General features: G+C 38.6%; 6 protein-coding genes across 9 annotated transcripts; 2 read left to right on the forward strand and 4 right to left on the reverse strand.

Annotated features, from left to right (window-relative positions):
• Positions 1-6686: 6686 nt before the first annotated feature.
• Positions 6687-7193, reverse strand: FGFBP3 (fibroblast growth factor binding protein 3). The gene has a single exon (XM_058810904.1). The coding sequence runs from the start codon at positions 7191-7193 to the stop codon at positions 6687-6689; it is 507 nt and encodes a 168-aa protein (XP_058666887.1).
• A 12715-nt stretch (positions 7194-19908) lies between these two features.
• LOC131561444 (D(1)-like dopamine receptor) lies at positions 19909-21204 on the reverse strand. The gene has a single exon (XM_058810742.1). The coding sequence runs from the start codon at positions 21202-21204 to the stop codon at positions 19909-19911; it is 1296 nt and encodes a 431-aa protein (XP_058666725.1).
• A 10535-nt stretch (positions 21205-31739) lies between these two features.
• Positions 31740-73076, forward strand: TBC1D12 (TBC1 domain family member 12). 4 transcript variants are annotated; one of them, XM_058810168.1, is made up of 14 exons: positions 31740-32533; positions 48745-48868; positions 55478-55534; positions 60302-60417; positions 62083-62165; positions 63752-63869; positions 64210-64316; positions 64941-65021; positions 66538-66632; positions 67312-67383; positions 69250-69378; positions 69692-69801; positions 70914-71172; positions 71401-73076. In XM_058810168.1, exons 1-14 carry the CDS (start codon positions 31740-31742, stop codon positions 71467-71469), a joined length of 2214 nt encoding a protein of 737 aa, XP_058666151.1. In that variant the 3' UTR covers positions 71470-73076. The 4 variants fall into 4 exon arrangements, with proteins under 4 accessions (XP_058666151.1, XP_058666153.1, XP_058666152.1 ...); XM_058810170.1 differs by lacking the exon at positions 69250-69378; XM_058810169.1 differs by lacking the exon at positions 55478-55534.
• A 159-nt stretch (positions 73077-73235) lies between these two features.
• On the forward strand, positions 73236-87145 carry NOC3L (NOC3 like DNA replication regulator). Its single transcript, XM_058810468.1, has 21 exons — positions 73236-73254; positions 74426-74633; positions 75005-75134; positions 76047-76204; positions 76316-76372; positions 77323-77453; positions 77877-78038; positions 78785-78878; positions 79076-79251; positions 79469-79597; positions 80035-80166; positions 80537-80617; positions 81154-81254; positions 81705-81777; positions 81850-81913; positions 82001-82072; positions 83085-83266; positions 83508-83636; positions 84242-84339; positions 84892-84976; positions 86625-87145. The coding sequence occupies exons 1-21, from the start codon at positions 73246-73248 to the stop codon at positions 86754-86756; spliced, it is 2403 nt and encodes an 800-aa protein (XP_058666451.1). The 5' UTR covers positions 73236-73245; the 3' UTR covers positions 86757-87145.
• A 2366-nt stretch (positions 87146-89511) lies between these two features.
• PLCE1 (phospholipase C epsilon 1) lies at positions 89512-203995 on the reverse strand. Its single transcript, XM_058810206.1, has 32 exons — positions 202665-203995; positions 164332-164623; positions 139441-139757; positions 130344-130489; positions 128222-128480; positions 127330-127538; positions 122441-123107; positions 121768-121950; positions 120804-120921; positions 120265-120424; positions 117177-117299; positions 116948-117084; positions 115798-116036; positions 114741-114802; positions 114437-114602; positions 112545-112652; positions 111976-112092; positions 111735-111893; positions 110605-110728; positions 108388-108512; positions 107620-107737; positions 103283-103414; positions 101814-102104; positions 100725-100888; positions 99567-99828; positions 98584-98702; positions 97302-97430; positions 96364-96573; positions 94414-94575; positions 94046-94264; positions 93135-93313; positions 89512-92058 (listed from the first exon to the last, which is right to left on the reverse strand). Exons 1-31 carry the CDS (start codon positions 203919-203921, stop codon positions 93155-93157), a joined length of 6933 nt encoding a protein of 2310 aa, XP_058666189.1. The 5' UTR covers positions 203922-203995; the 3' UTR covers positions 89512-92058; positions 93135-93154.
• A 36954-nt stretch (positions 203996-240949) lies between these two features.
• On the reverse strand, positions 240950-248433 carry SLC35G1 (solute carrier family 35 member G1). Its single transcript, XM_058810781.1, is given in 4 exon segments — positions 240950-243800; positions 244309-244489; positions 248165-248400; positions 248402-248433. Coding segments are annotated over 4 exon segments (1209 nt in total). The 3' UTR covers positions 240950-243040.
• Positions 248434-261675: the final 13242 nt, after the last annotated feature.

The raw sequence follows: 261675 nt of genomic DNA on the forward strand, positions 1-261675 counted from the left end.
AACCTGTGCTTTTATCATCCTCACTGTAAAAATTAGATTAATTCTGGCTGGTATTAAAGAAGCTATATTGGTAATTTCAAAGGTTGTATTTGAGAAGGATAAAATGAATATATCATTATAGAGATATTTTATTTACAGACTTTTGCTTGCTTTGAAATAGAATATTTCTATCCTAGATGTTAAATCGTAGGAGTAAGATCACATCATAATAAAGCTGTTTGCTCTTTTAAGTAGTTTGAAGTAAGGAGTATCTGCCTGAGACAAAAGGAACTGTGTCCAGCTTGGATTTATAGTTTAGGATGAGAACAAGGTAGACTAATCTGCTTGCTGCTGATGAAAAATGCATGTGAAATCTGTAGGAAAATCTGTGGAAAGCAGGACAACCAAGACCACCAGTTCTGCCAATCAGTCATTCGCATTTCCCACTGTTTTCCGCTATTGTAGCAAAATGTGAGAAGCTGCCCCCAGGCCACACAAACAATGCTCTTCTTTGGTCTTTACTGAGGCATGATCGGGCATCTATGCCGAGATTGCCAGCCTCAAAGAAGTGCTAGGGGATGACATCTGCCAGCCTGGCTTTGCTACACATAGATTTATGGGCTGTGAAAGATGGCCAAATTAACATCTTCTGCATTCTTGATAGGATTAGGGTTTCTGGGACATGCAGCCATTTGCATATTGCCTGACTTACCACATCAGTATTGTGTTTGTGGCTCATTTTAATAGACTGGGAGGCAGTGGGGGCTTTCTCCCTTTACATCCTACTGCTCTTCCAGTCAGTCTGGCAGTGGCCTAGCTGTGTTGGTTTAACAGACCTAACAGAAATCATATTGTTTGGTCTGACTTCTTCCAGCTAGAACCTTAATGCAACTCAAGAGCATCAGCAGCTGTAAAAGCTGTTTTGCTCAGGGAAGGATGCTCTTCCCTGTGGTGAGCTCATGAAGACACACACATGAAGTTGAATGATAATGCATTTCTATTAGAGTCCACAAAAGTTGTCCCTAGGAGTTAAAGAGAGAAGATCTGACAGAAGCTACTTTTCTGTGGCCTCAAGCAATTATTGAAGTTTTTGGAAAGGTTAATTTACCAGTAGGAACATAGCTGAAAACTCTGTTAGCCTTAAATCTCTGTCCCTTCACTCCCTCCCCACACAAGACTTTAGACCACTTTTTTTTCATAATTATTTTTATTTTATATTTCTTTATAAATGGTGATCATCCGGTGTTGGTAAAATATAGTTTGTGCTCGTCACTAGACTGGAGATGGCTTCAGTTTGCTGTGTGTGTTGAGTGACAATGGCCACACACCCCTCTCAATATTCCCCAGCCTTGGGGTGTCCGTGTGGGATAACTGGGTTAACAGCACAAGCCTGTGCTGAACAGGATCCCTAAGGTGCCTAGAAAAGAGAGGGTATCCAACAATCCACTGTTTCAAATTTACAAAGAATATTTATATGTACTTACTCCATACCTAGACTGTAATAATAAAAAAACAAATGAGCTATCATTTTTCAGGAAATTATGACTTTTCTAGGCTTATCTTCTGAGTTACCTATGCCAATTTTTTACTCACACTTTCACTGATTTAAAATTAGCTGCTACTTCCTCTCAAGTGTAAATGACTTCTACTGCAACTGATGTGTGATGGAAATATTTTCACTAACCTCATTCAGGGGTTAGCTCCAAATTTCCCATAAGAAGCCTACTCCACACTGGCACCTTAGTTTGAATAATTTGAAAGGAACTAGCACTTCTGAGAGTCCCACCACTCCATCAAGTTGTGAGCAAAGGAGTTACAGAGGTGAAAATGGACCAGAGCATCAGTTTGATCTCCTGAGGCAGCAAAGAGTGTGAAGAAGGCAATGAAACATCTGCACGACCACTGCAGGTGAGAAGGACCTATGTAAAAGGCAGACCAAGCTGTGGCTGATTATATTGGGGTATCATGAGGCATATACTCGTCATTTTGTGAAGTTATTTCATTACTAAGCCACGTTTACTACATGGGCACATTAAAAAGAAGAAAGCAACCAATGCCAGGTGATTTGGGCTCTCCCCACCAGTCTGGTGCTGGCAGAAAGGGCCAGATGGGTCCTCTTGGTGTTCCAGTTCTGTGTTTTCCCCATAGGTGCCCCCTGCACATGGCTGGCCCCCACCCCAGGGCTACCTCGTCTCAAAGAAATGAAAACAGAAGCTTTATCTCCCTTGGGTCTATAATACCTTCTTTCTTAAACCAAACTACTTTCTGTTTTCCGCTGCTGTTTTCCTACATGACCCCGGCCCCACAGTGTTCAGGCCCTGAGACGCCCATTGAAAGGAGCCGTCCCGTTGGGTTCCTGCTGCCATTTGCCGGGCCCCACAGAGCTCCGCAGAGCCCGAGGCATTGAGATGCTGTCCGTGTGTCCGTGTGTCCGTGTGTGCCGGGGGCTGCAGGCGTTCATTGGCCCCTGCTGGGTGGGATGACATCAGGCCCGCTTGCCATGGGGCCTCCAGCTTGCCCCGACGTCTGCTGAGGGGAGAAAACCATCACACTACACCCTCTCGGCTCCAATGGCAACACAGGCAGCTTCAGGCAGGGATAAAAGAACTTTAAAAAAAAGAGACACTGTAGTCTTGCTATTAACGGGAGATGAATTGCGAGAGACCATTTCACGCCCAGGGACTTCAGAGAGCAGCATCCCCAAGAGCCATTAGCTCTCAGCGAGAGTCGTGCTGAAGCCCTTTGCTGTCAGGACAGAAGCATGCATATAAATTTTATACCATTTGTCTTTGAGCAGAAACAAAAGATCAGCTCCAAATCCTCAGCATCTTGTCTCAACCAACACAAAATAATACTGTCTTGTGTGGCTGTCTCGTTAGTCTTTTCCCATCAAAAGAATCCCAGTGATAAATTTATTCATACTTTTGGAAAATGTTTTGCTCTTAAAATTAAAAAAGAAACAGCAAACACATGGAGTTGAGGCTATATTTATTCCTGTTAGTGCAAATCATGCTGCTGCTAAGGATCGTGACTTTGGGAAGTGCATAGTACTTTTTTAAATTGAAAAGAAACACAGCTTTAAAAGGTTAGCCACTACACTTTCTTCTCCTGCATTTCACTAAACTAATTCTGAGGATGATACATCTAATGTATTTTCTAGTTCCAACTGCAGTGTGAAAAAAGAAATTAATTAGGAATTTTTTGTTCTTTTTCAACCAAGAATTCAAGCCCTACAGACATTTTGGGACCTAAGACTTTAATTTACTCATGAGAGAATATCTGCTGGCTCTACTAGTGAGATTAAATATGGGCTCTGTAAATAATATGGAGAATGAAATGCTTTAAGACATTTCTTATTGAATTAAGAATGTGTGCCTAAGTAGATATTTGATACAATTTTGTATTTTAGGATTTGGATATCTTTAATTGGACCAGATTTTGTTCAAGGGATTTCCTTTGTTAAATAGATATTTTAGTACTTTGTGAATGTGTAATAAGAAATTAGTTCTGTGTTTTACCATGACGCTTCCATCAAACATTTTCTCATTTTATGCCAGAAAATAATATCATGTTAGAGCCTAAAATTATTAAAGCTGGAGATATACATGTACCCAACAGACATATACTTGTACCTAACACATACAGATATCTGTACAAGGTACAAGGAAGGAGAATGACAGCTGAGAGAGTTAATCTAAACTCTGTAATATTGTATGGTTAAAAGCCTCTTTCATGTAGCTGTGTTCATGAAGTGAGTTTGGAATATTTAAAAATCCAGATTATTACAGAGGAGGGGATTTGTTGTTGGGCAAATTGACAAAGCCTGCCATTCACTCACCTCGTGTGCTGCTTGGCTTTACAGTAAGTCTTAGGGTTCACAGCACAAGAGAGACCTGAAACATGTCAGGGGCAATTAAAGAGAGATTCCCAAAGATTCCATTATCCAATGAGCTCCAGCTTGAGTAGTTGCTTTTTTAATTTTTAATTTATTTTTATTCTTTCTGTGTCTCCACTTTGTTCTTATTTGCTAATAGTCTGATGGCTTTTACCTTGCACCACAAACCTCCAAAAACATTGCATCCCTTCACAGACTCTCCTAGCACAGGCTGGTCCTAAACTCAAGTAGGAAACATCGTGTCAAAATTACATGTGGAAACATTAACATGCAAATACAGGCAAGTACAGCTGGTAGAGCTGAGGGTTGAGCTATGACTGTCTGAGCAGTTTTCACTTGTTGAATTCAGAGGAATGAATAAAGACTGAGAGGGAAAGTCAGCATCTTCCAGAAGGATCTGCCTAGTGCAGACCCCAGGAAAGAGTAATTCCTGTTGTGGATTGGGACAAAAGACTGAACTGCTCAAAGTCTGGAGTCTGCAACTCCAGATCCATTGTGGAACAAGCTCTGCTTAGACAGTGATGAAAGAGTAATTCCATTCCATTTATTAATTTTTGATGTCACTTTACAGGAAAGAATTGCTACATGCAGCAAGACAGCTTACTGCCTTCTTTAACCTTGGAAATTACAGTAACATCTTCTAATTTCCTTCAAAATCAGAAGGTGGTGAAAGAGAGATTAGTGCTATTTAATAGGATCAAGGGCTTTCTACAAATAAAGAGAGCAATTAAAGCCAGACGCACTAATAGTATGCCCAAATTCAGCATCACTGATTTTTCTCCAAAGGAAAATTAGGAAAAGATAAATGTCAATAATTTGATGTTTGGTTGTAGGGTTTTTTTGGTTTTTTTTTTTTTTTTTTAGGTAGCTTATGCTTTTCCTTGAAAAACACACCTAATGTACTGTTCTGTCAGCTGGCAGCACCCTTGTGATGACAGCCCAAGCAGCAGCTGCATATGGGAAAGGTTGATTATCCCCAGCACCACCTTCCTTGGGAGGGAAGAGTTGATCAGGCCAACGGGACAAACAGCCAGGGTTTGGGCCATGCTGGCTCCCCTTGCTGAGGACAGGCAGGAGGTGCTGAGGAAGGAAGGATGCGGTGACAGGAGCCAGCCAAGCCAGGACCCAGAGCAGAGGTGAAGGACTGCACAGCTGCAATGGGAGAGCTCAGGTAAGGGGTGGGTGCATGGGCAGATCTGGGGAGCTGAACAGCAGCTGTTATCCAGTCATGGGAGAGGATTAAAATGTTGAGACAGGAAGCAAAAAGCCATGGTCTTCACCCTTAAAAACAAATCTGAGGATCTCACTATGGTTTCCCAGCCTTTGGGATCTGCAGATCAGTTTGTCAGTAGAAAAACTGAGTGTATATTATTCAGCGCTAGGCTTTGGTGTTATTAACCACAGTAAATGCAATTAATACAGTCTCTTGGGTTGTTGTATTTTATTAGTTAGTGGTGCTAAAAGGAAGATTTTGAGCTATTTTGGAGACTCAGGGAAATATTGTGGTTAAACATAAAGTAAGGGATCCTTTTCTTTCTTCTCCGTCTTGGGTAAACAATGAATTTGTTCAGCCTTCCTAGCTGGGTTTTTAAATGCAGAGTGATGTGGGTAATCAGCTTGGTTGCCATGGTGTTCCACCTTTGCATCTGATGGTGAGAAATACAAGCTCTAGCAGCACTGCACAAAGCTGCTGTGCTGGGCCCACAGAAGTAAAACAAAGCTGGGCATTATTGCAAGGTACTGTGCGATGCTCGAGCCAGCAGCCGGCTCTGTGGCTGCTTGGGTGGCAGGCACATGAAGGAAAAGTGAGCAGTCATTAAAAAAATATAGTCATCCAAGCCACATTCAGTGGTGATGAAACTTTGGCATAGTGCTTGCACAGAGCATTATCCAGCTATTTGCTGTAAAGGAAATTGTTTTGGCACTAAGAGTTGCATGCAACAGCCCAGATCCTCGTGAGAGGCACTGGGAAGACCCTGATTACTTCTTAGTGGCCTTCTCACAGCCATCCTTAAAAACGTACAGAAAGAGTCTGCAACTGTTCCTGGTGATAGGCAGATGTCTAGGGCTGTGTAGGAGCCCAGACAGCTGAGGGAAACCTTAGTTTTCCTTACCAAAATGTACCCCATTCTGTGTGGATAAAGTATCTCTCAAACCCCTCTTTCCCGCAGAAAAAAAACCTGACTATTTCAACAGAAAGCCATTAGCTGGGTGAAATACCATTCACCTCCTAAATCCAGTTCCTGCACCTAGATGCTTCCGAGTTTCTCAGCCTTTCTTTTCACAGCTGGTTTCTCGCCCAGCCCTGTTCAAGTTCTTGTTTGGAGATAGTTGCCCAGCTGTGCTGTGGGAAACAAGACTGGTTCACATAGCTTGTGAAATCGGTCAGCAAGAAAGGTTTTTCTAGAGTTCAATGAGGTCTCAGTCGTTTCTTATTCTGGTATAAATGTATGGTATTCTACTTGGGTAACCAGTCTAACTTTAGGCTCATAGAAATTGATTTTGGGGAGAGAAGAGCTGTCTCTTTGTATTTACGTCCCTTGAAAGAAGTTAACGTACTTGAATGCACGAGCAGCGCCTAGGGGCTCTCACCCGGGTCAGTTACACACTGGAACCGTGCTGCAGGCGTTACAGGGCTTCGGCGAGACAAAGAATTACGCGAGCTTCTTGTACAAAACAATTACCGCTTTATTGGGGAGTAGAAGAGGAGAGAGGACAGGGTCTGGGGGCACTGGTGGTGGTGGCCGAGGGCAGGCGGGGCCGGCAGTGTCGGGGTGCGGAGCCCGGGCGGCCTCCCGCGGCCCGGAGCGGCTCAGCCCTCCCAGAAGCCGACGAAGAAGCTGCACAGCGAGTGCCACCGCTCGGCGCAGTACGTCAGCGCCGGGTCCTCGGAGGGCTCCGGGCCGGGGGCCGGCGTGGCCGGGCCGGGGTCGGGCAGGAGGCGCAGCAGCGCCTCGGGCGGGGCCCGGCCCGGGCCGCAGGGGCGGGCGCTGAGCGGCGCTCCCGGGGCGCAGGGGTTTCGCCGCCGCCGCAGCCGGGACAGGACCTGCCGCCAATAGTGGCGGCTGCGGGCGCCGAAGGCCGGGCAGCGCCGCGGCTCCCCGCGGTAGGCGCAGCTCCGCGCCGCCCCGCCGCCCGCCGCCCGGCAGCTCAGCCGCAGCTCGCTGGCCCCCGCCGCCGAGCGCAGCTCCCAGCGGCACCGGTGCCGCTCCGGCGTGGAGAACCGCCCCGCCCGCGCCTCCTCCGCCGCCTCCCGCTCCGCGCCGCCGGCGGCGGCCCCCAGGGCGGCCAGGGCCAGCAGCGCCAGGGGCGGCCTCATCCTCGGCGTGCCTCAGCGACGGCGCGTCCCGGTGCGGGCGCTCCCTCCCGCCGCATCCTCCGCGCCCTGCGGACACACGGAGCGTGGCGGGCGGTGCCCCGGCGGGAGCGCAGCCCCCGGGGTCCCGCCAGCCCCAGCCGGACGCGGAGAGGGCTGATCCCTCCAGGCTCGTAACCCCCGGGGCTTTTAGTTCGCGTCCGTCCATCCGTCAGCTCCTTCCCGGGACCACCCCGGCAGGAAGCCGTAACTGGACAGCAGCAGCCGGAGCCCATCGTGCGGCATCAGACCCGGCTAGGGACAAGCCCGTCCTCTCCCCCGCACCCGGTTCTCCCCACGCAGCCCGGTTTTCCCCTCGCAGCCCCGAGCACTCACGGCTGCCGTGCGCTGCGTGGCGGTGCGGGGCAGGCGCTCCCGGCTGCCCGCGGCGGGCCCGGCACGCGGTTATCAATGCTCGCGCGGGGACTGCCCCCGCCGACGCCCCTCCCCGGGGGCACAGCGCGGGGACATCCCTGGAAATATCTAGGCCAGGCTGGAGGGGGCTCTGAGCAATCGGAAGTGGTTGAAGATGTCCCAGCCTGTTGAATAGGTGAACTAGGAGACCTTTAAAAGTTTCTCACAACCCAAACCATTCTATGAGATAACTCATTCTATGATATGACAAGAGCAATTGATATTGACTAATTGATCTTTCTGTGCTAAAAATGAAAGACTTCTGCAGAGTCTGAGAGACTGAGAGACTGACTCCTGGAGAAGAGGTGGGATTCCCTATTTCAGGGAAGAGGGAACATTTTCAGGTAGTTCTCCCAGTTCCTAACTGCACTGCATAGTTAGAGCTCTCCCTGGCTGGTTGTTTGGAGTGGGAGAGAAACAGCAGAGGAGAGAGGACCCTGAGAAGGAAATAAAATATCTTGGACAACAAACCATAGGAGAGGGTTTACAACCAAGATTCTCAAAAGGAAGCTGCCTGGAGTTGCATGCGTAACTGTGTGGCTCCTTTCTCAGCATGCCACATTGTGTATTTCACTTTCGTGGGTGCTGAGGACTCCCCATGGGCTGTAGGAGGAATTTTGGCCTTTGACTGAGGGCTGTGGGTACCATGAGGCATCATAAAGGACTGCATTGTGACTTTTAAAATCTTCTATGGCTCCAGTGAGCACAAGGCACATCATGTGCCTTGGCTTATTAATTCACCAAACATTGGTGTTGCTTTCAAATTAAGTTCTGACCACCTGTAATTGTTATATATTATTACACTGAGATCTCTGTCCATTTTTCACATTCTTGCTGCCACTTATGCAGTGTGAAATGGAGTTGTCTAATATGTTTGAGATAATTTTTATAGGAGATTATCCTAAGTGTATCAGCTTTGGAGGAAAATATTACTCTGTGTTCCAATGAGCACGTTGCTGTTATATTTTTTTGGACAATTTACTTTACATCTCATACAAATCATTAAACTTTAGGAGCTAAGGAAAGAAAATAAACCAGAATGAGATTTCTCTAACCTACCCATACAATAACTAATCTTTCTTAATATTCTTTGCCATGTTCTCCTGCTCCTATATTTACACACACATTTCCCTCCATGATTGTGACTTCTCTTTTGCAGTAAAGCAGGTGTTGGTCTTTGGTGCTCATTGCTTTTATATTAATTTTCCTGCACAAGCTGCAATTTCTCTCTTGGATTTGATGGGGATATAGTGGGGGGAAGATCTTTCTTACATTACTAAAATCACTGTATCCTTTTGTTCTGTGTTTGCAGTTTAAATCTAGTTAGTCTGTATTGCTGTTGTAGCTGGGTTTTGGCCGCTCTTTCCCGACTCTCCCCCTATTTTAGAATAACCTTTATAGCCCTAGAAGCAGCTGGTTATGGAGTTATCTCTGAAAACATGATTAGTGCACACGAATCATGTGCAGAGATGCTTCCCTTGCCTCTTCAGAGAGCCTGAAACAAATCCCTGGGGAGTTAGTGGGCCTGCCCATCTGACAGATGAAGTAAAGAGTGTGCTTTAGCATGTGAGTTCTACAATGAGGAGCTACAGATGTAACCTGTTGGATGTAGCCTGGACTTCAGTCCAGATCCTAAACCAAATTCAAAGTTAATGTGAACACTCAGGACCAGCCTAAAGCATGAAACTCAGTTCAATGGAGGCAGTGCAAGATCCTGGTCTGAAACACCTGCACAAAGCCAAGGGGATGGGTGCTGATGGAGCAATGTCTGCAGGAAAGCATGAAAGGCTACAGGGACCACAATGAATGTGAGACAACAGCTGTCATACGATAGCAGAAAAGGCAAGCACAGAAATAAAGATATCAGCCATAAGACACAGATGTGGGCTAAAGCCAGGCTTTGAATGGGGCATTGTATCCAGTTTAAGCATTACTCTTCAAAAAGTGATAAAGATCAACTGAACTGAGTCTGTAAAAGAGTAATGAGAGTATCACAGACCTAGAAAACTTGCTTTATGATGAGATGATTTAAACAAGGGGCTTGTTAACCTAAGAAAATAATTGAGAAGGCAAATGGTAAAAAATGAATCACTGATGAAAGATATCTCCTTATGCATCTTTTTATTCCAGAAGTTCAGATCATAGCCTTAATCCCACTTTTCATTGGTCAATGAATAAGTTATCCTTTAGGTTTTAACTCTGAACTGAAAAACCTGTATTATGTTTAGAGGCCACTTTGCAGACTTTGAAGATATTGCACAGGAAACTGTGTTAGGGTTTTGACTTCAGTTGAATTAATCATTTGTATTTTATAAAAACTCCAGTCACTGTGAAGAATAATATCAGTTTCTCTTATTCTAGCTTCTAGGACTACAGTAACAACTGCAAATGATTGCAAAACATTTTTGTTTTACAAGTGGAAAGTAGTCACAATTTCCAGTCTTGTCATTATAAATTCTGTTCAGAGAAGTGGGTAGTGTAAGTAATGTTTATGATTCATAAACTGAAATGGTTTAAATACACAAGACCATAGCTGTGTTTAACCTTCTTGTTTGAGCTATCAATCTTCCAATTTCTTGGTACTGGCTCAAGAGAATAGCATCATATTTAATGTGTCTACAGGGAGGTAGACTGACCTTCTCAATTACCTTTAGATCCCATTTAAGCACTGCTCTACAGTCAGACTGATGCCTTTGTCCAGGTTTTTGACGTGTTCTTGTGTTGCTTCTTTCATTCCCTGACAACCAAGTGCCACTGAAATTCAACCCAACCTTTTGTTCAAGAGGTAGCTTTTTGCAAAATGATAGAAAAGAAACTGCATAGTATTGATCAGGGGATTTATAAATAAATTTCTTATGATGCCGAATTGGTTTGAAACTGTTCATATGCCCATCCTTCAGTCAACAGATCATGCTGCTGATGATGATTGCTCTCTTGGAAGCCAGGACATTGCACTACTTCTGAATCATCCCAGAATACATTTTCTCTTTAATTCATCTACTTTAACAGAAAATGTTCCACATATCCACCATCTTTTTCATCTTGCATTCTCTGCAGGCCTTTCCATGAGCTGGTCTGAGTCATTGCCTTGTTTTCCACCCAGGTCAGGAAGTCTTAGAGAATTGAGTTTTTGGTAGTGGTTCCTGTGCTCCACAGGAGCTGCTTTGTTCCTTGCACCATGTATGCATTCCTTTCTTTAGCTGACTTGTACATTCTCAATCCAGATTGTTGTGTTTCTAATTAGAGATGCACAACTACATGCTATTATTTTTTAAAGTATGTTATTTTTAATATTTAAGAGTCCACCTCTTAATGTTCTCTTCTGTAATCTGCTTTCCACTGTGAGGATGCTGCTTTATCAGCCATATAAAGGTTGCCATGTTTATTCTTTACCTTCATAAACAAACTTGGAAAGCTTTTTTGTTTCTGCTTCCCAAGTGTTTGTCAAAGAGTCATTGTTGTCTCCATTAGCAGAGAGCCCACATGACCACTATTTCCTACCTTCATTCTTCACTGTGCAGTGAACAGACTGACCTCAGTTTGACAATGCCCCTTGTTGAGCTGGGTATGGGAGCTGCTGGAGCACCCCTACAACTCCAGGCTTTTCTATCAGCTGATCAAAGCTCTAAGTCTTGTGAAAGGCTCAACTTGAGCTTTGCCTTTTCCGTTCTTTAAGCTTGTTCGAAATAATAGTGAAGAAAATCACAGAAGGAGTTTACTTCAGCTAGTACTACACAGAGGACTCCATTAGAATGTCATAATTGATAGAACTTAAGGCTGGTCATCCTATGGTCAGTTTGAAGAAGTGGGAGATCCATTACCCTTTGTTGTAGCAACATGCATACAGACCTACATGTAACCCCATGCAAGTACTGCAGAAGGAAAATGAGCTCCCTTTTGAATAGCCCTGGTCCCCTTATTTTAGGCACAGAAGGATTGGAGGAACCCATTTAATCTGAACATTTCTAGAAATGTAAAGTGTTAAAATTAGCTTGACAAATGCATCTTGACACTATTTCTTGGCTGCAGTGTGGTGGAGGTGACCAGCATGCCAGGGAAGGCTTATTTCATACCTGAAGTGACAAAAGCAGCTGAAGAGCAGGAGGGTGTGGGGAGCTAAAGTGATGCAGGAGCTGATCTATTAAAGTGTTATCAGGGAACACTTGTATCAGATGGTGTGAGAGCACGTTGGTATTGCAGCAGCAGCAGGCACAGCACGGGGAGAGCAGAGGGCTGGGGATGGAAATCTGGATGGGGCATGAGCTGAATGCAGCACACAGGGCAGGGAACATTGCACAGACCACTGAGAGAACTCACAGGGCTGGGATTGCTTCTTTCTTTTCTTCTTTTTGTGAAATGCAAGGAAATTTCACATTCTGAAAATGTAAATTGTGAGGGTTTCAATTTAAAAAATGTAACTGTAGAGCTTTCTAATGAGGAAACAAATCATAGTTATTTGACAACCAAGCTGTAAACATAAGATTGAGTTCTTTTAAATATCTTACAAATTGAGTAAAAAGGCTGTATGTTGGAACACAAGTTAAAAAAAAAAAAAAAGATTTCTAGAAGAAAAGGTCTGAACTATCAGATTCCAGTTAAAAGGCCAGAAAAACTAAATGGCAAATTTATAAAACTTATAACAATAAACCATCCTGGTATGTTTAATTTAATTTTGTAAAAGATAGTAGAAATAGTCAATTTTTTGTCATTGATGAAAATGCAATATGCACAGTGCTTTCTGTGTATCTCCATGGTAAAATACCTCTCTTGAAACTGGAGGGGGTTCAGATTTTTCACTTGCCCAGAAAGTCAGTTTATTTGGACTGAATTCTTTTGCCACCTGCTGAAGGCTGGAGATTGGTTTTCCATGGTCTGAGCTGATATGTAATCTATTACAGCAAAAAGTAAATGTCAAATGAGATAATTGTGAAAGATGTCATGTACCTAAAATGTGGATGTTTTTCTACGGGAACCCCATTTTTTATGGATTATGTTTATTTTTACATTGTGGTTTTATCTGAAGTTCCAAAATAGTGGGGAGAATGCTGGTATATTAGATACAAGCAAACAATGAAGTTGGCACTGTCCTATAAATTATTGTGATTTTTATGAGGCAGAAATACACAGGCTGTGCAAGCCTTTATATACTCTGTCAGCATACAAGTGGTGGCTTTTACAAAATTCAAATGACTTTGATATATTGTGTTTCTTAAGTAGAACTATACTCTGCATAAATACCAAATAAATAAAAACACCATACACCATAACAAAGAAACACCAAAGAAAAACACCTGGAAAAAAATAACTAAAATGTTAAAAAGTAAAAATTACTTAAGGCAGTTGATTATCATATTCCTGCTCCTTTGCATTTGCCTTGTCACTACACAGACCACTGAGTTTCCACATCCCACGTGGTCAGGTTTGTGTCTTTTCTTCTGTTAGGCAGTCCAGGTTGCTTTCTGCATCCTGGTCTCTCTGGGCCTAAAAGGCTCAATTAGAAATGGGAAATAGTTTTTCTCTACCCTGACTGATTAGAAGAGCATAATGATGAGACCCTTAGAATTACTGGATCAGGCAGTACCAGAATCACAGCAAATACCAGTGTCCTGCAGAGAGGGAGCTGCTTGCAGGGCTTGGGAGATGCAGGTGGCAGGCACAATAGAGCAGTGGGATTGCAGACTGAGATTTAGGGAAAATCTGGTTTGTGGTACAAGATTGCATGCTTGATGTTGGGTGCTCAGCCCAAGAGATACCAAAATCTCAGTGACTCCTTCTGCCCAACACGTCCAGTTCTCCCCAGTGAACCCCTTGGGGGTGCTGAATGATGGGTCTTCTGCCCCTAAAATCCTATAGTGTAAGTCAGTATATGAGGCTAAAACCTGCCTTTTTCATTGGAAACACTCCTATAGCTGAGGCTCAGAGACAGCATTGAGCATTTCTTGAAAGGCAATTATGATTTTTCTAAGTAATGCAGAAACTTTAGTGTCAATAATCAGTGGCATTAAATTATGTGAAAATTTTAGCCTATACTACTATTCTACATCCAAGAGATTTGGGGTTGTTTTGTTTTTGTTTTTGTTTTTTACTGGATATAGATTTCCTTCATCTTATGTCAGTGTGTTTCCCAGGAATGACTCTCATGACTGGTCTGCAGGAGAGCAGGAATGCTGTAGCAACACTTAAAGACAGAATATATATTTGGAAGCATGTGACTTGAGGCATTGTTTGAGGTCAGCTTGTGCCACCCCAAAATTACACGTTTCAGCTTTATAAAGTAAGGCCTAATGAACAACAGTTGAAGCTCAACAAAGCATTTACAATTCAAATTTTGTGCCTGTCTAGCTTGCCTGTCACTGAAAGTTAGGCTTAAATTCACAAAGGGGGTTATTCAGAAACAAAACAGAATGCTGCCTCTATGAAAAAAAAAATTAAATGTAGTGCATATTCAGGTGAGCAACTGTTGTGCATTATCTGGAACCAAAAGTGATGGTAGTAGTGAGTGCAGTGACCTGTGCTGCAAATAAAATCAGTTTGCATTGTCAGATATCAGCTCAGCACAAAAGGCATTATGTTTTATCTCTATTCTCCTGTCCCTGGACTCACCCTGTCTGTGCTGAGGTGATGCCTCTAAGGATCATCATGGTAACTTTTGAACACACTTCAAGGAATGGCTTCCACTACAAACATCTTTCAGAGTACTTTGTACTTCTGCAGTACATAGCTGTTGGCAGTACAGTGAAACTCCAACCCCTTTTGAAAGAAGCCTGCAGTGAGCTGCTGGGTCCCCAAAGCCCTGTTGTTCCCAGTAACAGCTGCTCTGTGTGCTGCCTGTGATGGTAACACGTGTTTGGGGTTTTCAAACCCTTGAAGAGCTTAAAAACTGTAGGCTGGTAGCACACCAAGGAAGTATCAGTCCGGTGAAACTGTAATTCATAGCTTGGATGCACTGGTACTACAGGATAAACATTCTTGAAGTGAAATTTAGGGTTGTTAATCACCATTATCTGTTAATTTGTTGTCACAATGTGGTTTGGCAGTACTAATATTCTGCTATAATCCAAGGCATAAGAGGCAATGCCTTATTTGCAGTTTCATCTCTTGAAACTCAGCTCTTTTATGCATTTCTCTCCTTCTGTTAGCAAATGTGCACCAAGAACATTTGTCATGATGTTAGCTCTGATGATTATGTTATTGACTAGGCATTAATAAATATTCTATACTCTCTTTTGTTTTATGCATTCATTTATTTAAAATCTCTAACTGGTTCAGCTTTGTTACCAACAGCAAAAAGTTACAACTACTTTGTTTGCTCATTGGATCTTGTTACTCCCTTTCTCTTACTATCCTGCACCCCTGGCTTTTTCCCCATCAGCCAGTCAGCCTAGCCAGGTTTCCTCTCAGCCTGAAGAAGTATCTTCACTTGATTCAGGAAGTTGCTCCAGACACGTTTGACTCTTTGGCCTGGATTTCCCCTGACTGTAGTAGAAGCTCAGACAACTTGCACACGTTTCATGCAAAAGTCATCAGCAGATGTGAGCCCATGAAATAGTGTATACAGACTCCATCCAGCCAGTCCAGATTTAAACATGAAAAGGGTAAAATAAAGTGATGTGTTCTCACTGGGGGTGGGAGCAAAGATGAATTTAATTAGTTAAAAATCTATTAAAATGTTGAACTGCAGGAAGCTCTATGAAACAGTTTCTGCAAATTTTACTAATGTCCTCTTAGTACCTAAAGTAAACTAAAACAGTCTCAAGATGAAATTCTGCTCTTGTGGATGCAGATAAACCTACATTTTGTCTAGCATCTTCATTAATTTTGTACTATGCACATATGAAAAATCTTGGGTTCATTTACTGCTGTCAGTAGTTCCACTGATTGGCAGTTTTCCTTTTGTGTATCGTTAGCTACCTAACGTAAGAAAAATGTGAAATTCATTCATAAGCCCTGGGTTTTCTAAGATATCTTCGATGATTAGACACAAGTAGGGACTGGGAAGGAATAACAAGACCAGATCAGGACTACAGAAGTTTTTTCAAGCCAAATATGCCAGGAAAAAAAAAGTCAGGCCTTTAACATCTTGGTACCATTCTTTGGTGTGAATGAAAATTGGTTCTTAAGAGAACTAGAAATATGAGGAATAGCCATGCCCAGAGGCTGCATCCTACTTTGCTTTACAGTGGGAAGGGCAAGAGGTTTCAGGAAAGTGAGTCAAACTATTTCAAAGAGATAAAGTTTATGTGGTGGGAGTCTGTAACCATGGTGATGAGACCACTCAGGTACATCAGAGCCCGGGGCACTGGACTGATGGTGGTTAATATCCACAAAGCCACTTCAGCCTCCCAAATTAAGGGGAAAATGCAGTTTATGAAGAATAAAGACTTTATCACAAAATAATTTTTACTGATATTCAAGTGATGGAAATGTGCTCAATATGGTGTGCGTAGGTGCCTCATCTGAAATCCAACACAAGAGGCATGATTTTGGCAAAAGCAAAGCAGCAACAGATGCTTCTGACAACTGAGTTGTGTAACAGGTTTCTCTTTCTGCAACCTAGGTCAGCTGTTCCTCACAGAAAGTTTAACTGAAATGTTAAGGCATCTGATACTAATCAGAGGGATAAGAAAAAACTGGAGGTGTGATGCATACAATGGAGGTATGATCTTGTTTTCCTTACATTGGTATTTCCACTGGTCTCTTCATTTGCTAAAGTTGCACATAACCATAAACTCTGCTACTTGAGCTTTTGTGTGACCACAGGAATTTTGTATTTATCTCAAGTGTATGATACAGGAACAAGACCTGCAGGTGGTTGAGAACTTTGTAGAGTGACAGAAGGGAAGACAGTGGGAATTATTTGAACAGGAGAGGCATTTGGTATGCATTGTAAACCCCACCACTTGCACTTTGCTGCACTGAACTGTGTTTTGATTCAGACATTTAGGCACTGGCTAATGAGAGTGTTTTGATGAGGTGTCTGTGAAGTTGCCCTGTTTTGACACCAGGGCTATTTAGAAGCTATTTTTAGGTCACTGTGATTTTAATGGTATTGTACATGTGGTACTGTTAGGCAGGGAAATGAACTGCTTTTGGTTAGTGAAATACCTCACACACATTGTGCTGAATCCATGAGTAGATATTTGGTGATCTGAGTTGCAGAGAGTGTGTTTGAGGAATAGCCATAGAACTCCCTAAAAAAAATACCTTTACTTTTATTTACTAAAAAATTACCTTTATTTTGCCCTGCCAAACCAAGAAAGTTGGTACATAGATAACAAAGCCCTGCCAAGCTTTTGCTTTGAAGATACTTCTTTTGAGTGGCTGAAATAGTGTAAATAGGAAATAATTTTGCCTCTTAATTTCTGCTGAAGTAAACCTTGGTTTACTGCAATAATTTTAATATTTCTTATCACACTGGAACCTAACAATATTAATTGAATCTTGTGTAATCTAAAACAGGAGCTTGCCCTGTCATGAGAAAAATGTCAGTCAGAAATCACAGCTAATCATTGCAAAAAATTATCAGGAAAAATGAGTCTTGCTCATTTGCTATTCACAGAAGTGGGTGATCTGTAGAATGCTTCCCAGTCTAGGAAAATAAAACTACATAGAGTGTCAATATTTATATGTTGTTAAATCAGCAACAGCAGATGTAGTCTGAATAGCTATTGGGTGTAGTTTCATATGAAGTACCTTCAGTAATATGCTACTGGAAATGAAAATAAAGAGTTTATAATATGCAATTTCTGAAATTTATTGCAGTCTTGATCATTACACTGCATTTACTGCAGCAGACCTTACTACTGTAAACTACTGTAATGTGTATCATCTGCACATCAGTAATAACCATTAGCAATTAGCTACAAACAATTATTTCCGACATCACTTACAAAAAACAATTCCAAGTTGTCACTTTAAAAAGATGCAGTAAAGACCAGGAGTTTTTCTTCAGGAAAATGTACACTTATTTTCAGGTACAATCTGACCTATTAATGAAGCATATTTAAACTATGACCACAAGCACTGACACAAATAGCTTTTTCCATTCTTAATACAAATATAGTTTCATAGATTGAAGCTACCATGCATTTTTGATTGTTCTTAAGAGAAAACATTATTCAAGTATATCCATTGTTCAATTTCTACTACCCACTCTGTCCTTCACCATTTTCATCATCACTCTAAATAGTAAATCCAGCCTAATTCCTGGGTGAGACAGCTCCCATAGCAGGACAAACCTTGGGAGAAGGTAAATCTTTCTCTTCCATTCATTAACTTATTTTATCACTAATAATGAGACTGTACACGTACTAAAAAAAAAAAAATTATCTCCTGTGCACAGTAATTTCATGTGTGGCCTCGACTGCCAGAGGAGTGCCTGCCCATGAGCTGGAAGGTGTGAGGGCAGGGACAGTTCCCTCTCTGAGGGATGGAGCCAGCTGAAGCTCGGGCAACAGAAGCACCAGGGTGGCAGGCAGCTGGGAGCTCACACTTCAGGGTAGTGTCTTGTCAGGTTTATCAGCATCCCCCCAGGATGGGTTTTAGTGTGGAGGGCATGGAATGAGATGTCTCTTAGAGCTTGAAGATACAAATGTGTTTGTTTGTTTGCTTGTTTGTTTGTTTGTTTTAAGGAGTTAAGGCTCTGATATTCTTATGCATTTCTGGTTTGTGTAAGAAGAATGTATTGAGGAAAATATAAATAGAATCTTTAACACCTGAATCCGTGTACAGTTCGTATATGATCACCTAGAAACTAATCAAGGGGAATCAAACAGGTTTATTTCATGGTTGATCTCCAGAGGAGGCACTAGGCGTGCTGAATGATAGTGAAATGCGAGAAACAGGGATAATCACTAAAAGAAAGGAAGTACACCAATGACATCTCAAAGTTCTTATCTGTACCTATTTTGCCTACAATAAAACATCTAAGCATAGTTGCATGCAAAAAAACCCACAGCCAAACATCTGAAGCTCAATGCTTCTTAAAGAGACACATTGCCATAGTGAAGCAGGACTAGAGATTATCTCAAGAGACCATTACTCTGTGCCTCTGCCCCAAGACAGGATCAACATTGTCACTGTCATATCTGACAGAAGCTTACATTTTACTGAGAGAGAAGTCATCATTTACCTAGGCAATCTACTCCAGTGCTTAATTACCCTTATTCTTAGAAAGCTTTTACAAATTCTTGCCTTGGTCCTCCTTACAGCCCATTACCTCTTGTCCTGCCTCTGTAGCCCAAGAACAGATGGCAGTCACACCCAAGTATTCCCCAAGGACACATTTCTGAAAAGAGCAGGGTAGCATGAGCATATTTTCACATAGGAACTAATGATGGGGAAAATGCATACAGGGATTTAAGAACTACACCTGGTTTAAAATCACAGGGAGCAGGATCACTGGGAGGAGAGTCTCTTTTCTGCTGCTGTCCTTTCAGCACAGATCATTGTTCTGAAAAGTAGAATTTGTACCGTCTGTGAGACAATGCCCAAGAAAGCTCTTGCATTGTAAGCATTCTTTATGTCTCTTTCTGGACAGTTGCATCTTCATCATCTTCCTGAAAATCAAAGGCAATCCATCATAGGTGAAGGACAGAAAAAATGGGACAAGGATGGTGGTGAGTGGAGCACTCTATTATAAATGGCCAGCAGCAGAACCTTTTAGTGGACAGAGAAACAGAGGACAACGAGATGCCACTGTATTGCCTTAATGTCTGCTGAACCCTTCTACACAGACACAATCATAGTTTTCCCAGTATTCTCTTGCCTGCATCCAACACTCATTTGTTCTGCGTTGTGTTGGTCTTCATATTTGCAAGTAGTGAAATGGGTTGACAGAGATGACCTGGTCACTCTTTATTTTGTGGATCATATTTCTACTTTCTGAAGGGCTTGGCTGCCTGAACTATGAGCTTTTTTAACTTTTATCTAATTATCTACTATTCTTCATATATACCTCAAATTTGACTGTAGAATGGGGGTGAACAAATGCATGGGAGATGTCAAATGTGGGAGTAAGGGGTGAAGGTGGCCATGGGAAGGGGTAAATGTGTGGCAGCTATGTACCTTTGGAATGGACTCCACATGCCTCCTGTGTGGTAAGAGCAGTGTTTTCCCACACCTCTGGCATGGGACTTTTGTTGCTGGGGAGCTTACATGGAGACAGGGAGAACTCTCCCTGTGTGGTGGCTGTGTGTGTGAGAAGTGATTAATACTCTGAGACAAGAGGGTCCCTCACACTGAGTCCTGTACAGGGGGCAGCAGTTTACAGGGATGGCTTTGCCTTGCAATCCAATTGCAGAATAGCTGGCACTTGACAACTGCTGGGGCTGCTGCCAAGGGCAGTCTGAGAAGTCACAGCCCTCTTCTCCATAGACATCTCCTCACTGCTGTGCTCTCCCTGGAGGTTTATGGCATGGGGCACGGGCTGCACCCAGGCAGTGGTGGCAGCAGGAGGCACTGACGATGGGACAGCTCCTTCCTTCTGGCAGGTGGTGTCACGGTGATAGGAAACCAGCTCATTGCTGAAGTTGACCCTCTCCACAGGGGATTCAGGTGTGCAGCAGCAGTGGCAGCCCAAGAGATTGCTGAAAGCCCTCCTGAAGTCTGCGTTGAAAGCATAGATGACTGGATTCAGTGAAGAGTTGGCCCAGCCAAACCACACAAAGACGTTGAAGGTGGTTTGGCCGATACAGAGTGGCTGCCCTTCAGGGTCCTCCTGGAGGCTGGGCTGGCAGAAAGGCAGCAGGCAGTTCAGCAGGAAGAAGGGCAGCCAGCAGCAGACAAAGACTCCCATTATGATAGAAAGGGTCTGCAGCACCCCGGTCTCCTTGCGCAGGGAACGCCGCAGAGAGGATGTGGGCTCCTTGCCAGGAGCTGGCCACTGCCCCCCTGCTCTCTCAAGGGTGGAGATGCGGCGGATCTGGGCCTGGGCAATTCTGTAGATCCTGGTGTAGGTGATGATCATTATGGCCACGGGGATGTAGAAGCTGATAAGGGAGGAGGTGATGGCATAAGTGCGGTTCAACCTGACATCGCAGCGGGGTGTTGCAGGTAGCCAGGAGCCTGGATCTCCACTGTCCTTGGCTTTATGCCAGCGCAGCTGCACGGGGATGAAGGAGATGAGGATGGAGAGAGCCCAGGCCATGGCTATCATGGCACAAGCGAGGCGCTGCGTCATCCTGCGCTCATAGCGAAAGGGGCTGGCGATGGCCCAGTACCGGTCCAGGCTGATGATGCAGAGGTGCAGGATGGAGGCGGTGGAGCACATGATGTCGAAGGCCACCCAGGTGTCACAAAAGTGGCTGCCAAAGAGCCAGGAGCCTCCAGCCACCTCAGTGACCGCCTTCCAGGGCATCACCAAAAGGGCCACGCAGAGGTCCGAGATGGCCAGTGACAGCACGAACCAGTTGGTGACCTTGTTGCGGAGGTGGCGGAAGCGCAGGATGGCGAGGCACACGAGCGCATTGCCCAGCAGCGTGCCCAGCACCAGCGCGCCCAGCAGGCACCCGGTGAGCGCCCGCAGCACCCACGGGCCGCCCCCCGGCGCCGCGCTCCCCATCGGGGACGCTGCCCCGGCCCCCGCGGCCGCTCCTGCCGGCGGGACAGCGCCCGAGGCGGCGGCGGGACCCGCCCCGGCCAGCGGCTGTGCGAGCGGCCGCCCGCGGGGGCATCTCTGCCCGCCGCCCTCGGTGCGCCACGGGCTGTCCCGGGCTACTCACCCGCCGGCTGCCGGGGCCGCGCCTCCCGCCTCGCCGCCGCCGCTCCCGGGGCCCGGGGGAGGCGCTGTCCCGCCGCGGCCCCGCGGGGGCTCCGGGCGGCGGAGCGGGGCCGGGCTGGGGCCGGGGCAGCCGCGCGTTCCGCCCGCAGCGCCGGCACCGAGCGGCGGCGGCACCTCCGGGCCGAGCCGGTGCCCGCGGCCCCCGCGCCGCCGGACCGAGCGGGCGCTGCCCGGGAAGGGATGGAGCGCTGTTCCCAAACGCGCGGGAGGAGCTTTCCCCGCAGCATCGCCCCGGGAAGAGCCCTGTGCCGGTCCTCAGCCTGTACTTGTCCAAGTGTCCGGGGCGAGGCAGGACCTGGCGCTCTCCGAGCGTCTCCTTTTGGAGACCGCGATCACAGCTTGGTTAGAGAGCAGGATGTCACTTCGTGTCGGTTTGCATCCACTGAGAATGCACTCAGATCTGGCTGTCAGAATCTGTTTTCACCAAAAAAGTATTGTGCCGTTTAGTTTTTGGTTTGAAATTTTATGTAATGAAACCAAAAGCACAGAAACCTAAGATGTCTAGTTTGGATCTGCTGCATTTTGGCAATAAGTTGTTCACTGCACCCAAACCCTGCGTCTTTATTTTTCAGCCAAAGGTATCGTCTGATGTATTTCAACAGTCTTCTATTTATTATTATATTAATATGCATATTGTAATTTAAATTTATATAATTACCGCACATATTTTCAGCCTACATTCAATGAAGTATCCTCATGCAAATAGGGAGTAATCCTTCATTTTCAAAGAATTTGCATGGTAATGCTGTCATGAGAAAAAAGAGATTAGGACATGAATAGAAAATATCGATTAATGCAATTAATTGATATGGGAAGCAAGTATTTATTTTTACATTAGGTATTTTTTTATTTCTTTGCCTCTTAATTAAAACTACTCCAGTCACTAGTTCCAATACAAATAATTTTCAAGCAGTATGTGATTTCCATTGTATTCTTATGATATTTCTGGTAATTAATAGAGAGGGTGGAAATTTTTTAAAATTAACCTTGAACAGCATAGCTGGCAGCTTACCTTGTAAAAAAAATCAGCATATTTAAGATCAAGTAGTTGGATTGTACCATTTCATAACAGATTGTTAACACTTGGTCCTGTTTTTCTTTGTGCCTTGGACATCACAGTCTTCATTAAGCAGCCCACTGTGTTATTCCTGCTATGATGCTGAAAATTGGAGTACATTTCTTATTAATGTGTTTATCTGTAAGACTAACTCGTAATTCAAACAACTGCTGGAGAATCTTCTCTAATTAAATATATACTTTGTTAAAGCAGTAGGAGCTGTAAAAATAACACAGGCTGGCATATAAGAGCCAACTCCACTTTTGTCTTATTTGGAACCATCTGTAGTTCCACATACGTGGCTTTTGCCAACATCTGCAAACCAAGTAGGTCTCTGATGTTCATTCCAACAGTAAGGACTAAAGCTTAGTTTATAAGATTTATCTACACACTTGCTAATTTGACTTGATACATTTACTTTTATGTAGCAATCAATAAAATGACCCCAAAGGACAGAATATATTTGTGAAGGATTGTAAGTGGGGCAGTAGCTGGACCTAAGGCAACACAGCACTGAAAAGGAAAGAGCAATGCTTTTGCATATTCAGCAGACAGTAGTGCTGCAGGGCTCTGTAGCACAAGGTAGCCAGCATTCTCCATATTAAAATAACTCTGTGTATCTCCTGTTCCCAGGATCACATTATGCTCTGTGAATATCTCTGGCTCCTTTTTAGCATGCGTTATAAAGGAGAGTGTATATGATGATGCTGTTTTGTGTGCAAATCTGTGAGTGCCTCACTTCAAAATGTTGTGGCTGTTGAAGTAAAATCTGACTGACCAATCTCAAAAGATACATTTCTGATTGTTGTAATTAAAGTAGGCATCTAGGCTGAAGTTAGAACCCCTGCTAATATCCTCACTGATAGGAAGGTTGTAGTGTGGACTCAAGCCTTACTAAATGCAATAGAATCTGCACAGAGAGAGACATTGTGAGTTCTCATACCATGAAGAAAATATCAACAGACACATTCATTTTCTTAGATACCAGAGGATCCAAGTGGAAAATGTAAATGCTTAAGAAACTATACGGTGAGTCAGTGGCAAAGACAGAAATAGAAGCATTGCCCTGCTTTTATTCCTATATTGGGTTGGAAGGAGTGAGGTGTAAGCTTATGGGAGAGGGAGGAAAGAAAAACACAGGGGAAAACACAACACTGTGTGAAAATAAGTGTGTGAGGTGAGTTGCAAATGCTGTAAGCTTTGATTTTAACTATTTCTTGAATTTATCTTACTTGGAATAGAACAGGAAAGCTCTGGGCAAAATAACTGAAAAATACAGATGGAATGGGTAAATCAGCCTCTCGTGACTTCAGAAAATTTGCGAGTTGTTCCACCTGTGAAAAATATTAACTTATCCAGAGAATATGTAAGACATATTACAATATGTATATAATGGCTTGACACTGTATGTATTTTAAATGCAATCACTGCATTTAAAATCTCTCTCCCTCCAAGAAGAGATTTATATAAGACACCAAAATCAGTTTCCTTCTCCTTCCCCTTTCTTTCTCCTTGTCTTACTTCTCCCCTATAAAATTACCTCATTCTAGACTAAGTGCTCACATATTTTATAGCACATATGTCTAAAAGGAGCCCTGATTCAGAAATTAAAATTGAGCCTTTAACAGTTTACTACTGACTGCATTTGGAAGTCAAGCTCACTGCATGCCAGCTGGACAACTGAGGTTAAAACTCAGAGCTCAAACAGGACACAGTAATTCAACCCAAGCCTCAAGGTGCCACCTGGAGGGCACTGCCTTTGTCATGATCTGTGCTGTGGTGCCACAGCTGGCTGGGAGGAATGGCAGGGTCTGCTCTGTGCCTGGGAGCTGTGGGCAGGGTCAGTGCCAGTCTCACTGATGCTGTGGGCAGGGTCAGTGCCAGTGTCACTGATGCTGTGGGCAGGGTCAGTGCCAGTCTCACTGATGCTGTGGGCAGGGTCAGTGCCAATGTCACTGATGCTGTGGGCAGGGTCAGTGCCAGTCTCACTGATGCTGTGGGCAGGGTCAGTGCCAGTGTCACTGATGCTGTGGGCAGGGTCAGTGCCAGTCTCACTGATGCTGTGGGCAGGGTCAGTGCCAGTGTCACTGATGCTGTGGGCAGGATTAGTGCCAATGTCACTGATGCTGTGTGTGCTCATACAGGCAGTGACTGGAGGGTGCAGCCAAATTGATCCAGTGTCAGCATTTCTGCTTTGTCAAATGAATGTAATACCAAAGTGGTTAATTAAATAGTTAGTTCAGTTCTGAGATCTTGTCCGAATGGGGGAGGATTATTATAACAAACTTCAGGAAGTGGTGTCAATTTTTAGCATGTGGTCAGAATTTCAGACAGCCATAACACTGTGTTTTGTGTTCATTTATATCAGAGATTTAGTGAAACAGAGCTATGAGCAAGCTGGCAAGCTTTCTAGCACCTGGGAGATGTGATATTTGATAGGCTGAATTCCAGTGTTTCATAAGGAGCATTTCAGTCTCTCATCTTGTTACAAGGGTGCACACAGCTCATGCCAGAACAGCTTGGACTGCACACTCACACTGCATGAGCATGGAGTACAATTGCTTCCTGAAGGCAAGGTCCTGCCACTGCCCTAGTAAGGCTTGGTGCTTGGAAAGCCTGTGTTTGAGCATTAGCAGTGGTTCAGTACAGAGAAAATAAGTAAGGCAGAAATTATGCCAGGAGGCAGATAAAAGCCTTTTGAGGGGTTCACAGCCCTACATTCTCTCTTCTTTCTCTGAAGATTTCACATCCCTAGAATCTGTCCAACACATATTTTAGAGCAATCTTTGGATTCCTCTCACTCATTTGACAGCACAAATTTTCTCTTACCTAAGTTAGGGTATGAGCCCATACTGGCAAGCCTAATTTACCCACTTACTGCAAGCTCTGGACCACAGCATGTAAAGTAACTGGGCATTGATGCTCAGGGATACTTACAGACTTGCAGGCACAACAGATAAGGTTCCACAGCCTACACTTACTACTTTGGAAATTGATTCAGATTCAAGTTCTTGTTCTTAATACACAAATTAATCTGGGTTTCCCCAAGCTTCATGCTGGTAAAGGCCACAGAAAATGCTCACATTAAGATCACAGTAGTAATAACTACTTGGTAATTATCCCTGGCCAGAAACAAACCCATCCTGAAGGTATCCCTTGGTTATAATCTTTGCCCCATAAGTTCCAACAGCTCACACACCTTGCCACCTAGTGTTCCATGTTCCTTCTCCAGCAAGGGCTGAGCAAACTTGTGTTTGAATAAAAAACAGATTTAAAAACCCCCTTGTTTATAGTATATGCTGATTTTCCTGTGGTGGAACATGCCAAATATCAGGTGCAGTGGCTATAGCTTGATTGCATGATAGGTACTTTCCTGGAGACACCCCAGTCTAGGGAACAGGTCTCTTTCAGCTCTTCCTTGATGCTCCATCTATGGAAACAATTACACAGAGAAATGGAGGCAGTGGGTATGATTGGTTCTTAAGACTGAGTCAGGATGAAATAAGTACAATGCACATAATGTCCTTGGAACTGAACAATGAGAAGTGTTCCACTGTCACACTGTTCAGCCACAGCCATCATCTAATAGCTCCATTTACAGCAGTGTTGGATTGGGACACTTCACTGATAAGAATTACATGAAAAACTTTATGGAATAATTCAGCAACACAGGCCCTCAGTGCTGTCTGGAAAATAGCTCAGGCTATGTGTAGGATGCAACACTGCATAATTAGAAGGTGATATTTCTGTGTAGTAAATATACGCCCTTTTTTTCTCATTTCCCTCATTCCTGTCCATCCATGATGCCAAATGTTGAAAATTGGTTTGTTTGTACAAACAGACAAACATTTCTCAGCAAATATAATTAACAAATGTCCTTAATAAATTATACACTTTAAAAGTTTCTCCCCTTTTGCACTGCCTGTGATTAGCCCTACTCCTACTGGCTGTGCCTGGCTGCAGCATTTCCTGAGGGATTGTCTGCCAGTTAAGTGCAGCTTAAATACACTGCAGTAAATTGAACCTTACCCTTTCCAACTTTCCAACCACTCCCTCTTATTCTGTTTGCCCAAGATAAGGGAGATTTGTTCTTTTAAGGATAAACTCCTTTTTGCTATTATTTCGGACCTGGTTCAACATTCACAAGCAGTGCTTTGTAAACTGAGGTAGGCAGCTCTTGCTTCCAGCTACTTATTCCTGTATTTGTATCTTCCAGCTTCATGTGCTGTGAAACCAACAGAATTGCTAGGACAGTAATGTCAAAAAAACATGGCAAAAAAAAAAATTAGGTTATTTTTCATCCGTAAGACCAATTCATACCAATATTGTCACTGAAAACTGTTCACTCATTTGCTCTTGTACATTCTGTAATAATTTCTTCAACTTTCTATGAAAGGTTTGAAAGCTTCTATGCTGGTCATATCTCAAGAAAATAATTTATAATAAAATCCAATTAAAAGTTTTCATCTGCAAATAGTCCTAAGCCCCTTTCAACTTCCCTTGAGTTCAGGGGGAAAGGCTCTTTCAAGTTTCATCTTAGTGGACTCTTTTTTTTTTAGAGTACTTATCTTGCCACTAAATTTATCAAACAGAATTCAAAAGCACCCAGGTCCTGAAACTCAGTCTTAGCAACATTTTAGAGTCATGCTGTATATTCATACATAGCATCTGTAGGTTCAGGGCAAATTAAAATCAGATCAACTAGATTATTCCTAAATATTTAATGTGAACTTACCTTATGAAGAGGATGTGCTTGGAGAATGAGAAGACAGACTCCTCTTCTCATAGCTCCCAATGTGTATTACAACATTATTTAAAATTTTATTACAGAATATAAATCAAATATTACTTGGCAAAAAAAAAATTAAAATAATAATTCCCATGTATTTCTTTTCTTCCTGCTTTTGCTTTATCAGCCATAGAAGTGATTTTATCTGTATTAACGACACAGTAAGCAAACAGCACAAGACTGAGACAGGAATTTGTTGTAATCACCATAGGGGAGAACTAACAAATGTTTATCAACAATGTATTGATATTAGAAAAGTAAACACTCTAATTGCATGTGACCATATATGTTGGGAGGAAAAGTGCAAAGTAAAATCTCTGCAGTTCAATGAACTCTCACAAAAAATGGGTACTGCTGTAGGCTACCATGGTGCTATCCTGCCTAAAAACCAGAAAGTTTTTAAAACCTTCAAAACGGGTTGAGACTGAACATATGTGATTCAAAATTAGTGGATGAAATATGTGAGACAATAACTGTTCTTGGTCCTCTAAGCCCCTTATAGAAACCCAAAAGAGGTAGGTTGAGAACAACTGGCCAAAATGTTCTCAGGGACAGGAGAAATGGGCTCAGATCATCTCCTCATTCAGTGACCCCCTTTTCACTTAATCCCAAAAAGATGCCTCCCCTAACAACACAAGCTAAGGAACATGAGGTCCTGTGTTGCCTGTTGACACTTACTTGTTCCTTTTCTTCTGCTTCATCTATGTCTGTTCTCTGCCCATTTTTGTGCATCTCAAGGGGTGAATTTGTACAAAAAGGAAGAGAAAACCTGAAGTCTGTGAACACATCATGAGGTTTCTGGCAGACACGGACAGAGACTGTGGATCAGGTAAGTAAGTGTCTAATTGGTTAACTGGATAGAGAGAGGAAAGCAAAAGGGTTTTGGATCATAACAGAAGTGGATTTTAAATTTCTTTCATTAATATCTTCTACACTCTTAAGAACCTGTGTGGTTACAAATCTGTTTTGGATGTGGTAATAAATACTTCTTTTCGTTTCTATTTTAACCTGGTTTTAGATAAGGGCGATTTCTAGGTAACTCTCTGTCCATATGGATTTAATGGCATTTAAACCAGGAACATTTGGATACATTGGAGTCTTTGGCTTTTCTGTATTTTGATGGTGATAGCCAGAAGGAAACAGAAGTCTATATATAGGTATATAATCAAATTAGCCCTGTCTGGCAGTGGGAAACATGGAGGTTACATGGAAGGAGAGAGAGTGTCCCAGCGACTGTCAATAATCTGGAAAGGCTCCAGGTGCCTAACAGAGCAATGACAACTACAGCTTAGCCCATAGCAGTGCTCAGGGTGGTTTTGGCACTGTTTGAACCACCACAAGCATAAACATACACAAGCAAAGTAATACAGACTGAACTGCCTTAATACAGGTATACAGAGTGTTTGATCCACAGGCAGTGTAATTTAATTCTAGGACTGCAGCAGGACTGGGAGTGTGCCAAGGAGAAGCTTTCAGTGTGCAGGAGTCTGCCAAACAACTAAATTAATTGTTAGTTACACTCTGCGATGAGATCTTGTCCAGAGGGCTTTGTATTGAACGTGCAAACTGCTATTAGTGGGCTGCAAAATGTTCTTTCCAAAGCAGCATTTCCAAAGGAGTGAAAGCCTTGGGAGGGAACTGCCAGAGATCACAACTATATTGCAAATAGAAGAACATCTGAGCTTTTGGGAGCCTTAGCGAAGAGCTCTTCCTATACATTAATTTGAGGAAGCCATTCCATGTTTTAATTACAGAAGTAATGAAACAGCTCTGAGAAACCATCAGCGGGGTATTGGTTTTATGGTGTACCTGTTACAGTGGGTATTTCAGTTAGCAGCATTGATTGCACAAGAGTTAGACTAATATTTGAATCCTTGTTATGTTGTCCTTTTGACAATGAGAAGTTAGTGATGGGCATTGGCTTATTAGTTATACAGTTTGTTGTTTGGGGTTTTTTTTTTTGTCAGTCTTTGGGAACAAATTATAAATTACAGTTTCCTCATTCATAATCTGCTATTTAGTCCCACTTCTTCCCTGTGAATTGCTCACAACATTTTGCAAACTACCTCCTCATGCTTGCTCATTCAAATCAGACTGAGCTGAACTGGCTGAACATTTGCCTGATGATGGAAGTGCTGAATTAATTCCCCGCTTTGTTTTGCTTGTGTGCACAGCTTTTGCTTCACCTCTTAAACTGTCTGTCTTTATCTCAACCTATGGATTTCCTTATTTTTGCACCCCTCCATCCCACAGGGAGATTGAGCGAATGGCTGTGTGGGCCTTAGCTGCTGTCTGGGATTAAACCACAGCAGTCCTGGAGATGGAAATCAATGCAAATCCAATGTACCAACTGGTCTTATTTTGTGCAGCACAATATGCTATCCTTTGGAAGCCCTGGCACAATTACCAGCTGCTGCACTGACTGAAATTGGTGCAGCACAACCCAGCCCTGTGTTACACCCTCAGGCCAGTCTCCATTTCACTCAGCTTGTTTAACATCTGGGACTGCTTTGCTGCTGCTGCATTAATGAAATCACTGAGGTCTGTTCAAGGGTGACTCTGCCATGGAGCATCCCAGGTAAACAATGGACACTCTGTTGAGAATGAGCACAGACACTCTCTGGATCTGAGTGTTTCCTTAAACCTGAACTTGAAAAGCAGGAGAGCCTCTGTAGCACCCAGGATGTATGTTCATTCAGCAGGCAGAGTGATCAGTCTCCACGTGTCTGAGATGACCCGAATCACAGTGGAGAACAAAAAGCCTACCATCTTAGTTACAGCAAAACCTTAATTAGAAAGCTTTAGCTAACAAAAAACTTAATTAGTTCATCTTTGTTAATGGTTGCTTTTGACCAAAGTAGCATACAAAGTGTTCTCACAAGCAGTTCAGATGTCATATTCAAAGGATAGGCAATCCTGGATATATTTATTGGGCATTTTTGCAAGCAACTGTGGTCAATAGTCCTTTATATTTGGCACAGCTGCAGCTGGATGAGGCTGCATGCTTGCTATCAAGATAGTCAAATAAAATTTGAGATTATAACTATTAGCCAGTTACTCAAGTCAAAAAGGGTGAGATCAGACTTCCTTGCTGCATGTATAACACCAGTGTTGCACATCTGACCTCACGACAAGAAAAAAAAATCACTATTTTTTTGACTTGAGCAAAGCCTAGACTTTATTCTGCAAAGTGCTAAGAAGTCACAACACAATGAAATGCATCAACTTTTTATTTAGGTGAGGAATCCCAGTCTAAACCCTTCTTTCCAAAATGCTCACAATTTTTAAGGGAAAAAAAAAAAAAGCTAAGGAGAGGCTGCTCCTTCCCTGCGGCAGGTCACGCCTCTGGGCATGCTCCCCTTGCCTGCCTTTAAAAGCAAGGCACCCCAACCACTCTGGAGCACCTTCTAAGGGGCGGACATTAAATGGAGAACTTCTTTGGCCAGGGATTTCCAGGGAAATGGCACTTGTCTTGCAATGAACTGTGAGTATTTGCTGTTGGAATACCTAAGTAATCTGTTGGGTTGGGGTGTTTTTTGTGTTTGTCTAGGATGAGGGGTAGTCTGCAAGGGCAGCCATGGGACCTAATGCTGTTACTGCTTTTCCGGGCACTTGAAGCCCCTTTACCTCTTCTTTGACTTGTGGCCTTGCTCTCCTGCCGGGCCGAAGGGTCTGTAATAATTTGGTTTTTCTCTGAGAAATGTGGTGGGAAACAGAGGTGATGGGACCTGTACACGCCCTCCATCCACCTCTCCAGCGTTAACCTGGAGTTGTGACATTCCATCTCTTGCTCAGGAGAGGATTCACCCCAGGATTTCGAAGTGCCGATGTAATTTCCCTTTTCTCCCCATCCCGTTTCCCCAGAGCTCAGGAAGGTCCCGTCTCCTCCAAGAAGCGATCCTGCCCTGCCCGTCCCTCGTGCCCACAGCTCGGCCGCCGCGGGGGCAGCGGTGCCGGGGCTCCCCGGGCCCTCTGCTCGGAGCCCGTCTGTGTGCAGTGCGTGTGCCAGCCGGGACAGTTCGCTCAATCCCAGCCCGGGCGGCTCTGGGGCAGGGACGGAGGGATGAGGCGGCCGGGCTGGGCTTTCCGCAGCCGCGGCACATCGGCGGAACGCGGTCCATGCTGCGAGCCCCTGGGCGGAACGCGGTACCGGGGGCGCGGCGCGGCCTCCACAGCGCCCCTGGCGGGCGAGGGCCCGTCTGGGTGGCATCTCTATGGTTCCGGGTGCGGCCCTGCCGGGAGGGCGAGCGGGCGGGCGCTTCCTGCCCGGCCTCTCTATGGTGACTTTCCGGGGGGAAGGGCCGCCGCCGGCGCCGCGCGCCTGCGTGTGCCGGGCCCGCCCGCCCCCTGCCGAGGCCGCTGCCCGACGCGCGGAGCGGCGCCGGGTGCCAGCGCTCGCGGCGCCGCCGGTGCGGAGGAAGGCGCGCGCGCCCCGGCCCCCGCCGCGCCCCCGGGGCTCCGCGGCGGCAAATGGTGGGGCCGGACGATGCCGGAGCTCCGGGCGGCGCAGCCGTGTTTCCCGCGGGCCGGCAGGAGGCGGCGGAGGAAGAGGCGGCGGAGGAGGAGGAGGACGGGGAGCGGGATGGGAGCCGGGGCTCGAGCCGGCGGAGCGGCGGGCCGGGGCAGGAGCGGCTGCTGCAGCGGTACCTGGCGGCGCTCGGCCCCATCGCGGCGGCGAGTGGGAAGCGCTGCCCGGAGAAGCCCGCGAACGGAGCCGCCTGCGCCGTGGGCCCCTGCGGGAGGATGACCAACGGGGACGTCGGCTTCCTGCTGCCGCCGCAGGAGCCGCCGCCGCCACCCCCTCGGGCAAGACGGGATGAGCCGGGGCCGGAGGAGGAGGAAGCGAAACTGCAGAACGGGGGCTTCCTCCCCTGCCCGGCGGGAGGCGTCCCCTTGGGAACCGCCTTGGAAGAGCCGCTGAGGAGCTGCCGGCTGCGGAGCGAGGCGGAGCGGCGCGGGGGGGCGGCGGCCGAGAGTCCCTCGCCGCCCCGCAGCCCGGGGGGCGACGCCCCAGCCGCGCGGACCTGCCGGGACCGGGCAGAGCCCGCTGCCCTGCCCCCGGCGCCCCTCGGCTTCACGGACGTGAACCTGAACTCCCGCAACACGTACGAGGTGAGCCGCCGCCGCAGCGCCCCGGAGCACCTGCCCCACGGAGGGACCGCGCCCGCCGAGCCGGCCCCGCCGCCGCAGGAGCCCGCGGAGAGGGCCCGGCACCGGGTGGGCATCGCCGCCGCCGGCAGCAGCTTCGCCGAGTTCTTCACCAGGTAAAGGAGCCGGCGGCGGGGCCGGTGAGCCTGGGGCCGGGGGGATGCGGGTCTGCCCGCCGGGGCACGGGCAGCCGTGGGCTCCGTGCGGGAGCGGCTCTCGGGGCAGCAGGCTCTTGCTGCGGGTAGCGCAGGGAAGAGTGGCTCCGACCCTCGCGGGCTCTTTTCGCTAGGAAGCAGATACTGTCAGGGCAGGATAGAGGCTTTGGACGCGACAGTAAGATGATAAAGACCCTTTTACTGCTACGAACTTCATGGACTTCAAACTGGAATTTGCTTCCTGTACCAGGGCATATCGCTGAACGATCACAGTGGTACTCATTAAACCGCTGGAGAATAAAGTGAAAGTTGGTGGTGGTGGAAACGCCTTTCAAATCGTCGTGGAAATTGCCAAGTGTTACAAAGCGTTTCCTACTTGTTGACGGTGTAGATAGAGTTTACTTATTTAGTTCTAAGTGTGGTGTTGAAAACTTCAAGGACTATGCTTTGTGCTTGAATTGCCTTGTGTTAAGTTTCTAGCACGAAAGCTGTGGGACATCCAGCTTTGTCGCCTAGGATCTCTGTCGGATTACTCATTCTTTAGCATACTACACAGGAGGTGCAGCTGGACCATAATAATTTATAGCAAGGTGCAGCTGGACCATAATCATTTATAGCACACTCCATAGTACCTTTATTATGTTTGAAGTGAGGAATTTTATTTCCAGCAGTTTTAAGTCACCCAAACCGAGGGGTTATAGTTGTTGTTCAAGTCGCTGATAGGACAGTAGGTCTTTTAAGTGTTTTAAGATGACAGAATAAGATTAATTTATTAACTGAAGAATTGAGATGGGAGAGGTTTGATCTCAAAATGGGATCCCAAATGGAGAAATGGGCTCCCTCTGCCAACTCTCAGAAAAGGGAGAGATGGATTCTTAAGGATAAAGATAGTAGCAGTTGAAGATAAGTTTGGTGCACCCACTTTGTTTCAGGGATGGACTGAAAGATTCCTGCAATTCCTACTATTCCATATTAGTGATCTTCCATCCCATGCTTTCGTTCCTTTTCCCTCATGTTATGTAGACTGCAGTATATTGTATGAGAGTAGCTCACTTGGTTGGAGAATGGTGCTGATAAGGCCAAGGTTGTGAATTCAGTCCCTGTCTGAGCCGTTCACTTAAAGAGTTGGACTCGATGATCCTTGTGGGTCCCTTCAAGTCAGAATATTCTGTGCTATTACCTTCCTTTTGCCTCACTACTTGAGCACGTCTACCAGTAACATTTATGTTGTTGCTTTTGCCCCAAATCAATAATTGATTGAAATTCTGGAGCGTTTTCCTCATAGATGCTGTGGTTTAACCCCAGGTAGTAACTAAGCACTACACAGCTTCTTGCTTTCCACCTCCTTCACTGCTGGCCCCAGTGAAATGGGAAAGAATCAAAAGTAAAACTTGTAGGTTGATGTAAGAAAAATTTGGTAATTTAAGCAAAGTAAAATATAATTATAATAGTAATAATGATAATATAAAGAAAAACTAAGTGGTGCACAACCCAGTTGCTCACCACCCATTGATTAATGCCAGACCTTTCCCCACACACTGATCAGCCCCTTCTGGATAACTCCCCCAGTTTATGTTCTGTGCATTAGGTTTTTATAGTGTGACATCCTTTTGGCCAGTTTGGATCACCTGTCCCAGCTATAATCCCTCTCAGCTTTTTGTGTACTTCCTCACTGGCAGAGCATGAGACACAGTCCTTGACTTAGGATAAGCACAACTTAGCAACAAACAAAACATCAGAGTGTTATCAACATTGTTCCGGTACTGAATCCAAAACAGAGCTCTGTACCAGCTACTGGGAAGAAGTTAACTCTATCCCAGATAAAACCAGGACCATACAAAAGTTTGAACTTGGTGTGCAGTAGAAGTGGTCATTATACATTGATATTTGCTGGTTTTAGTAAAGGCTTGGGTAATAGATGAAAAAGTGTAATTGCTTCTATCCTGACAAAAGCTACAGTACAGACACCTCAGTGGAAGAGTGGCTTTCAGGAAATCCCATTTCACAGTGCCTGACCTGCCCAGCTGGCTGTGCCTCTGGTGCATTTGGCCTGGTGAGCGATACTGGCTACCTTCAGTTTTGCCTGTACATGCATAAAAGAGCCTTAGTTACAGCTGATTTCATCTCATCAGCCAAAATGAGATTGGCTAATGAAAACTTCCAGTGATTTTCTTTAAAAACAAGTTCAAACTTGTCTTGCTTGGTAGATTTGTATCTAGATAAATAAATACTAGAATGGGTAATATCCATTATGAAAAGTGTAATAAAGCTTTTATAACTTTCTCAGTAGTTAGTTCTTTTCTTCTGAACCTGTAATTCAAAAGCTTAGACTTCTCACTTTTATTTTAAACTGTCCAGATTTATACAAAGCTGACAGTTGCCAATGTAAGTGGGTTATCCTATAGTTCTTAAAAAGAGGATGTCAGTAATGAGAACTAAAATGGTATAAAAAATTGTCCTGTGTTTGAATGTTTGTAGCAACTCTACTTCCTTGTGAAGTTCTCAGGAGAAGTTGCTTGTATTTTTGAATGTGCACAGGCTCATAAATGATGTTGCTCCCCAGAGTTTGAGTTGTACCAAGTGGCTGTGTACCTGAGAGAGAGCAACTCATTTGTGTTTTGTCAGAGTGTAGCTGCTCCCACAATGTAAAAAAAGAAAACCCAAAAGGTACTGGGTGTGCTCCGTGGGTAGCCCAGCAACCTGGAGTATCTTATGCAGGACGTTTTCTGCTTGTGATGCTCTTAGTTGAGTTTGCAAACTGTCTAAAATGTGGTATTTCCCAATGTGTTTTTCTAATAGCCATAATTATATGGAAATGATTCTAGAAGCTGGACATTTCTTGCAGATACTTAAAAAAGAGAAGGCAAAGGAAGTCCTACTGCCTTCGGCTTTATTGTTGCAATTGCTGTGACTGAACAGTTTGATCAGACAGATCTGGGTTAGGAGGCTGCTGTTTCCAGCTAGTCCAGCTTGTTCCCAGCTCTTCAGTTATCAGACTGACCTGCTTCATAGTTCTTTGAAATAATCCGTGTTAATTGTCTGTCTTCATTCATTGAACCAGAGAGAAAATTGGTGAGGTAAGGTGGGGGAAAAAGCAAGCAGCTGTCATCAGATGCATCTTATCCAAACTCTGTGACAGGGAGAGTGGCTGTACCCTTGAAATTGTCATTAGTAATTACTTTAAGATCCTGGGGAAGTTTGCATTGGTGACTAGAACCTTTTTTTAAGGTAAGTATTAGGTATGATGTATAGCCTTGGAATTTTAAGTTGTATTTGTCCCAAATCATTAAGCCTGTCAAATCAATACTAACGACTTTTAACAGAAAAATAATTAGTTTTGCTGTACATCTTATTTCTCTTCACATGTGAATTAGGATGCCACAAGTAGATCAGTATGTGGAGCAGAGTGTCATGGAAAGGAAAATTGCATGGCTATGGTCAGTTGTATCCACTGTGCTGCTGTTTTGGTCAGAGCAAGAAATGGCTTCTTGGAAGTCACCTGTCACTGCTTTGTAGTCCGGTAGTGTATAATTCATAATGCAGTCATATACAGGCATTGTTCTGATGGTTTGTGGTCTTACACAGCAGCTTCCAAGGGCAGTGCTCTGTTCTTGGGTTACTGGATCCCTGTTGGGTGCAGAATGGTTCAGTGAGCAGGAACATTGCGTGGACAGTTGAATTAAAGCCATGATTATTATCTCGACTACAGTATGCTCTAAATGTGCTGCTTTTGGGGGCAGAGCAAAACAGTACACCAGAAAGGTCAAGCAGCAGCAAGTAATCCAGGACTGAGATAAAGACTTGATTCTGAACCTCTTCTAAAGACGAGTTCTACTTAATAGTTCTGTAGGTAGGTACCAGACATCTTTTCAGCTTGTGTAGATATTGTACCTTTGTGAATTGTGTATTTGCTAGACAAATTTAGGTATCTGGTAGTTTGTTATTCCTTGATTCAAAGCTTACTGTTGACAACAGTGATATTTGCTTTTGTAGTGGTAGAGCACCATTTTCCCAAGTACTTGTGTTCCAGTATTCACCTCAGATTCACAATGAGATTAATTAATAACTGCCACTTCTTGTAGGTCTTTGGAGTGTGCTGTGAGAAATAGGTGTAAGGGGTTATAAGCATGTATGGCCAGTTGGCACACATATTCTTATGGAAAACGTCTTTAGTCTCTTACTTTTTTCATTGCCCAGAGTGATTGTGTTTGTTGTCCAGAAGTTTTGAAAAATGTTCACTTGAAGAGGTGACTGAAAGTCAAAAGTAGTCAGTATTTGTAGGCACAAAGCACTGAAGCTCACATCTTTGTCTCCCTCTTTGTAAACACAGCCTTGAGTAGGTAGTCCTTCAAAAGCTGCTAATCTTCTTGCCTTTACAGATGTCCTTGGTAGAGACTGGAGGGTTGCAGGGAGGTTCACTGAGTATTGTTACTCAGTACACAGCAGTGTCTCTAGCTATGTAGTTTATATTTCAGTTTTTTACTAAGTGCCGCTTGCAGCTCTTTGCACTACCTAGGCATCTACCTAGATGGGTCTTGTGAAAGTTTAGTACCAGAATCAACATTTCTCTTAGAGAAAAGCTCTGCATACATAAGTCATCATGAAACTTCAGGGGATGTACTAGGCACCTATGGAGAAGAAAAATCTTTAGTGGACTTCTGATCAAAAATAAATCAAGTGGGAATGGGCTGTCCTTGTGACAGGTCTTCTAAACCTTCCATTCATGTAAAGATAAGAAAACAGATTGATGGAGTCACTTCACAGTGCTTAATTTCTATTCTGCTATTGCTTATGCCTATATCTTGATCAGATCTTACTGAAAAAAAACCTGTGTGTTTTATGATTTTGGTGTTGTTTTTACATTGTCCAGATTAAAACAAACCGAATGAAAAAAAGTACAGCTATACCATCAATATATATTGGAAAGATGATCAGAGAGAAGAGTTAAGGGAATACATAAAAGCTTCCCTGAGAAATCATGAGAGCACCCTTCTGCCTTCTGTTTTTGGGTGCATATGTTTCTGCTTTCTATAAGTAATTTTGTAACATAAGGGAAGAAATTGATACATATAATTGCTTTGAATTAAAGCTGATTGGAGAAAGTAAGCAAGAATACCTGGACCCTAATCTGTGGGCAACTTCAAACAGCCCTTTTTTCCCCCCTGAGTCAGAGACATAAGTGACTTGATAAAATAGGATATGGCATTCATATTAGCAAGTTGAGAAGCTCCTCTGTGTATTCTTCCTTGACATTTGTGAAGAATGATTTGTTTTGTGACGTTGTGTTCACATGTTGACCGGTTTCTGACTTTTCAATGAGTGTTTCACCATAGATAAGATGCTTTGCACCCATGGAATCAATTTGGTTAGGATGTCTGTTGACTAGCAAATCAAAGTGAAATTTCAGGAGCTCAAGCAGAAGAATGTTGCGTTAATTTAATTCTGGATAGGTTTCAGAAGGCCACGTTGCTCCAGCTTCTGTCTGCAGCAAGTCTTTCCCCAGTTACCCCCTCAAGGAAAAAAAGCTGCCTGAATAGATGTCAATTCTGAAACCTCAGATGTATAGTCTTCATCAGTCTGTAATGCCCAAAGTATTGTTAGCAATTTTTCTACTCTCCTTGGTGGATAGTATAATGGACAGTGTTATATTCTACACTGGTACATATATTTGCACTAGGAGTTTTGTAATCCTAGTATGAATTTTCATGAAGTAAGTTCTCATTAAACTAATGCTATAGGTTTTTTTTTGTGGGGGACTGTGTGGATTTTTTTGAGCCAAACAGCTTAAATTGCTGTGTTGTATGCAGCACACTGTTGGAATCATAGTTTGTTTTGTTCAGGACTGTTCCACAGAGGCATTTAAACTTAATCTGAAAGCATCTTCTCTTCTCCCCCTCCCCTTCATTTTTCAGAAGGCCTTTTCATTCATTGGTCTCTTCTGCTTATTTGGGGTCACAGGGTTTCTTACAGAGTATATTGAGAGTAGTGACAAAGTGAATGGAACATCTCTTCTGAATAGGCTATGACTAAAAGAAGAATGTTTTACATGGGAAATAACAACCAAGGGAGTTCACTTAAATCACAGCTGGCCTCTAAGAAAATGATAGTTCTATGTTTTTGCTCTTTTGGCTGTTCCAGTGATTCATTAGGTTATTTTGTCCTGATTGCTTAGGAATCAAAAAGGAGTTTAAGGGTTTTTGGTCACATTTCATTCACGTAGATGAAAAAATCGTTACTCCTCTCTTGAGTTTATTGGAACTGTTGAGATGTTTACGATATAAACATCTGTCCTTTTTTATTTATCATAATTGGTCTTGTTTGTTGTTCAGCTGGGAAGGAACTAGGTTTGTTGACCGGGGTGGTTGGCACTGCTTTAAACTTTGCAATCTCTGTGTGTGCATCTTTTTATTATTGCTTTCTAAGGAAGTGAAGCAGGATTTCTGCTTCATCTCTCTAGTACTGCAGCCTGTTTCCGAGGTCAGTCAAACCTCTCAGAGTCTGAGAGAGCTCCAGCATAAAAATCCTACAGATTTTTGAATGAAGTGTGAACACAAGGAGAGCCTGCAAAAGAGACTGATAATTTGCCTCTGTATTTTCAGAAACCAGTCAGCTGTGCAAGCCACCTGCAGAGCATTTTGCTTCTGGCTCGATATTGGGGTAACAGTCTGAAGAGTGTGGCTGTTGTGTGGGTGAACTTATGACTTCAATTAGTAGAAAACTAGTTTTCATGGTCACAGATGAGTTTATTCTTTCAGAACTTCTGAAAGCCAAACACTCGGACTGGTGTTCTTCTGAATTCCTTTCCTGCTTTCTTATAGCCTGACTGAAAAGCTGTGGCCTAGAGGAGTACTTTCCTACTCCCTTCTCCAAGGTACTCCTTTATTAAGAAGAAGCTATGTTCAGTTTCCATTGTTATGTTGGGTGCACATTGTAATGTGCTCTTGGCTAAGTGAAAATGTGTCTTTTGATCCTGTAGCATAATAAAGCTTCCTTGTTGGCTCCCCTTGCCGGTGATGTTTGTTGGTCTAAGCTTCCTGAAGGCCAGCTGTAGAATAGGCAATCTGAGCTTGGCTGTGGTCTGGCCTCAGACCTTGCAGAGCTCTGTCCTGTCTGTGTTGCTTCAGTTGCCTAATGCATTCATTAATGTGGGATCTTGTCTGTCTGCTGCTGGGCAGTAATGAAGCAGTTTGTGTGCTGGATGCCAGAGTGCTTTAAAACTCAAACAATCCACTTGCTGTCAAAGGTATTTGTGTAGCTGGCATCTGTCTGCCTTAGGTAGCTGGAGGAACTGGGGTGGTTTGGACAAGAGAAAACTGAAGGGAGACCTTGTCATTCTGCAAATACTTGAGAGGAAGTTGTAGTGACATGGGTGTCAGTTTCTTTTTCCACTTATCAAGTGATAGGATGAGAGGAAACAGCCTCAAATTGTGGCAAGGGAGGTTTAGGTTGGATTTTAGGAAAAGCACCATCACTGAAAGGCTAGTCAAGCATTGGAACAGGCTGCCCAAGGAAGTGGTTGAGTCACCATCCCTGGAAGTGTTTGAAAGTCATGTAGGTGTGACACTTAGGGACATAGTTTGGTGGTGATCCTAACAGTGCTGGGCTAATTGTTTGACTCAATTATCTTAGAGATCTTTTCTAACCTAAATTATTCTATTCTTGCTTTTTCTTGTTGTAAACTGTGTTTTGCAAATTGCTTGCTGTTCCTCAAATTCTGTAAGTAGTGGAGTGGTAGATTGGAAAATTTCTTCCTCGTTCTTAGAAAAGATGTCAGGCAAAACTGAATTAAATCAGTCCCCTGCCTTCTCATATCAGCTAAGATATCAAAAATTAATTCTTGTGTTTTGTAGTATTTCTGCAATTGATCACTGAAGCAATGACAAAATATATTGTGAATTGCTAGTTGCAGCTGAAACCCAGTGCACTGAGTGACTGCAAAAGTGCTCCAGTGCTTGTAGTGCCACATTGTGCAATGGAGTAGTTGACAGGCACTCTGTCAGGCACCAGAAAGGAAAAATATTAACTGAGGCTTAACCAGGCTGGTCAGAGTTACAATCACCCCTGGGACAGTCTGCAGAATAAAACTCTGCCCTGTGTTTGAACTTCCAGTTCACAGACTTGTAGGCCATGTCAAAGGCTGGAAATCTTTATCACCTTTGTTTTGAAAGCATACATTGTATGGAAGCATTTGAACTACAGGTATAGGGGTTGCCCTTATAAAGCTGGTGAGTTTTGCCTCAACTGAAAGTGAGGCAAATTGTTCTAGATGTGACTCAACTGAAAGTGAGTCACATCTAGAACAATTTCAGGTGCTTTGTTTAACTGAGTTGTACTTTGTGAGATATCTTGGTGAGCTGACTGAAGAATTTTTTATTGTCAGTAAACAAAGGAAATGTTTCATCCCTGCTTCTGGTATTTATGTGATCCTCTGTGAGCTGCCTGTTGCTCATTAAGCTGGAGAGTGAAAAAGTGTTGATGGTTTTCTGTGGGATTAGTGAGCTGGATTGGCTTGCAAGGTATGGAGGGTGTGGGAGCTGATGCAGCAGAAGGGATTGTAGGACATTACTGTGCAAGGAGGGGAAATGGGCTTCCCATTATGTGGGTTTGTGGGAGGAAGGGCTCTTGTTCCTCTAGCACTGTTTTGCTTGGAGTATGTTGCTCATTACGTAGCTGTGACTTTGATGGATTAGATATTCCTGGCCATACAAAAAATACCAGAAAATACAGATACACAGAATATCTGTAGTCAGCTGGTAAAAATTCTCCACTTCTCACAGCTGTGATCTAAGACTTTGTTTTAAATGCTGTGGGTAAGTGTCCTTTGATCATTATTAGAGAAGATTGACCATAGTGTTTGGTGTACTGTTAAAATAGCTTTATAACTGCCTGATCAAATATGAAAATGATAGAACAGTCTAACATAAAGCTCTGCTTTGCTACTTCACTCTGAAAAGTAAAGGCTGATTCTCTTCCTTTATTTGTTTTAAACCATTCTGAAATTGAACCCCATCAGTTACCTTGCTTATATGTCTGCTTGTTTATGTGTGTTTTTGAATGCCTGAACTGCTTGTAAAGCTTACCTGGGCAACAGCTCTTTGTTGGGGGCAGCATGTAGTCTGGTAAAATAGAGTTTATCCGTGAGTGTTCTGTACAAGATGTTCTGCAATACTGCTAAACACTTTCAACTCTTAAAACTTCCCAAGTGTTTGTGTACCTGTAGTAAAACTGGTCTGCCAGCAGAGTTTGTAAAGCCACTTTGGGACTGGTATTCACTAGGAGCTTGATAAGAGAGTTGATCTAATTAAGTCTCATCAGTGCAGTTCCATGATAGTTCTGTCAATCTCTGTCCTCTCCAAGACACCAGCGGCCACCTCCTTCCAGCTTCTCAATCCTCAGCTTGAGAACTGTCCTTGACAGTTCATTAAATTTCAGGTGGACCTAATTGTAGCCAAGGCTTTAGTTGATCACTAATACAAATGGAGACATATTTAATAAAAAAAAAAATATTACAAGCTTGGTCTTGCTGAGGATGGTTGTTTTTCTGGGTAGGATTTTTCATTTCCTTATTTTATTTGTTTTTGTTGGAGGGGTGAGGAGGGGAGAGAGGCCAAAAGCTTCCTTGTGTAGCATCTAAGACTGCAGGTTTATAGTATTGCAAACACTGAAGCTTCTTTGGAGAGGGTAGTTTGGAATATTCTTTGGGTTGTCTTGGTGCAGAGAGTAGGAGGAGATCTTTACATCTAGAAGGTTCTAAAACTGGAAACCTGTAACAAATCTGTGGTTGGGGAATACAATTAAAAGAGAATCTATAATCTAGCTGCTGCTTGTAGCAAAATGGTGGAAATTGTAAACTGTAAAATTGGTTGGGTCACATCTCTTCCAATATAGGGCACAACTTTGAAACTTGTGCTGAGAGCAATCAAAAATGTGTTGGATCAAAATGGGCTGACACTTGAAGCTATTGAAATTAAAAATGTAGAATGCCTGTTGCTCTGCTTTGTAAGTGGCTAACCAAAAAGGTTTTATTTCCTTTCAATGATTCATTATTTATGCTTAGAGTTGAGTTACCTTTGTTTCTGCATGTAAATTATTAAAAAGTCTTGTTTAAAGCAGAGGGGCTAATTCTGCTTAATAAAGCAATGGGTTTTTTTTTGTCTGCTGTTATTTCCAAATTATTTCACATGAGAGCATGACAGAATGGCCAAGACTCGAGTATGGAGAAGAATTCTGATGTGTTCTTAAACAGCTTTTGTGTGTTATGCCTGGTAAAGAGATGCCAATATGAATTAATAGTTCTTGTTATGTATTTGGCTATGGAATATTCCATACAGAATATGGAATTGCAGGCATGTAGAGGTTTCCAGAATTTGTTCTAAAAGTATGGTTTTAAGTAAAAACGTCTAATTTTAGGGGTTTTAAAAATGTTTCTATAGCAATTCCTGGAACATGTCTCTTCTAACTCCTTACTGATACAATTCTCTGGGTAAAGACTGTTGGGTAAATAAGTAATTTCCTTATCAGCTCATCTTTCAGCTAATTCAAATTTCAGCAAGTTTTAAACATACACATATTTTGTATGCCTATGAAGCTTATTAAGAAATTAGCATGGGGTGGAGCAAGAGCAGATGGCATGTACAAGCAGAACTCTGCTCTTTGTGGGGATGCAAAATCAGTTGTTTTGTAATACAAACAGTTTTTAATGACTATTGTTACTTCATTCCTTTTACATGCTCTGAGGTTTTGTTGGAATCAGTAGATTTTTAATGTTATCTCAGAGAAATTTAACTTCAGGCTTTTAGCTCTATTTTTGTAACTATATTAAAAACACAGAGAAAATGTACTGGGGTTTTTTTGGTCCAACTTGGTGCTCATTTGTAGCATTACTTCTATGCTGCATTTCCCTTCTTTGTGATTCTGTGAGGAAAAGCTATGTGTGATAGAGTGAGGGTGTTCTTGATGGGATGCTGATTCCTTCCTGGATTTAAAACGATGCAGTTGTCTTATGCAGTGTTTACTAACAGGTACTAGGTGCTTAATCAAAAGGAAAATCTAATCAGCCCTCACTTCCTCTATCAGTTCTTGTGGCTTTCAAATCTTGTTTTCTCAGCAGAACAATTCCCTGTTATCAAAGCTCTTGAAAGATGGATGCAATGAGAAGAAATGATTGATGATGGAAAATGACAATAAACCAGATTGTTGTGTGTAAAGTAAAAGTCAGAAAATATTTTGACAGTTAGCTTTTTATCTAAAAAAAGTAACTTTTACTATGCTAGTATAACTTGAAGTCTCTTTTTGTAAATTAATGGGTAAACATTTTGAGCAAGCTCAAAGTTACCTTGTAAGGATTAGAAATCAGAGACTAGTAGTTTACCTTTCAGCATTGAGATATAAACACAATATTGATTTATTGGTAAAATAATCCTAAATTATGTGTATTTTATTTGGAAAGATGTTTTTTTGTTACCACACTGTATGTTTGCCAAAGGTGCCCATAGTTTAGTGGTTTTGTTTTGTTTTTCGGGGTTTTTGTTGGTTGGTTTTTTCCTGGTTTTTGTTTGTGTTGGGTTTTTTTGGGTGTGTGTGATTTGTGTTGTTTGTTTTTTTTTTTTTTTTGTCTAACGTAATGCAGCATTTCAAATTAAATTAATTTTTATATTAAAATGAACTGTAAGGAAGCATACTTTCCTCATGTATAACAGTAGTGATGATTATAACATGGTTTATGCTCTCCTCTAAGACCACTTGAATTTTGCCATTTTTGTGTAGTGCAAGATGAATAAATTAGAGAAAAGATCTCATTGTTAGTATGCTTTATATTGATATTCATCCTGAAGGCTCAGGTGTAACTCCAGCCTTCCTCTACACCTGGAATCTGTCTATAGCTTGGTGCAAGTGTCAGAATAGGTGAAGCTTGAGCCTGTATGTGGAGTTGGAATGACTGAATGACTGGGAAGGAAAGCTGCTTGAGGTGGTGCTGGGATGCACAAAGCAGTGGGATGCTGCCAGCCTGTTGGTTGTGGCACACAGTGGAGTTGTACAAAGGGAAGATCCATGTATGTTATCTTCGTTGAAAGAGCTGTAGCAAAATGATGTGTAGCTTGAAACGAGGTTAGTTTGACATTTTTGGTCAAACAAAAGATTCTTGTCAGACTCTTGTTCTTGAGGAGGGGTGACTCAATTATACCTAGAGACAGAGTGCTGGAGATGGAGCTGCCCTGAGCCATTCCTTCCTGCTGCTGTTCAAAGCACTTCAGCTTTATTTGAGTGGCTGTTGTGCAAATACTGCACAGTCTAGTTTTGGATAAAATTTAAGATCAAGGTTCAAGTAATTATCTCATCTTTTCCAGTAAGTTCCTCTAAATCTTGGAAATCTGTTGTCCTCTTGACCTGTAACTACTTGGAAATCAGAAAGAAGTTTTTTTGGAGGGGAGGGCAAGTCAAAACCCCAAAGTAAATTTAAAAAAATCACTAAAGTATCAGGTTCTACTTATCCCCTTCTGAGACTTAATTCTAATTGCATTTAGACTGCACTAATTAATCTTAAATAGCAACAAAAAAGTGATTTTGAAAGCAAAAGAGGGATGAAAGCAAGCAATTTCATTAGTAGAACATAGTGTTAATGTCACCTGTAGAAATGATTAACATATTTGAATTGCTGTACCACCAGTATGGTGAAGTTTGCACAGACTATGCTGGGCACAGGCAGGAATAGTTGAAGCAACACAGTTAAAAATAAGGGGGAAAACCACCAGTCATAGCTGTCATTACAGCTGTTGCAGTTGTGTGCTCACAGCCCACAGGTTTTGTTTAGTGTAATCCAAACCATGTTAGCAAGAGATGTCTTGGTCTGTGCCAATAACTTCTCATTCTGTGGCACTTCATTTTGCTTTTGAGCTATTCAAGGCACCTACTGAGACATTTTGGAGTGTCATTTGAGGGTGTTAATATGTCTTATATAAAAGAAGCAGGGAAAAAAAACCCTTGCAGCTTTTCCCTGGGCTTTTGTAAACCAGAGCTTAAATCAATGAACTAATTTAATACTTCTATCCCATGGGTCCTTGCAACAGAAAGAATTGTTCACTTCTAAAGTGTAGACTCTCTTTTAAGGAATTTTGAGGTTTTCAAATGGATTTTGAGATTCTGTACCAAAATGCTATTGACTCTCCAGCCATTTCAATAGTTGACTCTTCCCAGGATCAGTGAGACTCATGAATATTCTAAGCAGCCACAAATACATCAAATCTAGTACACTTCCTGCAGTTCAGTGAATGCAACTTGTGAGCATTCACAGATGCTGTTCCTTAACAAGGCTTTTGTAAGGCTTTGCTGCTGTCAAGAACACCTCAGATGTGATACTGTTCTTTGCCAAAACAATGTATTAAGAAGTGTCCTTCCATCTTCAGCAAAGCTTATTTGTAATCTCTCATTAATTTCTTTCTGATTAGAATTCCTGTGTGAAGTTTATTCTGACAGAATACAAAGTTTTGCGAGCTCTTAGCCTTCACAAGAAACAGACTTCATTCAATATGTGCTCAATAAATGTTAAACTTCATTCCTTCCAGACTACCTTAAAGGTTTGTTTTGATGTTTTATTTGTTAAAAAAAACCTGAAAAATTAAATCTTGTAAAAGCCATGAGCATGCCTAAATCTCATTTTTTTCCTTTTAAAAATCTACCAGTTACCTGGTTAATAATGAACCAGCTTTGATACAATGACAGATTGCCATCAATATTAAATGCATCTTTCAGCTTCTACATATGCTAGAGGCAGTGGAGTTCAACTGCCAAGTAACCCTGGTGGTATTCCATAGTGTGTACAGAGACTGGGTGGTTATTGCTACCTGTGAAATCAAGAAAGATGCTCCAGAATCTCCAGACCTTCCTGCATACCTGCTTTTGGGGGAAAAAGTCTTGTCTAATGAAGTTCAAATACAGCTGTTGCAGATTTAAGGGCAAGGCTGTGGGGTAGTGCAGAGTCTTTAGAAAACTTGTCTTGTTTTGTTGTTTATTCTTTGACTGCTCCTCCTTCCCTCCTGAAGACAATGTAAAGCACTGTGAAAAGTGCCCTTATGAAATGAGCCTTTGTTATTTATATAAGCACACTTTTTTGTCTTACAGAGTGGATCTGTTTATTTCACTAATAGTGTTCAGTTCTGGGATTGACTGAGGATGGTTTTTTTCAAAGGCATAGGGAACCATGGTCTCTTTCACTGTTCCTCCTTTCCAGGCTGTGTATCAGAAACCACTGTCTTGGAGCTTCTGAGCTAACTTGGCTTCCACAGGGATGAATGAAGATATTACAAATTTCTCTGATGGGGACATCTGTGGGATGTGTGGATCACAACCAATGCTTCCTAGAACAATTTGTATTAAACTATTATTAGTAGCAATGGCTCAATTTCAATAATGGCAAACAACTATTCAGACCATGCAATCAGTTATTCCCAAGCATGCTTTCCCAGTAATTGGGTTGGAACAACATCTGGGAGACCTCCACAGAAGTGGCACAGTGTACTGTGGCAGCAAAAGATTCTATTGTCTTTTGTGGGCATTCCACAAAAATGTCTCATGGTGTTCATGTCGATCAGGTGTGTGTGTAATCCTGTATTCCCTGCCTGCCTGTAGCAATTGCTGTTTTCTTGAATGCAGTCTTTTAATTTTTTTTTTTTTTTGACGAGCTGTTGATGATGGTAGTGAGTGGCAGTGGCCTCAAGTGGAGTGAAGGGAGTCTTGGTGTTCTGGGTTTCTTTTTTTTTTTTTTTTTTTTTTCTGAATTCCATGGGACCACCAGTCTTGAGCTTAACAGTTTTTGGGAGGCTTCCATGCTCTATCAGCACCTACTTCTCCATCTCTCCAGCTCACGGCTTGCTGGTGGCTAGATCCTCAACTACACACAAGCTCACAGGCTGTAGAGTTCATTCACACAGACTTGCACTGAAGGGATTTTTGACAGGCATTTCCTTGTTTCCCAAATAACAAAAAACATTCTGGGAACAAAAAAATTAGCTTGTATATGAAGATCATACAATGTCTTACAAACACTACAGTTCCTAATTGTAAAGCTATGCTGTCTGGCCAGAAACCCTGACAGCACTGGAATTTAAGAGCCCTGAACGCTTTTCAGACAGATTGTGGTTGTTGAAGCATGCTCCTTTTATCTGGGAGCAAAGCTAGGAGACTGTTTGCTGTGCACAAACATGACTGCTTCCAATTTGAAAAGGAATTGTATTTTAAAATACAGCAAATACATTAAGTGAAGAGTAAATCTGAGGATCTCTTTCCAGAAGAAGAGTGTGAAGTTAGCTAGTTAACACTACAAAAACATCTCCCACCAAAAGTACTCCCCTGTTGTGTTCTCTGAGGTCAGCTGGTAAGCTTCCTGAGAAATAACCTTACAGGCTCCTGAGCTTTTAATCCCTTTGTGGGAAGAGTTTCTGGAAAGTAACTTTCCAGTATTCAGAATAAATACACTTCTTTCATTTTTAAAGCACTTGTACATAACATGCTCTGTGGGAACTTGTGATTGGAGTCAAATAGTATAGCTGAGTATCTGACAAGTGGTCACTAACAGGGTCTTGTGATGGTTGGCTTTCTAAGAAGAAGAGCAATGCAGTCATCTCCCTCTTTGGGTGTAATTATTAGGCACTGATAAAGCTTGTCTGCCAAACTGAAACTGTGTGATTGTTTCCTGATTTTCTAGTCCATGCTATGAAAGTTGAAGCCGTGAAGATTGGTAGAAGTAATAATTTACCATTAAAAAAAAATCTCTTTAAGTTACAGGGTGTTTTTCAGCTGTAGTCATTTCAGTCTCCAAATAAATCAGGAAGAAACACTTAAAACAAGCCCCAAATAAACGTTTGAGAATCTGTGGTGTGCTGTTTATGTATAAGGAAGTGCCTGCTATTACTAAAAAAAAGTTCTGATAAAGTGGTTTAGAGGTAAAGTTGAGTGTTAAATACAAATATTAGCATCAAAGCACCTGTAATGAAAGATGCTCCACTTCAAATTAATTATTTGAAAGCAGAATGCACTTTGCATTTGCTGAGCAGTAAATCTCTACAGTTCACCCAAGTGAACTGGTGGAGAAATTGAAGAAATGTAAATAGGATAGGAACAATATACTTTGTTTATATGCTTATAACAAACAAAACAAATCCTTTCTCTCTTTTCAGAAACTTCTTCACTAAAAGGACAAAGGAACTCAAACCTGCTGTCCAAAGCGCTCCTGGTTGGAAGTTGTTTGGAAAAGTCCCACCCAGGGAAAACCTTCCAAAAGATTCCAAAATTATTCAGCAGGTGAGTAAACATCACATAACTCAAGATAGGAAAATTGTAAAAATAAGATACAGGTCCTGCATTTCTCTGCTGTTATATCCACATTGGTGTTATATGACCACAGGCTGCTCTGAGAACATTACTTTGGGGCTTTGTTTAAGTAATAGTAGTTACTAAGGAATTTGAGTTTTATGATTATTTTGTGCATTCTTCAGTACATCTCAGTACTTATCAAAAGTACTTCCAAAAAGATGGTATAGGTTCAGAAAGCACTTAAGCTGTTTTTGTCAAGACATTAGAACTTGCATTAATTTCCCATAAAATTTTGTTGTATTTAACGTGATATGCTGCATTATGACTCATTTTTCCATTGCCATCCTTGTCTGGAAGACTTCCTATGTAGGTGACCTCTGAATTCTAAATTGCTTAGAATTCTGAAACATGTAATCTTCTTTAAATTAAAGTTTTAATCTCACTCAAGATACTTTGTTGCAAAATAATACTGTAAATTAAATTTGATTTTGAGCTACTGGAATTCTTCACAAAGACACCTCTGATTTCCCTCCTCTACCACAAGGTTGCACTTCCATATAATTGTTCCTGTGGAATCTGTCTTTGATAAGATAATACTTCTGATAAAATAATACTAAGATGTCAGTGTTCAAAGGGGAGCAATTGGTGATGTATCGTTACCGTATGTTAGCGTGCAAACCTGAAAGATTTGTTGACATAAGAAATATAAATGTCCCCTGTGTTGGTTAAAACAGTAACTTGAATCTCTTGAGGTCTGCTTCCTCTGTCTGCTTTGTTAAATTCCAAATAAGCTGATGTGTTTGGCAGGTGTAAATGGCTGTGAATGAGGCAGTGTTCAGTTGTCTCCTAGAAGGGGCTTTGTGGCAAAGAGGGCCTTTTGGGAGCAACCAAGGTCAAAAACTAGAGGATCTTTTTGAAGGACTTTAATGCAATGTGACTTGTGACAATGGGTTGAAACTATGTGACCTTTGAAGATCCCTTCCAACTCAGATTATTCTGTGATTTGAGTGTGAAGTAAAATGAATGCTTTTTCAAATTTAAGTGGTTTTCCTCTTTGGGTGGGAGAGGGCAAGCATTCTTGCTTTGCTTGCAGGTGCATGCTGTTGGCCTCGTGCTGTGAAAATACTGTGGTAAAATCCAGATGTCTCTTCCATCCTGAGAAATGGAGAATCTGCACAGTGTTACCTGTCATCTGTTTACTGTTTTCTAGTAATGAAGATATTTGATCTGGAGATCATGTTATAATAGAAATGTTTGGGTTGGAAGGGAGTCCTGCTCTCCCTGCTATGGACAGACACCTTGCAACAGACCAGGTTGCTCTAAGCCCTGTCCAACCTGACTTTGAACACTTTCAGGGATGGGGCATCCACATCTTTCCTGGGCTACCTGTTGAAGATGATGATCTGAAGAAATAGTCTTACTTTCTTATTCTGTTTTCCCTCAGTGATGGTGTTGGTTTTAAACAGTAGTGTTTCTGTTTTTTAACTCCTCCCGAAGTGTCAGAAAAGCAAATGTATCACAACAATGTATTATCTTTAGCCATGACTGAGTTGCTCCTAGTCATGTGGTTTGTGCTATTATGTTTTCCAGATTAGAGTCACTGTTGGATTTACATGATGTTGAGTGAAGTACCAGTAATTGCTAATGGTTTTAGCTTTCTATTTGGCTAAACCATTCATGGTCTTTATCTAAAGCATAGTGAGCTAAAAGATACAGTTACCAGTGGGGGAACCAGCTTGACACACTGCTCTACACACAGTTAGAACTACATACCTAAGGAAATTAGATTTTAAATTGTGAAATGACCCCAGTGTCTCCATAATTAGCATATGTCAAATGTCTTGCACGTGTGTTTAAAACTTACTATGTAGCTCCTTGTGCATATGCCTTTGAAGAAAAGCTGATGGTTTCTTTTCTCAAAAAATGTTGGAATTTGCTAAGCTGGTGATGGGTTAGAATGAATGTAGGCACAGTTGGTTATTGAAGATCAATGGGGAATAGCATCTTCACTTCAAATGGCTGACTGTAGTCTCTAGACTAATTTCTCACTATGCTGGGGATGTGAGTGAAAAGAATATAAGGCCTTCAAGAAGTTGACAGAAGTATGATTAAAGCTTAATGTGTTTTGTTTACGTGGAATTCTGTGAATCTGTCAGGTGACTTCATAACCTACATGGAATATCTCTCCAAACGTGCTCTTTGACTTTCTAAATCAAAGTGGAGGGATCAGATATGATTGAAACAGAAACCTCACATTTCCCCCCAATTTTTTAGCTCTTTGTGGCCAGAACCATGGTTACTTCTTGTTAGCCAGCTTTTTAAAATGAACCTTAGGTGTAAGACTACAAGAAGGTAGGAAAGCTGCCTGTGAGGGAGTTTATGGCAGTTTATTATTAGCCATAAATCTTGCCATTCCTGAACATTATTTTTCATGGTTGGACATGGTCCTTTCACTTTACTGATGTCAGTGGCCAGCTTTGGGAGGGTGCAAATAAACCCTTGATTAAGGAAACTCAGTAATGAGTCAGCATCCTGCGTGTAAAAGATGAGATCTGAAGAAGTCCTGTTGCAAGAAAAATTAACTCACAACAGGAAAAACTTTGCAATTAATAGGAGGAGGAAGTCTTTTGGATAAGGATAATACTTACATCAAAGTTTTATGGCAATATCATGAAGCATGAAATACTTTCCTGTTAGTAAAACTGAGAAAAATTGCATCATTGTAGATATATAGCCAAAAGACTGGTGGGGCTTATGTGTCCCTTTCCCATCCTGGCTGAAGGAAACCTCTTTTTTTCTTTTTGTTAATGGTAAGGATGATGTAGTAAATTGCTGATCACATTTAAATGAATGCTTCTGGCTCCCAGTCACTGTCTATCAACTAGACACTGCTATATGACAACTTCCAGAGAAGTCAGATAGTGCTTGTATTATCTTGAATAACCTCCAGGAAAATCTGGGAACTTCATTGGGGATACTGTTTCAGACATTTTTCGGATGAGGATGCCAGCCAGCTGTGCCTTCAGAGACTGCCTAATGAACATGATTGTGAATAATTTCTTTGCAGGCCTCTCAGGCCGTGTGGAAGATGCTGAGTGTTCCGTGGCACGGCAGCCCGCGGCGTTTGTCCCGTCCGTGCAGCTGCGCCGCCCCGGGCGCGAGGCGCTCCCTCAAACTGGGTCAGAGGTTGGAAGTTCTTGGCAGCTGCAGATCCCCACTCGCAGCTGCTGGCACGCTCAGCTCTCCTTGGATTTTGAGCTGCCCAAGCAGGATGTGATTGAGGCCAACTCTTTTGCTGGACATCTCCTTCCTCTGGGCTTTTTTCCTTCACTGTTTTTTTTTTTTTTTGAAAAGGGAAAACAACTCCCCAGGACTGCAAATGTCAAATGCATCTGATGGTTTTAGGAAGTGTGCCTTTTTCATGAACTGCAGCTAATAAAACTAGCTATTATAAGAAGCATGTTGTCATTAATGATCAGTTTGGTAAATTCTCTTCAGTCTGTACAGAAATCTGCTTTAAATTAGACTGTTGAAATACTTTAATGCAGAAGCATTTAAAGCAGAAACAGACTTGTGGGCTGATATATAACATTTTGGAATGTATTGACCCAAAGTCCAGATTCTGTTTAAAAATGCAAGCACAATTTCAGTTTTTGTGCTTACAGTTAAAGAGCTTTTAATCTATGATAAAAATTTTTCTGAATATCAAATCATTAAGTTTACCTTATTTTATTAAGGCAGGCTTGCATACATTTTATTAATGTGTTTACAGCAGTATGGTGGGTTTTTCATAATATGCCTGAATTAAAGTAAATTCAAAATATGCAATTACACTTTGCAATATAAAAACCAAGCAAAACATAGACCAAACTTGCTTTATCAGCAGTTTTAATAATGCTTTTCTCAGTGGCAGCCTTAAATGAAGTGGAAAAAAAAAGCTTCTTTTCTACTTAAATCTGCCACAACATTAAAAGCTTGCAGTGATTTTAGCAATGACTGCTTGTTCAGAAGTGAAGTGAAGCCATCTTTTCCAATAGCTGTCACCTTGTGTACAAAATTGAAGGTTTTAATCTTTGACAGTCCATTAAGTACTAGCTTTGACTGGGTCACTGTTTTACATCTAACCTCTGAAAATATGTTGGGATGGCTCTGAAATATTTACAAAGATGAAGTACCTGAGGGCTAAAACAAGTGTCTTCACTTGAATGTTTTTCCAATGTTGTTATCTCCAGTCTGAGATCTAATGGAGAAATTGCAGTCATTAATTCGGCAGAATTCCCGTGGTCTCCCAAGGGTTTTCAGAGGCTTCTCTTCAGAGGAACAGATGTGGTTTGAATCAGTTTTCATATGACTCAAACATTTTGGCTTGCAATATTAACCCTTCCCTCTTCCCTCCAGTCTTGGTTTTTAGAGTTTAAAAGTGCACAAAGCTCTTAATGCCTATAAAATGTGTGTGTGTGTTTGTTTGTAAGCAAACCCAAGGACTGACTATCTTAGGAAAGCTGTTGAATGCTTTTTTACAGGAGTGGTTCTTAAGCATATTGTTATTTAGAGGCCCCATTGGCTCACCTTGCACTACTACTGGAGAAAAAGGAAAGGCAATACTTCTGCCTGTTTGCCAGATACAGAGCAGAAATACATTGGTAACAAACTGCCTAGAACAAGGACTGATAATAAATGGGGATATTGGGTCTTGCAAGGAACCTGTAACACCTGTAGCAGTATTATAACAATTTGCCCTACCAGAAGCAGTGAGAAGGCTGGGATGGTTTCTTTGTAGATGCTGTAGCTGCTCAGATTTTCAAGAAATGTCCTGCATCATTCAATTATCACACGTGTAGTCAGTAAAATATCTATTCTAGAGGTAAACCATAGACATTTCCCAATGTTTTAAATTTCTTCAGTGAGTATCTTGTCAGTAAAATGGTGACAGATGCTTTCTTTTGTTTTGCATAAAGGCCATAAAATACGGTTCAGCTCCTACTGCCAGGACGTCCCAAGTTGCTTTGACAAGGGAAACTTGTTAAGGAGAACTTCTAACAATGTCAGTGCTGTGCTGGTGGCACAAATGCATCTTCAGGGAGTACCTTACAAGGGGAGAAGGGATCAGTGTTTTGAAAATGACATGCAAGTATTGACTCTGCTGATGTGAATTCTTTTGACTGCTGTTTTTTTTAAAAACAAAGTCTTTAAGAATAACTACAATGAGTATTGAAGCAACTGTTCTCTTACTAAGGCTTGAAAAAGAAAGCATGGGCATACATAGGTATGTGTTTTCATTTCTGTTCCTGAAAGTTGCTGGATTTGGAGGAAACAAATAATATAAATTGAGATAATAAAAATTATAGAACTTACTTTACTTTGATGTGATGGGGACATTATATTTTATTTTTTGGTCTTCTGGATTCTCTCTTTGTGGGATCCTTTCCTTCTCTCGGGTCTTTGAATTTCTTTAGCCAAGCATGATCTGCAGGATTTTTTCTTCTCTCAAAGAACTGAGCATTTGCAGGTTAAGCAGATATGCTGCTGAGCTTGAGGTGCTGAGGAAGCAAAGTCATCATCTAGGCAGGCTGTATCAAATTCCAAAATGGTAGGTTCAGGTGGTAAATCTGCTGTCTTTCATGGACATTTATTTAAAGTGTGAGATTGTGGGGTTTTTTTGCTGGTTTGTTTTAATATAAATCTTATCCTTCCAAGGTTAGCATGGTACTTCAGTATGGAAAAGGAAAAATAGTATGGCAAGGAAGAAGAAAGCCTTTAAAATGGTTTCTATTATTCTGAACACTGCTGATATGTTCCGTTGAATTAATGATAAAAACCTTTTTTTCCTTCTTCCAGGCACAGGCTTAAAAGCAGTGGGCTTTGTTTGTCACCTCCCCTACACCCCATCTTTTAGCTTGGTTTATCTTTCCATTATAAAACCAACTTTGACTTTTGGTTGGAAAATGTGCAGAGCTGTAGTTGTACCAGGGTCTCCTGTAGCTGCACTTGCTTTTATACCTGATTGCCTTGCTGCTTGAGTGGTGCTTAGAATCTTATTTTTAATGGAAGTGACTGTTGCTCAAACCTTTACAAATACATCCTTGTTATCACCAGCAAGGCTGAGGTATAGCCCACTTTTGAGCTTTCAGTTTAGAAATATCAATAATAACATGGCAGAGGACAATGTTCTGTTTCTCCTTTCTAACAGCATGTACCTTCCAAGGCTGTGGTTAAGTCAGTCTAATGTCTGTGAGTGGTGTGTGCTAGGGAGGCACAGGGTGTATCAGGGACTGCCTTTGTCATGCATCTGAGAAGTGCCATGGAAAAAATCTCCCTTTGGGCAAAGGGGCTGATTACTGAAAATATAAAACATCAATTAAACCAGAAGAACAATCCAGTCAATGTCTGTACAGACCTTGCACAAGTGGGAAGTCTTTGGATATGTCTGTTTTGAGGGCTGGAAAAGGAAGAGGAACAGACACATCCATGTTTTTTCCAAAAATACAAGATAAATAGTCTACATGTGAATTTAAATTTTGGATTGCATATTGCTGTTTTGTCATGGTCTTTTCCTTTATTTATTCACTAAGGCTCTGCTTCTGTTTTTCTTATTAGGATGACAGTTCTGGCAGTCTTGCGTCAATATCTGCTCTCAGTCTATTAAACACAGGGGTATGAAATTTAATATATACTTTTTGTAGTTGTATTTGATGCCATGCATGGGACTGTGTAGCACTCATTAAAATAGTACAAACATCACATTTTCACAGTAGCATGAATATTTTATGGCACTAACCATCAACTCATTAAAAACCATTAGCAAAATAAACAAGTTTCACATGTGAATCTCACTAACAACTTCAAGTGATAGAGAATTATTGTGTATTGTTTATATTGCATGTTCTTGGATAGCAAGAAATAGGTAATCATACAGCTTGACAGTAATTTACTTTCTATGTTTGCTGTGCCTCATTGCTTAATGGTAAAAGTTTTTTAAAGGCTAAATTTGTAATATTTTTTAACAACTTACTAAATGTGAAGATTTATATATTAGAATCTTTCTGTCTCTGAGCCACACAAGCTATTAGCACTTCAGAACTCCAGACGCTTTTAATCACTATTTCCCATGTGGAATTGGAAAACTAGAAAAGCATAGCTATTGAAACTTTTGTTACAATTTACATTATCTATTTGTGTGACTGGGATCCTTCTGAAATTGTGCATGCCCATTACTTTGTACACTTTTTGTGTAATTCTGCACTCTGTGTTAAACATGAACAGTACAGATTGGCTTCTCAGTTCTGTGGAACAGCAGTCCCATAACTGCTGGTTGGTTCTGGTGCCTGTGGTTCACATTACATGGCCTGGCCACTCTCAGCGTGTCTTTATTGGGCCCAGGGCCGGTGACTTCTTGTAAACAACAGATGAAACTTGATGCACCTTATTAAATATCCAATTGAGGAAAAAATACAGCAAACAAAGAATTGAAAGTGAATGGCATTAACTTTGGAAGATTGACCTAGAAACTCTCAAGTGTCTGTTTGGTTGTCCTTTTGTACTGTGTGAAGATTAGTATTTTCTTCTCCATCAATACATCTGTTCTTTCTATTTCACCTGCAAATTAGGCGAGAATGTACTGTTCTGCCTGTCCTGACAGCATCTGGAATTCCTGTTTCTGGGAAAATGTCTAGTTTATGACTCACAGGATTTTTAAGTGACATCTACTCTTGCTATAAACACTCCTTTGTTTATAATCACTTTATAGCCAGTGCTAGCTGAGCAATTTTAACATTTAACCTGGAGGCAACATGCATGCTGATGTAGGATTATTCATTAGCAGAAATTCTTTTTACACGGATGCACTCCTAGGTGATTCTATTAATGCTTCTATTCTTGGATGATCAGCCCTGATTCAAATGAAGGCCTGTAATCTTTCTGATGATATATCTAGTTAGCTGTACAACATAATGAAATAATCATATAGATGTTTCATAGACCCATCTGCTCCAGTCACGTGTGTGTAGAAGGGAGAGAGGTTTAAAACCTTTTGCACAATATATGGCAATCCCCACTCTGTTTCCTCAGCAGAAGCCACAGCTGATTGAATAAAAACTATTTTAGGATCAGACTTAGCATTAGAGAGGAGAAAGCATATTAGAAGAAACTGTCATACACAGGATGTTTAATTGGAGTATCAGTATGCCTTAACGTCTACTTTAAATAGAGGCAATCCTTAAGACAGGGGAAGCTTATTCAGTGTTGCATTCTTTAGTTGCAGAAATTCTCTACACATCAGATGCCTTTCTCCTCCAGCATACGTACAACATAATTGGATGTGTGGTGTTTTGTTTATATAATTGGTACTGTGAGAACTTCCATAGTCCTTGTAACGAAAGGCTTTTATCACTCATTCCCACGAGTTCAGCTTTTGTTATTGGATCATAAATAGATCAAACTTAATTCCAGATTCATGTTGAATTTTATGGTTGGTATTTATTCCTTTACAGCTGTATCGTTTGAGCTCTGTAGATGCAAATTTGTCTTTTCACACTGAATACCTGTGTTTCACACTTAGCTAAATACTTTATCCCCACAAGCATACCCTACTTCAGGTCTACTAATGCTTTTGGAATGCTGCAGTGCAGCTGGCTTTCCTTTCTCTAAGGTCATTGGCTTAAGTATTGGAAAAGGAAGCTATGAGCAGTTACTTTTGTGTTAAGCAGAGCAGTCCAGTCCTGTTTAGAGGTATTGAAAATGACTCTCAATGATCTGTCCTTTATGGTACTACAGCAGAAGAATAAATGAAATTTCAGACTTGCATGTTTTCCATGTAGATAACAAAAAGGTGCAAGCATTAAAGACCTCTGTGGGTTTATTTACTTTTTAAAATTATTATTTAGAATACCAGGGAATTTTTTTGGTGCTCTTGGTTGTGGTGGTAGGGGGTGGGGTTTTTTGGGTTTCTGGTTTTTGGGTGGGGTTTTTTGTTGTTTTAAGAAGAAGCTATTTGAGATATCTTTATCTTCTTAAACAAATGCAGTTTATAAGCAAAAGATGTTTTTCCAGCCCCACTTACCTGTCTGTAGTTTAATAGGCTTATCTGTGTCTCTGCAGGAATAAATACTAGAAATGCAAGTCCCTCCACATATTGAAGCACTCTTAAGTATACTGTCACAGTGCTTTTCAGGAAAAACATGATTTTAGCTTCTTACTGAGTTAATTATTGGCAGTAGATAACAGGGTGGTGTTCCAGACTTAGTAAGATGATAACTTTTTATTAAAGCTGAAATTTGTTTATTTTGGAATTAGGAAGTGTTCTGGAATTTTCAATAAATGCCTGATATGTTGCAATAAAATTTTTTTTAAACAACCTTCTTGTGAAACCATACATGTGACGCTTCCAGAATAATTGTTTTACATATACAGGTTTTACATAGTCTTGAATCTTAGCTGTCAGCTGTTCTATCTTCTGGCTCATGCCCTGCATGTTAAGCATTTGACAAGACATTTGACTTTAAATTGTACTTTTACCTTGTTGTGGGAGAATATTAACTCGCATCTTTCAAAGTGAAGTTTTATGTCAGTTCAAGCTTTTTAGATTCTGCATCAACTGCACAGTGAAGGATATTGGATTCTTTACATGTCGTCATATAAAGTATTCCAGAAAAAAATGGATACTTTATTTGTAGGATTTCTGTACACATCTGATAGTTGTGGGATCTGATCTTCAAATCACTTTCCTAGCGCACAGGCTTCTTTAGGAAAAAGCATCTTCCCTTGGAAGGTTCTGATACTTTGGAATGTATTTCAGTTTGGGGAATGTGCAGCCACGACAGTTTGAGCTTGAGGCTATTTTGGTCTCTCTATTGACTCTCTCTAGTAACACTTATAGTTCTCCTTCTCTGCCCATGTGATCTCTTTTTAAAAAATCCAACTGTTCATGATGTGTACTTTCAGAAACACAGGTGGATGATGAGTTCTGCCTTTTGTGAATATCTCTGTTGAAGAATTTTTAATTTTTGGTTTTTTCTTCCTCTGTTGCCTTGGAAATAGTGTATCAGTTCTTAGCACAGGCAATAGCTGGAACCACTAGTCTTGTTCACATGTATCACTTGTGTTAAAAAATGGCTTAAGAGTGGCTTCATTTCTGATAGACATCTTGCAGTGCTTTTTTAATATTTTTTTCTCCCCCCCTTTTTGTTTGCATGCAAGTTAGATATGTAGAGATGTTGAAAAGGTTGCTAATGTTTGAACTTCCTCACCTCTGACCACTAAATGAACTTGATTTGGTGACTCTTGTTACAAAGGAGAATATGGAAGTAAATCAGAACTTCTGCCAAGTTGGGATGGCATTGCTGTTGTGCTGCAGCCTGGATGCTGATCTCTGGGTGTTATCACAGGATACATTCCTAATTTACAGATGTACTGAGTGTCCTGAGGTATACAGCGTGACAGGAGTACTGAGGTTGTTTCTATTTTTAAGTGGAATGAAATAATTTTCGGCTTGAGAGTATGTGTGTTCATTCAAATGGTGAGCATTGATTTTTTGATTTTGCTTGTGTAAATTATAACAGAACTCTACCAGTCCCGTGTCCAGTCGTTCAAGATACTTGTTTCAATGTGCCGAATGGTGTTGATGCATATTATTCCATTAACTTGGCAGTAAATTTTTATTTACAGAGGAGAAAAAGAAGGGGATGTGAGATTTGATGTTTTCATCTGGCTCTGTTTAGCTTTTTTTTAAGGATTGTGTCATATTTTTGTTTTGTTGAGTTGCTGTTGTGGTCAAAGGATTAGAATTCTTTCTTCCTCAGAGTCTTGTGTGTATTGGAGGCAGTTAAATATTTCTTTCTAAGTAGATTGCATGTTTTAATTTCAGCAGAAAGAAATTATATGGAACAGGCTTGTAATGATAAATACTGGCATATTGTCACTGAGTGTAGTGTAGGTGGTTTTGGTTTATGTGGGTGTGATGGGGCTGTTCCAGGCCTCGGGAATGTGAGGTATACCAGCTTAAGGGGGGCTGGATTCGGGAGGAAGAAATGGAAAGAGACACATGTTCTTGATTAGTGGTGGGTTTTTTAATTGTCAGCTTCACACGTTACTTAAATACACTTGTGCACTAGCTAGGCTGGGTAGATTATGCAGATTTCTTTACCACCTGATCCTGGGATGCTCAGTTGAAATATTGAACAAGAACAGATCAAAGATTAAGTTGATACAAGAAACTGCTTTCTCATTCATCTTTACTCGGCAGTCCTGGAAAGCTGCACTGTTGCTATCAGCAATTTCAACTTGTAGTGTTTGCCACTTGCTGTCTTATTAAGTAATGTTAAAATATTTAATGTGAAATTATTTATGCATTTAGTAATATCACGCTTACTAATTTGGAGTGAGGCTGAAAGTTGAAATGTAATTTTTATCAATAATGCTGTTTAGGAGTATGAAGCACGGACAGGAAGAATGTATAAACCTCCACCCCCATCAGCCAGACGTAAAAATATTGAGTTTGAACCACTTTCAACTACTGCTTTGATTCTGGAGGATCGACCAGCGTAAGTATGAGTCTGCTGTGCAACTCAAGGACTGGATTTTAGCTAAAATTCTCAAGTCTTGTGTGAAAGAATGGTTGGATTATGCTGTCCCACATAATAGCCTAACAAACTTCTCAGAAGAGCCTTTAAGTGAATCACAGTGTATTTGAGGATTTTTTTCTCACTGTAATGGAGCCACCAGTCTGTAATCTACTGTGTCTCACAGCGGTCTGTGACCATGCTCTGGGCATCCTCAAATCTTCAGGAATTTTCTTTATTTGTTTCTTCCCTGCTTTTTCAGTGTGCACTTCCTTCTCCCATATCCTCCCTTACCCTATTTTGGAAACTTAAAACATTTTAGGTAGGTAATACCTAAAAGTGCAGCTGAAGGCAGGGAAACAGCAGTCGAAGATGTAACAAAATCCGCATAAAGTACAAATAAGAATAGTAATAAAAAATGGGTAATAAATTGGTCAGTATTTTCAGATCTACAGTCTTCAGCAGTTTGAAGGAAAGAGAAAGGACCTGCTGACTAAGATCATAAAGAAAACAAATTGCACCATGGAAAAGCTTGTGATGGCACTGTTAAATGTTTGCTCTAATCTCTTCCAATTAGGAAATGGAAAATAAAGCATATTACTGTTTCTTTGGATTTTCTCTCTGGGAGTGTATACACTCATTCCTTGCTAAGACAGAAATATTCTGAGTGGAATTACAGATTACTATGAGTATTTGTTTTCATAAGTGCATTATTTCTTTTACTGTATGGTAGAGGGTAAGATATGCAACAACTTGATTGCTGATGTTTTTCTTTTACAGTATTAGAATTCACAAGCCAAGATAAATATGCTTTTACAAATGACACTTGTTTCAAATTGGAGTGCCATCCCAAGCATGCAGTGTGTTGCCACAGTCTAACCTTGAAAATACTTTCTGCTGTCACTTTCATTGAAAATATTAATAAGTTATTTTGTCTACTTATATGAGAGAGGAGACAGAAAACTTTTAAAATATTAAAATGACAAAACTGTTTTCTATTTATTTTGGACCAAAGTAGACTAGACATTAGTTAAGAGGCTGAGACCAAACCCTGTGGTCTAATTTGCTTTGAAGTGAGTCTCCTTGGTCAAGAGGAAGTGTGTTTAGCAATTAGGGGATCATTATGCAGCCAAAAAACAAACACATTTTTATCTGGTGAACTTTTAGACTGCACCAAGCTTCCTTAGCTTCAGCTCTGACATCAGTGGTGATCTACCCTTTCTTCCTTTGGCAAACTTGCCTTCTTATGTGAGAATTTTAAGAGGTTAACTACAATGAATAAAAACCTTTACCTTTTATTGAAAATACTTCATTATAGATTTCATATGAACATATGATTAAAATACACATGGCCAGAAATGCATTGGAATAAATAACTATATTGTATATCAGCATTTTCCTTTTGTCACTCACTTGAGCATCATTCCAGGTGTTCAACAAATTCAGTAACCTTACTTTGGGGGAAGCTCTAGGAGAACTACAAAACAGGAGCAGCAAACATCTAGTAGTTCTGTACAGCTGTTACTGGAACACTGACAGTGTGGCAGCCCCAAAGCTCACCTTTGAGAGAAACCAAATTTAATCCTGTTCTGAAATGGTCCAGAATGTCATTTGTGTGTATTGAATTCAGGAACAACTTGTTTTCAGAAATCTTCCTGCCAAATCAGTGGAGGAGGCTTTACGTCATCGACAGGAGTATGATGAGATGGTGGCAGAAGCAAAAAAACGAGGTATGTCCACTGCCAGCAATGACTGTAATTCCTCTCCGCTCTGCTGCAAAAATAAAGCAAATCCTGGCTTGTAGGCAAGTGGCTACATTAAAGAACCTCTTGTGTAATGTCTGGGTTATTCTCTGGTGCATAGGGGCACGCAGTTTAAAACAGAACTCAGCTATCAAATTGTTATTCTACTACAATGAACGTAGCTAAGTTCAGAATGCAACTTAACCTTTCCTTTACTTTTTAAGGAAAGACTTAATTTTTTTAAGATACTTGTGCAGTAGAAACTTTCTGGATACTTGGACTCTTTTTGGGAGCTGTGTTGCTGCAGTTGCCACGACGAGCCACAGTATAATAAAGCTGACTGCTTTAAGATCTGGTTTCCTAAGAATTTCAGATCAATTTCAATGTGAAGAGAGATGAAAACTTTGGGGTTATTTTTCAATCAGTTGTACCTGTGTGAACCTTCTTATTCCCACTAGGCACGATTAATTAAAAAACAGATCTGTAGCATCTGGTGCTGTGTCAATCTATGAATAGTTGTTGAAAGGACTTTTGTAGTCTTGTGCCTAGTATTCAGGGAATAAGCTATTTTAAGAATCTGTGCTGCTTGTTTTACTTGGGCTGTTGTCAGAGATACAAGCTTCAGAGATTGATCATCTATGGATCCATGGCAGCTTACTTTGAAAGATGCAATAAGAAATCCACAGCATTTGACAATGCATTTCACTCTGCTCTTGTGGTGTGTTTCTTGTAAATTGTGATCTGTGGTCTGTGTTCTTTAATAACGGCATCTTTGGAGGTTCAGCCATGTGTGGTGTTTTCATGTGTGTGCCCTGGTTTATTAACTGTTGCTACACACTCAAAGCTTCAGTAAAACCTTGATGAAGCTGGTCAGCCATCTCTGTTTACCAGGGAGGGCATGTTTACTCTCTTGATGTGATCAGTGCATGCTTAAATAAAAACTGTCTTGCAATTTCACAGTGGTTCTAAGTGATGTCAGGAGAGCATTGGTCTGTCCTTCTTTTAGCCTTTTTGATAAGAGGAATCTGCAAATGATCTTTTTTTTATCAGAAGGCAGGACATTGTTCTCTTGTTCAGCATTGTGACTTTGTCTTAGGTCTTTAGGTCCTGTTTCCAGAAAAGAAAATAAGAATCCTTTTAGGTGGAAGCTTCAGTAAAATTTGAATAGTTTTAAAATGAATGTAGAATTGCACTTTTAAATAATAAAATTATCCATAAATATTGCCGGTTAGCCTAATAAATGAATAAGGCTCAGATGAAATATGGTATGAAAATCAAGAGTGGAAAAAGAGCGCTGATGATGTGCTTGCTTATTAGTTATCCTGTGTACTGCAGAAGAGAATTATCTTATTTTTCTAGTCTGATTTTTGCTTGTCTAAATCACTGTATTTGAACAACTTAGCTTAAATTTAAAAATGTCCAGAGAAATACACCTACAATCAACAGAAATAGTACATGCAACAGTAATTTACCCTTGATCTTTTAGACATCTAAATACTTGGGTAGTAGCTGAATTATTTACCTACTAATTTGTATACACTAATACAGAGTTATTAACATGTTATGCCTGACAGAAATTAAAGAAGCACATAAAAGGAAAAAAATAATGAGAGAGCGTTTCAAGCAAGAAGAGAATATCGCTAGTGCTATGGTGATTTGGGTCAATGAAATACTACCTAACTGGGAAGGCATGTAAGTAAAGTTCTGCTGTATAAATGAGCCAAGCATGGCTTGTTTCTCCTCTGGAAACTGAGGACCCACATACCTTATTTTCCTTTTCTGTGTTGTCAAGAAGTCAGTTTTTGTTGCCATGATATAGTGTGAGGTCATTACAGAGCAACATGAAATGTGCTTTCTGGGAGCTGAATGTTTGGGGGTTTTTATTGGGGCTTTAGCATCAGCAGAGATCTTTGAATATTGATTTGGTAAACAGTATGCTATTTTGCTTGTAAATTGCCCAGTGATTTTACAAAACAAAAATGTGCAATATGTGCCTTTTTTTTTTTTTCTTCTCCCTGCTCCTATATATTAGGCGTGCTACCCGAAGAGTTCGAGAGCTGTGGTGGCAGGGATTGCCCCCAAGTGTACGTGGGAAGGTTTGGAGTCTAGCTGTGGGAAATGAGTTAAACATCACTCCTGGTATGTTCCTAACAGATCACATGTTAATGCTAAATTAAGTTGATTATTTTCAAAGAAAAATGTGAGCTTTTGTTAAAAATAAATAAATCTATATCTATAAATCAGGGTATATTTCTTTCTGAAGAAATGTATTTTATAAGGCTAGGAACAATTGTGTTTTACAGTTAGACATTGTAGCCTCATAAATTATGGAAACAAGGTTCAAAACCTGCTTAGAAAAACATTTAGTATTTTAAGAATTAAGGTAGTGCTTCCCACGGAAAACAGCTTTTTTGTTTAAAACTGAGAATCTGTAGCTTTGCTTTCTTAAGGGAGTGAAAAGGGGAATTGCTTTATTTTATGACTAATGATTGATGAATTGTAAGCATTTTATTCAAAAATACAAATCTGTATTATGTAAGGCATGATTTCCCTGTCATAATTTGCATGTTCACAGCAGAAAGTACAAAACAGTGCACACTATAAAACTGTGTGTCGTGGTAACCATCTAATAGACTCGTTTCCTGCCCTCAGTGATGAAACCAAATAACCAGGGCCAAGAATACTTAGCATGCTTTTGTCTTGGATGGGTGCTTTTGTTACTACTCCCCTTTTGGTTATTGGTTTTGTTTTGCTTTCTTGCAGAACTTTATGAAATCTTCTTGTCAAGAGCTAAGGAACGATGGAAAAGCTTCAGTGAGACAAGTACTGAGAATGACATAGAAGGTGAGTGCTCAACAACCTCCTATTCACTTTTACAAACCCAAGAAGTCTCACAAGTTCTTCTGCAGTTTCAGCATTAAGAATACTTGTTAAAAGTTCTCAAAGTCATTCCCTACTTAAATATTTGCTGTCTTATAACAAGTCAGTGAGTGAGGGGCTTGGCACCACTTACTTACTGTATTGATAAAAGACAGATTAAAATATTTCATGCGCTACTTTCAAATAAGTGTTTCCTTTGAAGTGTCAAGACAGGCTCTCATGAAAATATTAGATGAAATACAAAAAGAAGAAACAGGAAACTCAATTACAATACATGTTCTTGCTTAGCTCTTCTTAGATGGGTTCTCCTCAGTATCACTTCCATGATTTTGGGAAAGAAAAAAGAATATCCTCTATTTTTTAGTTCTGAAACTGAGAGGTGAAAAATACAAAACATGACACATTTCAGATCCCACTTGTATTTCCTTGCATGCCCAGATGGCCTTTCCTTCCTGATCTATTAAGTGGGGATGTTAGCACTCTTTTGTCAAATGCAATTTTTTCTCTGGCATATTGCTGTCTCCTGTGGATGTTCTTTCTGTTAAAAATAGTATCAGTGATGTTTTTAATGTTGGATGTCTCCTTGTTATAAAGGTTAACTCTTTGTGCTGTTAACTGATAGTTTTTAAAATGCTGCCCTGTAATAGTGTATTTTCCATTACTTTAGTTGTTTGTGCTTGCCTTAGCCAGTCCAGACTAATTGCCTACTTTGACTGTAAATTATTTGGGTCTTCCTTAGGGATAGCCCTGTGACTCATCTGAAGGTTGTCTTGAGACAAACAATTTATAAAAAATTTGATGTGTATATGACTGTAAATATGCTTATCCTTGAAAAACATGTTTGCCATGACCCTTGGTCTGTGGAGTGGTGGTTTGCTTGTTCTTTTGTTGTGGGGGGTGTGGGCTGTCTTTGGGGGAAAGCTTAGGTAATCTGTTTTTTTGAGAGGTAATAGTTCTGGATGGGAATGAAGGGAGAAGGAGCTGTTTTAATTGTGCCAGATGTCCTGGGCAATGGTGTAATAAGGGAAACTGAAGAGTGATAGAATTTTCATCTCTGAAAAGCAAGCAAGCTGACAGTGCTTATTACTAATCTTTGGTAGCAAAGTCTGGAAGACCAGCTATGATAGTTTTAGGAAGACTGGAATGAAATGCTGCTTCCCAAGCTTCACCAGAACAGGTTCTGTTTAGCTGTTCATCAAATTGTCATCTTTGCTTTCCAGTTGGAAATCTTGTCTGATTTAAGCCCTCTGAAAGAGCTTTTCCCCCAAGTCTTTTACCTGTATTTTTCCCACATTTTCACTAGTGTTTTTTGTCATGCCCCTGTGGAGAGGACTGAACAGAGATAATTCAAGGGCTGGCAGAATTTCTTCTGGAAGTTTTTGGATGAATGCTGCCTTCCTTGTCTTTATGTGCCTACAGGAGTTTTGTTCTGAAGTTTGTAGAATTGATCAGCTTTAATAAGTGTTGGTTTTGCTTGCAGATGCAGGTGCATCTGTTGCTGATCGTGAGGCCAGTCTGGAGCTAATTAAGTTGGATATATCGCGCACATTTCCATCCCTGTATATTTTCCAGAAGGTGAGATGCCTTTAACTTTCGTTATGACAGCTTTAAAATTCTGAATAGTTAAACAGGAAACATAACTGGCCAAATATGGAAGAGTTTTTAGAAGTTGTTTGGACTTCTTAAATGTTCTTAAATGAGAATAAAATAGAGACACTTAGTGATAGACTATGAGATTTTTTTCTTCTTGAAAATGTATGAGATTCCTGTTAATGAGATTCCTATTAATTAATTGATTCCTATTAATTATGAAACTACAGGCAGAAATGAGAGTAATCTCACTGCTACAGAAATCTTGATGCATTTTCAGGCTTTATGATTTTTATATAGCTATATGTGCATACATGTATATAAAATAAGATGCAATATCGTTATACAGTAATTTGCACTATGAAGAATTAAAATATCCATTGTCTCTGAAAAGGAAAGTCCAACATTGGATCTGTACCAGATATCTTCATTTTCTATTATGTACTGGTTTCTGCTGAAATATTTCATGGGATTATTGTTACTTTTCTTTTAACATCTGAAAAGCATTTGTGGCAATGCTTGGAGTAAAAGATGGTATTACTCTAGGTATGATTAAAGCAACAATTCACTGGCTCACCTGCATCTTAAAATATCAGCTTGTTCCTTTCCTGTATTTTTTTAAAATAAATATTTATTTTCTCCTTCTACTCTCTCCTCTTACTAGGGTGGTCCTTATCATGATCTCCTTCATAGCGTTTTGGGAGCATATACATGTTACAGACCAGATGTGGGATATGTAAGTATTTGCTGTAAAATGTTTCTAACATGACAAATAAGCTTAAGATGTCATGTATTAAAGTATATTGAATAAATAGGTGTTCTAAACATTATGCTACAAGCATAATAATAATTTATTATGCTTTAATAATTAAACTTTGGCAGTTATTTCATAGCAGTCACAATGATGGTAGTTCTTAGAGACAATTAAATAGCTGAAAATGTACTGAATGTCATTGTTGAGTATCTGGATTGCGTGGAAAATTTTAAATGGGTGTGTTCATAAGACATTATAGTTCTGACAGAGTATCCACAGGGAAAAAAACCCACAAGGTGTTAGTGGGCTTCCAGTTAGCACCTCACTTGTTCTGTCTTAATTTTTCTTCCCCAGTTGCCATTTCCATAGTGATACTCCCTGCTTCACTACTGCATGTCCTAAAATCCAGAAATTCCTTCTTAGTGTCTTGCTGACACAGAATAATCACTCCCTCTGAGTTCAGTGGAGATTAGACTGTTTTCAGCAAACATTACTGTGGTTAAAGACAAGCAAAAAAAACCCCATTAAAAAAACTGTCAAAAACCCCTGAACAAACCAACTAAACCTAACATCTCTCTGAAAGGTGTTAGCTTACAGAAGCATTTAAATAATGAACAGTAATGAAGAAAAGGGTTTTGTTTTCCTTTGTTCCTGGGGGTATCTAGGAACATCTTTCACAAGATGTAATGCTTCAGGGCTCAAAAACACTTGAAAAGTTTTAAGTCTCATCCATGTAACAAAGCATTATTTAGCACAGGGTGTGTCTTCCTCTCTAAATCAGATATGCTTGGGACTCTGCATAAATAACTAGTCGGTTTTTCATGTTCAAATGTTTTTAGGCCTGAATTCTGTAATCTGTGACCTCATTTTTGGAGACTCTCCCATATTTTTTAAGTGAGATTACAAAATCTGCAGGTTCTGAGACTGCTTGTTCCCAGGGTGGAGTTTCATAAGGCAAATAAGTAATTTTTTGTGGATAAGTCTTCTCTTTTCCATTAAAAGTATAGCTAGTCTTGATATTTCTTATCACATTTTTAAAATGTTAATATGGCAGTAAATGTAATGAAATCTTATTTCCACACCTATTTATCCCCCAGAAATGGAAAGCTGATTGTCTGTTTCTGATGCATATCAATACTCTTTTCCCTAGTTGGTTAAAATACTGACTGCATGGGGTTTTTTTAAATGAGAAGAGGCAGCATGAATGTTTAGAGACAGTGGAGTAAAGATGATTGCAATTGAAATTGGTAAAATTATTGTTAGCAAAATGGGTATTCAGATCATCACTTAACTGAAAGAATCATGCTTTACTTTTATTGCAGGGTAAAGTGTTTTTGGGAGAGTAATGGTGGAAAAATGTAAACTTGCACTGCAGCTAACCACCTAGAAGTAATTTTATATATGTGAAAAATTATGGTTTGGCAAGTGGAAAGGCATGTATTGACTGTTCTGAAACAGAATTTTGTCTCAGTTCCAATGTATCTGTCTGGGTCTAAACTGTCCCATATGTGAAGTTTTTCTCCATGACTGCTTTTCCCATAGTTTAACAATGAACTTGAGGCCAGGTTTTGTTTCTCATGAGCTCTGCATTCACTCTGTGTGGTTTTAACTTTCTTGTATTTCAAGTCCTGAGGACTTGTGATCATGAGACCTCCCAGAGCGTCTGAACTGCTGGAATCAAATTGATTGCATGCATAAAAATAATTTATCCACGTTGTTTCTATTCATCTGGAAATGTTATGCAATGGTACTTGATAAATTGCAAACTGTAAATATTTCCATTTCCAAAGATGTAAGATCTACTGAACCTACTCACCTTTGTTTGCCCCATGCTTTTCCCACTTGAAGGTACAAGGGATGTCCTTCATTGCTGCTGTGCTCATTCTCAATCTGGAGGAGGCAGATGCTTTCATTGCCTTTGCTAACCTTCTAAACAAGCCATGCCAGCTGGCCTTTTTCCGTGTGGATCACAGCATGGTATGCACAGAGTTTTCTGGTTTTGGACCTTACCGTTCTTTTGACTTGAAGCATAGTTGTTTTATTGATTACTTCCTTTTGTCCTATTGAATAATGGAGAACTTTAACCTGTGATTATAAAACTGAGAATACTAGGTACTAATCCATAGAACTCATTCTCATGTTTTGATTTCTCCTCTAGAAACATTTTATCATTTTACTTATCCTAAGGAGTCACATTGTGCTGTGTTGACATCAGTTCTTGGTGGGGTCTGTGTTGGTTTACAACCATTCTTTTGATGACTGCTTATCATGTGCTTTACTATCCCTACAGATGCTGAAATACTTTGCAGCCTTTGAAGTATTTTTTGAAGAAAATCTTCCTAAATTGTTTCTTCATTTCAAGTCATACAGTCTTACTCCAGACATATATTTGATAGACTGGTGAGTTCATAGAACATAGAACTGTTGGAACACTTTCTACTTTGCTATAGGTCTTTCAATACTGGAATAAAGCATAAAAAAGGCATTCAGTAGGTCTTGTGAAATCATGATGAACTGTTTTGTGTAACTGCAGTTCCTCTGGCAGGCTTCAAGCTTTTTTGAAAGGGATGTATTCAGTTAAAAAATGAGACAAACAGGACTTCTGTGTGTTCATTTTCTTGTTGCTGCAGTTATGTGACATAAGTAGGGGAGAGGAGGCTACTACACCATAGCAGTATGGTGTACTGTGATTGTAAGTGACCTGATGAAATGAGCATAGTCAGCTACTGAAGGAAGCATGGCTGTAGGAATAGAGACTTTAAAGCAGAGCGAGGATGAAATTTAAGGCCTGGTTTGAAAAGGGATAAACTTGAAAATGCAGTGAAAAATTTGAAGTAAGGAATGTTCTAAAGCACAGAGTAGCAAGCTGTTTGTGTGTCTGTAATGGAAGGTAGTAGTGCAGGCACCCTTTAAGTGTGGTAGTGCTGTCAAAAACAGAGTATCTGTTTGTGTGCATAAGGGTGAGCTTCATCTAAAATTATTATTAGATTTTTGTGATTTTAAGATGAAAAATTGGAAAATGTATCACAGAAATGTAGCTATTGATTTATCATTAGTACATTGGTGGGATGCAGCCCTCTATTGAGATTACTTGTGGCTTTAGATTTAGTTTAGGAAACAAATGATGAACAGAGCTGTCAAACTGTATGGCTTAAATGGGAAAGGTTAAGTCACACAGTTGTGATCTTTGTTGCTTAAGTTCTTATGTGTTTATTGTACTCTGTTGGAGTATGAAGAGATTTGTCACCTTTCTAGCCAGAGCTTTCTAAAGGAGATGGCATTGAAATGGAGGATTTCTTGTGGCATCAAAAGAGATGGCTTTCAGAGTACAAGTTCTGACTTCAAGAACTGGAGACTTGTGGATCATTGAAATAGGGGGAAAAAAGGTGTAAAATAACTTGTCTTCTGCTTACTTTAAAGTAATGTAACTGAGATTTAAAGGAAGTTGTCTTTTCATTTTTCTGAAATAAGTTATAACTCCTCCTTTTTGTTTGTTTTTGACTCATTTGTAGGATTTTTACACTCTACAGCAAGTCATTACCACTTGATCTGGCCTGTCGTGTCTGGGATGTTTTCTGTAGAGATGGAGAAGAATTTTTGTTTAGGACAGGATTAGGAATCCTTCGGTTATATGAAGATATTCTCCTGCAGATGGACTTTATTCATATAGCACAGTTTCTAACAAAACTTCCAGAAGATATTACATCAGAAAAGCTTTTTAGTTGTATTGCAGCTATTCAGATGCAGAACAGTAACAAAAAATGGGCACAGGTGAGTTTCTTGGAGGTAGATATCAAATCTGACATGTCAGCACATGAATATATGGGGCACCTCTCTTTGTGATTATTTAAGCTGCTTGTCTGACTCCTGAGCAATGGGCACTTCCTTCCTAGTGTCTCATTCTAGAAATTCATCTCCATGCTAATATTGTGGCAGTTAATATTGATATTATTATAACACTGGCAGCCTTCATATTCATTCAGTCATTTACTTTTCCAGGTGTTTGCCTCACTGATGAAGGACAACAAAGAAGGGGACAAGAACCATAGCCCAGCACCAAAAAGCTAATGTTGGGGTCCATTGGAAACGTGGAAAACCACTGGATGACAAAGAAGTCTTCATGTCACTTCTATGTGGGAAAAGCACTAAAGAAAATGTGAAAATGAGATGGAAAAAAGACACAGCTCTCAGTGGAGTAACAAACTGATGAAATCTTCACCCTTTTGCCAGTATTAGTTTTTGCCATGGGAAGATCTGATTTCACACAGAATACTAAAACCTATGAAACTGAGAAGCGGGGAGTTCATATTTAATACTTTAAAAGAATCAGCTCAATGCAATAAACATTTGTAATAACTTCTGTTGGTACTTTAAGCAAATTTTTGAGGCATAACTATTTTTAAAAATACCACAAAGGCACTTTTTGGAGGGGATGAGGGAAATGCTAAATCTTAAGACCCCAAAACTGCTATCCAAACCAAATGCTTTGGTGCAAACATTACCTCCAAAATTAACAATTTGCAAGTATTGAGGACCAAATAAAATGGTTTGGTGTGTTTATGTGCAAGGTGGTTAAGATTTGGGAAGCGGTATTATCTTATTTACTTGTTTTGTTTTTTTTTTTTAAGTTGCAGCTTCATTCTTCAGTCTGGGCAAATGTAATTAACTCAGGAACTGTAGACATATTGTGCCCAAACCTAGAGCAAAAGTAATCTGAATTTTAAACAGTGGTAAGAACAGGGCTGCTATTTTCACTGTACAGCTTTCAAAGCAAGTGGTGTTTAGGCATTTGTTTTGGTGTATTGATTGTGCAGTAAATGGAGTGGGTATTCTGTGAAAGGGTTTTGCCACCAGAAGTTTTATATTGTCGAGCCATTTCCAACTAAAAAATACTTGTATGTAATGGTGAACACTAGAAAATGACAAGGCTATCTAAAGGATTTTGTGTTCTCAAAGAAGCAGCCACTTTTAACACTTGGAAATAATGCAGACACAGAATTGTTTTTGAAACTGTCTTTTTGTTAGTGTGCAATACTGAAATCCAAAAAGCATCTGTTAAGTGATAATTCTTTAACATCTTTTAACTGTGAGACATAAGGTCATGCTGTATGTGTCACGGCAAATATTTTCAAACATTTCCTGTTCTAGAAGATGCTGTACAACAACCTGTGGTTGTAGGGGACAGAAATTTAAAATGGATAGCACTGCAGGTGAAGAACACTTGCACTCTCTTGATCCATTTTTTGCTAATATTTAATGTAAATAAATTCCTTACATGTGGGTTTTTGTAACTGGTCCCTCTGGAAATCAAGTAAAAATTTCCATTATGTATTTTTCAGTGCAGGAGGCTTCCAGTTATCTGGTGTTTTAAAAGCAGAGTCTGCATAATCGGGGTAAAGATTTAGTGTGGTGTAACTTGCGTTGCTATCTGGTTTAAAATCTACATATATGCTACTCATAACATTACAATTTGAAATGTAAATGTCCGATTTTTCTTAACTTATGTATTCACTACTTTAATTGGATCCAATTTGTCTTATATTTTTGTGTTATCTTGTACAGTTTTCTTACTTTTCAACTATAAATCTGTATATAACTGTAAATAGAAGGCTCAAGCCTTCCTTTAAGACCACTAGTACTGATTCCTGTGTAAATAAAACTTACATTAGCTGCGGGCCGTGCTTCTTTCCCGTTGCCGCCGCCCGGGCCGCTCCTGTGGGCGGCGCTGGCCCGGGGGCGCCTCCGGCCTCCGCCGCCAGGGGCCGCTGTGGCCGCGCCGGGCCGGGCCGGGCCGGGCCGCGCGGGGAGCGCTTCCGCCGCCGGCAGCACGCGCGGGCCGCCGCCATGAAGCCGGTAGGGGCCGTGAGGGGAGCGGGCCGGGGGCTCACGGGAGGGACGGGGAGCCGTAGTCGGTAGCGGCCGGTGCTGCCGGGGCTCCGGAAAGGGCAGAGCAGTGCGGCTGTTTTGGGTGGGCACCGGCGGCGCAGCGCAGGCTCGTCTCTCACCCCGAGACGAACGCTGACCTTTCAGCGCCTTCCCGATAATCCAGCATAGAAAGGGAAGCTAAAGTTGAGCTGACAGAAATTCCGGGTTCACAGATTCTCGCATGTTCTCAGTTGGAAGGGGCCCGTAAGGGTCGTGGAGCCCAACTCTGACCGGCCCGTACAGGCAGTGATCCACAATCGTGCTGTTAGTAGCACCGTGCTCCAGCCATGAGCTGAGGGATCCCCACACCGATCCCGCTACTTGTCCCCTTTGTAAAGGGACGCAGTATCCCCAACAGCGCTTCCGCGGCAGCTCCTCTGCACAGCCTTGCCTTCCCATACCCCTCGTAAGGTGATCCCTGCCGTGCCCATTCCCATCCCGAGCACCCTCGGAAGAGCTTTGCGGGTTTGGCACGGGCCGCGTGTATTGACCCCGAGCCTCCCGGCTTTCCCCGATCGGGCCCGGTTCCTCAGCCCCCGGTGCCTCCCCGAGCTCTGGCCCCGTAACCCTGTTGTGCTACAGCTGCTGTTGAGAGCCTGGCAGCAGGCAGCCTCGCCAGGTCCCTGCAGCTGCTGGGCAGGGAGAGCTTCAGGCAGGAGAAAGCCAGAGCTCAGCTTGGGGAGGTGACCTGCAGGAGGACATTTGTCCGAGACTGGGGCCTTGCACATTAAAGTCCCCCTAGGTACTTTAGCATGTGCTGGGGAACAGCAGCACCCTGAGAAGAGAACAGAGTGCTTGGGAGCAAAGAACTGCGCCCTGACGAGCTGTGTACATACTTTGAGTGTCTAAAAGTGATGGACATAGGGTTTAATAAAAAAAATTGTCAGAGAATGTTTCTGTAAAACATTTGTCACCGTGCTCTCTTTCTCAAAGATGTAACACAGTTGTGTAAATTTGAGGCTAGTTGATGATACTTTTAGCAAGAAACATGTTGTTCAGTCCTAATAGAAACGGGAACTCAGAGATCCTAAACAGTGGAATAAATTATGCAAAGACTGTTAACATGTCAGTGACTTGTAGCTTTCTGTTTGTTTTCTAGAGAAAAAACACAAAGCGAGTTCCAAGTTTTCGCAAGTTACTGAGAACTAGTCAAATAAAACTTGACAATAAATTAAAGAATAAACAGTACAAGCAGAAGAGTGCTGCTAAGAAGTATCGTAAAGAACAAAAGAAGCTAAGGGAAGCTGTCAGAGATGCTATTTCTAGAAAGCCTTTTCCACTGGAGGAATGCAAGAAGAAACAAGTTGGTAAGTGTTTGTTCACTGAATATCCTGCTGCTTCCTGTTACAAAATTGGAGAAAGCAGCATTTCATTTTCTGTATACAAATAGCTGCTGTTCCTGTTGAAAGAATGGGAGACTTGTGAAAAATACAAAATGTGGCCATTCTGGCAGCTAAAACTGTCAGTTAAAGATGGTAGAAATGTGTTTGCACTGATCATTTTGGATATAATAGTAAAGGGGCACTTTTCTGGGATAACAAAACCCATAGGCATAAAGGTCAGTAACTCCAGGTAGAAGTAAGGCATAAAATGGTCTCAAAAGTGTAGGCAGGATTAGGTTTTCAAAGGTGACTATACGTATGGGATCTTAATCTGTAAACATTATCTTCTAAAATAGCTAAAAAATGGGAAGAAAAAGAAGAAGAAGAAGATGCTCTTCCACTGGACATGATGGATGAAGATGACTTAAAATTAATGGAGGATCTGGCCCAAAAAGCATCCTTTTTAACCAGAGATCTTTCCTCTAAGTGAGTTGCAATGTCTCCTTTTCATACTAATTCAGCCTTGTGTGGTTAATATGTAATTAATATGTAAAGTAATGCATTTATCAGGAGGTCTCTTTCAGTCTGGTGTTTCTTTGCAGCTCTGGTTTAGTGTTTCCTCAGCCTGTCTGTACTTCAGTGTCAGTGTGTCAGTGTGTATCAGTGCATTCAGGTGCTCTGCCTGACCTTCAGGGTACTGCTTCTGGAGTGTTCCTTCCTGGGAGCTCCCTGGCTCTGACATAAGTAGCATCCCTCAAATGGAAGAAATGCTTTAATCTGTAAACAGAGTCTTTTTTCTATATAAAGTGTTCAGGACATTCCCTGGACTGTGGACCACATATTGCACTGCAGATTGCTGGAAAAAAAATAAAAAGGGTTCTGTAAGCCATGTCTGTAAACACATGCAACACCAAAACATTCATACCAAAAATTTGTTATCAGTTTTGTGGACCAAGGCATTGAGTACAGTTCACAGTGACATATGTGGAAAGGCAGTGCTCCTAGTTGTAGAATAGTTTTTAGAAATACACTTCTACAGTGTTGTCTGGGTACATGATTGTTTGAAAATCTTACCTTGCCCTTTTTGATGGATGTGAAAGGACTCTCTATGCTGCTGTAGGGTGGTTTTAATTTGTTAATGCTGATTCTGCTTAGTAATTAATAATTTAGTCTAGTTTTGAAGGAAAGGCATAAATGGCAAATAGCTTTTATGTACAAAGTTGCAGTTGTGCTGCATGGTGTCTTGTAGCCACACTACAAGTTCTGAATTAGAAAAATTTTGTTTTAAACCTTCCTCTTCCCCTTTCAAATTAATTGGGTGTGACACAAGTTTAAAGTCTTGCATGGCTCTTGTCTAATTACATGGCTGGTTCATTTAGTTTCCCTTGTATTTTTCAGTGAACCTGTTCACATCAAAAAACGAAAACATGAAAGTGTGATTGAGAAATACGAGAAGGTGCCAAGACGTTTGCAAACAGAGCCAGAAAAAGAACTCATCCATCTGCTCCCCATCAAAGACAAGAGTGGCATAATTCCTCAAACTGTGGAAAAGCCAGGTAAGACACAGATTCTGGAACTGGTATAGTAGCCAACAAGTGTATAATTTATTGGTTTAAAATTTCACAGTGTTTGTTATGTGCTTGATGCTAGATACTCTGTTTTTGCAGTTCTCAATGTTGCACATGATGAAGAAGAGGACACAGAAAATATGGAGGAAGCAGAGGGTAATAAAAAATTTTGTTTGCTTTTTGTTGTTTTTTTTTTCCCAATCATTTACGTACCTGAAAAGTATTTTGCTGTTCCCCAAGGAAGTTTGCAATTGAAGTGTATTTTGTTCAGGATGTTTTTGAATATGTTCATTACCACATTGCCACCAAAGCCATAACCATTATTCAAAGTTTGCACTCTTACCTGTTAGAATCTCAGGAATGGCTGGCTTCAGATTCTCTTTGTTCAAAATTATTTTGATTTTTCACCTAGAACTGCTGCTTGCATGATGTTGCTTTTATCCTTTGTGTCATATTTGCTAGTAAGAAGGAAATATTGGTCTTACATAAAGAATATCTGTGTGGTTCTATTTTGAGATAATTTTGAAATGCAGTTCTGGACACAGCCTTTGTAGGCTTTAAGTGTCTGTCTTTAAATTTTTTTACTTAAAACATCAATACCAGGACACTTTAATTTTCATTTGCAGTTGGCTATTAAGTAATGATAATTTTCAAGTAACTTTGTGACTTCTGGGTCCTTACTGTCTAAATATAAAGTTGAGGAAGGAAATACTTGTAGCAAAATAATACTCAGAAAACACAAACAAAACCAATTGTATTTTTAAGAGAAAAAATGAATGGTGAATAATTTGATACAAATTGCAGAGCACTGCAGTGGGGTAATACATTGAGTTTATATGTTCCCACTGTACTCAGAGAACACCATGAGCAGATTCAAAAACATTTAGTCAACTTCTTTTTAGAAGCAGAAGATTTTGAAGTGGAGCAAAAATGAATCTATGGAGTATATAAGAGCTAGCAAAGTCATTCTTAAAGCTTCTTTGATTGTGGAACTTCTTGTGTTGATCTCCTGGGGCCTTACTTGGGTACCTGTTTGAAATGCAGCATCTGCAACTTGGTATTTGTTAAATGATTCTCCTCTTTTCTGACTCCCACGTCTGTGCCAGACTTCATTGAGGAGCCCCTGCCTGTTCTCACTCCTGAGGAAATGGCTGCCCAAAGGAGACAAAAGCTACAGGAGAGGAAGATGCACATAGCTGCCTTAGCATCTGCCATTCTCTCAGAACCAGACAGCAATGTAGGTACATTTACTTAACCTGCATGTACAAGTGTGTGTGTTGTTCACTGTGTCAAGAAACAAAGATCTGAATGAGCAAACAGTAGCAAAAGCACAAGAATATATGGGTAGAACAAGGAATAGCTCAGTGTTGTATCACTTAGTTATTTTTCTTGTTCCTTAAGCATGACCTTTATGTAAGCTCTGGTTTCAGGGTTGTATCTCAGTGCTTCAGGATATACTAATAATTTTCTGTAATTCTGTGCAAGTTTGTAATATTTTGAATATTCCTGAGACTAAAATTTTGTTGGGATATCTATAATTTCCTGGCTCTTTATGCCGTGCTAAGTAGAGTCTGAGTAACTGCTGAGTTAATGTATGTTGTGCCTGTCCCTTGGTTTGCAGTTGATTTTCATCTGCTGTCTGCCTGTTTTCTTCAATCAGATTAAGAAGCTGAAGGAGCTGCGTGCCATGCTGATGGAGCAGGATCCTAACGTGGCTGTGATAGTGAGGAAGCTGGTCATGGTGTCTTTGATGGAGATATTCAAAGATATTGCACCTTCCTACAAAATTCGGCCTCTGACCGAAGTAGAAAAGGCTACCAAGGTGAAATAGCAAATCTTTTTATTGTGTATGTGAGCAGTTAATGTTGTTTTCAGCTATGCCAGATGCTAAGACTGACTTGTTTAATATGGTTTTATGGTTTGAGCAAAGGGGACAAATACACAAATACTTGTTGAAGCTCTAAAGCTGTGACACTTTCAGGCAGAGAGGTTTTGGTTTTGAGCATTAAATTCTTACGTACTTCCTTCAATAAGCAGGTGACATGCAGGTGGTAATGGAGGGGATAAGTTGTGTCTGAAAGTAGTGTACCAAACCAGGGTGACTTTCCTCATGAACCTTGGAATAAGAACCTGCACTAAAGAGAGTTAGAAAGAAAGCAAATTGTGCAATGTTGTCACCTAACTGGCATAGATTTCTTTGAAATGTCTTCAACAATTTGCTGAACAAATGCAGAGTAACTTGTTTTCTGGAGCTTGTTGTTAACCAATATTTAGAAAGTTTTTTGGATATAGGTTTAGTGCAGTTTAGAGTCATGGTTTTAAAATAGCATCTGGTTGATAATATTTCTTCAAGCTCTATAAATGAAATAGGCCTAGTTGGAAAAAGCTCTCAGAACACATCTGTACAAAAGTGCAGATATATTTTATTTTTAATACATTTCTAGGAATGTCTGTCTAGAAGAAAAAACTGCTTAGATATCTGATATTTGTTTTAAAACTTTTTTTTCACCATTGGCTAATTTTCATATTAGGCTCTCCAAATAAATCTCATTTCAATTATGTTTACAGGTTAAAAAAGAAACTCAGAAACTGAGAGAATTTGAAGAAGGCCTTGTAAGCCAGTATAAATTTTACTTGGAAAATCTGGAACAAACAATTAAAGGTACAGTTAACATTTCTCATTTTTCATAGTAAAGGCAAAATTGTTTGCAGCAGTTTCCCTCCTCTGAATGAATGGTACCTTCTGTCTTTGAGATAGCAATTGTATGGAGTACACATGCAATCACTAAAAATGTAAATATTAATAAGATCATCATCATCATTCTGACGAGTAATCACTAAAAATAATATTTTGTGCAGATTGGAAGCAAAGGAAATTGAAGAAAAGCAATGTCATCTCATTAAAGGCATATAAAGGACTAGCAGAGGTAGCAGTGAAGTGTCTCTGTGAGCTGCTTGTGGCCCTACCCCACTTCAACTTCCACAATAACATTATTGTTCTCATTGTTCCACTCATGAATGATCCATCAAAAATGGTAAGTGATTTTCTGATTAGAGAAAGAGTTCTTGTTTTGTGTGAAAAATAATTATTTCTGAGCTTTATTCCACAATATCCAGATCTTTTGGCCATATCTGTTCACTATTTTACAGGCTGTGTGCACTTTATAATTAGTAAATACCATGAGTATTATCTGTTAGTAGCTGTTGTTGTGGACTGGCTTTACAGAACAATTTCTGTGCTTTGCTTTTCAGATTTCTGAACTGTGTGTTGAGGCAGTTAAGAAGCTCTTTAAACAGGACAAGTTGGGCTATGCTTCACTTGGTGTTGTTAAAGTAATTTCTGGCCTTGTGAGGGGTAGAAATTATGATGTCAGACCTGAGGTAAGAGTCTTTCTGTTATACCTCACAATATTCTTCTGTCAAAAGTTTCAGAAATCCCCTGATGTTAAAGTTACTGCAACTGCTGGCTACAGACAAGCAGAATTTCCTCACTCTGTCAGACCACAGACAATTCAGGATTAGGCTGAGCCAGAGAATTAGGGAGGTATGGGGCAAGAGAAGGAGACTGGGAGGTAGAGATCAGATTCTGCCAGAGACTTGAAGTGAGAGGCAAATGGAGAAATGGATAGAAATGGACAGTGCTGGGGAAGGAACTGGGAGCAGGGATCAAGAGATACAGGTGTGAAGGAACAGGAGGGGAGTAAACAGAACTTTTGACCATCTAAGCCCACTAGATGGAATGGAATTCAGGATTTCTTGCCCTAGTTCCTGTCAGGTTGTACATGACCTTCCATTGTATTTATTTTATTTTACAATAGGTGTTAAAAGTATTTCTTCACTTAAGAATTAAGGAAGTAGAATTACAAAAAGATTCTGAAGACATTGCACCAAAGAAAAAGTTCATGACTTACAAAGAAAAAAGAAAAAATCTTTCCAGAATGCAAAGAAAGGTAGGACATGTGCTTTCTCATGCTCTACTTCTGTTATTTAATGTAGCAATTTGTTCCAGCAATGACTGCATATCTGCTGTTGCCATTGTTAACTCTCAGCATCAGTGATCAATTTTTGCAATGTACTTGAAAATTAATGAGGTTCTAGACGGAATTTAATTATCTTCCTACTTTTTCCTCTTTCCTGTGTTGATAATGCCTTTGATTGGTTGTTTCTGATAGGACAAGGGTTACCCTGTAGAATCACAGGGTGACTTAAGCAACTCATCAAGCATGGGAAATTTATTCTCTGGGTATCTTTTCAATCTGGATATCCAGACTGGTTGGAAACATTGGATGTGTTGTCTTAAAATCAACTGTGTATTTTCAGTGGAAGAAAGCTGAAGAGAAACTGGAACGAGAACTTCTGGAAGCAGAGGCATCAGAAAGTAAAGAAAAGAAACTGAAGTTGGTAAATAATTTAGACATTATTCCCCTGTTTTAGCAGCATGGCATCCTAATGCTTTTGTAACTGTCTTCCCTCCATCCCAAGCTGGCAGCATTCCACATCTCTAGATCATGCAGTTAGCTAACACTTTGCCTGTGACAGAGATCTAGGTTTTAGTAAACCACACTCTCAGTTTAGCCAGGAAGGCCAACGTGGCCATTCCTATTCCCTTCTGCTGTCTGCTCAAAATGGTATTAAATCCATTGCCAAAAGTCCTCCATGTGCCCTGCTCCATAGGACACTGTGCAGTGGGTGTTACAGCCTCTCAGAGTGGCCTTTAGGCAAAGGGGGAGTGTGGCTGTAGCCAGGAGAGAGCCAGGAGCAGGAGAGCACTGGAGCACTCGAGCTTTTCAGTGTGAGAAGAGCAGAGATGGCAGTGCCAGGACTGATTGGGAAGGCCTGAGTGCAGGCTTGGACAGAGAAAAGCATTTCAGTTGAGTTGAAGTGAAATAGAAATGTCTGTTTCACATGATTAAGTATTTTTATTTTCTTTCCTTCAGCACACAGAGACCTTGAATATTGTATTTGTAACTTACTTCAGGATCTTGAAGAAAGCTCAGAAGTCTCCACTTTTGCCAGCTGTGCTAGAAGGTCTTGCAAAGTAAGAACTGACTACCCTCTTTTGTGTGTGTTGGAAAAGACATAAAGCACTAAAGAAATTTTTGTCTTAAGCAGTGAAAAAAGATAGTCCCTGATAAATTAGTTGAAATTCTTTTATTTCTCTGCTGAAGTTTTCTGCTATTTCCAAAACCATTTCAATGTGATTTGATATTTCATGATAGAATTGATGTGATGCAAACACCACAGAGTGTGGTGTGATTCCATTCTTTTGTCTGATTAATTGCTAAAGGACACACGCATGTCTTTAATGCTCTAGAAGAGCCATGATTAGCATGTTGTGGGCTGAATTATCCTTTCCTGTGAAGATAATAAATGTTCAGCATTTGATTTAGCCTGCTTTTAAAGTTTGGATCTTGGCAATTCAGAACACTTTGAACTGAGTTTAAAGATAATGTCTATAATTTAAAAATTAAAATCTCTTTCATTGCAGGTTTGCTCATCTCATAAATGTGGAATTTTTTGATGACCTATTGATTGTCCTTCATTCTCTTATTGCATCTGGGGTAAGTTGATTTTTATTACAGTTTTCTTAAAATTACTTTCTTTTGGATACTTAATCAGTTTTGTATTCTTAGGATTTGAGCTATCGTGAGAGTCTTCATTGCATTCTCAGTGCTTTTCATATACTCTCTGGTCAAGGTAAGAGATTTTTTAAAACAAACTTTTGTTTAATATTGCCTGATAAACAAATGGAGTAAATGTGTTTATTTGGGATTATGTTTATAGGTGATGTTCTTAACATCGATCCAATGAAATTTTACACACATCTGTACAAGACACTGTTCAGCCTACATGCAGGTAATTCCAGATTCCTATTTTCACTGTTCACCTAGATAATGTTTATTCTGTTTCCTTGCTAGCAAAGCCTTTATGTAGCATTAATAAACTACACTTTTTAAAGACATCTGATTTCTGCGAAAAGTATTGTCTGGTTTAACCTACTTTTTTTTCCTCGAGTTGCACATTGCATTACTGCAATACAAATACTTGAATTATTATTCCAATACATGGTAACAGGTTCTAATAATGTCATTTCATTAGGAAATGCCAAATATTTGATCTTGGATAAGCATTTAGTCTATCCTCAGTTTTTTTGCTTCCTTATAATTATTTCTTTCAGTTGCAATTTAAAAATTCCCGTCTTTTTTCTCTAATTCTCTCTTCAATAAGAAAAAACACCTGATTTTTCCAATATAATTCTAAAGATAATTTAAATTTATATTCTGCTTCAAAAATTTTCTAGTATATATTGCTGATTTTTATAATGATAACATTTATATGTTCTAATTGAAATTTTCCAGTAATTTTGAGAAGTTGAAAAATTGATGAAAAAAATTTATAAAATTTGAAATTAACATAATTTTAATTAACTTTAGAAATAAATATGGATTCACTAGGAATAAACTATTAAGAATAAACATTCTGCTGTTCTGGATGGGTAAAAGAGCAGATCTTTTCACTTTTTAATAATTTATACAAAATTATACAATGAATGCATTTAGGATTAAAACAGTAGCTTAATTCTAATAAGCATTGTTTATAACACTAATAAGCAGTGTTTAATGATTAGATACTTTTGATGGAACAAGTATATTGTTAGAAAGGAGCACAAAAACAATGATACATTTTTTCTGTTCAAAGCTAGACTATTTTGACCAGAAATGCTGGATGTTTAATGTGTATCACATGAGAGGTGTCTGAGCTCCCAGCTTCCCTGCTGTTCTCAGTTCAGTGCCCAGCCCCTAGCAGGGTATACTGTGTTTGTCCTTGAGGTGGTTCTTTACTCTTTGTGTGAAATTCTGCTTTTGAGGTGGCACCAATGAGGACATGGGGATTGTGCTGCAGTGCCTGGATGTCATGTTTGCCAAGAGGAGGAAGCAAGTCTCCCAGCAGCGAGCTCTTGCTTTCCTAAAGCGACTTTCCATCCTTGCTCTTCATGTGCTTCCAAATTCCAGTGTTGGCATCTTGGCAGCAAACAGGGTATTCATGCAAGTAAGTTTTACTTGTTCAAATTTTTAGCTTGCTGGCTAAAGGTTATGGAATTTTTTGTTAAAATGATTTTGTGCAGAATTTTTTAAAGATCTTTAACAAGAATGATGAAAACAGAATATGTTTAAATGCTGCTGAAGCTGGCTGAAGTGGGATGAATCCTGAAACTGACTCAACCGTGTTATAATTGGGTGGGTAGTATAAACAACTCAGTTTCTTTTTTTTTTTTTTTTTTGTGTTGTAGACATTCCCAAGGATGGACCTCTTACTAGACAACGAATCTCAAGGCAGTGGAATTTATCTCCCAGAATTAGATGAACCAGAGCATTGCAATGCCCAGAACACAGCGCTGTGGGAGCTGCATCTGCTGCAGGTTTGTGAGTAACTCAGGGATTTGGGAAATAACAGCAGTAAATAGCTGCTCAATGTTTAGGTGCTTTACACTAAAGGAGAGCAGAGGTCTTCAGGCTTGTCTGTCAAATCTCGGCCCATATGAGCCTATTCCAGCACAGAGGGAGAGGAGGACCAGCACAGTGGTATGGAAGGATGAGCTCAAAAGCGGATGTTACGCATCCCCTATTATAATACCACGCTGGTTCATACTGCAGGTTGCCTTGTTAGATTCCTTTGGATATTTTTTAGATCTGTTAAGTTCCCTTGCAGTCCAGCTCTTCTTCCAAGAAGAACTGACACCTTGATCTGTCATTACAGTCAGGGTTTGGAGAGGGCTCCCTCTGCCCTTTGTCCCTGTTTTCTGGGAGTAGGAATTATCTAACTGTGGAGAGTCATGCTCACAGCATGATTTGAGGGAATAAATGCATGACATTAATCCCACAAACTGACTGATTTTGAGGTACTCAGTTACTAAAATAAAAGCAGACCTTCCATCTTATGAATTGGAAATAAACACGAGATTGTGCAGATAAATACATTATCCCTTACTGCCTGTCTACTGCCTTCATTCTTCCTTTCTTTCAGAGACATTATCATCCAACAGTGCAGAAATTTGCATCTCACCTTATTGCTGGAGCTCCAACTGAAGGGTCAGGAGTTCTTCCACTTGATTTGAGCCAAAGGTGAGTTATCAAAGACTTCCTTTTTTTATAATAGGCTCTGAAAGGAAGCTGTTGCTTATACTATATTAAAGGAATTCCTGAAAATAACTTAACACTCTGATCTTCAAACTCTTTCTTCTTGTGCCAGTACAGAATGCAGAATGCTGGCTGCCCTCTTTTTTTCTCTCCCTTTTTTTTCCCTTTCTTTTCCCTTTGGAGACTTGTTGCCAGGCTGTGACAAGGGTAAACATCTCAAAATGCAGTATGTTTTCTTCCCCTGGGAGCAAAATACCTTCAGCAGCAGCCCTGATCTGAATATGGATCAGGATCACTGAACTGAGGCTGTCCAGAGGAAACTAGAACCCAAATTGCAGTGTAAGGTCTGTAGCAGGTTAAAACATGAGAGCAGCCATCAGACTGAGATCTAATTCAGCATCCTGTCTTTGGCAGTGGCTGGCAGCAGGTGCCTTGTGGGGGAGAGGGGGGTTTGTGTGGGATGCTCCTCTTGGTGATAGGTCAGCTGAAGCTGTGTTTATGTAATGCCATTTTTCTTTCACTCTTTATTTACTGTAGGTCTGCTACAGAGCTTTTTGAGACATATTGTATGAAAGGAATGACCTTTAATCCTCCTGTTGCATCAGTAGCACCCAGAAGAAAGGTACTGTTCTCATTGCTCTGTGTCCTTTTCTAACCATGTGACACACCAATGTAACCTGTATCTGCTGGCTCACTATGCAGTGCCCAGGCATTGGCACACTCTGTGGCTTTCTGGTTTCTGTACTTTCTGCATCAAGTACATTTTTTAAACTGGGATAAGATAGGACTGAGTATAAGGAAGGAAAAAATAGCTGTATAAATAATCCTACCTCCCACAGCATCAGTTAACATAGCAAGATTAATATGGTAGCTGTTATTTTGCACTTTGCAGTGGTTCAGTGCAGATTTCTTGGCTCTTTTCTGTAATGACGAACTAATGTTTGTTCAAAAAGCAATGCTAAAAAGCCAGCTCTTTCCCCAGGGTGGGTAGTTGCCAAGACAGCTGGATTTCCAGTGTTTGATTCAGTGTGTTGAGAGACACTGATCCCTGTTAGTGTCACTACAGCTCTGAAGGGGAAATAGGAAGGAACAAAGGGTTAATGTAAAAAGAGGAGAAATGGGGGAAGTGTGTTTATATCCTCAGTGCTGGATGTGTTCCAGATGCCAGCCTCCATTAAGTGTCCAGTTAGTGGCGTGTCCTTTAAAAAGTGATAATTCTCCTTCTTTCTAATGCAAACATTATAACCTATTAACCTTATCAGTGCTCCACTTTGTAACTCAGTAATGTCAGTTCAAGCCTTGGGAGCACAATTTTTTTTTCCATTTTAGAGAAGCAACTTCTGAAAACGTGTTTGTACTTAGCTTACTCAGTTGTTTTATAATGACTCTTTGGTATGTGTGTCCTGCTGGGGAGTTACATGAGTAGCTCTGACAGAGCAAGGCTGAGAACAGCAGATGGGAGAAAAATGAGGGTTTGAGTAAGGAAATGCACAAGCTCCTTTAGGGAGCAGAAACAATGGAACAGCAAGATCACAAAGTGCCCATAGATGGATATCTATAATGGACCTAAGTGGGAAAACTACCTTGGGATCTTGCCTGCTCTATGGCTGTTTGGCTCATTTAACAAATTTTGGCAGTTGTCTGAGTTTTACCCTCTGTGTTCTGCATATCCCTTGCCAGGCTGTCAGCATCTCCCTCCTCTTGCCAGAAGCTCCAAACTGGAGCCCTGTGCACTACTAAAGAGAGGCTCTCATTTCTCCATGAGTGCACAAAGTACTTGGCAATGGAAATTTTAGGACTTTCACAGGGAAATTTAAATCATGTGCTTGATCATAATTCTTAATTTGAGCACCAGGAAAATGCAGAGCTCCAGGTATGGCTGGAGGCAGAAGGCTCAGGGGATTCCTTTCTGACTCCCAACCTGTGCTCTGAGCATTGTTGCCTTTTGGTCAGAGGTGATTGATGTATAAATGTGTGCAGTCACCACAGTGTGCCTGATTTGTATTTGTAAGGTGTGTTGAACAGGGGGCAGAGTGTGAACCCCTCACCCGGAGCTGGAAGCCATGGCTGTGTGTTTTAGGTAATCTTCTAAAGCCCAGCTTAGCACAAAGCAGGAGCTTATGAAGGACTGCCTGACACAGTGCTTGCCACTTGAACAGGTCTGGGCTCGATGTCTGGGACCAGGAGAGAGAAACAAGACTGCTAAACTGAGGTAGGCATGGAAGACATAGCCTTGTTTAGTAATAGAACTCCTATTTTGTAATTTTCAGGATACCTTCTCACAAAGGGATTCATTTGTCGATGAAGAACTAAACAAACAGCTTCAACAACACATCAGTGAGACTGGTGCTCACAAACACTTGGATTTTGCTAAGCACTTGAAGGAATCATCCTTGGCATAAATGTACCTATCAATCAAGTTCACTTGGATTCTTAATTATGGAGAAAGATTGGCTGAAAGAAATCACCAGTCATCATAAAAGGAATACAAGCAGGCCTTTGTGTGAATATAGAAATACACAAAAATGTAACAGCAGTTTTTCACACAGCTACAGGCCTGTCCCCCTAACCTCCAAGCCCCTGTTCAGGGGGCTGGGGAATCACAATGAACTGTCATGTCAGTGTTTTAAAAATATACAAACCCAAGTAATTTAAGAATTGTTTGCAACCATGCACAATTGTATTTTATGTATTTTTCTAATTTTTATAACAGAATATAGACATATGTGTTTCTGCGAACTCACTGGGTTGTGCTGATAACTTAATAAATATTTTGAAAATGTTAACATAATACTGACTTTTTGATGTCTAAGTTACATTTGGAATATGTATTGCATTTTTCCTGTTTTTCTTCTGATGTCCTCTAACCATTTATCTCATCTTGAAATGATTTTGAATTTGGTGGTTTTTTCCCTTCTGATGAATCTTGACACTGGCAAATTAAGAATACTGAATTTCAGTTCTAAGCTATCATCATGATTGAATGCTCTACTGCAGTGTCTTCAATAAAGCATTGCTGTCAAGAATACTGGACAAATGGACAAATACAAGGTAAGAATATTTGGGTTGTGGGTTTTTTTTTTTTGGTAGGTAATTGTCTCCACATTCTCCAAATATTATTTATTGTCTGACTGTTTTAGAATCCATTTTCAGCTACATGTTTGCTTTGCAAAGAGCAGGTGAAATATATGAAATAATTTAAAGGTGAGTAGTGGGCTGTCCCTGGCTGACAGCTAATGCACTTCTGCAGTGCTTCATCTGTGATGTGATAATGGTATGTGTGTAAGTTTTGCAAAGCTTTCCTTTAAGTTAGAAAATATCTTATTTTCTCTAGGGTATTTAGTCCTTTATCCTTGTTTTATGTTTCTTAGGTAGTTTTACAATTAATTTATTTCTCTTTTAATACATTTCCAGTATTGATCACACTAGGTCACCAAGTAATTAAACATAACTTACAAATATTTTTAGAACAGACATCTGTGTATTAAGGGATCAGAAAATACCTATGTATTATATTATACATATAAAATACCTATGCATTATATTATATTTACTATGTGGACTACAAACCTGCATGCATAACACTAGTGATTATACACATTTCTGTCTGCCTATGCTGTCATTCCCATTCATTTTGAGGAGTTCTTTTTAGTTGAATTGTTAAGTGTTTGCAAATACAGATGTGATTTAAATTCTGCAAAATTCCAAGGGGGCCATTTGTCAGTACCTTTGTCAGTTCAGGAAAGCAAAAACAAAGATTCAACATCTTAAACCATTTATTTTTTTACAACATATACAAATACAGTTTATTCAAGTCAGCAGAGAGAAAACAGTCCAGGTGGAAAAGTCTCTTTTAAAATTGTTCATTTTACATAATTTCCAAACATATAAAGACTGGCACATAGTGATGTTGCATTGTCAGAATATTTTGACATGCTTGAAGAGGCAGAGGAAGACAACTGTACAAGTCATTCTGAAAGAGCTTATACATCTATTGGAGCAAAATCTATTTACTGCTATTTATTTTTGTGTTTAATTTGCTAACTCTGCCAAATGTCTATCACTATTTAAGTTACAAAATATTTATCACAGACAGGAAAAAACTGCCACCATTGGTACATTTAGTGGGCTACCCTAGAAGTAAACTGAGTTTTACAGTGGAATAGTAACAGACAGTGATTAAACACCAGATGTTAATTGAAGCATTTGAAGAGCAGAAAAGACAGTTGAGTTTCAGAAGCTGCAGACTTAGCCTCTAAAGCTACCAGCAGTTTTCTCTTTTTGAAAATAAATGATGAATGGAAGAGAAAGTGTTGTTGAAATATTTGGATATTTCTGTGTTGAAGTGTTTAATTCTCGAAAGCCTGTGAGTTCTAGCAGACACCTTCCTAAAAGCAGCTATTCAGACACCTCACCTGGTAATATTTGTAAGCAAGGAAAAAAGTGTCACTAGGCTTAAAAGCCCAAAAGCTGAGATGGTATTTTTTAGAGTTCTGACTGCTGTTGCTGGGGTCAGTGAGACAGAAGCAGGAAGCCCTTTGGGCGGCAGAGGAAGCAGCTCCTGGAGTCCCCGGTTCCTACAAACGGAGAGCTCTGCACGCACACAGCTCTGTGACTGCCCAGCTTTTGGCTCTGACAGTCACACACTGCAAGCACCATGTGCTGCACAGGAAAGGGTCAGAAACTGGTAGAAAAGGAGCAGGTTTTAAATAGTACAAAATAGAATACTTTTGTGGTTTTGCCAATAGGCAATGGAGCAGGAGAAGCAAGAGATTTCCACCTGAAAAGTGTGCGGTGCAAGGCCTGCTACTGCTCAGAGACTGCATGTTTCTGGAAGATGTTGATTATTTACATTCTTTTCTTTCAAACTTTATCCTGGAAGTTGCTTCCTGTAAATAGTTTGTAATGTAAAAATGAATGTATTTTCCTAATTGATGTCCATACTCAGCCGAAAGCATGGAAAAGGACAAAGTTATTTTGTCAGTTTTGTCATAGGAATGTATGGACAGATTCCTGCAGAAATAAAATCTGTGGCTAAACAGAATAAACATTCCTATTAGTGTAACAGCTTAGCACATGAAAGCTCTTTAATTGGGCTGTCACAAATGCTAACAACTCCCCCTTGCTCTTGGTGGTGTATTTCCACTACTTGGAACCAGCAAGAGGAAGGGCACTGCAGTTCTTTCCCAAATTCACCCTAAAGTGCATCATGTTTCACCAAGAAAAGCTCACCTGGATATTTACCAACACTTTAAATTAAGTGATGTGTGTATTTTAATGAAAATACTGGAACAGGTTCATTAGTCTTACACAGTTCCAGATGTCTACATGCCTACAAAGTTTGAGTTTTTAAATAAAACCAAATATTTTGCTGTTCTCTTTCACTGTGATAAAGAGCAGACAAAGGAGGTTTTAACTGTGATTGATGATGAAGATACTTACATAAATAAGTTATTCCCACAGCTAGAAATATTGTATTTGCAAAAATAGTACAAAACTGCTGATTTTAAATGTCCACAAGACTTCAGGCTAGTGTTAGGCCTGTGGTGCACAATATGACATGACTACTGATGTCCCCTTTGCTTCCCCATGATTTTTATTTTAAATCTATGTGACAGAAAAGCACTAGGGGATGACAAAATGGGTATAAGAACTTTCTATGCTGAATCCAACTAATTAGCAAGGGTGTCTGCTAGTCTACCGTGATATTACAGGTGATACTAAGAATTTTCAGAGTGGCTAAAGATAAAAAACAGCCCAAAAAAACCACACCAACAAGAAATAAAAAGCTAAGCAGGCAAGGGCAAACTACAGGGCATTAAGTGTTTTTAAAATGCCATAAAAACACCAAAAGGAAAAATTTCTCAGTGACATCAAACTGCTGCTGTGTTAAAGTAACAGAGAGAATGAAACTAACATTTAAAAAATGGTTGCATTAGTTGAACTGTGCAGCAGGTTGATGTATTTCCCAGTAATTCCCAAGTATCCAAAGCAAATGATGCATATAGAGCTATGGTAAGTTGTCACTTCTTAACATTTTGCTGGGGCTCAGTCTTTCCCTTGGGAGGGTGAGGAGGGAGCACGTGTCCCTCACAGGGGCTGCTGCAGCTGGGCCTGGAAATGAGTGACAGGATGCGCTTGCTGGGGGCTTGACTTGGGCCATGATGGCAAAATGCTGATTTGGTACCTAAGTTCAAAACTTAACTTTTGTGAAAGATGAGCAGTGGGAAGTGCATGGCCTCTGTGAGGATATGCCACTGAGAAATTTGACTTTTTTGTATGTCTGTCTGAAAGCTGGAAGTGACCTCAAGAGGGCACTTTTTTGCTTTGGTAAATGGCTACTTTATAGGCATTTTCTGTAGTGTATAGTGAAAGACTTCATAGTTTCTGGTGACAGAATGCAGGTTCTGTCTGCTTGTTTATATGCCAGTTAATAATTCTGTTTTCTTTTATTTCACTTCCTTATTCATGGGGGGAATGGCATTAGCTGTCATGAGACTACTGCCTGTAACTTCTTTCCTCTGTTTAGGGTTTGCTCTAGTGAAACAAAAACATGTGCAGAGCAGTTTGTTCCCCACAGACACTCCTCTTGTGGGAGATGAAGGGGATGGCTGATGGCAGCAGTTGTTTAATTTGTGCCCCTGTAATGGATTATTTTAAATAACTAAACACACCAGTAACTCCCATGGAGGGAAAGAGACTACCATAACTAACTTAGATAACAAAAGATGAATTCAGCACACAAGTAAAACTTCACAACAGTGTTGCTATGTAAACAGAATTGTCAAGAGTTGAAGTTCTTTATACTCTCTGGGTTTAACAGACAAGTAAAAAGACAGTTCCTGACTCCATGGAAAAATGTGGTTTGAATTCAAAATTTTGAAATGTTAATTACACTTATCAATGCATTGTTTTTAATTTGGTCAGTACTGGGTATTAAACATCTTGTGCTGAAAAGAAAGAACCAGAAAAGTTCCAACATTTTTTTCCTCTAAATCCAGAGAAAGATAAAAAAATCTGCATTTTCTAAAAAGTAGTATATGATAAATATACTATACAAAGGCATGTACTTTGAAACATGATAATAAATATTCTTTCTTTAAACACAAACCTGGAAAACAAAAATTTATAAGAAGAAAATGTTGTTCCTTGCCAAGGTCTCACTACCAGTAAGGTATACTCAGGTATTGTACATTATTTTGTTAACGTAGATAAACCATAAATAATTTTGAGTGTTTTGTGTATATTCACCAAAGTTAAACAGATATGCAAAGGAAGTTACAGTATATTTAAATCTCTTTACAATCACTTAACACAGTGTTTAACAGTAATCATCAGGTAAAAGTGCGTTATTTTAATATAATACACATAAAAGACCACTCTGGTTCTCTGCCTTCTGATTCCTTAGAGGCAACAAGCTAAAATTATCTTTTGTTTAAAAAGGGGAGGATGATGACACGTGTTTGTTTACAACATACAGTCCAAGAAAACTTCTCCATCCGCCTATGGAGAATGTGCAGATGTGAAGAAACAGGAAGAGAGGAATCTTCCGAGAGCTGACAGGCACCTTTCCCATCTACAGCCTCCCATTTAGGATTCCCAGAGTCTGGATGTTAATCCAGCAGCACTGCCTGGATTAAGCATCTGTAGCACAGGGCACACAATTCTGACCAGGTCAGTCCGCAGCAGGATCCTTCAAAGGCACTGCAGAAGGATTCAGTCATGTAAATTCCACATTTGGATTTCAGAAAAAAAAAAGGGAAAAAACCACCCCAAGAAAACACAACAAAACAAAACCCCATCAAAACAAAAACCCAGCCAAATGCAGAAGAGGGAAAGTGACTCTGATTTTCCCATAATTTACTTTGCTTTCCTTGAATTCAGATTGTTTTAATGCATTAGGGTTTTATAGCAGCCTAGAAATAGGCTATCAAATTAATCCTTTCCTATTTGAAATACTTTGCAAATGAAAACAGTGCTTAAATTCTGTTAATTTAGTGACCTAGCAGCAGCATTACAGTACATGTTAAATAATGCTTTAATAATTAGATGTATACAAAAAAAAATCTTAAATTGGCCATCAGTGAGGTGGGATTATCAACACTGAAAAAGATTTCTAGTTCATTTGCAATGAGCTGCAACTTCCCAGCAGCTGTCACAGTGCTGTAGTAGCACTGTGCATGTGTCTGGTTAGTGTACAGTGCTGGGCAAGTGGCAGCACTATCTCCAAATAAATGGGACAGTCTTTGTTGTGTATTTCATCTGTTTGAAGTCAAGCAAGATGGAAGAAATTGAAGAGATACACAAAGGATAGTGTAAATGTTTAAACATTTCTGGCAAGATTTCCACAGACAGAAATTAACACTACAAACTTGTTCTAGCTAAAAAAGAGATCACCATTCCTGATGATTTTATTATCAGGACATAACAAAAAACAATAAAAACTCTACTGCTCACTTCCATTTGCCATAGCCCAGAGCAAAAGAGTAAGAGAGTGTTGCTATTTGAGCACAATTGTTGAGAAAAAGGAGAACTGCAAAATCAACTGGGATGCAACATTTTGGATTAAATGGCCAGAGAAAGTGGGTGAAACCACCATTCTGGTTCACTCGGAGCCCTTCCTGATGTCATCGTGCCTGCGCACACCAGTGTCTGAGGCTTTTCTGGATCATTCTGCCAATGCTTGTACCTCACTTGGTTTGCTCAGCTCCAGCCTGGGAGCGGAATCCTCTGGGAATGCTGCTCTGAAAGGCTGCCCAGAGCTGGGCTCTGTCCCATACCTGGGCAGGCTGTGCCAGGACTATTCCATGATGTCGCTGAAGGCCAGGGCGCACGCGGCTCTCTCCTCCCTGCCCTGGCCACTGTCGGACACGAAGCCCCGGTACTGCTTGCTCGACTTGGTCAGCTTCTTCAGCTCACTGGTGAAGGAGATGCCTCTTCTCTTGTCATCTCGTGCTGCCTGCAAAAATTATAAAAGATCACAGAGGTGGTTTAACAGCTACTTGTTCGCTGGGAAATAAGGAATGAATATGAAAAGGCCTGACATACTGCTGAGCAGGCCTCCCTTTAGGAATTGAGTACGGCTGTGCGTTCCTCCAGGCACTTCCTTCTGAAGTTTGAATAAATTTGTTCTGAATAAATTAATTAAAAATTACTCATTGTTAAAGATGTGTTTAGCAAATTTGGTAATCTCTGCTTATAATGCAGTTACTTTAAAGCAACAGCAGCTGTGCATTGGTGATGTTTGCAGCTCCTTCTCCCAGCAGGCATGTGCTTAATTCCTGCCATTTTTTAAAGCCTGAGATAAAGCAACAGAACAACTTTTTCACTGGCCAGGAATAAAGGGGACTTTATTCCAGTAGCTTTTAAGTTCTGCCAATTTGAATGGTCCTTTATTATGATAGGGAACATGGCATGCACAGCCAGAAGGTTTTGAGAAACAGCTGGTAGCAGATAAAGGTTGCTCTGGATTTGCAGGCTGTGAGGGAATTGTATTGCTGAACATAACTGATGCAGTTTTGCAAAGGAATAAGTAAGGGAGGTTCAGAGAAAAGAGGAAATTTGCTTTTTGCTGTAGTCTGTCCTCTCCACCTGCTCTCATGCCTTTGTGTCCCCCTTGCATGGAAAGCAGGTTCCCATTAAGCTGTTACACACCATCTGTAACATCTGCTGCAAAGTATCGCATCTTTACCTGAACCTGTTCTTTGAGCTTAAGGATAAATTTTCCTGCTCCCTTCCACTTGCTTTGGGCCTGAAACACACACTCCTGATCAGAGAGAATCCTCTGAGATGGTTTAGATGTTGAAGACTTTTTGTTTGTCGGCTCTTTAGTCACCTCTTCCAAGAGCACATAATCACTTGGGTTTGGATTGCTCAAAATGCTGTAGGAGTATTTGGCTTTGCAGAGAGTCTGTTTAAACAGAAAAACAAAAAAACAAGGCATTCTCTCAGATTCAGGTTACTAAATCAATTCTTCAGTTAGTGCTGAGAACAAATCCCACCTTAGCGTGTTTGAAACCAACTTCCAGCCCACATGCTGAGGTGGGCACGCTCCCTTACCTGCTGTATGACGTCCTGAGCCGTGCTGAGGCGCGGAGCTTTGATCACGGTGCGTGGCTGCTCTGGGGAGACATCATGTACCTGAACAAAGAAGCTGTCATCCTCAGAGCTGAGGGCTGCTTCTTCCTTTGCTTCTTGAAAGACATTTCTCTCATGTAAATTCTACAGAGAAAATGACAGACAAATTCATTTACTGAAGAGAGGTGACTAGTAGCTGGTTATCACACAAGGATTTTATTACATGGAAATTGGAGACTGCAGTTGCCTTGGGTCCATTTTGTTAAGTGCATTTAAGAGAGGTTTGACAAGCCACTATGGCTAATAATAAATAATAATAATAATGCTACTAAATACCCATGTTTTCTGAAATCAGTATCTGAAATACCTTTCATAGTAGGCGAGGAATGGAGATGTTTGCATAACATCCTATTTCACAAAAATGGTCCCTTAAATCCTTCCTTCCTTTATGTCTACAAAATGATGTTTTGTCATGTAATGGTGCCAGTACAATGGGAGAGGGTGGAAAGGGTTCTTTTCTTTCTTGTTCCTGCACTAAAGCCAAAAGAATTTAGAGCCAGAATCTGAGTGAACATTTTTTTGTGGTGTGGAGCAAGAGGAAGGCTGCATGTTTCTCTCTCCCTTTTCAATGACTACTGCAGATTTTAGACAGAATTCCTCCTTGAACCTTCTCTCAGAGAATGCATTTCTGTCCAAGCGTTGGAAAACTTGGAACACAGCTGGGATTCATAAGCTGTAAATATGGGCTGTGTATTGCACCCTGTCACTGGACCTGCTCCTTGTTTTTCCAGTCAGATTTGCAGCTTCATTTCTAGCCCAAGCTCTGACATGCTGCTGTCTCCAGAAAGGCTCAAAATTATGGATAATGCTTTGAGGTACTCACATAACAGGACAGAACAACAGCATAATTTTCATATGAGCTCAGGTAGATTTTTACCCATTTTCTGAAGGAACACGACTTGGCAGGACACATGTGGCAGCATTCACTGACAGAGGCAGTGCTGCAGTCAGTGGAATTCTATTTCTACCAACAAATTTCTACCTTGTTATTTTTGTTCCAAAGATTAGATATAAAGGAAACCAAAATATGGACTTGTGTAAAATAATAGCAATTCAGATTGACGCTTTATCAAAAGTTCTGTCAAAATAAGCAAAAATACATTTTTTTCAGTTTGAAGTATACCAGAGCACCACTGTAATATATATATAAAATACATATATTATATATATAAAATCAGTGTACTAAGCAAGCGTTTTTATTTGCCTAACTGACCAAAGAAAGTGCATCTGAAAATGGGATCATTAAGTGTCTTTCTCCTGCTTTTTTTGTCTCTGTCTCACAAGCCTGGGCACTAGCATATTTTAAGCTGTGGATGCTTTGCTCATAATGTAAACTGAAGTAATCTTACTCCTTTAAATTAAAAGAAATCACCTATTTAATTATTTTAGCCTATAAATGATAATTTAATCATCTTTTGAGGCTTTTAGACTTATTCTTTAATATTAAAATTATTTCTAATTTTTCTAGACACATGATAAGTTGCTGCTATCTAAATTGATGGTGGTTTTCTGGAGTTCTACTATGATCCTTTGGTATTAACTATTATCTTTACATTAATTTCCTATCATGGCATCATTGAGATTTGCATTAAATTAGAACTATCACTCCAAACAGAGTCACTGAACTGGTGACTGAGCCATAATGAATAAACACCACACAGCTGAGCTCAGGGAGTTCCAGCTGGTGTCACACAGGTGTACAAAGTCCAGTTGTGCTTCTCACTCAAGAGTTAAGTTTGTTTTTAAATAATGGACACAGCATTGACATTACTCACTGAGTAGTGAAACAAATACAGCGCCCTTTTGTTTTGTGGCCCTAAGAACTATTTTTAGCTACTTTTGTAAATAATAATTTATCTAAAACAGACTTACTTCCTCTCGAGTTTTAAAGATAATTCTTCCAACATATCCTTCTTCTGGGAACCAACTGTTTAAAAGCTGCACTAGCCCTTCTTCGGGACCAATCACTCTCTGGAATGGTGGTTTTCTGCATTCACTCTTTTCTTTTGATATAAAACTTTTCTCTTCCATCAGAAAATAGTCTGCAGCGCATGACTCGGTGCCTTTTATGGTAGCCAAGAGCTAAGACAGACAACACACAACAATTAGAATGCTAAATATAAACACTGCATAATTAGTAGTTATAAATGAGAATGAATAAGGAAGCTTTAAGAATCAGTAACTATTCTGACAGTGCAGGCAGGATTTCTGATGTGCTATTTATTATTCAGATATTTTACTCCAGGGTAATGTCCTGTTCTCTTTAGCCCAGCCAAGCAGTTCAACTATTCCAGACAAGGCAGTACTATTTAAGCTTATTTTGGTCCTTTTTGGCTGGCCAGAAAATTTATTCATAATCCCAGGACAGTACAGTCTTTTTCCACTGCTAGAATAACAATCCCTGCTGAGTTAACTGGTTTTTCTACTCATGAACTTAGCCCTCTAACTTTTACTCTCTGTTCCTACGGTGCCTCAGTTCAAAGAACTATGCAGAAATGTTTGCCTTTGTTGCAAGGAGAACCCACAGCACCCATTGACTAGAGACATTGCTTTTCTCATCTGCATATGCCCAAATATTAAAATACTAATAGGGAATATGTCTTAAGATTAAAAACCCTTTCTCTGAAGCCACTATTGGGAAAATTCCAGTGCTTATATTGTGTGTTTGCTGTGTAATTAATTGCACAGCAATGCATTTCTAAGAGCACCCCTTGCTGGGATGAGGTGTGAGAAGTGCAGGGAGACAGAGGTGCAGCAGATGTTAGTGTGGATTCTGGCAATGCAGAGCCTGCAGTTCAGCAGGAGCTCACCTGATGGAGCAGCTGTGCAGCCGTGGTCCCTGCACTCACACTGAACACAGTGAAAGGCTCTGGGCCTGGAATTCCATGAACTGTCACTTTGTAAGTCATGGCAGCTTTCCTTTCTCCCGGGCTAAACAACTGTTCAGACAACATTCAACAGGTTACTGGACGTTTTTACACAGGCATGTTATTTCTAGGTTGCTTAAAAGAAACAGTACACACAAGTTGTGAGTGTCTTGACAAAGCAAAGCTGTTCAGTTCATACATGGCTCTTCCTTACACTACAGATTAAGGCATCTAAAAAACCCCAACAAACCCTCCAAAAGCCTCCATCATCTTTTGAAGCTGAAGAAAAAAAGGAAGATTTCCAGTGGGAATACATAAACTACCCCTGGACAAAGGGCCAATCTCCACCACTCATTCCCCATTCTAGCTGAGTTCACATATTTGGTTTCAGCATACAGATTAATGGATGAAAAGCAATAGCTTTGTTTCAACCTCCAAACTCTTTGTTCTTCCTTTCTACCCTAGTAATTCACCAAGATACAAATTTGGAATGTATTCACAGGAGGGAATATCTGCAACGTATCTGCTGCACACACAGGAGCTCAGAAGGTTTTATCTAAGACTTTAGGAGTTGGCAAAATGATAAAATACATTTTTAAAGTTGCCAAAACACAAGTAACCCAGGTAACCTAACAGTATGGGCTTTTAAACAAAAATCACATTTATGCATGCATATTTTTATATATACAGATACCTGTATGTATGCATACATACTTGCACATATAAACAATGGATGTGCACACATATATAAATCTGTACATATTTATGGAACTGCAGAGTTCATCTTTTCTTATAACAGAAGTCAATTTTATTCTCATGATTTCAAAATTGTTGGTATTTTTTTTTTTTCTTTTGGTCTCAAATGCTGTGCTTACAATTCATGCACAAAGGAATGCATGAGGCTGCACTGAACCTGACTGCTCATTCACACTCCCCCAGTCAAGGAGCATATTTCTTATTCTATACCTAAATACAGCAGAGGAGCCAGACTTTGAAAAGATTTAAACATATTTATCTTCCCACAGTTTTATCCAGGTAGGATAACCTTACTTCCACCAAAGAAGAAGAAGAAGAAGAAGAAAAAAAAAGAAAAAAAAAGAAAAAAAAAAAGAGGCATTAAGGTATGTATGAAGAATGTCACTCTGGCTCTATAAATCTTCACACCACAGTAGTTATTAAACCAAGAATACAGGTAATTCATGCACACAAACAAAAAATAAATTACCATAGATGCAGGCAGAGTGTTTCCAGAGGGACTTTCTTCCATTCTCCGACTGTTAATGAACAAACTGGAAATTTCTAATGTTTCATTGTGTAGGTTATGGAGCTGGACATGTCTGTAGCCTAAAGAGGAAAAATCCTTCTGTAAATACTTTGCCACATCCTAGGACACAAGTCTCATAAACGGAAAAATCAAATTTGCTGTTTTTATAGCTACACTTTGCCACACAGGTAGGATTTGAAGCACTCTAATAGCACTGCATTAACACACAGTACAACAGGGTAACACAAATCCTATTGATCATAGAGTGGCTCATAGAGCAACCTGCCTTTGTTTTACCATAATATTCAGTACAGTCATACATAAAATATCTAAGTATCAGAACACAAATGAAGCAAGGTCAAATTCTCATTGGAAAACACGTGTATGGCCAAATCTCCTCACACAGCAACCCAGACAGTTGTGTGACATTAGAGTGGTACAGAGCAAATGTAAAAGAGCTACTGGCAAGATGGAAACTCTCTCCCCCAGGTGTCACACAATTAGTGATGGGGTTTTTTTCACCCTTTCTCCGACTCCCTTTGAGCCATGGCTGTGAGAAGTACAATTCCCCTCTGCACAGTGCTCTGCTGTTGCAGCAGTTTCTTGGGCAAAGGACAAGGCAGAAATGAAATCGCCCCAAGCTTCCTAAGGGAGCAGCCAGTCCCCTGGTGACACAGCCTCAGGATGGGAGCAGGTGGGTCCCACATGGCCCTGCCTCCACAACAGCACAGGATCAGACCTTTCACAGGCCACTGGGGCGGCTGCCAGCTCCCTGGGAGTCCCAGCTCAGCACTGCGCTGCCAGGCCGTGGTGTGCTGTCTGGTATTTGCTCCCTGTCTCCTCTAGAAAAATGCAACTGATTAAAAATTTCCTTCTGGCAGGATTCAACCCAGGAATGTGCTGGACCCTTTTGGCTGAGGGTGCCAGCACTGTTCATGCTGTACCTCTCTTCAGCGCTTTCAGGGGAATGATCCTCTGCGCTGTGACAGCCGAGCAGTTGTTTTCAACCACGGCAAAGCGCAGAAAGACCAAATCCTCGAAGTGAACGCGGAACAGGAACTGCTCGTTCCACATGGGGTTGAGGGTGTTGCGGTGGATGGGCTTGGTGCGGAAGTGGCAGCTGTCCAGGGGCATCCCCAGCACGTCGATCTCGATGCAGGGGCTGCCCGTGCTGTTGCTGGGGCAAACGTTCTGGCCAGACACGATCTGCAGCAGAGGGAGGAGCACAGAGAACTGTTAGTGGGGCAATCCCTAAGCTGCCATGACCCTGAGCCAAATACTGCTCTGCACAGCCCTAAGCACAGTTTTACAACACTCACTTTTGGGATTGCCAGGGCAGTAAGTTCAAAAGCAGCGCTCCCTCAACCGTCCCACCCCCAACACCACTGCTATGGTATCTTTCCTCTGAAAAAATACAGTTGTTCAAGGCATCTGAACATTAATCCACAATGAATGTACCACTAATGCAGTCAAAAAGGATCACTTTCTTCTCCATTACTCCGGGGTGATGGCAGTGAGCTCAGGCTTGCTTTGGCATACACAACACAAGAATTAAGTGTGCAATTACCACAGCTGGGAAAATTCTGGTTCTTATGAATTTCACTTTTCTGACACATTTCCTGGAAAGGACTAGCTTCTGAGAGTACATTTTTTTGGCCACAAATCCATGAATTATATATCTTGTTATATGACTTACAAAAAAATTTTTTTTCAAGACTCAGTACAGCTTTTCATAATGGCATTTCGTGCAGCTTTTCAAGTGTTCACAAATGTGTAGAACATCAAGGCACATGTGTAATTTTACACAGTTGTGTAGTCCCAGGGAAAATGCTTTCAGGACTGAGTTTCAACAAATACTGTGAAGGAAACAGGGGAAGTAACTATGGATACAAATCAGCCAATGCAATGAAATAAAGACAAATCTTTGTTCCTTTCCTCTCCAATTTCTGTCAGTTATGCTGACCTTTGGAAGCAACATTGAAAGATTCAATCTTTTCATTTAGAAGCATAAAAAGTGACTACAATACTGGTTAAAGACTGTAGTTGTATATTGTCTACTTCTATCTGTTTGCCTGTATGAAATTCCCTTTTAATGTACTTACTGTTAAAGAATATATAGCTGGCTCCTTATTATCAAGATCTCTTTCCAATGGACAAAAATGCTGGTACATTGAACAGTTTTTATCCCACAGAACTGGAGGTTTCAGCACATATCCACAGCCACCGTTAGCCTCAAACATTGCTGCGTTGAGTTGCAGAGGAAGATCTGCGAAATTAAGGTAGCCAAAAGTGACAGAGAGCAATGGTACAATGGAAAAACCGCAACAGTGAAGACAAAGTCATGTTTGAAATATCTTTTTTAAACTATTTTAGTTATGTACTACTCCTGGTTTTCACAACTATCTGTGATTTATGTGTCCAACCTATCCAGTAATTATACAAAACTCTAAGAACAGTTCATTTTTTCCTTTCCATTGTCTTTATTAAGCTGTAGGGCTTGCCTACAACAGTTCTCTGGGAAGTTTCTATGAATGTGCCCTGAACTGCATAATGAATCACAAAATCACAGAATATTCTGAGTTGGAAGGGACCCACAAGGATCATCGTGTCCAGCTCTTAAGAGAATGGCCCACTGGGGATCAAACACACAGCCTTGATGTTGTTAGCACCATGCTTTAACAAACTGAGCTAATGCCAGGTTCTGTAGAGCACTGTAGATGACCTAATGGATCCTCCATGGAAAATGTGAAAGAACACAAGATAGGATAGCAAATATTCAAAAAATGTTTTGACCAACATTAAACCAACATCCAAGGCAGCACTTCCAAGTGAAAAGTAGTTCAGTACTTTCTTATGCTTGAAATTATCAGGAAGGGATAAGAGTTACTTGAACTGGGAGAAAAAAACCCAATCTTCATCAATAAAATAAAAATAAAAATGGAAGTATTGCTGTCCAGGCACTTCTGGGTTATCAGAGAACCTGGTGCACTGGCATAAAGCTCCTGGACTCTGAAGTCACTGCCCTCACGGACCAGACTCTTGTGGTATGAACCTGCTTGTGGCTGGAGTGCAGGTACAGGAAGGTCCCCTCAGGACAGCAGGGAAAAATAAATAGGGAAAGTACAAATTCACAACTTAAGGCCTCCTGTCACATTTCCAACGCATTAAACCCTGTGTTTGTGCAGCCTTACCGTCTGTTTGGTAGTTCAGAGCCACGAGCTGCACGCCGTGGAGCCAGAAGATGAGGGGCTGGGGGTTGGAGGAGTCGATGCGCGTGGCAGCGGGGTAGGTCCTCAGGAGCTGGCAGGTGGTGTGCTGGATCAGCTTCTGGGAGTAGCGCCTGCAGAGCCGCTTGGCAGCGTTCTCGTTCAGGGACGAGATGTGGTAGCACTTGGGAGTCCTTATGATGGCACTGAGGGAGGCTGGAGAGTTGTAAGGAGAGCAAGGATCTTCCCAGGTCGGCCGCATTGCATCAAAGGGACCTGGAAAATAAACAGTGCCCTCAAGGTACGGCTGCAGGTCCAGAGGCTCCACAAACGCAACGTTTTCTAGTGGAGTATGTGTGTGTGCTTTGGTCATGGTAGAAAAAGGTGATCCTGGAAAATGACACTACTCGGGACAAGTGTCACAGTCCTTCTGACACAGTAAGAACAATCCTTGAGAGGAAACACAATGTCCAAGTATTGAAATAATACCATGATTAGATGTGCTAACAAGCACTTTCATAAATATATACCTAACTGGCATCTGTCAGTTAGGAAAAATTTAGGAATTAAAAATTAAGGAATAAAAAAATTAAATTAAGGAATAAAAAATGAAATAAAGGAATAAAATTCCCTTCTTCTTATTTATGCACTTTACATGAGGAAGAGAGGCAAGACTGAAAGCCATCTGCTAATTTTCCAAATAGTCTACAGAGACTGCAGAATTAGGGGAAAAAGGAAGCAAAATACTTATATGCTTTAGAATAAGGCACCACACTTCTTAATTTTTAGGACACTGGCCTCTAGAAGGAAATCTCTCCTGTCTGCTTCAGCCATGCCCTTGGGCTACAAGAAATACAACCCTCCCTGAGCCAGAAAATGAGTTCAAAATATCTGTTTATGGCACTCACTTGAAAGTCAGGGGATCTGGGTCTTACTCCTGCTCCAGAGCCTTTCCTGTACTTTCTCTGTATTTCTTTACATCTGTTCCTAGGCAGAGGCACAATTTCCAGGTTCACAAACTGAATCACCTACAGAGTCTAATTTGCACAATTATGCATTTGGACTTGGCCAAATTTCAGGCCTCTAAATTCTACTTCAGACAATAAAAATTCTCTTCTGGACCAGCCCAGCAGTCCTGGCTTTCATTTGTACTTTGAAAATATTCACTTATGTCTTTAAAACTATAAATTTCAAGATACTTAAAATGTACATTAGTTTCAAATTGCTTATGAATTAGGGGCATCACATTTCTGATCAAGTAATCCTAATATTCCACACTCACCACTTCAGTTGTAATAGTGGTACTGTAATAGCTGCTGTGCTAACGAAAAACCATTCCAAAGTTTAACGTTTTACACATTGCAAAGTATTTGATCTTTAACAACTTGGTCTGCTACATGTGTTGGATTACAGAGTCATTCCACGTGACTGGTGAAAGAAGATGCTAACTTTACCTTTTCCAGATGCTTTGGCAAGAGCAGCTGACTCCCCAGGGCTCAGCCTGCCAGGATTGTTGCCAAAAATGGACTTCCTGCTTTTTCTTTCTTTTCCTCTGCTAGAGCCAGATGGGTTTAGAGTTGACAAGCCTATTCCCATAAATGCAAAATAAATGAGCCAAAAAACATGACCAAGAGGGCATGACATTTTCCACCATATTTTACATTATTTTTGAAGGTATGAATACTCTTGTTATATAGCACACAGGACAGTGTATTTTCTCCACAATTTAATCTTAACATCTTTAAATATATACACACTTTTATATATGTATATATTATGCATGGTTTAATATATAATGCATATATGTATACATTTATATAATGTATATAGAAACCCATATGAAACAATAAAATATACAATCCTCTCTGTGTAATATAACTTTTCTCCATTTTACTTTTTGGCTTGAAGAAAGTAAAGGCTTCCTATCAAATTACTAAATGGTCCAAACTGATACTAAAAAAATATGCAGTAACAGTCCCAATGTATTCATCCTAGGAATAATTTTAAAAAATAAAAATCTTTCCTACAGAAGTAATAAATCAGTAGCGAATATAATGAAATTAATCTAGGTTACAATACCTACGTAATTAAATAAATGCAAGATCATGATTGAAAGATATAATATTATAAATATTATATGTCCAAATGCTGTTGGTTAAACAGTTTAACTTCAAAAAATGTTTTCAGATTCCTCTTCTTCTGTTTATTTATACTTCAGTATTGCTAAATACAGTTAGGTGTGCAAAATCCATTACATATTTAATAGCCAATACATACTAGGAGTGGAGCTGGAAAGCTCTAGTATAGCTATTATTCAAACTTGTGCATTCTAGAAACATAATCATTAAAAGTCATGACCTGAATCCTGGTGAAGTAAACAGACTTAATCCCACTTAAGGTCAGTTTTTTTCTGTTGACTTGGAGAGAGCACAAAGCAGATCAAAATTAAAGTGCACAATAATTATTCTGGCACCCACAGCAGTGAGATGTGGGATGCTCTCAGAAACCCAAGATGTATTTGTGATATGGAATGTAACAAAGCAAATACACTGTTACATGCCTAACTGTGACTCCTAAAACTTTCCACCTTAAGTCACATCAATTCACACCTGCCTAAAGACAGTTCTGGATTTAATACTAATATTTCAAACACAAATGTAAATCACCAAGAGGATACATTGGCCTCTTCTGATTGAAGTCTGCCCACAGCTGCAAATTTTCAGCTCTCAATCTCTATGGCATGTGTACATGTACTTACTAAAATTATGCCACAGTTTCAATGGAACTGCTTGGGTTAGTAAAATTCAGAACATACATAAATGTTTTCCATGTTGGAGATGTATTGTCTCTTTGGGCCAAAGCATACACATAAACCACAGAAGATGGTAGAAACTGGGATCAAGGAATATGAATTGAATTGGAGAATGAGGAGTTATGCACTGTGTGCTTCCAGCACTATTTAAATCCAGTTTTGAATGGATCAAATGGATTTGGCAAGTAAGATCCAGTTTCAAAGTCCTGTTGTGGAGACAGTCACTGAGGAAACAAACTGACCTCATAAATCACCAGAGTGCAGTGCAGAGCCCCAGGGCTGACAGCCCAGCGTGATGGCCACAGGGCACACTGCAGCTGGCAGCTTCCTTTCAGTCTCTCCCATGCTCTGCATGTTACACATCTCTTCCCACACACAAGCTCCATTTTTCACTCCAATTTAAATTTGACTTCAAAATAAAGCTTTACCAATTCACAGAATCATCAAATCACAAAATAATAGAGGTTGACAAGGATATGGAAGTCATCTGGTCCAACTCTGGTCAAAGTAGGATCAGCTCAGATTCCACCATACTGTACACAAATCCTACTGTACTACCACAGCGTCAGAGTAAATGTTCTGTGTTTCCCTAGAACCCCTGTGCCATGTTTTTCAAGTTACAGAATTCAGTGCCCCTCTCATGTGTTAGACACAAGCACAGTTCTTTACTGCTTCTGGACTCAATCCAGAGGACTGCAAGCTTCCCTGCCCTGCTCCCTCTCACCGCACTCACATAACAGGTTAAGCTGCGATTCCCACCTTCTCACCGTGTGTTTCCAACCAACAGAAAGTCTGCAGGTCTGCAGACCTTAAAAGGGAATTTACAGCATTTTCATATGCAGGGTGCCCCTTTTTATGTTCACTTTAGTTTCTTGAGAAGTGCTATTATAGGGGCAGGTAATCTGATATGATGGAGATGATGGTGACAAATTTAATGCTGGTGAGCGCAGGTGGCTCCCTGCCCCCTCCACTTGATTGTGCAAATCCTGCTCTCGTGTACTGAGTTTCTCTACTCATTGTGTAAGGATCTCAGCACCAAGGGGATGAGCCATGTGCCAGCAGCAGTGCTCAGGGGTGCTCCACTGCCCTCAGCTTGGGTGAGCCAAGAGAACAGACCTCCAGCCTCCCAGATAATGGTGAAATGATATCCAACACACTGGAATTCAAGTTAAGCAAGGACTGTTAGGCCAAGGAGCACAGAAACAACAAGAGCCATGGTGGGTTCCTTGTTACCAGAGGTTTTATAAGCAAGAAATGTTATTTTCTACACATGATAAATTCTGTTTTGACCAGGGAACACTTAGGGAAGTCTGTGTTACCCAGTAGGTTAGGGTAAGTGAACATTATGGTCCTTGTCCTTTTTTATAGTCACAAATCAGTGTTTAACATTCAGGGATGTAGGCAAGTGTACACATAGAACAAAATTATATGAAGACAGAAGAAATAAAGTATTTACACAATTGATCAGACACTGACATGAATTCTACCCTCCCTATTTCCAAAACTCCTGCATTTTCTGAGCTGGTTAGGAACACAGGCACTAGAGCTCATAGTCATGGATCTAGCAGCCTTGCTCCCATCATTCATGGGCAATACTGGGTAGGGCACTGCACCACATCTGTGCCCTCCAGCAATCAATCAGTGGCATGGTGGCCATGGAAGCCTACATTCCTCCAGAGGAGGCAGTATTTGTCTCAAAGGAGACAAAGTTCACTGGAAAAGTAATTTCTACAGCTTTATGTGTTCATCTGTGAAAAAAGATAATCTTCTTAATTGTTCTATTCGTGATCCCTTTAGAGCAAGAAGAAGAAATCTGAGAAGGAAAGCAGGTATTTCTTTAATAACCAGTATTACATTAAAAATTAAATACTTCAAAGTTTTCTTAGAACATCAGAATTTTTTATGTGTCAAAATGCTTGGAACAACCCAAACTATCCCCATTTAATCTTGAATATCTTTCCTTAAAAGAAAATATTTTACTTGAAATATATCTCATTGCAGATTTCATTAAAAAGAGTATCAGATTTGGATATTTAGAAGGCATTATTTTTACAAGTGACACCTACAATTTTTGAAGTTATAAAGGAATGTCTGTCCATTTTTCAGCATGTTTATCTTGCCTATTTGACACTATTTTATGTTTGGTTAGCTTCTCTAATCTGATTAAAGTTCTGTTTGTGTAAGATCATGATTTGGCAGAATTGCTAATTTTTCCACAGAGAACCATTCCACTAAAGAGCAGATTTTTCATTCAAAACATTAAACATATCAATAAACAATAAATTCCCAATTTAAAAGTATTTATGTACATAGTATGAGCCAAAATATACCCAACCTCGTATTTCAGTACTGAACAAGTGCCTATCAGTGATCTCTTCAGTTATTCCCCCTCCTTTTCTCTGCAAAAGTTATTTCTTCCTAGTGTACAGAAGAAGATTTTCTGATTTCCATAACTGCTTCCATGAAGACTGAGTGAGAGTCTGCAAGCAGCTGCCCTCACTCACCCTGTGAAAAGGTGCTTTACCCCTGCAAATGGCTCCTCTCCTGTCCACTTGGGAAAGAACAGAAAATGCAGCTGGAAGCAAAGGTGAAACACACTAAACAGAGGCCACTTAAAGAAATGTGACACACTCTACCTTCAAGGCCTTAAGAATATTCTCCTTCTTAATTCAGTAGGTCCTTACATGGAAACTCAGAGCTCTTAAGATAAAGCTTTCTGTCATCTGGCATTTGGCAGTGAAGCAGTTGTCTAAGTTGTGAAGACTGGCAAATTTCACTTTTGTAAACATTTTAATATGACAAACAGTATGTATTCACATAATTTATGAACACTGCTTCTCAGCCAGGAGCTGCTATTATGAAGACTACCAAATCATGAAGAAAGAACCTCCTCGACTACTTCAAACTAATTCAAAACATAAACATAAAGTCTCCAGGAGTTAGACAGCTTAAAGCAATAAAACAGGGCAGTGTACTCACCAGGGAACTTTACTGCCTGACAGTAAATGACAAGATCTGATAGCTCTGGGGCTATCTGTCTGCTTTCCTTCTTGTTCTGTGGAAGATAGAATTCTTCACCCAGCTCCATGTCGTAAACCTGAGTGATAATACCAAGAACATTTAATAACAGTATTACTGAATGCAGAAGGACTGTTGCGTATCTTACTTAGGTCTTTGAAATATTTTATCACTTTCTTCCTATATGGTTTCTGTTCTCACCTAACAAATCTCCCTCCCATGCGCACATTCCTGATCAATACCTGTTACTGATTCTGCAGTAGTGTATAAAGGCCTTATTCAGTCAGTTCTACAAACATTTAGACAAAACAAACACATCCCTGTTGAGAAGAATCTACAAAACACTAAACAGCAATACACTGGTTCTTTTTCCAGATGATTTAATAAGAGGTGCTGTGATTATCTGATATCATAGTGCAGTATTTTAAACTTATTTTGAAGCATAAAGATGCTGAAGATTCAGATGAAATCTTCAGTTCCATCAATATTAATTTTCAGCCAAGCAGCCTATATATACTATAACCTCTGAGGACATTTCTTGAACAGTATGTTGAGCATTTGTTCTACTTAGGCTATTTTCTCTGGTGTCTGTCCATGCTTTCTATTGTTTCTCTTCATTAAAGTGCATTTGCTATCTCATGTCTCAGTTACCTAAACTGTCCAAATCCTTTTGAACCTGGTTATATATGAAAGTGCAGCTGAGAAGAAAGAGGGAAAAAGCAGAATTACCTTTCCTTTATTATTGTAAGTAGCACCATCAGCCTTCTTTAGTCGTTTGGCAGTCTCTTCATTATATTCAAACTGCAGTTTATCACTTGATAATTTATTCTCAGGTCGATCTTCAAGAATATTATCTAAAAATTATTGGGATTTTAATAAACATAAAGCCAAACAATTTCAACTGGAAATTTAACTTGAATTAACAATATTTGTGGACAGTGTTGTGAATCTTATATGAATAATTAGATGCTAAAATAATGCATTTACTGGTCAGAGCATCATCCTCTAGTAGTAACCTTCTATTTAAAAATTTTATGCTTCGGTTTGGTTAAGACACTGCCTTTCCTTTAAAGCCCATCCTTTTGTGCTCAGAAGATCTTTACAACCAAACCATCTAATAAATTAAGTTTGCCATCTGAAAATAACTGGTATTCCTGAATGACAAAAAAATGCCAAAGACGAAGCACAATTAACCCCATCAAATATGTAAACATTTTGTACAGCAATTTTTGGCTTTCCTCTCCTTACTTTCATCATGTACAAGTATTTTTTACATCTATAGAAGTACCTCTTCAAAGCTACGTATTTTTCAGAGAACAGTATGCCTCATAATGATGTGGTCTTTCAAAATGTTACAGCTGTCACAAAAGGAATGGTTTCAATTTATTCTTGATAATCCTGATGCTTTGACCATATTCTTTTTATGCATACCAAGTGTCACACATGCAGGCTTCTAACAGCTCCTGACCAGTTAACAATGCCATGTAAGAATATCTGCTTGCATTTATAATATGAAGTAGAAGCTATATATTCACACTGTCACATTGAACAGGCTGAAGATGCAGTGCCGATTTCATGCAGTTAAAATGCTCAACCAAGTGGCTTTTACCTTCCTGGCTGTTAGGAGCAGGAGAAGCATTAAGGACATCAGCTACAGAGAAACGAGTCAGAGAGGGAATAAGAGTAAAGGGAATTAAGACTTAGAGCCAGAGATATGAAAATTAAGTGTCAGTTGTAAAACTATTAGCTTTACACAAAAAAAAAAGTATCAGTAAGAAAAATAAAACGGAATCTTTTTTATAATGTTTACAGACTATTATTTAGATTAGTTTTAACAAAATATTAAGATAATTAGAATAGTCATTGTAATAAAGTAGTAAACCATGCTGCAGATTCCTTCACATACTGGAAGGTGTAAATGTTTCTTGCTAGCTTCAGATTTTTCAAACCTCCTCTTAACTAGAACAGCGCTAAAAAGTCACTTAACTGCAATCAGTTTGCAAAATTTTCTTGCAAATCTGTTAGCAAAGATTTGAGTTTTCACTGCAATTTACATCTACAGCATCTCCACCCTGTTGCTCACAAAGAGTATGCTCAAGTAGCCAGCTAGGCCAACTTTCAGGCAAAATGCAACTGAAGGCAGCACTGATATCAAACTCATAAATAACATTGCTATTCCACAAGCAGTGTCGAGTCTTGAACTTGTTAATTTTGTTTTTTATTTTTACCATCACTAAACAGAGAAACAAGAGATGTAAACAAGAGACCACCTGGAAAGAACCCTGTGCTGCAGGACATGCTCCAGCCTTACATCTTCTCTGAACATAGCACCTAGAACTTAAATGGGTCCCCAGCAGAATGAAAAGTGCAGTGAGTGAAGCTGCTCACTCAGGAGAACATCCCCAGCTCTGTCAGACCAGTTGTCCATCTAGCCCAGTATTCCTTCTGAAAGTGGCAACAGAGCAACCAGCCACTAATCACCACCCCAACAGCCACAATCACTGAATAATAGGGATGTTGGACCAAATACTGCTACCAATAACAATTGCTTATACATCTCTTCATGAATTTGTCCAATCCTTTTTTTTTAATATGCTGATGCTATTTGGCTCTGCAATTTCCCAAGGCAGCACATTCCAGAAGTTTACTACCAGCTGCACAAACAAATATTTTACCTATTTTAGACTGATCTTCCACTTGCTTTACTGAGCACTTGCTAGATCTAATGAGTAACATTCTGTGCTTCCCTTAATCCACCACTTCATGACTTAGTAAACCTGCTTCCTATTTACCCCTCTTCTCTACCAGCTGAAGAATTTCAGCCTTTTCAGACTCATGCAGACACTGCTTACCCAGCTCATGCCTGAACTAGAATATTCACATCTTATTACTACAGTTCTAGCAAAAGCACTGTAAAAAAACAAAGAAAGAAATAAATATAGTTACCATCAGAGAGAGATTCATAGTCATAGTCATATTCATCTTCCTCATCTTCTTCCTCTTCATTGGTGGGTGTGGGGTTGCTAGCACCATTGTTAGCCTGTGCTTGCAAATGTGCCAGCTGGTGAGCCTACAACAACAGAAACACTACATCATTTTAAGTACTTTTGAAGAGAAAAAGAGTTTTCATGTTTGTATCTTGTTTTGTTTCTATGAAAGCACTGAATATATTAAGTGAGAAATAGGTAAGATTGTTAAGATCACACTAAAATACCACTTTGGGGGTTTGAACATAAAGAGAAATTGCATTGCAAGAAAAACACTTAATAAGATATGAAACCTAATTAATTATGGAAATATGTCAAAGTTGCACATCATTCAAGACTATCTTTTTCCAGTCTGAGATATGCTGTTTCAGAAACAGTTAAATACTTTTTCAAAAGATGGAGAATATCTATATACTGGGTATGATCAGTGTGATTTACTCATCTGATAACAAGAATTTAAGTCTAATGCAATTGTGTTTACATTTTGAGTAATGGCAATTAGTTTTCAAGGATTCAATTGAACTGCTGAGTAACCACAGACATTATTAGATTAAGGCTAATTGAGATGCAGCCCTAAATTCTAGAAATCAAAAAGATTCTCACATGGGAATAAACACCATTTGAGTAGCAGAGTCTACCACAGAAAGTCAATTGAAAAATCAAGTATTTGACTGGCTTGAATTTGAAAAAAGAAACAAAGCAGAACTCTACCAAAAATGACTACATACTGTAAATACACACACATACTCAATGCATATGACTATTTCTCAATAAACATGAATAGTAAATGTTAAAATCTCAAGAAAAAGATTTATTTATATTTGTCACACAGGGCATGTGGTGTTAATCATAATATTATGAAGTTTTATAAAATTAATAGACACTAAAATTTAGTTAAGCTGTAGCTATAATTTACTGTATGTGTTGTCTACTTATCTGAAAGCACTGGAATTCACTGTGAGTTATGCAAGCATGAATGTGCATTAGATTATTCTGCTGTACATTGGGATTAGCAAAAACTTCAAACACAAATGAACTATTTCTAACAAGAGTTGGGTCTCACTGCTAGCTGTTAAGGAAGGACTGTACCTTTTGTTTCAATATATCCACTGGAGTTTGATGGGCTTTCAGCTTTTTGTTTTTAAGCAGGATTTTTCTTCTCAGTTGACCAGGGGAAGGCAGCATGGGATCATCAGAAAAGTCACTCTCAAATAAAAACTTTGTCACCAACTTATCTCCAAATACACTCTGAAATATCAAGAACAGGTGATGTGTTATGGAAAGCCCCAGGGCTCGTGCTGGGAATCCCTGAGCACAGTGCAGGGCCCACCTTGAAGATCTCGGCCATCTTGCGCTGCTGGGGCAGCGAGCAGTGGTTCTCTATGGAGATGATGACCGGCATGTCGGAGGTGATGAACGCGTTGCGATCGATGGCCTCCACCACCTCCTGCCAGAGACAGACAGAGGCCATTGAAAGAGCACAGCAGCATTCTGCAGCTCTCAGTTAACCCACTGCTAGCTGAGAGGGGAGACATCTGCCTTCCTCTGCAAGAAGGAAGAGGCCACTCTGTGCTTTCAAAGCAAGCTGGCATCTTGCTTTGAAAGCACAGAGTAATGCAAGCACACTTGCATTACCACTTGTTACAACACAGGTGGTAGCACTTTTGTTACTTAGGTACCAACAAAAAGACAGAAAATCACATTACATATGCTACAAAAACTAACTTGAAAGCATATTTACTGCTGAGAATTTAATGTCTGACATAATCTATAGTTTATATTCTGTTAGAATTTAGCCCATCAGAATTTTTATTTTTCTAGTAGGCAATTTTTTTTCCCCTTCGTTACAGAAAAAATAACTTCTCATTTTTTTTGCTTCTACATGCATTACCAGCATACCTTAAAAGAGATCTTTGTAGTAAGAGTGTGCCCATGATAAATGATAGGCATCCCATCATCACCATCCCAGCAGTCCAATTCTACGCTTCTGCAGCCTTGTAAAAGAACCTAAAATGCAACTGAACAGTGTAAGCACATCTAAGCTACAGTACCGTGCCATCAAAGCAGAGCTGAATGAAAGCCCAGTGATTCAGCAAAATTGCTGGAAAGAGCAATCTCTGTGAAGTGAACAGTCCGTGGAATTTACAGCCCCCAGCTAACTCCATTCCCTAACTGAATTCCTTATTTCCCATTGAAAAAGACTGGGAAAATTAAGCAAAGCGTGTATATTCTTGGGAGAATCACCATAAAGCTTTGAAATTCATGGTATCATACAGGACACATGGAATCTGTTTGCAGTAGGTGGTTCTTATTGCATAGCTTAATTTTCTGAGAGAGGGAAACATTCCCATATTTTTACCTGCAAAACTAGCTATAAAGGAGCATGGCAATTTATTTCAGGTTGCTCTCATGAGGACTTATGGAGAAAGCATCTGCAGTTTGTTTGCTGTTTTTTTTTGTTATTATTAGCTTTATAAATAGAAGATAGTCTGAAAATGAAGTCTTAAGAAACTTCTATGAGAATAGTTACAATGGAAATGTGCCAGGCCATGTTAATAAATTATATCAAGCTATTTACAGCCATCAATTCATTCATCAATTTTTTAATTATTCATTTATTTCTTTTAGAAAGTCATTGCTAGAAAACTAAGGAAGCAAAGAGGAAGGATGAAGGAAGAGATGAGCTAATCCATCTTTTGGCAGCCCAGCTTAATATTGTGATCAGCATTTAGCATGCCTGTCATCTGTACTACAAGCTAATATTTTACTGAATAGAAAGATCCCAAAAATTAAAACCATTTCCAGCAAAACCATTCATGAACAAAGAAAAAATTACTTCTACTCAAAACCTGAATAATTTTATTTCAGACAGTTGTCCCCATAGCTGGCACTCCACCACTTCTCTGAGAGCCAGACACACTGAGCCAGACCAAAGTGCCCCTTCAGCTGGCAACAAGTACTGGAGGGACAGGAAGAAGCTTTTCTTAATCATGCAAACTTTGAAGGCAGTTGATCTCTATCTCACTTCCCATCTATTACCAACACAATACTAAGATCACTGTGCAGTGCTAGTACAGGAACCTCTGCAACTGCATTACTCAGTGCATTTGTGTTATTCAGGATTTCCTAACACAGCCTCACCTCTCTGCCTATAGCCCGAGGTGAAGGAGCATAGGGGACACCAGATGAGTCCATTCTCAGTGATGAGTCATTAACTCTCAGCATAATGAAAACACTGCTGCCAGGAAGTTTGATGCTTTCTCCAGCATTTTGTAAACACACAAACATACAAATATATATATATATATATATATAATATACACACAAACAAATACAGAACTGAAAGCCCAAGGGAGAAATTGTTCCTTCCCCAATCAGCAAAAACTGTAAAATATTCCTAGAAGTAACGTTTTTAGAAGTTATAGTTCTATTTGAAATTAGTCTTTGCAGTGCAATGTACAGTATCTCAGTAGTGTTTCTGACATCTGAATGAACTAAAATATTAGATCAGTCTTTCCTGTGGGAAAGTCTAATTTTAGTAGGTTGGGTCAGACCGACTGGTGTCTAAATGCTATGAATCTCAAACTAAACCCATTTTTTTGCTTTAGAAAAGGCATTTGAGCACAACTGTGCTTACAGGCAGCTTTCCCACACATCATGTTTTCCAATGTTTTGCAAGCAGGGGTTTAGGACATCTAGATTTTCAAAGCAAAAAGGTCATGTTCCTGAAACTTGCCAGTAAAACAAACAAGTTCACGTTGAAAGCTACACAACAATCCAATTTTGCATACCTGGCTGTACAGCTCCACTGAGGACTCCCCTTTAAGCTGATGGCCAGTAAGGTAAGTATTGTGTGAGGATTCTATGTAGTAATATGAGAGGGGAAAGTGCAAGTCCTCAGCATTCTCCTGTGATTCATCATTTTTGGAGGCAAAGTTGTCTTTATCCATCAAAAATCTAGAAGTGAGAAGATGTGAGGAAATTTTATACTGTGATGAGCATTTTGTGACTCTCTGAGAAACATCAATACACTGGTATCATCTTTTTATATATACATACAAATATATATATATATAAAAGCACATAAGTAATTACCTTGCAAATCCTTCAAAAGATAGCAGCCCCTGCTGGCACATGTTCACACTAGGTTCAAATTTCTGTGAGGAGGAAGAAATCAAAGATGTAAATAATAAAAATTTTTAGAAACATGTCTTTGTCATGTTTTTATATGTAGTCTGCTCATAGCACTAAACAGTATTTAAACACAGTCTCTTTGTGGATAAAATACTCAGGTCCTGCAAACTGTGTTTTACAAATGACTACACAAACATACTAAAAGCATAATCATAAATCAAAGAGGCATTCAGGTTGAAAGGGATGTTCCCTAATCCAACCTCCTGTTCCAAGCTGAGACAGCCATTAAATTGCAATTAAGAAAGATTTATGATCAGGCGTCCTACTCCTATCTAATATGCTTAAATACAACATACCACCATGTCAACAAGAGTTGTGATATTCCAATTTGAAGTTTCTTTAGAATTTCTGTCTTTTAAACTCTGCAATTCTATCTTACATGTTGGTAGTTTATATATAGTTTTTAGCCTTTGTTAACTGTTAAAAAGGGACTTAGTTTTAGAGTATATTAATTACACATGGAGGAATTTGAAGGAATAAAAAGTTTTCTACACAGTTTCTAAAATCTTCAGCCATAGTACATAAGGGGATAAAGTGGCCATGTTTGCTCTGGAAGATTTTTTACAATAAAACAAAAATATGTGGAAATGGTGCTTTTTAAAGTTCCAATGTAAGATTATGCTCAATGAAATATGGGGCCAGACAAAGAAAAAATTTTAAAAAATGTCATGAACACTTTTTGTAGGTGGTGACATCCCTTCTCTGCTAAAGTACACATTGCTAATAAAACTATTTATTTGCATTTTTAATGGATATATTTATTGACATCCATACAATTTTCTAGTCCAAAATAAGGATAGTATTAAATTTTAAATTCAAGTAAACTGTAGAGACAATATCAGTGTGAAAGGAGATACCCACACAGATGCTATTCTGAACAACACACAATGTTAATGGGGAAAATGGAAGTAACTGGAGTTCCAGTAAAAAGGAATTGCAAGATATTTGTATTACAGACCTGGATAATACTGAGGATTTCATCATAGGTGCAGTGTTCTCCTTGGCAATTCACTAGGAAGTCATTCAGCTGCTGGATTCCTACTCCAAACACTCCCAGTGATGTGCTTTCAACTCCAGTACCATTGGTTACGATGCTGGCAGCAGCAATAGCATCAGATATTTGCCTCTGGTTGTCTGATAGCTGCTGCCTGCTCTTAATGAACAAACCAAGGTCTGAAACATTTCTAGTCAACAAATCTTAAAAGAAAAATGAGGAAATAACAGTATAAGCTAAACATATTATGTGTATTACATATACATTACATATAGAAGATAATCTAGTATACAATACACACAAGTATCTCACTGGGTGTTTTAGCAGTAAATTAGAACAAAATCATCTTGTTTCTACCCACTAATAAAAGAGAGAATTAAGCATGCATGTGAGCAGATTACAAGTATCCAATTACTCTGAACAAAATCCTGGAACCTTTAACATGGATCCACGGCCTCTTACACACCCAGGACTCTCCTGCTCCATCTCATCACCACAAACAGCCTTCAAAGCCTTTCCTTCACTGTGTGCAACCCCACACCCTTACTGTTCAATTGCCCTTTATCTTCTTCCAGTCTCATATGCCAATTGTTCTGCACCCTCCCCACAAGCTGCTTGGCAGAAAGACTTTTCTTTACATGTGGCGAAAATCCCAGACTTAGATTATGTAACTGAGGAATGTAAAGGGGGACAGAGGCTTCCTTCCCCTTTATCCAACATAAAGCATATCCACTAGGAAAGTAGATAAGAAAAAAACAGCCAAATGGGACACAGGGCACAGCCTCTTCATTTCTCCTCCCTATATTTGCTCAGTGTTTTAGCCCTTCCAGGACTCCTGCAACCTGTACAGATCCCTGAGCTCAGCCATTCAGCAACAAGTTTTATTCCTCTGCTATTACCAGTTACAAATATATCTGGCTAATGGAAAGCTGGAATATTTTTCTTTACCTTCATTTTTCTCTTATAGCCCACTAACTAGTATTAGTGGAGGCATGGCAGCAGTCCTCTACTTACACTCGTAACTGATAAGGAGACTGACTGAGACACATTTTATTAAGTGAAATAACTGAAGCTGCTCAGTAGTCTAACAATTGCATTTTTCTCCTTAACAAACCTAAATCAGGCTGGAATCCACTGCTATTTTCATCAATCTTCAAATTAGTATAAAGTGGAGCAGGCTCTAAGCCAGATCGATTGCAAGGCACAGCGTAAACATCAAAAAGGTCTTTCAGATCCTTGCGGCTACGGACACTGCAAAAAGAACAGAAAAATTCAAATTTTGCTCTTTTATAAACTTGGATGAATGAAGAAAAATTAGTACAGAAAAAAAAAAAATCTTTTACCTGAAAGATTTGAAGAGCTCTACAAATTCCACAAAAGTCATGTTACTATCAGACACCATGAAGTTCTGAAATCCTTTCATTCCTCCTTTGACACGGCCATGCCAGCTACTGCTGCTCCATGTGCTAAATCAAAAAAAGACTGCTCTAGTTCGGTTACATTAAACTTCTACTTAACTGAAATATTATGCATTAACATATTAACAGTTTATTTGTGCTCTTCTTAATGCATTTATTACCAGTATCTGGAAGAAGCAAATCTTCTAAGGTGCATAATGATATTTTCTACCTTCTTGGTTATAGCAGCTATTTTTTTTCTTCAAGACAACTGTAAACTTTATCAGAATGAATAATGTATATTATTTTAAAACTTAATTTAAAATTTTAAATAATATAACTTTTTTCATGCGGAAAAAGGCCTGATGTACATGGCACAAATGAAAGCACTTATTTTCCCTTTAAAGAAAACAATGCCAAGATTCTTGTAATGCAGGCTGTGTATAAGGTCCATTGAAGACAAAATAATAAAACAGATTGCTCTGTAACTGCAATCATTAATCTAAGTTGTGCAGCTGAACAACATTTTTGAAGTAGAACCAGCACATTTCCAAAAGTCATGTCCCAAAATCTTTGGCTTCTAGAGGATTTGCACTAGTAAGTAAAGTTAGGCCTTACTTGAGCAGTATGAACAAGTCCTTAGTGAACTACATGGAGTACCTTGCAATGAGGGGCTGAGATGTTGAGCCCCTTCCTGGGCCTAAACACCAATGAATACACATTACAGGAATGGGATCTGCCAGCAACAGCACCCTGAAAAGGGCAGGATCTAAGCAACAACACAAATATCAAGAACTATCTAGTTTGAACCATAATTAACTGCACAAGTTACAGTATTTCCTTCAAAATATCAGATCACATGTCAGATTTTATTGCTCTGTAATGTTCAAATATACTGATCCATTCTTCTACGAATTTTGCCACCAGGCTCAGTACAAATAGTTCAGACAGCTGTGATGGAAAAACAGAACCAGCTTGTTGTCCAGTATTCCTAAGGACATGCCTGCAAGCAGGTGACTTTCTACACAAATAGGCTGGACCAGATTCCTGACTTCACTCCTGGCATGGGATGGATGCATTCAATTGAAAACAAAATGTGATTTAAAAGTATTAAAAAATACCATCTACTTTGGTTGATAATATTGGATTTGTTTGACATCACTATGGAAAGTACTGACATACTGCATAAAACTTTTTTAGTTAAAATAATTCCCAGCATTTTTATAAGACAGGAAAAATAAACCATGATGAGGAAAGCCTCTAGATTCCAGAAAACAGATTGGAACTGCAGAGTACCAAATGGGAGACCAAGAGCAGAAGAAAAGGCTCACCTTTTCACCCAATCTGATCACTAAAGATTATCTTCCAGAGTAATGGGAAAACAATACAAACAAAAGGTTTAAATAAAAAAGCCAAAATCCCCAAGTAAACTCCATCATCACCAACCACCAAAATTGCACTTAGTAGCAGTCTGGATTGACTGCTGAGTGAGGAGGTTTACTCTCTCTTCCCAAAATAGCCACCATCTCTAGTTTTCCATATCCTGTCCTCTGTGTCCCAGGATGTTATCAACCATCCTCCTGCTTCCTCCACTTCACAAGCAGCACTAGATTTCCAAGGAACTTGGAAATTCATCAGATGCCCATCTGCTTTGAAGGAACGACAAAAGCAGCTGCAAGCTACTTGGGCTCAGAATAAAACTCTCTCCAGTGCTCCAAATTTCTTAATGGCTTATTAAAACAGGGTCAAGATAATGGGTCAAATATGTAAATCTGTTCTTAGGAAGACTCCTTCAGGACAGATAAAACAGTCATAAGGTACATCCTGAGAAGTTCTGTCAGGAAGGGTCACAGCAAACTTGGGACTGCTCTGCAAAGTGATGCTGTGGAAGTGCCAGGCAACGTTGCCAGGGAAAACCTGTGGTAACGGGGGAAGGTCCACAGTGCTTAGCTACACACAGATCCATGCAGAAACCCAGGCCTGAGAGGATTTAAAAGAACATTAGCTGTCCTTTTCCAGGGAATGTGAGTTCTCCATTGAACCTTTTAATCTAATTTAGAGACAACAACTATTTTAGCATAAAAGCAAAAAGCAGATCTGCAAAACATGGAATAATTTTCTAGAGATTGTAAAGCAGTATTTCTTCAGTTCAGTGTAAAATAAAGCTGTTCTCACCATTACCAAAAAAAAAAATTGCTTACCAAGACAAATCCAAGTTTGTGAATGACAGTGGAAAACAAAAGGAACACAGAGGCTCACAAAGCAGCATTAACCCAACTACACATGTCCACAGGTGACTCTACTAATCACACCTGTTGCCAAATCCAACTATTTTAAGTATAAATACAATACCCAAGAAATACACAACTGAAACCACTGTACAAGACATGTCTCTACAAATAAAATGTTCTACCAGCAGCAGTAATCCCTTCTATTGTTTACTGTTCTCTCCTGGAACCCCCAAGATTCATATTCATAATGATATTTCAGCAATCCTTCTCCAGAAAGGCACTGGAAAGCCTCTGCAGAGACTGTCTTCTTGTATGTTATAAAGTACTGTCCACATCTCTGAACTATTATTAATATTGTAATTACTACTACCATCACAATTAGTATCTATAGCATGAATATAATAGTGCACTATGATACTGCATATATTGCAACAGCATAACCTTTTACACTGCCTGAGTGGCACAAAAAGGATGAATGTTCAAGAAAAAGACACCTGTGAGAGATTCCAAATTGGTTCCTCCATTTCCCAAGATAGTACTTCAGCCATCACCAGGAATGTCAGCACAGGTTATTACTCTCTCAGGTAGAAATTATTTATGCTGAGAAACCTCAGAACCTCAGCTTTCAGCTTAAATGTCTTGTGTTCTGCTACAATGTGTTTTAGATGTCTACAAAAAGGCTAATGACATTTCTGGTGCTGTTTTTGTCAGATTTTGCCAGTTGGGCACAAACCCCACATTAGATAATAAATAAGTAATTGTAGCTTCTTTTCTTTTTTCCATCAAATGGATTTTGCCCTTACCTAGACTGACTTTTGCTTGATGATATTACAGGAGAGGAGACTGGTCTTGCTGGTGAAGATGATGTGGCTCCTAAGTTGGGAGATCCAGATGCTGTCAGAGAGTGAGCTCTTCTTGATGGAAGGTTGTTAGATGGAGAAGCATTAATAATAATATTTTGATCTAAGGAGAAAACAAAGTTTTCATCACAATTACATTTGGCCCAATAAAAATGCTTTTGTCAAGGAGACCTATATAAAAATTCATTAAAACATAGTACGACACTAGTAGGATTCCAGCTTTGTCCCAAAACAGTTAAAAAAGTATGTACTGAGCAACATAACAAATGTATTTTATCTGAATAGAAAGGGAATGCTGCTGAAACTAAATGAAAGAACAATCATGAACAACTAAAGAAATTAATTTCAGAGTTCACAGATTTGGAGCTTCAACTGCAAAAGTAGCTTTATGAGTTTATTTTTAACACTACAAAAAATATCTGCATAAAAAGGCTTTGAGCAAAACCTTGACAGATTTTTAAGTACTGAAGCAATATATTTACCTGGTTCTTCTTGTTCATCAATATCTTGAGGATCTGAACCACTTCTATTACGATATTCCTTACAGCTTTTTGCCTTCCGAGTTGCCATTTCATCATCAGTGGCCTCTCCACTTTCGCCCTAAAATAATGAGCAACATAATAAACATCCCAAACCTACTATTTGCATTTCATTTCAGCACAATCTGTAACAAAATAATGAGATAAATCAGCTATTCCTTACAAAACAGACTCCTGTGAGGCCAGTAACAGTAGAAAAGAGACAACTTAAACAGATGCATAGCATGGGACCATTAGGTGTTACCTCAGTTTGACACCACACAGAGATAATGATTGTGCCTCTCTAGAATGCTGCAGCTGGTTTTACACTATTTCACTGTTGCACTGGAGCCCTAAAGAGGATGGATCTTGTCATTTGAGAATCCTTCTACCTGCCCACTAGAAAATGTGGGTAGCATAGAGGTGCTAGTCCTGCATTATCCTCTCTCCTGCCTATTGCTGAAAGCAGTTTTGTCCAGGAAAAGAGGAGACTGACAGACTAGGTCATGTTCCTGTCACCCACACAAGATAAAATGCAATCTTATGCAATGTGGAATAACAATGGTAGTGTTTTTCGAAACATGAAAGCATAAAGGATTAAAAAAAATTACACCAACCTTCAGACACCACTTTGCATGCTAAGATTTTTATCACCACCAGTATTTTATCTTTATATGGAGGTAGTACCTAAAGGCTGCAAGAAGATTCTGTCCCATTCTGTTAGCCCTGGCACCTACACATCCTAACAACACTGCAAGCATGAGATAAGAACAAACTATTGGAAAATAATAAACATCAAACCTGAAATGACAATAAACAGTTTTAAAATCATCATCATCATCATCAAACTTCCTTTCTCTGGTTCAGAACACAGCTACACAGTGACTGCAAGGAGGAAACAAAACACGTGAATAACAAAATATTCTACCCTGATGAGTACTTTCTTCTTTTTCTTAGCTGTACTGATTCCCAGAGTGTTGTTTCTCTGCACATTGGGCTTCTCAGTGCTTTTGGTGAGAGATCCCGTGCCTGTGCTTCTTGCGGTCCATCGTCTGCCTCCAAACAGCTCAACAGCCTGAGCCAAGGTTGGGCCTTCAAACCTTCCATCCTCCTACAAAGATTCTCAGTGTTAACAAAACAAGGAGAGTAAGGACACATTTTTAAAGCAATAATATAGATCTCTGAAAAACCAAGGAAAGAAACATCAAGAGGAGACAATTTCTGATTACTGAGTGAATTCCCCAGGGCTATTTTATTTGCTGCTCTGGGGATGTTTTTGGCCCTAACTATTATCACTCATTATTTTGGTGCCCTTTTAAACTACAGTCATTGCTTTTTTCCTTAATAAAATACTTATTTCAAAACTCCAAATATATGAAGAGCTTTGTAAGAAAAAAAATTTAACCTCAGTGTACTGGAAACTTGCAAGGTTTGACATAACCTTGTGTGGAGAATCAGATCTTGCTGCTTAATCCGTGTTACAAAATTGGAGATTTAGTGTTAATCTTTAATCTAATCTTACTTATGATGGAAACTAATTGCATTACATTAAGCTGTTGATATCTTTAAACTTTTTTATAGAGAATCACAGCATTTTTTACCTGGTAAAGGCTGACGTACTGTTTCCGTAGCCACTGTAGTCTTTGATCAGGGAATCTTCTCATTTTTCTTACAGCTTTAGTCAGTTCCAGCAATCCATCATACAGCATTCTGGCAGTGTATTTTGGAGCAACAAAGTGCAGCAACTTATTATCAGTAGTCTGAAGTCCATAAAGTAGTGTTATACCATTTTCTTCAAGGGACATATTGCAAAGCTTATTTTGAACACACACAGTGTGCATATCAATGCCTGAGTGTCCCATATATACAGCCTTGGCTGAAAACAAGTCCAAAAAGCCTTCCACCAGTCCAGTATTACCAAGAAACTGGTATTTACCAAGCTCAGCAGTATTGCCCAGCACACTCAGTTTTGCCTTAGCATTTGCAGGGCAAACTGTGGTGGGTTTTGTCCAAGTCAAAGTACTATTGTCAGGCTGGAGCTGGAGGAAGCAGCGAGCTGAGAGATGTGTCTCCTGGTCGTAATGAATGACGGTCGCCCCTTGCTGCATGAACTGATGGACGTCAGCCCTGATGGACAGCACGTACCAGGGAATGAGTTCTATCCCATGGCAGAAAGCCTTTTGCTGCTCTTCTGTTGAACTGGTGTCCCATTCTTTCAACTGCTCAAATATGTCACTTTCAGAGTCTGAAAGATCTCCAATGAGAAATCTGCAAGTGAGCAAAGATGAGAGATTTATATTTAGTGATACATGTACTGACTTGTGCTATGCTTGATGAATATTTTTTCTGCTGTAGTTTAAATAAAGGGAATACTATCATCACTATATAATTGGGACTTACAAGAACTTGTGTAGTTTTTGAAGTACTATAATTTATGTTATTGCAATTTTGCATCAGTTAAGAGATGCTGTTACAATTACTTGTAACTCCTGAAACAATATGATTATACTTTCATAGACCTTTCCAAACTTTGCATTAATAATAAAGAGTGTCTGATTGGTTCTTAAGACCAAGTGATATCAGTTTTTAAATCCTCTGTGTAAGATTGCTTCAGCTGAAATATTAAGTGCCATATGTGGAAACTGTTAGCAGGATATAGTGCATTTCAGACAGGACTTCTAATCTCTGTTCTATTACTGATTTAATGTGCAGACCTTTCACATTGTATATTATTCTGATTAAAATAAGTAAAATACTGGTTAAAATACATATCTTCCTCATAAGAATGCACAAATAATTTTATCAGATACTTTCCATAAGAAATTTTATTTTACTTAAAGAAAATATTAACATAAACTTGTATGCAGCAGCCAAAATTTCTGATATATTTTGCCAAAATTAGCAACAGTAGATAAAGAACAACAATACTGAGCTAATAGGAGAGGTAGTTAAAATGAAATGTCTTCCCTGCAGAAGTCTCTAACATGTATAAATCCACAAATGTTCAATATGCTCTTTGGATACTCCAGTGAACATAAACAAGGACAAACTGTTCTGTGTACAACAGAACTAATCAAGCACATTTTCCTAACGATATCCAGGCAATAAAATAAAAACCATCTTCTTCTACATATCCTTCAAGATATCATGTCCTAATACCCTCTTTGCTTCCCCTTCTTAGTACCACAGTACTCCTAGTTCCTGCCCCTTACCTACCAGCTAAGTCAAAGATGACTCATGTCGTGTTTCCAAGTCACATACACCATCTCCCCGAGTGCTAGCACAGATGATCATCAGCTTCTCCTCAAACTCTCCTCTACCTGGATGACAAATTAATCTGAACTTTTCCTTCATTCTATACAGCAATGATTCCTCTATGAATTTATTAATGGGTGAGATCTCTGTCTCTTCACCAAATTTAAAAAAAATGGCAAACAGGTAGAGGTTTTATTGCTTGTTGTGAAGGGACTGACAAAATAACTGCATTGGTCTTAAGTGTAGCCTAGTTTCTTTAAGAAATGTTGCTACAAATAAAGGTCACGTGTTTTGACTGAGCTGATATAAATTGTCTTACTAGACACATGTAAATTGAAATATTTATCTGTATTATATAAAATTATATTTTAAAATGAAACAAACAACTGAAGCAGCTCTTTCTCCCCTACACCCTCAAAACAATGGAACAAGTCTCTGTACAAATGCTGTAACGTATCTGGAGAGTAGCTGTGCATGGCTGGAGGAGTCTCACAGCAGAGACAGAAATGGCAGAGCTTTGCTTATGTTTCACATGCTGCATGTGGAATGTACAAGAAGCAGGTAAGCCAAGCACACACAGAAATGGAGCCTCTGACCCAAGCTGCCAAAAGTGACACTGCTTCCAATTCCTGAGAGCACTTACAGAGCCTGGGCTGGACCAGGGGCTTTCTTTACATGTGCTGCCCTGAGAGGCAAGGAAATGAAAAGTAAAGAAAACAGTGACACAGATTGCAGAGGAGAAAATTGCAAGGTATACAAAAAGAAAAGAAAACCCCTGAGGTTTTCCACCACTATTTTATATGTTATTTACCATAATTGGAAAAGTTTAAATGTGAAGGTAAGATGAAGCTAATGAAGCAATGATTCAAAGTAAGGAGTATCTTCATAGGTCACTCAATAATTAACAATTCCATAAAAACTCTACTTCAAATTTGGTTGGTGGTTTTTTTTCCCATTTTCCTGCATACCTTTATTTTTTTTGAATTTATTAATCATCAGAACAGAGTTCTAAGAAAGATTAATGTTTGATATTTATCTGGCATGTACAGAAATCTAGGGCAATTAGCTGGGTCACTGACTACAGAGTGATGGAGCTTATTTGCTAACGCAACTAGGAAAGTAATTATACCCATTGCCCACTGATTTTATTAGATGCCTTTCATTTTCTTCAAATCAAATTAACCTACCAGCTTTGGTGCATTCATATTCCACAATACTAATCCAAATCATCAAAAGAAAAACTAATTGAAAATCTTTCTTACAATTACAAAGTAATGAGAAACATGTTTTGCAGTGTATTTTTCTGCCTTTATGACCACAATGCTACAATTATCAGATAATGCATAATTATGGTATAATTTGGATTTTGTAACACTGTATCCAAATATGACAGGTCTCACCAGAAAGAGGACTAAATTTCTTCCTTAGAACCCTTTAGCTGTTCATAGGAATAAAATTAAACCAAACACAGCCTCCATAAAAGATCAGCATAACATGGCCCATCTGCCTCTGTAGCAATTTGCTCCTGTGCCTCACTCAGTTCTCTGCATGCCTAGGAACAACATGGCAAGTGAAGAAGGAATTTCCAAAGCCTGTGAGGCACTTGAGTTAAATCCATACTTTCAGAACTATTCTCCTACAAGTATTTTACTGTTAAAATCAGTATTTACTGCATCAGAAGTACAGACATTCATAACTGAGTAGGTAATGGCCTGAACCAGGAAACACAACTTTAATTACCTATCTGAAGTTTTGTTCATTTAAATTTTAAATTTTCATTTCAGATTCATACTGGGATTTTTAAAAAACTGAATTCCTACTTTAGTTTGGAGTGCAACTCACTATATTACATTTATGAATAAAGCATAAGTAATTTACCAAGAAATTATTTCATAAAGACATAAAAAAAGCAACTCCATTTAATTTCTATTTTATTCATCCAAGTGAAGTGTTTATATGCCTCATGTATTCACCATTTGAACTGTAATTTGCAAGTTGATTTTAAGGCATATTAATTAGCAAAAAATAATTTCTGGAAGAAAGTATTAGTACTTGAAAGTATTACTTGAAGTAAGTCAAGAGACAGCATACATGGACAGAGAAGTGGGTCTGTCTTTCTTGGCTTAATCTAGTGCACCACTTCCCAGAAGCAACTGAAGCCAGATGTGAATAATTCTATTAGAAACCATTCTTTCAGGAAATCATGATTATTTATTTTAAATGAAATTTAGAATTACATGTTAATGAAATAAATGCATTTTAAACAGGAAGATAGCAGTTGCCTCTCAGGCAGTTACTTTTTAGATTTAATGTTTAAGTAGGTGAAGTAAGTTGGATAGTTCTGAACATATTGATATTTCTGACACATTATCAGTAAAATAACTCAAGCAGTGACTTAAGCATGTTTTTATGCAAGCCCTCACGTAATTTTACAATGCTTTACCTCAGAGCAGTAAAGTTCTGTTATTTAATTTGAAGTTAGTCTAACATAGTTACTTAGTTGAAAGCTGACCTGACCCACCTATGTCTACGTGGGCTTTGCAATGAAACTTCTCTGCAAAGCAACATTCTAGAACATCCTGGGATGTCCTAAGTTTTACATTTCCTGTATTTCCCGCTGGTGACTAGTACAGTCCTCAAGAGTCGTCTTCAAAGTGAAATCAGACTGAACACTGCCTTTTTTTACACAGAGCACAATGAAGTAAACTTCTTTGCAAAATAGCAGGACTACAGCAACCTGAAAATTCAAAATATGTACTCACACATGAATGTTTCCTGGACAAAACTGAAACCCCTCAAAGTAACATGTCCTTAAAAGAAGAAGTCTTTTGAAGGATAATAAATAACCTTTTTTTTGAAGGGGCCAGAACACTGCCTGAGCATGCAGAATGTAATGTTCTGAGCTCTGATAACAAATATGTCCTGGTGCTATTCCTGTCACTAGAGATCAAAATTGTAATTGTAACTGTGGATTTTTAAAGCTCTCTGTGTAAGACAAAAAGGATTTACCCTTATCATGAAAGGAAGTAATTACATCATGAGGGAAAATATAGCTATAAAGAGAGTTTCCAAGCAGTTGAGTATCAGGGGAGAAAAGTTCTGAACTGGAAACAGGTAAATACAAGGAAAGATGCTAAAGTTGCTCTTATTTCAAAAGGCAAGCCTTGGTAAAAGAAAATCAAAGACTAAATCCATGACATATAGAAGTGGTGATAGTAAATAAAATGAGACCTACTGGTAGCGGTTTTTGTCCTTCAAGGAGTTTTTCCTTGAGCTGCTCCCTTCACTGAAATTATCTTCACCCTCTTCAGACTCCAAACTGCGATTGCAGCTCCGAATTGTTTGAAAGATATTGTTTGTTGTTGATTCTTTTTCTGGATTATTTAAACCATCCTGGCCTACTCGTTGTAGGAAATTATCTTGTCCACTGTAATCTGAAACAAACTATAGAGATATTTAAAAGATTAGTACAGCTACAAATAGAACATTGTGTCATCTACTTCTCAACTGTAGGAATTTTTACTATTTAGAACATTTAGTGCATATATCCTAATTGCTTCCCATGGGATTTTGTACCTACTTGCAATACACAACAGACCAAATAATTTCATAAATCAAGTAAGATAAGTTAAACTCCTGAAAACCTAAAAAAAAGGCTCAGTCTTTAATGTTTCATCTAACAGGGGCATTTTTCTTTTCAAACTACAATAATAGAACTCATAAGAATAGTTTCTTTCCATAGAGGAAAAGCTTGATCTGCTGAGCTTCTAAATTCTGTTTTTAAGAAACCCCAAACTTCCAATTCCCACTTAATTAAGTAGAAGGTCAGAGTATTTAGCAGAAAATAATAATACATTTCAGGCTTCACATACTTACTTAATCCAAAGTATAATCAAGATCTTTTATTACTAATGCTGATTTCTCAATACTCTGATATTGAACTAGGCAGAAACAACCAAATCTAAATTGCCAAGGAACTATGGGAATTAAATTGAGGTCCATGTAACTGACTAGCCTAGTAACAGTCTGGTTTAGAAAACTTTAATTTGATGATGCCTGTGGGTAAGATTATATAAAATAAAGCACTGGCTAAGAACATAACATCCTAGAATATTTGTCTCATTTACCTCTAGTGTTTCATCCTGGGAGTTATATCGTGGACAGAGTCTGATGAGGCTTGATGCTCCATCCAAAACTTCACAGAGCTCTTTTAAAAAGACACCACAGAAAGGAACAACTTTGCAGCCTGGAATATTGAGTGCCCTGTTGACCACTTTCCTGTATTCAGATGATGACTCATGTTGTGCCATAGCATCCTTCAGACTTCGCATGGTTTCAATATCAGACTGGTCCATAAATTGCCACATTTTTAAAACCTTTCTAGACCTATTGCAAGAAGGGATCACAAAATTTATTAAATTTCAACAACTTACCTTCAAGTCCAACATCTGCAGCATATATGTAATAGAGAAAATTATAATTGCACAGAGATTAATGAAATCAAGACCATTATTTTTATAAAAATTCTCCTCTTGAATAATCAAAGAACAAAACTAAAAATGAGAAACTAGCAGTCTGATCTACTGAAGCAGTATTTCACATTTTAATAAAAGCCCAGCTGCATAAAACACACCAGTAGGCTTTCTAACATTTTTATTGTGTCATTGCCTAAAATTTCTAAGGGCTCATAAAGAAATGAGAAAAGATTGAGGAAACAGCATAAAGATAAATCAGATTGCTTCTTACAAATTCCTTCAGCTATATTATGAACAATCCATAAAGTAAGCAAAAGTTGGAGAGTTTTAATTAAATTTATTTTTAAGAATTTACATTGATTTCTTCCCTGATTTACTCACAAATGATTTAATTTCACAGAAATAAGGAAGTCAGGACCATGTTTAAGCTCTCAGGCATCAGTACAGAGTTGTAGCTGAAAAGAAATTCTGTTTTCCAACAGAAATAGCTGCAAGGACTATGAGTACCTCTGGAAGTTCTTTTACCTTCTGAGCTGTATGTCTGTGTAATCACACAGCCTTTCTTCCCACCCCTGGCCTCAGACATACCAAAAGATCCAAAGATACCTCACTGTAGACTGCCCTTAACCCCACTTTCCATCCCTGTCCTGAAATGCTGCTCATCAGCACTAATCATCCTCTCCCTTCTCTCCTACACTGTGCAGATGTACTGGAGACAAAATTAAGCCCTTAATTTGCCTTGCATTTTCCCTCATAACTTATATGGCTTGGAGATGGTGGATGAATTCTGCTGAAATATACTCCCCCTGCCTATGAGTGTCCCAAAAGAGCTTTATATACCAAAACCATAAACAAACAGCTCAATGAGGTCCTTACTGAACCACAAAGAACACCAATGCAAACACTTTACAGCTTTGTTACACAAACATATTATACAACGAGGGTCAAAGCCAAGAGATAGGAAACTTGATCTTAACTCTTCCCTGTTCAGAGGCACTTGCTGCCCTCTGAAGTGCCAGTGCTAAGGCACTGCCTTCCTGCTCCCCTGGCCCTACAGGAACCTGTCATTCCACATGAAAGCACAAGGTGAGCTGTCTCTGAGCCCCTACTCTCTCCTCCTTGAGATAATGCAGGTCCCTCTACATAAGACCATGACAGTATGAGATCCCAACATCAGTCTGAGTAAGTAAATCAGAGGAATTAAACACAGATTTGGCTGTTTGGTCTTTTGAGGGTTTTTTGTCATTTTTGGGTAGTTTCTTTTTTACACTTAAGACTGATCCTTTTAAAGCATCACCATGATCTGGTTTGGTCTGTTTGGTCTTTTGAGGGTTTTTTGTCATTTTTGGGTAGTTTCTTTTTTACACTTAAGACTGATCCTTTTAAAGCATCACCATGATCACGCTGCACTTATATTCTGGAGACTCCAACCACAAGTTACATTAGTTATAGCTCATTAGATAAACCACAACTGCTTTCCCACCTTCTTTCTACATTTTTAAAAACTTCTGTTAAAAAAAGTTTTGCAAGGCAGCATATTCAACATGCACCAGGAAAACAGATGGAGTTCTCAGAGCATTTTGAGAAAAAAAAGAAAGGGTTTAGCATGCTTCATTTTTCAAAAAGGGATTACTAGAAAGTCACAGCATGAGATGATGTGGCTTAGCCATGGATTTTTGTTTAGTTTCATTGTTCTCCAGAGACATCTGCTTAACAGAAGCTGCAATGCAATCTATCACTGAAAAGCCATTAAAAAAAAAACAGTTGCCACTACCTTAGCCCTGCCAGGAATTCCATTACAGCATTGTAGTTGCCCATATTCCAGCAGCATTTTGCCACGTGTACTAAGTATGAGAAGACTTCTCGTTTCTCCTCCATAGAACCTGCAGTCAGGATCAGCCAGGTCACCCAGGAGCTCACCTGGTAAAACCAAACAGACAGTATGGTCAGCCAAAACAATGACCCTTGGAGCACTCATGCATCCTTGACAGGTAACATGGGCTTGTTTGGTTTCTTCCATCAGGAAGGTATCAGTCAAAATTCCACTTACAGGCTCATAGCCAAATCACTTATGCACTGCAAACACAATCTACACAGTGACATTCACATGACAACAGTTAAATAATTAATTAGTCTAGAAAAACTTTTATTAAACAAAAAACTACAGCATCTTAATATAAGATATTCTGAATCTGCATTGATACCACAGAAGAAAATGGACAGCTTCAGCTAGTGCTGATTTCTAAAGCTGCTAGAGAGATCTGCAGTGTAATTTCTCATTAACATAGTTTATAAATCTCAGTCCCACATAACTCTTGTTAACAATATGAAGAGGGAAAGTTGATAAATTGGAATTTTTGGTTTCGGTTAATTTCATAAAACTAGCTGCATTTAATGCACAATTTTGCTAATTCCTACATGCACTGAACATTTCAGATATTTTGCATTATTTGTTTGCAAGATCACTAATCAAGTAAATAAAAAGAATTCTCATCTTTCAAAGTGGGCCCATACTACCAACTTCTCTTTGGCAATTAATTAATGCTGGAATCAGAAATCAACTCAGTACATGATTCTGTTTGTATTTAAACAAATAAGAATCAACCCTTCATTTTATCAGTGTGCAGATTTTCTTTCCAGTTTATGTTCCCACAATATCCATAAAAAGTAGCTATATTTCACATGGAAAACTAATTTAAACCAACTGTTTCTTTTTACAATATGACTCCCTGGAGGCTTGATTTTTGTCATTGTGTAAACACTTAGGAGGCAATAAACGTGATTTGTTTACTGACACTGTGTTCCATTCTTTGGTCCTGAAGGACTCAAGTGTTTACAGATAATACCAGTGTGAAGAGAGGCTTGTAAAAATTAGGAAACGCTAGTTCACCCCTCAGGGGCCATAGACTTTTATTTTAAAATCCAAGCATGTAAAATAAAATGTAAATGCATTAGTACTAACAGGAAAATAACCCTCCTGAAAATATATAGGGCTTCTATTTATGCAAATCTATACAGACTCTGTGTTCCAAGCCACCTGCTCCTGAGAGAGGAAAATCAAAGACTACAAAAAATCTAAGTTACTGTTTAACCTGTCTGAGGGCAACATCAATCAAGAACAATAAATGAGAAATGTCCATATGAGAAGAAAAGTCATACATCCTATATATAAAAAAAAAATTTAAAAGTCACATTTTTGGGACTGAATTCTTGCATTCATTCACTGGGGACATACTCAGGAGTGAGGACAGTGACTGTGGGGATGCTGCAATAGGTTGTGTGCATCAGGGGCAGCACACTAACCACTGCAGCAGCTCAGAATGAGATTCTGAATTCAGCTGAAATTTTATTTGGTGTATTCACTTAGTTACTTCTAAAATATAAAAACTCAATCTACTAAGAAGTGCATACCCAAAGAACATGAAGGTATGGAAAATACAAACCACCACAGAACTGCATGGCATGGAGGTCAAATGAGGGCAAAACCAGAATAAAAGGTAATAAAACAAATCCATTAAAAAATCAGAAACTGTGAAACAGAACAATCAGATCTGTGGCACAGATTTGTTTTTGTATGCTGGAATAAAGTGACATATTATTTTTGGAGATTATTCTCATTTTCCAGAAACGGCTCTGTTAGGGAATGCAACTGCTAAACATGCAATCTCACAAAAAATCGATATTTGTTTGTCATGCAATACCAAATGTGGTAATGACTTGACTAATAAGGTTTAAAAAGTTTTAAAGAATCATATAATTTTAAACAGATATGTTTGAATCTAAAGTAGTAAAGATGTAATGATCAGGAGAAAACAGTATCAAAATTGAGAAAGAATATTTAAATAGGCAACTGACTTCAGACTCCCCGTTAACAGGAAACCTTTAAACTAGAACAGCCACTTATTCTATTAAATTCTATCTAATAGAGAGTTTAAGACCGCTATAAACAGCATGATGAACTTTTACAATCTGTAATCACAAACAAAAATCTATAATGGGCAGCATGGGTGAGCCTTTGCCGACTTGAGATACTGTGTAACGTGTAAGAGCAAAAGAAGGGTACAAAAGGCACCATGAAGTTCACGCTCGCTCCTCCTGTTGGACAACAATAGAGGAGTAGAAAACATTTTAAAAAATCTTTCATTAAACAAGAAAAAAAGTGAATCTTTTCGTTCTAAAATAGAAGGTACTTATTTTTTGGTGGCTGTGGAATTCACCTGGAAGCTGAATTCTGAATCCTACTTTGGCAAGCTATTAGCATAGATGGTATTTTGATGTGGCACAATTTCTCTGTCACTAAATCCAAGGATTTCTAGCGGGGGAAGAGAGCAAAAGGAAGCTCCACCCTGGCAAGCTCCGACTCCTGGACACTCCAGCCAAGTGGATACAGAATAGAACTTCCTCTTGCAGCACTTCCCTCTTGGTTGGCTTGCAGAGGCACGTTCCAAGCTGCAGCACAGCCGAGGAACACCTGACCCCAGGATGCAGCACCATCAGCTGCCTTGGTACCAGGCTGCCATGACATCGGCACGAGAGCTTCAGGGCTCAGGCAATGCCTGAGCACACAGAGCACATCCCAGCCAAGAGTGCACAGGAGTAGCCTTGCCAAGGAGATGAAAATACATTGCAAGTATTTGTCAGAAAGAGCAGTAAAGCTTTTTGGACTAAGTTTTTGTGTTGGACAGTACTTCCAACATCAGATCATGATCTACGTTTCAACACAGTAATCATTATTTCCTTAGTTTACTTTTTTTTTCACACTTGACTTGCATAGTTCTGTTTATGTAAGTCATTTTAAGCTCCCTTCAGAACAGAAATCATCACAGCAAACCTATAATTAGATTTCCGCTGCACTGCTGATGAGTCTGAAAAGCATGAGAAAATTTATCCTGGCTTTGTTACCGTAACCCACATGATGGCAAGACACAAGAAAAGTAATAAATTAACACACAATCCACTTAAACAAGTAGATAATAACATCAGTCTTTTCATTCAGATGGATAAAAATGAGCGTCATTCAGGATTACTGGACACTAATATTAAGTACTAAAGAAGCAAAATTGAACAGATGTTTGCTTAAGATTTAAATATTTTCTGGTGCCCTAATAGAAGCACTAACAACATTGAGCCAGATAAAGTTCAGATACATAGAAAGTAGTCTCATTTGCAAAGTTTAGGAGATATAGGAATCTCCTTCAAATGTGAATCTGAGCACACAGGACCTGTACCCGATGTCCTGACAATGCAAGCTATACTGAGCAGTATGTACTACAATTTGTAGTACAAAAAGATCTGTACAGTTTCAGATTTTCTGAAATTATCTTTTTATATAAGCGCTAGTATTTTAACTGCACCAAAATCTGCTGCATTCAATAACTAATTTAACTATTTTTTAGAAGTTTGTTTGGCTTACCTTGCTTTGATCAAACACTTCAAGTAAGTTCAGGTTAGCTATTGCTAATGCACTTGGGAAAGGCATATTTTTACTCAGTGTTATTATTTTTTACTTTTAAACATGAGAAATATATATCAGTCACTAAAAATGTAAAATGAGCCTATGTTTTTGATTACCTAATTATTGGACTACCCCTGATTTCAAGATAGATCTATATGCAGGCAAACATCTACCAATTTGTCAGGGCCAGGATATAGCTTATTACTGAGGGTCAGCTGCTTTTACTAATAAAACATGAAGGACATGAAAGAGACACTCCTGATGGAACTTGATCCTCAAGTTATGGTACATGACCTTAAATCACTGTACAAGTGCAACCTACAGGACTGTTTATCATTCACTCTATGGGAACCTTGCTCCATGTAGTACACAGGAAGGAACAGCATTTAATGCATGTTGAATTACTAACTGTATCCCTAAATCTGTCATGGATTTTCTTCAATCATTCTCTTATTTCAGTCTTTTAATACTCAAAATTTAGATTATTCATATATATATACATATATATATATATATATATATATATATATATATATATGAATTCTTTACTATCCTCTATATACCTGCTAGAGAATGCATTATGTGATTTTTTAAAATGGGAATTAACTTACTTTTTATATTTTATAAGAATGGAAATGTAGCGGTGCTTTGAGGGAGGAAATTATTAACAATTTCCAGTTGCAATGTGCAGTGTTTTATCATCTGTAGTGTTTTACATTCATTTCACCAGCGCTTCAGTTTGTAAAACTTTTACAGCAATTCCCAAGCTACATACTTCAGGGGGTGATGCTAAATGGAAGAAATGATGTCTTCTATATTTATATTACATTTATTACATTTTCAGGAAATTCATAATACTTGAGAGATGCAGCCTTCAGAGGTGAAATTACCAAACACAGCTGCCTGCCTGAAGTTTAGCAATTACCGTTGCTAGCAAGTAAAACAAAATCTTCTCGTTCACCAGAAGGTAAGATTACAGTACATACCTTCCTTAACTCCTACCATAAATTAGCCATGGATATCTTTCTATAACAAATTGTAGCTGATTTAAATACTGCCTAAACTGGAGCAAGAAAGAAAGAAACTTTAATACTGACAAAATAGAGTATGTGTATGAAAAATCTCTGCATACAAAACAAGATGATTTTTAAGGTATCCAAAGGATAAGCATGGCAATCTATAACCCATTTAACCAAGTCAATCTGGTTTTAGTAATTTTGTCTGATAAAAATCAAGACATTTGAGTAAAATCTAAAGAACATGAATGATAATCTTCATCAGATATCAGATGGTAATCATGGCAAGAGGGAAAAACACTACTTTGTTTAAAAGCAGAATTCTTAGTGCATCAGGATCATCCAATTTCTCCCTTTAAAAACAGTAATTAAAAAACACTAGCAGTATGCAGCATTAGCACTAATAGCTGCCTGAAATGAGTTCCTCTGCACTGCTAACTGTGCACAAACCTGTCAGTGTATATTGATGAATATCTGTGTATATATCTATACACAGTTCTGTGTATAAAACAGAACTGGAATTTTTTACATGAGTTTCACTGAGGTTAAATTATTAAATTTTTTTGGCTCTTGGTATAATATGCAAGATAATTTTCAGATGCATTTTTAATATCTGAATATTTTAAGTTGCATAGCTTATTAATAGATGGTTTACTTTACATGCTTGTGTGAAATTATATAACATTACAGAGAACATTTACCATTTTAAATCTGATTAAACACTATTCCAAACAAGGACTGGAAAGAGTTTGACATTTGTACAAACACAATCTTTTAAAAAGCATTATGCAAACCCATTTAGGCATTGCAAAAAAATGCTGAACTAAGAGACAGACTGCAATATTTATTTACATTCCATTATTTCAGTAAAATGATACGTCTCTGTTTTGCTAGTGAGATTTGAATTTGTATTTTGAATGAAAAATGAAAAAACCTTACAAAATTTAACCATTAAAAATAAAACTAACATCACTAAGTGACCTAGGTAACCATATTTTATTAACTTTATTGATTTTAAGAAGGCTTCAGTGAGTGATGAACCCACTCCAGTAGCAGGGCTATACTAACATTTTTGAAACATTTTAACCTTTTTAGCTTATTTTCTGGCAACCATATCTTTCCAAAAAATCACCTTATGCATTTGACTTCTGATTTTGCATTTTCAGTTCATCAGTGGGACTAACTTCAGTCAGTTGTCTGTCTTCCAATCTGATGCAACTTTCAATCTAAGAACCCACAATTGCTCTGTTCCTATATGTCAGCATGGAAAATTAAACGTTTCAGTTTGTTTAAAGCTTTATTGGCTTTCTTTTACTTGAAGCTTAAGCCAGAAACATCAAGTTACAAGAGAGTCTTTTCATGTTTATATAAAGCAATGACTGAAATGATTTTAAATGTTTACATACACATGAATGTTTACAACATGTGCATTGTGCCTGTGTCTCTGTGGTCGCTTTGCTGGTAACAGGCAGAAGAATGGCTGGGAGTCAGTCATAAAGGTACAAGAGCCTGGAGGGGTAAAGAGACAGAAAAAGAAACAGAATCCCAGGAAGACTGTGCCATATGACAGTGGGGAAAGAGCACATGTCACTCCATGTAAAGAAGCAGGGTGAACTCATGTCATACAAGAATCAGAGAAAAGAACTGAATCAGGAAGAGAGGCACAGCAGGCAACAAGGAGAGATGGCAAGAAAGTATGTTCCAGTTGTTAGGGTCCTAAAACACACTTAGGCACCATTTTCCTAACTTCCCAGCTGCCAGGGCTCTGCTAACTCCGCAGAATCCCAACAGTTTCTTCCTACAGTTTTATATCTTTGAAAACTAAACTTGTTATAGCCAAAGCTCCATCAGAGCAGAAAAATACATTACTACCACTATGTAGTGCACACTCTTAGAGACTTAGAGCCAATAGTTTTGTAAAGGTAGATGTTACTGTATTTCACTCTAATCCTCCCACTAGCTACTAATTCAGAATCAGCTTTTAATTACATTTAGTAACAGGAAAGAGTATCTGCCTTTAGTTTAGTCTAGAGCCTTGTTCTGACGAGACTCTAAGATCAATTGGATATTATTAGCAGCAAATGAAGTATGAGCTGTGGCTCACCGGCGAGTACGTGTTGTGCCCAAGGCTCCACTATTATGCAATTCCATTTTTAATCAAATCCTAAAGAATACAGGCTTTATTTATAGCTGATGATACTGTATGCATGTAGCCCAAAATCTTCAGGACTGACTGTCATTTTACACAAGTTTTATAGAGTGTTCCTCCTTAATATGTATTGTCAGAAAAAAATACTAAAAAGTATACTGCTTTATGAAAAATTCACAAAATAATATAATTATTATTTAACAGAAAAATTACATGGAATTGTTTTTCCCCATCATGTATCAGAAGCCTGTCATCCTAAAAGTAATTTTGGCTCCCACATTACAAATACACTTCAGTATTTCTATAGGGAATGCCAAAAAAATCAGCAAGTGCTCACTGAGTTTTGCCAACAAAATCATGACTCTTTGTACAAGAATTTTCTTTCCATTTATAAACAAAGACACTTGGAGAGTTCACGCTCGTGATTGGCTATGGCAACTGATATACTCCACTGTAAGATAAAGCATATAGCAAACCAGTGATTTATTATAAGCAGTAAATATTTTACAATAACTCTATTTAAACACATAACATCTATGTTTTTAAAAATGCATTCCAGATTATGCTTCAAATAATCTACTGCACTAAATACCAAAGAATTTGTGCACTGAATATCTGGGAATTAATTCAAATGATATAAAAAACTATCCTCCACAATTACCAAACAAGGAACTCTAGACAACAAAAACTGCAAAGTCAAAAACTTCCAAGATTAAAAGATAATGCTGACTATCTTATCAAAAGGCAACTTTAATGGTAAAATTGTCATTGATATGGAAGAGACTCAGTCATTTCTGACAAGACTTCTTCAGGACCTACTTGCTTTTCAATCCTGTGACCCTTCAATGTCAGAACACAATCATGGTCAGTCTGATTTGCGCAGCTGATGGCCACATGTCCTCAAGACACTGCCCTGGCACTGGGCCTCACCAGGCTGGAGCACAACTTGGCCTGTGCACCTCATCTCCCCTGGCCTCAGCCCCAGGAGAAGCCCCCCAGGAGGGAGGGCCCCAGCAGCACCTACAGTCCTCTCCAGCCACACCAGCCACAGCATCTTCTGTAGTCTGTTCCAATGGAGTACTTCTACTGCAGTTAATTAAAACTATTTTTAGGCTCTGTTTAAAGACTGAATATTGTAGTTGCAACTTTTATGTATGCTCCCATAATTGAATGAGGTGAGAGAAGCCAATATATTTACCCTATTTTAGTTGCTAAATCTCAGTAATACACAAGAAGGAACACTTTGAAACATGCTAAATATTCGCGCCCTGATTCTTCTTTGCCCAGCACACAGGAAGTTCACTGGGGGTCAATACACATTCTTCTACATTTACTTAATTTTATGCTTTTTTTTTACTACTTGCATAGTAATAAAAAAAATTTCATCTCACCCCCCATAAGAATGCAGTGGATAGCAAACTAAAAAAGCATTAAGTCAACTTTATCTTCATTTTATTCCACTTCTACAATTCTAGAAACTGCTAACATCACACATAGTTCACCCCCCTCTCCCCCCCCAAAAAAGAACGAACTGTTCCATGTTTCTGCAGCTAAACCAGTAGTTTTTATTTAGGTGGTTTGATTTTTGATTTGGGTTGGGGTTTTGGGTGGATTTTTTTTTATCATTTTCTCAATCCTTAACCAGTTTTCTATTAAACTCGTCAGAAGACCACCTTTCTGAAAATAAAATAAAAATCTTACTAAAGAACTCAACATTTGGCTTGTGAAAATGTCACGCCAAGTGACACTTCTTTGTATAACAATGCTTAAGACACACACAGTGATTAAATAAATAGTGCAGACTAGTGTAGTTATATTACAGCAAATACAGAAAATTCCAGTTTATAATACTTCTGTGCTGACTCCTAAGATCATGCTTAGTCTACAAGAATCCAAAACAAATAAATAGAACTCCAGCACCTAAACAAAATAATAAACTGACTGAAACTTTACCCCATACTGTCAAGTATAAATACCAAGAATTAGAAGTCTGTAATTTTTTTCTTCATGTTTACTTTACAATGTGCAAGAAAAAGGTAGGCCACTGTTTCCCAGCATCACTGAGCAAATTGATCACATAGCTCCTACTTAATTGAATTAATGTGTAAGTTACTTAGCTAAAAATCTGGTCATCTTAAGTTATATTTTAAAAATTTGTTGTTACAGCTGAATTCGTCTCGGAGAGATAAAGGAAATAACAAACCCACACATCAGGTAATAACCCTTACAAAAAGCAATTTAAAAGTTTTACCTCATTAAACCTTGTCACAAGATCTTCTACAGCATTATGTTCTCCACTGGGAGAAGAAAGAACAGTAGCAGATATGGATTCCTTAATAGACGGCAGCTTGCTTTGACACTCAGCACTGCCCAAATCCCTGGTGAGGAAGCAGAGGTAGTCGATGGGTAAGACTTTGCGGTAGAGCTCCTGCTCCTGCTCGGTCAGGATGCTGGCAACCTCCTCTGGGAACTGGATGAGGTGCTGCAGCTCGATCAGCTCCCTGCTGATACCGGCCACGCTGGAGGGAAGCACGCTGGAGCCAGCCATGGATGTACACGCTTGTCGTTCTAAAACAAAACAAAGGAAAAATTCATTAGGCTTTGCCTTTAACTCTTGGACCGTGCTGTGCAAAAGCGAGACAACTTGGTATTTTGGTTTTGGTAAACTGCTCATTCATTTACTCAGCAGCACACTATATTCTAAGTACCTTCTTTCTATTTAAACAACCTAATATGTTCTTTCACATGGTTTTTTTTTTTGTATCTGGTGTTGGCTATTTAGAAGGCAGCTAGAGTCAGGAGATTGTAAAGCCACCTGCCAAAACACACCTGCTTCCAGAAACATCCAAATACCTTCTTCCAGCACCCGTGGCCTTGTCACAGCCTCAAATAAAGCGCTCATCTGGCAGAGTGTGCCTCTGCTTTGCCCCCATGTAACAGCCACAGTGCAAAGCAGTTTGAGGGCTTGACTGGGGCACTGAGACTCGATTCCCACAGAAATAATGTATAATGATAATTAAAAACCCATGTGGGTCAGTATTTTTCTTCATAATCCACTTGCTATAAGATAAATTGTATCTGAGCTTGCTGCATCGTGAAACCAAATGTCCAAGGCCACAAAATATTTTTCATTCCTCTCAGAAAATCCATATATTTGGGAGCATGCATGTTTTATCCGTTAATACAAAACATTCATGGTAGTTTTATAATATCTCAGCAGTGATATCTCTTGAAAAATAAAACTTTTCCTAAGAAGGAAGAAGGCAAGCTTTCTAAGATCATGTGGGAAGCATGAAACATCAACACAATGATTCCAAAATACTGAGTGAATCTTCTTACTAGATAAGTTTAGAATGGGTTCTCTGAAAAATATTTCAATCATTACTTAAATGTAAAAACATTCATAGCCATATATTACATACTCTTCATCATTCTCAGAAAAAGGAGTTTATTTTTTTGCATTGCTTCATGAAATATCTTCAGAGAATTTTTCCACACATAATGGGATTACACCCTAGAACTATCTCTTACCCAGTGTTTTTAATATATCTATAAGCTCTCAAGTGATAAAGGGTGCAATTTGTTTCTTTAAGAAAGAAAAAACCAAGTTCATAATGACTGATTAAAATTCAGTCCCTTATAATAAACATAAAATATGCTACATGAGTTTTCCACTCTAAGTCATTTTGTGCAAACTATTATTAATCAGAGGGAAGTTAAGAAGACAGAAAATTGGCTTTTCTTAATATAGTCTACTGAAAGTCAAATGATAAATTGCAATAGCCCTAAATAAAGTCTTTGGGCTAACAGAACCTATTGAGAAATGTTCAAATAGAGAAGAAACTTCTGAAAGAACAAATTGTTTCTGTCTACACCAGCAAGTAAAAAAGTAATGGGATTAATTTGCAACAAGCAGTAGCATGGTTAAATAGCAGGACACATATGTAACTTTGGTGATAATGAAGAAGTGCTGCACAGTATCCGTATATACTGAGAAATCTCTGTCATTGAAACACCTGCAGCAAAGACTGAGGGGGGAAAAGCCAGTTAGGAACACCACTGATATGTCCCTGCTGGTTTGGGCAACAGGTGGAGTGCAGTGAGCTTCTGGGCTCCCTTTCAGTTGTCTTTGCTTCAATTCTACATGAGACTTCAGTTCTGTCTCCTGCCTCAACCTGCACAGAGCTATTCTGAGAGGTTTTGTAATAAAAGGCACTAAAAGCTCATGTGCACTATTCTTGACTTTGCAGCAGAACACAAGCTTATGCCTAAATAAAAACAATGCAAAATACAATGTTCATTTTGTATTAGAAGCACTACGTATTTAAACATGCTTTACACATATGGACTGAACTGTCACTGTCACAACCAGCATTATCTCAGGAAGATGATATGGAAGGTGTGACACAAACACCCACTAACACCTATTTGCTGCCTAGAAGTCACAATGCCTCACTGACTCCATGCGCATGAAAGCCCTTCCCACACCAGCCTCCCTGTATCTCACACTGAAACAGAGGGTGTTTGGTTGTGTCTATATTGTACATTTATTTTAGATCTCAAATGGACTTATGAAGTGAGTCTCCCAAGCATCCTCACTTACTGTGCTTTACTTTAGTCTTAGTGCAAAAAAATTGATTCTTTTCAGACAAAACTGCACCAGAAGATGTGCCCCCAGAAGGCAACTAACACATCCCAACTGGTAAAATGCTGTAGCTGTCAGAAACATCCAGTCTCTGGGACAAGCACCGAGGTCAGGAAAGGAGAGGCAGCTCAGATGATGGCTTGGCTGCAGGTGATCACGTACCACAGGAGGCACACAGCAAGTACTACAGACAGTGCAACGCCACAGCGATACTGGTGCTTTGCAAACCCAACATCATTTGGTAAACACCTTAGAGCTGTCAATATGGCAGGGAAGGAACATATAACTCTATAAGGAGAGCCTACAGACTGATGAAAGAGAGAAAACATAAGAGCAAAGATGAGCTGTTCTGCATCACATTCCTCACTGATGAGGTTTAAAGGTGCATTCTTAGTAATTCACCTTCTCCATCATTGTACCAACTACACCATGCACAAAGACCTCAAAATCTGGCAAAATTTGACACTGAATTTGCAATAGGGTAGAGCACTGATCATGATCTTTTGTGCATTACCTTGCCTAAGTATAATCACCCTTCAGGCTCCACTTAGCACAACCTCTCACATCGAAGAACAAGGCTCAACACCACAGTGACCACAGCTAAGGCTGGCTCCAAAGCATATCTCTATATTGCCAGAAACCATCAAGAATAAGAATCTCATTAGAACTGGATTTCACTACACTGACTGCCCATTGATCAAATCCAGCAGAAAGCTAGTGGAGGGATTGTGAATGCCTTTAATCAAACTACCTTTAATGGAACTATCGTCTTTCATAATGAAATCTTCACAACCCAGCTTCACTTTAACAAAAAAATGAAGCTGTCAAAAAGAAAATCTTTTAATGGAAGTGAAGCCAAGATGACTCAAGAGCAGCCACTAGTATTGCTGGATTTGAAAGAAGATTGAAAATAAATAAAACACTTCCTGATTCAAAACACTGAACTTCAAACTAGCATTTCTCAATTCTTCATTAAACTGGAAGAACTTTATGCAAATTCTCTCTGTAATGTGAGAGCACATGCAACAGGCTGCTGCAGCAAAAATGCAGTTGATATCCAAGGAGAGGAATAGAGGCTAAACAGAAATCTGAAGGCACACAGCTCATGTCTAAAGTATGGCTATAAATACTGAAGAAGTAGAAATAACTTACTTAAGTAAGTAGACTAACTTATTTCTGTTGACTTTTTCTACACCTATAAATATTTAATTCTTTCATAATTCACATCTTTTGCAAGTCTTGGTTGTTGGCATAATTTACCTCTCCAGATTCAGGTATCTTACATTTTGTCATTCCAGTCTTCTGTGTTTTATCACAGAAAATCCAGGATCCTTATTCTCAACTTCACCACCTTCCATGATTTACACTCTGCATGAAAGTGTACCTTCTGTCTCTTTGCCTGTATTAAGCTAGTTTTTTTCCCGGACTATTTTTTCATCTTTGTGTGTGTGTGTGCTTCAGACTTCCACCATTTTTCACTCCAGGAACAGATCTGCTTCTGCTATAAAACTCCTCATCCAGTCTCATACGCAAATCCTCCAGCTTTGTGTTGTCAGGAAACTGATAGTATCTTTCTGCGCTTCAAAGAATGGCCAGGTCCTTAGAGTAACTTGCAGAATGGAACTGCTTTCAGACCCAAATCACAGTAGTTTTTTTCACAGTTAAGGCAAGATACGATCCTCACTAAAATTAGCTGCTGCAGTCAATGATACTGGTTTTTGTGTTCTACCACATCAAGTTAATGTTAAAAATACTACAAGAAAATGAGGACCCAGACTATTCATTTGCGAGTTGCCTAAAGCCGAAACGGATAGCTTTGCTTATCCTGCTGATAAACAGCTGAAGCAGATAATCTTTAAGACCACAAGTATTGCTTTTATTACTCAAAACAAGATAACCTCTGCTTAGCTTTAACAAAGGACTCCTGAACTGACTTAATCATCGCTAATGCCCGTGGGAACAAAGATGGCTCTTCTTCTCTAACAAAAGAATAATCTTTTTAAGAATGGGAGAAAAATACAGTGCCAGGGAAAAGTCACTGCATTTTTAAAATGAATGCTGTCTAAAAAGAGTAAGCCTGCCTAGAATATGAAAATCTTCTTTCAACAAAGTTTGCTGAACTGAAATATTCAATAACTGGATTTCTGTCTTAGTTTTATTTCTAGCTTCTTTTCTTTCTACACTTACTTTGATTAAAAAAAAATAGTATTCTATCTTTACATTCAAAAAACAGTTTTAAAGCTGTTAAGTGAAAATTACAGTCGCTGACAACATGTTCACTCTCTAGAAGGCTACTGGAAAAGATCTTGTGATTATGACAGACTGCGCTCAAGAGCAAAAGACGGATTTCAATAGCTGTAAGAATAAAAGTAATTACTCAACCTATTATAATCTCTTTTAACTTACACAGTTTTTTGATAATAGACTTTGCTTTTATGACGTTATACTAATCTAAATGAAAGTATAGAAAAATCTTAAGAGGATTATTTTTCTCTGCTGGTATTAAAATGTGTGCAATAAATGGATTCTAATAGAAGCCTTTTTAGTAAGCTATGCTACAGATATCCTCCAAACTGTTCATATGCTTTAAGAGAACATATGGATTATGTGTACAGCGAGAAAATAAAATCTGACCACAGTAAAAAAAATTAAGAAATAGCCACAGGTGAACAACTGTCAATATAGAAAATGTAGAACTGTTCTGTTCAAAAAAGAGGAATAATACAATAAAAGCTGCCCAAGCAGAAGACACCTATGCAATATACAGCAGTTAAATTGAACACCAGCTTCCAGTACGGATCAGCACAACTGGGATAACATTGTTTTGCTGTCCCTTGGATGCAACATATCTCAATACTGTAATAACCAAACCAACAAGCTTCTGTTAATTTCCTGTTTCTCTTCTATCTAATTAAAAATATCTCTCTCTCCCTTAATGAACATGAATTCGCCATTATCAATTTTGACTGCAAACAATTCACTCCACTATTAAAGAGCCTGATATTTAACTTAGTGGGAAGCTTGACACAGAACAGGATCAAGTTCAAGTTCAATTTCACTGAAATCAATAGATCTGTTTTGTCTTCAAATTTACTTATGAGTTAAGTAATCAAAGAATGAGAAGACACTCAGGTTCTCTGTCCATATACCTAAATCTAGCAATATGGGCTACCTCTTAAAACTGCCTATCAGCACACATTGGAAATTATTATTAGCAGGGGAGCTCTGATCTACAGCGTACTTGCACTACATAAAACTGAGTTCTTTAGGACCTAAGCATCAGCAAGCAGAAGACACAGAGACAACATGAAGAAATGAAGATGAGTCTCTAGAATTTTTTTTTTATTAGACCAAGTAAGATTACTGATGCACTCTGAGGGCACAGGGCCCTTTCCAGGTTTGGAATAGAAACAGCAAACTTCACAGCTAGTTCAAGAATGCCTGCTTTGAGTTTAATTCAGTCATAGTAACAGCAAGACATTGGAGAAGGTGATCTTCTCTTGGGGAGCAGCAGCAAGTTACAACATTGGGCTGGGTGAAAAAAGCAATAGGTTCCACAGTACAAAGAGAAAATTAAAAAGGAGACATCACATGTAGAAAAGAATTTTCCTGGAAACAGAACACCCTGAAACTATAACACACAGATATTTCCACTGAGGCTGAGATTTTATTGCTGAACAGATTTATGAAACTTCTGGAGAGGATTTTTTAAAAAGGCAACTAGCATGTTGAAGTATAACTGAATTAAATGACAGTGTACACCACAAAATCCTGACTCACGAACTGACTGAATAGTGGAATTCAGCAAAAAGAAAGGTATGGAGTGACTGTAACAACAGTCACTCCTAAAATAACTTCTTGTTTTAGGAACTGGCAAAGAGTTCAGGTTTGAAAACCAGACTCTGAACACACTTTTAAAATTTTGCAATTATAGGATCAATCATGTGAAATCCCAGGGAAAAAAACCCATGAAAGTACTGTATTGTTAAGAGATACAACCTGCCTATATAATTTCTGACTTGAAACAAATTTAAGTTTTCTAAAAAAGTGACATAATTATTCGGACAGTTGAGATGCACAAGCATGGGAAATACTTTTTTTTCTTTAACCACCAAAGTTGGGTACACATTTTCACAGGGTAAAACCTATGCACAACAAAACATTCATTCAGATTGTAAAGTGGATTTAAAGATGATCACCATGAAGTATTTATTAACATATTAACTTTGAGTTAACAACCACATAGCAGTCCTTACATTTTTCACAAGTTCCTACCCATAAGTATGAGCTTGAAAACCTACTTAAACTCTGCTTATGGCTGGATTAGAAGATCCTGGTTCTAAACTGGATTTACTGACATTAGCTCAGTAAATAACACTAAAAATGGTGTGCTAATAACACCAAAGCCATGTGTTCTATCCCTGCATGGGCCATTCACTTAAGAGTTGGACTCAATGATCCTTCTGGGTCCCTTCCAACTCAGAATATCCTGTGAAATCTCTGTGAAATACAAGCACTGACGTCATACATGCAAGGAATTCAAAGCATCACCATGATTTCACCACACCTGAACCGCCATGCCTGCCTCCCATCATCCCTAGTGTACAGCTACACTGCCGCGTGTAATTACAGCCACGCTGCTGCTCAGATTTCTGGAATTGTATCCAAGGGCTTTTACCACTCCACTAGCCTGAGTCATTCATGGAAATATTTTGCAGTGTACAGGAGAACTTGGCTGCTTGTCCCTGAATTACCATATATTATCAACAGATTTAACCAACCATTTCCTCTCTGTATGCAGGTTGGCTGGAACTGACTGACAAAAGTCCATAATACATACTGGGTTTTCTTCTGGCTGTAAACTCCCAAGAAAAAAGATGCAACGAGTAGCAGTGTAACATTAATTTTGACTTGGCAAAATCAGAAGATCTCAGGACAAAACTCATCCAATTTGATGCTGATTTTCCAATTCCTTTCCATTTTCAGGGCAGCTATAGCAAACAGCTGAGATTGCATCCTCATGGAGAAAAGCAATGGCTGCAGAATATCTGCATAAGAATCAATGTGGTTTTTGTGTGTTAACCCCAGCCAGTAAACTGACATTTCTTCTGCACCTGAAATGACAGGCTTTGAAGGCAGTGCCTGTAACAAAGGACCCTGAGGCTAACAGGGTAGCAAATGGATACTTCAACTACAAAGGGCACCCTGTGTTACACAGGGTTTGCTGAACAGAGACATACTTATAGGTATTACAGAGAGATGAATCAGCAGTGCTGCCAGAAGTCTGAAGAGATCCACCATGTACATGTTTAGTCAGAAAGCAGCTTTACTGCTTCCAGTCTACATGTATGGCAATGGGCCACCTGAGGCCTGCTATTTTAGGAGACCTTCACCTACTGCTGTAACTCATGAAACTGTATCCTCATTTCAGAACACCTGCCAGAAGAAGGTTTAATTTTAATTTGGTAGATAGACTGTGAATGTCTGGTTGACTGGCTGAAAATCAGCTCTCAAAAGCTGTTTGATACCAACATGCCATCTGTCTTGCTGTGGCATGCTGCAGCATGCACTGTGCAAGACCAGACACAAGATTTCATTGCTTCAGAGGCAACTATCACCAAGAAGGCTGAATGAAGGGATTCTGGGCTATAATGATTGATGTTCTAAACCTACACCTTTATACCACAGTGTAACAGATATGTGAAAAGGCTGGAAAGAGGTTAATATGACACCACCGCACTTGCTGTTCAAGTGGTTTTGGGTTTTTCATTTTTTTCCTGCAATGTAATCCCATCTAATGAATCCCCTCCTCTGCAAAACTCCTGAATGATTTCAGAAATATTCCACTTTCACACACATTTCATAAATCTTTCTCCTAAAGGCTGCCACAGTGGTAGACTAACAGGATTTTGACTTGAGCAACACACACCAGCAGGAGGGTTCTCTGTGCAGCATCTGTATTCAAGACCTTTAAAGATCTGGATATAAATACAGCATAGCATATGGAATGTTAAGTTCAAATGCTAAATAAATGTACATGTAAATTACCAGATAAATTCCAGCCCATACGAACAAAATGGTCAAAAGGAAAGATTTATGAGTTTTCTTTGGAAGAAAAGAGTATTGTAGACAAAGAACACATAATTCTCAATGCAAAATGAACTCGTTACTGCTTGAGTCAAAGCAGAACTCAAGGTTCAACCTCACCTCCCAAAATAATACAAAGCTTGTTGAAAATCAAAGCAGGAGCTGCTGTTCAAAATTAAATTAAAATGCATACAACTTTCAGTTAATGCTGCAATGGAGAAATATCCAGTGATTCGACAGAGTGCAAGAATCTCAAGTCAGGTTCCAATATTTGAGTATTTCAATCAAGACAGTAAAAATTATTCTTGCTTCTATTTTTTCCATTTATTTAATGCAAAAGCTTTTCAATTTTAAGAATTAAAGAACTCTGTTATAATCAGTGAGTATGGGAGAAAATGCAAACAAAAATGTAGTTTGAAAATATATATACACACACCTATGGAAAAGAAGGATGTTAAAAATTAGATGTATATACAGTTAGGTACCCATTAAGGCAAGGGCTTATGATACTGTTTTTGTACATTTTCTTTTTTGTTGTTGTTTTAGGAACTTTTTAATTTTAAAAGACTACAAACTGTAGCAGCAAAACATAGCATTCATAATGTAAATACCTGTAAAACTGCAACAGGCATACTCAATGCCTCAGCCTTGAGTAATTTCTTTCTAGTCTGAGTGCACTGGACTTTGACATTAACAATCCCTGCATTTAATTAATGATCTGTTGAAGTTTACACCTTGCTGTACAACTTCATAAATTACCATAAGCACAAATTAAAACTCATTTCTGGCCTTAAGATCCTCAGAAATACATTTTGTAAAAAGCATCATCTTCCTTACTTTGGTCTTATCATGAAGATCAGATGCAGCAGTGACCCTTCAAGGATAGTTGGGAAAGAGCAATGGTCTGCTCCCATCGGGTCCAGTTTTACAAATACTGCACAGGAATGCCCAAGTTATAGCAACTATCCAAATGAAAACTGTTTCAATTTGGAAAACAATCATTAAATAGTCTTTCAAGGTAAAAATAATAAGAATGCTTCCTATGGCTTCAGTGCCATACCAAGTGAAGCACACACCAAAACTGCCATTGGTGTTAGAGACACAAGACGAACATTAGATGCCAATCTGAGAACTTGATTTTAATAATGTCAAAGAATAACATGAGAATTAAGTAAGATCTGGTAAGCGTACAACACTTACAACTAATTTTTCTTGTCTTTTGAATCTTCAAAGGAAAGACAATCCAGTGCACAAGACATGCTACCAGATTTTCCACATAGGCCAAAGGGCAGGCAACTCTGCTGCATAAGGTGTTTTGGTTATTATTCTTACTGATTATTGGAACAAAATTAATCCAAGCCACATCCAGTAAAAACAACACTTGATTAGATGTTCCCGATTTAAGCCCTGAAGCTTAGCAGTGAAAGCATTTTAAAAGAATGGAATACACTTGAAAAATGCTCAATCAGTTCAGAGTTTTCATCATTCTGGCCTGCTTTCAGTATTTCCCTAAACAGAATCTGTTCCTAACATGAGTTTATTTTGAGACCTGTCCTCTACATAACTACGAAAATGGATAGAGAATAAAAATACTAACAGCAGATACTTTGATTGTGCACCTGGGTACAAAATGTCTTTGTATGATCTGCTATGGAAACTTTTTAACTTATTTGATATTACACTTGGAATAATATAAATTCAACCTCTACATAACTGAAGCACCTACAAAATCTACTCCTTCACCACTTGGTTTTGGTGATGATTCAATTATTGTGTGCTCTGAATTTTTTCTGATAATGAGAACATTTTTTGAATAGGCCAGCACAGTCACATTTATTGTAGCAGCTATAATTTAATTTGATATCCAAGATTTTTAGATTTCTAACAAAAACAAAATCCAGGAAATATACCTGTATTTATCAAAAACATACACATAGAAATCCCCTAAGACACATCAGAGAAAACTGCATGATTTATTAAGGCATTAGCCAAAAACTTAGTAATGGAACACCACAAAACTATTGTGATAATAGTCTTGTATCCGCAGTGTACAGCAGGAAGAACCTAATAAGAACAAAATACTTTTCACACACTTTAACACACTTTTCAAAGTGCTGTTAAAGACAGTACCATAATTTATAAAGATACTTTAAAAAGAGTTAATAAGAACAGTGAGTTCTATGCTGCTAAAAAGAAATACTGCAGTAATTCTACCTCCTAGTTCAAAATTCACGATGTAGAGGAAAATATGAAAAGATTCTCTTGCATAAGGATAAATGAGTGAACCAAGGACACTAATTGAAAAAGATGCCAAAAATGGAGAAAAATTATGAACTGGAAATGAATTGATGGATTACATAACAGGGTGAAGGGCAAGGCTAATATTCATAATTCACAACCATTCAGCACTTGCACTTCATTATAAAGAAACGGCTTGAAAGTATTTTAAGGCATACTAAAAGAGTATGCACTGAAACTGGTCAAAAAGAGAGGGAGATGTTTAAGATGTGAAAATGAGTATGTCATTAAATGATGATGACCCAGTCAGTAACCTGCAGCCACTGGGAATGCTGTGCAGCAAATCCACGGCTCTCCTTGCATGTCCTGCAGAGCACAGTCATGGGGGTCACGTACCTCCACTCTTCCCCAACACAGCCAGAACTGTGCTACTCCTCCTTAGGTGTCTGCCTACAAAATATCACTTGGTCTGTGTCCTGTTCACACTGCACAGAAACACAGAGGTAGAATCACAGCAGATGCCCTTGCTGTAATCCTTACATGTACTCCCGGGTAAAAACAATCCCTGAAGTTTTAGTTTAAAAGAATTAAGGCTAGCTACTGCAGTTGGACTAGATCATCTGTGGGTCCCTTCCAACTGAACTATTTTGGACTACTGTATTCTACACATTATTTTTTTTTCCTTGTGGTAAGTGAGCTATCTTCAAAGCTAGTATTAATAGCCATTTCTGAGAAATACAGTTTTATGGGCTAAGTATCCTGGGTTGAGTGCTCTCAGGACAAAAGGTATGTTACTTAACAGACCATTTAAAGGAAGGAAAAACAACATCCAGACCACATGCATGTCCATGCAGGCAAAACAAAGATGGCTTTCCTAATATATGTTTATTGTTTTATTTTAGTGTGGATTAGATTATCTTCTTTTTCTCTTTCCCCAGACACAGTCTTTTCTCAAGCTCATTGGTGAATATGTGTTGTAAATGTACAGCATGTCAAATTAGCATTTTTCCTGTAGGGTTAAAAATACAACTGAGGAAGCCAGTCTGAAAAAAAAGGAAAGTTTGTAACTACAGAGGAAAAAAGTAAAATTATTGCCATACTGTTGTTTTTTTTTTTTTTTTTTTTAAGAAGGGAAATAATTCAGCTCTTTTCTTCTGTAAACTACTTCCTCTCGTAATTCAGGAAGAGTAAAACTAATCTCTCTACCTAGAATAACAACAATCCTCTTAGTCTCACATTTTTTCCTTATTTGCAATTTGAATGCAAGTTTCCAGTGTAGTACAATACCTGTTTGGCAAAGTCCAATTACCATGGCTAAACTTACTGAGTGAAGAAAAAGATTCTCTAATGAATTTACAGAATTAAATGAAAGAAGCTATTCCTTCCTCTAGAATGCAATTTCCAAATTTTTAAAAGGCAATTTTGAAAGGTATCTTTCAATGCAAACACCTAATGATGGCAATTACCAGAAAATTTTCAAAAGGGTTGTAGCTGCCTGCATCCTTAACAAGCTCATTTTTCTCATCCTTAACAAGCTGAGGAAGCTGATGGGAAGCTAAGGAAAATTCATACGCTATCTTTATAAGGGATTAACATGAATTTACAACTTCCCATCATAGTAAGTCACGTTGATGATGTTATGTAAGTATTATATCATGCCAGTTTTTCTTTTAAGAAAGTATTGCTACTAGCCAGTTATTCTTAGCAAGGTTTCTGGAACCACAAAGGCTGTGCCAGAAGCACAACTCAAAGGATGCTGAGAGGCATTTTAAAGCGGAAAAGAGAAATACACAACAAAACTCAGGTCAATACAATCAAAGTCCTTTCACAGACATACAGAACACACCAAATGCACAGTCACATACTTTCATTGGCTATACCAAGGACTGAAGGACTGTATCAATGCCATGACTGGCACCATGGATTTCCTCACCACTTCAGACAGAGCCATGAGTGCTATGCAGTACAGACATGGCCAGGCAAGTTACCAGGGGAAATGCTGATGTGCTTAACAAAATCTGGAGTCCAAGAAAAGTTCTGTAGTACTGAGATAGCAAAAACATTATGCAGTTTAATGAAAAAAACCTCATCACAATAACAAGAATTGCCAAAAAGTCAAAGCTTCAAAGATTTTGATTCTTCCTTTCATATGTTTTTAAATTACCGAGTGGAGCAGTCTGTGTGATTTAGCCTTAGAACTGAAATCTGCTCTACAACACAGAAGTTTAAGCCAGAGGGGGATTAGTGGAATACAGCAGACAGCAGAGAACAGGGCAGGCACATGTCTGGAAGCCAGAAGAAGTAAAACAAGAGACTACACAAAGCATTAAATCAACCTTAACTTCATAATAGAGATCTAAACAATCTCAACATCTACGACTTGCCTCAATATTACTTACTTCTTCCTACCTCTAATATAAATGCTCTAAGTGCTTATTTATCATTGCAAGCTTTTCTACAACTTCACTAGTAAATTGATACAGTTCTGCTTGGACTAAACCCTGCTATAATCAACTACATAAGCAACTATATTATACAATTAACTATATTATACAATTATTTTCTGTAATTGTCTTTGTTTAGTTTATGTAATTTGGGCATCATGAGGTAAATTTAAAAAGATACATTTATACAAGATTGTGTTCAAGCAAACGAATATAGCTCTATGTATCATACTGCTGAAGCTAGCTATTTTGTAAAAAATGGGAGTATTTATTACCTTTGGCTTTCATAGGATTAATACACTTGCTGCATAAAAGCTGTTCTAAACAGTCACAAGACTCCTTAATGAATTGTGTCTTTGTCATTAGGCTTTAGCAGATTATACTAGAAAGGGTGTTTGCAGTCCTTTCTTAACAGGAAACTTTCAAAGCCAGTGATTTTACCATCTGAAAACAAACTCAAAACTAGTACCTTCCTCAGACTTTAAGAAATCTCCCTTAACTTGAAGACTTCAAACACAATTAATTCCTTCTATAAAAGTACATAGCAAAAATTAACACTCCTCTTCCTTCCTTGTGGTGCTACTGCTACCTATATTGAAGTTAAGATTTTAAATAGAGTTAGGCCCAACCATGTCAACAATATTGTTTATATAGCAAGAAAATAAAACAACTGGGAAAATAAAGCACATTTGTCTTTAAGACCAGCACAGTCTCTTCCAACCCAAATTATTCCAGGACTGTTACAGGGCAGTTAACCATTTTACCTTACAAACCTGACTTTAACAGAAAAGCAAGTAGCCAGGTTAGTGTACACATTATAGATCTATAAGAAAGAGGAAGCATTCTAGACATAAGAACTGCAAACCCTGTGTATGAAAAGGAGGTTTGCTTTCCTAAGGTTAACAGCTCTGAAGAAATAAGATAGGACCCTAAAACCAAATGTTGTCTTTGAGCTTTTAGGAAGTGGTGCTGGCAAAACCAGGTCCCCCTGCACAGATCATGGATGACACCAGTAACATGCAGTTATCTTTTCTGTATTTCTTAAAGACACAGACAAACCACAGAGTATCCAAAGAGAGCTATAAAATTATTCCAGGCCTGAATAGTGAGACCCAGAGAAAGATATTTAGATCAGAAATCTGTAACTTTACTGAACTAAAGTGAAATTGAGAGGAGACTTGACTGTAGCAGATATGTAAGCACCTCCTAGCAGGGGAAATATATCAGATTTGAAATAATTAAATCCAGCAGAAAAAATTCATAACAAGAACAAATGGTTGGTCCTTGATGACAGACAAACTCACACTAGAAATGCCACCCTTCTTTGCCTTGGAGTGTCAATGACCGCTGGGAAAAGCAGTGCCTGTGGATGATAGTTCTCAGGCTTCCTCAGAAGGCTGTACAGCAGCACAGCTGCCTTTTGACTACTGAGCTTAGAACAGAGACAACTCAGAATGATGTCAGACCAGCTAAGTGTCTCCACTGACACTAGGCTTTGCAATTCTATGAGCTTTCTTACTTTCCCAAACAACATGCTGTTAGTGCCGTCCTGTTTTCAAATTTGATGTACCATCATCCATGCAATAACTAAACCTTTTTTCCTTCTCAAGATTTCTGAAATATTTTCCAATATTTGATGTTCAAAGCAAAGTTTTGGTTTTTGAAGGATCTGTTTCTTTTGAACAAAAAAAAGTATAATATTTTGGTGATTTGGAATCAAACAAATCCTAGCTACTGACACAGTTCTAGTTCTATTTTTGCAAACAAGAATATGTTTTTCCTCTTGATGTCTTTTTTAGAGAAATTAATTCTATATATGCTTATGGAAAATACCTGAAGACTTCTCTCCCCAACATTGACTTAGTATGCAAATTCTACCACCATCCTCAAGACAACCGGTACCCGAAGCAGCACCTCTTCTTTTTGTGCTCAATACAGATTTAAAAGTTTTGTTAGTAGCTATTAGGAAGTTTTATATTCAAATACTGTACCTATGACCAATGTACCTAGACATGAACTATATGATTTAATTAGATTCCTGGTACTTCATGGCAATTACAGAACTGCATATTATGAACACCTAAAGCCTAGAAGAAAATTCTACTTCTAAGGTTCTTTTTTTCTTTTTTTAAATTTAAGACACTTCAACTTAAATAATAACAAAACTATTTCATGGTGCATTAAAGTTTAATACCACAAGTAAGTTCCTAAAATGTTAATTACAGTTTATCAGCAGCGTGCCTACACCAACACAAGAACAGAACTAACTCTTCTAAGCAAACAACACAAAAGCATTATTTTTAGGTATAGCTATTTTCAGAATCAAGTCCCAAAGATTAATGACCTTTCCAATTGGAATTCTTCTGAATTCCAACTTGAAACTTCTGGAAATTAATAAGAAGAGCAGTTTATTTGAAAAAACTGTATAATCATTTTTAGAATAAGTTACAAATATTTATGACACTTCATCCATGTTAAACAAATTTTTCACAGAATCACAGAACATGCTGAGCTGGAAAGGACCAGAAGGATCATCCAGCCCAACTCCTGGCTCTTCACAGGACCATTTTGCTGTTTCTCTGCAGAGCTTTGCAATTTAAATTTGAACAAGCAAATACAGGTGAACAGCTCCAGATAAAATGTACTCTAAAGCTAGGAGTAACATAATAAAAGGCATTTGAAGCAATAGCTTTTCCAGATTGAGAATTCTTTTTCTCCCCTCAAAGAAAAATGCTCTTATGGATGGGGACAAAGAGAGGAGACATAATGCAACAGAAGCAGATCTATCCCTTTCCTAGATCTCAACACTTACAAAGAAACAGGAAAGTGTGCATGAAATCTGTCCCACAAAGTCCATGGAAAATGTAGACAAAAATATGTAATTACTGTAGAGTTGTGCAAAGCCCTTAAAATTAAGCTCAAGAAAAAAGTTAAAGGTACTTTTAGCAGCAAATTGCATCCTAGTTCTTCTACTATTGCTTTGAAATATTTTCAATTCGCTTTTGATAAATCTTCCTGGCATATTACTTATTTCTGAATTACTAAAATAGATAGCAATGCTTTTATATACATAAATAGTATTTCAAAAGCAAATACCTAAACATTTCAAAACTATGTCAATATGAATCCTCTTAAATAAAAGCTAAACCAATTATTCCCTAAGAAAAATCCTCATATCAGCTTAATTTTTAGAAAAATGTTTACGCCATTCCGCCTCAAAACAAAGCTAAAAGCATTACAAAACAGCCAAAGAGAAGAGTCTGAGCTGAAATTAACTAAAATAAATTTCACTCCCTTTCTTGTACTATTTCTAGTTATCTCAGAGTTGTTATCACTGATTGAACAGGCACACCAAAACCACCATTGTTTTGCAATTAATACAGATACACTTGATATCAGGGTGCTTTTTTTCTGTGCTCTCTAAATCACTGAGGTGAGAATAACGGTGTTGACAACCAAGACAACCTTCCTATTGCAATGGGGTACTGCCGCTTGGAATGGTGAATGCTTGTCATAGCCTTTAGCTAACAGCCAGATCAGGGCAATGGGAGAGTTAGCACAGAAAGGACATTCCTTTCACAGAGTAAAATATTATGAACCTTCATTCAAGTTACAAATGCCACTTGAAAAAAATATGCAAATGGAGGGGTTTCTTTATGACCAGTTAGGAGCAAAACATTGCTATTACATGCCGCTATGTGTACATGCCATTCAGAAAGGAAAAAAACCCATAAACTCCCTTAAGCAATCATGAAACAAAAACTGCTTGCAAGTTATAAACTTGCATACTGAAGATCCAGGAAGAAAAGCTCACTAAAGAAAAAGCAGCAGTGTATTTACATTCAATAACATGTTATGAATGTGTAATGTTTGAGCAATTTATATACTTTAGGAAAAAAAAACTTACCTTGTTCTAGTACTTCTTAAAGTACTGAAATTCATATTTTGTCCAGCAATTTTGCAACAGACACTTGTTTTTTTGTAGAATACAAAACAAAGGAATGTCCCACAACATAATTTAATAGTGAAATAGTTGCAATGTGAACCAAATAAATACAAAGCAATTTTCTTAAATTATTTGAAATATTGCATACCATTTCAAACAAGTTGAAATACAAAATACACTGTTAAGACATTATTTCATATTGTTTAAATTAAATCCTTACTTCATTTTCCACCTAAAAACAGTTTTGTGTCCTTAAAGCACTATTATTAAATGCAGCCATTATAGCTCTAAAATAAGATTAGAAAACCGGCACCCAAGTTACTTCTCTGGAAACAAAACTATCACTTTGATTTAACTCCCTGTGCGTAATCAGAACTGCATACTACAGGTCACAGAAGGGCAAATCTTACCAGCACATGTGCCTTCCATTGAATCCTAGATTCCTTCTAAAATGCCCGAAGAGCAGGTACTTCAGTGCCCCAAAAAGTCTCCACGCTGCACTTGTCCAAACTAACAGTGAGGCAACAGCTGCTCAGTTTAAAGCTACAAACTGTGGCAAAATGCATAACTGACATGCCTTGTGTAAGCCATGAAGAAGACATGCATTTGGCTGGCTCACTGAAAGGTCAGGTTTCCCACCTCCCCAGATAAAAGCTGAAACACTAGGATTCAAATGGAAGGAAGTTTAGAAATTAAGGATGAACATACATCCTGCTAAGACTAAAAGCATTTGATTTTGACAGCAGAGCTATAAACAAGAGTCATTTTAATTCTGCTGGACTTTTGTCTTTAAATATATTAAGAAATAAGTTATCCTACACTCAGGCTTTTGTACAAGTTATATTTATATCAATGTTGTTTAAACAGGCCAAAAGTAATAAATGGAATTACTTCTGTTTCGGGAAACTTCATCTGAAGCATTACAAAAACCACAATGTGTGTTTCTTTATTAGCAAATGCCCTACCTTTACAGCTATTATGCTCTCTGCACTAACAACTCTAGTAAAAGGCAATAGCATTAACTTTAATGGGACAAAGGGCTATGACTTAGGCAACCATCCAAAAAATTTTATTTGAGAGGCAAAGTAGAGAAAAACCTCCCTGAGGCTTCCAGAAATGCGATTAACCTTGAAGAAATTACAAATAGCAGGAATTAAAAAGACAGCATAGCCCTCAGATTGCATCTATGTCCAGAAAGTCAGCAGAAACCAAACCCTGCCTTCATCCCATAGCCAGTATCTGTCTCTGGCACTTTTATCACTTCTTTTCTTCATTCTAACCTAACCCTTGCCTACACACAGTTTACACCACTTTTACAAGCAGCAGGACTACATCACTGAAAAGTTAGTTATGAAATTTGCTAGAGTACACAAGACTGAAAACCAATATGCTGCCACAAGAAAGCTTTCTCCATTTCCCCAGGAAGTCTGAGAGAGGTCTGTGCAGAGCTGGAACGCGAGCAGTACACTCAGAGACACTTTGTTTATATGGTGAATATACGTCTTGTCTGAAAAATCTCTGCTGAAGGAAGGACCATGGGACCTGGCCAACACACCATTATTTTTTCATTGACAACACAAGCATATTCTTTCTTAATTGGAAGAATGACGATTTAGTGTTGTTTCCAACTTCCAGATGGAAACTAGGACACTTAGATTTTCAAAAAAATCATGTTATATATGAAAACATAAGGATGCACATGGAGATGCAATAGAAAACTTTAAAAATAATTTTATTTATAAATATAAATTTTGTTAATGCTATCTCACTCCAAATATATAAAATGAGCCATCAAATTAAGCGTTTCTCATCATTATAGGCTCAATTACTAAAGTATTTTTCACTAGTTATAAAAGCAAATATCTGAAAGCCCAAAGGAAAAAAAATTGAATGTCTTTGATCTGCTAAGTGGACTGCACATTATTTCTTCAAATTTAGCAAAAAAATTCTGTCTGGACAAATAGAACACCATTATCCTACAAAAATGAATTTTCTCTTCTAGTTTGTTTCCTAAAACCAAAGCTTCAAGAGATGACTTTTGAGTCATCTTGAGTCCTTGGGGTTTTCTGCTCATGACTGACATGCTAACATAAACATACTGAAAAAGTTCCATTCTACACTTTAAAAGTTCCCATGGACACTACTTTTACAAGGTCCATTCAAACATATGTTCAGACTTTTGAAATAATAAACAATAATAGGCATTTCAGGGATTAACTATCTGCACTCAGAATCCCTTTTCATTTTTCTCTGAAGAGTAGTTGTCATAAAAAAATAATAAATTTGATTTTAATACTAACATCACTTTGCACAAACTTCTGCTCTCTCAGCCTTCATCTACAGACATCAGCATGTCCTTTACTACCTTCCTCACAACAAACCTCTAACAACAGACTCATTCTATGTATTTAAACCCTTTTGTTTTTCTTTTAGTGGAAATAACAGCTATAGACTCCCAAGAAAAATATTGCTATAAGCTGAGACTCAGATAGAGAGGTTAAGGGATCAGACAGGTTAAAGGATCAGTTTGTGAGTGTACCCAAACTCTCACACAGTATTATTGAAAATCTATGTACAAGCAGCTGAAATTCTGTTGTTTCTTAATTGCTTAGCCCTGTACACAGATTAGGATATCCAGATCCATACAGACATGTACCAGGAGTATGATACCTATTATATCCAAATGTGCAATTTTACAGATGAAAATATTTTTAATTCTTTTAATAAGATTATTTACACTGGTTAATTTCAACCTTCTGCCTGGTTCAATTATGTGTCTATCTTGCAATACTATGCCTTACTGACCCTGGAAAGAAGACTGTAAGGATAAGACAAGCTATGCCGACAGAACTTAAATCTTTGTGCCTATAATGTATTAAACAGGTTGGATTTAAGGAATTTTTTTGCTAAATTAATGTTGTCAAGGATCCTCATTAAGGCCTTCTCCCACTAACCTTTGTGTGTCCCTTTGATTGCAGCCCAATCTGGCTGCAATTAGGGCTGGCCAAAGGGTGAGACAGGTCCAGGAGACTGACCTCAGTGATCTTTCCCTTCTGCCAGTTTGCAGGGACAATCACTGCAGCCAGCTCCAGACGGTCCCACGTGTCGCTACACTTACAGCTGTCCTCCAAAATCTTTCTCCTCCTTCCTGATGTCTCAGCCTCGATCTGTGCTTCCTGCCTTCTTCCTAACCAGATGACCTGCACTTGTTCCTGCTATTCCTAACCTACATCCTGGAGGCAACACAGCAGGCATGAAATCCTCTTTTCCTGACTCACACCCTTGCCTCAGGCCACATTATCTACATACAGACTGACCTGTCTCCAGTGTCTGATTTCCTCTCCTATAGTGCATTGACACATCTCACCACAGACTGTCACCCTAAGACACATTTTGTCTTTTCAGGTCTCAATTTCAGCTTGTTTGGCTTTATCTCTCATTCTATATGGTTTTAACCTTTGGGCACAACATACACAAACACACACACAACCCACCAGCTAAATTATGCTGGTCTTTCTAAATCTATGTACATCAAGCTTGTTATCACCCATGACTCTGACATATAGCTATCAGACAACTGCCCTAACTAGAGGGAATCTGGAATTTTCCCAATATTGCAACAATACACTTTGTGCAAAGGATACAAGAAACAGCAGTGGGAAAAGCCACAGAGACTTGGGCACCTGTTTGCTGTGCAGTCTTGCAGATGGCAAAATCTGATTACAAAAAAAAGGGAAATCACTAAATTCTGAAGGATGAACAAAGCGGGTTTCCTAAAGATCATTGCAGTCTGTCTCCACATTCATCACAAATTACTTTCCTTATGTTCTTGGTCAAATCTGCTATTGTCTGTTTAACAAGTCTTGTTGAGCTTTCTCTAGAAGATGTAGTCTGATTTATATCACAGAGTGGCATCAGACTTACCCATTTTAGAAGACTCTAAAGTGAAAACAGTACTGATAAGAAATGTGTTTGCAGTCTGCTCCATCTTCAGACACCTCTTTCTAACTGTCCTCCCCTTTTTCTTAGATTACAAACAGAACTAAATTGGGGGGGGGGAAGTGTACATGTTTCTTTCAAATGATAATTCTATCAAATGTAAAGTACAAACATTTTCACATACTTTAGTTCCTTCTTTAAAAAAGACACAACTTTTTTCACTTTCTGCATAAAAATGTCAACACCGTATGAACTATGACAATGACTGGCCCTTCAAATATGATTCCAGTGGAAGTTCTGGCCCATTCACAACTATGAGCAAATTTCTATGACAGTCAATTTGTAAGACACAGAGCAGGCTGAGCAGCAGGGTTTCCTTTCTACAGGAAAAAAGACCTGGCTTCAATCCAAATCCCATTGAAAGACACACCTGAAATTTTTACTAACCAAAAACTGAGTTACATACAGAGGTACTAAAACAGCTCAGCCTAAATGTTCATATGTGAAAATTATGTTCTCTGTAGGAACAAAGATGCTGACAAGGATGTGAATGTCACTGAGCAGCTGTGGGAACTCCAGGCATCTGTGGTTCCCGGGAGCAGTCTCAGACTATCCCTGTGCTAGCGGGAGCAGAGTGGCAGCCCCTCAGTCGGGAGCCTGAGAGCCCTGAGAGCCATCTGAGAGCAGGGCTTGCAGGAGCTCTGCTCCAGGCCCCAGACATGACTCTCCTACACAGCAGGCCCTACTTGAGTTTCTGAAAACTCTTCAGTCCCAGATCCACGTGACTGGGAATTCTGGCTTAGAAGGTCTGGTATGTTTGGAAGCCTTCTGTGGAACTAACAACAGTGGCTGATCTGCCCACAAAACCATCCCAGCCCTGGGGACTCGGAGCATTTAAGGTCCTTAGCTACCAAGCAAAACCTTAGAAAGTATTCCCTGGAGTTGGACTGCTTGTGACTGCAAGGTTCATTGCTCAGGTCACTCAGTAACCCCTGAAGGACTGAGCACAAAGAACTGACGAAGTGCTTGGTGCTAGGGAGACACAAGCCCAGGAGGCTATCCCAGTATTAGGGACTTCCTGCTCGCAGGATCCCTATTTCCTGGGCAGATATTACATAAAAGTCCTAACTAAAGAGAGAATTGATTTTTTGAGAAGTCCTCTTTTTTGAACCATGAATGCACTCCCCATTAAAGTAATGGGCTCCTCTTTAAACACACTGTGCAAGAGAGTGCTGAACTTTGTCTCCAAAAATTGCAAACATTTTGAAAGTAGTGGAATGCTGTCTAGTCCAGAAAAGGTTTCCAAACACAAATTCAATAGCCCTTGAGATATTTTCAAGACTTCATGATATAGATTGGTTCTATTAAGCAAATTTACTTCTGCTTTGGAAGCTTTTTAAGAACTGTCTTGAAAATCATGTGAAGTGCAGTAATATTTACTCTTTAGTTGACAACCAATTTGGAGTTACAATGCCTGTCTTCCCAAGAAGTCATTGTATGTGACAGAGCCCTGCTTTCATGGAAAGGGCTAAAACACCTGGCTGCTGACTGCAGGTGTTGAATTACTTCTTTATTTTGCTTTGCTTGCACACACAGCTTTTACTTTATCTATTAAACTCTCTTCAACTGAATTTTTCAATGAATTTTTGCACTGTCACCCTTCTGATTCTCTTCTCATCTCATTCTAGGGGAGTGAGGGGCAGCAAGGTGCTATCTACTAGGGTTAAACAACAGCAGCTATTAAACCACAACACCATCAATATCTTCCCTTTCCAATGCCTGCAAACAACTACTGAGTGAAGTGTTCCCATGACATTCTGTATCCTGAGATAAATCCTCCATTGCATTTGATGACAGAATTATTGATGTGAATTAAAATTTCTCAGGTTTAGATGAGGTTAGCTTATTGAGGTTAAATTCAGCAATACAGAGGATGCTGGACAGATGAAAATAACCTTCTTATTAATCTGTATAGACAGGACAATTTCTCAAAAGGTACACACCCATGAATGATGACCAGAGCTCTGAATTCAGAATACAGCTGGGTTCCCCGCTAATGTAAATGACTTGGTCACATCACTAGGTAACACTCCATATAAATGTTTTAGAGAGGACTCTTAAAATTTCTCTGATATAATACATTGTCACAATATAAATGAACAGGAAGCTTCCACATCCAGAAAATTTCAATATCCTAGAGCTGCAGCATACCTCTTCCTCACCAGAGATCAGCACAGTAAATCATGCCTAGACCACTACAGTAAATCCAGTCTCTACTCTCTACACAGGCTATCAGTGGAATTGCAAACTGAGTTCAAAATCTTGAACTAGTTTTTAATGTCTTACATCTTTTGGCTCAGAATCCAACAACATACATCACATAATACTGTCACCATAGATACCCCCAAACTAGTGCAAAGTGTGCTGGTACATGGAGTACACAAAGCACACAAGAGCACTCACTAGCTGAAGCTCCATAAAAAGATGTAGCCATATCAGCAGCTTGGTGGGACTGAGCTAACTATTGCTGCTGCTTCAGTTTCAGAACTCAGCTCTGAAGCACATGGCTCAGCTCTTCTAATCTTGATTTCCAAGCTATCGCAGGACTGTTCCTGTCTATTTTTCTAAAGCACTCATCTCCCCAGAACAAATAAAACCAAACAACATAAAATGGAAAACCCTACCAAAATTGGCTGCTATACTGTACATATCTGTCTCTCACAGACGATGGTACATGAAGCTTAGTAATGTTACTAAACGCACTACTGAAATTCATTCACATGCTACAAGTTTGCCATCTAATGTCATTCATAGAATATTTCAGTGCTTCTCTCTACCCTTTGATTCACCTAGAATTAAAACAAGAAAGGGCCACTTCTTGGGATAAAAATAAGACAGCCATATATGACCACAAACTATGCCATTATTTGTCTGTTAGAAATGAAGTCAGTATCTGTGTTAGTTAAGGAACTGCACTGGTTTTGCACTTATTTTGTCATATTTCTGTAAAATTTTGGGCAAGCCATAATGCCCACATGCATCACTCCTACCATGGTATGACAGAGATAGTACATCCTTTTGTTATGGTTTATCAGATGATGACAGATCTCCAAATTCTTGAGTAACTTATGAAATATTCTAGGCATGAATTAAAAATTAATCAATAATGTAAGTACTGCTCTGTACAAAACCATATTTTAAAGCACAGAATTTGTACCAAGAAGGCTTTGTTTAGCTTCCAAAACAGACTAAACTAAATCACATTAAGGATTTTATTACATACGAAGATGATCAGCATGGAAGTTTAGTATGCAACATCCATTTTCCAACAGGCACTTTCCACACACAGAGCACCCACGTTATTTGAAATGATCCATTACTATACAACGATGATGGACCCAAGAGAAGACCAAATATAAACCAGTAATGAAGCGTACATGCTTCACAATACAGTGCTATGCTGACAGCTACTCGTACAATGACAACAATAATAACCAAGTACAGCATACACTCTTTCTCTAGTTCTGAACCAAGTCAGCCCATGCACAGGAGCACTTGGTAAATGCGAAATACTACACATGGAAACACCCTAAAAACAATGGCTTAGGCATTAAATTTGGATGCAGGCAGAAAAGATTCTAACAAGAAAAAAACCTGAAACATTTTGTAATACCAGTCTTTCCAGTTTAGTTGCATTTTTACTTTATTAAACTAAGATAGCTATTTATATAATGACTGCAAAGGAAAATATTTGAAAACATAAAATCTTTTTTATCTGTATTCATAATTTTGCAACTCATTCTATACTTTAAGTGGACAGAGATAAAAGAAAATCTTCATTACCTTTAAGCATTGTTCTTCCAGTTGATCCTCCGAAGATATTTAACAGACCACTTCTTGCTCCTAATGATGTAGTTGCTTCTAGTAAAGCACCAGTTACATAGTTAGAGAGTGCAGTCCTCTGAGAAGTGGCACGATATTGACAGTAAGCACCTGTTACACGTGGTTTTACACAAAAACCATCTCCTTTGTATATACAGTTTGTAACAGATGTTGGGAGCTTCCTCAGAAGATGAGGAATAAATTCAAAAATATCTTCTGTTCCTTCCTCCTCTTCTCTCACTGTACTGAAGATCTGTGAAGAATGCAAAAGCATGGACTGTTAGTTCACTTGCTTAGAATAACATACCGAATATAAAACAATTCCAAATGACCACGACTTCTTGTGAAGTTCAATGACCTGCAGTATCTACTTATCCAAAACTGGTTTGTTAGAATTTTGGGTCAGGCTCCCAAACAGGATCTTTAAGTAAGAAGTCATTCTGGCCTTCAATCTATGTTTAAAAGCATTCTAAAGAAAACCATTAGACTAAAAAAAACGCACATCAATACACCTCATCAACATTTAAAATACTGAATATGAATAAAATTGTTTCTAATACTATTAGATCTATTGTACTTCCAGAAAACCTTAGACATATCAGTAGCAGAAAAAAACAGATCAACTTAGGGTTGGCACTTTTTCTTGCTGAGTAGGAGGGGCTTTGCAAACAGAGATGGTTTTAATCACTCTGAACCCTCTTTCAAAATGTTCACATTTATTGCATTACTTCCAGCCTACGCACAGGTCCTCTATCTTATATTGGTTTAGTACTCTTTCTCCAATATTTGTGATAACACACTAATGAACTTCAGTCTGTGGCTTAGCAACTAAGTAATGTTTGCTTATTTAAAAGAGTCTAATGATCAAAGCAAGAATCTGGAAGAAATCTCTTCATTTAGTATACAAGGGGAGACTTGATTCTTTGCATTCTTCCATGCTGACTTACTGATTAACATTAATAATTTGTTTCAATGATCTGTGCTTCTTAATTACAAAGTGTAAACTAAAAATTAACACAGGGAAAGGTCAGCATAACTGCCACCAGGACAGGTGCTGAGACAATTTTCATGAGATTGATCCCACCAGTCAAAGATGTGCAGAAGAAACAAGCTGATGGCTTCATGACAGTTTTTTTCAATTAGCACCTTGTGCCTTGTTGCCATCCTTTCCCACATATAAACAAAATACAGCTATCCATCAGCATGGCAGAAGCTGCAGCCAGCCCTACAAAGCAAGCACACGTGCTCAGTCAAATGATAAGAAGCTGTTTGCACAGCCTGTGCACGCCACATGTCAGAGGCACCGACACCCTGCCCACGGGACACACACGTGCCCAGCCACGGATCCAGGGAGGGAAGTGGCTCCCAGCACAGGGATCTCACACCCATCACTTCTGCCCCAAGCCTGGCATTCACCCTGCCAGGTCAGTGAGGAAGGATCCAACTGCCTGCTCCATGAGGGATCTGACCCTCCACTAACAGAAGAGGTGAACAATGATGTGGTTCCTTCATCTGTGTAAACAAATTGCAGAAAATCAATTACAATTTAATCTATTAAGTAGATATTTGTTATTTTAGCTTTAATTTTTGTAATAACCACCTTTGGGAGAAAGCAGTAAAATTTTATATTAAAAATATAATAATTAATTAACTAGTAATGTAAGTCAATTATCTGAAAAAGACCACTGACATATTTATTAAGATAAAAAAAGAAACTTTCACATGTTGACTATGGTTATATATAGCTCAATCCCTTTAAAAGATACCTTCTGTTATGCACTGCACTGCACTACTCATGTACTACACTACAGCATGAAATGTTGTGGCACCTTTCTTTTTTCCCCTCTCCCTGCACATTTTCCAAAATTTGTTTGGTCTGAGGTTTCTAGAAATATTACACCTGCATCTTTATCTTCTTTTCTTTGCTATCTGGCGGTTTCACAGACTTTTAGACTGTCAGTATAGACACATCACCACCTTAATTCAGAAAGAAAATGTGTTTTTAAAGCGTGCCGTACCTGGATGGGATGTGTATAGATCTTTTATTTAGCTAACTGTCTAAAAGTACCTTTTCAAAAGGTGTACTGTGAAATAGTCAACCTTTGGACTATGAGTGTGTTACACATAGTAGACATAATTACTCTTTTTAGTTTGTTTTAAAAAAATATTTAGTTAATGAATATAATTTAACTTCTCAAAACTGCAGTTACCATCCAAAATATTTTTAAAATTGGGTTCTGCAACTTATAAAGGCATGTTCTGTTGCCTACACAACTAAAATTTCTTTCAGCTGCCAAAGCAAAGAAACCATTTGTTGACAGAAATAGGCGACAGTGTTTTGCCAGAGAGATTATACATGGAATAATGGTGTTAATCTCTTCTGTGTAAAGTAGACTTTGGGGCACTAGCTGTCTCCAAAGACTTTGCACATCACATAACATTTTCAACTTCTGTTTGTTTTGATGTGTTAAAGTTCCGAGCGTGTTACTTCTGCTGCACACAGATGAGGTTACGAAAAAATACAGACTTACAATGTGTATACTTGTCAGCCCCTGTAAAGAACTGAAATAATCAGAATAGCAACAAATCCCTCAGGTACCTGATAGGTAAAACCACCTTTCAGAGAGATTGCACCAGACAATTGGGAAACTTAATCTTGCCTGGGAGACAAAGAAGTTTATTCCAAGCCAGAGCTTACAATTCATCCTGGCAGAATCCAGATCCTATTGATCCATGCCACTAACAAAGAATGATTAATGAAATTAAAAATGAATGTGAACCAAAAAGAGTAAGGTGCAGCACTGAACTGAAAGCTACACATCAAGAAAACCAAGCCTCACTTTTGCCTTACGTATTAAATTAAAGATTTCAAAACCATCTGCAGTCTGATGTTGCCATGCCTCACTTACTGCATACAAAACAGCAACTCAAAAGAAACTCAGGACAGTATCTGACTCTGAAAGTGTTGCAATACTAAACACTCTGTAATGAACACACAACACTTTTAAAATAAGAAAAAAGATGAAACCAGAAACTCCATATACTAATACACCAGTATTCTAATAAAAGTATACTATGGCTTAAATAGCTTTTTACTTTCTTTTCTTTTTTAAGGAGATTTTAATAGTAAGTAAAAAGAAAATAAAAATTACTTGCAACATACAATATTTCTGATTTCTAGTAGAGAAAATTGTCCTCCAACTCAAAAATTAAAATTAGCATTAAAATAAAGATTAAATTCAGAGAGAATTCCATCCTTGCAGCTTTACAACCGAGTCCATACTTGGAAAATGCACGGAAACAAAATAGAATATTCACCTCTTAATAATGTATGCAATAAATCATCAAAACTATACTTTTAAAAGCCCCTCAGTTTTGCTTCTAGTAACTTAAAATGGTATCTTCAAGTTAACTTATTGATAACCTTCAGGCAACAAAAGTTTCCTACAGTGACAACAGACGTATTTTGCTAAGATATTAAAAATCTCTTTAAAAATAACTATAAGAACAAGCAACTTATGCTAGCCTTGAAATTATTCCTTCGTTTTCTCCTGCAATCTTTTTTTTTCTGTTTAATCATCACAGAATTGCAAATTGCAATATGTCCTTTTCTCCACAACATTACTATAGCTTTACTGTGTAGAAATGGCAGAAACCCAAACACCGCAGCAGCTTAATGTCCAGTTTATGACACATATTCCCCCAAAATGAAGCTGGAGTTCATGGGTACTGCTGTACTGGAAATATCAGATATAGCAGTTCATAAAAAATAATTGCAATTTCTTACTTAAATTCACATGTATCTCTCACTGTAGTCTTTTTTGTTTCTCTTTTCATATTTTGTCTGCCTCAGGTATTTAGTTTAGAACTTGGAAGCATACTATCATATTGTCAAATATCTAGCTGCTGCTGTGCTTTTGAAACCCAGAAACTGGAATTATGACCTGACTAAAAACATCCCATTTATTAGGCAGCAGAATATGTACAGAAGAATATGTGTACACAAGAATTTCATTGCAAAGAATAGTAATGAAAAAAAGAATAGTAATGAAAAATTATGCTTATTGCTACTACACTGTAAAAATATGATACAAAAGGGTAATGAGGTTTTAATGCATCTGTCCAAACACTCTCTAAACACATCTATCGAGATATCCTGAATGATCAAGATTAAATGCTGAAATGTAGGAGGTGTGTGCATGTGTTCAGTTGGTACGACACATTTCAGTCTGATTTCCTGGCTGTTCACCTACAGAGCACTTCTGTGACGGAGGATGCTGACAGCAGCCTGCCTTCATTTGTTGCACACTTTTAAAGCATTTTAAAATGTCATAGTGGTATATTAGCAAGTAATAACTCTCAGGACAGTATGTGTTGAAGATCATTTGAACATCTCCTTTGAAAACACAAAGGTTTCACAGAACATACAAGCCTAAACACAATTAACAACACAGGAAACGCTGCTCTTTTCAAATTTGTTCTGTTCCAAGAAAAATTACATTAAAGTGAGGAAATTCTGTGGGTGATTTTTCATTTTGGCCTTGCAGATTTTTCAGAAGAAAACCCTTACTAAAATTGGTCAAATGAAGCTAACAGTGGTCTCTTGGAAGTCATGACCAAGGACCATTCCAATTGTGTTTACATGTATTTATTCTATCATTTATTTACTTATCATTCTATCATGTATTTATTCCATCATTATATCATTTATATATTGGACATATATAGCATGGAATACAAGCACAGTCTGCTATGCAAAAAAACACCTTTGCCTGAAAGAAACTAATATGCAAGGTGAACTTGGGTGAATGAGGCATTAATACAGAATTGGTCAATATTTCAGTTTTATGTCTTCCAAAATGGTACTCCAGCACAATGTAAAAAATAGGTACTACTGATAGTTAATTTTCTGAAACACACTGGATTTTCTCAGCTTTATCTCATTCAGGTTATGACCATACCCCCATTCATCAGTTCATGACATTTCAAGATCATTGCTAAAGTACAAATCTTTAATTCAAGGTCTTTCTAAAATATGAATTGTCTTGTAACAATTTCTGATTATGTATCAGAAATTGTTATGGATCAATTATAAGAACTGATGTATCAATTACAAGAACTGAAATACATTAAACACCGAATGCATTTTTTGTTATCCTTACAATAGTGTATATGTTTGTCTTTCTCCCTACTGTGTACATGATACTCTCAAGAGGACATGCCAGAGACCACATCTCAAACAGTTGTGCAGGTTGTTCAAAGCCGAGGGATTTTACTGTGTTTGACAAAGAGGATGCTGAAAACAGCAGAAAGGTCTGCTCTGTCAGGACTATTTCTCAGCTCTGTTCACTGGCAAGTCTTGTTCACTTCAGCAATCGAATAGGTGAGGTCTTCAGAAATCCTTTCAAGAAACTGGACATTTTGATAAGTGGCTTTCAGTGTTTGGAGTACAAAAGTCAGACATTTGGACTGCTAGAACACTAACTTCTTGGTGGTACTCAGCAGCCTGTAACCAAATAAGCACACACCAGGACAGCTGATTAAATTTTTGGCTATGTGTCTAACTGAGTTCTGGTATTTACAAGAACAAGCAGGGTAAGGTTTATGATAAAACCTGTGGTCAACGAAATTTCATTCCCAACTTATTATTCCAGATGAAGTGGATGAATGCAATCACTCAATTGTAAGCTCTTCTAAATTGTAGCACCACTGAGATTTGTGAGAGACTCTTGACTGTCCAGCCCAGCAGGAGATGAAACACCATTTCCATTCCAAATCCTCTGTAACAGCTACTAAGAAGAAAGCTCTACCCTACCTGAAACCAGGGCAACTACCTCACCCAAGCTTCTCTGATCTGTTGTTTGTCATGACACTCTATTGCAGTTTCTCCCTGCAGCAAACACAAAGACAACTATCTGGCAGTTTTGCAAGATGGCATCAAACTCACAGATCCTCTCCCAACATCTCATGATCCAACATTTTTGGCTAACAGGCAACATTCTCAAAGTACAAACAGCCATCCCAGATTAAAATAAAATGCAATCAAATAAACCGTTACATATTATGATGCCTTTCTTCATACTCAACAGCTTTTGGAAATGTATTTGAACACCACCCTTCAGGTGGCTTTGCAAGCCAGCAAATGTCCCACCAAGCAGAACTGACAGACTCAGCAGGGGCACTTGCTACCTAGCCTGCCTGCAGCTTCACCAACAGGAGAACAAGAACTACCACCACCTGAAAGTTTTGCTGAAACACAGACATTTGGTACAGGTTTGCATATGTGCTTAAGAAATAGCAGTAAAGGGCTATTTTGATAAATAATCAGCAAGAAAACTAGAGCTATAAATACATATTCACAGTGAAATATATGCAATTCAGCAAAAATGGAAAGAATTGCACGGAGTAAGAGTATTGTCTATATCTTAACTTGCTCAAATCTTGCTTTCTATGTTTTTTCACATGGTGTTAAAATGGAATAACTTCCCTGCTGAGATGCCAGTTTTTGTACTGGAAAAGTTCCTTAAAGTATCCCTAGACTGCTGAAACAGTGTACTGTATTTTAAAAAATAAGAAAAAAAAAAGAGGATACAGTGTCATGGTATAATCTGAAGTGTACTTCATAACATACAAGGAATGCTATATTGTCTTCACCTTCTCCTTATAGTAGGAATAAATCTCCCAATTGAAACAGAAGCTGCCCTCGCTGGGGTAGGGCACATACAACTTGCAGAGAAGGTGCATGCATTGGAGCCTGTCCAGTCCCCTTACACACCTGAAGGAAAGAACAGATCACAGAAAAGCAATAAAAGGCTACAGGCACCTCTTCATCATAGGAGTCAATGCTTTTTCCAGCATACTCACATAGCTTTTCCAATGTTCAGTGATGCAGTCACTGTGGGAGACCCAGATATTTTCCTGTCCTGCAAATGATCTTCAGGTTCCAGCAATTTAGAAGAAACCCTTCCAGCAGCTGTCTTGCCAATATCCTTTTTGCAATGTCTGCTCTCAAAAACCCTTCCAACTTTTGTGCTCTCTTCAAGGATGAGGAAGATGCTGACAGAATGTCAGCACAGAGCACAAGACAACAGTATTGGGCTACAGAGCAACAATGCTCACTTACTCAACAGCAAATTCTGTTGAGTATTCAGTTCTACACAGTAAGTTGTAAATGGGCAGTGTGGCCCAGAGCAGCAGAGGACACACAGAAAACAGATGAGCTGACCCTGGGAACATGGAAATCAGTGTCAATGGCAGCTGGAAGGCTGCCAAAAGAGCGATCAAGCACAGATGTGCCCAAACACTAATATTCATTAAGTGATGTTCTGTGAACTTTCTACAGCTTCGATTGCAATTACAGAATGTGCATTACCTCACCAGCCAATATTTTTTATGAATTGCATCCTGTTAAGGATGAGATAATTTCAAGAACAGAAACAGAATTTAATGAGGATCAAACTATCTTGCACAGGCAATAATCCTTAAGTACAGTTCAACATTATTCAGAAATATTAATAGCCACCCCTACTCAGTTCTGGTATCTGACAAGCGCCTTTAGTGGAGAATTTTTTTCATTCCTTATCATCAGGAAATGATGACACAGTTTTAAAAAAAATTAATTTGACATTTGGATTTATGAACAGAAATTGTAACAGAAGATCGAAACTTCGAACAAGTCATCATTTTTACTTCTGATAAAAACTTGGTTGCTATTACTTACTTATTTTCCATTTCTGTAAGGTAACAGTATTAAATAGCCCTTTCCAAAGGAAAGATGAACTTCACAGATTTAGAAGACAGAAAAAGCAGTGTGATCTAATTAAGATACAGATTTAAAACAGTACCTCCACTCCGAGAAAGTCCTACTTTTCATGGCAGGTATTATAATTTAGATTCAAATAACTACTAAGAAGAATCAACTTAAGATATAAAACAGAGGCTGCTAAAAGGCATTAATTGCAATTTGGAAGTTTTTTCATAAACACTTGAAATTTCAAGTTGATTACAGAGAAAATGACAGGATGACACAGAACACAAAACAGGAGTTCTTCACATCACTTTTGAGCAATGTGAAACAATGCCCTTGCCACTGAGAGAAACCTCTGTAATCTTAGCTAGGAAAAGCCAAAATATCATTTCCGGCAGAGTCAGTTATTTACAACTCTGTTGGTACAAGTGTGTATGTGAAAAAATAAATAGTTATTAATTATTTTATTCCTAAGTTCACTTCCTAACTGAGTTTTAAATATTTTTTATCTTTTTTTAGTACTTTGCAACTTATAACTGTTAAATGTTTTCTGTTCTACCCTTGTCAATTCTACATGCAGCCAGTATTCGTTTTATTTCCTGAGTGTTTATTTACTTCCTCCAAACTTTCACCAACAACATAATTTATGAAAAAACTGCTGCCTTAGTAACTAAATAAATTACTCTTTTAAATAAACATCTGCATAATCTCCATCTAACTAATGCACACCTTGGTTTTTTTTTATTGAAAAGCTGATAGTTTTACTAGCCCGAAGTGGATCATGTCTTTGAATACCTGAGCATGTGGACTGGAATTTCTTGGGTTATTAGCTTATTACCTACTATGTTTTAAACATAAAAGTATAAGTACCACACACATAACCGCTGTTCAAAAATATATTTTAATAATGACTTTTGATATACCTTACTGATGGAAAAAAAGCATTCATATAAAACTTCACAGGTATGTTATAAAAAGTATTTAAAACAAGAGGATGATTAGCAGGTTGAATTTTTGATTCTGAAGTTTTGGTGTAGCTATGTACATTATCTAAAATAGGCGAATTAGGCTTAAAACTCTCAGAAAGACAGAAATAATTCACTCAAATAATTTAGATGTTAGAATATTAAATGTGTCATGATGAAACAATTTCAATTCAGGACAGGTTAATATTTTCATTTATAAATTCCTCCTTTCATCATAGTAGAAAGGTCTTTGGTAGTCAAACCATAAAGGATGGTGCTATTAAAATGGATCACTGCATCTTCCCAATGTCCCACGTTTTTTTTTTAACTATTATTCTGTATGTAGAGCAATAGCAAGTCTAGATTTTCTCTAAAAAACAAACAAAAACTCCAGACACGCATCAGATACAGGCAGAAATCTCTATGGGTTTGTACCTTAATATCAACTGTATTCTTCCCATTTGAGGAAAGCCTTCCACGGAACTCACACATTTAAAAATAGCTGCATTCCCACTCATGTGAACTGATTATTTAAATGACTTTGAAAGATGAGCTTAGTGGGATAGTCCTGATCTATAAACTGACAATAAGATTTGGGAGTAACATACAGTAGAGAAAAAAAACCACTTAAGAGATCTCCTGTCAACATGATCATCTTAGAATCAAACGGAAAAACCTAAAAATTATGGCTGTTGAAGACCATATCTCACCATCCCTTACAACTTTGGTTTCTCATCCTCTTTCTACAATCTCATCTATTTCTCAAAGTTCACTATAGCTGCTTATGCCAAACCCTGGCCTTAAGTGTTCTTTAAAAATATTTTGTTAATATGTATACTTATAACTGATTCAGAAAGCACACAATCTGTTCCATTCCCATGTCTCTCACATTAAAATTCATAAGATAGCCAGTGGCAAGGGTTAAAGGTCATAGAGCTGGCTAATTCTGTTTTTACAGAGTAATGCTGCATCCCTGTAAGTAGACAAACTGCTCAGAATTGCTTAAGATCTCAAGCTCAGAGTAAATATGCCAAAGCTCAGACACAAAGTACATGTAATAAAGCTGCCTTTCTAATTATACGATCACTATTTCTATTTGCATCAAAAAGGGTTCATAATGGGATTTTATTGTACTTTACATTCTGGACTTACATTGAAAGGTGGATCTCAGCCCATCTATCAGAAACAGTCTATAGTTCAGATATGTAGACAGAAACCTAAGGATTGAATAAATGTAAAGTGCAATAGAACCTTGCTGTATCACAAAATACTTTTATTTATAACCAATTTTAACTGATATTACAGTAAAAGATTGGTAGGCAGATTACTACAGCTGTGAAGTTTATGCATCCTACTCATGGCATACAGCTAATAAAAGAGCACGTTTTCCTTAGCACAGGAAATCTAGTTCTCATTTTCTAATTTTATAGACACTGAATCCATGCTTATTTGTTTGCTTCTACTTCAGCTGTTGGGTTCATAGGGTCACATGAATAATTATAAGATTATTTTGGATAGTACTTTGGGGCCAGGAAATTCTCAGAGTTTTCATGACTGAATTGTTTGATAGACTTTTAGGTCAGGATACAGAACATGATTTCATGAAACAAAATAACTCTGTTCTATAAAGAGGCATTTTCCACTTTAAGGGTTTTTTTAAAAATTACCCAGAAATAGAAAAGGCAAAATTCCTTGCCCAAAGTCACAAGAGAATATTGATATTTCAAACTTAACCTTGAAGTTACATGTTTAATTATAATTTACTGATAAAAAGTGAGTCTTCATTCATCATTGTTCACAATGAACATTTAACAACAACCCTACAAAAAGATAAGAATAAAAAAGGGCTATCCTGTAAATTTTTAGAATATAAATTTCAGCTAAAACTAAGCGATCACAATGATCCATCATGGTACAATGCAGCAATTCTCCTTATGTTGCCTTCTTGGATCAAGAAGGCAGTACCTTCAACACTATTCATCTTCCCTGGTCATTAGCTGCTAAGGAAGACTGCACTGCATCTGTAAGTGTACAAAAGCTACACATGTGAAGACACTGTGAACTAATATACAATGCGGCAACTTAAAAAAATAACTTCCTGTTTTCCTTGTTGCCAGCTCAGCTGGGTGTTCACCTGTTAACTTCAAATAACTGTTCTAGAGAACACCATACATTCAATTTTCACATCATATTTCTATTTTATGAAACAATTTTGATGACAGATACCGAATACACACTAATAGCCATACGTACATTAAGACAACTGGAATCAAACAATCTATGGCAGTAATTGTCACTGAAAGAGTTTTTAATTATCATCCAAATCTGCTAAAATGATGCAAGGGTGGTAACATTGTTATTAAGTTAAAATTGATGCTGTCTCCAAAGGGAGCTTTGGAAGCCAAGTCCAAGATCTAAACATGGGGCATTGATTCATTAATTATATTTTCAGTTCAGTTTAACTGGACTGAAATTCACAAAATAGATAATCTAAATCTAAAGTTTTGCAATTTTCAAAAATTCTAATTCCTTCATCACATTTAAAACATGTTTTTTAAGGTAAATATTCTTGTTTTAAGAGAATGAGTATGAGTGAAAAAGTGGAGTGATTGAACAAGGGAGGAGGAATAAGAGCACAGTAGTTCAGTATTTAAATTACACTTTTTAATTGTTGATGAAGTTTCTGCAGGATCAGAGTATATGTTCTCCTTTCTTTTCCCATTGGAGTGGAATGTCACTGGAGGCTTGATTTTCAGAATTTAAGGCATCTGGCTTAAGACCAGATGAACAAAAATATTTTAAACTAACTTTCCTTATTCTCTGGGGATTGTTACAGACCCAGGGACTAGAGTTTAGTCATCCATGAGATTTATTTTGCTTTAGCATTAGCTTCAACTAAACTTTGTATATACAACAGCTTCCTTACCAAAATTCATAGCCACTCTGCTCAGTGTAATCATTTTTATAAATTGCAATTATATTACACTGAATTACATGCATAAGTGACCTGTGTGTATGCTTAGCCTCACAAAATGAAGGATAAAACCTAGATTCCTATTACAAGCTTCTCTTTCATACTATCACACCAGTTCTGAAAACATTTTGACTTATTTATCCATAAGTACATGAGCCAAATTTAGGATTCTTTAAAATTGAAAAGCTTCACCTTAATGAGAAATAGTGCTCTTTAACAGCTTTGGGAGAGCTGAGTACAGATTTGTTTTGAATTAACTGCAGCAAGTTTTCATGTACATAACAAACTATTCATGTACTTGAGGGAGGAAAATTTGTAATGGATGTTTTAGTTAACTATGAAGCAAAAATGGTTGTTTGCTCTTGTTTTAAATAATTATCACAGAAAGACAAAAAAACGTAGAAAGCATTGTATGTTTCCATGAAACTCTAGCAGTAGCTTAACATTTTACTCAAGTCCCAAATAATTTCAACTTGACAAGTACATTCTTAAGATCTTTAGAGGGCAGTTTTGTCACAGCATCATCATTCTGAGAATAAGCAGGAAGACTTGTTCAAACAGTGCTACGATAAAAACTGAAGGTGATATCAGGGACAAAAAACCCCAGAAAACCAGTACTTTATAAAGATTAGATAGATCTAATGGATCTTTACTGTAGAACAGAATAAACAAGGAGAGATAATTTCCAGGCTCCTATCTTCTCAGAACCACATCAAGGACAATCTATTCCATAGAGGGAAAAGTTTACATATGCTTTTCATAACAGAAATCTCATCAAATGCCAAATCTACATTAAATATGTAAACCTATTGCAATACTGGCACTGCAAAGGGCAACTGCGTGGTGCAAAAAAGTAATTTCCATCTGTACTTCTAAAACCTATTTTCAAACTCAGTCTTTATATTCCATAAGTTACTCTACAAACTGTACTAACGCATTCTTCTATAATGAAATCTGCTTATGAAGATGTAAAGACCACATGAAAACAAACTGACGTAATGATGGAGGTCTAGCTACTTATGAAAATGAAGATGTAAAGCTTGGGCACTAGTTTGGTTTTATTAAAATGACTGATACAAAAAAGACGCTGGCTGAGAGTCATGTCCCCTCTCTAAATTAATAGAAAGGTAAGAAAGAATAAAGATGGCAACAAGTACAATTCCACAAACTAAGAATGGGCTTGCTAACTGCTCCTTCAATATATGCTTGACACATGTGTGACTGTAACTCAACATTTTGTCCAGTCATTCTTTTTTTTAATCTTCTGACTGGCTGACTGTGTATTTTATTCACTTACAGGACATTAGTGCCCTAGACTTACTAATATATCAGCAAAAGCCCATATTTACATGCTACTTAGTAATATGGTAATTTAGTAAAATGCCCTATCTGTATAACCCACAACTCACCTTTTTATCACTGTGTACACACTTTAAAACAGGAACTTTTATCTTCCTTTGCATTTATTCTGCTTCTTGGAGAGTAAGTCCCACAACCTAATGCTGCCAAACATTATCATGGTATATACAATTTAACATATTTTTAATGTATCAACCTTTAGTTCCCCTTTGTGTTATGATTTTGTAGCAGCACAAAAAAAAATTAATATTTGGACACGTTACTTAAAACCTCAAAGCTCTGTCATAATCTTCCCAGGTCATTTGATTTGAACACAACCAAACTACAAGGTATCAGAAAAGTAAAACTCCGGCTATTTAAGTGAAAGTAAGAAAAGTTGTCACAGAGATACAAAGTTTGTGTTCATTAAGTGTAACCATCACAACTTATTCTTACTAATCATGAGAGCTTACGTACAAAAAAGAACAGGGTTGTGTTATTTTTCACAAGCAGGTACTTGGATCCCCTCATAAACCAACCTACACAATAAATTGTTTCTCAAGTCAAAAGCACTGTTCAGTTTAAATTCCTGAAACATATTACTTTACTGGAAGACTAGTCCAGTACATTTAAACATTAGACAATTTGCAAGTTTTATAGACTATTTAAAAGTACAACGTATGTTTGAGAAAATGAAACAATTCTCTATCATCACTAGTGGGTAGTGTAATTTTAGCTTCACATGCACATGACGGGAAAATAAGACAAAACCAAATTTTTAGCATTTATAAAAATATCCATAATAATCAAATGTCATCCTGATTGCATTTCTACTGAACAGTTTTGTATTGATTACACTGGGAGAAGCGATAGCTACAGAATTTTTTTCCATTTATATTTTACTGCATGTTCAAAAAAACAAGTCTTACATACTTTGCTTATGATTTCAATATTCTTTACTAAAAAATATCCAGTGTTTTCTATAAATCCTATTGTACATGCAATATTTCTTCATCAAGTCACAGTAAGATTCCAAAATTCATTCGGGGGTTTAATGTCAACTTCATTAATGGCATCTAAGTATTTTATCAAAACAATAAAGTAAAAAAAATAAATGTATGTAATTAATATTTACATTATTTACAGAGTTAGAACCCAATACTAAGCAAAAAAAGTAGACTTTATAACTTTATGTGCTAAAATTCTGGCTTTACAATCAATTAAACACAATAAGCTAGTAAACATTCACATTCAGTATCCCTATTTGAAATAAAAAGGAAACAACACAGACTCTTCAAAATTACTAACTGTTTACAACAACAGGATAAGTACTGACTGAAAAGAAAGTTGTTCCAGAAAGAAATGGCTCGCTTAGTAAAGCAAGAATATATTTTTCTCCAGCACTACATTCTTCTTTCTGACGAAGGAAAGCTTTCCTATTATCCCTGGAGTAAGAAAAACTTTTTAACAGTTAATATTACATGAACCATACCTTTTTCCCTTGTGTTTCACCATATCCATATCATACCATCTGGCAGGAAAAATGACAAAACTTATAGAGATTGAAACAAGCCAACACAAGCAGAAAGTGCAGGCTGGCTTTCAGCAGCCCACGGTGACAGCCTGTTCCCGTCTACAGAGACTGCCTGAGAGCCTGCAGAGAAAAGAACTCTGCTGCCAAATCTTAATCCCGTGGCTGCACCGCACATGGGGCTGCCTCACCTCTGCAGCTCCTACAAGTCTACTTCCCAACAGTCTGTGGAAATTTGTTCCTTGTTAAAACTCCATAATCATTTCAATGTGATCACAGACACAGAGATAATAAAATCTGATACATTCAATGTTTAATTTTGCAGGCCTACTGGAGTTTGTGTTTACATTACTGCAAATAAAATGATGCAATGCTAAATTTATCTGAAGGCACCGCATTTTGCTTGGTATTGTATGAATTTATAGAAAAAATTAACTTACAATGCCAGCCATGAAGCAACTTCGAAAACATATTTATAAATACAGAAAATAAGGTCACTGGCATGATGTAAACTCACTGTAAGCAGAAGTAAAACGATTCTTCCCACATTAGATTTCTCACCTCTAAGCTACTAATACAATTATACTACTGCAGAAAATGTACAGATTAATAGAAAAAAAATTTGAGACAAATTATATAAACAGAAGAGGATTATTTCTAATTACAGTCTTCTAGAACCAGTTCCCAAGCACACAGCTGAGGCTGCCACACACTGCTCTGCTCTCATGCTGTCCTTCCTACTGACCCACCATACTTCTTCACAAGGGGGCACAATTTATAAAGGAAAGGCCTGGTGCACAAGTCATTTTTGCAAGCCTAAAAAATTCCAAGGACAGCTGTATCCTACTTTAAGAGAGTCCCAGAGGAACACAAAGTAGATGAAGGAGAATATTTGCTAGTACAGGAACTGAAATAAGCAGCTTTACAAATCCTTGTTTTTGTTAATTAAAGATACACGATGGAGCCAACATGAAAGCACTGCAGCACACTGGCTATTTTGTGGTTTTCCCCAGAAAGGGTCCTTAATGTGGGTCACACTTCAAATAAACATGAATAATTCCATACCTGGTAACCTGGGTAACTTTATCTCAGAAGTGGGCCTTGTTACTATTTAGTTATCCCTCAAATACTGCTCTTCAGTAACTTGATCTCGGAACAAACACTGATTGAAAAAAGATTATAGGTGAGAATAACAAGTTATGGAAGGGAGAAAAAAAAAGAAGTATGTGATAAAGGTAATGATGACAAAGGTAAAAGCAGGAAAACCACTGACTAGTAGGAGTTTTGAAGAACCACTGAGTAGCAGAACATGTGACATAAATGTGAGAGTTGCATATCTTCTGAATTCTTTTTAAATAACATGACACACCACTTACTGTCTTTAAGATACCTTTCTCTACAATTATGGAAACACACAGAAGAAAAACTCTCAAAAGATATGCTACAGTTGCATGCTGGGATGGTGGGAAAGTAAAAAGCATGTAAAATGTCCAACTATTAGTAAAACATGATAGCTTCATTCAGTATTCTCTTACAATAATTACCAGACAGCAATAAGTACATAAAAAACGCACATGGCAGAGAGCATTATGTTCAAAGAAAACAGATATAATGATTTCTGGGAAAAAAACTCTATAACAAATGTTTTAATATTATTATATTTATTAGGACTATCAATTTTAAATACAAGATCATCTAGGCAAGTAATGCAAAAGTAGCAGGAAGTAGCTTAAGGCTATACAAAAAAAATCATAAAATTTCTTAACACCTTGTCATTAAACACCCCAAAGATCAATACATTAGAACCATTTTAAGTATTTAGGCTCTGGCATTACAATGCAGTTATCTCACTCTTCCAAAACTGAAGCAAGAAAAATTTCACATGCATGCTTTTATTGAATAAGGCTTCCTAGGATTCATAAAATAAACTTTTCTACAGAATCTTTTATTTCTCTAAAAATAATGAAATATCATACAACAATTACATGTGAAGGACTTTTCTTTAGAAAAAAATAATTTGTTTAACTCTAATAACTGATCCTCTGGTATTGCTTTGATATTTTAAGATGTGCTTTAGTATCCAACCTCGCTAATACCAATTTCTGGTTTATTTTCTCAAGTGCTAGAAGCTGGAAGAAATATTATATATATTCCCTGAATATAGTGGTTATTTTCAGGGAAAATGTACTTTTGATTGACAAGGCATGATGCCTTTAGGATCTTCTAAAATTTGGTTCACTGTTCCCATTCAGATTTGTGTCTAGAAGACAACCCCTTGGAAGAGAACAGCGTAAACACCTTTTCCATATATGCCAATTTCATTGTATCTTTTGTAGTCAGAGATGGATCAATTACTTTGAGCAAAAGGGCAACAGTAAAACAATAAGGGAAGAGAAGTTCATATGGGTAATGAGTGAGAGAAATAGCTGTAGTCTCTTCTTGCCTGTTTTGTGCCCAGAAATGAGTGTTTCTACACAGTATGACAACATAGGAGGTACACACTCAGCCTTCTGCTTTCTTGCTCATGATTAACTGTTGTTGAAATGTCAAAATCTACAGTCTTTGGTAGAGACATATCATATAAATATTTTAAGATACCTCTCCTACAGAAAATATGTTGTACAGACTTCTAACCATGCTGAGGTTTGCAACACAGATTAGCTCCTCAAAGAAATTCCCTACCATTATTATATATGTTTGAAACTACAAGTCACAAAACCCAGCTATGGTCCTTTAGCAGCCTGCCAATGTTATACTGGAAACAGAGAGAAATGTCAGCAGATGTTCTACCTGCTAGCATTTTAAATAATGGACATCTCAGATGACAATCCTGTTCCTTCATTCCAACAAAACCACTTTCTGTATAGCAGGTGGCCCTACTTTTACTGGGAGATTATCACTGAAAAGATGCTCATCTTTACTACATTCATTCCAGTCTCAGTGTCAGCTTCTACTTCCACTGTAAAGCAGGGGAACAATTGTTGTTCTGAATTTAAAAAACTTAATATAATGAATAAATATGATAAAGTTCAGACAAAGAGTTGTAACTGTTTTTCTTAATTAAAAGGACATTTATTCCAAGATAAAAGTGAAGTTTGCTGCAAGGCACCTACAGGCATTTAGTTCAGAACGAACTGACATTTTCAAGTATATGGATGTTTTAAAGGAGACATTAATGATTTCTTAGCAAAAAGATTTTGAAAGAAGGTAACTGGAAAAAAATTTTTAAATTTACAATGGATTTAGCTAAGCAGCTCTACCTATCTGTAGCTTTACCTATATATACTGTGTGCTGCTTATGTTCATAGTCTTTTATAGCTACTACTCCACAAAAGCTGCAGAAATGTTTGAGAATTTAGAAAAAAATCACCTGAAAAAAGATGTAATTTGAACTGAAAGTTCCTAACTTCTGCTGAAAATTCCTAACTTCTGCTGTCCATACTAAAATCTTCATTCTAAGTGCCTACAACCACATCATTATCCAAAGCGTGAACCCTGATACCATCTAGCACAGAAACTGCTTTCTTCTTTTAAGCTTCTTTAATGTGCAGCATGATCCACTATGCAAAGAAATACTGCAAGACAGCCAATCCGTTCTTGGCAGTTCCAACAAAACAATAATCAGATTTATTCAAATACAATTTAAGTGCACTTCTGGCAGATAAACAACGAAATTCTCTCCTTCTTTTGGGGACTTAGGGTTTGTGTAGAAAAACACAACACTATCTAAATTCCATGTATAGTCTGGTAATGCTCTCTATCAGTTGAATTTAAGATCATCGTGTCACTCTGGTCTGGAACATATTATTTTCTACACAAGTAGGCTTGTCAATCTAACTAAACTGACAGCACTCTGAAGCGTGTCCCTACACATACATACACACACACAAAAAAAATATAGGAAGACAGAGGAGGCAGCTGACAAGTCTACATTCATTTAAGTCGTCAGTTCTGAGTTGTTTCTAAGCTCTCACCAGGAACTCCAGTATCACCTGAAGGACATGAGGTAAAGCATTGACATGACTAACACAGTCAGGAGTCAGGCACCCTTAAGACATCCTTGCTCTCTTCATCTTAGCACAGGGTCAGCAAGAAAACCAAATGCTTTTCCTGTCAAATACACTTTTCATGTATTTTTCAGTCTCATAACATATGGACCTAATAGCATTTACAAGACGTCCCATTCATCTGTGGAATCCAACAGATGAACAACATTGTTCCCTCCAACCCACATCAACAGCTTTTTTGGGGTTTGTTGCTCTTTCAGTCCAAGGAAGAAAAGCAATGTTTTCTCAACAATATCAAGAAATTTTAGGTAAACAAACCAATACAAATGCCTGAGGGATGAGAGTTAAGAGTTTATTGTGCCAGCACAAGTCATAAATGGTGTGACATGTTTTCAGAGAAGCTGACATTGTCCCCAGCTGTGGGATTTTCTTGACAAAAAGGTGAAGGTACCCTATTACTCAACTTTGTTTTCCTTCCAAAGAGAACAATCCATCTCTGCAAAAGACTGATTATTTGACCTCTTAATTAAGAGCAGTCAATTCTAATATAGCTTTAATTTCACAGTGACCTTCTTTGACATTGCAAAGAGCAGAAACTTTGTGCTACGGAACAGAAGCAAACTCCATATTTCCTACAAATCCTTAAATCCATAACTCATTAGCTTTCTGCTTCTCTGTCTGAATGGAACTATAGAGAGTGCATATCTGCAAAGAATTTTACTACACTATACATCCTAGGAAAGAAAAAAAAAAGAAGACAACAGCAAACATATTCCCTTTGGTCTGCTTGCCAAGTCTGTCCCATAGCTGGAAACCCCAGATGCAGAATTCTGGTGTTACAAGTTCTCCCACACACCTTTCATGAATTTGTCTGTGTAGGTTTCTCCCTGAGGGCTTTCGTTCTTCAAAAATTTTGGAACCTGTGTCCATACCAAGACATGCATTTGCAATACATTAAACATCCCTGTCCTTTCACTGAGAAAGTGTAAGCTGCATTTTGAGCTCCAGTAAATTATACTTTTCATCACAAATATTCTGTATAATTTCATCCAAACCATCCCTGGAAAGCTTGTCCTCGGTGAAAGGAGAAAAACATTCCCATGAAAAATTATTTCCTCCTAGAACATACATGGGAACTCTCCAGCACACAAAATTTCAGTAAAGAAGGACGAAAGGCAAGAATGCAGGAGACATATTTAGCAGATTAAAAAAAATAAAATACTGAAGTCTAACTTGCACTTTTTATATCTGCCAAAGGCAAGCTGGAAAATCTGCATTGTCCATCACTAAAGACCTTAACATTTTCTTTGCTGTAAAATTCCTAATTTCTGAAGTTTATTGAAAAGTTTCACAAGTACTGGGTGGGTGAATATTTTCACTCACTTTCCAAAACACCCAGAAGGAAAACAAACTATACCCCAAAATCAGTACATAAAACTACTATGGATTTACAAATACAGAACCCATGGAAAAAACGAGTATGTAAATAGCATTTTCAAAGTGAGAACAGAGAAAGAATCAGAAGGAAAATCTGTAATGTCTAACCTCAGCATCTTGCTCTTAGCTGAACAACTCTCCCTCAACTGCCACGAACACAACAAGGCTGGACAAACCTTTTTCTCCTGCTTGAGCTTTCCAAAGGATTCCATACCTCTTTCAATCAGCTGGATGAAGATAAACTGGTGTGTGAATCAGCCACTCTTTTGTGCATAATCTCAGATTTTTCAGAAGAGATATATGTGACAACCCTGCTACCTTAATTAAATGTAAAACTAAGAGTTAACACTGCCAAAACTTTATACACGCTATACATGAAACTATACACACTACCAGGAAACCTTTACTCCCTCTTTTCTTCTGAATAAATGTATAAAATAAATTATACAGCCAACTTTCTTTATAAGAGGTCTGGGAATAAATGTAAGACAAAAAAATTACAAAAATGATCAGAATTATTTTCTAAAATAGTGTCTATAAAACCCAGATGTTCATAAGTTTCTGGCACTGTATTCTTTTTGTATCTTATATTTGTATTCATAATTTGAAGATTTTAATTATAAAGTTTTATTAAAAAGTTGCCCAGAAGAATAACTGCCTACTGAACAGACACAGATATTAACTAATAACAGAAATTTCTTTCATGCAACATTTTTAACCTATCCAAGAGTACTCTCCAAAAGTGCATGTAAGGAATCGGTGACAAAGTCATAGTATTCTTAAATATAAATAATAACTTTCTATTAGTCTAATTTCTATTCTCATGAGCTACATATTTTTTAGAAAGCTGCTATTATTTTTGAATTTCAAAATTGAAGCAACTCAGATGATTTTTTTTAGCTGGATCAGAAAATACAGCTACATTCTGTTTAATAATTAAGATTTTCATCTGATTCCACCTACTGGTAGGAAAATTGTTTTCTATAGCCTTGATAGTGACATAAACAAGAAAAAAGCTTTGCCCACAATGTTATTCAAGTAATAGAAGTAAAAGGGAAAATTGTTTTTTTAAACAAGGAATCTAAATCTAAAAGGTCCTAGTAAAGAGTTGGAGTGACATTCCATTTTTTTTAAATTCACAGGCTGTTTTGAGGCTTGACTAACTTTAAAGCCTAAACTTGTTTGAAATAAATAGCATTGAAGACTGAAAAAAAAAAATCATTTTAAATTGTTCTTTTATATAATCTATTCTATTTAGTGTTTGTAATGTTTTTTACATGAAAAAATGTTTCTTTTCATCCTTTTGCCAAGAGCAATGTTTTACTAGACACAGATTTTTAAATGTTTTTAAATGCATACATGAAAAAAAGGACATTTTAATCAACAACACAAAGCAAATGGAATAGATCTTTTATATTAAAATAATTTGCTCAAAATAAAACTTCTTTTTGTTTATATTCATATAAATGTAAGTGTCATGGCATAAGACTATCCAAGAGAAAATATCATCTCTGTTCAAGCCATATAAGCACAAAAAGCCAGGAAGGCTGGCTCCATGATGGGCAAATTCACCTCAGAAAACAATTATTTTGTCTGGTTTGTAGAAGAAATTCAGCAAAACACTAACACCAAACCTTAACCATTTTCTGAGGATTTTCAAGCTGGTAAGGCAATGGATATCTCAGAAAACTAAGGTTTGATATATACATCACAGACCTAATTGTCCTAAATAAAACATGGGATCTGGACCTACGTGACATCACAAAACCTGGAAAAAGACCTGACCCTTCTACTTGGTCCCACAGGATGGAAGCAGACCAGTCTCCCTAACTGCACTCTTCAGCTGAAGAGTGGAGGAAGGCTTCACCACAAATTGCCTAAAGGAATCCTTGAATACCCCTGAAATATCATACAAGCACTCTCCCCAACAATCATTAGGAAAATATACCTATACACACGCACTTTTTTTTTTTTAATGACCTCTTTTTAAGCTCCTCCTTTGGCTGACCATCATTTAACCAGGATGGGAAGAACACCTTTTTTTTTTTCTTTAATATGATAGAAGTCATTCAGAATTTCAGGGGAGAAAACAGCAGCATGTGGAAAATGCTTACAAGTTTATGGGAAAAGTTCTTTTCAAAGCAACTTTCGACACCAGTGTTTGTTGAACCTTTTGAAGTGCTGTGGCCTTTCTGAGGGTAAATAATCATACAAAACATTTTAGTCACAGTAAGACTCATAGCACAAACCAGAGAATTTACTCCAAGTATAGCATACATATGCTTCTGCAAGAGTGCAGACCATGTGAAGTATAAGCTCATCAACATTTTAGCAGTGTTCTACTGAGGATGTGTTTCTTGACCAGTGAAACAGTTAAAGGACTGTTAAACAAGCTGTAAATGCTCTTTCTTCACTAAATATTCAACACAAAAAAGTGCCAAAGCAGCTTAGTTCAGAAAGAAGCCTGTATAATACCACAGTGCAAATAACATCTCAACTCTAATTTTCATAAATAAGCTGAACACTTGTTCTACTGTATTTTTAAACATTATTTATCTTTGAATGTTGAGAAATAATTCAGTTACAAGGAGAATAAAAACTCCATGAAGTCTGGAGTCACATACAGTAAGTCTGTTGCATCTCCTCTAAGCAAGTTTAATGTCAAGAAGAATCTTTAAAAATATTTCTAAAGTAGTCCATTACTTCCAGTAATAAAACACACCATGAATGCTTCCATGTACAATTTTATCTCCCTCTTGTGCACCATGACTGAACTAATAAACCTCCAGACACCTGAGCTAGTGTGAATTAGGGAAATCAGGAGCATGTGGAAGCAATAGCATTACTTGTTTTTTCCATTGTATTGTATTTCAGCTCTTTCCTTGCCTTTTCATTAGCTAGTGGAACAATGACATAACATGGTGATGACAATTCCATTTCACACATGCATTGATTACACTGTATTTGAATAATCTGTTCTTTTTCAGACTATAAGCACAAACTTTTATTAGATCAAATCCGTAGTAAACCTCAGTATGAAAGACATTATTAAGTATTTCCATTATTTTCTAATATGCTAATAGTAAGTTTCGAAAAAGTTAAAAGCAAGTTTAAAGGAAGTAAATAAGTTTAAAGTTTAAAGCAAGTAAATAGTAAGTTTTGAAAAGTTAATTTTAGATATTTTAATTGCAGATATTTGGTCAGTCAATCTGAAGAAAAAACAAGGGAGCTGTACTATCAGTCTTCCAGTAGATTAACAGGATGCTACATTCCTTCATGTCCATAAAAGAGCAAAGAATAAAAACCATTCATCAATATAACAGAAATTCTCTATCAACTGCTCCACTTGTTATCCCGTACTATGTCTATTCCATAAACCATCCTGAGATGTGTACCATGAAGTCATGCCCCCATGTAGCACTGTGTGCAAAGAGAAATACTGGAAAGTGACCATGCTCTCCAATGTATCTGCCTAATCTAGGCTTTTTAAATAGTCAAGTCACCTCTGCATTCACACCAACCAGCAATCCAACAGTTTTAGAAGCACAGCTTTCTGCAGAAAATGATATTTAATGAAACTGTGCTCCAAATGGGTGGGAAAATGGAATTGTGACCTGCAGGCAAAGGCACCTGAATGATGCTGTGGGACATGGGTGTAGGGGCCCAGAAAGGCTGCCCAAGCCCTATTTGCTGTGCCAGTGCAGATACAGCAACAGCCATGGCAAACACCTCATAATCTGCAACAAGCCAGAGCCTGGAGAAAGGTCTGTCAGGTATGATCTTTGACTAGTTGGTACGCAATTTTAAACATTTAGAATTAATATTTGAAGTGGGGGAAAATGGTTTCATTACCATTTGGGCTTTGGAGTTTTTCTTCCAAGCACCCAGTTGTCTAATCAAACACCAGTGCCAAATTTGGAATTCCATTTTGCCTCAAATTCAGTTTTCAGGGCTTTTTGCCCTTTCTGACTGAAGAAATACCCACCAATGCCAATTAAAAGTGATAATGCAGCAGAGAAAATATATCAAGATTTGCAGTAAAACTGTATGAATTATTCTATCCACCAGATGGCATATACCTCACATTTTACTTCAAATATAGTACAATTTCAATGACAGGTGCAAAGATCAGATTTTTCCTATTTCTTTTTCTTCTAATGTACAAATTTTAATTATATTTTAGTATTCATACAGTTTTAACAAATGAAAATACGTGTTCTGTAACCACGGTATGGAAAAATGAGATAATTTCCACATATAAAATACACACAGCCCATCTGTGAGCTGTTTTGAAACCTTAGCCTTTGCTCTCCTAGCAAGGAGATGCTAACACAGTTCTGTTGGGAAAGTTACACCTGTAAAACTATCCTTGCAGAGATGTGGGTCAGTATAAATATAGTATAAAGATTCTTATCTAATGAAGCCTTATTGTCAAAAGGACTGCAGAAATACAAATATTTTATCATCATGGGTATCATACCACATTCTGACAGTTACTCCTGATTATATATGTATGTGCATGTACATACACATCCAAACCAGGTCTAAGTGGAAATCAGTGATGACAGAGATGCAGCAGCCCTGTCAATACTTTCAAAGAGTGTTTCAGTGAAACGTAGGCCCAGTTTTCAAACTGGACTCCTAAAAATCAAACCTATAAATCCCTAAGACTTCTAACTGTTGCTGGTCTGATTATGAGGAACACAGGGCATTCAGCATCTTGAAAATCATGGTAGTTTTGCCAGCAGGCTAATTAGGAAATTTCTATGTCTAATTTAAATACATGATTTTTGCTGCAATACTTTCTGAATAGCACCAAAGTGTGAAGTCTAACTTCAGATAAGTATAATGAGAATTACTGTATAAACAAAGCTTTCTCAGATCATCTCCATCCTGTTTTCAGGACTCAACTCTGACAAACAGTTCAAACCTTCATGCTTTCATTGGCTGATGTCAGCCAGACCAATTGTATCTGTCCATGGTATTAGGCTAAGTTAAAAGCACTGTGTTGGACAACATGACAACAGCTGGCTGGAGAGGAGCAATGTGCAACAATTAGCAAAATGCAAATAGCCTTTGAACCAGGGATGTACAAAATCTAATGGTCCTAGAGCCATCTGATCCAAGCAAATTCTATGACCAAACTTGATTCAGGCAGGACACACAAAATATAATTTCTTTTATGCCCTTCATTCTTATCTAAGTCTTATGTCAATAAATGTAGAGGATCATCTGCTGAACCACATACTAATGGACACACTAATAAGGAGATCCTCTAACTACTGATCATATAGAAGAAAATATCAGGTAAAGTATGTTAATAAGCACTTCTCTCCTGTGCTAGAGAAAAAAACTGGAACCAGTGACTTGCCTATAGTACTTGCTTGCATAAAGAAGTTAAAAATTAGAGAAGTACAAAAATCAAAACTGCAGAATGCTCAGTGGCAACAACACTGCTGTCTTTCAAAAACAGTGTGGTTTCAAATTTCCAGTTAGCATTTTATCAATGCTTAATCAATTTTATGAATGATTCTTAAAGAAAAAAATTACAATGAGGCAAATATCTAGAAGAAAACATAGTATGGTTTTCCACCATATAAAATAATGAATAATCTATTGTAGAAAAACATGCCCCAAACACTTTGTTATCCTACAATGGTAACCTTGACAAGTCATCAAGAACTTTTTTCCCCAGTCTTAATGGATATTCAAGACTTTTAATATCTTAACATCTTGGCCTAACAACATGGCAAGGTTTTTATAAAAATATCTGTAAACCTTGAAACTGGTCTTACAGTCCTGCAGACATGCTTTGCTACTGAGCTGTTGTTCACCTAGCAGCTGCTCCAGGTCGCTGGTACAGCTGTGGGACTCCCTCCCAAGCAGCTGGAACTGACACAGGCACAAAGAGAGGCCCTATGATGTGATTCAGGACAAGCCTAAGAGATAAGGAATGCTAACAGGCTGTTTTCCAAACATGAAAACAACTTAATGGTCTAGACTGTCTTTATGGAGCCCAACATAGTATTTATCAAAAGAACATAAAGCAAATAATGTCATCTCAGTCAAAAACTTCACAATTTGATCCAACAAAGTCATGGACTCAGTCATGGGTTTCCAAGCTGTGGTCTACATACTATTAATGACACACAAATGTCAGCTAAGCAACCAAAAACCTCCATACTGCCAGTACTGTGGCAATGGTAATATATGAGCAAGGAAAGTGGGGAGCTCTGCTCCTTGTCTCTGGGAGAAAGGTGGAAGTCTGCAAGTCCCTGAAAGCACAGAGACTTAAACTAGCAGCAGCAGTGTTAAATATTTTGATATGCCTCATCTTAGTCTTCTAAGAAACTTTGTTATTCTAAGCTTTCCAAAATTATGTGCCATTCTATTTCATTATTTAATTTCATTTGTTGATCAGGTAAGAATTTAAAACCAATTTTTATCAAACTTGAGACACTAAATCTTCTTGAAGATCTGTCTTTTTTAAACTAACAACCATTTTTTAAAAAGCAGGTCGGTTTGTCAAATATTTTCCATGGCAGAAATGTTGTTGAGAAAAAAAACCCTATAAAATATCATTTAATTAAAAATCCAAGAAGGTAGTAAAACTGCCCAACTACTGAGCCTTGCCACACATGCTTGGCCTTGTCACATCAAGCTTTGCCAAAGTGTCTCAATTCAAATGATTTACAAATCAAATTATGGCTGGTAATCTCTCTCCAAAATCTATTAATTTTCTTTATATTTCTACTTGAAAGTACAAACTCTGTACATAACTATCGTGACAGCATTAGCACTGGTTTACATATGTCTTAGTTCCACAGAAAACCAGCAAATCTCTTAGTTCTGGTTAGGTTTCAAAACAAGATTGTGTCGGTTTTTGCTCTCTACATTTTTCAAGTCCCAAAACTCAAAGGACGCTTTGTCAACTATCTCTTCTATTTTCCTTCCAAGTTTTTCATAGAACACTGGCTCCTTTTCATTAGTTCTTTCAGTTAACTACCTTTCATATCCCATTAGCAAGTTCGCCCACTACTGTTAAATCAATTTCCATGTCTTTTACTTTAAAAAAAGGGGTTTTAAAGTTTTTGTTCTCTTAGATCCACTGAGTCACAGCCACATGGGTATGTCCTGTGAATCTGCTTTCATCTTGGCTGTTGTTTTCCTTGTGGTTTTTTGCAGACTGGTGGAATTTAAATTCAGCAAGGATTAGGGGAATCTGGTCATCACTGCCTAATATAAATATTAATTAGCAAATACTTATTATTTCCTGATGAGTACAGTAGAAAAAAAACCCTTACAAACGTACTATGCTCTATCATAGTTGGATTTAACTTTGGCCAAAAATACCAGCTCTTTAGGAAAGGAAATTGCAGTCTTAAAGTGTAACAGTACAACCATTTGCATATCAATCACCCAATGTAAAGTTTGAATGCTGTTTACCGAACCTCACATGAAAAAAAAATCCCTAAAAATAATATGGAAAACAAGAGGACAAAACAAAATTTTAAACTGACATATAATAGCTAAAAATGCAACAGATGCCGCATGGGAATGTGAGCTCTACAAAGCTGGACTTTTATAAGTAGAAATGCCCATTAATACCATGCAATTTCAAGAAGAAGGAATTTCAGCCTTAAGTACTGGACTTGGCTGAACGTAGACCGTGAATATTACAAAAAAGTACTATCTAATAGTAGAGAACTAAAGAAAAATATATTGGGAAATTCTTGCCTTCTATAAAGAAAATTAAGAATAAAGGAGACCCCATCAAGACCACCAGGGTAGGGAATAGTAAGCATGCTGAAAGTAAGCTCAAGAATGGCACTAGAAGACAAGATCAGAAAACCATTTGATAGGCTTGCTGTAAAAACAGCAACGCTACTTAGGAGAGTTATAAATAACTAGAATTTTCAAGGGAGAGAGGAAAATGCTTCCCCCTTCCTATCACTGAATTTAATGAGAATTGCCATGGAGACTTCCAAGGTCAGGAAGCCTTGAAAGAGAGAGTAGATCTTGTAGTCAGTCACCAAAAGGAACCTAGGGAGAAGGAGCCTGGAAAAGCCATAGAGAAATGAAGAGAGTGCAAACTGCAGCGGTGAAACTTTTTCAAATGGCAAGAGCTGGACTATATCCTGAGGTAAATACTGTTAAGGCTGGCATGTGTAGAAGACTGCAGAGTCCTTAAAATGGGAATGGAATAACCCTACAAATGGGTAAATAAAATAGTTGAGGTACGTTGTCCAAGGAAGCAAATGCATGCCCTGAGGTTCTGGAGCTGGGGCCTTCACTACAGACCCAGCCCTTCCTCTGCTACTCACTGGTAAGAAACTCAGTGACCCAACAGTAAAGAATATTTGAAGCCCTCAGTCCAGGGGACTGACCATGGGAGAAGACATGCTACCAACTGTCTCTGTGTGCTTTTCTATCATGCCAGAGGGTGCAGACTAAATAAAATCTGCCTACTCAGCTTTCTGGGGAGGACTAAAACAGCACAAGGGACAGGTGCAGCTGGATGCCACAGAACAGCCTGCTATTCTAGAGCAAAACAAATCTGGGGCAACAGGTGATCCTTCTACAATCCTACACAGAAATTACTTCAAATCTGAAGACAGGGAGCAATATTTTCTTTATTATCTATATAAACACCTTTTGGGTTAGTAACTAAGTCATTCAAAGGTCCTGAAGAAAGATGTCTGAAGCAAGGACAAAACACAGCTGGTCTCTATGTGGATATGGAGTCAGTTCACCACGAACAAAACAGAAACAAAGTGTACTGAACAAGCCAGCTCTAATAGGCAGGTAATATACCAACTATTCTCTGTCTTCACTGATACACCAGCCCTGCTTCATTCTGAAAATATATATAAAATTCAGTTTTAAAATTCCAAAGTTATTTGTATGATTACAAAAATGAAACTGTTATCTATCCAAAGCAGTCCAAAACCTGGGGGTAGCAGAACAGGACAAATATGATGTAACAGTCTGGTAATTATGTAGATGATATACCAGATAAATCAAAATATCCTCATGCAAACACAAAAACCTGGAACTGCTTGAAAATTCCATCACACACACCCAAATTCCCCACACAAAGCTTTATCCTGGTATTTCCGATGGTAATTCTGGTAATTCTGTATCAAGTGAGTTCCTGGTGTAGCAAAAGCCCTGAAATATATGAAACGCATAGGTATAGCAAATAGTACTTCATCTTTGAATTTCAGCGTAACTTCATGCTTGTAATAGTGTCCAACATATTTGTTGTACTCTTCCATCATTTTATAAAGGTAATTTAATTCTGAAACAAGCCATTGATGCATTTATCTCCTCAGCAGCTGAACCACTGGGAGGAAAAACAGGAAACAGCTGGGCAAAACCAATGTGTGATGAGAAATTTATTCAAAACTAGAAGAAATATGACTCAAAAGTAATCATCATTTACAAAGGCTGGATTTCAGTTTTTACAAACCAATTGCAAAGAATCACTGTGCAAGCTAAATTAGATATGCAATGATTCACAAATGCCCATCAAAGATGAAAGAACTTTGTTGCTCAAATGCATTTAAACTATAATAGATGTTCATCCACAATCTGTTGGTTAAGAAAAACAATAAAAAAGAAACAAACCTCTCCATTTCTGTACTTACAGAAAACAAGAAAATTAATACACTGCTGTAAAATATGCTTCATGCTATACTTCATGCTTATAGATAACCTCTGTCTTTTCTGCAGCCCCAACCCTGTTGAGTGACTTGGTGTGAATAGACCAAAAATTCCTTTACGCTGACAGTAAATCACTACATCTCAATGAAATGATCACATAGCAAAAGGTTTTGCACTTTTGCAGTTTCTCTTGACTGCATTTTAAGATAAGTTTCAAAAAGACATATAGGTAACCCAGAATACAAGTTACTTTCTTGAAAGGGAAATATTCTGAATGCTCATGAAATCACATGTTTTCCCTTGAAAATGCATACATTGACATACACAAGCCACCAATGCAATTGCAGCCTCCCAAGATTGCAAATAGCAGACAGGAAGTCCAATGTTACAGCTCCCATGACAACAGCAATGTGCTTCTATAAAGTCAAAAAATCTCACATATGCAAGGGTCAGAACTATAATGGCTTCAAGCATGCTGCAGGATGCTCTAAGTCTGCAAAGTTACTCAAGGATTTAAATCAGGAGATGGAGGACAGTTTGCTCTAAGGAGTATTTTTCTTGATTCAACACAAAATCACATTTAGAAAAATTCTCCAGGCCTCGGATACATTCTTATGTTTTTGCTGAAAGACAAACCATCCAGAACTATCATTCAGATTTTTATTCAGCCTAGAAGTAGTTCATAGTTGATTGGTTATATACATTTTTATTAAAACTTGGTTTTTTCTTTGCTGTTATGCTTGTAACTACAAAGTTCCTAAACATTAATATTAATAATTGGTAGGTAAATTTGAAGGTGGGTTTCCACCCCCTTCCCCTTCACTGGAAACTTACAGGATATGTCTCTTCTGCAGACTACAGTGCAGCACACAGCTACTGAGCTTGCTGAGGATAAAAGGAAATCTAGCCACAGCATATGGAGAGTGTTTGGGAGAAGTTTATCTTCAAACTCTGAGTGAGCTCACTAACAACTGACTGCCTCTAAGTCTAGAGAACAGATGAGATCATCACTTGTTTGTAAAACAGCTAGGACACAGATTCGAGTCCAGGAGCAGGGCTTCCAAGCACTGTGATAACATGACCAGTAAAAAGCAGCATAAACAACTGATGGGGACTGAGGGAACTTTTATTTATTAAGTTAATGATCCCACCTGATTTATATTACAATAAATATACATTTATATAGGGACTATTTTTAGTATAAAACTGTAGTTTTAATAGTGCTTAATATAAGCTTGTCTGTCATCCTGGCACACGTCTGTCTCTTAAAACATTTGACATAAACTATGGTTCACATGAAACCAGTAGCTTCATTCTGCACATGCTTCTTTTTCTCCCTCCAAGTAACATTATCCCAATAGGAGATTTTAAAAGATTACAGTATGACCAGGATTTCACCCATTCTCTAATACTTGAAGCGAATTCCTAAACACTCTAAGAACTATGACTGCTGTAACATGAAACTGGAGCAGCTAATAATACCTCCTTTGTTTTGCCCACTATTTACTAATGAAGGCCTGTATCCATGCTGATTGCTCGAAAACAATATTTACAGTGTTGAGAGACTAGCATGAAAATAACCAGTACGTAACAATCACTTTTAATCACCTTAAAAGAAGATTACATTATTTTACTGTGGATTCAAAGTCCAAATGGTAGCAACACTCAACAGGCATTACAGTTACTGGAAAAGCTAAGAGAAAAAAAAACCCTACTTTCATGAGAGCTCATTAGAGTATTCAGAGTCCTGCAACAAGTGCAGGTGCTGATTTCAAGACAAAAGTAAACTTTTTCATTGCTTTTGTATGCTTCTGTGCTATCACAGCAACCTTCCCTGTAGGTCTCCATCTTCCAGTATTTTCTATACTAAAAGCAAGTCTTCCATCTCAGTTCAAAAATTAACATATCTGGTTACAGTTGAAAATATTAAACAAATTTTTACTTTCACACGATTTGCAGGACAATAGAAGCACTGTCTGCTATGTGTGTTTTACAGGTAAATAATGGTGTCTAACTATATCACTGCCTAGTGAAATTATAAGGACAACAAAAATTTTAAAAAAGAAAGAAAATTAAAAAGTGGCTACAAATGCCAGGGCTGTTTGTTTGCCTCACTTGCAGCATTCCTGATGGAGGCTGTGTGCTGTCACACTGCCCTGAGTCAGCCTGGTCCCCGTGCTGCCCTGGTGCCATTAGCTCTGATGGGTGTGGGAGCACCCTCTGACCCCCTGGCACTTGGTAGCCCAGCCAAGTGGACATACTTGGACAGTGCTTAATGGCTGTATTATATTCAATCTTTATTTTGACTTTTAGGTTGCCACTAGTCCATATTTTCAAGAAAATTTCACGACCAGAGGGCTCGTAACTGTACATTATCCAATCACTTTTCACACACAGAAGAACCAAATAGCCTCATATCTCATGGAGGATGGCTTAGATATTGTGGCAAGTAAAATTTTCCAGCAGACATTTTTCCTCTAAGTTGTTCTTGAAATATCATACTGGTAAGGTATATGCCCACCAATGACTGTCAAGCCAAGCTTACTTCATTTTAGAAAAGTTTTTAAAAAATATTCTGAAAGATTGTAGAAAAGCAAGATAAAATAAAATGTATATGAAATCTCAAAAATTCAGATTTTAGTTATTCACTCACCAAGAGAGTCATGTTTATACGGCACAGTTTTTATTAACTTACACCAGAGTAAACAACCCAACTTTTCAACAGTTCATACAGGTAATGGAGATAACTTAGTTTCAACTGAGAAAGAATTTAGAAAAGTGTCCAACTCTAACACTCTAAAATGAACCCTTTAATGTGCTGCAGGGAGATTTTCTAAACCAGACCTTCATGCTGCTTTACAGTTAATGAACAGTCACTAGAAGGAAAGTCAGAAAATGTGGAAAAACTGAAAGCATAATATAATGCTCTTGCCAAGACTCCCACACTATTGGCTCTAAATACCTAAGTGTGGTCACAGCTAAAACTTATTGTTCATGATTTGGCCCAATGTTGTTAAAGGTATAAGGCAACTGTAAAATAATACAAAATATTAAGCAATTTAGCTCAAACCCTATCACATTATGGCAGTAAAATGACTTCTACAGACAGAGGGTAAGTTTTCTGGTTTTAAAGCTAGCCTGTAAAGCTGGAGTAACTCAACCCAAAGCAAATACAAGTATAGACCTTCATTTTTAAAAGTTCAATTTATTTTTACAGTACTTACTGAAGGGAAAACATAATTTCATGCCTATTTGGCTCTTCTCCTGCTTCCCTGATTTTTTTCCAAACAGTCAATTCTGCTCATTAACTTCTTTCTTTAAACAAAGAAATGAGAAATACTGGGTCCAGGTAGAATAAAAACCTGTTTGTCCTTACCTACCAACTACTTTACCATAAGTAAATACACCTTTATGTCTAAAAAGCACAATGGCATTTTAACAGGCAAAATATTCATGCAGAGTCAGATAAAAAAATTATTGTTAGAGTGGAGAAACACTCCAACCACTTGCAGATTATTTGCTTTATGTCATTATTTCCTGTAAATTCCTTTCAGCATGCTAGACTAGAAATTTTATTTCAAAATGGAAAGCTGAAAAATCTCAAATCTGCCTGTGGTCCACACCATAGAATCACGAAGTAGCCTTTTTTGTTAAATACAAGTACAAGTACAGCATAAATGTTAGCCTGAAAATGTTACATTTCAGATATGCAGGGAAAACTGTGAAGGAAGAGAGTAAAAGTCCATTTAAAGAATTCCATCTTTTCAAATATGTAGCAAGAAGTAAAAAACTAAAACTGTGGGAAAAGCACATAATTCTAACAGAAATAAGGTATGACAGCAAACCCAGACCTGAAATTCCTACAGAAACAATTAAAAACAACCCAGAAGTGAAAGTAATAATTTAAATTTTTTAAACTACTTTGTGGGTTGTGAATCTCAGAGAGTTTGGCAGAATAACTTTACTAATAAGACTTGTGTCCAGGTAACTTCATGTGGACACTCCACAAGCTTTCTGTCCAATAGCTCAGATCAGTCATGTGACTGAAACACAGCACACAAACAGGGACTCTGTACTGCTAATTCATATTAGCACACAGGGTAATCAAATGCTTGCAAGTTTTTCTTTCACTTCTTAAGAATCAATATGGGCCTCTTCATTATATAAATTATGTTTTGAATACATTGGAAAAGTGTATCTTCCAAAATACTACTAGATATAAAAGAGGGTTGCACTCTTCATTCTGATAAATATTGACAAGTTAAGGTTACAATTAACTCAACATGTGAGAAAAACAACCAAATTGAGCTCCTGCATTTTGGTTAATGCAACTGTTGTTGAAATAGCCTAAGCAAACATTATTTCCATGACTGATAGTGAAATACTCAATCTGTATTTTCAGAAATGCCACAAGAGCACGCACCAACTAGAATTGCTGATACAGCTCTGGAAGGGAGGAGGACAGCAGAGGGAGGGAACTGAGATCTCTCTACAGGTTCAAAATTAAAATCAATATTTATATTAATTACAAAATGTTTACTGTAACTAATAATCTATTAAGAATTAAAAATTATTAACAACAATTAAAATACTATATATTAAACAGAAAACCTCTGCCTAGCTCTATTTGTTAAAAAATATTATCCAAAATGACTATTTTATATTCCACATTAATAAATATTTTAAAATATAGATTTTTATAAAATGTCTACAAAAATCAACATTTTTTACCTCCAAATCTTTTTTCTCCCTGAAATTTTTGTTAACAGACACCACCATCTGATTATAGCTCAACTTCATGGGAATAAAGAAATCTTAACATGCAACTTCTTACATTAGCCATGCATATCACAAATCTTTGCATTACATTTATTTAACACAGGAGTCATAAAAACACCATGGACACTACAGGGGAAAAAACCTGATGCTAACAAATGCTGAGGTACTATACCAAACCATTGCATGAATTATGAAAAACTCCCACAAGGTAAATCTATTACAGAATCACTGTTCTCCATGGGAACAGACATGGAGCAATTAATATTTTCTTTAATTGCTGCCCAATTAGTATTTGGCATTTTAGTAACTTAGCAACTATGAAGAACATCAGGTATATTAGAGTGCTAACTTCCATCTGAGCAGAGTTGAGCAAGGCAGCAGAGTTCTTGCTTCTTAAAGCTCAAACTGCTGGCACCAGGAATGTAATGACACAGCAGAGATAGTACTGACGCCTACAAAATAAGCTTAACTAAAGAATTTAGCTATTATGCACTGCAACTATGTTGTTGCAGCTGCCATCTGCAGATCTTGAGGTCACTTACATAGCTTGAGAGAATCACTCTGTGAAAGTCTAGTGAGCTGCCCAGATTTCTTATCTTAGTCAATGGTGGACAGGTTCACTTTTGTCACATTACTTTACCACCACGGCAAAATCACCATCATACCAGCAAAAAACAAAGTGTATTTCAGCTCTGTGAACCTTACATCTCACAGGTCCCAGAAACTCTGACTAGGAATTAATCAGATTGCTAGCACAGTGCAGCTGAACTCAACCCAAGCCGTGGATCCCTGTTCAAGCAAAGCCAACACCAGAGCCTGCACTCTCATTGTTTTAGGGCAAACTCTTTGCACTTGTGACTCCCTGAATATCTACTTATGTGAGGGGTTTGCTCTGTTCCAACACAGACAGGTAGGTGTCTCCTGAACAGATACAACAGCCCCGTCACGCACACCAATATGATCAGGGGAAATGCTGCACTGTATTTAGCTACAAAAAATAAGTGCAAAATTAGAAAAAATATTCAAGATAAAGATGTTCTCTCTTCATACAAAACATACATTAAATTCAGAGGAGTCTAAATCTGCATATGAAATATCTATCAACAGTAATAATATGCTATATGAAGAAAAATGTAACATCATGTATTTTCAATATAGTGCAAATCCTTAGGCCCACCTCCCTAAGCAGAGGAAGAAAAAAGAAAAAATCACTTAACCAAACGACAGTTCAGTGCCTTTCCTTTATTAGAGCTAGAATTTTTATGTAAGGGATATGCACAAATGAGACCCACATTTTCCTACTTTAAAATATAAAGGTCTCTATTGTTCCATGTTGCACCAGTACTGCTATGAAAACTTAATTTCTCTAACTTTTTTTTCCTCTTGAAGAACAGAACTACTGTTCACTTAGCTGTTCCAAACAGAATGCATGCTCAAAGGGTGAGATAAGGGGAAAGGAAGAACAAATTACCACATTCATTTATTACTTTTTCCTTCTTCCTTTGATTATTAGCATGAAAGATTCCTACAAATGCCCATAATTCATTAAATTATTTTAACCCAGTGCATACATTCAATAGGCCCATATATTTATCACATCCATTAAGTTAATTTCTATGTTTCTGTAAATCCATCTATAATGCTTATAATATAAGCCATAAACCCATACAAATATTATTACAAAAACAATATTCTATACTAAAATAACAAGAAAACAATGCTAAGAGAACTTGATGCATGTTGTATATAAGGAGATTATATACAGAGGTTGATAAGAAGAAAAACAGTTTTAGTGTCCATTTGGATGAAGAAAGACTTAGAAACATGTGATTTTAAGCTTTTTCTGACCATGTGCCATTCTGTGCATTGTAGTTATGCAAAGTGCTTTACAGTGCCTGTTTATCTTTTGCTGACTTGGAGACAGAACTTTTTCTAATTAAATAATTATTCAGTGAGTACTTACTACTTTTATTTCTGAGTTCATATACATAGACTACAAAAAAATCTTCAAATTAAAGCTCTCTCACCACAAAATGCTGTACATTCAATATTATACAGCAGTAGTGGAAAGTGGTTAAACAGGCAAGCATGACAGAACCTAAGGAACTCATGTCAAACTGGAGATGTCCAATGAAAAAATATAAACACATCTTTCAGCTATCTCAGCTACAAAACACTGCCCCATCTCTCCCCCATAAAATTTGTAATGATACTTAAATGTACCATGCATACACCATGTTAAGTAAACCTACAGAATTATATTCAGCCCTTTGTGGGACAGTGATCATGCCCTCTTCACTGCATCTGCTGTCCCAGCAAGTGTGTACTTCCACTGAGCAGTGTGGTGAATTTCACAACAATCAACAGTACCACAAAGTTCTGCAACCTGGTAAAAAACCTGACATATACACGTTTAGAGAACTCTTCAATTAACTACTTAAACGGAAAAATACTAATTTCTAGAAGGACACGAGTCTATTACAGGAGGGCACAACTGTCATGGAGTCAGAGTCCTCTCTTCCCTTATCACTGACAAAATTTCATATTTGTTTGATCAATTTTACCGTAGGATAATGTGATATCACATGAATGTAAATGATAGATGAATATGTAAGTTTTCTTCCATTTCATTCCTACTGGAAGTTGTTGAAGACTCCGAGCAATAATTGCTAGAAATTTCTTCGAGAAGAAGAGATTTCCATTTATTCAGGACCAATTTATAAGCATAGCTTATATGACAACACACTTCTTTACCTTGGTTATTTTTTCCCCTTCCTCCAGCTTATTCATACATTTTAACAGAAGAAAACTACAGCTCCTTTTTTTGCTAAGCTCAGTAATCAGTGGTCAAAATCTTTTATAGATTACATCAACAACTATTTAATTTCCACTAGTGCAGAAAATCTTTTACTACTTAAAATAATTAAGAATGTGCTTAAAATCTTAAAATATTAAGAATATGATATGTAATTTCTATAATAATAATTTATACATTCATGATTTCATTCTAAATTTAGTATTCACTGTGTTACGTAACTTAAGGGAACACAAACCAGGGCAATATCAGCACATTAATGTACGCTATTCAAGTATTACTTGTTTTATTATTGTAAAAGAGGTGTAAAAGAAATAGAAATACCTCCAACTTGGGGAAACACTATACTTTCTTTTCCTGAGCAACAAATTTTTCACTGTAATCTAACAGTCTCATCTATAATGCTTTTATTATATTTATGGAACAACTATATTATTACTATATCCATCAAATGTTTATACATCCATATATGCTATATATATTCAATTGTGTAGAATTATAATAAATAATTTTACACCTATCATATATATGGAAAAATATAAAGGTATATTACATACTTTTTCTGTTTAAAATAGAAATATCTATAAAATGCATTTATCTTTTTGACTTGTATATAGGTGTGTTATATTTTTATAAGAAAAGAATATTTATCAAGAAATAAATTTATAAATAAATCTAGGTATAAATATTTACCTATACACATTTTTATACTGATATATACTGTATAGGCATATATATGTATAAATTTTATATACAAATAGTTATAGACATATTTACCATCTGTCTATATTAAACCAAAAGAATTTTAGAAGATGGCAATACATTTTTTCTGAAAAGCAGTGTTTAGCATAAGGTTGTTCAATGTGGGTAAGTGAAATATCCCCTTCAGTGTAACTAAGTATTTACTAGTTGAAGCCACTTTTTTAATGGAAAGGTCATCACATTATCAAAACAAAAAAGGAAACAAAACAAAACAAAAATAAACACAAAAAAACCCAAAAAAAACAAACAAAAAAAAAACTATGAAAAGCTTACCTCATACCATAAAGACTTCTCAGGACAGGAATTAAATTTCCATTTTATTAGTGACTGAATTATAGTTAGCTGTTCTGTTGTAATCCTAGAAAGGTTCATGCCACTGTTGCTTCTCCTTTGCTCAACATAATTCCAAGCAACAGTTCCAATGTGCCCTGATGGTAAAGTCCTAAAAATTGCTCTTGTTCCAGTATAAACTGATTTTTTAACCTCTTTATCATTTTTACAGAAACGTCTTATTAATAGCGTCGAACGTTCCTTTTTGTTTCTAAAAAAATCCTCTTCCAGCTCTTCTTCACAGTTATCACTGCAGTCCTCAAAATGGCTCAGAAAGGGCTTTGAGGGCATCCTTCCAGTAAAGTTATTTCCACAGAAGTTGTGACCTGAGCATGCCACTTTAACCTTTCGTGGTGCTCTTTCCAGACATAAGAACTTATCCCTTAAAGCATCTTCATACAACTGCTGTCCATTTTTATTCTCACAATTATTTGTCAACTGCATTATGCTGCAAGTGCAGGCTGGGGAACCAGTGGTGTTACCATCACCATCACTCATGGGCTGCAAGCAGTCATCCAAAAGGAAGCTCTTGTGTAAACCACACAAAGCCTTTGATATATTCCTTTCACTAGCACAATGTAAGTGAAAAAAGGCCACTTTATCAGGATCACTGCTGTCATTCTTATTTACTGCTGTCTGGCTTCTTAATGAAGGTCCATTCATTTTCAACTGAATTTCAGCAAGCATGGCTCTTTCCAGAGAAACAGGAATTCCAGTTTCCAGGCATGTCTCTTCCCCTGCTAAAGGACCACAAGATTGATACAACTGGCTGCAGGAGATATTGCTCTTGTAGTTCTTCTGTACAATGTTACAGTTAATGTTAAAAAATTCCACTGAATCAGAGATGGAGCTGTTCCTCTCCCAGAAGTTTTCATTACTCTTGTCGTTAGCCAGTTGTTCTTTGGCCAGAGGGAATATTTTGGGCACTGAGCCCTGAAGACTTTCTTCTTCAAGTCTGTGTAAGTAAGACAGATTGTGTGTGGTTTGCCTTCCTGAACTGGCTGTATGTCTTCTTATAACACTGGTGTCCAAAGCATTTTCAGTATTTTCATCTCCAGCTGACTGGGCAGCTATCACCTTACCCTGTACCACAGAGAGCAGAACAGATGCTGTCATCTCCTCAGAGGTCATCTTGACACAGTCTCTAGTTGCTGGATGTGTGCTGGGGATGGGGGGAGGACCTTCCCCACCAATCCTCATACCATGATTTCAGTATAATGAAAGATTCAGTGCTAAACAATCAGGGAACACATGGTAAAATATATATCAACTGCTTGTTCTTTATGCACCGACGTTTACAAAAAATTAATTGTTTTTACTGTTGGGCTACTAGGCTTTCCCAAACTTGGATTACTGGCTTGAGACATTAACATTTTTAAACCAGTTCTTTATTATGATGTAGCCATTCAGCTGGACTGTCTCCACAAGTAATTCTTCTGTCATATATAGCCCACACACTGTTGCCTCAGACTGTAGATGACCAAACACATATTTCATGTCACAGATGCATCTCCCCACAGGGCACCCACAAAGTTGTATTTCTGTAGAGAAAAAACATATATAGAGATATTAAACAGCATCCATGGCACAAAATTCACCGTCACAACCTCAAACACAAGATAATTGTACTGAAACCTAGAGAATTCCAAAATACACATTTAAATCTGTCTTAAAATTTCACAGAAGAATTTTGGACTGTCATCATTGTCATGTTTTACATATTTAAATAGCTTTCTCCACTGCACTACGGAAGGCCACATGACTGCAGAAAACTTATTAGTCTGAAGCTGTAACAATGAAATTGAACACATAAATAAAAAGGGAAAAAAGAAAATGTATTTTCCATATTTTTTTCTGACTCATAGCCGGGATAAAACATTTTGAGGAACACAGTTTTAAATCTACACCATCTTTTAAGCAATTCTTTTCGTGTTCAGAAGTACAACTACAATTGTTTTGGTGTTATATGGTTTTTGCTTTCCTTAAACTGTATGCTGTTACCACGAAATCATAAAGAAAACACAGTATCTTCACCATAAGTTTATAACTAAAAAAGCATGAAGAGTAAAACTGAAACACAAATAATATTCTGACTCCTTTACTGTATGCCTTAAGCTAAAAAGCTAACCTGCCTTTCAACGTTGTCATTAATTCTCAACTACCTTCCTGCAAGCAGCATATTAGAAATAAATCTTGGAGTCAGAAAATATGAGATTACAGACAGCTCAATAAAGGAAACAGAAGACTAAAAGAGACATGCCTAGATAAATCATGGTGAATTAAACAAATGCACTTATACTTCAATTTATCACATTTGCCACTGAAAAACATAACATGTATTATTAAAACTATGGAAAATGTAGGCAGTTATATTAAGGCCTGCATTTACCAGAACAGTCTAAATTCAATAGGAACAAGCAAAAGAAAAAAAAACTTTAAAGTTTGAAAAATAGCAGAAAACAAAGGCAAATGATGAAATCAGTGTTTCAGCAACACATAATAATTAAATCATCCATAGCAGATAGAATTAGAAATTATGGGGAGCATAAAAAACAGCAAAGCACAATGATTAATTTGAAGTGTAAAATCTATTTTGATATTCTTCTCAAGTAATTATGATTAACAATTTTATTTTAATCCATTTTAGAGTGTCAGCTTCCATTTTTTATTGGTTGCTAACCTTCATCCAAAGGCAGTCTGGCACCAATCAAAAGGCAAACACAATCATTAGTTCATGGGATATTTGACATCCCATTTTCCCACCAAATTAAATTAATAAGTGTAACTAAATGCATCATATTTGCTACGGTGGACAGAGGGTCGCAAAAAAAAAAAAAAAGGAAAAAAAATTTAAAAGAAGTGACATTTAGCTACAAATCTGTGGCTTAAAAGTTTGCTAGGCTGGGAACAGCACTATTTCTTCATACAATAACTACCACAAGTACATGGAAATAAAATGCAATCTCACACCTCAATAAAGATTTCAATTTTACTGGTTTAAAAACAGGGAGGGTTACAAAGGAAAGTGACAGAGAACAAAGAGCCACAAGTTTTACGTTCTCCACCCATTACGAAGTGCATGTGCATGCCAGATCAGCCAGATCAGAGTCCAGGTGGTAAACTCAGATCCTAGAGATCTGAGAGATTAGAGAGATCTACTAGAGAGATTTCACACCAGAAAGGAAAATAGCAGCCCCAGTTCATAGAAAAGTTGTGTAGAAGGAGATAGCAGTAGTTCAATGGAGTGACAAGCTTGGGTCTTAAGACAAGAGTCATGTTACCAACACAGATCACAGAGCACCCTATGACTTACTGCAACAGCTCAGCTGCAGGGCACATCCAATGAAAAGGTAACACTCCTGCAATTTTTAAAGTCTGCATTCTCTGGTAGTCCCGCTACCTTTAAACTGTACCCTGGAATTTATTTTAATCCTCTTTCTTCAACCTCACTTATTTCACTTAAAAAAACCAAAAAAAAACCCCACACTACCACCAACATGCACACGAAAAAAAGGAAAGCACTTCAGCAATTCTTATTGTATCATTTCCTATCCCTATTCCCTGTCCCTCCTCTTCAAATACGCAGATGACAGCTTACGTAACTTTTTGACACTACACACTTGATGGAGCCCATCTTATTTTTTCTGGCAATCAGGGCCATTCAGTCGAAACCTACATGCAGTGATGCTGATCAAAGGAGAAAGATTTAGGAAGATGAAGCAGCTGATTTTTTTCTTGATCTCTTTATTTTTTTTCTGGCTATATCAAGTAATAATAATTCTTTGTAAAAGGTATAAAACATGTCTATCAGTAGTTGTCTTCAGCACTGATTTTTCAAAGAATTCTGTGATCTATCAAAATGTCTTACTCTATTGATTTATCTTTCCTGCCACCATGATATATACATAAATGTACTCCCTGTATTATTCCTAAGTCAAGGATAAAAATTAATGGATTGGATTGTCACTGCAAGTATTATACCTCTCATTAAAGCTTTTGCTAAGTGAAGCTCTAACAAAATATCACTCTACTGTGCAAAAAGACAACATTATTATGCAACTTTAACATCTCACAATGACTTTAAGATCATGAAATTGACCATGTATGTTAAATTACACTGGTATTTTATGAAGAAACATTAAAAAAGAAAACTAATCACATCACTGATTTGCTTCTGTAAGTAGAAATTTACTAAAGCCAGAAGTCCATTTATATCCCTGACTATCCAAAAAGCCCATTCACAGACTAGGACTGAACTTTCACAGTTCTCTTTCCTACTAATAATAATGGAATAATTTTCCCATCTCTCTCTTACACCAAAGTGTTTCCACACCCTCCCCAAACAGCTTCTCTCAGACCTTTTTATTTTCTCTAGAAAGTATCTCAAATCTCCCTCAACACTGGCTCTGTTGGTCACCTCTCTCCTGAGCTGCTGAGGCCATAGACCTCTCCATTCCCTCCTTGCTCATTCTCTCTACCAGTATCACTCTTCTCCATCTGTGCCTGTTTGAAATCCAATTCATCAAGAATAATGTCTGCATAAGAAGCTCCCACTGCATGTCCAGCTGTTCCCATCCTCTTGTGATCACTGCAATGTGACTGCAATGCAAATGTGATCCATCTCAAGAATCTTTTTACTCAAGTTACTTCACAGCTAAAATATCTTCCTAATCTAATTCGTAGTATGGTTGCACTAATGTGCTACAATAGCTCAAGGGAGAAAATGAGCAGCATAGGGAATGGAAGAAAATGCTTCCTAATATGGTTTATACATTTCTGCAATTTGCAAACTTAATTTGATATCTCAGCCATGTCAATCTAGCAGGTCACTGCCACCAAAACTGGTAGACCTATTCCTCTCCTCACTCTTCTCTTTTTGTCCCCACTCTCTCCACCTCACTCATTTGGAGATCATGAATCCACAGAGTCAAACTGATTCACTTGGTTGATAAGTCAAAAACTATTCTTTTCATCCAAACAAACTGCAGCCACATGATCACTATATTCCATGAAAAGAAAATATCAGGAATGCCTGGTAGGGACGACACATCTCAGCAGAAGCTTCAGTTTAGATCATGTTTGCTAGGATGTCTAAATGCACCCTGAAATTTCTCTAAGTCTCGTATGTCTAGTGTATGATGCAAAACCTCATGAGACAGCAAGTAAATACCACATTGGCAAAGCCTCTGATCTACGGACAACTGCAAAAATATCTGAAGTTGTGGCTCTGCTGAACAGATGACAGGGGTTTCATGTGTCCTCAGTTATACTCTTCTCAGTGTCTGCTTTCCACTGCAATCAACAGACTTCAATTCGGTGTGCACAGCAAATTCCTGAAACTGATGGAATTCATTACACATGCTACGAAGTGTGTTAACACAGTGTTATATATGCTATCAAGTAAAAACCTCCCAAGCTCAACCAATAAAACTGTATTTCATATCTTACTGTAGAATTGCAGAACTATCACTCCCTGCAGCTTCCTTTACTTGCCCGTCTGCATCTGGGTGGCCAAAGCCTAGATCTCCATATAAAATCCTCAAACAAACATACACATGCACTTGCATGTAAAAAAGCTGAAATTATTCAAAAGCATACTCTTCCCGTTGTACATCCACACTGATGTAGTTTACAGTTAAATCTGACCTTAAAAGCATTTGAAGCAGAAAGCAAAGCCTGCACTGTACTCAGTACATGCTGGTATTTTCTGAAGCCACTAGATTGGCTAATGAAATCCATTAATAATGACACTGGTTCATTTTACAAGGCCTAAGTTATGTCAGAAATGTAATGTGCTCCTTCTATCAGTAAAGGAAAGTAAAAATGTAAGAAATTAGATCCAGCGTTAGTGAATCATTGTGAATGCAGAGGTCAGCCAAAAAAGACAAATGAGTAATTAAAATAAACAACCTGGCAACCATTCAGCACACGCATTCTCAGAATGTATTAAGTCTGAAAACATGTGACACAAAAGAATTTGTCTACTTTTTTTTTCATTTACACTGACTGCATGCATTTTAAGACTTCAAGTACAAGCTGGTTCTAATTAGTATTAATAACAATTAATATCAGCATTTAATGATTTCTTAATCCCCAGATATCTGGACCTGCAGTCTACAACAGTCTAGGCAAAACATCCAACATAATCAAAGACTACAAAACTGTATTAATTTACTATCCATTTAACCAGTAACTCATTATTCAATCTGAAGTCAGACAGAATTCTGCTCCAGTGAAAACAAAATAAAGCATGTTGAACTTAGAGCATTATTTAGTCTTAAAAAAGGCATGTGAAGGACCAGAACCATCACACGATGTAGTTAAATTTGAAAGCCCTTCAATTCTAGGCTGTCAAAGGAAAAGAGGATCATGTAAATGTTTGAGGATGCTCTTTGGATTGTGGGAACAAGTAGCAACTGCATGCGAGGCACTAGGGGATGGGTGTCAAGGTGAAGATGGGGATTGTCTGGAGAAGCTGGGTGCTGTCAGTGATGCCAAATGCAATTCTGTATGTATGATGCCATGGAAGCTGCACAGGAAATTCAGTGAATGCCTGGTAGGGCCAGGATTATGAGTGCAGAGAATAAGGGGGACCGAAACAGATACATGACATTACTAAACACATACTGTGGTTTCCATGGACTAGCTGCTATTGGACTGAGACAGACAGTAATTCAAAACAGCTAAAGGGAAGTGCAAGAACCCTGACAATCCTCCCCTCTACCCTGGCCACACTGGGACATTTACAACCATTTCTTCAGTGTTCATCCTATGCGCTACATATACAAGGTAACTATCCTAAGCAAAAGTCATTTCAGCATACAAAACACAACAACCAAGTGATTTCATTAATTATTTCAAATTACTATTATTTACATAGTATCTAAGGAATAAGCAATCAGTTACTGAGAGATTCTTGGGAAATTACAGAAAACAATTTGGCATAGTAAGTGGATATAAAACTACTGATCATCTTTGTCACATCACCCCAACAACTATGCTTGACAACTATAATCCCAGTTCAAGTTCTTAAGGAGAAAACTCATTGATGAGGAAAATGCTTTGTATATTAGAACTATCAATTTACAATTAAAAAAGAATAATGGGCTTTGTTTTTTAGTACGTAAGCTATAGTTTGTTCCAGACCAATTCCTTAAACAGAATAAGAAACCACATTTATTGAACCCTCTTCAATTTATACTGTATCATGCACAGTATAAGTTTTTCATTACAGTGTTTTATGTCAGAAACAAGCAGGAGATACTATCACAATAACAGGGCACCAACATGTCATCACCATTTTCTAAACCTCATTTCTCCCTAGGGGACTATGGGCAAACAGTAAAGAGGAAATAGCAAGACTCTTAAGAATCACTCAAGATGTGCACAAATCCTATTTGAACAGTTGGAAGCAAGTTATAACAACATTTGATTTGGCAAAGAGCATCATTCAGAACTTCAGATTTACCACCAGCATCTGTGTTTCAACAACAAAAAAAATCTCAAAGAACTACAGTATTTATATGTCCTGTCAAGTTAGAGCCTTTTTTCTAATTTCTAGAATACTTATCTAAACATAATTGTGTATTAGATGTCTCAAACTATGCAAATGTCTGCCAGATGGTGAACCCTCTCAATTGCCTCATCATTCATCACTCCATCAGGGAGAATGTGAAGCTTCTGCCAGATACCAGCTCCAGTCTTCATTTCTTTACAGGAATCCCTTTTCTGCCAAGGAGATGCACAGAGAGAAGCCAAAACTGCATTTATCTCACTGTCAGGATCAGTTCTGTATTTCTTTCTAGATCTGGCCTGTAATAAGCTGTTTAAATAAACTTTCTGTTTAGTGGTTACTTGAATTTCATGCTAAGTGACCTTATCTGGAAGCTGTAATTCCATCACTGACACTTGGAAGAACAAGCCCTTCTACCTGAGATGCACAACTCCAGCTGTTGAAGGCAGAATAATTCTTCTCCATCTTTGAACAAATACTTCTGGAATAACTTTTCTTAATTTTTTTGAGGAATGTGAAAACAGTCTTAAATGCATAAAAAAGATTTTCAAGCACTGAGTCACTCACAGGAAAACAAAGTGTAGTACAATTAAAAACAAAAATCTTCAAGGCACAGAATTCAGCAGACTTATCACTGGTAAGTAGATCTCTTAGAAAGATTAGACAAAATAAAAAGCGAGAAGAAAATTACTGTCAATTAATAAACTATATTACACAAAAGAATAGGCTAAATAATGCTTATACAGAAGAAAAATAAGAAATACAGTGAGAAATAAAATTAATTTTTTAAAAGCATGTAAAAAACAAACGCACTAGCACCATCAGAATTTAAGGTCTGGAAATTTAAAAAGTAATCATACAAACCATGCAAAAAAATAGACACAATTAAAAATGAGGTTTGAGTTTTAAGCCAACTGCCCTGCCCACACATTGAGTGTGTGTTTGAGTACCAACAATTAGTCATTCAGATCCTTTGAAGCACCTCGAGCTTCAGACTTGAAAATAATTCATCCATCATCCTATTTCAAGGCTTTGTCCACCTTTGAAAACTTCATAGTTTCCCTGAACTCAATGCCATCATTCATACATTCATCTTACCCTTAAAAAAATTCTCTAGTTCTACACACACACACCCCTTCATTTGCATGGTTTCACTTTAGTCAAATTATGCCATTTCTCCTCAGTTGCTAAAGCACAGTAAGTCCCTTCATTAAGGCCACCCAGTACTAAATATGTTGAAAAATAACAGGAGACTTTTCTACTGATCAAGGTTTTAAGTCTATCAAATGGAAGTGCTTTGTGCACAACACACCTTGATTTGAAATTATTTTTAAAATATTTCAAATTGTGTCTTTGTTAAAATACTAATGAAAATAGTTGTTGTCATCAAAATACAATTAATAAATATAGGGGAAATTATAGTACGTACTTATTTATCAATAACTTAAAACATTAATACAAAATGGAGGGCTTACAGACAAAAACTAATGTGCTGAGACTTGGGTTATCACATTCAAAATCTGCCACTTGGAAATATGAACTAATTATGATTCCAAAGAGTCAACACTAACCTGGGACTACAGACTAATGTAGTAGTAAAATGGCATACCATATCCATCACAGTTTTTATCAAACAAACAAAGTACACGAGCAGGACAAATTACAGAAAGCCAGATAAAAGCCAGATGAGTTCTCAGATGTGAAAGGAAGTAAGTAGGAAACAGATGTTGGCCTTCAGTTGTAAAAAACATCCAATCACAGATTCACAATGGCACACCAGTGACAGAACTGGGTGTTTCACACTCTGATCCCAGTCTCTTCCTACCACACCTGTGAAAAATGCTTTTGGAGATGCTGCCTTAACCAGAGGATACCATTTGTTGGAGTCAGCTGCTCCAAGGCTTCAGAGGTCAGCCAGCCATTGGCCAAGCCCTACAGTATCACAGCATGCCAGCCACACTCCACACCCCGCCTGGAGTAGCACCCATGCCTCCCAGCAAAGTTTCACCCCCTGTGCTGGGATCCACACTTCAGCAGTGACAGAAACCAGCACATCAGTTTCTAAAGCACAGGATTATCTGCCTGGACACTGGTAACACAGTGACAGTTCAGCCCTGAGGTAAAGAACCCTCTACCAAATATGCAAACACCATGAACTCTCATTCTCCTTTTTCCTAAGGCAATACCAGAGAGGTTCACATCACAAAGCAAAACCCCATGTCCAGCAGGAATCTCTAGCCCTGGCAAGCCTCTTTCTTATCTAGCTCTGCTTAACAGCAAAGTGCCACTGGTAGCAGTCTTCCCATGTGAGCTCACTAGCATTTGTACCCAATGTGAAACCATGTCTTCAAGGGACTTTATGTGCCACACTGACACATATTTCCATAAACAGCAACTGCACTTTGTCATGCCTGTCACCCCACTGAAGTTTTAAAATTACTCCAATCCAGGTGTGACACAATAAGCAGCAAGAACACTTCAGTTTCTTAGTCTTGTTTGTTTTTCCTTACAGCATTTTCCTCGTGTGAGCACCCAAGTCTTCTCTCATTTCCCTCTCTCTCGCTGTCCTGTATTAGCTGTAATTCAAGCCACACTGGTGAGAACAGAACAAACCTGCAATAAAAATATTTCTGAGACTAAAATGTCTGAGGGTACGTTAAAAGCACATATATCACTACAATTTATGTTCTGCAAACCCAAGCTAAGACTTATAGTCACAGTATGTTAAGCCACAGTAGTCCTATTTAAAACATGACTTGAGAAATAACTTTAATGTTACTGTTCAGCTGTCATAACTACAATAAGATTGAGTTTGAAACCCCAGTATATGTTTCAAATAAAAATTAAATGCTAATCTGTAGGAGGACAAAAGTTCAGTCATTTGTCAATTTATGCATTTACACTTTAGTTAAGGAAAAGCAAAGAAAAATATTGCAAATGCTGAAAGCTGACATTATTAAATTACTGCACAATTTCCCTTTCTCAAAATAGATTTTCTTTGTATACCACTCTGGATCTATTAATGCCATTCATTCAGGAAACTTAATATTTAACCTCTGATTCTTTCTCTTTTGAACATCTGCTATGTTCTGTGCATATTATTATGCCTAAGAGAGAATATAAGAGTAAAAAACAGGGTAAAAGTAAAACAAGGCAAGAGTAAACAACCTGTTTACTTCGATTGTAATTAATTATCTTCTTTAAAAACATGGAATTTTCAGAAGACTATTGATTCAGCAGCCCTGAAAATACATTAAACTACTTCTATATTACTATTATGTTCTAATATTTCTAGATATTAAGCTCTGTGACACTGAAAACAGCACTACTCAAATAATATTTGCTCAGCAAATTTTTAAATTTTTTTTAATTAAAAAATTAAATTTAAAAATTTTTAAATTAAAAAAATTAATTTTTTAACAAACTACATTAATTTTTTTCCTATGATGGTTTTATCAGTCACATCATTCTCTGGGAGAAAGCCCACCCTGCATCTAATTCAAGCCATGAAGCAACCTCTAAGATGTTGGCTCTTGCTAAATGAAATGTGCAAGGAGCAAGTCACCACACAATTGCAAATTATTTTTTCAGGATGCTGGAAGATGTTCCTTATGTTCAGATAAAACTGATTGTTGAGAAAGACCTCTTCAGTGATCATTTTAAATTAAATGTTTTAATACTTTAAAACCCATGTAGGCCTCATTGCAATTCAAATTATAAATACTATTTATTCAATCTCACTCAATAAATAAATAGGACAGAAATATACCCACAATCAAAATTACAAAGTTTCTTTTATAATATACTGCCACATCTTCCAAGATAAATGGAGTCAAATACAGAAAATACAAAACAAATTCCATGTTTCTTAAGTCTCAGTCGCATTTCTTTAACAACTTAACCTATCTGAAGGAGAAACATGCCTGAAGATTAACATAGCATGTCTTTGTTAATGATTGTGACATATTTAGGTGATCTTTCATTTGAGAACCTTCAAAATCATCATAATGAACACTTACATCCTTGCTGAGGAGGTATTTGTTTGCTTTTCCTGGTTATCTTTCAGACACTTTAAGAAAGTAGTCCATTAAATATTTCTGACTACTTGTATTTATAATCTGTGGCTCACAAATGTGCATTTGTACTTCACCCATTATTTCAGGATAAAAAGACAACCTGCACCAAGTATTCAATTTAAGTTCAGTCTTCATAAAACAGGTCACTCATGGGTAGTACAGTTAAGCTCCTTGCTTCAAGAATAGTAAGAATATAGAATTATAAACATTAAAATCTGCTCCCTTGATGAGATGGGACTTTTGGCCAGATTTTAGTCTACTTCAGTCCACAAACTATAGTTAATTAGGTTAAGAATATGTGGCAAAAGCTAATTCTGTATTATCTAACACAAACAATCACTTGCTCAAAGCTTCTTACATTTCTTAAAAAGTTCTTGTACTTCCAGTTGAATAGATGGAATTTTAACCCAATGAAGTTGTTGGTAAAATCAATGGACAAGCATCTCAGTGGATATTTAAGGTTCATGTAGTGTAGCTAAAAGTACAATCTAAAACAAGAAAATGCACAATAATCAAACATTATATAACTTAGTTACTCCTAGAAGAAATGAATTTGAAATAACTGTGACGCTACTTCCGACAAAAGCTTTTCTTAATGCTAAGGAATTAGTGTTACCAAGGTCTTTCTCCTCTACAGACCCTCAACTAATGTGTGACTTCTTCACAGCCAAAATGATTTACAGAACTTCTCTTCTATATCTGAGTTACATCTGCATGAAATGTATTGAGTCTAGCATTTTTGAGACCTGCACTTTGTAATAAACCCAGTTGCTACAGGCCAAGTTAAAAGTTGGAAGAAAATGTGTACAGACACACAGTGTGCCTTTACAAAGTCATTTCCATAAGAAACTAGGCTAAAAACTGCAGTCATAATTTGGAAAATGACACTTCCTTCTCCAGAACACCTTTTTTTCTATTTTGACTTAACTGGCCATACGTGCCAGAGAATCTGCTAGTATCCAAACAAAACTGTTTCATTAAAATCTGAAAATGTTGCTAGGAAATCATCTTGGTTCTTTCACCCTAGGATACATTTTTATATTAATATGCCTCTGTAATAACATATTACATAAAAATGGGTGTTACATATATACTTTCTCAGTCAAGCAGAAAGATTGTTTGCATCCATTTGATTGTGCAGCCCTGCTGCTAACACATTAACTCAATACAACTCTACTCCTTGTATTTAGGTCAGAAAGGTCCTGGAAGGGAGGGGGTCTGCACATATGCCTGATCAATGCTCTAAACTCCAGCAGAGAAGGGACAGCACCACAGAGGAAGCAGCTGGTGCCACAATTAAACAAGCCAAAGAACACAACCACAAAAGGACTGTAAAAGATAACAAGGCAGCAGACGCATGCTGAAACACTCAAGGTTATTTCTGCTGTAACAGTTTAAGACCAAACCACACTGTTTTCTGTACTGTTCTTGGGCACGATAATGAATGCTACAAGCAGCACAGCATTCCATGGTGTTAACCCAGGACAGGATCAATGTGGGTATTTAACAGAGGCACTGTGAGGGCTCTGAGAACACCAAGTCCTCTAACGCCATCAGCAGCCCCACCTGCAGCCCCCCACAGCAGGCCAGGAGCCATTTCAGCTCAGGACTGCACCAGCTCTGGCTGAGCTATGTTGCTGACATCTCTGGGCTCAGGCCCCGCTCTCTGCTGCTCCCGACCATTTGATCAGATTTTTAAGATCAGAATCAGGACCCAGCTCACCCACTGGTGCCTTTCTTGACCCAGGTGGAGTGCAGCAGACTCTCAGCCGTGGGCTTGTCCTCCCACTGATCCCTCCTGCAACTCCCCAGCACAAGAGGTCATCTGTCTCACCATCAGGCACAACCACAAATGATAAAAAGAAGTTGAGGGAAACGAATTATCAAGTAACACTCGAGCAGTACTAAGAATATGGACTTTTCAATGTCGCCAAGAACAGGGATGAGGAGGTTACTCTGAAATGCTGAATCAAACACTATCAGGCCAGCACTGAACCAGCAAACTGAAAGATAAGGAGCAGTCCAAGGCCTTGTAATCAGACTTCTCTTGGGCAAGATGACAACAGTGACTTCATCCCGCTGAGGGGAAAACCCTGCAGACCAGTGCAGGAGGAGGCTCACCTGCAGGACAGACCGTTCAAACCAGCACTGACCCCAGCAGGCGGCTGAGTGTGTTATGAAGTAATAACTGGCACGAGAAAAGATCCCTGAAGGGAGGCAAAGCAGCAAGGAAAAATAATGGTCTGTGCAGTCTACACAGCTCTGAGCAAAACAAGGGCTGATGCTGGCAACAGTGCTCTGCTTGCAACAAAAACCTTGTAATGTTTCAAAACGGTGCAAAACAAAAACCTGCTTCAAGACAGTCTGCAAGGGGATGCCTCTCAGTGACGTGCCACAACTGGTCAGGTTCATTGATGATATGAACAGAAAGTGTTTACACATGGTAGCTCAGTGAGGGTACCACCTGTTCCAGCACTCATGAGGCGCAACAGGCAGACTGTAGCTCTCCCTTTTCTCAATCAGTATCTTGCATACTGTATGGAGATCTTCGTTTAAATAGTAACAGTTTCTAATGTGGATGGTATTGCTTTCCTCTCTGGTACTTCCTAGTCAATAGAAAGCCAACAAGGAAAAGTCAATTTCTCACGAGGTTCTGTGAGAAATGTGGAGATGAGGTATAAAGATACAGTACCTGTACATCTAGAATAAAGTTCATGGATAACCGCAGGTGACCTCTGAAGAAAGAGCATATAAAACCAGCATACGTAAATGAATGCAGACTAACCTGTCCTTTGAGATTTCAAATTAAACATTGTTCATCTGTCTTCTTAGGCATGCTACTGCCACACCTCAAAACAGTTAGCTGCTCCTGCAAATCTTTTTCATTTTCATCTTTTCCTTCAAGTTCTAGATCAACTTTTTTCTTGATTCTTTAATTTTTTATCAGTAGCCCTTTTATTTTATTACGAGTTTATCTTGCAATCTTGTAAGTACCTCCTTATAGATCTGGTCCTGATAATTTAGTGGGGACTGTGTCACACTCAGACCCACTGTATTCCAGACAACTTCTTACTGATTTCCAAAACTATCTGCTTTCCCTTTTTACCTACCTTTAAGAAATAAGAAAAATCAGTAGAATTGAATTTAGTTTAGGAAAGGCAAGCTCTACCTTCAAACACAAAATCTACCTTAGACCTCACAGAGTATTTGACAAACTTTGAACACTTCATGAGAGTAATCTAAGAACAAATTTAATTAGAAACAGCACACTCCTCACACTGAAGCATTCAAGGATTCTGTATAGTTTTCTGGTGTATTACTTGTTCATTAATGCTGGTTGGTTTTATTTAAGTGTTCTAATGCTTTTATAAAAGCAGAAACAGCTATGGAAGTAATAAGGGTAGTAGTACTACCACATTTAAACTTATTTTTGAAAATACAATGCATGCATTTCAGCACTTCTAATCTTACAAGCTACTGATCTAAAAAACAAAAACTGTACCCACTACAAATTTTGTAATTATAGAGAAAAAGCAAGCAGTTTGGGTGTACATTGTTTATATAACTTAATAATAGCTGTACATAATCCAGGTGTGCATAATTACTGCTTATAATAATCATAAAAACCAAAGTACTTGCTTAGTTTCCATGATTCACTCACCAGAAAAAAATTACACAGCAACATATACATAATCTTAGGTACAGTTACGGTAAAAAAAATGTGCAAGAGATATTATTATGTACTAATTATAAAACCCATATTCTGACTTTTAATATTTTAAGTTCAAATATTTTACAATAATTAATTATTTTTGAACCATAACAGAACACATTAAAAATAGTCTAAATTTTATGGATAATCTCCTTCATAACTTAAGATTCTTATTTTATATAGTCATACATCATTCAAGGGATTGTCAGATTATCTGAATACTGAAAGTTGCAAACTCCTGAATACAAGCAAACCAAGTAGTAGAAATGCCTACACACAAACATGCAATAAATAGTACAATATCTATGCTTTTTTAATTACACACCCATATGTACATCAAATATTGAAAAAGTAAGCAATTAGGTCTTTAGATTTAGTAGCATGAGAGACAAGCCACATGCAAAAAAATTGTAATTCTGTAGACATGGAATTAATTGTTGATATTTAGGACTGCAAGTAGAAGGGAAAAAAGTACTACCAAACTGATAATCAGAGAAAAAAGCCCAGGTTAATATATACAATTGTAGATAAGAGATCTTTTCTCAGGGGCTTTGGGTCACATCAAGCAAGAAAGAGACAGACAAGTCATACCAGTAATATGTCAAGGACCAATACTTCCAAAACTCTGTATGCAGAAAGATCAGAGCTTCCCTTTCTCTCAGACAGAGGAGGGGCCCCAGCTTTCATGCTTTTCTGGCAAATAGAGGGAACATGGCCAACTTTCTTTGCATTTGCTGGCCAAAAGCTGAGACAGTCTCTGTCTCAATTCAAACTTTAAAACCTTTATTGGGATGCATATGGTTGCACACAGAATAGAGCTTTTTTGTAAGCAAAATGGCTAAGGCGGGAAAACCAGGACACAAAGGCATTTTTAATAAAATTATCCACTGATTTCTTTGACTCAAATGCACAGAAAATGTATGGGAGAGTTTTGCTACATGCAAATACAAGCAAGAACAAGAAATTGAAGGTTGTTTTTTTTTTTTTTTCTTTTGTCCAGGGCTTTCCATTCTTCTCAACAGCAACCTCAGAGCTCCAATGCTGTCACACCAAACAATTTCCTTTGCTTTAAATCTGTGCACACACCTTCCTCAAATATTTTTACAGCTCTCCCACTAACTCCTAAGTCAATTCTATGCAGCTTTCTGTAAAGCACCACAGTTGAAAAGAAGTTCAAGGGTGCACTGAAGCTCTTATAAAGGACAATACTATGCTCTACTCTTGTAACTGTGGTACAGTATCTTTTGAGGCTAAAATCAGAAATTTTAGCCTCAAAACCAGCTTTCTGCACCTAGCCAACAAGATGACTGACTGTTAAGGACAAACATTTTCATTATCAACTTGCATAACAGAATAAATAGCATGTGGAACAAAACGAGGGGATGACACAAAGATGAAGTTAAGCTTTGGGCAAAGCAGAATGATATTCACAAATTTTTAGAGAATATACAAACTTGCCTCTTCTGGGAGGGTGGAAGTGAAGATCTCCAGAAAACCCATTACTGTCTGTGAATCTCTAACATTCCTACACCTACCAGGTAACAAAACTCCCAACAAATGCTATGATCTGAACCTGAAAGAGAATTCAGGCAGGCATAGTAGTCTAATGCTAAACAGACATTTGAAAGATGTTACTGCATATTTTAACACTGACCTGTTTTATAGGCTGCTGTCTAGGGAATTGTTTATTTCTACACACCACTACTGAACCTGGCTTGCAAATCTAGAATCACAGTTCACAAAGTATAAAGAATTAATTTCTGAAGGGGATTCCCAGTATTGCCAATTCTTACAGTCATGTACTCAGAGAGGCACTGTTTTTCCAGAAGCCCTAGTTGAACTATTATATAATTACTAGTTGTACTGGTAATATAATTATTCATAATCTGAACCTTAAAAACAGAACTTTTGTTTATAAAAACAAAATGCAAATGGGAGCAATAATGGTTTAATAATTCTAAGACAAAAAGGAAGGTTCCATGGAAGGGAAATGAGATTTTGGAATTCGATGCTCTAAACACATTTTTCATAATAAAATCAGTTTGTTAGTATGTCCCCAGAATGGATCAGAATGATGAGACAAAACAGTGAAGATACATCTCAATTGTAGATATTATCCATTTATTAATATCATAAACTACCCCATTATTTTTCCAATGCCCCCAAAGTTAATCTAAAATTTTAGTATTTCCTTATCCTGGTAAAGCAGAAGGACCATTTGCAATCCAAAATGTCACTGACTTTCAAGGTATCATATTGCTTTCTACAAATGAAACTACAAAATTTTAAACAAGACTCTTTTTTCCATGATCCCTGAAGTCCTTATATCTCCTACCACAAAGAAATAAGTTTTAAGACAGTTACAGAATTTGCTGCATGAATATAATCAGAGCAAGCAAAACATTCTTCCAAAAAGTGTTCATAGTGAGTGACACAGGGATCCAGCAAAAAACATTTACCATAGCTCAGAATTTGCTGGGACAAGAAAAAATTTCAGCTGACCACTAAGAAAAAAAAAAGCATTGAATAATTTAAGAGACTCATAAATGCCTTCTTAGTCATGGGCCTAAACTAACATTTTACAAGAATATTCTTTCATTATTGCAAATCTAAAATGTTCCCATAACTATATATAAACAAATTAAATCTGCACAAATAGACTGGTAGTTGACAATATCTGCTTAACAAACAAGAACAAACAGTATTAATATTATACTATTTCTCCACAATGAAATGGGTGCTAAAGCTTGATTTTTAATGATCACAGCCTTCCTATACCAGGGTACTACATATACATTTAACTTTTATTCTCTTTTAGAAAAGTTAGGTAAGAATGAGAAATGAGAAATAGTCAACTTTATACTTATCTACAAATGTTTTCTGCTTAAGTAGCAGGAAGGCTAGTTTGGCTTAGGTAAAAAAACCACCTTCTTCAACCTGACACATCTAAAGACAAATTAAAGAATCTCTTTATTAAAGAATTAATAAACAACTCTGTTTCGTACTGCAATTTAGTTTAACCATGTATTGCAGTCCTACAGTCTCTGAAATCTGCTTTAACTAGAGGGACAAAAGCATAACAAGTACCTCAATGAAAACAACAGCACCCAATGCTACATGGACTTGGCCTAAGTTAATATAATTTCACAAGATGATGGAATACTGATAGCTACTTTCTAAATCCATCCAACAACAACAAAAAAAAAAAAAAAAAACCAGAATAAAAACCCCTATAATTGTACTAAAATACTTAAATTACCCAGGCTAATGATATAAGGAATGCCTCTAAGTGGTATTGTCAAGGTGGTTTTTTAAATGACACACATATTAAACCATTTATTTTATGTTGCTATTTCTTCCTATTTAATTTCTAAGTCTACTGAGTGAACACCACCGCTGAAGTTGAACTTCTTGCTTATACTCCTCTGAACAAAAGCACAGAATGAGAAGACATGAATATTCAAATAATGACAGCAACATTCTGAGTGGCTCTTCAGACAAAAATAATTCCAGCAGGTGTCCAACTGTTTGATTTCACTGTTTCTATTTTTGTTGTCTATTCCATAAATTGATTATTAAGAAAACCACAAACAAACAAAAAAGGTGCAATCATAACAATACAAAGGTAATTATGCAAGATTTTTCCCTTTTTATATGTTTTTTGGAAGTAAAAATGCAAACAACAGACTATTCATGCTACACTGAAAATCTTCAAGGGCTCTAAAGGAGCCACAGTAAGAAACATTCTTTAATGAAGAAGTAACATAACACAAAAGACTTCAAGAAGCATTATCTGCCTGGTCTTCTTTGACACCACGGCCACTGAAAACGCTCCAAAACCATGGGCTGTGGCACAGCTAAGGAGTGAATATGAACTCCACACCCAAGCAGGGACTCAGCCTGTTTGCCAGCCCCTCCTGCAGTCAGAAACCCGGGGGCTGCCAGCCTTGCAGAGACACTCCTCTATGTTCACTGCTTCCCTAAGAGTGCTGAACTCAAATGGGTGCACACCGAGTGATCAGAAACTCAAAGCTTTCACAAGAAATACCTGCAATGAGGTTATTTTCCCACTGCTTTCAGTAGAAACAATGCATGTACTCACAGAACATCTGACACACTTGAAAGTCACTGGAATCGTGACTCTAGAAAAAGTTAGAAAAATACTACCCAATTATTAGAAATTGCCCACCAATGGGCAACAATCTCATATAAACACATTTTAACATACTTGTCCACATTGAACAATAGCTAACTGGTTGAAAATACATCTTTGAAAATGTCAGAGTATGAAAATCACCTAGAATTAGAACAGAAGCAGAATACCATCTTCAAAATGCAAATCAACCCGGATATTACAACACTGTGTTTTCTTTTTCCCTTGCAATTTGGTACATAGCTAAAAATCCAAAACTTTAAAGGAATTATAATGGAGGCATTCACATCAAGAAAGTTCCTCAAGAAGAAATCTACAGGTTGTTCTTTGATGTAAGCTGCCTGTAGTGCACAGAGCAGTAGCTGGTCTGGTGTGATCCCTTTTTATCTTGCTAAATTCCAAAGGGAAACCAAGTTGGTTTTCCCCAAAACACTGCTGAAAGGTATTTGTACCACTACAGAAAGAAATTAACCTAATCCAAGCAACAGAGTTTTGTACTTGGAGTAAAGGAATGCATTATGAACATGTTTGAAAGAAGATGCAGTGTAACAAAAACCTCAAATACCAAAGATCACTGCAGCAGCATTCTTGCTGTATGCTGTAGCACAGACAGAGAAAAATACTGTGGGAGGAGAGATCTCACATCAGAGCATTGTCTGAAACAGCAGACAGCAAGGTCCTACTACACAAGGCAAGGTCAACACAACTGGAGAGTCATCTGCTTAAGAAAACACACTATTATTAGATGCAAGTTATGCAGCACTTGTGCATACTAACAGAATAAAACCATTACCCCATAAATATTTTCAAATGGTAGCTTCAACTTTGCTCTCAGTGTTTCTACTTTTTTGTGTCTCATTTAAAACATTGAAATAAGTAACATAAAGAACACTAAAAATGCCTGAGCATTTAATTTTTAAATTACTTATGAAATGTTACAACTGACAAATACAATAGTATACTCATTTTTTTAATGAGAAGGCATCACTGAAAATGTTGTAACAAGTTATTAAATATTACTTACTGATAGCATACTGTAGAATAAAAAGTATCCCAAGTGGACAGCCTATTTAAACCCTAATGATATGCCTCAGAGTACTGTAAATGTCACAGTACCTATACTGGCCCACAGATACCTCCTCCTAAAGGACTCAAGCCTGCACTGTCTGTACCCCCAATGCTAAGCCAAGTACACACAAGTTTCACATGTAAAGAATGCAGGAGGCAGCTCCGTGGGGCATGTCACATACTCCACAAGGTTTGTGTCCCTACTGCTCTAAATCATTTACTGAAAGAGCTGGTATTACACTGACACTTGATAAATTGGAGCAACGTAGCAGGCTCTGGAAGAAGGATAATTCTGGTGGGGAGCTGAGCTCGTTCCTCTCAGCTCTGGTTACCAGGTTTCAGTAAGTGCTGCCACATCGAGCTCCTGCTTGAACATGTTGGATTATTTATGAATGACTGGGCAGTTAAGAAGAAAGTATTGTGGATGGCCTAGTTTAAAATCAGTGACATTAATTATGTCTTGCACAGAGATGTCAACGTGACAGAGTAGGAGAAACCAGATCGCATATTGATGTACTTACAAATTAACTTCCTTGTTTCAAGTAAAAACCAAAATTCTGTGCCTTGAAACAGATTAAAAATATTAGAGACTTCCCAATATAGGAAATTCGTACAAGGTCTATCAGCACTTTATCCTCAGCTCTTAAACACAAGTCTTGTTTCAGCAGATAGATGTTTTGCTCAGAAAAATCAAGGAGTGAAATACGACCATCAAGGAGAGAAATATGACCAATATCTGGTATTTCCATGACTATGGAAAACCCTACCCATAAGCATATATATATATATATATATCGGTTTGCCAAGACAAATAAAGCAGAGTAAGCTGGACTGCTCCCACATAACATGTACTCAGTCATGTAGGTCCTCAAGTACATGAGCAACATGAGCAACACCTCTCTTCTAAACGATTAAGAAAGCTCAGGAAGGGACAAAATTAAGGAAAACATGGATTTAATGCTAGCATGCTAACAGCTTCCTAAAACAGAGACATGATGAAAAGTGTTACTTACAAATGAATCATACTGCATATTAAAGGTACAGAGAGCTGTTAACCTGCTGTCTGCACAATCAAATGATAGACACTGCTCAATGAAACCATCAATGGCTGCACTGTGAACAGGCATGAGAGTAAGTCTGTCCACGCTGGAACTACATCATTTGTGCCAACCTTCCAGTTACTGGTATTTTCAAGAAGTATATAAAACAAACAAACAAAGAGATATGAGTTATTGCTAATAACACGTATCACTGTCATTTATAAAATTTAAGAGTCAGTCATGACCCAAAATCTGTTTTGTACTAAGTGCTGTAGAAACAAGAAACAAAATCACAACCCAAGTTCTGAAGTGTGGTTATCAGTGTTTTAGAAGTGTTTAGAAGAAAACACTCATAAAGAAATGCTCTTGCAATACGCACATAAATTAAGATGATCACTAAAAAAAACCCTTAGTTTAATGTTTAATAAAAAAATCCCTATGCAAATCATGGCCCTCTAATGAAATAACAGATTAATTACTTTTTGCCTCCTTAATAACTGAAGTTTTTCTCTAACTAATTCTCACTTCAAATCCAAGAACTATTGGTAAATAATAGCTGCTTTTCTCCAAAAAAGAAGGCAGAGCTGCTAACTTAAGCAAAATGTTTCCAGTGGTTATAAATCTACAATCTTTCATGAACAGTCACAGCTGCCACTTTTCAATATGTGCCTTGTCCTATACTGGATTTCCATGCAGGTTCTAGTCACTAGAGGATCTTAACATCCATGTTTCTCTTAAATAAAACAGCCCTTTGATAAAAGAAATTCTTCTATGGATACTTACAAATAGTGCTCAAATTGTTTCTTACATTCTTTTGGATAACCTAATACAGAGAGTTTCTTTTTCTCATATTACAAATCTCCCAAATCTCAAATTACCTTATCATCTCCATGAACTTGCTCTATGTTTAACACAGTTTTGAGAAATTTGTTATTCTGCAGTAGGGCTTCCATATTTCTTGATCTGAAAGTTTTACCTTGTGGTATTTCTTTTCCTTTTAAATGTCTTGGAACCCTGGTTTGAACATCACACTTTTATTGCATAAAATGCATCATGTTAAATTAATGTTAACTGAGAGGACAGGAACTGCACTGCCTCGTCTACAAAGTCTAAATAACAAACTTTTTACCTTGTACAAAAACACAAATGAACTCATTACAGCATCTGAGATTACTACCTCAATGTGGCAAGAATGAATTCTATTTAGATCACTAAGAAAGCAAGATTTTTAGAAATCCCCTGCAAATTTGTGCAGATGGGCATCCATGTCCATTATGTCTTGTGAATTTCTCTTGAGCACTTCCTACTACACAAACCAGCGTCTGTTTCACGTTTCACCTTGTATGTTTCACTGCTTTTGTAATGATCACAAACATTGCTTGTTTGCCATGGACTTTTTAAGGGATGTGATAGCACAGATCAAAGATGATTATTTGTAGCTGGAAAAACATGACTTCTTAAACTACATAATAGTCACTGCTCTGCAATCATTACTAAGAGGCTGCTTCATAATTGACAGGTTCTCTGATCTTCTTTCAAATATATAAATGTAAATGATTGAAATATTTACAAACTTTTGTCATACAAATGTAGAGGATGGAAATATTTGGAAAACTTTAAAATAATAAACGGAACAAGAAGGCCAATTCTGTTCCTTACACAAATGCCTCACAATGAAACAAAACATTTTACTGTTCCTTGAAGTACAGCTGATCTTTCAGGCATTTCTCTACCACTCTTAATCCAGCTCTTTCATTAACCTTATCAGAAGAAGCCCAGTTCACAGTCACCTGTATAGGCTCTTCCCTTTATCACCTGTGCTGGTGGCATCCCAAGAGGGTGCAGCAGAACAGATAAGCATCACACCTAGACACTTTGGTCCTGATCCTACAAACACTTCAGTGAAACTACTTCTCTAAGTGTTTGCAGACTTTGAGTCTTTCTAACTCAACAGCACTTCAGCAAGTGGGGCAAAGAGAAGTCTGGAGCTGGGAGGAATGCACTGCCCCTTCATGCCTGGGTGTCAGGGCCTGCAGCACCCCCAAAGAGCAGAGAGCCACTGAGGGGGAGACACAGCACCCCTTGTGCCTTACAGCCACAGGCGCCTTCCAACGCCACATCTCCGATGTGCTGCACCAAGCTGGGACTAAATTTTGCCAGACTTGAACGTAAAAATTACAACTCATTGTACAGTGGAAGAGAGAAAGCGAGGGATGAATTGAGAACAATTTCTAGCATGTGGGATAAGGGCAGCCCACCCCAATTTTCATTTGCAATTGCAATCCTTGAACCCTGCCAGAGGAAGGGGGAGAAGCCGTAAGCCGAAGGTCAGGCGGGGAGGGCGCGGGGGCTGCGGAACATGGCCGAAAGCGGAGCCCCCGCCCGCCCCGGGCACGGCCGCAGCGGCCGGGCAGCCCTCGGCAGCCCCCCGGGGCCACGAGAGCCGTGGGGGCCCCAGAGAGCCCCTGAGGAGAGCCAACCACGCTCGGGAGTCAGGGAAAGAGCCCGTGAGAGCGGGCGGGAGTGTGCAGGGGACGCACCTTTCAGCGTCTCCCCGGTATCTCGTCCTCCTCTTCGGCTCGGCGGTGACTCCAGCGGCGGCGGGGCCGCAGCGGCGGAGCGCTCTGCGGGACGGGGCCCCCCCGCCTCGCCAGAGCTCCACGGCCGCCGCTGCCCGGGGCGGCGGAGCGAGCGAGGCGCCTTCCCCGGCGGGCCGGGGGCGGGGGCTGCGGGCGCGCACCGCCCCGCCGGGCTCGGGAGGGACGGGGAGAGCTGGGGAGGGGCCGCGGGGCAGCGCCGCCGGCTCAGTCAGCCGCGGACAGAGGGCGCGGGGCCGCCGGGGAGGGGTGCCCCGGGACCGCCCCTCCTCGGTGGAGAGCGGGTTTCTCCCACCGGATGGCTGCCCTCGGGACGGTCGCTAGGATCATCCCCTGCACCGAGACAGATGGGATGCGGCAGCTCCTCCTTGTCCTGCCCGGGGCAGCCCCGCGCTCCCGCAGGCACTGTGGAGCCCCCGCAAGTGCGGCAGCAGGAACCGCTGGCCCCGGCCCCGCGTGCGCGCGCGCGGCTGCCCCTGAAGGACCGGGCGGCTCCCGCTGAGGGGACTCCCGGAGCCAGAGAGCGCGCCCCGGGGTCCCGTCCCGCCGCTCGGAACTGCCAGCTGGAGCCGCCCGCGGAAGAGTTTCCTCCTACCTCCCGCGAACGGGCGCCGTCGGCCAAGCGCCCCAGCGCCGCGCCTCCGCACCGCGGAGCAGCGGCGCCGTCCCGCGCGGCTGGAGCCGGTCCAGCGCCATCGCCGTGCGCGCCCTGCGAGCGGGGGCCGGGGCGGGGGCGGGCCGGGCCGCGGCTGCCTCAGCGCATCGGAATGCGGACCCGCGCCCCCCGCCCGCAGCGCCCGGAGCGGCTCGGGGAGCGCAGCCTGCCCTCTGCCTCGCCCCGCAGCAGCTCCGCGGCCAGCGGACCCTGCGGAGGGCAGCGGAACGCGGCGGGGCTTCATCATCGCTGCGGGACAACGCCGTTTGGTGAAGGCAGCAGTGCACCTCTGCCTGCGATTTTTTTTCTGTACGAAAGTACAAGAAAGAAAAGAGTCTCGTTAAGTTCTAGTTAAAAGGAACCATTCTCAGTTTTTAAACTGGCGAGAGTTGGCTATAAGCTAACACGTGTTTGTTTAGGACGTTTTTATGTGAAGGGCCCCGATTCTCATAACAAAGGTATGCGGGGATTGTATCCCGGTGTGGGGCTGGAAAACTTACAGTTCATTTATTTCATTCTCTTTCAAACAAGGAACTCGTCGTACCATTTTACATGATACTATTTAGATTATTGCCACTTGAAAATCAGATCTAACCCTGCGTATTCTACTTACCTGAGCAAACACATATCGCCTCATTGCAACAATTATCTTGTGAGCATAATACGAGACTATCGATGTCCTGTAGACACTAATAACTGTGGAGAAGGTCTGTTAGCAAATACTCTATTCAACAAATACATCAAAAAAGCCAGTGAAGTTACCCACTGGTAAGTTACATGTTTTCAAACAGGTTTTATGTTGTTATTTGGAATTTTAAAACAAATCAGGTCAGGTATAGTGTGTTATATATTTGTTCATTATTAATTCCTGGCTTTACATTTATTACCTATTCTGAGTCTTTCCCTGGCTAATAGGTTCTGGTTATTAGAGAAGAAAATACATCCACCATAGAAGAGCACCTTAATCTTTTTAGCAGAATACCATCTAAATAATTTATTGTTTAAAAGACATAACACATGGTGAGTCTGAACTAATTTAGGTAATTAACTTGTAATGTTGATCATCCTATACTGAAATATAACATATATTGGATAAAACCCAGGTCCTGCTGAAAATTTATCCTTGCCTTTGCCTCCAGCATGGCCTGGATTTCATTCAGTGCATATAGTATCCAAAAAATGCTGTAAGACAATATTTTGCAGAAACTGAAATTTGAGTAGTGAATCTTTTCCAACTCATGTTTTGTGTGATCTGTGTATTTTTCCATACTTTCATATATTTAGAGCCTGAATATTGGCTCAAAATACATTTAATTAATAATATTCTAGTGTACACTACAACTTATGTCAGTTGCTTCATAGCAAGTCATGCAATGGGTTTTCAGCTCTACAATAGCGACAATGAATTATCCTCCAAACACACAGGCAACACCACCCTTTCCACAGAAGCTTTTTCCAGTTTCTCTCTGCTTTTCCACTTGTTTTAAAGAGTGTAGGAAAGTTGCTATCACATTATTCCAGGGGAAAATATATATAACTGTTCCTTTACAATGTGTTTGCACTTTTTTTCCAACTTCCAAACCTCCAACAATAAAAGATATTCTATACTGAAAAGGAAGTGTTGCATTTTACTGAATGGAAAATTTGGAGAAATCACCTTGACCTGCCAAAAAGGCATCTGTCTTCAGGCACATATCAATGGGCCAACTTAGCACACTGGGGATCAATAACAAGCTCGAGCAATTCCTTGTATTAAGGATTTTATTCTTTATCCAGCTCCTCACCTGTAAATTGAAGACTTCTCGTTTCATCAGGATACTGGACAATTATTTAATAACAGTAAGATTTTTGAACACTGTGAAAGCTACACTTCAGATACATAAGTGACAGGTGCTCTCTACAAGGTAATTAGATGCTCATTTCCTCCAGGACATTTGCTTCTCTGAAAGTGTAGGAAAGAAGTAATTATGAGTATCAAAAAGCTGCAGAACTGATCTTTTCCTAGAATGTATTTATGCAATTACCAGTTCAGAAATTGCATCCCTGCTATGAAGCATTGCAGGTTGAGAAAAATTTGACTAAGAAGAAATAATGGTGTCCAGATATATGTAATAAAGCTGCTGCAAGCAGACCTACTTGGGAGGAAGCTCATTTCCTTGGTGACAAGTTGGAAAGCTGCTGTTAGGATTGTTAGCCAGGACATCTCTCCCTGGTTGTACACACAATGGAAGTGACTCCTCTCAAAAAAAGTCACCTTCCTCCCTTCAAATTTGTTCCCAAGGTGAGCAAACTGCATGCAGCCAGAATTCCACTTTCTCTGGGGGAATCCCACATCTGAGCTTTGCAGAAGTGAATTTTTGAGCTGCCTGGCAACCTCAGTGTTACACAGATGAAGAAAGTATTTTTTTGCTGGACTTAATTCACGGGTCAAGGTTTCTTTTTAACATTCTCAGCCAAGCAGAGAGTGCCTTGAGAATGCTTCAGTTTTCTCTCTCACTGTACATCAGTGTCTACCCTGTTCTCATGAGAACTCTCTGTTAGTCATCACATTATACCCTACTGCTCCATCAGGCTTGATGATAAACTAAAGACAACACATCCAGCTCAAATATGGTATTTATAGGTAGAGAAAAATGCAGTACTTCCAGAAAGTATTGGTGTGTCTCACAGTCTTCCACCAACCATACAGTCTGGAGTTTGGGTTACAGAATTGATTTAGAGATGAACTTCAAAGTGATGCATAAATATTACATTCCACACATTCCTGTAAGATGGTAAGTATTATTCACATTATACAGATGGGGATACTAAAGCAATGTGAGTTTACTTGGGCAATTTTCCCACCAGAAAATAAAGTACAGTGGTGGCATCAGTACTCCAGAATACCTGGCTTTTTTTCTGCACTCAGACTGAACTATGAATCACTCGCCTAAACCCTGCAGTATGGTGTATAAAGGAATATTTTGTTTTTAATTGTGGTATTATATAGCAATATTTTCAAACAATTTATTTAACAAATTACATAAAACACTTAAAATATGCTTTTAATTTAAAAAAAAATAGCCAAAAGGTTTTTCCTTGGGCTTTGCTCCAAAACTCACCCTTCAACTAGGACTAAAGAAAAGCACGCACATTTGCACAAATGCAAACAGAAATTCTAAAAGAAAATTAGAAACACATGAAAGTAAGGAGAGAGAATGCTTTCTTAACTGGTTTCTGTACAGCAAAATTTTCATTGATTTACTAATGGATAGGCAGTTTTCTTGTGAAGAAATGCACAGGCTTTATCTGCAATTAATTCCTTGCTTCCAAGAAACCAATTATCATTCTACAGAAGTGCAGCCCACAGAGGCAGGGTGGTGACTGCTCTGTCAGGGCATCTCAACTCTGTAAAGCACAGCCCTGCTTCAGTCATAAAGGGACTCTGCCCCATGAAAACAGTTCTTACAGAAAGGCAGTTTCACTTAAGACAATGTTTTTACTGAGAGACCTATTTTAAAGCTGTTTGTGATTGCTAGATAAATAATCCCAACCAGTACGACTTCTATACTGATTTAAAATAATAAATAAATACATAATAAATAATACAAACTACTTGAATTTCAGAAACTGTTTTTACATTATTAACTCTGGACTGCTTTATTACTTTCTTCATATAGTCTTAAAGTTCCTCAAATACACAGTAAAATCCTTAATACCTTTATAATTATAAAGTGTGTTCTTTCTTGCATAAAATTACAAGACTTGCCTGGTAAGCACATCAATGCTTTTCTGAAATCTATAATAGGTAAGTAAACAATAATCTAGTGTTTTCTACAAAGTCTGGCTCACTGATTAGGTGTTGAAAAAATGAGAGTATGAGAATGCTTGTGGTTAATAGTTCTTCAGAAATGAGCATTTATGACCAGGACTTTCCGCAGAAGAAGCCAGACAATCAGACTGCAAAAAGGGTAATCACTATTTTGCTCTTTGCTCATGAAATTAAAAAAAGGATATTAACTTTGCAATATCTATTACAGTCTTCTCCTCCAAAAAGGAACATTATTAAATTTACTGTAAATTCTAAAAATACGTATTTTACAATCCACTTGTAAAGTTCTAGTACTAAATATTTAAAGGAGAAAAAATTGCCTTGTTCCATTGTCACATCAGTGCACATAGTTTTCACAGCTAGTCCTGAACAACACAATTTTATGTAACCTAAATACAACAGAGCTTTAGTAAAATGTTTTTTCTTTTATAATAAAACCAAAATAAACTTCAGCTTCTGTTTTATATGCCAGTTGAGATTCTTTGCACTAATTCCTTCCACATCTGCTCTGCAGCTTTCAGGTTTATAAAAGCAGCATCTCCCAATTTCCTTTCATCAAGATATCCATATGCTGTGTTTTATAGACATGTTGGTGCAGTTTAACATGGAGTCACTAATTACAACTTGGAGTCATATAAATGCTAAGGTTAAGAAGATAAATACATGTGGTTATGAGGCATTTAATACTGAAAATCCCAGACAACCTAGTCAAAAATTCTTCTAAGTGTGGTAACATACCAATAAAAGTACATCTGAAGTTATCATGGAAGTCATAAAAACAAAATTGACACTTAAAGGAAAAGAGTAAATAATAAAACTATACATAAGCACCACCAGATTCCAAACCAATGACCTACAATCATCTGCAGAAAAGTTACCAAGAAGAGTGTGACCGCAAGACCGCTGCTAAAGAACCAAATTGTCTGTGAATGGGGCTGGTATGGAAACATCTTCACTAAATATTTATCCAAAACAAATTTCTAGGATTTCTGAAAACAGTACAGTGTTGATATCTGCTGGTTTCAGGTTTCTCAGTTGCCAGTGTATTGTAAATGTGGTTGGCTTTCCAATGAACAGTCCATCCAGGGCAGCATTTGAGGGGAGAGGGAGCAGAAGATGATCTCAAACCACATGAATCTTCACCACATGCAGGATTAGAGTTTTGCAGCCCTGACTGATCTGTAGGGCTGTATTCCCTTTTCTGAGCACCCTCACTGCACACCCAATGCCTGTACCCTGAGAGTACAACCATAATAATCCCATTGATTCCACCTCTGAGAGGTGACAGTGTGAGCACAACCAGAAGTAGCTGCTGTTCTTTACAGCAAATTGTATGTGAGCATGTAATGATCTATATAAAAATTTGGGGGCCTAAACACATCCATTAAGCTCCAGAGAAAGACATCTCGGCTGCAGTTTTAAAAAGTGCAATGTAACCCTTCCTGCTTCTGTCTAGAAGTTCCTAATGCTTTAAAAACATTTAAATAGGAGAAATGAAATGTTAATAATGCTTTTTCATTATCTACCTGGAACATATTTCCAACTCTGCATATGAAAGAGGAAATCTGTCTTGTCACAAAAAAAGATCTTTGAAGACTGCAAAAATGTTTTCAATCCTGAAATGAAATTCTAAATATCCAAGGAGACAAAAGGCAAATTAGAAAAACATGCTACAAAAATATCTGTGGGCATCAGAGAATTTGGAAAGACCAGAATCCTCCAGAAAATTTCAAAAAGCAGGATCAAACTGGCAAATATATTTTTCTTGAGGAAAACAGTATTTATTGATCAAAACTGACATTTAGAGAGCTACAGGCTAAAATATTGGCCATCACCTTAAGCCCAAAGTTTCCAGGATTAAAAAAAGGCATAGTAAAGAAATAGAAATGTGGGTATCACTCTAGTTTTCCTATTTTTTGCCATGCTAATCATGGGATACAGGCTGTAATCTGAAGCAAGCAACATGCTGTCAAGGGTATTCTTATATAATCAGCAGAGAACAAACTGTTCCTTCTCTTCCTTAAATCTGTACCAAATCACACAGTCAGGCTTCAGTGGGACAGCTTTGCTACTGAGAACTTGCCAGTGAGAGAACAAAGATTTTCCCCCAGACTTTTCCTTTCCCTTTTCTCCCCCTTCCTTCCCCCTCCTAAGAGAACAGGAGACACAAGAGGCTGTTCTGTAAAGCTGAGTCAAGATGATTTATGACAGACATTGTAATTAAAATTTACAAGTCTTGTTGATGCAAAAAAATATGGTTAGTCTGTAAAAAGTTTCTAGCTTGTCTTAATATATGTGTATGTGTGTATTTTGTGCCTTCCTTCCTTCCTTTAAAAAACCACATAACTGTGTTGGTAACATCAGAAATTCAAATTAGCCACCTTTTGTGCAAATGAAGAAGTAAGAAACTGCAAAGGAGATACAGCTACATGGTTCTGGCAGGTAAAGCAGAAAAGGGAGATAAATCACATAAGCAAACAAGGCTTCTGGGGAAGAAAAGGCTGTCCTGCAGTCCTCTCATGCAAGATTTCAGATTGTAGTATTTTGTTATCACTCTCCATTTTTAATAATGCAAAAATGCCTTGTCACATGGCAAGAATAAAGAACATCAGCTAAGTGTTTTCATATGGACTCCCTACATACATTACTACAAATAGCAGAACATAGGGTCTTATTTATATTACATAAAGATGATGTTTAATGAAGAAATTCAACACACATCTTTTACAAGGAATGGATTGACATGAAATAATTCTGGCAAAGTGAAAAAAAAAAATCAGGTTTACTTTTCAAAAGCAAACAGCTTTTTCCTTCATTTCCTGATGAAAACTTATTAGTGACTGAACAATTTTATGGTAATATAAAGGAATATTTGCTTTATGTAATAAAGTATTAATGGGAAAACAAGAAAGTAAATATTAATATCTGATTCACAGTGCACTGTATTTTTATAAAATAAAATTATTTGCCACGTAGCCTTTCCAAATAGTATTAAAAAGGTTTTTCTCTTCTTTAACATTACTCAGCTTCCCAAAAACTGACCAGTACTTCCTATGAAGTAGAACAACACCTAACAGTGCCAGTTAACACCAGCAAAAAATACTCCAGCCAAACTTCTAATGGAAAACATGTTGACAAGTATTTTTTCTAGCTCACTGTAGTACTTAGCCATGTCACCTCCTCCCTTTCTAATATTTCTCTGCCTTAATTTAAGTTGGTACCAGCTTTCCCAACTCTACCAGGCTTCAGGCACAGTATGGCACAACTTCCTTATTTAATCAGCTGCTCTGCTCAAGAGGCTCTTCCAGCACACCTGCTCCTGTCCATAGCCCTGTGCTGTGACCAGAACAGTTACTGGGAATCCAGAACAACAGTTACTGGGAAACCCAAGCACTGGAAATACCTGGCAGTAGGGCCTGGGGATGAGGTGCTAGATGATGTAAAAGCCTCCCTGCCTCAGCACCTGCACCAAGAACCTGCTCAAGAACTATGCAGGGGTCTCACCCCAGCCCCAAAATAAAAATTAAGAGTGGAACAGAAATACTTTTTAAATTCCCCAGCCAAACAGGAGAAAAACAGAGAGCACCAAGGTCAACTGCTCAGACAGCATATGTGCTGTTTCTGTGCAACCTTAGAACCAGTAGCCTAAATTCATCCTAGGCCACCACAAAGAATTTAGCAGTAAGAATGTACTTGCTATCCCTCCCTTTTAATTGTTTTTTATTCAATAATAATTAGAATGTTTAGGACATATGCTACTGGATATAGACTACATCATATCCACTACCATCATTACTGGTAAGAAGTCCAATCTCACTACAGGATCCCTGCCAACCAGTGATGCTCACATGAAGGGAGCAGACCCTCTCTCCTTGCTCCCTAGAATTTTAGACAGAGCCTTGCCAAAGTCATCCAGCACCATCTAGAATCTTTTGCTCTGGGGGAGGTGCAGGATACAGTTTAAAACATCAGAGAAAAGAGTTAAAGAAATTATCCAAGGGTCTGCTGAGCAGTATTCTGTATAGTCAATAAAATGCTTCAATAGCATTTTGAATCCCACTTAAATTTAATATTTAAACTGAGTACATCATTGTACTAAAAGTTTTAATATCTAAATCTGTGGATTTGGATTTTTAAAAGGATTTAATCTTACACTCTAAGGAATAAATTAAGAAAGACAGCCCCATCTGCCGACAGAACAGCCACACTACAGAGGGAAAATGAACTTTGCTAGCCAGGAAACACACATTTTCTTTCCACTTCTTTCGTAGGAACCCCAAAAACACTTCATTCCAGCATTGCAAGAACTCAAATCTTTTTCCCTTTGCTCAGAGTATAAACTCAGCTGACAAATCAGTTCTTCATCCTTTCTGGAATTCACTGCTCCTTAACAGGGTAATGCATGAACTATTCAGTAGTGTCAGAAAATAGAGTTCCATAAAAGCCAATTGAAGAACAATCAACTGAAATGTATTTGAAGAGTTCATCTGCATATTTTATCTCATGCACTACTTCCTGTGCTCAGGACTGTAAGAACACTGTATCAAATCAATAAAGTGCAGGGCATGTAAATATTTTGCAACTTCAGTGAAGTTTGTTTTCCAATAATTGGAATGCTTTTTAATTTTAAATCCTTTGATCTCTTTTCCTTTTGGCTTTTTGGTTTTTTTTTGTTTTTTTTTTTTGTTTTTTTTTTTTTTGTTTGTTTGTTTTTTTTTTTTTTTTGTTTGTTTTGTTGGTTTTTTGTCTGGTTTTGGGAGGGGTTTTTTGTGTGTATGAATAGCATAATTGTGTAATTTTGTTTCAAGAGTTTTATCATCTAGTAATAGCCTTTGTCTCTTAGGCTACGTCACTAATAATTTCTAAATAAAAAAATTTAATAGTCACCAAAAAAGTTCTTTTCCCTCCCCCTTCCCTCGAAGCTTAAATTTCTTTTAGATTAGCTGTTTCAAAGAACACACAGAACTGCCAAGAGAAAGGGGCAAAGTTTCTTTCACAAATAATCTTCCCTTGCCTATGCCTGGCAGAGTTAGATCTCTGGAAAGTACCTTGCTTTTCCTTTACTTCAAAGCATGTGAAACAAACAGTGACAAGTTGTCCTACAATGAGTTAATTTTTGAGCATACAAAGTGAAGAGGATGCCGGATAGACAGGCCAATGCTGCCAGTAACTCCCCACGATGGAACTCACAGTCTCTCCTCTATTTTCCCCTCTCTAAGTTACACCCAGAATAAAACATCTCTCACCTCCTTTCAAAGCTCTTAAGTGCAAGCTTGACAAGTTCACTTCTGATATCTTCTGCTCTTACAAGAACTGACAACACTGTAGGAAGCAGCACTGCTGTAAGGGCAATAAAAATTAGCAATCTTTCTGTAATACTTAGCAAATATCATTTTTTTCCCTCTTTGGTGAAAAATTAATTATTAACACACTAGATAATGGAAGCATGAGGGTGAATTAAGACCTTGTGACATATGGGACAAAAGCTGAATTCCAATCATGATGTATAGTAATAAAACAGAACAAAAAAATCCACAGAAAACAGACTGCCAGTTCGACACAGGAAAATGTAACTTTACTCATCTGTCAATGCTATAGTATTTCCAGTAAAGAAATTAACGAATGGAAGTTGATGAAGCTTCCTTTTGTCACTAGCTTGTTGCAAGGCATAAAAAGTGATGCAGCATGACAGTATTAGCAGAATTTGAGGCGTATGTTCATGTTTACTTGGGACTGTTTGATTAACAGTTCTTTCATTAAGTTTTACAATTAATGCATTCAGTTATATTCCACTAATCAATGCAAAACCAGAGATTAATTCTTCAGAATCATTTTATTAGCAATAAGGAATATAAATCTCTTATGAAAATATTCTTAACATTTCAATATATAAGAATTGTCTATAAAAATATACTACTACATAACAAAGCCAGTAACTTCTACAAAACATATAATTCAACATATATTTGACAATATATAGAACATAGCAAAAATCCTTTAATTAATGCTGAGGGTATTTTACCCCCTTTTTGTCAAACAGTAATTCACATAACATAGGAAATTACTCATTCTGATATACAGAAGTTATCACCATAGAACTCTATGTGTGTTCCCCCCCGAAGTCACCTGCATCTGCAGGAACATAAAGCCAAAACTTTTCTTTGGATGTACAGGCAGTTATGACCCCAAAAACATTCTGCTGGTAGCTGCAATGTCCTGCTGAAGTCAGTGATCAGCACTGCCAACACTGAATCCATGCAGGGACACAGACAATGTTTTTATTACCCTGGTGGGGCTGATGCCACAGATGAGCCTGCCATGGTAATCATGGTTAGAGAACTAAAACACAAACTCTCTACTGCTAGTTAGCAAGGAAATAACTTCAAAAGAGGCTGCCTCCCTAGAAATAAAACTTCCATCAGACAGCTCTTAAAACAAAAGCTCAAGGAAGAGAAAATACCATGGGAGTAGTTGTTATTTTTTAAATTGTGATCAAGGGAAGTACGATCCATTTTGTTATTACTAATTCTGAGAAGCATCATCTTGGACCACTTTTTGGAATTGGGAATCTGTTTTCAGAATAAAAATTACACATTTAACTAGTAATATCACCAATGCTGTTAAGTTGAGGTTATTTCATGTCTAGTGTTAGATAGAAATCCATTTTAATTATATAGACCACTCTTGTCTACTACAATGAGCTTGTCAAATTCTTGGTGTAGACTTATTTAAAAGCCCTTATTTAAAGGGCTTTTAGAGCATACTTTGAACAACCAACTGAACCTGAAAGAAATTGGCTGCTGCACAGTGACAGTACGGAGCCATCAGCTTTCTATAGAAGAGTTGGGTACATAAGGCTTTAAGGCTACAAAGTCTCACCACCAGCAATTACAGTGTCTTGCATAGTAAAGAACATATGAACCAAACTTATGATGCATCAGTGACAATTAAAATCTTTTTATCCCTATGTTTCTGTGCAAAATAACCAGTAATTAATTATTACTCCCTCTATTCAGAATCCACTGAAATCAGAACATTGAATGAATATGTTGAAATTCAAGAGAAACTTAACATTATAACAAAGCAATTGCAATGCAACAATATTCCATCATATTACCTAGGAAGAAGTTGCTATTAGAATAGCATATTTATAAAGTAAAGATCACAGCAGGACACTACAGACAATGAACATCAATATATTTCTGACTCAAAGCTCAGAAAAATAACTTTTGACCCTGAGAAATTTGCTGCATTAAAAAGCTAAAGAAGATCAAAACCTAAAAGAATCAAGATGCAGCCAGCTTCATTTCAGATTCTCAAACTGTTAATTTTTGAAGAAAAGCTTTACCATCCCAACAGAAATTTTAAGAAATATTTTCAATTGAAAAACCCCAGCATTTCATTGTATCCACACTTCTTTAGCTTCATTATCTTTAAGGCTTGCAACCAATATTTAGGCTTTCTGCCTATATTTGAGAGGAAGAAAAATTTTAAAATTGAGGTGGCTGAAGAACTTAAAGCTTAAATGTCTTTAATTCCCAACATCATCTAGAAAAGCCAATTACAGAAACTACCTTGTCATGCTTTATGGACAGAGAAGCCCTAGTCAAGTCCTTCATTCTCATTCCAGTTAAACAGTTCCCTAAAAGATCTATCAAAATCCAAACAATGTTCCAAAACATACATCTGCCAACACAGGATCTGGTTTAGATTATTATCTTAACAACTTAAATATTTAGCAAGGTTTAAGAACAGCAAGAGGAAATAAGCAGATGAAGCCATAAGGAAACCCTGTATGTTTGAACAAAGAAAAAAACAATCATCTGGGGGTTTTGGCACAAGAAATATATTGAAGGAGTTTCTGCTAGAACTTGAGACAAAAACTACAAACCACTATATCTAGATGTTGACTTCTGCTCATGTAGCATATTTTCTACATTTACTTATGTGTTAAGGACAAGAAAACAATCCTTTCTTCAGTAACCTGTTTTCTCTACTAAGTGTAAACAAAATTGATTGAAATCACATGGACTAAAGATATTTTTTAATGTAAGCTTCCACATAATTTTTATTCTATACTGACAAAGTAGCATTCATATAATGTAATTTAAACTACTACCGTATTCTACTTCCTGAAATTTTTATACTGTCATCAAGTTTAGGTTACTCCAGTTTTGCCCTCTCCAACACCCTTACTAAGAAGATATGTACTGGATCAGCTCCCAGGAGTAGCTCATCACATAACCACATAGGCATTGAGCCAAGAGGAGAGAGCAGGGCTAGCTGACAATCCAAGTTTGCATCAATCTGAACAGATTTGGAACCACACCTTTATAAGTGGCAATTCAAACACATGCATATTACACATGAAGTGAAGCAGTAAAAAATGCAGTCTGTTTTCTTTCCCTCCCCTGAAAGCTGCTCTCAATGCCAGTGATGGTTAAGCAGCAGAAAAACAATCCCAGTTCAGTTTCAAGTATTAAGCAAAAAGGGTGCCAAACTGGAATTTTATTATTATGTGAGGCTTTTAAGAGATAATAAAGCAGTTTCCTGACCTTGTCAGCAGTAGCTGAGCTTCAGTGCTCAGGAAAAGCAGAGAACAGACAGCTGTAAGCAGGAACCAGTTCTACCACTCAAATGGAATCTTCTCATATCCATAAAAACATTCAGATTAAGGGTGCAGGTTTTACCTACAGAAACTTGGACAAAGACAGCTCCTCATATCCAGATACATAGATAAAGGTTTTTCTGTGAGGTAATGAAAAACACCTGGAGGACAAAATCATTGGTCCCAGCCAGCACGGCTTCATGAATGGCAAGTCTTGATTGTCAAACCTCCTAGTCAATCTAGGAAAGCCAGTACACATAATCTTTCTGGACTTCAGCAGAGCTTTTGATACTGTCACAGCATCCTTCTGGACAAAATGTCCAGCACACAGCTGGATAACTGTGTTACACAATGGGTGAGCAACTGGCTCACGGGTCAGGCACAGAGAGTTACAGAGAATGGGGTGACATCAGGGGTCCAGTCTCTAATGGGCTCCAGACACAGCCCAGTTCTCTTCAACATCTTCATCAATGACTTGGATGCAGGACTCCAAGGAATATTAGGGAATATCAATGACACTGAATTGAGAAGAGCTGTTGACTCCCCCAAATGCAGGGAGGCCCTGCAGATACCTTGATAAATTAGAGGGCTGGGCAACCACCAAACATACAAAGTTTAACAAGGTCAAGTGACAGATTCTGCACCTGGGGTGGGGCAACAGACAGACTGGGGAATGAGAGGCTGGAGAGCAGCACCACAGAAAGGGATCTTGGAGGCCTGGTGGATGGCAAGGTGAGTGAGTAAGAGTCAGCAGTGCCCTGGCAGCCAGGAGGGCCAAGAGTGTCCTGGGGGGCACCAGGCACAGCACGGCACCGGGCACAGCACGGCACTGGGCACAGCACTGGGCACAGCACTGGGCACAGCATAGCACCGGGCACAGCACCGGGCACAGCATGGCCAGCTGGGTGAGGGAGGGGACTGTCCCACTCTGCTCTGCATCTTGCACTGAGTGCTGGGGGCAGTTTTAGGTGCCATAAGGTAAAAATTAGAGAGCTTAATGCAGGGCCATGAAGATGGTGAAGGGTCTGCAGGGGAAGATTTATGAGGAGTTGCTAAGGTCACTTGGTCTGTTCACCCTGGAGAAGAAGAAACTGAGGGGACACCTCACTGAGGTCTTCAGCATCCTCATAAGGGGAAGTGGAGGGGCAGGTGCTGATTTCTTTTCCCTGTAGTCAGTGACAGAACTCAAGTAAAGGCCCTTAAGCTGAGTCAGGGGAAGTTTAAGCTGGATATTAGGAAGAGGTTCTTCATCCAGAGGATATCTGGGAACTGGAACAAGGTCCCCAGGGAAGCAGTCACAGCACCAAGCCTATCTGATTTAAGCAACATTTGGACAATGCTCTCAGGCATGTGGTGTGACCCTTTGGGTGTCCTGTGCAGGGCCAGGAGTTGGACTCAATGATTCTGACAGGCCCTTTCTGACTCAGTATATTATGATACTTTGACCCTAAAGTACTATTTACATTCCATGCCTTTGGGATTGAAGTCCCTGGATCTGCCCTGACAGGATGCAACGCTAACTGGCAAAGGAAAAGACATGTGACCAGACATCTATAAATCAAAAAAAAGTACACCACATTTAGTGATTTAGAAAAAAACATCTATCAAATGTATAGAAGAGAGCATTCTCTTTAGAAAAACTTTAGACTTAGTAAGTAACTGAAAACCTCCTCAAGATACAAAGGACCAAAAAGATTCCAATAAAAATTTTCTTTAAACTTTACTGAGATAAGACCAAAAAGTTTCAACCTGGGAAAATTCCACTTCCTAATACTAAACACTTAGTCCTCCTGAAATGTGAAAGACACCAAGATCAGTAATAAAACTATTTTTCTTTAGTATTTGTTGCATTCAAAATAAAGCCTACAAAAATGAGATGTGCAAGAGAAGTGATAAATGCAGACTCAAAGGGGCCAGCATGAGAAGTGGGACTGAAGTTGCCCACTAGGACTGTCTGATGCAGTGTGGATGCCTGAATGTGATTTGTATGCATAGTGTCACCCTTCCACCAAGCTTTCCTCAAATCTCTTCTGTAGAATCTCTGTATGACCTTGGCCAGCCTGCATTTTCTGTGAAACTGCAATTACATTGCACTCTTGTACATTCTTAGGAAACAGGCAAAAGCTTTAATGTAAATCCTTCTAAGTTTATGAAGGCAAAGGAGACTCAAACTTGGTCTCATAAAGAACTTTTGTATAGAAGGATCTGAAAAGAGTCATAAGCAGCATAAAATATAACCTATATTAAATACCTAAAATATATAATCTTTTGCATAGAATAAAGAAAAGTGCAGCTACAGCGCAGCAGTCCCTACCAGAAGAAAGGGCTAATTTATGTGTGGTATAGAATTAACTGTTGTCTCTCATCACTGAGACTGCAGCAACTAAAGATATGTTTACAGGGAAAATCACTTGTGAAAAAAATAGGTGATTAGGATATTTCACTATGTCTGTGAAATAAGTGCAAACACTTAAAATACTTTTTTAAAAAAAGCAAAGCTGATAGGTAATTTTCCCAAGTTAATTTTCTCTTGATATTACTTGAAAAAATGAAATCACTTTTGTTTTTTTAGAATCCGAATTAAATCCACATTTGGCATCTCTTTGTGCAAAATAATAATTAGAAAGCTTATAGAAGTACAAGTTTTATCTATTCTATAAGAGCTGGTTGTTTAAGGATTATCAACTCTTAATTCTCTTCCAACTTTTGTACTGCAATCCCTGTGGTAATCAAGCACAGAATATTATTAAGTCTGGGAGACTTATTTCCACTGCTCTGAAAAATAGAGTCTAAGTGGAGAGCCAGGAACTTTAGGAAAATAAATATTGTACAATTCTGAAAGGAAGCAACATCTTTGAAGTATCTTTCTACTGCCCATATTAGCACACCTAAATATAAGAAAGTATATACCTCATCAGTTGCTAAAACATCTTCGATTTTGGTTAAAAAAAAAGTCAACTTATTTTACTGGATATAATTTGGTACTACAATTTGGTAAATGGGATATTTAAATAAATAAAAATAAATATTGTATTTATATTTCTTTCAAGATTGCTTGTTTCTGTAGTGAATTGGTGTCTGTATTGTCAGATTTCCCTCTGTTTGGCTTTTTTCACACTGTGTCTCCACTTACGAATGGCGGTTCCGGAACTACTGGCTACTACACAAAGGGCACCACCCACAGTCCACCAAGTTGGTATATGATTGAGAAAAAGAACTTGTAAAATAAAAGCAAACACCACATCCATTGTTCTCATTATTGACACAGGTCCAGCTTTCTCTATCTGTAATGCTTTTGTGAGAAATATCTGACCCCCCAACCCTAACAAGCCTATTAATATTAGAAAAACCCTATCTCTACCACAATGTGGTAAACGCCATTCATTCAAAACAAACAATGCTATAACACATCCAATTAATCCAATGACTGCATAATACCAAATTGACAAAAAATAATGCACAGACTTTCCCACCTTCCTTAGTATAACAATAGTCGAAGCTGCAGATAACGTGCTTGCAATCGCTGCTATAGTTCCTTTAAGGTGATCTGAGTAACTTCCTTCAATCCCTGTAACACGTGAGCCAAACAGAAATGGTGGTCTGGCAATAAGAATCACTCCGGTGACTGCAAAGAGAGTGAACAGAACATCCCAAAGGCTGTATTTCTCTTTGAGAAAGATCCATGCCAGCAATGACGTAAAAACAGGACTGGTAAAAGTTATAACAGTGGCATCAGCTAGTGGCATGACTTGGTAAGCATAGTAGAGAAGAACCATTGCAGTAGAGCCAAGGAATCCTCGGAAGAAAAGAAAAATTCTTTTACCTTTTGGTCCCAAAAACCCTGTTCTGAAAAACAGAAATGTTATATTAATGTCACTACCTTGCTTATTTCATGACTAACATCCAAACATATTTAAGTATGGTATATACCTTTCTAGTCAAAGGAGTTTAATACCCAAATATTCTTAACTGTCTGATCACAGACCAGCTTATTTCCATCATGACCCCCAATCACATTCAGAGTTCAGAACCTGTTCTTCTAGTGATTAATTTTTCACTTCCAAAATAACTCAATAGTATCCACAAATTATCTTCTGTTTTTTTAAGATCACCCCTTTGTGGAAATCAAAGCATTTGATACAATAATCCTAGTAGAAGCCTCTACCATTCAGGGAGTCAAGGATTTTCAGTTTTCTGAATCATATTAAGAAACGACCAACTAATCTAAAATAATGCAGTTATGCAACTGACGTCCAAACTAAAATACCACTGCATTGCAATCATATTTAAGTGAGTGATAATTCTAGATCTAGTTTTAAGAAATAACTTGAAATTTAAACATTTTTACACTTACTTGTAGTATATTAAACCAGGAAGAACAAATGCCATTTGGAAAACACATCGAAATGCACTCACTTCCACTGAATGTACGTCTTCAATTTTTTTAAGAAGTAAAGAGGCCACTGAGAAAAGGAAGGCAGACAGTATGGTATAAAACAGACCAAGTCCTGGGCACGCAGCTTTCTTCTTTGCCCCTGAAACAGATAAAACTGCAGTTAATAAGGATCTATTAGAAGACTTTTCTGATCAGAGAGCTCTGTACACTGCAGTGTACACTGCAGTGTACAGAGATACATAACACTGCAGTTCTACACGAGATAGCAGACTTAACTTCTTGTAGATATCAACTAGTACGGGTGATTTATATAGGGACTAGTCACAATTCTGCCCAGGAACCAACAAATGTAACTGACTACAAAACAGTCCATGGTCAGACTCTGAAACTATTATCTTGGGAATCAGCTTCTTAGTTAACTAAGGTTCCTAAGCAAAAGTTAATTTCCTTTCTCACAAATACACAATATAAAATCTCTGTACAGAAGTTCATTTTTATTATACCTCATGTTTATTTTGCAACTAAATCACCCTAAATTTGACCAAGACCGATAACATTTTTATCTCGCTGTAAGAATCCAAATATTTTCTTCAAATAGGCATCAAATACAGATTTTTAAGCAGAATAAATTTAAGTAACTAATGTTAGAACATCAAAGGCCTGGTATTTATCATAATTCCATGAAGACCTTAGTTTATGCTTATTTATCAGACTTCCCCTTCCTGAAAGTTTCCCAAGTCTAATGTTTCTATTCAAGTTTTGTCACTGCCTCAGGCTCTCTTCAACAACATACTCTTCCTCGTTCCACTCATTTTCTCCACACTGATTAAAAAAAAAAAAAAAAGTAAGCAAGGAGAGGGAGAACTGTGAGACAGACAGAGAACTGTGTTGAAGTCAGCAGCAGCAATCTCCAAAGAAATCAGCCTTTTTTATTATTGCTTTGTTGCATAAAAGGAACAGTATTTCCACTGAACCTAGATGTGAACACCAAGGAAAACAGAACCCATCTAAAAATTTGAGTGGGATGTCACCTCACTATCTCTTTCTTTTTTCTCTACCTGCATAAAACACTGGGAGCTACCTTTTCTTCTGCAACTCCCTCTAAAGATAGGAGCAAGAACTCCATGTCCCAGAGGCAGTGTTTTGATAAAAGGGTGCCTCATCTCACATTAGTGTGGCAGCCTGTGAGCCTTATGGATCCTCCAAAACACCATCAGGTGGCTACTGCTGCGAGTTGCTTAGCAACTAAGTATGGTTTTGAGAGGTTTTTTTTTTTAAATTAACAAAACTTGTCACAAACCATTTTGATCTTCCTTGAGATCAGCACTCAAGGCAGAGAAAGTGCATCTTACTTACTGCCTAGAAGGGAAGACTCCAGGCAGGAGTCCTAGGGACCAGGCTTTACAACAGCAACCACAACCTGAAGTAGGCAAAAGGTTTACTTCTCAAGGAATCCTGCCACATTGCAGCTGAGAGTTACAGCTTCTACTTGAAATATTTCTGTTTAGCAACAGCCTCTTACATAAAACTGACTATAAAAACTACCACAAACCAACACTGGGCCAGGACACCTACTAGCTATGAAACAAAGTGTTTAAAAAGTGTCCATGAACTACGTAATAGCTTAATCCACACAGTCACATAACAGAACTTCAAAATTAACAGTCACTAATATTGAAACAAGAGGAATCAGACTGGCTTATAACTGAAATGGGAAATCCAAACCCAGGCTGGCTTAGGGATGAACACAGCACAAACAGAACTATTAACTTTTATCTCAGGCATGATAGCTTCTCTGATTATTACAGAATGAAGCCAACCTAAATAAAGGAAGCGCTGAAATGGAAAACCAATCAAATTAAAGCAAAATGTACTGAAAGGATCTTATATCCAAAACTAAACTTTGGATTGTAAGGAACAAACAAAAATCAGAAGGAACTAATTTCTGTAAGCTACCCAATAGACCAAGCCTATCAAAAACAGAATCTTTAGAATCTTGTAATACTAGAATTTAAACCATCAACATCTTGAATTGCCAAAGCATGAACTTAGCGCAATAAGAAAGTGTTTTATTTCCTTTTAAAAATAAAATGATCTAAGTTCTTCCACCAAAAACAAGAACTGCAGTTCTGAAGAGTACTTATTTCAAAGTAAGTTTTAGAGAGAAGTTACATTAAGATAACATTCCCACCCCACAAAATATTAAGCCTCAAAATACCAGCCTAACACCATCAAAACAGTCAAGCACTCATGCTTGTTTCAAAGAATGTAGCAGCTTGAAAATCAAAAGATTTCAAGCAGTACCCAAGTCCTCCTTTTTTGACTGGCTACAGATTTAGTTTTCCAGTTTTATTTCCTGGCCATCTCCACACATAATACTTTCAAACAATCTTCCACTTCTGTTTTAAGTCATAGGTAAATGCCCCCCACTGTGACCTGTTTTAGATGTAAATTCTAATTGAGTTTTTAATGCTGTACTTTGTTGCAAACAGTTTTACACTTGCAAAAGGCATGCAATGAAAAAAAAATCACACTTCTCACATACAAGAATCTCAAGAATAGCAGGAGAGGCAGAAGAGTAATGGCTTTGGGAAAGATAGTCAGTGAGATGATGATTGTCTTAGACCTTCAGGAAAGGCAGAAGATTCCCCAAGTTATAAAAAGCAGAAAAGCTCTCTTTGACTTGTGTAAAGTGCCAGGAGCACAACAGCCTGCATTGGAACTAATCATGGTCATGCAGACAAGATCTAGGGGTGATTCATAGTCTTCAGTCATCACCTCAGTCAACAATTTTGTGAGGCAGACAACCCAAAACCGAAGTACTCTTTCTGGTTAATTAATCAAAGTTTCTCAGGATTTCAAACACTGGGTTTTTTCCCCCCAAGCTTTGGTTTGTAAGTGACACTAATGTGAATTTCACTGATGAAGGACTCTGGCCTCTCACAGCTCACCAACATATCTATTTTCTGCTGGAAAGTCAATTACAGTCATTTTAATGGCAAACACATTTTCAGTGAAGTTGTTTTAAAAAAAGTACTCCAGATAACTTCAGAAATTATTTTAAGGTGGCATTTATGTTTTAAGACAACTCCACTTTAAACCTACATGTTACATATTTCCCAACACGTTTGTGGCTTTATCAATTTGTGGCTTTATCAGAAATCACAGTCCCAAGTACGTGGACCACCTAAAGCACGCTCTCAAATGCATTTATAGTGTCAGAAGTTCACACAGGCAGAAGGCACCTCTATTTATCCAAACCGGTCAAGTCTTTAAAACTTTAAAAACAGGAAGTACTGTTTTCCCGAGGAATAACCGCTCCCGAGGTTCTCACAAAGGCGACAGAGCCGCCCGGCCCTGGGGGTGAGCGGTGCCGGCGCTGTGCCCGCTCCCGGGGCGGGGGGCACCGGGCACCCGGCCGAGCCGCGCCCGGCACACAGGCACAGGGGCACGGAGCAGGACGTGCTGCCGGCCAGTTGATTCCCTCACCGGGGCCGGCCTGTCCGCTCAAGAGGACGGGAGGACGAGGGCGAGGCCGAACCCGCTCGCAGGTGACCCGCGGGCACCAGGTGCGAGCTGCCGCCGCCGGGGACGGCTCGGAAGCGGCGAAGCGGCTCCTGCCGCCGGCGGGGCGGGCACCGATGCCGGGCGCCCTCTGCAGCCGCCCGAGGCCGCTCCCCGCCCCGCCGCCACGTGCGGACGGCCCGATGCCCTCGGGCCGCCTCTTAATCCCCCGTGGCCCGGCAATGTCACCCCGAGAGCGGGCAGCCCTGCCGGGACGACGCTGCTCCCCTGCCCGACTCTCTCTCCTCACCAGGTGCCTCGCAGCAGAACGGCCAGGACATGCCCGAGCAGCAGCCACAAGCGCGGCGCTCCTCGGCACCCGCCGCCTCGACGCCGGGCGCCGGGCACGGCTGCACCGCACCCGGCCCGTCCTCCCGGCCCGGCGGCACCTCCGGCTCCTGCCCGCCCGCTGCCGGAGCAGCGTCGCCCTCTCCGCCCTGACACAGCACCATGAGGACGCGGAGCTGCCGCGATGCTCCCGGCTCGTCGGCTGCCGGCGACACCTGCCCTCCTGCGCATGCGGTGCGGCCGCCCAGCGCCGCCCGCCGCCTTCCCCCCACCCGCCCGCAGCGCCGAGCACCCGCGGGGGAGGCTGCACCGGGTCCCGGCTCCGCCACCCCCTGCCAGGCCCCGCCTGGAACCGCCCGGGCGGCCCGGCCCTCCCGCGGCCGGTACCTGCCTGCGAGCCGGGCGGCGGCGGAGCGCCCCTGCCGGGACAGGAGGCAGCGCCCCGCCGCTTCCTTCCTGGCGTCCCCGGGAGAGACACCCGGCGAGGGCAGCGGGAGCGGTGCCGGGGAGCAGCGAGGCCATGGTGCCTCGGGAGGGGGAGCTCTGACCCCGCCGGAGAGCGGAGGGGGCCGCGCAGGCCGCGGCTGTTTGCGAGCAGAAGAGATAAAACACTGGGGAAAGGTGACGCGAAGTTATTTTGGGGGCGTCGTTGCGTCATTTGCGCGCCCAAAGTGAAAGCAGCGCTGTGTGTGCCCGCGGCACTGACCCCTCAGCTCAGCTCAGCCTGGCCGGGCCCATCGCCCGGACACTGCACCCACATAGTGCCCCGAGATACTGCACCCACATAGTGCACCCACATACTGCCCCGAGATACTGCACCCACATAGTGCACCCACATACTGCCCCGAGATACTGCCCCGAGATAGTGCCCCGAGATAGTGCAGCGGCCGCAGCCTCGCCTGGCCCGGCTGTCACCGTGGGACCTCCCTGGACCCGCTCCGCGCCCCGTGGAAGAGCCGGGATAGCCCCGGTGCCCCCGTCAGTGCTGCCGTGTCAGTGAGCAGGGACAGCGCATCGCTCCCTGCCAGAGCTGCTGCCTGCTCCGGGTGAAAATGAAGATGCGAACCTGGTGGGCAGTTCAGTCAGGATTGTTAGTGAGGTACAGAAATGTAGCCACCTCCTTGGATATTTTCCCTAAGAAAGCAATGCTGCCGGTGCCTTTGGGCAGGGGAATCGGAAAGGGTAGAGAGAAAAACAGGAGTAGTTCTTTTTCCTCACCCATAAAAAAGTGCAGAGTAAAAGAAGCAGAATAAATTTAAAATGCTATTTTTTCCCCTTTCGAGCAAGTTGAACTGTTATCAATAATTAAAATGGGAGGAATTTCTATTAAAAGGAAAGATTTGTGCTCACATTAATCTCTTAGCTGCATAAATTAATCCCTGTTTATTTCTTTATTCTTAACAAAGGGAAATGTAATCTACAGCTTTAGCAAAATGAATGCCAAAAGGTAGATAAAAGCTATTTCCTACAAACGATTTTAGGTTTTCCCTCAAGCTACCTCATAAAAGCTATTTCAAGCTTTTGGTGTCTCTAATTTAGCACATTTTATAGTCCATGCTAACCCACCAGAGGCTGTAAGTATTTCATTATCTTGAGCCAGCAGTTGATTAATATGACCAGAATTGTTTCACAAATTGTTCTTAACTAAAAATTAGATGTGCTATATCAATTATTAAAATAAGAGAAATCAATTAATAAGGTTGTGTTGAAATCAGAATTATTTCTAAATATTTACATTATCTGAACTTCTGTTGCTATAAACCAAGAAAATAATTAAATATATGCTGCAGTATTTATGAACAACCTGTGTTACATTTCCTGTCAACATAGCTCTCTACAAAGTCTATACTGAAAGCTTTAATATTTTCTCTGGAGACACAAAATTTCCCAAATTTCTCTTAATTAAGAAGTTACTTTTTCTTAATGCACTTATCTATTAATCGGAGTTTAATTTAGAGAGAAAGGTGCAAATAAACCTGGCAGCCTGCTGCTTTCTGAAGAAACTTACACTTCCCTGCACTTCAAGGCAGCTTTCACAGGCCGCTGTTCCGTGAATCACCAACACAAAGTTAGAGCTGTCCTTCCCCAGACGAGTTTTGGTGGAAGAGCACTGGGGATTCTCTCTCAGCAGCCATCCCAGGCTGCTGATCCCACAGGTGTCTCAGGGGAACACCTGGCCCATCCCCTGGGCCCTGGGGGTGCAGCAGAACACGCCCCAATTTTTGTGGCTGGCTGCACAGTCGCTGGGTGAGGCGCCTTTGGAGTCAGTAACAGCAGGAGCAGCTGGCTAGCTCATCTTCAGTGAACAAAACCAGAGCCTAAACATGGTCCACAGTACAGACACAGAACAAATTTTAATGAGTTCTTACAATTTCTGGCTATTTCTTAAAATGTGTAGATTATATATTTATTTTATAATAGTAAATTTTTTTAAAGTGCCAAGTGCTGAGCTGTTGAGAGTTTCAAAGAGACTGCAACAACCCCCTCCGTACCCCTCCGTGTCTGGTTTTGAAAGGGAACATCTGAGGGCAGTGTTTGTTTATGCCAAGATACATGAAGTGTTCTGTTTGCTCCTGGTCAAACTGCCAGGCTTGTCTCAGCTTGAGAGCTTCCAAGTTCTCCTTGTAAAGTACAACCCTCTTCCCTGAACAAGGAAACAGAGCAGTTGCAGCTGCCCAAACTAAGCAGCAGGCAAATGTAATTTGCAGGCATGCTGCCCTAGATTGGAAAATTAAGTACCTGCATAAATGTGCAGGTCAATGTCTAATGCAGCTTTTTCAAGTACAGATTAAGTCTCATCTCTGTGATACTGTGCCCAGAACTGGCTGTTCCTTTCTCCAGCACATCACCTATAATGTCTTTGCTGAGTGCAAACTCCATAAGAAAAGGCTTTAGTAAGCATGGGCAATTTGATCATTGAAATGTAACTGCAGCACCAGCTAGAAATGCATTTATTTGGTTTCCATAAGTGCAGAAAGCGAGCCAGCTCCTGCACAGTCACCCCTCTCCACACATAGAGCTTTCAGAGGCTGCTCTTTCCAAAGGAAGAATATTGTCATCTAGAATTCAGGCACAGGTTTTGTCACTGTAAATGCCAGGAACAATCCAGTATTTCCCTGCAGGTTGAGGTACAGGCCTGGCAGGTACTGAAAGTCCTGTAATGAGTCGCTGGTCTGTGTGCCTCATAAGGGACCCTTTGGTTTCCATCTCCCCCCCTGCAAATGCTGTTTCTGACTCCTCAGAGTGGCTTTCCAGAAACACTAACAAGCACAAATGACAAAGCAATTAAGTAAGTTTTGTGGAGAACCATGGGACTTTTCTAAGAGATTATAACTTTATCCATTATCACAAAACTTCTTTTATCCACTGCTGATATATTCTAATAAGCTTTTTGGAACACTGCTGCTCTTGGAAGTTTAGTGAGAACTAAATAATATAAACTGAGGGCTGAGGTGGCCCTTACTCACCTCTCCTGAGGGCAGCACTAAGAGCTCTGCAGAGCTCCAGCAGGAAAGGCATCAAGATTCCTGGTATGTGGAACACCCTGGCGACATCTATCCCAGTTTCATCTGAGCATAGCTGTGTCAGCACTGTTAGGTACTGCTTAAGCTATAAAAGTAGTAGACTTAAATCAAAATAGTAGTCCATATCAATGACACTTATTCTGTAAAAATGCCAATTCTGTAAAACCAATTTTTTAAAGTTGTCGGGCAAAATTTCATCCAAAGAAATACAGACTAATGTGAAGTAACAAAATAAATAATAAACTTGCATGGTTTCCTTTCCTTCTGAAAAGATTTAGCAAAAAAACAGATAAGCATTACTTTCTCAGCTTCTGAAATGGATCCAACTCTTAAGTGCATTGTAATAACCATTTACCTCTGCACCTGAGTGCCATAAAACAGATGATTATTGCAGCACCAAGGATTTTCATTGTCCTGGTCATTCATTCAAACTTCTGTCCAACCCAGAGCTGTTTGGGAATCAGAATAGCTGAGACTGATGGCACATCTGGTGCCCTGAGAGGTCATCTGCTCCACCCTCCCCTGCTCGAAGTGGGGTCAGCTAGAGTTCAAGATTCTCTCTCTGTTGGGACTTTGAATATCTCCAAGGATGGAGACTGCACCACCTCCCTGGGCAACATGCTCCTGTGTTCAAACACATTAAAAAAAAACTTTAAAACAAAAGTTATGTTTAAGATGAATGAAAACTTGTAGTCTTTCAGCACAGTGAAAATGTGATCCGTATGAGCTCCTGCCTCCCCATCAAAATTCCAGTCTGTCTTAGTGGGTTTCATGTCCTCCTCAGGTGTTAGAAGAGACCTGTACTTTTCAGCTTCCCTGTTAAGGTGGATGGTGAATGAGCCCAGGTTTTGCCATCACCACTAATTGCTTCTGCATGTATATATAGGACTGTTGTACAAACATTTTAATCTTGTGTCACAGTATGTTCCAAGTATCACAGTTTTCTTCTTCCTGAGCTGGTGGTTGTAATGAATAGTATTATAAAACAGGAGATGGGGTGGAACGTTGAAATAATAGGGAATCCTGCAGTAATGGTCAATATAAGGGAGATACCCTGAGGCTCTTTTTAACTGCATTTTCCAGATTGCACTACTAGCAGTTGCTCTTCAGGAAACCGAAAGTATTGAGATAGGTAAATTCAGTAGAAGTAGGAAGTAAAAAAAGTTCTGGGGTCTCCAGAATGGAAGAATTTATTTTCTTTACTTCTGAAGAATTGAAAAATAATGGATAAGCAGGACAATATTAGAATTCTGCTTCTATACTTGTTAGGGTGCTTTCAATCCAGTATTAAAGGTATACTGCTTAGCTGACTTTGGTCACATAAAGGTCATGCTTCTGTCCTCAGATGGCTTAACTGCACTGCTTGCTAAGCAATCAAGTCTCTGTAGCTAGTATTCCTGGAAGGATAAATTAAAAATAATTTCTATGTACTCTGAAGACCACAGTGTTTTCATTCTTGTATTTCACATGAATGTCTGCAGAGCTTATGCAAATTTAGATGGTGATCTTTAAAAAGTTATGCAATTTTTAAATTCTCTTTAAGCACATGGAAAAGGCTGTTATTCCAATACATCTTGGACGAAAACATATTTTCTTTTACTCACCTAATGAAAAATCTGTGTTATTCTTCCTTTTTCTTTCATTTTATTTCCACCAAAGAAAACAAACATCTAAGCAAACCAATAGAGTGAACTGTAGTTCACTCACTCTTGGGAAAGAACTCACTTTTGGAAAAGAAAACGAACAGCAGTGCACTGGTTTGTGGATCATTTGTATTTGCCACAGGCCAAAACTGTAATAAGTTTTGTAAGCACTGTGGTGATGGGTGGCATTCAGGCCTTGGCCTGCTACTCTGAGGAAGCAGCAGCACTTGCTGTTGTACTGCAGTGAAGTTTTATAGATTGTTACAAGTATATCATGCTATTCTCAGTGAAAGGAGTTTTTAACAATAAATGTGTATTTACACAGCCTGTGTGCCTTTCTCTCAGGTGTAACTCCTCCATGTCAGGTATGTTCTTAGTTTATGCAGTGATACAGTGCAGGTAATGAACAGAATTCCTAATGTTTCAAACTGGCAGTGCTTGATAAAACATACACAAGGTTTTTATTTCTACTTCTTTAGGAGAATCTATATTTTCAATATAAACTTGGCAAGGCAACCAGTGTGAAAGTCTGAATTTAGAAAAGTCTCCTTTCTGGCAAAAGAATTGTGGGTGGGGTTTTATTCAGGCATATTGTCTCATTTCGTGGATTGGAGGTATCTGAGTACTCACTATACATAAAAAACTTCCAGGACAGGAATTCTTACAATTCCAGTTGTTTATTGGAGCCATTTATGCAGTGAATGCAATCTTGGCATGTTCTCTTTGCCTCACTGCACTTCCTGATGTGTCAGTACTATTTTTAGTTATGAGTTATCAGATTAGCCATAAAACTGAGTAAAGATCGGTTCCCTTTGAATAAGTTGTTACTCATAAAGATTAAGATCAGTCAGTGATGCACAGTGGAAAAAAAGAAGGAAAATACCAGAAACTTTAAAAGGAATCCAGGAAAAAAAATCAAAAATTGATGGCATATGATTATGAAAAAGAAGAAATGAGCATGCTAGAATTTATGCATGTACTGCCTTGGGTAGGTTCTTCTTCTGGTAAGCATCTCCTCCCAGTGGTTTCTTAAATTTAGATCTTTCCAAAATACAGTGCTTCATTTTGAAATATCTAAATTTGGAGTTTCAACAATATAAGTCCCAAACATATTTTTCATTTAAAATTCTTTCCCCAATCTATCCCAATTTCTGGATCTTTCAAAAAAAAACATGTTTGGGAATTTTGGTAGCTTTTCTTTGGTAACGCTTCTTTTTTTCTACCTCTCTCTTGGAGAGGTTCTTGGAAATCTTGGAAATAATTTTTCCTGTTATTTAGTTGCCACTATGTATAACTGAAATTACTATAAAAGCTTGTTCCACGCAGCTACTAAAGCCAAAGGGCTTGAAAGAGGGAAGGGCAGATAGTCTTTGAAACACAGATAGAAAAAACAGGAATAGGCAGAAGGTTATCAGTTACCATTCTGCAACCTGCTTGAGTAGAAATTATGCAATCATAAAATACATACTCCTTTTAAGTTACTCAGTTAGAGAATTAGGAGCAGACAAGAGGGAGTATTTCTTTCTTGTTCATAACATGAAGCACCATGGAGAGAAAAAAAAACAAAGGAGATACAAAATATTATGTAATCTTAAAGTTTGTGGTGGTGACTTTCCAGAGATTTCTGGCAGTACAGTACAAAAATCAGAAAACAGAAGTACAGCTTGAGTGCCATTGAGGGTCAGAGCTCCCTAGGAGGAGTGAAGGAAAGTGGAAATTGCTCACCGTTGCCATTTTTGCTTCTTTTGTTCTGTTCTATAATGCCCTTTTTTGACTTTGAGAGGAAGATAATTTGTTCAATTATATTTTGTCACTGTCACTTTAACTGACTTTTTACAGCAGTAGAAATGACTGAATGTATAGTTTCTCTTCGTGGAAAAGGAGAGAACTATTTCAATCAGCTGCATTTCTTGGCACTTACACAGTATGTTTCCTATTCTGTAAGCTATCTGCCTGGGGCTGCTCTGCAGGGCAAGAAGGGGGATGCTTCCTTACTAGCAACTCCTATGAATTATTAAGCAATTGTTTATATGCCTTACTTGAAGGAGATTATTCTTCATTAGCTTCTACTTTTCTCCAGAACAAAAATTACATAAAATGTAAATAACCTTCTCACAGGTGACGGTTCAGTACTAGTGCATTGGGACTCTATAACACATTTATATATTTTTATATATCTGAATGATTTATTCTATTGTTACATTATAATATAAAGCATATTTATGTTGGTATGTATATATAGAGTTATGACAAACATATGAAACACCAACATCATTCAGCCTGTGCACCTCTCACCATATTCCAACAAGCTCACTCCTGTCAGTTTGCTTGTACCAGTATGTTCAAAGGGGAGTGATCTGAAATGCAGCTCCAGCTTTTGTTAAGGAAAGAAAACCTTCAATACAGATTTGAAAGCCCTTTTGTCAGAGTCACAGACATAAGTGGGGTCTTTTTTTTTTTCATGATTTTTTAATTGAGTCAGTGCTCCTTCATTACCTCCAGGAGCCGCAATGCAGAAGAGCGTTCCTCATTAGAGCAAAAACCCTGCTGCTGCCTTGCATGAGGGATGTACCTATTCTGGGCATTTGCTGTCCACAAGATCGCCTCCTTAAGGAAAGAAGCAGGGTTTGTTTTCCTTTCTTGCAGGAGGCTGAGAGGGTATACTGGGAAATCATAGTGTTGTAATTCCATATTGTTGGGTTTTCTAATAAGCATCACCAAGCAGGCAGGACACTGGAGCACACTAGCCCAGGTCTAACTCCAAATGGTTATTTTTATGTCTCTGTAACCTCAGCTAGCTCAGATCCTGTGAACAGTGCCAGAGTGGCAGCCCCCTAGGAATGGGCTGACCAAGCTTTTGCGGCGTGTGCTGACCTCTGCAATCTGTTCCTGGCTCCCAGCAAGTGGACGCTAAGTGAGCTCAGGTTTGATGACACACACAAGCTGATTACTCCCTCTGAAATACCAGCAAAAGTGGGAATGTTCTGACATGCACAAGCTGCTGCCCTCCAGACCTTGCTGAGTTGTCCTTGTCACTGAGAGGAACGCCTCTGGTCTGTGGCTGTACTTCAAGGAAATTGTTTCTGTTGAGGCGTGACTGGAGCTCGTTCTCTTCTTCCAAGGGCAGCTTCTGGCTGCCTGCTCTGAGTGCAGGAGCAAGGAAGGCTATCAGGTATTCTCAGAAAAGGAAGGACCCTTGCAATTTACTGGCTCAAGGGAGCTCTGGCTGTATAGAGTGATATCTCTATGGCATAATTTATTTGTAATAGTCTTGCCAGGTTTTTGCAGTTCATATCATTCTTTAAGTTATTATTTTGCAATTGTGCTTAATTGCATTTATACAACTTTTGGATGAAGTCACAACCACACCCATAAGATTTTTTGATAAACAGTAGAAATTAGCTTCCATTTTTCTTACTCTTAGATCCTCCGATTGCATCACTGCTCTCAAAATCATTTTACAGAAATTCTGAAATGAGTTGTAATTTTGGAACAAACATTCATTTCCAATTTGGTTCAAGCTAATAAAATATGATTAGCATAGTGCTGTTGCAGTTTGATATAGTCCAGAACCCTGTATAAAAAGGCAAAGCTTTTCTAGCAGCTGTTGTACCACATATTTTTTCTTGGTCTCAGCCTTGAAGTGAGTTTAGTTTTAAGGACTCATTGTTATCTTAAATAATGCTAAGAAAAAGTTAATGATAAGATTTAAGACTGGACTTGTGTCAGTGAACATGAATTATTTAGAAGCAGAGGATTTTTATTTGTGATTGCAATCTATAATCCATGTAGCTAATGCCTTCAAGTGTAAACATTAAAAGGATGCTCTCTTTTTAGTAGTAGTCTGTCTGTCAGAAAATTTACATATTCACATGTGCAATTAAATTTTCTGTTCCAGATTTATCATTTTTCTTCTTTGTTTCACACTTTGGAGCAACATAGGCATGGTGATTTTCCTGAATGGGCAGTATCTTTATGTTATTGTATATGGGGGAAAAAAGAGGGCAGGATAAGGGTTTCAAATTACACAGGTTTTTGGAAACTGTGACAAGGGGAATTGTTTGTTTGTTAGTTTTCCCAAAATTGTTGATCTGTTTCTTTGGTTTAGAAATTACTCCTTCACAGGACAGTACTATTACCTGCTTAATCATAAGGTACTTTGCTACTAATATTCCTACAGCTCTAATACTCAAAGCTTAATAATAGGCTTATAAAAAGCTGAGTTCTGATCTTCCCATGGGAATCTACTTCTGTCATGACTTACATAGCTGAAGTCAGCCTGAGTTGTGCAATTACATTCTCAAGTGCTTGCAAATTGTTTGCCAAATTTTTTAAAATGTTGACATAATTTCAGGGAATTATGTTGCTGGTATTTTACAGATTTTCTCCATGTTCACATTCTCAGTATTGTAAATGCTTCTAAATGGCTGTGGCATATGTAAATCTTATATATTTTGTTTTGTGGACCTCAGCAACAAAGTTGAGCTAATTTCTGAGCACTGTGTCTCAAGAACTGAAAATAGGAAATGCAATACTGGAGCACAGTCATTATTCAGCTGCTTGGCTTTTCATCCCAAATGGTTACAACCAGATGTTTCTCACAGAAGTGCAAAGACTCTTCTTTTCCCTAATAAAGAGCAATTTTGTTCAGTACTAAAGTGATAGAATTTTTTTTTAATGTAATTTATCCATGTTTGACTTTCTGAATGCTGTATTATTGTCACCTATGTCACTGCCTATGACATTGAATGCCACAGTTTAATTTGTGGGGGAAGGTATTTTGGTTTATGGCTTGGGATTTGATAGTGTCAAGTGCTTCCTTCAACAAATTTTTCCACATCTCTCTGAGTCCTTAATTACCTTGCAGAGTTTTTTGAGATGACTACATGAGTACTGCATGCAGTATCTCAAATAAGGCAACAGCAGTGATTTGCCATGACATGTACTGTTGTAGTCTCCCTATTATCCTGTACATGTGGTAGCATTATTTGTTCTTTCCTGTTGCTGTACATTGAGATCAGTATCTTTCTGAGTTGTTCACAACAATGTCAAGTTGACTTTCTTTACTGCTAATTTTAGACTTGTGAGCATTTCTTTCCTATGTTTAGTATTTTGCCTTTCTGGACTCTCAACTTCACTAGTCATCCTGTCCCACTTGCTTAGTTACCTAATTTCCCCTGAAATTTTACACTTCCATTTTCATTTAGAATTTCAGGGAAATGTGGATCTTGCTGGGCTGAAATTCCACTGGTTATTTATCCCATTAGCTTTTTAAAAAAAATAAGTATAATATTTGTTACTTCTAGTTCTTTTGCACATAAATGGTTTTTAATGAAGGACTATGTATTCTTAGCAGATCAGCCTGTTTATTCTGAAGCTCTTTCAGTATTTTTGGATGCTCACCATCTGGGCAGGTTGACAACTTGCTAACATACTGGTGTTGCTATCCAGGCCTTCGAACAGGAAGGGAGAATGGGTCAGAAAGTCCTTTTTCAATTGAAATAATTCAGTAGGAAGAATAAAGTAAGGCTGAGTTGAAAACAACTTTTGAGAATTCAGAAATTGATTTGATGAATGGGAGATTTGGAACAGTAATGTAATTATTGCTATCATCCATTTCCGTTTATTTGGAGTATAAATAAACAATTATATGAATATAAATATGCATATTTAGGGGCAAATTGCTTTCTACTGTAACAAATTTGAAGACAGAAGTATTACACTACCATAACTAATTGGAGTGATTCAGAGTCTCAAAGCACAAATACAACACCACTTCTGTATAGCACACTGGAGGTCTTTGTAGTTCCAGTTCATTTCAGGAAAATTCCTGAATAGAAATAGGGTTAGGTTTGCCTCTGAGCACTTTGTTTAAGTGAACTATAAACAGAGACATGCCTGTAACACCAGCCATTAGAATTCAGAGTCATCAGTAAGGAAGAAAAGTTGCCATTAGCAGTAAGTCAGGCAGTGTACCGCAGATCGGTCTGGAGGAGTTGAACTCCCCAAGACCTCGACATTTATCGGTGAGTTCCCAGCCACAAGAACACATTCAGCCATTCTAATCAATAGGAGTCTAAATCACAGCTTTACTGCCACACTTAGGTCTCCAGATCAGCAGGAAGGAGAGGGCAAGGCCTGCAGGCAGATGAAAGGTAGTGGGAACTGCTGGCAATATGTATAACAAATCAGAGAGAAAACCTGCTAGGCAGTGGGGGAGGCATTAACAGCTGAGTGAATTGAGTGCTTGGGTTTGCATTTTCCATCTGCTGAGCCTGGCTTAACTTCTGTCTGGCAGGGCCCTGGCGCTTTCAGTGGGCAGTGGAGTGCTCACGACTCCCTTTGTGCCACCAGGGCTGAGACTGATGTAGCAGAGAGGTGTCAAAAGGGAAAAAAATCCACATATTAGGATCATGGACGTAGTGCATTAAGTTTGTAAGCCTCTTACTGTATTTTGCAAGAACTGGGTGATTATCTGGATTTTCAGGGTTCCCCACTGAGGGGAAACACATTACATGTTTCATGGAAAGGAAAAGACTTCCTTGAAAGGGAAAACTTCCACTCTCTTGAAACTTGCTGAGTGCTTATATTCTGTTCTTAATTGTAACATTTTGGGCATGCTGACTTCTCTGCTTTCTCTTGGTGCTATTGTCAGTCTGAGGACTTTTTGTTACTTCTATAGTTTAAATAGTCTTTATTTTTCATTGAATGCTAACACAATATATTTTAATGCGTATATACATAAATACAGCTGTTAGTGAGCTTCCCACTAGAACATATCAAAGCATATCACACATCCTTAACTATGCTAATAATTGTTTCCCATCCTCAAGCATACTTCAAGTGGCTGTTACAACCCCTTCAAATAAAGTTTAAAAATTTCAATATTTAGGAGAAGTTATAATTAAAATGAAGTACAAACCAACAATGCATTTCTGTTTGTTTTGTTACCTTACACAACAAGATATTTCCTTATTGAATTTATTTCTTAGTAGGAAGAGTGCTTTTTGGAATATTTTTCAAATAAAGTAGAAACAAAAAAAACTTCAAGTCCTAGGCATTGCAATAGACAAAAAAAGTTACACATGGTATAGTATCAGGTATTCTGAATGTATTTTATATATCTCTTCCCAAGTACAGAGCTGCATATTCTTTTATATTTGGGGTCTATTAAAAATCTAATGAAGTAGTTGTAGGAATACAATAGTATTCCATTAATGTTCTTTTTTTCTATCTTAGACATTAACATTACTAAGCAGCATCAAGGATCAGCAGTATCCATTAATAACCTTCAATACTGTCTTCTGTAATACATTAAGTACCTTACATACTCTGTCAGTCATAAACAAAACAATTAGGGAGTTTCGAAAATCCATTAAAACTACAGAAGACAACCAGTCAGCCACAAGTAACATAGACTTTGCTGAAAAAAATGGCATTTTTAAAAAGTATCAATGTATATATGATGAAAGGTTCTGTTCTAGTTCTTTTTCTGACTGTTCCACTGATATTAGAAGGAGTACTGAGCAGAGAACCAGGATGGAATAGGCCTTAGCTTTATGCTCAGATGAGCTGTTAAAATGCCCAGTCTCTGAAATCAGGAAGAAACAGCACAGGGAGCCACCTAATGAGCCTTTACGCTTTCCTATGTTAAGGATTATGGGTCCTGTTCTAAAAATACCCCAGTTCCTTATGTGGTACAAAGAAATGCTCTAGTCACACAGTAAGAAACTGGCTGTTGTCCCTGTGAGTCTCCACCTGACATAATGGACTAGAGAAAGGGATTTTCAAAAGAAAACAGGTTTAGATTCAGCATTTTATAGTAATTAGCTGACCTTCCAAAAATGACATAGGCATTAAGAACTTCCCAAATCACTAGTGCTTGACTATAGGAAAAAATTTTCTGAAGGAACAACCAAACTGGTACTGCAGTTGTGTTCTCCAGCAGATTGATCCCTTGCCACCCTCCACAGCACCATGGTGAGTTTTATATGTATTGTGAATGTAAAATTCTAGTGACTCACACCCTTGCAGGCATTTAAATTCCTCATTTAAACCCAGGAGTAACAGTGAATTCCTGTAAGTTTGTCACATCATTTCAGAATGAGGTAAAACTCAGGAGAGCAATCATAGCACTATGATAGCATAGGCCTTAGCCAGCACAGCTGGCTGGTTCTGGAATATATTTCCATGAAATGTAACTTTTTCAAGGTACACTGTGAGGCAATATGCTGTTTGTAAATAAATGTTGGTAGCAGATTAGCAAATTTCTCCAACTCCACTTAAATTCAGCCAGATGTTTATAA

This window comes from Ammospiza caudacuta, chromosome 9 (assembly GCF_027887145.1).
Source record: "Ammospiza caudacuta isolate bAmmCau1 chromosome 9, bAmmCau1.pri, whole genome shotgun sequence".
Classification (NCBI taxonomy): Eukaryota; Metazoa; Chordata; class Aves; order Passeriformes; family Passerellidae; genus Ammospiza; species Ammospiza caudacuta.

Excerpts from the sequence above, each read along its gene's own strand:
- LOC131561444 (XM_058810742.1), bottom strand. The coding sequence starts at position 21,204 with ATGGGGAGCGCGGCGCCGGGGGGCGGCCCGTGGGTGCTGCGGGCGCTC.
- PLCE1 (XM_058810206.1), bottom strand. The coding sequence starts at position 203,921 with ATGAGGATTGGTGGGGAAGGTCCTCCCCCCATCCCCAGCACACATCCA. Across the intron at positions 112,653-114,436 it reads CAGTGGAGCTGTACAGCCAG|GTTCTTTTACAAGGCTGCAG; the intron begins GTATGCAAAATT and ends GTTGCATTTTAG. Across the intron at positions 93,314-94,045 it reads AGCTCAAAGAACAGGTTCAG|GCAGCACGAGATGACAAGAG; the intron begins GTAAAGATGCGA and ends TAATTTTTGCAG.
- FGFBP3 (XM_058810904.1), bottom strand. The coding sequence starts at position 7,193 with ATGAGGCCGCCCCTGGCGCTGCTGGCCCTGGCCGCCCTGGGGGCCGCC.
- TBC1D12 (XM_058810168.1), top strand. The coding sequence starts at position 31,740 with ATGGTGGGGCCGGACGATGCCGGAGCTCCGGGCGGCGCAGCCGTGTTT. Across the intron at positions 63,870-64,209 it reads CTACCTAACTGGGAAGGCAT|GCGTGCTACCCGAAGAGTTC; the intron begins GTAAGTAAAGTT and ends CCTATATATTAG. Across the intron at positions 65,022-66,537 it reads TACTGAGAATGACATAGAAG|ATGCAGGTGCATCTGTTGCT; the intron begins GTGAGTGCTCAA and ends TTTTGCTTGCAG.
- NOC3L (XM_058810468.1), top strand. Across the intron at positions 78,879-79,075 it reads TCTGGAACAAACAATTAAAG|ATTGGAAGCAAAGGAAATTG; the intron begins GTACAGTTAACA and ends TATTTTGTGCAG. Across the intron at positions 83,637-84,241 it reads GGGAGCTGCATCTGCTGCAG|AGACATTATCATCCAACAGT; the intron begins GTTTGTGAGTAA and ends CCTTTCTTTCAG.